General features: G+C 41.0%; 2 protein-coding genes across 2 annotated transcripts; both read right to left on the bottom strand.

Annotated features, from left to right (window-relative positions):
- Positions 1-41,110: 41,110 nt before the first annotated feature.
- On the bottom strand, positions 41,111-199,133 carry LOC136866982 (nose resistant to fluoxetine protein 6). The gene is made up of 13 exons (XM_067144076.2): positions 198,864-199,133; positions 194,677-194,837; positions 187,604-187,803; positions 185,696-185,766; positions 182,633-182,829; positions 179,372-179,532; positions 175,633-175,804; positions 151,554-151,747; positions 129,872-130,016; positions 125,084-125,273; positions 107,341-107,483; positions 92,198-92,300; positions 41,111-42,372 (listed from the first exon to the last, which is right to left on the bottom strand). The coding sequence occupies exons 1-13, from the start codon at positions 199,045-199,047 to the stop codon at positions 42,326-42,328; spliced, it is 1,968 nt and encodes a 655-aa protein (XP_067000177.2). The 5' UTR covers positions 199,048-199,133; the 3' UTR covers positions 41,111-42,325.
- A 19,135-nt stretch (positions 199,134-218,268) lies between these two features.
- LOC136865956 (uncharacterized) lies at positions 218,269-273,865 on the bottom strand. Its single transcript, XM_067142520.2, has 3 exons — positions 273,711-273,865; positions 230,327-230,632; positions 218,269-218,778 (listed from the first exon to the last, which is right to left on the bottom strand). The coding sequence occupies exons 1-3, from the start codon at positions 273,852-273,854 to the stop codon at positions 218,449-218,451; spliced, it is 780 nt and encodes a 259-aa protein (XP_066998621.2). The 5' UTR covers positions 273,855-273,865; the 3' UTR covers positions 218,269-218,448.
- Between the last annotated feature and the right edge of the window lie 10,585 nt (positions 273,866-284,450).

Genomic DNA, 284,450 nt, shown 5'->3' with positions numbered 1-284,450 from the left:
ACGTGGAATTTGCCGCCACAACAAAGAGGGCAGCACTGTACTCTGTTGCTTAAAGATGGCTGTCAAAAAAAAAGCGCGTGGGTTTGTAAAGCATGTAGAATTTGCCGCCACCACATAGAGGGTAGCACGGTGCTCAAAGATAGCTGCTGTCAAAAAGCATTTTTCAAATTATCCGCCGCCACATTTCAAAGGTATCTAGCTAAAGATGGCAGCACGGTGATTAAAGATGGCTGATGATAGCTAACAGAACTTTTCAAATTGCCCGCTACTACGTGCTTAGGGTAGTAGCCATAAAGAGGGCAGCACGGTGTTCTGTAGATTAAAGATGGCGGATGACAACTGACGAAATTGCTCGCAGCACGGTGCTCAAAGATGGCGGATGACAGCTGCACATGGCTTTGTTTCCAAACAAGAGCACGTGGAATTTGCCGCCACCACATAGAGGGCAGCACTGTTCTCTCTGGATTAAAGATGGCGGATGACAGCTGTCAGAAAAGCATATAGGTTTGTAAAGCATGTGGAATTTACCGCCACCACATAGATGGCAGCACGGTGATTAAAGATGGTGGATGACAGCTGTCAGAAAAGCACATAGGTTTGTAAAGCACATGGAATTTACCGCCACCACATAGAGTGCAGCACTGTTCTCTCTAGATTAAAGATGGCGGATGACAGCTAACGAAATTGCCCGCATGATAGCAGCACGGTGCTCAAAGATGGCGGATGACAGCTGTCAAAAAAGCACGTGAATTTGTTTCCAAACAAGAGCACGTGGAATTTGCCGCCACTACATAGAGTGCGGCACTGAGGTTGGCGATGCAAGATGGCGGATGACAACTGTCAAAGGTAAGTAGCTAAAGAGGGAAGCACGGTGATTAAAGATGGTGGATGACAGCTGCACGTGGCTTTGTTTCCAAACAAGAGCACATGGAATTTGCCGCCACTACATAGAGCGCAGCACTGAGGTTTCGGATGCAAGATGGCGGATGACAACTGTCAAAGGTAAGTAGCTAAAGAGGGCAGCACGATGCTCAAAGATGGTGGATGACAGCTGCACGTGGCTTTGTTTCCAAACAAGAGCACATGGAATTTGCCGCCACTACATAGAGCGCAGCACTGAGGTTTCGGATGCAAGATGGCGGATAACGTACCACATTTCAAAGGTAAGTAGCTAAAGAGGGCAGCACGATGCTCAAAGATGGTGGATGACAGCTGCACGTGGCTTTGTTTATCTCACGCTAGTGAGGTTAAGTTGGTAGCACTAAGGTTTAGACCCGTCAAGATGGCAGCACTGCCGATGACAGGTGACGAATTTTGCAGCTACTGCGATATAGAGGGCAGCACAGTGCTTTGTGGTTTAAAGATGGCGGATGACAGCTGTCAAAAAAGCACGTGGCTGTCAAAAAGCACGTGGCTTTGTTTACCTCGCGCTAGTTAGGTTAAGTTGGTATCACTAAGGTTTAGGTCCGTCAAGATGGCAGTACTGAGGTTAGCGATGCGTTGTTGTCTGTCAAAAAGCACGTGGCTTTGTTTACAAATCTGTCAAAAAGCACGTGGCTGTCAAAAAACACGTGGCTTTGTTTACCTCATGCTAGTTAGGTTAAGTTGGTACTACTGAGGTTTAGGCCCGTCAAGATGGCAGTACTGAGGTTAGCGATGCGTTGTTGTCTGTCAAAAAAAACGTGGCTTTGTTTACAAATCTGTCAAAAAGCACGTGGCTGTCAAAAAGCACGTGGCTTTGTTTACCTCATGCTAGTTAGGTTAAGTTGGCACTACTGAGGTTTAGGCCCGTCAAGATGGCAGTACTGAGGTTAGCGATGCGTTGTTGTCGATGACAGCTGTCAAAAAGCACGTGGCTTTGTTTACAAATTCAAATTTCGCGCTAGTTAGGTTAAGTTGGCAGTACTGTCGCGCTAGTTAGGTTAAGTTGGCAGTACTGGAAGAGGCCTCTGGCTGAGGTGGAGGTGGCCACTGGGAGCCGGAGGTGGCGGTGGCGGCCGAATCCCTGTATTATACTACTCACACACGCTGGAAAATTTTATTGGGGCAAACAATTTATATCTACAACATTAATACAAAATATAGACACACCTGCAAAGTGGTCATCTTGGAGATTCTGGCTACATTTTAGCCAGCTGACCTCAGATTCAGCCACTCATGATTGCAGAATACGTCATCTTCTTATATATTACTTAAAAATACACAGATTTTACACTCGTTATTAATTAACAACACAAATGACACACTTTTCTCGCTTTTTACCATGCGGCGAGCTTCCCTCTCTGCTGGCGACTGTGACTGTCTCCTGGGACTCTGCTCTCGTCCACCGTAATAACAGGCCAGGTGTTTCAAAAGACAACAAAATCAGACCTGTCTCGGACTAGACTCCAAACCTCCTTTGACAATTTCAAACACAGAATGTAATAAAAGGAAATCAGCTACGTATTTTCACCGTTTTTCATCGGCGGAAGCTCGGGAAAATTTATATCACCCTCAATTAAATACTCTACTTGAACCTTCCACATGAATATATAACATAAGTTATTTTTAAGAGTGAATTATAATTCTGTCTGAAATTTATTCCAAAATTTCAGACAGAGTTATAATTCACTATGGTGTTATTTTCATATTTTTCACATACTTGCAGCGGGCGTAATAAATTTATTTCTGTCATGTAACTTCGCGGGCTTTCTTCAGATATGACCTCGGCAGGTGTTCCAACATCCGCCAGTATGGACGCCAACTTTCCCCAGGCTTATTTGCATTTAAATTCACCCTGTGGATTCTGTCTTCATTTAATGTTTATTAATATTTCAGTGCTTTATTCGTGGATTAACCATGTCGCCAAAATCTATCGTTGTGAAGGCTTTTCCTAAATTGCTAAATTAGTCAGTAGTCGATATCAACCGAAGTGTTCCGGCATTTCACGAGAGGGTGGCTCGCTCGCCACGGTGAGTTCTGTTCCCATGGAGGGAGCGAGACTGTTGAAAAAACATGGCTACTCTCAAAAAAATTATTTGTAGCTAAAATAAATACCTGCAATTATTTTTCACCGTAGAATTATGGGTTCACTCAAGAGGAAGTCATGTCTCCGCCTGCCGGAGGCAGGGTGCTGGACGTTATAATCAACAGTCAGCACTTAGGAACAAGTACCACACACAGCACACGAGCTTACCAACCAGCCAGAGAATGAATATTGAATTTTCACAACCGCATTGTAATCGAAACCGACTTTCAACTTATTAGGTCGTGTTACGTACATTTAGTACGTGTTGAAGAGATGTTAAGTACAGAACAGAACGCGAAATCGGGAGGTTGTGGGTTCGGATCCCACTGGTGTCTGGTTGGTCATTTTTGTTCTGTACTTAACATCTCTTCAACACGTACTTAATGTACGTAACACGACTTAATAAGTTGAAAGTCGGTTTCGATTACAGCCAGAGAACATTAGATACGTTACCGCTCTCGAAAGAACCACTAACCGAAGTCGACTACCAGCCAAGCACCAGAATTTCTGGAACCAGCCGTTCGAATCAACATCAATTTGTGGATCGCTGAGACCAGGTCATAAGTGAGCCTTTGTATTATGTGTGTACACTGCTCATTCCAATCAGCGCGTCAGAGTAGGTACTGAATAGCTGGAATACTATGATGGACGTGTGTGTTTCGTACCAGCAGTATCAGAAACTGTATCAATCAGAGGAATGGCATGCTAAAGAAGCTATTTCTCGCCAATATTCAGTCATGCTTTTATACTCGGTACTACAGTGACTCTATATGTAAAGTGTGACCAACGAGTGATTCATTCTGATTGGCTCCACCATGTACTAGCCAAATGTCCCGTCAACTGATTTAAATGCATGTTTTTCGCACAAGGTAAGATCACTCTTTATGTAATTTCAGCGAATTACAGGCTACCTGTTTAATCCTTAAAAGTCCAAAATCTTCCACTGGCGAGAATTTAAAACGTGGTGATGAAAAATTCATGAATATGGATGAATATGAACTTAAGACAATCAGTGGATCCGACCTGCAGAGCCCCACCTTCCCAGAAACTATCTTAAAGCAACAATACCGTATTACTCACCAAGGGACAGCTTCTAATGCACATTCTTGAAGCGAAAATGTTGGATGTCTAAAGCATCCACAATCCAGGTCAACGGTCCCTTCTAATGCTACTTATCGCTCGCTAGTAATGTTGAACCATACTCTCGGTTTTCCACATATTATGGTACTACTCACAAGTATCGTACATTGCACAAGTAACGCAGACCTATGGTGGTGTGCCGTTTTCATATGTGACATATGCTACAGCGCGAACAAAACCAACTAGCACGAGGTCCGGGAACATGGCGCCGGAGCAGTTTAGGCGAGGACTGGTTTATAAATGTTGAATACGCAATGAAGTGATTGTGAAGAAAGGACTTTACTTCCATCTCTAAGCGGATAAAACGTGTATATATGTGTAAATATTGTTAGAATTAAATCAAATGTAAAATGTAGAATGTATGAAAACAAGACGAAACCAAAGATTGAACACATAAGGTAATGTTACGGAGTATAAAATATCGATATTTGTTAATAAGAACGGTAGCGACATCTAGGTGTTAGTAGATGTAAGTAAATACCTAAGATAGATTTCCATATCTGATGATGATGATGATGATGATGATGCTTATTGTTTAAGGGGCCTAACATCGAAGGTCATCGGCCCCTAATTTCCATATCTAGTATCTAATTTTGTTATTCTATGTCTTGTGTAAAACGTTAAAATATTATTCTTAAAAAATCTTCTTTTTCATTGTTAATGTCAATGTGATGGTAGCATGGAAATGATACGTAAAAATTAGAAATTGTATGCAAAAGGAAGTTATTAAGGGATATGTATATGCAGTTAAGCGAATGCAAATAGCCTGAAATAACAGTGATATGCTTATGATTGTATAAAGGCCAAGCCATTATAGAAGGAGCAGCACGATATATAATAGAGATTGTCTGTATAGTAAATAACTTCATATAATCAGAGGTGTATGCGTAATTGATTTATTAGTGGCTCTGTGTGTTGTCAATGAACTAATATTAACCTTTTTCAGGTGTGATCTGCATGAGTCTAAAATTATGGTGTCAGAAATGTATTCAAGAAGTACTAATTCACAGGAGAATATGGAGTGCTAAATCATGTACGAGCATGTCGAGCTGAGATGATGGAGTGGTTACCGGAATGGATAGCATAGGCTAGTGATTCCCATAACCCTGGCCATTCAAGTTAGTAACTGCTTTCCATTATAATGATGTCTTTTTATTGTGTGCATTTTATTTGATGCAACATATATCTGTATTTTAGTTTAGTTACTAGTTTCTTTAATGTAGGTGGTAATGTATATGTAGTACATGTCCTGAAGTAGTTCGCCAAGACGTAATAGTAATTACACATCGAGCGGCGTGACATTATGTTATTTGGTATATAGGAATTCATATATGCGTTTGGCGACTCGGCATTCGAAATGCTACGATACCATGCGAGTGAATGAATGGTTATGTTAGTGGATGACTTCGACATCGCTTATATTATGTTGTAGTGCCGTAATTACTGGAAGACACAAGCCTACGTATACATATGTAACATACATTAATATAGAATCAGCATATTTATCGCGAAGCTAACATTGATAATGCAGGTAAGTGATACAAATGTAGTAATGTTATGAGTAATGATACTAATGTGAATCAACGTGAGATAATAATAATAATGATAATGATGATGGTGTGAGTGTGATGATGAATAATAAAACATGGGAATGATATCGTGATATGCCACTGATGTGTGGGTTAGCTTACATAAAATTTAGTGGTTGAAATAACGAAAAGTGCTGTGCTGTGAGGATTATATAATAAAATGGGAGGTGACAACGAAAATTTATCTTGATGTCGCTACGTAGAACGTATTATTTAATTGCGTTATGCTAGTGTGAAGTAGGATAAAGCAAATGGAGGTGTAATACTCGTATATAAGCTAATGCTGAAATTGTAATGCCCAAGTATAAGATGATGTTAAGGTTATAATACTCTTACATGATTGAATGCTGGGATCGTAATGTTGATATGTAAGTGTAGGCTAAGATGGTAAGGCAGATAATTATTAATTGCGATGAGATGTCGGCCGCAAGTGTCCTATCGATTATCGTTACGTTTCGGATGTCATATTCAAAATTTATGTAAATCATTAGGGTTTTTAACCGGTATGACGGCGACGTGTTTGAGGCGTGCATAAGGCTTACCACGCGTACAGCTTCGAGGATATATGACATGATATTAATAAGTTAGATGTTTACTTTATGGACATGGTAGTTTAGTAGATGTAGTAGAGATATCATATGTGGTTTTATTAACATTTGAGTGTATATATTCTTGTCCTTATGTATATTATTTTTGATTATTTATTTTATGCAGTAGCATTAAAGTAACATGATCCTCGAAGGTATGCGCGAGGATGGACGTGTAATTATTGTCGCGTTAAGGCAAACCTCATCAGGACGTATGAGTTAGTTAATGTGGTGATGACTATTTATTTCAATTAGGTTAGGTACCGCATATAAAAAGACATTGCTATCAGCTGAATTTGACATGAACGAGATTCTCCTATTGTAAATCAGATATCAAATCAAAACTGAAGGAATAAGAGTACCCAAAACTAGTGGAATAAAAGAAAGAGTACGGTCATAATGGTAATTTTCCAGGTTTAGGTACGTTAATGAATAAATATGGACTTAGGTTCGGAATTTCAAATAGCTCTTATAAAATGAGGATTGATCAATTTGAAATCACTGCATTATGTTGAATCGGGTATAAATTAATTAAATTACGACAGCCGTTTTATGTCATTACCAATTTGTTTTTCAATAATATTTAAAATCTGGGTTATACTTTGGTTTCGTCTTAACTAGTAGGATCATTTAAATTAATAAATATAATCCGATCCAGAATATCTCCATCTTTTCATTATAAAATAGATATACATGGCCTTACTTATGAAATTAATTCAAATTTCAAGATCATATTTGGTATAATCAATTTTAATTCAAGACAGGGTCTCGATTGTTACAAGCATGTCATAAATTATGAAAATAGGTGATGCAAACATAACAGCGATTGACTTAAAGACCTTAATATAGAAATTTGATAATAAGCCGCCCCATAGGATTCCGAATCCAATTTTCCACCGTAGATGCGATTTTTATACGCCGGAACATATTAGCTAGCTGAGGCACATACAAAGTCCTGCGACCCTATGAAATAGCCCCACAACAATAAGAAGAACCCGTCAAGATCCTGGGTGTAGAGTGCTCCCAATGCTAATCTACGGGGCAATGCCGCGGAAGGGGCGGTTCCAGTGGTTCTCGCATAATGGTACCACTCATAGGCAACGTAAACCATTGGTGTTCCTCACATAGTGGGTACTAATCACGGGCAACGCAGACCCACGGTGTCACTCATATAGTGGTTCTAATCACAGGTACTGTAAACCCGCGGTGAAGACACGCTCTACTGCTACTGATCACAAACCTGTTGTGTATTAAATATTGTGGTACTACTCGCAAGTAAAGGCGACCCATAGGTACTAATCAGAAGTAGTTTCATGGTTCGAATACAATCATTCCTTGGTCACCCCTATTAGTCGCCTCCCCTGACAGGCAGGGAATACAGTGCGTGTATTCTTCATTTGCGCCCCCCACCCACAGGGGGTATTACTTTATTTCACCGAACAAGTAGTATTTTCTCAAACTATAGGATTGTTGTACAGTGCTACTAATATTTAATTCTTCATTGGGGGGATCAAACCGTAGCCACCATTAAAGGAGCACTATACTCAACCCGGTGACCATGATACTTGCGTGTTTTCACCTTTAAAGAGTAGCAGGTTTTCGTTATTATTTCTATTAGTACCACGAGTAAAATGGTACAGTATATTATCTTAACGTATATTATGTTGACATAAATATGCAGATAGGTAATACATTGTTGTCTACACATCGGTTAACTAATCATACTAATTCTATCTTCTGTGTGTGTTAAGATACCGATGTCATACATAAAAAGAAAAGACTCTGAATGTAACAAATACTCGTAGGCATATATCTACATAGAATAAGCAAAATAAATAACATCTTAAAATATTGACCTAGTATATTCCTTACTGAAACAATAATAATGCCACTCTCCTTCTATGCATAGTTTGAAGATACTGTGTTGTATATTCTGATATGTTAAACCATGTAACCTGGGGTATGGTAATGCTAATTTTTTCAGTTAAATATAGGCTAACTTTACAGTCATCACATACATTATTCAAGACAATGACTATACTATTTTATACCACATGTATTATAATAACAAATTTAGTGTGGCTATTTCTATCCGAGTGCAGCCCTTGTAAGGCAGACTCTCCGATGAGGGTGGGTGGCATCTGCCATGTGTAGGTAACTGCGTGTTATTGGGGTGGAGGATAGTGTTATGTGCGAGCTGCAGGGATGTTGAGGACAGCACAAACACCTAGCCCCCGGGCCAATGGAATTAACCAATGCAGGTTAAAATTCCCAACCCGGATGTATTATAATATAAATGATATAATAGGCCTAGCTACCAACACAGAATTTCGAACGTTTTCAACAATTGTGACTTGTAGGCCTATACCACGTATTAAAATTAATTTTGAAGTCTTACGTCAGGTAGTCAGACTCTGAATGTAACAAATACTCGTAGGCCTATATCTACACAGAAAAGCAAAATAAATAACATCTTAAAATATTGACCTAGTATATTCCTTACTGAAACAATAATAATGCCACTCTCCTTCGTCTATCAGCTGTTTGAGTACTTGGCTAAAACATGGCGGCTGGACTGGACTTGGCCACACTGACTCGGTACGCACCAGTAATCCCATCTATCGGAGATGAGTGGCAGCACTATTACAAAAACCACCGTCGTCTCGATCCTCTTATACTGCCTGCTCTATGCCACTAGTTTAACACAGGAAGGCGCGACTACCAATAGTTCTCCAAATCGCCGTAAGAGTGCAGCAGTAGACGCACAATCTTCGCTGTCAGTGAGGGTGTAGCACTGTATTATTGGTTCATGAATGTGTGTGAAAACCTGAGTTATTTTGTACAATGAGTAAACGTGTCTGGTCACTTTTGTTCGTACAAGATGTATTTTGAATAGAACTGTGAAATGAATTAATTATGTTATGTTTATAAATATTTCAAAAGTGATTTTAAGGTGTTGGTACTTGATTCTTTCCGTTCGTGCAAGGTATATTTTTCGTAGAACTGAAACTTCAGATTCTTTCCCCGAAATATTCAACTGTTGTATACCATTTTGCCAATCTCGGCAAGGTTGTTCGTAGCCTGAAAATATACGACTCCATGAAATACCGTCTAGAAGAGAATTGAGAGAAAAGCGGCTGTCGGCTTTATCTAGGCAAGGGCCTAATGAAGGAAGTAATTGGATATCCTCAGATTACTCTCGCATCTGTGCCTTTACACCTTTTTTCAGAATTTGATGGAGCCTCCGCGGAAGACGCCGGCCTCTCACCGCTGGGTTCTGTGGTTCAAATCCCGGTCACTTCATGTGAGATTTGTGCTGGACAAAGCAGAGGCGGGACAGGTTTTTCTCCGGATACTCCGATTTTCCCTGTCATATTTAATTCCAGAAAAACACTCGAATATCATTTCATTTCATCTGTCATTCATTAATCATTGCCCCGGAGGGGTGCGACAGGCTTCGCCAGCCGGCACAATTCCTATCCTCCCTACTAGATGGGGGCTTCATTCATTCCATTCCTGGCCCGGTCGAATGACTGGAAAAAGGCTGCGGATTTTTTTCCAGAAGGTGATTAAAGCCGTGGAGGATAGTGGATTCCTTGTGATAAAAATTGTGACGTACAATCACAAAACGCCTTCATGTTTAGACATTTTGGACAACCTCAGATATCCAGACGATAATATTCCAATCAAACTAGAAACAGGAAATCAAATCCTAACTTGCGGGTACTAGGTTCGTGTTGTTGAAGAGAGGGCGGAGTGTGACATTTGTGTCAGCAACATCTCACTGCCTAGAGCTTCGACACCTCTAAATGGAACTGATTACCGCTATGCATCAGAACAGAGGAGGACTTTGATACCCAAAACCTAGTTTTGTTGCTCTGGTGAAGCATCTCCAGGAGTTCGTTTAAACTGATGTGCCCTATTGTCGAAGTCCTTCAAGCGTATGAGCGTAATACGAAGACTTGCGACGTCTTCCCTTTCAGAATACCGGGCGAGTTGGCCGTGCGGTTAGGAGCGCGCAGTTATGAGCTTGCATCCGGGAGATAGTGGTTTCGAACCCCACGGTCGGCAAGCCCGAAGTTGGTATTCCGTGGTTTCCCATTTTCACACCAGGCAAATTCTGGGCTGTACCTTAATTAAGGCCACGGCCGCTTCCTTCCCATTCCTAGGCCTTTCCTATCCCATCATCGCCATTAGACCCATTTGTATCGGTGCGACGTAAAACAAATATTTAAAAAACTTTCAGAAAGTGTTTTGTTACAGTGTGAAGCCAAAGAACATCAGCAAAATGTTAGTGATATTATCCTAGCCAAGTTCGTAAGACCTCTATTATTTCATATTGCGTTGGCAAGAACACAAAAAGTACGGTACCACTCCAAGCCTTCGTCCAGGAAAATCTTCAAATTGTGCATGAAGAGGCCAACTGCGACATCGTGCAGGTAATATTGCCGATATTTAATATTACTGATGTAATTTACAAGCTTCAGTGAACATATGACAATACTGCATAGTGTTTTGTAGGCTGTCGTCATTAGAATAAGTTTAGACCATTGTGCGTCCATGTCTGCCATCTAGCGGAGAAATTTTGTCGCAGCGTAGTCGCAAAAAGGCTCGCATAGAGCAGGCAGTATAGGAGGATCGAGACGGCGGTGACAAAAACCTTCGCCACAAACAATGGTCAATGTAATGTTATTGTTGATTAATGTTATGAGCTTTCGATATCCTTCACATTTAGTTTTCTTCCGACTCTGAAATACCATTCTTCTCATGGTCGGTACGGTACGGTAAAACAGAATAAAACATATATGATCGGAAATGTTAGTCTCTATAATTTTTGTTATGTAGTAATTTCCTATAAGACCAATAACGTAAGTATTTAAAAACTAAACTTCTTTTTTTTCTTTTTTCTTTTTTTCTATTTGCTTTACATCGCACCGACACAGATAGGTCTTATGACGACGATGGGAGAGGAAAGCCCTAGGAATAGGAAGGAAGCGGCCGTGGCCTTAATTAAAGTACAGGCCCAGTCATTGACTGGTGTGAAAATGGGAAACCACGGAAAACCATCATCGGGGCTGCCGACAGTGGGATTCAAAGCCACTATCTCCCGGATACCAGCTCACAGCTGCGCGCTCCTAACCGCACGGCCAACTCGTCCGGTAAAACGTTAGGCGCCTTCACCTAAACTATCATTTCATCCAGGATGAATCCACTTGTTTATAGCTTAAACTGTAGGTTTATTCCCCGACTCTATATGACCAATTTTCATAATGATATGGAATTAACAACAAAAATACAATTTCACGAATATCTCCGTTATTATAGCCGGTATGCCTTTGCTGGTGGGACCTAGTGTTTACAGTGCACTATGTCTTCTGGTATGGGCTAGAGCAATCTTGTTACTTTCATTGATCTGTCTCAGCTTTATCCTTGGCTTTGACAAAATGAAAGTGACTGAGGTATGAGTGATGCTAGTAATGCCATTCCTTCTGCAGCCAGTCCCTTCTATGAATGGTGTGAAAATATTGCTCATAGGGTCGGTTGGTGCATGCATTTCAGTGGGCTTGGCAGACTGATATGTAATAGCAACTTCTGTCTCGGTGAGGAAAGCAACGGGAAACTACCTCACTCCTCATTTCCCTAGTACGCCTCTTCAGTGATGCCTAGGCCATCTATGACAGCTGATGGCGGAGCTGTTGAGGATCCAACCAGCCTTCGGGCTGAGGACTAAACATACATATAGCCGGTACGGTAAAAACGTATAAGACATAAATTATGGGAAATTTAATTCTATATAACTTTTGTCATACATTATTTATCAATAACATAAGTATTTGAGTATTACATTTTAGGCCTTCGCCTAAACTGCCATTTCACTCAGCGTTAATAAAATGATTTGCTACCTAGATTGTACTGGTTCAATCTCCGACTTTACATACCGATTATCATTAAAGTCTCTTTAGCTATTTTCTCGTGATACGCGTACGTACATATATACAGAGAAACGACGGAAAATTAAAAAGTGAATTTTCTTGTTACTGTAGACACGTCCAATATAGAAGTGCCATTCTTTTTAAATTCTGAGCAAAGTTCAGACAAAACTCTTATTTTATTTATATAGATTGAGATGTTTGAAAACATACACTCGTAGGAAACTGCATAATCTTCTTCTTCTTCTTCTTCTTCTTCTTCTTCTTCTTAATCTCATTACACTCAAGGCTCGGTTTTTCCCCGGCCTCAGCGAGGGAACCCACTCCTACCACCGCAAGGGCAGTGTCCTGGAGCTTCAGACTCTGGGTCGGGGAATACAACTAGGGAGAAACCAGGACCTCGCCCAGGAGGCCTCACCTTCTATGCTGAACAGGGACTTGTGGATGGATGGGAAGACTGGAAGGGACAGGCAAAGAAGAGGGGAGAAAGCGGCTGTGGCCTTAAGTTAGGTTTCTTCCCGGCATTTGCCTAGAGGAGAAGTGGGAAACCACGGAAAAACACCTCGAGGATGGTTGAGGTGGGAATCGAACCCACCTCTACCCAGTTGACCTCCCGAGACTGAGTGGAATCCGTTCCTGCCCTCGTACCGCTTTTCAAATTTCGTGGCAGAGCGGAGAATCAGGAAGCTTCATCATATGAAGGAAAACTAGAAAGGTCAAAATCGATGTCAAACACGACCTTGAAAATCAAGCTTATTGCAAACTAGCAAATGTACCCGTCCTTCGATACGGCATTCTACATTTATACGGATATCAAAATAAATTACTGTATATGAAGTGAATAAGATTATTTCACATTGCACGTCTCTTTTCGTTATCCGAGAAACAGCATAGGGAGGTCCACAGACGTTGTTTCCAAAGTAAAGTTCGAGTTACGGAGTTGTGATGATAACGGCAAGTCCACTTGTCTACTGGAATTCACAAAGGAGTTGGGAATTTTCATTTAACGGTAGGCCCTATTGCCTACTGCGCGGCCACAATCGATTTGGAGAGTTTTCGTTACAATGGCAGGCCCGATTTCCTACTTCCAGACAGATTACAGTTGAGGAATTTTTATTATAATGGGAGGCACTTTCCCTACAGTCAGTGAAAACTGAGTTGTGTTCTTATCATTATAACGACAGATCCATTTTCCTAATGCCAGTCAGCTTACTGCCAATCACACCGAGTTAGTGAGTTTCCATTTTAATAGCAGGCCACTATGCCTAACGTCAGTCACATTTTAGATGGGTAAATTTGTTTATAATGGTGGGGTCACCCTTGCCTACTAACAAACAGAATCGGGTAAAAGAGTCTATAAAAACTGCATGCTCCCTTGCCTTATGCTAATCAAATCCAGAAGGGAATTATTGATTACAATGGTACACAGGAGTTGGAGGAGGGCCCCATTCCTACTGCCAGTCAAAGTCGCTGTGGGGAGTACTGATTAAAATAGCAGGTGCCCTCCCGCTGACACTCACTGTCGATTTGAAAATAATTAATTACAATAGCAGACACACCCCTTCTAGATCGCTACAAATCGACTTCAATGAATAAATATAGATCAACATACGGATGTATATGCATGTTCACCTTCATTTACTGAATAACTGCTGCTAAACGGTACATCATATCGAAAAAACGGATTGTAAGCCAAGACGTCTCTGGCCTCATTTAGCAATCTAAATGACTGGTCATATGTTATTTTCTCGTATCTCATCTATTTAAAGGTAAGATCAATTTAGAAACATTGAATAGGGTGAAATATGTGTAAGGATTTCAGACAATGCATTACTTTTCAGATACTCATGTGACAGCTACACATATAGAATTTGGGTCACATATGGTTACTGAGTGGGCCAATATTCGTGTAGAATTTTTTTTTTTTGCTAGGGGCTTTACGTCGCACCGACACAGATAGGTCTTATGGCGACGATGGGATAGGAAAGGCCTAGGAGTTGGAAGGAAGCGGCCGTGGCCTTAATTAAGGTACAGCCCCAGCATTTGCCTGGTGTGGAAAAGGGAAACCACGGAAAACCATCTTCAGGGCTGCCGATAGTGGGATTCGAACCTACTATCTCCCGGATGCAAGCTCACAGCCGCGCGCCTCTACGCGCTCGGCCAACTCGTCCGGTGTAGAATTTATTGATCCTTTCCTAAAAGTGATTCAAACTATCAATTATAATTGTACAAAGTGCAAAATTTATGTACAATCCAGAAATAGAGCCAAATTTAACGTATAAGTGGTAGGTATACGACAAAATGTCATATGATCAAAGTTGTAGATCATTACAAATTGAATAGTGATTATGCCATCCTTTTTTGTAATACGACTTACCGTTTAGCCACCAAATACCACGAAAGGAAAGTCTGAGAGGTCATTAAAATTGTCTCCATATTTCGATATTTCTCAAGGGTAAAATTGAAAAATTTTAACATCGCGTAATTTGTCCGTCGGTTACAGGCTATAATTTTGCCAAATTTCAATTTTCTTACTAGTCTGACAGATTGTGACTCCATCTTGATTTGGGGGAGGGGTTAAAAATAGGACTTTCAGCAAACTTCTAATCCCATGAAACCTATAGGATAAATATATCCGACTGCGATCTTATGCTGAGCTCCAAATTTGAGACTCCCAGTGTGGCCCCTCAGGGTATTTTGAGAATATTCTATTTTTCTGGAGATCCTGATGTCATCTGTTGCTCTGGTACCAAGTTTTATGTTTCTAGGATGCCTGGAGGTGCCTCATTAATTCAGTCGATTTTCATTTCGATACCTTAATTTATATATATATATATATATATACGGTACAGTATATATAAATCGTTTAAACCGACTTCCACTTATTAATATAGATTACATTTGAACCCTTCCCAAGAGGTTGGAGGGGCGTCTTTCCCCCACAGTACTTTTTCCAGATAGTAGGTAACATTTGTTCGCCCTCACCCCCAAGGGGGGCCGAAATTGAATTAAAAAATATCCAGAGTGCCACTATTCATCTCAGCAACCCCGGAAAGTATGGTTTCGACACCATTTTCGATTATTTTTATGTATCACACTTCCCTCATCCCCCACCCCAAAGCGGGCTGTAGTTGGGCCTTAAAAAATTTCCGGAGTGTCACTATTCATCTCAGCGACCCCGAAATCTATGGATTCGAAGCTACTTTCGATTACTTTTATATGTCAGCCCCCCTCGCCCTGCACGCCAAAGGGGGCTGAACGTGGACTTCAACAAAATCCGGAGTGTGACTATTCGTTTTAGCGACACCGAAAAGTATTATTCGATACTATTTTAGATTATTTTAACATATCACTCCCCCTCGCCCCACCCAAAGAGGGCTGAATATGGACTTTAAAAAATTCCGGAGTCACTGTTCATCTTAGTGACCCCAAAAAGTATGGATTCAACACTATTTTCTGACATTTTTATACGTCAATCCCCTCGCCCCTCCGCCCCGTATCTAAGGGTAGTTGGAGTGTCTTACCTCCACACTGTTTATCTCCTGATACTAAGTAGTAAGTGTACCATACATACATACACACACATACTCAAATACAATGGCATTTATATATAACAGATGACAGATTGCAAGGGGCATGTTTATAAGTGCAGACATTCTTTTCTTTATTTACTGCTCCTAAACGGTACATCAGATCGACAAACGAATTACGCCATAAGACGCCCTATTTATCGTCCTACATGGTTGGTCCCATAACATTTTCTCGTATTTCCCATACTTGCGGGTTATGTTGAATTAGGAACTTCGATAGGGTGCGATTTGGGTGCATTTTTAACAATTTATATTATTTTTCGCATGAAATTCGGTTTGCATATGGCCATCGGTCGTGGCAATGTGCATGCCGAATTTCATGATTCTATAGTTACTATAAGTGTGTCAAACTATGAAATATGCGTGTAAAAAGCACACGATTTACGTACAGTTGGGAAATACAGCCAAATCTAATGTATAGGAGAGAACGAGAGCTACGAAAAAAATCACGGGACAAAGTTGTAGATCACTCCAAATTGAACGGAGATTGTGCCATTCGTTTTGTGATACGACTCGCCGTTTAGCCACCAAATACCTCGAAAGGAAGGTCTGCACCGTCATTAAAATTGCCTCCATATTTCGATATTTTTCGGGGGTAAAAAATAAAAATCTTAAACATCTCGTATTTTTTCCGTCGGTTACAGGCTAAATTTTGCCAAATTTCAATTTTATAGCTCGTCTGGCAAATTGTGCCGCCAAGTTGATATGGCGGAGGGAGTTAAATGAGGACTTTCAGGAAACTTTTTAAGCCCATGAAACCTATAGGTTATAGTTTGGATAAGTATATCCGACTGCGTTCTTATACAAATTTGAAACTTGGAGCGTGTCCCCTCAGAGAATTTTGAGAATTTTAGACTTTTCTAGGGATCCTGAAGTCATCAGCTTGTCTGATACCAAGTTTTAAGTCCCTAAGATGCCTGCAGGTGTCTCATTAATGCACGTCTGTTTCCATTTTTATACCTTAAATTTATATACATCTTCTTCTTCTTCTCCTTCTTGCGTTACGGCCTCTGTAGGACCACGGACAGCTCCTTCATGGATTGCATTTTCTTCTTCTCCTCCCAGAACCTCTTCATCCTTTCTCTTCTTCCGAGATATTCAGTATCTTCTTCTCTTGTCTACTCCACTGGTGACTCTCAATCCTTTTCCTGTATCCATCCCTATCATTGATCTCTGGCATATTAGTCGGTATGTACTTGCTTCTCCAATTTTCCTTTTCTTCCACCTTGATCCCCAATTCCGACCAATCTTTCCGGAGTTCAACTACCCACTTGGTTCCTGTCTTTCCTCGTGTCCTCGCTGTTGTTTCCCATACTCGTTTCGTCATTCTATCCATATTCATCCTGATTACATGTCCCGTAAACCTTGCTCTTTTCAGTCTGATTTCTTCTGAGATCGTCCTCATGTTCCGGTATAGTTCTTCGCTGGGTCTCCTCATCCATCTCTCACCTCCTCTCTTAGGGCCTAGTATTTTCCTCAATATTTTTCTCTCGTCTTTCTCTACTTGTTCCGCACCATTTCTTCCTAGTGCTATTGTCTCAGCAGCATATAATACAGCATTTCTCACCGTTGCCTTGTAATGTCTAATCTTTGCGTCTGTAGATAAATTCTTTTTATTGTATATATCTCTGGTCATACAGAAGGCTGATCGCATCTTCTTTATCCTCTCTGTTATTCCCTCATTGCTCCTATTCCTTCCTGTTGTAAATTCTCCTAGGTACTTGAATTTGTCCACCTTTTGCAGGGTGCCTTCCGGTGTTGTCCAATCCTCACTGGTATTCAATGTCTTTGTCTTGTTGTAGGCGATCCTCAGTCCTACCCTTCTGGCTATATTGCTTAAGTTGTTGAGTTGTGTCTTTGCATCTTCTTCTGTCTCACTTACTATAGCTATGTCGTCCGCAAAGGCTAGACAATCTACTTCGGCCCTATTGTCCTTTTTGTCGTCTTTGGTATTCCCATTGTCTCATTCATTGTTCTCCACTGCCTGATGACTTCATCCAGAGCTATGTTGAACAACATTGTTGACAATCCATCTCCTTGTTTGACACCAGTGTTGATATCAAATTCTTCAGAGAGTACTCCTCTGAATCTCGCCCTTGCCTTTGTGTCTGATAGAATTTCCATTATGAGTTCATGTGTAGTGCCATCTAATCCTCTGTTCTTCAGGATTCTTCCAAGGGTTTGTCTGTCGATGGAGTCATATGCCTTAGTGAAATCTACAAAGGTTACCACCGTTTTTTTGTTCTTTAAGGCCCTATGTTCTATCAGTTGTTTCAGTATAAATATATGTTCTATGCATCCTCTTCCCTTCCCAAATCCTGCCTGGTAGTCTCCAATTGTACTTTCTAACTGTTCTTCCAGTCTATTGAGCAGGACTTTCGACAACACCTTATAACCAGTCTCTAGTAGCGAAATTCCTCTATAGTTGTTTGCATCCCTCTTGTCTCCATTCTTATGTATTGGTATAATGATCGCATTCTTCCATCCTTCTGGTAACTTCTTTGTTCTCCAAATCTGGCTGATGATGTTGGTCATGTTGTCTACTGCCTTGTCACCTCCCCACTTAATCATTTCAGCTGATATTCCATCTTCTCCGGTTGCTTTGTTATTCTTTAGATCGCTTATGGCCTGTGCGTCCTCATCTCTAGTTGGAGGACATGACTCTCTCTCTTCTGTGTTTGTCTCCAGCTCCAGCTCTTCTTCAGGTGGTTCACAGTTTAACAGGTCATGAAAGTATTCTGCAAGTATCCTACAGTTCTCCTTCGCCAGATCCCCATTCTTATCTCTTATAAAGAGTTCTCTGCCTTTATATCCACTCAGGCTGTTTTTTAATTTCCCCCAAAAAAGTCTCTACTATTGTTTTTCCTGAAGTTGTTTTCAATTTCATCCAATTCCTGCTTCATCCTCTGTCTTTTGGTTCATCTTATGGTTCTGGCTGTTTCCTTCCTTACTCGTAGGAAAACTTCCCATTTTTCCAGGTTCTTCTTAATGCTCCAGTCTCTCCAGGCTTTCCTGCGATTCTCAACCGCTTCCTCATAGTCCGTATTCCACCACCAGTGTTTCTTTTTAATTTCTTCCTTTCCCCATATTTCAGCCTGTTTCCTCATATTCAGCTTCATGTCATCCCATCCATTGCCAGTTTCTATTCCTTCCTCGTATTTGGATCGATTGTGCCGTAATTTGTCTCTGTCTATATTTATTTTTCCATTTGGTCTACTTGTGTGTGGCAGTCTACCCCTGTGCGGATTCCAAAGGCACTTGATTTCTGTAAGATAGTGATCTGATTCTATTCTTGTGTTCTTTCTGACCTTTGTGTTCATAATCTCTTTAGTGTTTGTCCAATTGATTGCCACATGGTCAATCTGGAATTCCCCAATGTGGGTGCATGGGCTTGCCCATGTCTTTTTCTTATTCGGTTTGGCCCTGAAGTGAGTTGTCATAAGTCTCACTCTGTGTTCTCGACATACTTCAATTAACCTTTCTCCGCTTTTGTTCGTCCTCTTGTGTGCTGGGTACTCGCCTACTATCCCCTTATGTTGCTTCTCCATCCCTACCTGTGCATTATAATCACCTACAAGTATCTTTACTTGTCTGTGTGGTATGCTTTTCAGTGTATCATCCATTTCTTCCCAGAAACTGTCTACAGCTTTCTTGTCTTTTCTGTTCTTGTCATTGGTAGGCGCATGTCCATTTACTATGGTATATTTTTTGTTCCCTGCTCGAATTGATAACGTGGATATCCTTTCAGACCTACTCTTCATTTCAATTATGCCATCCTCATACCTCTTGTCTATTATGAATCCTGTACCAAAGCATGTAGGTGTGTGTCTTCCTTTTCCCATTCTGATTCCTGGTTTTCCTTTCAGCGCTATGAAGCCTTCTGACTCCACTGTGTCTTCATCACTATATCTTGTTTCTTGCATGGCTAGTATCCCAATGTTTCTTTCTCTCATCTCATCTATTACCTGTTTAAGTTTACCAGTCTTTGTCATTGTCTGTACATTTATGGTCCCCATCCTGAAAAATCTTTTTCGTTTTGATCCTTTTCGAGGTTCTTGGGAGCTCCGGCTCTTCCCATTCGCACATTCTGGCAGGTCCCCCAGAATCCGAATGTCTGCTTGCGTCAACTTTGGTTGACGGGGGATTGTCCCCCTGGGGTAATATCAATTCTACAGTGCGATCCATTCCATGAGCTAAAAGGAATGTTTGTTGGGACAGCTCGGGACTGTCCAATTATACGACTGAGGTTGTTAGCCCCAGAAAATGAAATAAGAGCTTGATGTTCAGCTCAGGCTGGCATTTCCTCCAAACTTCACGCTTCGGTTTTCCCGCCGGTACTCGGGTGGTTGACTGCAGTGGTTTCCCACTGAGCGATGGGTGCGCCACGTCCCTACGCCTAATTTATATACATATATACAGTATATGTAGATGGTTCCAAACTTACTTCCATTTATTAATATGGATTATATTTCACCCCCTTCCCTAGTAGTTATAGGAGCGTCCAACTCCCACAGTATATTTTCCAGGTAGTAAGTCATACTTGTAACAATTTTGGTTGATAGCCACGCTGGAACATACATACGTCCATTATCTCAGTCATTTTGGACAATTAGTTTTTCACCCTTTCTCACCCCTATGCCAAATGGGGATGAACTTGGACTTTAAAAAATCCGAAATGTTACTCTTAACCTCAGCGACACAGAAAACTATGGATTCGACACTATTTTCAATTACATTATATGTCACCCCCCATCGCCCCCCACCCAATACGGAGCTGAACTTTGACTTTTAAAAATCGGGATTGTCACTATTCATCTCAGTGACCCCGAAAACTGTGGATTCGAAACTTTTTCGATTATTTTTATACCTAACACCCTTCAACCCCCACTCCTAAGGGTGCTACGGACGGCTTACCCCCACAGTGCTCGCCTCCAGATAGTAAGTCATAATTGTACCTATCTTGGTTGAAATTGCTCCAGTCGTTTAGGAGATGTGTCATTTACACAAACACACATACATGCATTTATATATGTAGTAAGATAAGTACGAAATCACATGGGGAAGATTGAACAATTTTCATTGATTTGGAGAGTGCGAACACAGAAATAATTCCCTGGATATTTTACTAAGCCTTTGTTTTCAGCGTCATCGTAGTTACTAATAACTTCTATCTTCCCCGTAGTTTCGAAGATGATACACAAAATTTATAAAAACACTATATCATACTTGCAAGAGAAAAGGTTTTATTTACAACAGAGTGAGATGTTTCTTTTAACAAGAACAACCGAGAAAGTGACTGCGCGACTTGAGTTACTGAGCTATCAGCTTGAATTCTGGAGACAGTGGACTTGAAACCTACTGTCGGCAGCCCTCAAAATGGTATTTGCGTAATTTGCCATTTTGACACCAGGCAAATGCTGGCGTTGTACAGTACCTTAATTAAGGTCGCGGTCGCGTCTTTCGCATTTTTAGCTCTTTCCTATTCCATAATCGCCATAATACTTATCTGTATCGGTGCGAAGTAAAGCAAACTGAAGAGAAATTTTATTACAAGCGTAAGTATTGGCAGAATGGTCAGCATTGAGGCATTCGGTTTAGAGTATCCCGGGTTGAATTCCCGGCCAAGTCGGGGATTTTAATCACGTGTGATTAATTTTCTGTCTTGGGGACTCTGTGTATGTCCTAAAACTCTCCACTTCATATTCACACAACACCCTACACTACCAACCCCACAGAAAAACGCAATATTGGATTCAACCCTCCAGACAGGACTAGCGTCAGGAGGGGAATCCGGCTGTAAAACATGGCGAAAACTACATGTGCAAGACGTTTCGCACCCACGTTACAACAGCGGTGTGAAAAGAGCGGTAGAAAAAGAAGGAAAAGAAGTACAGTCGTTCAAGAAAAGAATGAGCATGTTGTATTGCATAAATTCCTCTCAGGTACAATGTTTTCAGAAACAACCGAACCTATAGAATTGTTGTGGGTATCAACAGGGTTTGCATCTACATGAGAGATCAATTAAATTTTTACGTTAATTAAAATGACCTCCACTGCGAACCATGTGACCTTGCCGCGGTGGGGAGGCTTGCGTGTCCCAATGATGCAGATAGCCGAGCCGCAGGTGCAACCATATCGGATGGGTATCTGTTGAGAGACCAGACTAACGAATGGTTCATCGAAAGCGGGGTAGCAGCCTTTCGGTAGTTGCAAGGGCGGCAGTCTAGATGATTGACTGATACGGCCTTGTTATAATACTCAACATGGATTAGCTGTGTTGATACTACTATACGGCTGAAAGCAACGGGAAACTACAGCCGTAACTACCTCCCGAGGACATGCAGCTCTCTCTGTATGAATGATGTACTGATGATGGTTTCCTCCCGGGTAAAATATTCCGGAGGTAAACTAGTCCCCCATTCGGATCTCCGGGTGGGGACTACACGTGAGGGGGCGATCATCAGGAAGATGGATACTGACATTCTGCGAGTCGGAGCGTGGAATGTTAGAAGTTTGAATCGTTGTGGTAGGTTGGAGAATCTGAAAAGGGAGATGGATAGGCTAAAGTTAGATGTAGTTGGTATAAATGAAGTACGTTGGCAGGAAGAACAAGAGTTTTGGTCAGGCGACTACCGAATTATCAACACAAAATCAAACAGGGGAAATGCAGGAGTTGGTTTAATAATGAATAAGAAAATAGGGCAGCGGATAAGCTACTACGACCAGCATAGTGAAAGAATTATTGTCGTCAAAATAGACACCAAACCAATGCCCACCACAATAGTGCAGGTCTATATGCCTACTAGTTCAGCGGATGATGAAGAAATCGAAAGAACATATGAGGAGATAGAAGATTTAATACAATATGTAAAAGGTGACGAGAATCTGATTGTGATGGGAGACTGGAATGCAGTGGTAGGCCAAGGAAGAGAAGGTAGTACAGTAGGAGAATTTGGATTGGGACAAAGGAACGAAAGAGGAAGTCGGCTGTGTGAATTCTGCACTGATCATAATTTAGTCCTTGCCAATACTTGGTTCAAACACCACAAACGACGGCTGTATACGCGGACGAGACCTGGAGACACTGGAAAGTATCAAATAGACTTCATTTTGATTAGGCAGAGATTCAGAAACCAGGTGTTGGATTGCAAAACTTTCCCAGGAGCAGACGTGGACTCTGACCACAACTTGTTGGTCATGAAATGCCATCTGAAGTTGAAGAAATTGAAGAAAGGAAAGAATGCAAAAAGATGGGATCTAGACAAGTTGAAAGAAAAGAGTGTGAGGTATTGTTTCAAGGAACATGTTGCACAAGGACTAAATGAAAAGGCTGAAGGAAATACTATAGAGGAAGAGTGGAGAGTCATGAAAAATGAAGTCAGTAGGGCTGCTGAAGAAATGTTAGGAAGGAAGAAAACATCAACTAAGAATCAGTGGATAACTCAGGAGATACTAGACCTGAATTATGAACGACGAAAATACAAGAATGCTAGAAATGAAGAGGGCAGAAAAGAATACAGGCGATTAAAGAATGAAGTGGGTAGAAAGTGCAAGGTAGCTAAGGAAGAATGGCTGAAGGAGAAGTGCAAGGATGTCGAAGGCTGTATGATCCTGGGAAAGGTAGATGCTGCGTACAGGAAAATCAAGGAAACCTTTGGAGAAGGGAAATCTAGGTGTATGAATATTAAGAGCTCAGATGGAAAGCCACTTCTAGGGAAAGAAGACAAAGCAGAAAGATGGCAGGAGCATATCCAGCAGTTGTATCAAGGTAAAGATGTAGAATATTTGGTTCCGGAACATGAAGAGGTTGTTGATGCTGATGAAATGGGAGACCCAATTTTGAGGTCAGAGTTTGACAGAGCTTTGAGTGACCTAAATAGGAACAAGGCGCCTGGAATTGATGACATTCCCTTTGAATTACTGACTGCCTTAGGAGAAACCCGCATGGCAAGGTTATTTCATTTAGTGTGCAAGATGTATGAGACAGGAGAAGTCCCATCCGATTTTCGGCAGAATGTAGTTATACCTATTCCCAAGAAAGCCGGTGCTGACAGGTGTGAAAACTACCGCACCATTAGTTTAGTATCTCATGCCTGCAAAATTTTAACACGTATTATTTACAGAAGATTGGAAAAACAAGTTGAAGCTGAGTTAGGAGAAGATCAACTTGGTTTCAGAAGAAATGTAGGAACACGTGAAGCAATCCTGACTTTACGTCTGATCTTAGGGGATCGAATCAAGAAGGACAAGCCCACGTACATGGAATTCGTAGATCTAGAAAAGGCATTTGATAATGTTAATTGGACCAAGCTATTTATGATTCTGAAGATGATAGGGATCAGATACCGAGAACGAAGAATTATCTACTATCTGTATAAAAATCAGTCTGCAGTGATAAGAATCGAGGGCTTTGAAAAAGAAGCAGCAATCCAGAAAGGAGTGAGGCAAGGCTGCAGTTTTTCCCCTCTCCTTTTCAATGTTTACATAGAACAGGCAGTAAAGGAAATCAAAGAGAAATTTGGAAAGTGAATCACAGTCCAAGGAGAGGAAATCAAAACCTTGAGATTTGCCGATGATATTGTTATTTTATCTGAGACTGCAGAAGATCTCGAGAAGTTGCTGAATGGTATGGATGAAGTCTTGGGTAAGGAGTACAAGATGAAAATAAAACAAAAGTAATGGAGTGCAGTCGAACGAAGGCAGGTGATGTAGGAAATATTAGATTAGGAAATGAAGTCTTAAAGGAAGTAGATTAATATTGTTACTTGGGTAATAAAATAACTAACGAGGGGCAGAAGTAAGCAGGACATAAAATGCAGACTAGCACAAGCAAGGAAGAGCTTTCTTAAGAAAAGAAATTTGCTCACTTCAAACATTGATACCGGAATTAGAAAGATGTTTTTGAGGACTTTCGTGTGGAGCGTGGCATTGTATGGAAGTGAAACGTGGACGATAACTAGCTCAGAAAGAAAGAGAATAGAAGCTTTTGAAATGTGGTGTTACAGAAGAATGCTGAAGGTGAGATGGATAGATCGAATCACGAATGAAGAGATACTGAATCGAATTGGTGAGAGGAGATCGATTTGGCTAAATTTGACAAGAAGAAGAGATAGAATGATAGGACACATCTTAAGACACCCAGGACTTGTTCAGTTGGTTTTTGAAGGAAGTGTAGGTGGTAAGAACGGTAGGGGTAGACCAAGGTATGAATATGACAAGCAGATTAGAGCAGATGTAGGATGCAATAGTTACATAGAAATGAAAAGTTTAGCACAGGATAGGGTGGCATGGAAAGCTCCACCAAACCAGTCTATGGACTGATGACTCAAACACAACACAATTAAAATGAAGTCTGAATAAATATCACATTCGAGAGACATACTGTCCAATAAACCGCGCTCATCCATTCATTATCAATGAAATGTAAGAAAAATAAAAAATTTTGCGCATGTACATGCATATCATGAAAGTGATTTGATAAAATCTGAGGTTGTTCTTGTAGAAAGAAGCAAGTCATTCTGTTATTAATCAAATGCTTTCTTTTCTAATTGTGCTTGTGTTTTATATAATTTACAATAACACTAGTTATGTTTAAAATTCCATAGGTAAAGAGTTCATTCATTTTACTTACTACTTTGAGCCCAGTATTGGTTCTTCTTGAGGCCGTATATCATAGCTCTAAGGTGAGCTACACACATTTTGTTCGGCACTTTGTCGAATACCTGCTCAATCCTCTGGAATATTTCTGCACCGAAAATCGTCTGCATTACGACAGGAGGAATGTTGTCTTTAGGTTGGAACATCTTGGCCACAGAAAAACCAAGTGCCCCAGGGAGGCTCCCTAAAATGACCGCCGCCAGAGCTACGAGAAGGGGCGACCGAGTTAGCATGACTGCGGGCTGACGATTGAGCATAGAATATACTGGGTGGGCACAATTTCAAGTTATCAGTACTTGGCCCACTGGCTACCGACTTTTCCCATTGTTGATAACACCAGTGATAAACGAGGGAATGTTTGGCAGGTGTCCTTGTAGTGAAGAGCGTAAGAATGTTTATCCGAATGGACCTGAACACGTACGGATTTCTTGACTAAATAATGAGATCACAGATTGGGAAATAAAGAATGCGTTTCGCTACCGTGTGATCTGTTGGTGAGAAGGATCTCTTTGTTTTGCTTCGATACATGTGTAAAGTTAATATTCTCGATTTTTCCTACCAGAGTTGAAAAGATTACTTCCACAAGGTACCAAATTAAAAAAATCATATTGAGATGATGGAAAACATACGTTCGTAGGAAGCTGCATAATATGAAAGAAAATAAAAAGAACAAAATGTATGTCAAGCAGAACCTTGAAAATCATATTTGATGTCAATAAGTACCTAATCACTTGGGGAAAATTGACCATACTGCTACTAGTGTTCTGATAGTCATGACGTCAGCACATGCCCGAGAGGCAAAACTCAAACTCAATGCGTGAACTGTACATTTCAAAATCAGAAAAATGTTATGAGGAAAATATCGGAAACTTTAAATTTTCAACATTCTGCTGTGTCATCAGACTGTCCGATCCACAGGAAAATATTTAACATCGTTAAATCTAAAATGATTACGGCTTAACTGTTCGTTTATCAAAAAAGTTCATAAATCTTTAGTTCCTACTCAAGAACTACTTCCTAATTTTGATCATCTATATATATAAAATAACTTGTCCTGACTGACTGACTGAGTGACTGATTCATCATCGCCGATCCAAAACTACTGGACATAAAGAAATGAAATTTAGGGGACACATTCATATTAACATATAGGTGCTCGCTAAGGGAGGATTTTTGGATATTGCGTCGCTAAGAGAATGAAAAGGGGGTTCAATTTTTAAAATGGGGATATCTATATCTCAAAAACTTTACAGATGTAAAAATTGGCATTTGGAATCTTCTTTGAAAATAAAGAAACACGTATTTCTTTTGTTTTCGAAAAATCCCATTACGAGGGGTGAAAAATTGGGGAATAGAGGTTGAACACCTTTTATGAGGAGACTTATATCTCAAAAATTGAAGATGTTACAGACATGAAAATTGAAATTTGGAATCTCCTTTGAAAATAAAGAAACGTATTTTTGTGTTTTTGGATAATCCGATGAATACAGGGTGAACAGGAGTGACAATGGGGGTGAATTTTTAAAAAGAGCATATCTGCAAATTATCTGACAGGTAACATATTACAGATTTGAAAACTGGTATTTGGAATTTCCTGTAAAAGTAAACATACATAAATATTTTTTCGGTTAATCCACTTACAGGGAACTGAAAAAGGGGTGAATTTTTAAAATAATCATATCTACAGTATATCTAAAAAACTTAACATGTTGCAGACGTGAAAATTAGTATCTAGAATCTCATTTAAAAATAAGGAAACACGTAACCTTTGGTTTTCAGAAAAGACCCTTAACGGGGAGGGGGTTTGAAGGGATTGAAAAAATAGTTGAATTATTTCTAGGAGAATATATACATAGCAAAAAGTCTTAAGATGTTATAAACGTGAAAACTGGTATTTGGAATCTGCATTAAAAATAAAGAAGCACGCAAACACGTATTTGCGGAGGGGGGGGATCAACATGGTAGAGGGGGATGAAAACGGAGATGAATTCCTTTTTACGAGGATACATATTTTTCTAAAACTGAAGATGTTCAAGAAGTGATAATTGGCATTTGGAAGCTCTTTTAAAGAAACGAGTACGGTACTGTTTGTTTTTGGAAAATTCTCTTGAGTGGGGAGTGTGAAAGGAAGTTTAAAAAAAATGAATACTTTTTCTGGAGAAATTTATATCTCAAAACTGAAGGTTACAGATCTGGATGTAGGTATTTGGAATCTCACTTAAAAATAAAGAAACGCGCATTTTTGGGTGGGAGAAACCAACATAACGGGAAGGGGTGGAGTGAAAAAGGAGTTGAATTTTTTCATGAGGATACTAATATCTCAAAAACTGAAGATGTTACAGACATGAAAATTTGCATCTGGAATTTTCTTTCAAACTAAAGAAACACGTAATCTTTCGTCATTGGAAAATCCACTTAAGGGGGGGGTGAATTAATTGAAGAATTAGTTGAATACTTAGTATGAGTATACTTATATCTCAAAAACTAAAGATGTTACAGACGTGAAAATTAGTATTTTGAATCTCCTTTAAAACTAAAGAAACACGCATTTGGGGGGTGGGGCGGCGGGGAGGGGGGGCGATCAACTTGGATGGCGGTGCGATGAAAAGCGAGTTTAATTCCTTTTTTATGAGGATACATATATCTCAAAACTGAAGATGTTACAGTCGTGATAACTGGCATTTAGAAGCTCCTTTATAAACAAAGAAACAATATTTTTGCTTTTCGGAAAATTCACTGAAGGGGGGAGGGTGAAAGGAAGTGAAAAATGTACTTCTTTTTATGGAGAAACTTATATCTCAAAAACTTAAAGTTGCACACGTGAAAATTTGACTTGGAATCACCTTCAAAAATAAAGTAACACGCATTTTTGGAGGGGGGGGGGTCAAATCAACTTAACGGGCTGGGGTGAAAAAGGAGTTGAATTATTTTCATGAGGATACTTATATCTCAAAAACTGAAGATGTTAGACGCATAAACGTTTATATTTGGAATCTCCTTTCATTGCAAAGAAACACATGTTGTTTTGTCTATGGAAAATCCACTGAAGGGGTGAATGAATTGAAAACTTAGTTGAATTCTTTGTGTGAGGATATTTTTATCTTAAAAAATTAAAAATGTTGTCCGGCTCCATGCCTAAAAGGTTAGCGTGCTGGCCTTTGGTCACAGGGGTTCCGGGTTCGATTCCCGGCAGGGACGGGAATTTTAACCATCATTGGTTAATTTCCCTGGCACGGGGCTGGGTGAATGTGTTGTCTTCATCATCATTTCATCCTCATCACGACGCACAGGTAATATACGGGTGTCAAATCAAAGGACCTGCACCTGGCAAGCCGGACCCGTCCTAGGATCTCCCGGCACTAAAAGCCATACGGCATTACATTTCAACTAAAAATTTTAAAGACATGAGCATTGGTATTTGAAATCTCTTTTTAAAATAAAGAAACACGCACTTCTAGCAACTTAACGGGTAGAAAGGGGTGGAGGGGGGAGGGTGGAAAAGGAGTTGATTTACTTTCATGAGTATAATTATATCTCAAAAACTGAAGATGATGCAGACGTGAAAATTAGTATTTGGAATCACCTTCAAAAATAAAGAAACAGGCATTTGTTTTTCGGAAAATCGACGTAAGGGGTGTGGCGTTGAAAATAAGTAAATACAGAGTTGAAATACGGTTATGACGATACTTTATCTTAAAAACTGAAGCTGTTACACACGTGAAAGTTGCTATTTTGAATTTTACTTTCAAAATAAAGAAACACGTACTTTTTGTTTTCGGAAAGTCAAGGCGGGAGAGAAGTGGAAAGAAGTGAGGTAGAAGGAGCAGAATAAATCTTATGAGTATACATTTATCTCAAAAACTGAAGGTGTTAGATATGTACAGGCATGAAAAACTGATCTTTGAATATCCTTTAAAAACAATTAAACACGTATTTCTTTTTGCTTTCGGAAAATCCAATTGAGGGGCCGGAAAGAATTGGGAAAGCGGGTGTATTTTTAAAATGAGTACCGGTGTATCTACACTATATGTCGTCCGGGACCGTGGCTAAATGGTTAGCTTGCTGGCCTTTGGTCACCGGGGTCCCGGATTCGATTCCCGGCAGGGTCGGGAATTTTAACCATCATTGGTTAATTTCCCTGGCACGGGGGCTGGGCGTATGTGTTCTCTTCATCATCATTTCAGCCTCATCACGACGCGCTGGTCGCCTACGGGTGCCAAATCGAAATACCTGCACCTGGCGAGCCGAACCCGTCCTGGGATCTCCAGGCACTAAAAGCCATATCAAAAATTGAATATGCTAGAGACAAGAAACTTGGTATTTGGAAAGTACTTTAAAAATATAGGAACCTGTACCTTTTTGTTTTCGGAGAGGGCACTTAGCAGTGGGTGAAAAGTGGTGAAAAATAGTTGAATTATTTTTTATGAGGATACTCTTATCTTAAAGACTGAAAATATTACAGACGGGAAATTTGATATTTGGAGTCTCCTTTAAAAATAAGGAAACATGTATTTTTGTTTTCGGAGAATACACTTAGATGGGGCTAGGTGAAGGACTTATCAAGGGGTTGAATTCTTTTTATGGGGATACTTATGTATATCTCAAAAACTGAATATGTTACAGATGTGGGAATTGGTATTTGGAATCGCCTTTAAAAATATAGAAACATACATTTATTTTTTGACTTGAGGGAAGACTGTTTCTCGCATGTCCAGTTCTATGTCGCATGGTCGTCTTAGCTCCAGAAGGTAATACCACAAACATGGTTTACAAAGAATTCCTGGGGTAAATGAAACTCAAATTTTGGGTGAGTTTTTATACTTTAGGAATTTTCAGATAGTCTCTTAGTACAATGCCGAGGATCGATTAAAATACTCTGATCAAATTATGAAATCCACGCGGACGAAGCCGAGGATAATTGCTAGTAGGCCATATGTGAGGACAGTTATGTGCATACAAGAACCAAATGTTAGAAATAATAAAGTAATTGGCTTCGGATTAGATTTCCGTGTTTACACTTCAAGAAATAATGCGCCTGAAGAGCGAATCGTGCGGCTATGGTTATTAAATCTAAGACCGCCGTTCTGTTGGGACAGAGTAGTAGTGTGCACGACGTTTACGAGCGGGGAGCTTTATGTATGCAATGTGTACTTTGACTCTACACGAGACATTAATATGGATATACATTTCTTGGAACGTATCTGTGAAGACCTGAGAGGGAAACCACTACTCATAACTGGTGATATTATTTCCAAACAGAGTTCCTGGGGTAGACCTGTTGAAGCTAGAGAATCTCACCTGAAAGCTAGCATTCCAATAAAATAAATTTTATGATTTTTGCAGTTCTCATAATTCGACTATCTTAAAAAACGGTTATAGACCAACTTACACATACATACATATATACATACATACATTATCATTATAGACTGTTATGCCTTTCAGCGTTCAGTCTGCAAGCCTCTGAGAAGTTACTAAACGTCGCCACAATCCTCGATTTGCAACTTGTGTTGTGGCCTCATTTAGTTCTATACCTCTTATCTTGAAATCGTTAGAAACTGAGTCTAACCATCGTCGTCTTTGTCTCCCTTTACTTCTCTTACCCTCCATAGCAGAGTCCATTATTCTCCTCCATTCGCCTCACATAACCCCACCATCGAAGCCGGTTTATGCTTACAGCTTCATCCATTGAGTTTATTCCTAAATCAGTCTTCATCTCCTCATTCCGAGTACCCTCCTGCTATTGTTCCCACCTGTTTGTACCAGCAATCATTCTTGCTACTTTCATGTCTGTTACTTCTAACTTATGAATAAAATATCCTAAGTCCGCCCAGCCTTCGCTCCCGTAAAGCAAACTTGGTCTGAAAACAGACCGATGTAAAGATAGTTTCGTCTGGGAGCTGACTTCTTTCTTACAGAATACTGCTGATCGCAACTGCGAGCTCACTGCATTAGCATTACTACACCTTGATTCAATCTCACTTACTATATTACCATCCTGGGAGAACCAACTTGTATGTACGTTGTAATTCTCAGAGCTTTTTAGATGCGTTTCTTTAATTTACTGATGACTAGCTGATGTACCCGTGCTTCGCTATGGAATTCTCAGAAAGACTGTCTTTGTAGTTTTCCCAACTGAAGTCAACATATGTCATTACAATGACGTCACTAGGAACGTGGCGATTAAAATCAATGTTATTTTATCATATAAAATACTCGATCAAATGAAAAGCGGTACATTTTCTAACTTTCAACGTACAGTACTACGCTGCTGATATAACAGTCCAAAATTCCAATGCTGGAATGACCAGGCCGCGGACAGTCGGGAACACTCCTCTGGCATTATTCCGTTAAATGTGCACACTGCTCATTCCAATCAGGTCGGAGTGGGCTTCGGCTGGTCCGACGGCTCTACCCTCCGACTGACCAACTGAGCGGAATGGAGATGGCTGCGGCTCTGCCGTGGCTGTATGCCTCTTCATTCGGGAGACGGAGTGGGGCTGGTCCCCACCGTCGGCTGTCCTGAGAATGGTTTTCCGTGGTTTTCCATTCTCCTGCACTAAGGCGAACGCCGGGAAAGTTCCAAGTATAGCCACGGCCGCCAACCCTCTCACCTTCTCCGCAATTCCCTGGCCTGAGAGACGGCGTCACCGTCTACGAGTAAGAGGCCCGCCTCAGATCCCCTTCAGGGGAGGATTGGAACCATTTAGTAGCATTCTAATCAGTGCCTCAGTGTAGGGATTGAATAGCTGGAATGCTGTGATGAACCAGTGTGTTACGAACCAGTAGTATCAGAAAATTTGTGAACCTGAGGAATAGCATGCTAAAGAAGAGAGAGTTCTAACTTCCAAGCTACTTCTCGCTAATATTCAGGCTGGCTGCTATACTCCGCACGCAGCAGTAATCCCATCTATCGGAGTTGAGTGGCAGCAGAAGACAAAGCACATCACAAAAATCAATGATTAATGTCATATTATCATTGATCAATTTTATGAGCTTTCTATATTGCAGGCCTCCATATTTAGTTTCTATCCGACTCCGTGATATTAGGGCATCTTATAAAATCATTTATAGCGTAGACTGTAGTACCTTATTCCCCGACGTTAAATAGCATTGTCGCTAAAATCTGTTTACCATTTTCTCGTGACTCGGCGCTCTTCCTAATGGGTGTGTAGGGGCTAGGGATCTGCCCTCCGATGGCCTTCACATAAAACGCAGTGGTACGTATAAGTTAGGAAATTGTTTAGAAGGGTTATCAGAAGGTACACTCAGGGAAACGGGGTGGTCTAGAGAGCGGTGTAAGGTGATAATGAAAGATCTTCATTTGGGTAATCACATAAATCGGATTGTAAATAAAGGGTACAGATCTCTGCACATGGTTATGAGGGTGTTTAGGGGTTGTAGTAAGGATGTAAAGGAGAGGGCATATAAGTCTCTGGTAAGACCCAAGCTAGAGTATGGTTCCAGTGTATGGGACCCTCACCAGGATTACCTGATTAAAGAACTGGAAAAAAAACACAGAAAAGTAGCTCGATTTGTTCTGGGTGATTTCCTACAAAAGGGTAGCATTACAAAAATGTTGCGAAGTTTGGGCTGGGAAGAATTCAGAGAAAGAAGGAGAGTTGCTCGACTAAGTGGTATGTTCCGAGCTGACAGCGGAGAGAAGGCGTGGAATGACATTAGTAGACGAATAAGTTTGAGTGGCGTTTATAAAAGTAGGAAAGATCACAATATGAAGATAAAGTTGGAATTCAAGAGGACAAATTGGGGCAAATATTCATTTACAGAAAGGGGAGTTAGGGATTGGAATAACTTACCAAGGGAGATGTTCAATAAATTTCTAATTACTTCGAAATCATTTAGGGAAAGGCTAGGAAAACAACAGATAGGGAATCTGCCACCTGGGCGACTGCCCTGAATACAGTTCAGTATTGATTGAATTGAATTGATTGAAACTGAAGAGATGACATAAAAACGTTAGTGTTGAACTGTGGAAGTATCGAAAGGAAAGGAATAGAATTAAGTAATTTAATAGATATATACTTAACGGATATTGTAGTAGGAGTTGCGTCATGGTTGAGAAATGATATAATAGATGCAGAAATATTCTCACAGAAATGGAGTGTGTATCGTATAGATAGGATGGGAATGGTAGGAGAGGGAGTATTCATTCTGGTGAAAGAAGAATTTGTAAGCTACGAAAAATGTAATGACAAACATGAAATTCCAGGTGTATGGTTCACTTCTAAAGTTAATAGATAACTTGATGTCTTTGGAGTGTATAGACGGGGCAAGATTAGCGCTGACGCTGATTCAGAATTATTTGATACGATAATTAGCTATGTGGAAAACGACATGGAAAGGAATGCTATTGTAGCGGGAGATCTCAATTGACCAAATGTCAATTGGGAAGGTAATGGGAATGTCAGGAAGCATGACAAACAAATGGCAAATAAGTTAATATGGGAAAGACAGCTGATTCAGCAAGTGATGGAAATAACTACAGGGAAGAATATTCTGTACCTGGTGCTGGTAAAACCATATGAGTTATATAGAGAAACCGAAGAATAGAGGTTAATAGATGCCATTGGCGATCACGAAGCGGTTTTTGTCGTGGGTAAAAATAAATGTGATAGAAAGGTCTTAAAACTAGGACTATTAGGCAGTACTACATGACTGAAAAACCAGGCATGAAGGAGTTTTTATAACGCAAATATGAGCCTTGGAAAACGGCAAATAAAAATGTAAACAGACTGTGAGATGGATTTAAAGCAATCTTTGAGCAATATGAAAACATTTTTGTACCTTTAAAGGTGGTAAGAAATGGTAAAGACCCATTATATTATAACAGAGAAGTAAAGAGTGTAAGAAAGAGGTGCCGACTGGACATAAATAGAAATGGCTGTGGAAGTAAGGAGAAATCGAGGGAACATACTAGGAAATTAAATCTACCAGGAAGTCAGCTAAGGATAACATGATGGCAAGCATAATTGGCAGTCATACAGATTTTACTGAAAAGTGGAAGGGTGTGTATAGGTACTTTAAATCGGAAACCGGTTCCATGAAGGACATTCCAGGAATCATTAATAAGCAAGGGGAATATGTATGGGAGTACCTTCAAAAGGTAGAAGTATTCAGTCAGCAGTATGTAAAGGTTGTTGGTTACATGGATAATGCCCAGTTAGATGCAGTGACTAATACTAAAGAAGTATTAAAATTTGCCTATGATAACACAGAAATTTTCAATAAGATACAAAATTTGAAAACTAAAAAAGTGGCTGGAATTGGTAAGATTTCGGGGGATATACTAAAGACAATGGGTTGGGACATAGTACCATATCTGAGGAATTCGATTATTGTTTGCGTGAAGGAGCCATACCAAATGAATGGAGAGTTGCTATAGTAGCCCCTAAGTATAAATGATAAGGTGATAGACATAAAGCTAAAATTACAGGCCAGTCAGTTTGACATGCATTGTATGTAAGCTTTGGGAAAGCATTCTTTTTGGTTATTTTAGACATGTTTGTGAAATTAATATCTGGTTCGATACAAGGCAGTTCGAGTTTAGGAAAGGTTATTCGCTGAAGCTCAACTTGTAGGATTCCAGCAAGATGTGGCAAATATCTGGATTCAGGAGGTCAAATGAATTGTATTGCCAATGACTTGTCTAAGCCATTTGATAGGGTGAATCGTGGGAGACTACTGGCAAAAATGAGTGTAATTGGACTAGACAAAAGAGTGACTGAATGGGTTGCTATATTTCTAGAAAATAGATCTCAGAGAATTAGAGTAGGTGAAGCTTTATCTGACCCTGTAGTAATTATTAGGGAATTCCTCAAGGCAGTATTATCGGACCTTTATGTTTTCTTATATATATAAATGATATATGTAAAGGAGTGGAATCGGAGGTAAGGCTCTTTGCGGATGATGTTAATCTCTATAGAGTGATAAATAAGTTACAAGATTGTGACTAACTGCAACGTGACCTCGAAAATGTTGTGAGATGGACAGCAGGCAATGGTATGTTGATAAACGGGGTTAAAAGTCAGGTTGTGAATTTCACAAATAGGAAAAGTCCTCTCAGTTTTAATTACTGCGTTGATGGTGTGAAAGTTCCTTTTGGAGATCATTGTAGGTATCTGGGTGTTAATATACGGAAAGATCTTCATTGGGGTAATCACATAAATGGGATTGTAAATAAAGGATACAGATCTCTGCACATGGTTATGAGGGTGTTTGGGGATTGTAATAAGTCTCTGGTAAGACCCCAGTTACAGCAGAGTATGGTTCCAGTGTAAGGAACCCTCACCAGGTCTACTTGTCCGGCTCCATGGCTAAATGGTCAGCGTGCTGGCCTTTGGTCACAGGTGTCCCGGGTTCGATTCCCGGCAGGATCGGGAATTTTAACCATAATAGGTTAATTTCTCTGGCACGGGGCTGGGTGTATGTGTCGTCTTCATCATCATTTCATCCTCATCACGACGTGCAGGTCACCTACGGGAGTCAATTCAAAATGCCTACATCTGGCGAGCCGAACATGTCCTCGGACACTCCCGGCACTCAAAGTCACACGCCATTTCATTACTGGGTTACTTGATTCGAGAAGAGGAAAAATCCAAATAAGCGCAGCTCGATTTGCTCTGGGTGATTTCCGACAAAAGAGTAGCGTTACAAAAATATTGCAAAGTTTGAGCTGGGAAGACTTGGGATAAAGGAGACGAGATGCTCGAATAAGTGGTATGTTCAGAGCTGTCAGTAGTGAGAATGCATGGAATGACATGAGTAGATGAATAAGTTGAGTGGTATATTTAAATGTAGGAAATATCATGACATGAAGATAAAGTTGGAATTTAAGAGGACAAATTGGGGCAAATATTCGTTTATATTGGAGTTAGGTACTGGAATAACTTACCAAGGGAGATATTCAATAAATATCCAATTTCTTTGCGATCATTTAAGAAAAGGCTAGCAGATAGGGAATCTGCATCCTGGAAGACTGCCCTAAATCCAGATCAGTAGTGACTGATTGATACTTAGCAACAAAACTCCACATTGATGAATATCTCTGTTATCATAGCCGGTACGGTAAAACTGTATAACACGTAAATTATCGGAAAGTTAATACTTTTAGTTATGTAGTATTTATCGATAGGACCACCAATAATATAAATATTTGATAATCAAATTTCAAGCCTTCCCCTAAACCACCATTTCTTTCTGCGTGAATACAATTATTTGTGGCCTAGATTGTAGCGACTCATTCCCCGACTTTACATACCGATTTTCATGAAATTCTCTCCAGCCGTCTTCTCGTGATGCGCGTACATACATACATACATACATACATACATACATACAGACAGACAGACAGACAGACAGACAGACAGACAGACAGACAGACAGACAGACAGACAGACAGACAGACAGACAGACATTACGGAAAATTTAAAAAAATTCATTTCCTTGTTACTGTGGACTCGACCGATACAGAAATAAAATTATTTTTAAATTATGAGCAATGAACAGACAAAACTCTTATTATAGATAGATAGATAGATAGATAGATAGATAGATAGATAGATAGATAGATAGATAGATCGACTGGAAAGTCAGTGATACACCAATGCTCCCTGATCACGCTTTAATAATGATATCACCGGGCGAGTTGGCCGTGCGCGTAGAGGCGCGCGGCTGTGAGCTTGCATCCGGGAGATAGTAGGTTCGAATCCCACTATCGGCAGCCCTGAAACTGGTTTTCCGTGGTTTCCCATTTTCACACCAGGCAAATGCTGGGGCTGTACCTTAATTAAGGCCACGGCCGCTTCCTTCCAACTCCTAGGCCTTTCCTATCCCATCGTCGCCATAAGACCTATCTGTGTCGGTGCGACGTAAAGCCCATAGCAAAAAAAAAAAAAAAAAAAATAATGATATCTCTAAAACCTACAGCGGAAATACCTACAATACAACCTACCAATTACATAACTAATATCTCTAAGACGAAGAATATTAAATGTAATCATTTTCATCTGCCTTTTAAAAGAAATTTGCAGACAGTAATGACAGACATAGAATTCTGCAGTAGAGCGGACGAACTAGGTCAAGCTGTTAACAAATTAAATAACGATATAACTTCTAGCTGAAACTAATTTACCTAACACTCTCAGAAACATAATATGAACGTCTGGTGGAATTATGAACTTGATCCTATGAGGAAGCGTGTTCTTGCCTGTTATAGTCGTTGTCCTCTGCCAAGTCATAGGTTTGAAGGAATGCATTTGACGGCCAAAGTGAATAAAAAATAACACATGGAGACTAATTTATAAGTGATCTAGGAGGCCAAATAATTGTAATAATAATCTTATTACAATTGAGACTGAAAATGGATTCACCACTCCTTTTCAAGATACCGCTTAGGTTGTAATGAACGGATTCGTTGCTGATGAAGTTGATGACACAGAATTGCAAAACGCGATTAGAGTATTTTCTCAACTTCCGCCCGATAGTGTAGATGACTGACCGTTCTCAGACCAGGGGTTGAACGAATAATATTTTCACAAGATGATAAGAAAGCTCTTGGACGTGATGGCATACCTGTTAATATATTTAACAACATTGACTTGTTTCCCACATATGTTTGTTGTTCTATTTAGCAAATGCCTCACTCTACATTTCTTTCCTACTTCCTGGAAACGTGCAGAAGTTAAAATATTTCCGTATGATAGTATTATGTACTGTTAAATCATTCAGGCCTATTTGTCTCCTTCCAATACTAGGGATAATTCTCAAGAAACTGATAACTGATCGAATTATGTATCACATGTATCATCGTGGTCACTTAAGCCAAAACCAATATGGATTCACGCCTCAAAAATCCACGGAAGGTGCTGTACTGTGTGCGGTTGATTGGATCGAAAACATCTTCAAATTTAAAGGGGTAACTCTATTGATATACTTTGATATAATAGGTGCTTTTGACATTGCTTGGTGGTCTAAAACTGTATCTCAGTTGAAAGAGAAAAAAAATGTCCAACGAATCGAAAAGTGAAACTTCGAATTGGAACCGCTATCTCTGGACGAATTATTAGCAAGTATCAGCATGCAGCCCTGGTTTTTGGAACATCTTATATGAAGAACTTCTAAACTACCTCTTCCAACGGGGCATAATATTATTGCTTATGCAGATGATGCCCTTCTTTTAGTTGAATCTGATAATGCACAGAATTTAAATTATCTAGCAAATTCAGCTTTAAGCACACTATCTAAGTGGGGCTCTGTAAACAAACTTCAATTCAATCCTTCAAAAACTAAAGCCATGTTTGACACAAGGAAAAGAAAAAAAATTTAAAAATACAAAATTGTTACGAATAGTCACAGAATAACACTAGATGATCAGCTTCTATATTTAGGTCTTGTGCTTGATATACAGTTGACTTTCAGGGCACATATAAATAGATTAAAATTGGAATCAAGTAAACTTTTAGAATAATATATCATACCTATTTTGAACCTTTAATATGTGTCCGCTTTTCGTACTGCACTGGAATAGAAATGGGCTCAGGATAAGCTGTTGCAAATCCAAAGATGGTTTGTCCTAAGAATTTCTCGTGCATATCGCACTACATCGACTGATGCAGCAATTGTAATTGCTGGAATAGAACCACTGTTTTAAAAGGAATTGGTAAAGACCAGCTGTCGTTACTGAAGAAAAACAAGAGTATCACCTTTGAACATTTTCAACATTATTATAGAGCATAAGTGTCACTTTTGGGATTCTGCTCATCCAAGTCAATTCAAGAAATTTATGTGTAAAAATTGTTTTAACACCCATGACTGTATCATATACACGGATAGTTCTCGTATATCGAGTTTTGATGGAATTGACAGTGCTGGCTGTGGACTTGCAGTCTATGAGAATGATGTTGAAATATTTGCAGCTCAGCATAAACTATCTCCCAACTACTCAATTTTTCAGGCAGAACTTTGGACCTTAACGTGTGCGTTACAATGGTGTAAAACTAACAACAAAAGAAAACGAATCTTCAGTGATTCACCAGCTGCATTGATCTCAGTAAGCGATAAATATGACGTAAATCCAATAGCTGTCAATATCACAGCAATAGGTCAGGAGTGTGCCCACGTCTGTACATCTTGGATTAGAGGTCTCACTGAGTTTACTGGTGAAAAAGCAGACTAACTAGCTATGCCTCTTTTGTATATTGCATACTATGAATCTCCAATATGCTATGTTCAAAGACAAATCAGGCAACATATTTTACACCACTAGAATACTTTATGGACATGTAGTTTGAAAGGATATATTACGCGAGAACTATTTTTTCCGGTAGTTCAAAATCGACTATTGTGTAAAACATTAGTGCCGAAATTTTTAACTCAATTTTTAACTTGTCATGGAAATTTTAAACATTATTTGGAACGTTTTAAATTTAAAGTTACAGACGTCTACTTCTGCTTTTGTGGATCACTTCAGACAGTCAATCATTTGATATTTTAGTGCCCAGAGTTTGAAATGGGATGATACTTTTATTTACAAAGAAACCTGAATAGTTGTAACCTGGAACTATATAAACCACTGTGTTATGTACTCAAGAGACAATGTTGTTATGTGCAGTTTCTCACATTCTTTAACAAAATATTTATAAACAAAATTTATAAGAATTCTCTTTCTTAAGATTTTAAACCATAATCCTAATATACCTTTGGTAAAATAGGGTTCATGTATTATTTCTGGATATTAAATAATAATGATACTAAGGAAGCTCGAAAGAGCCTGCGCTCTGATGATCTCACAGACAGATCATCGGCGTACAAGATGTTCAGATCTTATCCTAACTCTGAGATAATGACACAGTAAAGGTGCATTTCAGTTGACTGCCGAGCTTCCCCTATTATTTACCTGCTGATCATGTTGGGAATAGGTTACTTTTGACAACTAAATCTTAAATACCGGGCGAGTTGGCCGTGCGCGTAGAAGCGCGCGGCTGTGAGCTTGCATCCGGGAGATAGTAGGTTCGAATCCCACTATCGGCAGCCCTGAAAATGGTTTTCCGTGGTTTCCCATTTTCACACCAGGCAAATGCTGGGGCTGTACCTTAATTAAGGCCACGGCCGCTTCCTTCCAACTCCTAGGCCTTTCCCATCCCATCGTCGCCATAAGACCTATCTGTGTCGGTGCGACGTAAAGCCCCTAGCAAAAAAAAAAAAAAAAAAATCTTAAATACAACATCTAAGCCTACTGAGTAGAAGGATGTTAGTCAACTGTATATCAGAAACAATAGAGATGGAGTTCCCGTAATAATGGTATATATTTTCAGGAATGCTGGAGAAGGGCACATGTATCCATTTGAGTGAGGAAAATCCGGTTTGGGAGTGCCTCAGTTGCTCATTCTACTCCAAAGCCGCTCTCAGTGGGTAGCAGGTTTGTCAGAGCGCATGGTTTCAACATAATGGGGATCCAGTCCACTTTAAATATACAAATTGTGACCACCTTAATCAGACGTTCCCTATAATATTTCAAAAGTTGCCTACTAAATAATACGAGCAAATATGAATAAAAATATATTTTCAAAAGCAGCATACTTTACAAAGAAAATATAATTATCTATGCAAACTCATTCATAGCCATCACAATAAACTTAAACAGTATGTAATCATTGGTACATTATTTAATTTAAGTAATTATGCATCTTATATATCTTTAAACCTACGTGCCTGCACATATATATATGTATATTTGTACATATATCGTGTATAGCGTATAGGATTAATAGTAATTAATTGTAAATATGAAGTAAAATCTTATCCTGATCTGTGTATGCCAACTCATTTAACTCTATTATTTATTTTTGTGTCATTTTTCCAAATTCTATTACCTACTGTAATATCAACTTTGCAATGATTGGTGTATGGAGTACAAGCACATATAAAATTACATAAATAAATAACAGGAGAAAGTCATGTTCCGTGGCCATCTCAATCGCCTGATCTCACCCCACTTAATTTCTTCTCGTAGGGCCATGTGAAAAGTGTGTAATATATGAGGCACCTGTAGAGACTGAAGAGTAGTTTTTGGCAAGAATTATTTTTGCCCGTAACATCCTTAAAACAACGCCAGAGTTGTTCAACCAGACACGGCAGAAGTTATCGGGACGTTGTCATCTCTGCGTCGAAGCTGGTGTACGCCATTTCGAAAATCTGTTGTAAATGTCTTGGTAACTTATGTATATAGTTCTGGTAAATAAAGGTAATGCATTTCCACACAAATATTCGTACTGTTTATAAGTGTTTCCAAACAATGTTGGCTTACACCCGGCGACTAATGTGTTTGCGGAGCGGGCCTTCCTGTCTCAAAATTGACGCGTATACCCTTCGTCAGCATTCAAAAAATGTGTACCGTCACCACGAAATTACCTTGTATAACGTTTGGGCTCTACAAACGCCACTCGATGTTATAGGACGTGTTCTAGTTGAGAATGCCTGTTGCAGATGAACGAAAAACATTCAAAGTACTTTGTCTGCACACTATGATATCCATATAAATATTATATTGAATGTTCTTTATTTAATACCAATATTCACTAATGACATGAATGATATATGGACTTTAAATCTTCGCTTTGAGAATACAGTATAGCTGAGACATGTTGTTAATCCTCTTTAGAGGTTACGAACTTTTACAGTCACGAGTTTACAGAACGTTGATGGTATGCAATGGATGTGTCATCTTCCAACAGCTTCGTTTTGTGCAGTTCTTGGCACCTGTTGAATTCACTTCAGTTCTTACCCGATTTCACTCCCTTCCTTACGGTCATGGTATCGACGGCTTATTCTCAACTTTTGCTTTCCTCCGTCCTCCTAAAAAGAGAAAGAAAGGGTTAAAGACAGTCATAAATATCATATTTATTTGCCAGAGAAAGTAAGCAGCGTTGGGAGTAATTGAAGGATCCCACCCCAATGTGCTTGAAAGAAGGTCATGTGTTATGGGGACAATCCACCCAAAAATTTAAATTTAATTCGATTTGATCCATTCCAATCAAACTTTGAAATTATGCTTATCATGAAGTTTCAAATTTTAAATATGATTTTAATGGTATTTTTGAAAACAATCTTCTGGAATTCAGACTTCAAGCTCATAGTCCTGAATTCTTCAGTCTGTCCCACCCTGGTATATCCTTTCATGATATGTAGTTTAAAGAAATTCGCACAGAAATTTTCATCCGACATCGAAAAAATGATTAAAAGTGCAAAAAAGGAGATATGTCAGTTGCCGATGAATACTCCAGATGGCATGCTGTACACTAAAAAAATACAAAGGGTTCGGTCTTTTTAAAACCACGTAGGAAGTCCACCTACAATGCATTAATTAATCAATCAATACTGATCTGCATTTAGGGCAGTCGCCCAGGTGGCAGATTCCCTATCTGTTGTTTTCCTAGGCTTTTCCTAAATGATTTCAAAGAAATTGGAAATTAATTGAACGTCTCCCTTGGTAAGTTATTCCAATCCCTAACTCCCCTTCCTATAAATGAATATTTGCCCCAATTTGTCCTCTTGAATTCCAACTTTGTCTTCATATTGTGATCTTTCCTACTTTTATAAACGCCACTAAAACTTATTCGTATACTGATGTCATTTCACGCCATCTCTCCGCTGACAGCTCGGAACATTCCACTTAGTCGAGCAGCTCTTCTTCTTTCTCTCAATTCTTCCCAACCCAAACTTTGCAACATTTTTGTAACGCTACTCTTTTGTCGGAAATCACCCAGAATAAATCGAGCTGCTTTTCTTTTGATTTTTTCCAGGTCTTGAATCAGGTAATCCTGGTGAGGGTCCCATACACTGGAACCATACTCTGGTTGGGGTCCTACCAGAGACTTATATGCACTCTCCTTTACATCCTTACTACAACCCCTAAACACCCTCATAACCATGTGCAGAGATCTGTACCCTTTATTTACAATCCCATGTATGTGATTACCCCAATGAAGATCTTTCCTTATATTAACACCTAGATACTTACAATGATCCCCAAAAAGGAACTTTCACACCATCAACGCAGTAATTAAAACTGAGAGGACTTTTCCTATTTGTGAAACTCACAACCTGACTTTTAACCCCGTTTATCCACATACCATTGCCTGCTGTCCATCTCACAACATTTTCGAGGTCATGCTGCGGTTGCTCACAATCTTGTAACTTATTTATTACTCTATAGAGAATAACATCATCCGCAAAGAACCTTACCTCCGATTCCACTCCTTTACTCATATCATTTATATATATAAGAAAACATAAAGGTCAGATAATACTGCCTTGGGGAATTCCCCTCTTCATTATTACAGGGTCAGATAAAGGTTCACCTACTCTAATTCTCTGAGATCTATTTTCTAGAAATATAGCAACCCATTCAGTCACTCTTTTGTCTAGTCCAATTACACTCATTTTTGCCAGTAGTCTCCCATGATCCACCCTATCAAATGCTTTAGACAGGTCAATCGTGATACAGTCCATTTGGCCTCCAGAATCCAAGATATATGCTATATCTTGCTCGAATCCTACAAGTTGAGCTTCAGTGGAATAACCTTTCCTAAAACCGGACTGCCTTCTATCGAACCAGTTATTAATTTCACAAACTTGTCTAATATAATCAGAAAGAATGCTTTCCCAAAGCTTACATACAATGCACGTCAAACTTACTGGCCTGTAATTTTCAGCTTCATGTCTATCACTCTTTCCTTTATACACACGCCTTACTATAGCAACTCTCCATTAATGTCTGCAATATCTTGCCTAAGACTGAAAATCCACTCGCTGCTGCTTCGACGCATTCTCACATGGAAAGTCGGGAATGTATAGAATGTCTCAAATTACAAACGCCGATACTCCGAAAATAACCGCCAAGAACGGCCAGTACGATACTAAGAAGATCGGTGAAGACCTACTAGACCTGAATTCACCTTCTGGTGTTCACTGCCGCAAAGAGGACTCGGAGTACAACTTTACAAAGAGTTCACACCAGCAAACTCATGCCGTACTGTCTTTTAACGACTGGGGAGAGGCTATAAAGATGACTTGTAATGTTTCTGCGGTGCGCTCGGTGCCTGGCAAATCGCTGGACAACAACCACAGTCGACATTGCTACGGAGAGAAAGAAACTCTTGGTCATGTCCTAGGATTCTGCAGACGCGGAGAGCTCCTAAGGAACAGATCAGATCCATCATTACCGATGAATTGAGAGATAAGAGATTCAGTCTACATGAGGAGGTACACAGACTGGCCATAAACAGTAGTTCACAGGGAATTGACATCATTGCCTTTAAAGACAACAGTTCTCAGGGATTCGTCTTAGATCTGGTTGTCAGGTCACCATAGCGGTCAGCCAGAGGAGATTAATACAGAATAGACTCGCTGATGTAACCGTGCTTCGCTACGGGGTTCTCATAAAGATTGTCTTTGTGGTTTTCCTAACTTCAGTTAACTTAGGCCATTACAGAAACGTCAGGAGGAATGTAGGGATTAAAAGCAATGTATCATGTAAAATACTCGCCGAAATGAAAAACCTCCCATTTTCTCACTTTTAACGATGCCGATCTAACAGCCCAAAGTTCCAGTGCTGGAGTCCGGCTCCATGGCTAAATGGTTAGCGTTCTGACCTTTGGTCACAGGGGTTCCGGGTTCGATTCCCGGCAGGGTCGGGAATTTTAAACATCATTGGTTAATTTCGCTGGCATGGGAGCTGGGTGTATGTGTTGTCTTCGTCATCACTTCATCGTCATCGCGACGTGCAGGTCACCTACGGGAGTCAAATAGAAAGACCTGCACCTGGCGAACCGGACATGTCCTCAGACACTCCCGGCATAAAAAGCCATACGCCATTTCCTTTCCAGTTTTGGAATGACCAGGCCGCAGACAGCCGTGAACACTCCTCCGCCATTATTCCGTTAAATACACACCATGCTAATTCCAATCAGTGCCTCAGAGTAGGAATTGAGTAGCTCGAATGCTATTATGAACCAGTTTGTTACTTGCCAATAGTGTCAGAAGATTTATGAACCAGAGGAGTAGCATGTTAAAGAAGAAAGTTATCCAACTCCCCAGCTACTTCCCGCCAATATTCAGGCAGGCTGGTAAACTCAGTACGACCGGACGAGTTGGTCATGCGGTTAGGGGCGCGCAGCTGTGAGCTTGCAACCAGGAGGTAGTGGGTTCGGAACCCACTGTCGACAGCCCTGAATATGGCCTTCCATGGTCTCCCATTTTCACAGCAGGCAAATGCTGGGATTGTGGGGCCATTAACGCCAGGGCCGCTTCCTAACCCTTTCCACTCCTAGCCCTTTCCTATCCTATCGTCGCCATAATACCTATGTGTGTCGGTGCGACGTAAAGAAATTTAAGAAATGCTCGGTACGCAGCTGTAATCCTATCTATCGGAGATGAGTGGAAACAGAAGGCACAAGGCACAAAGCACAATACAACAAACAATGGTCTATGTAAAGTTCTTGTTTTCATTATGAGCTTTCTGTATTGTAGGCCTACACATTTAGTTTTCTTTCGACTCTGTGATATTAGGGCGTCTTACGGAATGATTTATAGCGAAGGCTGTAGTTCCTTATTCCGCGACATTACATAACGATTTTCGTTAAATTCTGTTTACCCATTTTCTCGTGACTTGGCGCTGATATGGACTTAGGAACAAAAATCAAAATTTATGAATATCTCTGTTATCATAGCCGGTGTGGTAAAAATGTATGACATAAATGATCGGAAATTAAATACTTTAAAACTTTCGTGATGTAGTACTTGTCGATAGGACCACTAATAACACAAACATTTGAGAATTAAATTTTAGGCCTTCCTCTAAACTACCAGTACACTCATCGTGAATAAAATTACTTATAGCCTAGATTGTAGCGACTTATTTTCTGACTTTGCGTACCGATTTTCATTAAGATAGGACTACTAATAATATAAAAATTTGAGAATTAAATTTTAGGCCTTCCCGTAAACTACTATTTCTTTCAGCAGGAATAAGGTTATTTATAACCTAGATTATAGCGACTTATTTTCCAACTTTACATGCCGATTTTCATTAAGATAGGCCCACTAATAACATAAATATTTAAGGATTAATTTTAGGTCTTCCCCTAAACTACCATTTCTTTCAGCGTGAATAAGATTATTTATTGCCTAGATTGTATCGACTTATTCCCGGACTGTACATACCGATTTTCATTAAATTCTCTTGAGCCATTTTCTCGTGATACGTGTACATACATACATAGGCCTACATACAGACAGACAGAAATTACGGAAAATTTAAAAGCACTTTCCTTGCTACTATGGACACGACCGATACAGGAATACCATCCTTTTTAAATTCTGAGTAATGTACAGACATAACTCTTATTTCATACATATAGATTTAAAAAATACAAATCCACTATCCCCTAGTAAAAATCTAAATACCACCTTCAGGAAATTGAAATAATAAGGTTAATGGTCGGAGCTCGCGGTACCGTATATCGTCACCTTGTCGCTTCCAGTGAAGCACATCCCCCAAACTGTGACTCTCGTCTTCCGAGGCTCCATCAAGATCCTGAGACACCACCTCTACAGAAAGGAAATGCCACACTAATTATACTGTCTGCCATTTCTCTTTTATAATTTAGCGTTTTCTTTCATTGATAAAACTGTATAGATAAACTTTGGTATACACAAATATGAAGTTTTGAAGCTTCCACCTAATCAGTACCTACATTATATATTATTGTTCTACAGTACCGGTTTCGACCTTGTGAAGGTCATTTTCAGCTGACAATCATAACATACAATTGAAACATCACATTAAGAATGTCATATGATATGGGTAAAAACATTGTCATTGCAAATGTTCTAGTTTAAATAATCATCTACATTAACTGATATAATATTTAAAACTTAACATTACTATGTACATCAATGATGTAGTCTATGTTAAAATACGTTTTTCTTAAATTTATAAAGGTTTCACATAGTATGGGTAAAAACTTTATCAATTTGCAAATGTTTTTCGTCTTATCTTCTTCTGCGTTAATCGGTATGAGAGTTAAAACTTTGCAATACTATTGTGTGCGCAGGTGATATATGTTGAATGCACAATATTCTTAAATTGTGAAGTGTCAACTGTTCCACATTAAAATTTATGACTAGATGAATAAAACATTTTGAAGTACAGATTAGTTCTTGCGGCGTGTTGTATATGCGACTATGTTATGATATATGATCAGCCGTGTTCGTCTACTGGTGGTATAATAGTATGAGTTTCTTGAAGTAAAATGAACACTTATGTTGAAATCAGGTAGTTGTCCGGTGTTTAGTGCGGGACTTCGTCGATATATACACAAAGCTTATAGTTTATGTTTAATTTATTTACGAAAGCAATGTCGTGAAATGAAACTGCTGATTGATGGAGTAGTCCAGGTGACGTTCCTTAACTGTGAGGAATAATAGTAATTACTTTTACTATCCATAGTATTTAGATAGGCTACGTAGCAGAACATTCCACAATATTTTTGTCTTTGTTGTTAATTTTGAGATTGAGATGGAGAGTCATTGTTCAATTAACTTTTAATATTACTCAAGTTCTGCTGTCAGGAAGGGAGCACGGTCAAAACATAAAAGGCTCATTTTTTCTACTTTTAATCGAAGAAAGGATAGCATTACTATTCTGACTTAGAAATGTCTACATTTTAATTTCAATATATATAGTTTCAGATTACATTTAATTCATACCTTGCACTAGAATTTTCAATAAAAATTCAGTGGGAGAAAAGTATTTTCAGTATATACTTGGCAAACTGGTCATTGCATAGGTAACACTTACCTTCATACATTGGCCTTACAGGCATAACAGGAATGGTTTCTAGTTGTCAGTGTTTAAATATTTAAGTTCAGATTATCTAGGACAAACATGTGTTGTGTTGCTGTCATGTGACAAATATGACTCCGCTTAAAGGAATATTCATTGACAGAAAATTTAGGGAAAATAAATAACCGAAAATAGATACGGAAAATTAAGATGAAAGTGTTAATTCAAGGGTGGTTGTAGGAAGCTATGATACAAACTTACGTGTTTGAGTCATCCTTGTGTTTGCAATGTTATTTTTGCTCCTAGCACATCTCCATTTTATGCTAGCTGTTCAACAGTAAAACTGATGTTTAAAAATGAATTTGTAAGTAAATCTGAACAATATCAGAATTCATCAGATTATTTGTCCGCAGATTTCAGCATAGTGTTCTCAGCTTTGTGCCAGCTCGTTATTTGTAGTGGGAGGCAATAAATGATTTCTGAAATATTCAAAAACTTTAAAGTGATTTCCTGGAATAAAGGCTACAGACAACAGAAGAAGCATAATTATTGTCAGGGACAAAGTTATCGCGAGAAATTGCTTTGAGCCACTCCTTAGTTTTGTCCTGGTCTACAGGGAATTCGTAAAATGATAGTGTCCCTTTGCTCTTTTTCCTGTTCGAAGTACAAAAAGGCACACAGCAACACATGTTCCAATATTTCCAAACACAGTTAAAGAAACACAAATCACTACACAATATAAAGTAAAAAAGTGATTAGCGAATAAATTAGAATTCTTATTTAGGATGAAGTTACGGGGAGAAATCACTTTGAGCCACTCTTTACATTTGTTCTTGTTTGCAGAAAATTTATGTTCGAAGTACAAAAAGGCGCACAACAATATCACATATTCCCAAATTTGTAAACACAGTTTTAAGAGTCTAATCAACCCACTACACAAAAAATAAGCTAATTAGCGCATAACTATCAACTCTCATTACGAACACTGTTACGGCTTTTGTGTTGGTACTCGTCTGCCGCATTTCATTTTGTAACAGTTGGCAATGTGCTGCTGCGTTTTTGTTTTATAGACAGACACTGAACATGGCGACCGGCAGCAGTACACGTGTTTTGGTGTACCTCCGAATTTGTTGTACATAATGTGTAAATATGCAGTGTTTTATTCTTGTGTAATAAATGTTTGAATCACCTTGTGAGTGATGTGTTTGTGTCTGCTCGTTTGGGGCAGTCTGGTCCTCCATTTGATTTGTTTCAAAATTGTATTTGTGCGCCTATGGAACTGAACTTTGTTATGTGCGGCCGATATGTTGTTTCGTCGTTCGCAACATAAAATTTTGGTCCTTCCGGGCCGCGATGAGAATCATTGTGAACTTTGAACATTGTGCTAGTCACCTAAAAATTGTTATCGTCATGAATTGCTGCCTGCAATCGCCGTTTGAACATAGCAACGGGCTTGGCGCGAAAAGCATCGTGAACAGTTATTGTATAAAAGCACCAGGATGTCGTGCTTAAGGCTAATTACTACGAATGTTTGAATTCGTCATATTGAGATTTCAACGAAGTCTACATTGTTTTGGAACTGCTTTGATATCGCACGTTAACAATCTGTGGAAGTTACCACGTGCTATTTATTGCATTTGTTCTTGTGAGCTGTTTACGCCAGCCTTTATCTGATACCCTGATGTTCGAGATGTTAAATGCTACTTGGAATTTGGACTCCAGTGAACATTACATCGCAGACGTCATCCTTTGGACTTTCCAGTCACTTTGGGCATGTGATTCCAGCCAAGGAGTGTTTCCAGTGGTAGTGATGATTGATGATACAGCACCGCCATGTACTGTAAGTCTGTTCCATTTGTCTTTATTGTTCCTATCTTGACTAGGGTAGACATCCTGCCTGATATCCTAACCCTACTGCTAGCACTTTCCGTGTATAGAATAACAGATTTGTCTTGACTTCTCATGGGCATTATACGATTTCGTGCTAATAATTTGTTGGGCCGCTTTGTGTATTTTGCATATTTTAGAACGTACGTGGTTTATTATACGTTATTTCATGCTTTTGTGCATCTACCTACATTGTTGGTTCCATTCAAAGACTGTCACTCATTCTAACAATGCAAATGAATGCAGTGCACTGAATATAGAACTTATTGTTTGTATAGTCACCATTGTTGTAAGATTAATTTCTATTACTATCTTGTCAATAATTGATTACCTCAACTATTCATCATGGTGTTTGAATCCGAAGCAAAGGCTGTTCAAAAACGTGGTCTACTTAAAAGGTCATTAACTCACCTTGAAAATTACTTAAAGCAAGATAACATCAACCATCACGAACTAATTTCTAGGCAAAATAGGCTGCCAGAAATTTGGAAGGAATTCAGCATTGTTAGGGAGTATCTAGAATGTGAATTAGACTCAAAATCTAGCGAAACTCACTTTGGAGAGCATGATGAATTTGAAAACAGATATCATGCAATAGTTGCTAGGATTCAAGAATTGCTTTGCTCATTTGAAAGACCCAGGAGTCCTAGTAACACATCCATTGTCTCTGATAACTCTACTCGATCTAGCTGTAGCTTGAAGCTCCCGCCCATTGAATTGCCTGTTTTTAAAGGAGATTTGACAAAATATTTGAGTTTCAGGAACACCTTTCAAAGCTTGGTTATTAACAATACCCGCATTGACAATGTGCAAAGACTACACTACCTATTGTCGTCTCTTCAAGGCGAACCTAGGGATTTGTTAGATAACCTATCCATATGTGCTGATAATTTCACTGTTGCTTGGAATTTAATTGATGAAAGATACAATAACAAACGCTTGATTGTTTCACAGCACGTAAAACATTTGCTCAATCTCCATAATTGTACTAGTGGATCTTCCGTTGAATATCGCAAATTGATAAACCAAGTAAAATCTAATCTTAGTGCTGTTGACAATTTAGAGGGTCAGGTTCCACTACATGAAATTTTGCTACAGGAATTGATTCTAAGTAAGATCAAGTCCAACCATAGGAGTGAATGGGAAAACAAATTTGCCTCCACTGATATTCCCACACTAAATAATTTGATTGATTTCTTGGAAAGAAAATGTCAAACACTAGAGCTAACAGAATGCAAGAAACCTGTTATTGAGCAAAAGCGAGACTTAAAATCCAACTTAAAAGCCCTTCACATTGCCAACAATAGCACTTCCTTGAATTGTAGGTTTTGCAAACTTGATAATCACAGCATTTCTGATTGTAGAAAGTTCAAACAAGCAAACATTGATCACCGTCGCAAGTTTGTGAGGGAAAATAAACTTTGTTATCTTTGTTTTTCCGCTTCTCATGTTTCTAAACATTGTAAGCAAAACAAATGCTCCCAGTGTAATGGGCCCCACAACTTATTGGTTCACAAAGAACAAGCAAGTCCCAATAATAACAATAATAATATGAATGCTACAAGTTCTGCAATTGTTTCACCCACTGCCATGAAGGTTGTTTCAGGACTAGGTTCTAATGTTTTGCTGAGCACAGCGTGTGTAGGAATAAAAAATAGCTCAGGCGAGATTATACTAGTTAAAGCTTTGTTAGACTCTGCGAGTCAATTATCCTTTGTGACTTCTGATCTTGTCAAGAAGCTTGGTATCCGTACTAGGTCTTGTCGTCTACCTATTGTTGGTATAGGCAATTCGAATGTGTCTCCTGTAAGTTCCACATGTAACCTTGTTTTGTTCTCAAATGTATCAGATTATACATTGAAGTTGAACTGTGCAGTCGTGAACACAATCACAAGTCCACTCCCTGCGCAGGAAATTGATTGTTCCAATTGGGTTATTCCTGATGATATTATTTTGAGTGATAGGACATTTAATCAGCCCTCTACTATTGATATTTTGCTAGGTGCTGATGTCTACTATGAAATTGTGTCTTCTAACATTTTGCATAAGAAGGGTTATCCCGCCTTATTAGACACCGAATTTGGTTGGGTGCTGTCAGGCACTTTCCCTGAGTCGTGCATTAAGAATAATGCCAAGGCTCGTCGTGCTAATCTTGTAAAACTTGATTCTATTGACACTAAACTCCAAAGGTTTTGGGAGCTTGAAGAACTTCATCAACCAGTTCTTACTCCTGAAGAAAGGGCTTGTGAAGAACACTTTGTGAATAGTGTTCAAAGAGATGATTCTGGTAGGTTTGTTGTCAAACTTCCTATTCGTGCGGAAGTGCCACCTGTGGCTGAGTCTAAGCATAATGCAGTTAGAAGGCTCAAACAGATGGAAAATAAATTTTCTAAGCTTCCAGACTTGAAAAGGAAGTATGTAGATTTCATGCGTGAATACAGTGAAATGGGTCACATGGAAATTGCTCCTCCAGAGACCTCTAACTCTTTAAGCTTTTACTTGCCCCATCATTGTGTGCTCAAGGATTCTAGCACTACAACCAAGTTGAGAGTTGTTTTTGATGGAAGTTGTGAATCATCAAATGGGATAGCATTGAATTCTATGTTAATGGTTGGTCCTACTATTCAGCCTGACTTGCTGTCCATTGTTTTAAGGTTCAGAACCTATTTTGTTGCTCTTACGGCTGACATTGCTAAGATGTATAGATGTGTGCTAATTCATCCTGACCACAGAAATCTTCAGAAAATTGTCTGGCGTGAATCTACTGATGAAGAAATCAAGGACTACCGTCTTACTACTGTCACATACGGTACAAGTTCCGCCCCTTTTCTTGCCACGAGATGTCTAGTTCAGCTTGCTGATGAACACAAGGAATCTCACCCCACTGCATCAGAGACCATTCGCTCTTGTTTTTATGTTGACGACCTGCTGACAGGTACTAATTCAGTTGAAGAAGCTAAGGAGCTTCAATCAGAAATTTCTTCTTTGCTTGATAGTGCACATTTTCATCTTAGAAAATGGACGTCAAATTGTACAGAAGCTCTTGCCAATGTCCCTGTAGAGGATAGAGAAATGTTGTCACCTTGTAACCTCACTAAGGATGAAGCTATGAAAACATTAGGTATCGTGTGGCATCCTAAATGTGGTGAGTTTCAATTTCAAATAAACTTGAAGAAAGCACCTGAGGAAGTCACTAAGAGAAGCATTCTCACTATCATTGCTTCCATATTTGATCCCCTTGGATTGTTAGGATGTGCCGTAGTTAAGTGCAAACTTATCCTGCAGTCTCTTTGGCAGTTGAAAATTGATTGGGATGATGTGTTAGAACCTTCATCTGAAATTATTGAAATCTGGAATGCTATCTACAGTGAGCTCCCCTTGCTTAATGACCTCAGAGTGCAAAGAAATGTAATGCCCTTTGCTAAGAATAAGGTTATTGAAATCCATGGCTTTTCTGACGCTTCAGAAGCTGCCTATGGTGCTTGTGTGTATATCAGGACAGTATCTGACAATGATGAGGTATCAGTGATCCTGTTGACTTCTAAATCGAGAGTTGCTCCATTAAAACAGCAATCTATTGCCCGTTTAGAGCTTTGTGCTGCTCTATTGCTTTCTCGCCTAATGAGTAAGGTAACTGAATCGCTGAAATTGCACATTCCTTTCTCAACATACTGTTGGACTGACAGCACGATAGTTCTGTGTTGGTTACAGAAACCCGCCAATTGTTGGAAAACCTTTGTCGCTAATAGAGTTGCTGAAATTCAATCCCTCACTTCAGTCTCAGACTGGAGACACGTACCGACCCACAGCAATCCAGCTGACCACTTGTCTCGAGGTGTTTTACCCTCACAATTGTTTTCTCTTGATTATGGTGGCCCAATCATCATTAAAGGTGATAACCCGAGGAGTAAGATAAAGTTTAAAGCGTACATTGCTCTCTTTGTTTGTCTTGTCACTAAGGCAATACATCTTAAAACGGTGAAGAGTCTAACGACTCAGGACTTCCTCGCCGCATTTAGAAGATTCACGGCGCGTAGAGGATTTCCAAATCTCATCTTGAGTGATAATGGCACAAATTTTGTTGGAGCCAACAATGAGTTATTAAGATTTATTAAGGATAGCTCTACTGAAATAGAGGAATATTCATCTAATTTGAATGTGAATTGGAAATTTATTCCACCCTCCAGTCCTCATTTCGGTGGGCTTTGGGAAGCTGGAATAAAGTCCACAAAATCACTTTTAAAGCGGACCCTAGGAAAATGCATTCTTAATTTTGAAGAGCTGAGTACTCTTTTGTATCAAATTGAGTCTGTGTTGAACTCGAGACCTCTCTGTTCAATGACTGACGACCCCAATGATCAATGCTATTTGACACCTGGACATTTTCTAGTAGGGAGACGATTGACCTCTATCCCCTCTCCAGACATATCCAACAGCTCCCGCTCCTGTCTAACTAAATGGAACTTGGTGCAACAGCTGTATCACGCTTTTTGGCAGAGGTGGTCAAAAGAATACATACAATCACTTCAACAAAGACGTAAATGGTCTTCTGTAGGAAAGTGGACTCCAACTGTGGGAGATTTAGTGCTTCTAAGGGAGGATAACCTTCCTCCTCTGGTTTGGAAAACTGGTATAATCCAGGAGCTACATCCTGGTTGTGACAATATTACTCGTGTGGTCAGTGTTAAGACTAAAACTGGTCTTTTGCGCCGTGCCATAGTGAAATTGTGTCCATTGCCCAAGGATGTTGTATAGTTGTATATTTGTATATGTTGTATCTGAGTTTACTTTTTTATTAATTTGTCTGTGATGAACATGAACACTTGACTTTGATTTTGAGTGTTGAGATCCCTCAAAGGGGGGAGTATGTTGCGGCTTTTGTGTTGGTACTCGTCTGCCGCATTTCATTTTGTAACAGTTGGCAATGTGCTGCTGCGTTTTTGTTTTATAGACAGACACTGAACATGGCGACCGGCAGCAGTACACGTGTTTTGGTGTACCTCCGAATTTGTTGTACATAATGTGTAAATATGCAGTGTTTTATTCTTGTGTAATAAATGTTTGAATCACCTTGTGAGTGATGTGTTTGTGTCTGCTCGTTTGGGGCAGTCTGGTCCTCCATTTGATTTGTTTCAAAATTGTATTTGTGCGCCTATGGAACTGAACTTTGTTATGTGCGGCCGATATGTTGTTTCGTCGTTCGCAACAAACACATTACAAACACTTACAACAGCGAAACAATATAAATCAAACTGGAAATGCGGTAGCGTAAGTTGCTGTATTGAGCTTCCTGTCAGTTACTACGAGGCCAGCGCCCCAGCGGCATTATGGTGAAACTTTAGAGCTTTATACTGAGCTTCACAAGCGATTGTCAAGGCCGGTATAAGGAGCGCAGCGAGGGATCCAGTCGGCCGTGAAAAGGAATGTATCACGCAAAACTTGTCCGCTAGGCAGCGTTATGGTAACAGATGGTGTTCGGTTTCCGCTTCTTAATTGTTTTACATGAGACTTACAAGGAGTATTCCTAAATTAATTAAAATCGAAATGAAGCTGTTACTTTAAATTCATGAAAAAGGACTTACCACATTCTGCTGACGTTTTGAAACAGATAGGAAAGTAATGTAGGTGTAATGTTTTGTAATGGGAATTACAGTCAGTGCTCTCTGATCAATCAATCAATCAATACTGATCTGCATTTAGGCCAGGTGGCAGATTCCCTATCTGTTGTTTTCCGAGCCTTTTCTTAAATGATTTCAATGACATTGGAAATTTATTGAACGTCTCCCTTGGTAAGTCATTCCAATCCCTATCTCCCCTTCCTATGAATGAATATTTGCCCCAATTTGTCCTCTCGAATTCCAACTTCATCTTCATATTGTGACCTTTCCTACTTTTATAAACGCCACTCAAACTTATTCGTCTACTAATGTCATTTCACACCATCTCCCAGCTGACAGCTCGGAACATACCACTCAGTCGAGCAGCTCGTCTTCTTTCTCACAGTTCTTCCCAGCCTAAACTTTGCAACATTTTTGTAACGCTACTCTTTTGTCCGAAATCACCCAGAACAAATCGAGCTGCTTTTCTTTGGATTTGTTTCCAGTTCTTTAATCAGGTAATCTTGGTGAGGATCCCATACACTGGACTATTCTCTAGTTGGGGTCTTACCAGAGATATACATGCCCTCTCCTTTACATCTTTACTACAACCCCTAAACACCCTCATAACCATGTGCAGAGATCTGCACCCTTTATTTACAATCCCATTTATGCGATTACCCCAATGAAGATCTTTCCTTATATTAACACCTAGATACTTACAATGATCCCCTAAAGGAACTTTCACCCCATCAGCGCAGTAATTAAAACTTACAGGACTTTTCTTATTTGTGAAACTCACAACTTGAATTCTAACGGCGTTTATCAACATATCATTTCCTGCTGTCCGTCTCACAACATTATCGAGGTCACGTTGCAGTTGCTCACGATCTTGTAACTTATTTATTACAGAATAACATCATCCGCAAAAAGCCTTACCTCTGATTCCACTTGTTTACTCATATCATTTATATACATAAGAAAACATAAAGGAATTCCCCTCTTAATTATTATAGGGTCAGATAAAACTTCGTCTACGCTAATTCTCCGAGATCTATTTTCTAGAAATATAGCAACCCATTCAGTCACTCATTTGTCTAGTCCAATTTCACTCATTTTTTGCCAGTAGTCTCCCATGATCCACCCTATCAAATACTTTAGACAGATCAATCGCGATACAGTCCATTTGACCTCCTGAATCCAAAATACCTGCTATATCTTGCTGGAATCCTACAAGTTGAGCTTCAGTGGAATAAACAAAACTAAATCAAACCCCATGGAACTAAAGCACTTGAAGGGCCTTGCGTACCAAGTGACCGCTGCTCAGCCCGGAGGTTTGCAGATTACGAGGTGTCGTGTGGTCAGCACGACGAATCCCCTCGGCCGTTATTCTTGGCTTTCTAGACCGTTCATCGAATAACCTTTCCTAAAACCGAACTGCCTGCTATGGAACCATATATTGCAATGGCGATTGCGGATTTGAAAGCGGGATTAAATGAAAGGGTGCGGAAAAATATCCGAAAACAAGAAAGAGTTGATTGAAAGATAATAACTAAACGTGACCATCTTTTCTTTTAGTATTTTTTTAAAGATTGAATTTCATAAGTGCAAATAGCCTTTTGAAAAATTGCCTGATGTACGATATATATTAGGTTAGAGGCGCTCATCAGGAACGATATTGGTACGACTGCCGTACCTGTAGCTACGTCCAGTACAACTGAATTGCATTCCCCTTCTGCGGAAGAGTTTCAAGATATTTCTTAAATCATAAGCCAGATATAAATAATTGAAAATTGAAACTGATGAATTATTTCGCATTCGGAATGTCTGGAATTGATGGTACTCCAGTGTCAAATCATAGATCACTCTGTGATGATATGTGTACTTTCCTACTTATAAATTTTCTTCCATGAGTTTTTTCCGAGGTAACGGTGTCACTCCATGTAAATATCGAAGATACAGCGTTCTCCTTAAGTCTTCGCTTTTCTTTTAAAATTATAGAAGTACTGTAGGTCATATTAACTACTCAGAATATCACTAACTTATTACATAACTATCAAAAAAGGCTTTCACGGCCGCAGATCTTAAAATCACAGGAATAGAACCAGCTTTTGGGTGGTTAGGCCGTGTGCATTATGCAGAGTTTCGTCCAGACGTGCCATTTGGAGGGGCGTGCCATTCCAGCTGATGAGTCCAAATGGCACGTCTGGACGAAACTCTGCATAATGCACACGGCCTAACCACCCAAAAGCTGGTTCTATTCCTGTGATTTTATTACATAATTACTTCTTAATAAGAACCAATTAGATTAATTATCCGTTACAGTAATGACAATATCCTCAACTGCAAAATGCTTGCGAGCAGACCATGATAGTCACACATTTATTTCTTTTGTCCTACCAACGAAGCGAATTCAACCACATCCTATGGAAGGAATACTGCTTAGAAAATACATTGTATGAATAAGATTGATCTTGATTTTGGCACACTGGAATACTGCAAAAGTCAGGCATCACAGTTTTCTTTGCTGTCATTACAATATAACAAAACTTCAACTTAATCAATTATCTCGGCAACTTCTATTAAAAAGTTAGTGGAACAAATGACGATCGACAAGCGCATACCGTCTACTTCTCGGTAGTGCTTCAGCACATCCCAGTTTACAGGCACTTATTCCGTGCTCAAAACTGTAATCAGTGTAACGGTAACGACTTATATTGGCAGTCATTTATATAATCATAGCACAACACGGTTGCTGTAGAGGAAAACAATGGCAAACTTTCAGGAATTACACTCACAACCAAATGTGTATTTTCGTAACTAGTACAGCTTGTTATCAATAAGAATTGCTACATGTCAACGAATGGTAAGGAACCAACATTGAAAACATCACTTATCCGATTGGTGTGAAGATGGTTGTGTTTGATGGCAACAGAAAAAAAAAAACTATATTTGGTAGTTGTGAATGTGCCACGCCTCCCTCATGCTGTCCATATTTCAAATATATTTTAGACATATTTGTAATTCGAATACAGCCAAATCATTTTGGTATCTAAGAGTAAGCATTCCATTTACTTTTATAAATGATTTAGGGTGGAGTATCCCCCTTAATTAATTAAAATTACTGTAGACTTTTGTAAACATTTTCGGTATTAGTGTTAAAAACATTTTCTTGGCAGACGAATTAGGGGTCCACATATTACGGAAACCGTATAATTAAGCAATTTCTTCAATTGTGCCGAAAGTTGAAGGGTTCAATGGATCGCTTCAAATTGTGAATCTTGGATAGCTCTATCAAACTAAAAAACAAATTTCAAAACTCACTTCTGGCGTAAATGCAATTCCAGAAATACAGCCTAAAATCTCTTGTTTCCTTACCCGTTTCCTTTTTTATTCAAATCCTAGCCAAATTACGTTATTTACATAATTATTTCTGTAAAATATTCCTTGGTTCATACCCTCAGATTTTTTATTTTTTATTTTTTACAAAATTACCACACCGAATGTAGTTATAAGAGCTTAAGAGAAACTCTGCTCGGACTCACATTAGCGTTCATAGTGGTGCTTAAGTGAAACAATGCACTGAATCCACGGCCGACTTGATGCGTCGCTCTAGCTAAGGAGCGCAGCGAGGTATCTAGTCGGCCGTGCTGAATCACATAAGCGCTCGTAGTGGTAGAAAAAGGCAAACTGCTAATCTAATCACTGTCGACTGGATCCCTCGCTGCGCTCCGTAAGGAGCTAGCTAGAGCATCGCGCTAGAGCGACGCATCCAGTCGGCCGTGATCTAATCGACCGGATAAGGACGATTATAAATAGTTTTATAAGACGCCCTAAGATCACAGAGTCGAAAAAAACTAGGGATCTGCGCTCAGATGGCCTTCATTTAAACAGCAGTGGTACATATAAGTAAGGAAATTAGTTTGGAAGGGTAATAGGGAGGTACATTCAGGGAAACGGGATGGCCTAGGAAGCGGTGATAAGGGAACAGGGAACTGGAAATCAAGTAGGGATGACATAAAATTGTTAGTGTTGAACTGTAGAAGTATTGTAAAGAAAGGAATAGAATTAAGTAATTTAATAGATATATATTTACCAGATATTGTAATAGGAGTTGAATCATGGCTGAGAAATAATATAATAGATGCAGAAATTTGCCTGGAGTGAATGTGGGGATCCGCGGAATAACATCTTCGAAACTGCCGACAGTGGGGCTCGAATCCACTATCTCCCGGATGCAAGCTTACAGCTGCCGGCCCCTAACCGCACGGCCAACTCGCCCAGTCATACGAGTGTAACAGTCTGTCTAAATACTGGCGGGAAGAAGCTGGGGAGTTATGTATCTTTCTTCTTTAGCATGCCATTCCTCTGTTTCATAAATGTTCATCATAGCATTCGAGCTATTCAATCCCTAATCTGAGGCACTGATAGGAATGAGAAGTGTGCATATTTAGCGGAATAATGGCAGAGAAGTGTTCACGGCTGTCTGCGGCCTGGTCATTCCAGCTCTGAAACTTTGGGACTGTTAGATCGACACCGTAGTACTGTTCGTTAAATGAGAGAAAATGTGCGGTTTCTCATTTGATCGAGTATATTATATGATAAGATTGCTTGTAATCACTACATTCCTACTGACGTTTTTGTAATGACCTACTGTATGTTGACTTAGGAAAAGCACAAACACATTCTTTCTGAGAATCCAGTAGCGAAGCACGGGTACATCAGCTAGTAATAAATAAAGACGAGTGTATAACAATCAATCAATACTTATCTGCATTTAGGGCAGTCGCCCAGGTGGCAGAATTCGTATCGGTTTTTTCTAGACTTTTGTGAAATAATTGCAAAGAATTTGGAAAATTATTGAACATCTCGCTTCGTAGATTATTCCAGTCCCCAAGTTCTCTTCCTATAAATGAATATTTCCCCCAATTTGTCCTCTTGAATTCCAAATTTAGCTTCATATTGTGATCTTTCCTACTTTTAAAATCACCACTTAGACTTATTCATTTACTAATGTTATTCCTCACCAACTTTCCACTGACTCCTAGGAACATACCACTTAGCCTAGCAGTTCTTCTCTTCCCTCCCAACTCTTCCCAGCCCAAACTTTGCAACATTTTCGTAACGCTACTGTTTTTTGGAAATCGTCCAGAACGAATCGAGCTGCATTTCTTCGGATGTTTTCCAGTCATCGAATCAAGTAAACCTGGTATACTGGAACCGTTCTCTAGTTGGATTCTTACCAGAGACTTATATGCCCTCTCCTTTACATCATTTACTACAACACCTAAATACCCAGATGACCATGTGCAGAGATCTGCAGGTACACTTTATTTAAAATACCATTAATGTGATTACCCAAATGAAGATCTTTCGCTGTATTGACACCTAGGTACTTACAGTGATCCCCATAAGGAACTTTCACCCCATCAACACAGTAATTAGGCCTGATAGGACGTTTCCTATTAGTGGAATTCACAACCTGACTTTTAACCCCGTTTCATACCATTGTCTGCTGTCCATCTCACAACTTTGTCGAGGTTTTTTTGCAGTTGCTCACAATCTTGTAACTTGTTTATTACTCTATACAGAATAACATCATCCGCAAAAATCCTTATCTCTGATTCATCTATATATATAAGAAAACATAAAAGTCCAATAATACTGCCTTGAGGAATTCCCCTCCTAATTATTACAGGGTCAGATAATGCTTCATCTACTCTAATTCTCTGAGTTCTATTATCAAGAACAGCGGTTCCCCAACGCTGCTCACTTCACAGAGTGTGCAGTTACCGCACACTGACTTTGCATGCATGAAGAGCTTGGTAGGTGTGTCCCCTCTTGGGGAGGGTGGTGGCGAGCACTGACTGTAGAGTTAGCCAGGGAACATAGCATACACGGTTCTGGACGCCGGTTCATTGGAAGTGCTGCTGCAAACGCATTGCATTATGAGAAGCACATCAAAACATCGAAAGGAGAACATTTGCAGTGCTTTAAAACGGACCCGAAATTGCAGTTCTTTATCACGCCCTAACGGAAACAATTCTAAATGCTTATTATGCCATCGGACTTCAGGAAATTTACTGTCGAGCGTCAATATAACGCTGTCCACAAAGCAGAATACGGCACTTTAGTAGGCGACAAACGCGAAGCAGGGCTTAGGGATCTGAAAACACGTGATCGCAGTCAGCAGGCAGATTCCGTCGTAAGGTAAAAATTTGGAAACCTATTTTAAGAGCCAAGCTTCTGTGGCTCACAACTGCAGTATGTTCAATAGCGTCCTTCTCTCCTAATTTCAGGAAGATGATCTCGACACGCCGCCATTAAGAACTAATTACAACATAGCACTAAAAATAGCGAGATTGGGAAAGCGATTTGGTGAAAGGGTGCTTTGTGAGACACAGCAAAATTCTCTGCCCACAGAAGACAGCAAGTTTGAAAATGTCTGTCTTTCCCGCCAAACAGTGACACGCGCCATGGCCAGTGATGTACGTCGACAATTAACTAATGCCGTGAAGGATTTCGTCGTCTTTTCAATCACCTTGGATGAGTCCACGGATATATCGCATACTGCACACTTAGTTATATGAATCAATCAATCAATCAATCAATCAATCAATCGATCAATCAATCAATCAATCAATCAATCAATCAATCAATCAATCAATCAATACTGATCTGCATTTAGGGCAGTCGCCCAAGGGGCAGATTCCCAATCTGTTGCTTTCCTAGCCTTTTCCTAAATGATTTCAAAGAAATTGGAAATTTATTGAACATCTCCATTGGTAAGTTATTCCAATCCCTAACTCCCCTTCCTATAAATTAATATTTTCCACAGTTTGTCCTCTTGAATTCCAACTTTGTCTTCATATTGTGATCTTTCCTACTTTTATAAAAACCACTCAAACTTATTCGTCTACTAATGTCATTCCACGCCATCTCTCCACTGACAGCTCGGAACATACCACTTAGTCGAGCAGCTCTTCTTCTTTCTCTCAATTCTTCCCAACCCAAACAATGCAACATTTTTGTAACGCTACTCTTTTGTCGGAAATCACCCAGAACAAATCGAGATGCTTTTCTTTGGATTTTTTCCAGTTCTTGAATCAGGTAATCCTGGTGAGGGTCCCATACACTGGAACCATACTCTAGTTGGGGTCTTACCAAAGACTTATATGCACTCTCCTTTATATCCTTACTACAACCCCTAAACACCCACATAATCACGTGCAGAGATCTGTATCCTTTATTTACAATCCCATTTATGTGATTACCCCAATGAAGATCTTTCCTTATATTAACACCTAGATACTTACAATGATCCCCAAAAGGAACTTTCAACCCATCAACGCAGTAATTAAAACTGAGAGGACTTTTCCTATTTGTGAAACTCACAAACTGACTTTTAACCCCGTTTATCAACATACCATTGCCTGCTGTCCATCTCACAATATTTTCGAGGTCATGCTGCGGTTGCTCACAATGTTGTAACTTATTTATTACTCTATAGAGAATAACATCAACCGCAAAAAGCCTTACCTCCGATTCCACTCTTTTACTCATATCATTTATATATATAAGAAAACATAAAGGTCCGATAATACTGCCTTGAGGAACTCCCCTCTTAAAGATTACAGGGTCAGATAAAGCTTCGCCTCCACTAATACCCTGAGATCTATTTTCTAGAAATATAGCAACCAATTCAGTCACTCTTTTGTCTAGTCCAATTGCACTCATTTTTGCCAGTAGTCTCCCATGATCCACCCTATCAAATGCTTTAGTCAGGTCAATCGCGATACAGTCCATTTGACCTCCAGAATCCAACATATCTGCTATATCTTGCTGGGATCCTACAAGTTGAGCTTCAGTGGAACAACCTTTCCTAAAACCGAATTGCCTTCTTTCGAACCAGTTATTAATTTCACAAACATGTCTAATGTAATCAGAAAGAATGCCTTCCCAAAGCTTACATACAATGCATGTCTAACTTACTGGCCTGTAATTTTCAGCTTTATGTCTATCACCCTTTCCTTTATACACAGGGGCTACTATAGCAACTCTCCATTCATATGGTATAGCTCCTCCGACCAAACAATAATCAAATAAGTACTTCAGATATAGTACTATATCCCAACCCATTGTCTTTAGTATATCCCCTGAAATCTGATCAATTTTTGTATCGTATTGTAAATGTCATTGTTATCATATGTAAATTTTAATACTTCATTGGCCTTAGTCTCCTCCTCTATTTCGACATTATCCTTGTAACCAACAATCTTTACATACTGCTGACTGAATACTTCTGCCTTTTGAAGATCCTCACATACACACTCCCCTTGTTCATTAATTATTCCTAGAATGTCCTTCTTGGAACCTGTTTCTGCCTTAAAATACCTATACATACCCTTCCATTTTCACTAAAATTTGTATGACTGCCAATTATGCTTGCCATCATGTTATCCTTAGCTGCCTTCTTTGCTAGATTCAATTTCCTTGTAAGTTCCTTCAATTTCTCCTTACTTCCACAGCCATTTCTAACTCTATTTCTTTCCAGTCTGCACCTCCTTCTTAGTCTCTTTATTTCTCTATTATAATAAGGTGGGTCTTTACCATTCCTTACCACCCTTAAAGGTACAAACCTGTTTTCGCATTCCTCAATAAATTCTTTAATCCCATCCCTGAGTCTGTTCACACTTTTATTTACCGTTTTCCAGCGATCATAGTTACTTTTTGAAACTGCCTCATGCCTGCTTTATCAGCCATATGGTACTGCCTAATAGTCTTACTTTTGAGACCTTTCTTTCTATCACATTGATTTTTAACTACCACAAAAACAGCTTCATGATCACTAATACCATCTATTTCTTCAGTTTCTCTATAGAGCTCATCTGGTTTTATCAGCACCACATCCAGGATATTTTTCCCTCTGGTTGGTTCCATCACTTTCTGAATCAGCTGTCCTTCCCATATTAACTTATTTGCCATTTGTTGGTCATGCTTCCTGTCGTTCGCATTACATTCCCAATTGACATCTGGCAAATTCAGATCTCCCCCTACAATCACATTTTTTTTCATGTCGTTTCCCACATAGCTGACTATCCTTTCAAATAACTCCGAATCCGCGTCAGTGCTTCCCTTTCCCGATCTGCATACTCCATATATATAAAGTTGCCTATTGTCTTTAGAAATGAGCCTTACACCTAAAATTTCATGTGTCTCATCTTTAACTTCTTCATAGCTTACAAATTCTTTTTTCACCAGAATGAACACTCCCCCTCCCACCATTCCTATCCTATCTCTACGATACACACTCCAGTGCGGTGAGAAAATTTCTGCATCCATTATATCATTTCTCAGCCATGATTCAACTCCTATTACAATATCTGGTAAATATATATCTATTAAATTACTTAATTCTATTCCTTTTTTTCACAATACTTCTACAGTTCAACACTGACTATTTTATGTCATCCCTACTTGATTTCTAGTTCTCTGTTCCCTTATCACCGCTCCCTAGGCCTTTCCGTTTCCCAGAATGTACCTCCCTATTACCCTTCGAAACAAATTTCCTAACTTATACGTACCACTGCGGTTTAAATGAAGGCCATCCGAGCGCAGATCTCTATCTCCTACCCACCCATTAGGATCTAGAAATTTCACTCCTAGTTTCCCACAAACCCACTCCATAGTCTCATTTAAATCCCCAATCACCCTCCAGTCAGTATCCCTCCTACACAGTATTCCACTAATAACAATCTCTGCTTTCTTAATCTTCACCCGTTCTGCATTTTCCAGATCCCACACATCTCCAACTATGTTGATACTTATATCAGCTTGCCTTACGTTGTTTGTACCAACGTGAAACACTACCACCTTCTCCTCCCCCTCCTCCCTCTCTTCTACTTTCCTCAACATCTGCCTCAACCTAATTCCTGGATAACATTCTACCCTGGTTCCCTTTCCTCCACACACTTTCCCCACGTGTCTAACGATTTAATCTCCCATGACCAGAGCCTCAACCCTACCCACCTCATTTGATCCCGTCCCCTCCTGGTCAGCCCTATCTTTCCTGATAGCTGCAGAAGCTACTTCCTCCTCCCTTTTCTCCTACCCATGACCCTGTTCCACCTGTCTTATCCTATCCTCTACTCTACTTTTCCCTTTCCTACCTTTTCCCTACCCCGTACTTCAATAACATCTCAGCAACAGTTCCCTGTCCCTCATTTTCCCTCTGTTGTTCTACCTGGAGTGACTCGTACCGATTTCGCACCGACACCTGTCCTGAATTCTGATCCTGAATAGAGCCCTTAGCCTGCAATCTCCTTTCCCTTAGAACATTAGACCACCTCTCTTCTACAACTCCTCCCTTTCCTTCTCCTCCCTCTTGTACACCTACTGTAACATGTACATTTTTTGAGGGAATCCTATCTTCCTTCCAGTCTTCTGTGAGAATCCTAATTATCACCCTCAAACTTTCCAACTCCTCCCTCATACCCCTCAATGCCTCGCCACACCCACAGTAAGTACACTCGCGCTCCTTAGCCATTCTTTACGGAAAAAATGAAATTAAAAATAAAATAACTTATTTGCAAAAATAAATGAACGGAGGGATATATTGTCTGGTATAGTACACAACAATAAGGTAATTAATATACGACTACACTACAATACTACTTAGTCGTGCTCTATTTTTTTATCCTATAACCCCTAACAGGATAAAAACTGTTGTTAATTACTGAATATAGAAAGTAATACACAAGAACTACACAATTCCAAACTGCAATTAAGCCTATCCTAGTTACAACAACAGTATTTTAGTAAGAGTTTCTACGGATACTTCTACTGCACCAGTACTACACAAATATATTACAATAATAAAATAAGCACACTAAATTCTAATAGGATATTACTCGTATACTACTGTACAGTACACTACAGTAATTTTAAACTACTTTCAGACCTATCCTAATTACGATACCGGTACCGTGCCGTATGTCACTACAAAGCACAACAGAAATGAAATTTGCAAGAACTACTGTACTCAAAGATTACCAACGAAGCTAAATGCTTAGACAAATTATTATTAGTATTACGGTCTAATAGATACACACGAAAGATGACACACGAATATAGCAGGCAAGATACGGCACTATCTAAATGTACTGTATCTATACTACAATGTATCTACACTACACTACACTGCGTTTGGTTAAATGCTTAAGTATCGAAAGGATTGCCGTACACGAAGAAGAACACGAATATAACTGCCAAGATACTATCTAATATATTATACCTTATCTTCACTACAATTCTGCTGAAATGTGGTTATGTGATTATTACAGCTGGTGGATTACTATTATTTTCCCTACTCCACGGGACGGAGAATAAAAGTGTCCTTAATTAGGCCTGCTGAAAAATACGAGGTTGTCTACAATAATTTCTCAAATATTTCTATCAAAACTACTACTACTACTCCAGGGACTTGAACTGCAATTACTTGGATATATGAACTTTATTATTATTAGCTAACCGCTCATAAATACTGAAAGATCGAGGGAGCGAAATATAAATTACGGGTACTTTAACTACCTACTCAGAAGTACAAATGAATGGAATACAAAGTCAGCTGATTTTTATTTATAGTTACTTGACTACACTACACCCTTTGTTCACGACTGTAGCCAACAATACAACATTGAATATGAGGAGCGACAATAACAATACAACGACTGTTAACTATTACCGTGTAATCTCTTTGACTTCTTTTTAAATGGAAGTTTACAGGCGTATCGTGTTTTTTTAATGTAGTAAAATTATTACCTTCGCGGTAGTTTGAACGGATATCTATACGAAATACAGGAGAAGTTGCTGCAGAAGTTACGGTACTATTCCTTATGATAATCTGCCTTTGTAAGTATAACCAACGAACCTACAGATATTTACAAATATTTTTAAAGTTAATATTATTACCTAAAGTATTTCCTAAACCTAAATTCGAAACAAGGTACACCTAGCTAGCCTACTTTACCTAGAAAACGTAATTTACTGAAGACCAACTGAATTACTTGTTACAAAATTTAAATAAATATCACTACTCCTAATTTCTACCAACAAGCACTAAACACCACTATATAAACAGCACTAAATGAATCAGATATACACAAAATTAAGCTATTTCAATAGGTTTTCACTACTTTATCACTACAATAATGCAAGAGCTCTCTCAACAGCCAACAGTTCTCAAGCGCATCCATCAATGAACAATTTTTCCGAGGTGTGGACAGTAACCTCCGCGTTACACAGGAACTTCCATTAATAACACCATCACAAGTACAGACATTCTTAGAGTAGTAGAAGACGTCGTTTTGGATTGGAATAAAATGGTATCGATTACAACGGATGGTACACTGGCAATGCGGGGCAACAAAAAGAGATTCATTTCCTTGTGTGCAATGAGATCACGTCTCCTGGCCTACATTGCATTTTTCAACATTTCCCGCGACTAGACTTTCCACGCCTCCATTACGAGGATCCTAAAGCTCTCTCAATATTTGATTCAACATAGGTTTGTGACAGGTTTTTCTCCGTAATAAAACTTTACAAGCCACGCTTGTGTGCGAGGTTATCTGACGAAAGCTTGCAAAACGGCTTGCGCTTGTCTGTGTGCCATACGTTTGTGCCGGACATTGGTTTCCACATTACTTCGACAAAGCGTTGATAAGACGAAATAGCATTTCGTATGCGATGTCTTGTTAAATGGAATGTATTGTCACAGGTTTGCTCAAACAAGGACATTTGTTAACTGTGTATGAAGTATAAACCAGATGAAATAATATAATAATAATACTAGTAAAAGTACACGTGCTTCGCTACGATATTCTGCACTGTATACTAATATCGAAGTAAATTACTGTACATGCAGTGGATAAGATTATTTTTAAATTGCATGTCTCTTAGCGTTATCCGAGAAACGGCATGGGGAGGTCCCCATACGTTGTTTCCAATGTAAAATGTCAATTGCGGAGTTGTGATTATATCGGCAGGCTCACTTGACTACTGCCATTCGCAATCGAGTTGGGAAGTTTACATTATAATCGCAGGCCCCATTGCCTAATGCAGTGTCACAATCGATTTGTAAAAGTTTTCGTTACAATCGCAGGCCCCCTTTCCTACTTCCAGACAGATTACAGTTGAGAAGATTTTATTATAATGGCAGGCAACTTCCCTACTGCCAGCCAAAATTGAGTTGTGCTGTTAGTATTCTAATGACGGGCCCCTTTTCCTAATGCCAGCCAGCTTACTGCCAGTCACACCGAGTTGGTGAGTTTCCATTAAAATAGCAGGCCACTGTACCTAATGCCAATCACATTATAGATGGGTACATTTGTTAACGATGGCGGGCACCTTTGCCTACGGCCAAACACAATCGGATAGGGGAGGTTTGAACAAAATTGCATGCTCCCTTGCCTTCTGCAAGTGAAATCGAGAAGAGAATTATTCTTTAAAATGGTGGGCCCTCCTTACTAATGCCACATACATAGGAGTTGGAAAACGGCTGGTTTACTCAAGCAAGGGCATATCGTATGGATTTGTATTTGTTAACTGTGTATGAAGTATAAACCACAATGAAATAATATAATAATACAGTACTAGCAAATGTGCCCGTACTTCGCTACGGCATTCTACATCGTATGCGGGTATAGTGGCCTACTGTCAGTCAAAGTCAATGTGGGGAGTACTGATTACAATAGCAGACACATCTTTTCTTGATCGCTACAAATCGACATCAATACACTGTATATACTGTATATCGACATACAAAAGTATATGCATGTTTAAAATATTGCAGATCTTCATTTACAGATTAACTGCTGCTAAACGGTACGTCATATCGACAAACGGATTTACCATAAGACACCGTATTTAGCGGTCTAAATGGCTGGTCCTATGATATTTTCTCGTATCTCATCTATTTATGGGTCAGATTGAGTTAGGAAAGTTGAATAGGCTGAAATTAGGGAAGTATGTCTCACAGTGCATTACTTTTCGTATAATTATGTGACAGCTACAGAGATAGCATTTGGTTCAGATATGACTACTGTGTGGGCCAATGATCGTGTAGAATTTGATGATACTACCTTCCCTATAAGTGATTCAAAGTATGAATTATGCGTGTAAAAAGTGCAAAATATACTTAAAATTGAGAAAAAGAGACAAATCTAACATATAAGGGATAGAGATACGATAAAAAGACATAGGACCAAAGTTGTAGGTCACTCCAATTTGAATGGAGATTGTGCCATGCGTTTTGTGATAGAACTTACCATTTAGCCACGAAATACCTCGAAACGAAGGTCTACACCATCATTAGAATTGCCTCGATATTTCAATATTCTTCGAGGATAAAAAGTGAAAATTTAAAGATCTAGGAAATTTTCCGTCGGTTACAGGGTAAAACGTATAATTTCGCCAAATTTTAATTTTCTAACTCGTCTGGCAGATTGTGCCGCAATTTTGATTTTAGGAGAGGGCGGTAAAAATTAGGACTTTCAGGAAACTAAAGCCAAAAATTATGCAGATGATCATTATTACCCTTTAAAAGGATAGCTGTACGAAAATGTTGCCAAAATAGTCAATGTACGATTTTATTTACATAGATAAATAATGAATTTATCCACGTACAACACATTTTAGGCTATGTCCGCTGGACTTAGCGTGCAAAATCAACCGTTCATATCTCCCTTATTAATCCTCCGATCAAAATGATGCGCATGATAAAAAAGTTTTAGGAATTGATTTCCATTAAGGATGGCAGATTACCATTAATTATGGATGTGCATATTGTGCCAGATTTTCGCATGCACACTCCCCTTGTTCATTAATTATTCCACCGGGCGAGTTGGCAGTGCGGTTAAGTGCACGGGGCTGTGAGCTCGCATCCGGGAGATAGTGGTTTCGAATTCCACTGTCGGCAGCCCTGAAGATGTTTTTCCGTGGTTTCCCATTTTCAAACCACGCCAATGCTGGGGCTGTACCTTAATTAAGGCCACGGCCGCTTCCTTCCCATTCTTAGGCCTTTCCTGACCCATCGTGGCAATAAGACCTATCTGTGTGGGTGCGACGTAAAGCAAATAGAAAAAAAAATATTATTCCTGGAATGTTCTCCTTGGAACCTGTCTCTTCCTTAAAGTACCTTTAAATACCCTTCCATTTTTTACTAAAATTTGCATGACTGCCAATTACGCTTGCCATCATGTTATTCTTAACTGACTTATTTGCGCGATTCAATTTCATAGCAATTTTCTTCAATTTCTCTTTCTTCTACAACTATTTATAACTCTATTTCTTTCCAACCTGCGCCTTCTTTTTAGTCTCTTAACTTCTCTGTTATAATATAAAGGGCCTTTACTATTTCCTTAGCACCTTCAGAGTTATATACCTGTTTTCACATTCCTCAACGATTGCTTTAAACCCATCCCACAGTCTGTTTACATTTTTATATTCCAGTAGTACATACGCCTCTCTTCGACAGTCGAAATTACTGTCTGTAAAGTAATTGGAAATTCTAAAAGACTATTAATATACCTTAGGAATAAAATCTACACTTTCCAGATTTGATGCCGCATTCGAATTGAATAAAAACCGATATTGTAGTATTTCCTTACAACCATACTGAGAGCATTTGTAGGCCGGAGTTGTACTTTGGCATCTATGGATATGCGTACTCTTGAGAAAGCTACATACAACTGCCCAAAACACTGGGTTGGGGAGATTTTTCCCAACTTTAATGTTTATGCTGGTGACTTATACATTGTGACAGAGAAGGCTAAATTTAGAGGAAATTGCCTCCATTTGACAATGAATGGTATACGTAAGTGCTAAATCTATTCTCGGGTTATTGGACTTACTTCCTCAAGCTGAGTCCGTCTGAAATTCTGTATGAACGATATTTTTGTCTAACTTCCGTAAATTCAATCACATTCCATTGCAGAAACCAGCTGTTTTAACTTCATTAACGTCATGGACTGAATGATAATGTACATTATTTGGTCACCTATCAAATATTCAGAACCTATCGGTCGATAATGTTAACTTGTTTGTTTCTTGGGCAATAAAATGCTACTTGAAGAAAATAGTACTCTGATTTGGACGAAAATAAACAAGTGGACTCGCACAATGTCTTCTGAAATAATGTATTGAAGAGTTTCAATATTACCATTTAGTCGAGTTCTACGTTTTCGAATTTTAGAAGCCATTCAGTGAATTTAATTATTCATTTTGGGCAATAAAGTAGAATATCAATCAATCAATACTGATCTGCATTTAGGGCAGTCGCCCAGGTGGCAGATTCCCTATCTGTTGTTTTCCTAGCCTTTTCATAAATGATTTCAAAGAAATTGGAAATTTATTGAACGTCTCCCTTGGTAAGTTATTCCAATCCCTAACTCCCCTTCCTATAAATGAATATTTGCCCCAATTTGTCCTCTTGAATTCCAACTTTATCTTCATATTGTGATCTTTCCTACTTTTATAAACGCCACTCAAACTTATTCGCCTACTAATATCATTCCATGCCATCTCTCCTCTGACTTGTCTGGATAACACCTGTTCTGTAACAGTGAGGGATTACTGCTAGGCACTGTCTGAAGCATGCATCAAGTAAGATTACATTTCTAACGAAAAAGGATTTCCTGTTTATTGTAACTAGCTGGCCTAAAGTTGAAAGTGCGTAAAGGGGAGCCGTGCATGCCTCGTCCCATATCATCAACTCAACCTGTGTCATTCACATCTGCGTCTTCTGACATGGAGCCCAGCGAATTTACAGTAATTTCTCTCTCTTTCCTGTAACTTGTCTTTACTCAATTAATTTTTCCCCAAACGTACCGTTTTACCTTCAAATTGTTTGTCCCTGTAACTGAATAGGCCTATTTTATCTTTGCCACTTTTGCCTTTGTTTACCCTTTTCCTCTTCCTTGTGGAGTTTTAGTGCATTGTATTTTAAAAACTGATTTAACACACGAAATTCACATAGCCAAGGGTGTCATGTACTACCTTCTGTCAGAAAACTTGGACTACAGAAAGATGTGCAATCGTCAGGTTCTAAACCTACTGATGGGGGAACAAAAATTGAAAATATGTGCCAGAACTTTGATATTCTTGACCAGGTACCATGAGGAAAATTATAAATTCATTATTTGACCACTTCGTGATGTGGGTCGAGACTTTGGTGTCTTATGTGACATTTTAAATCGAGCAGTAAACGATAGAGTGACGATTTCTGACATTTAGAACAAAAGTGAAGTGCTAACAGTCATTCCCGACTTGCAAGGCTTCAAGCACAGTGTTTTGCTGGTGAAATTCATCCCACCAGGAGTGACAATAAAGCCAAGTTTTACCGGGTCAGTTGGCCGTGCATTTAGGTTTGTGTAGCTGTGAGCTTGCATCCGGGACATAGCGGGTTCGAACCCCACTGTCTGCAGACCTGAATATGGTTTTCAGTGGTATCCCATGTTTACACCAAGAAAATGCCGTACTTAATTAAGTCCATGACCGCTTCCTTCCCACTTCTAGCCCTATCCTCTGCCATCGTCGCCATAATACCTATCTGTGTCGGTGCGACGTAAGGCAAATTCTTAAATAAACACAAGTTCGAATCACTGTGCATTGAAAGAAAGGCGAGCAATCCAAAGTAAACGGCACGTCTGCTGCCTGCTGAAATACTCCTACATGACTATGTGCGATCCCATAGAGATGTTCAAACGCAGTCAGCCACTTGTTAGGTTGGCAGCAGTCCGACCACCCCAGACAGTAAAGTATGCAAGAGTACTAACAATGTTATTTGCTTTACGTCCCACTAAGTACTTTTAGGTTTTGCGAAGACGCTGGAATTTAGTCCCGCAGTAGTTCTTTCTCGTGCCATTAAATCTATCAACATGAGGCTGACGTATTTGACCACCTTCAAATACCACCGGACTGAGTCTGGATCAAATCGGCCAAGTTGAGATCAGAAAGCTAACGCCTCAACAGTCTGAGCCACTCAGCCAGGCTTAAAGAATACAGGGAGATGCATTGGAGCTCTGACAAGGAAACATCGGCAATGGGTAAGTCGCCGATCGCTATGAAACTTGGAAAACTCATTGAGGTACACGTAAAAATGATGTTGGCATCAATTCTGGGTGCCAACAGTCATTAGAGCGTTAACTACGGGGCCTAAAAGTTGCGGCATTTCAAATTCCGCGCGATCAGCGATGAATACCTGCTGGCCAATGATAAGCTGGCACACTGCGCTCTTGGAAACACGCCTCTGCACCTCCTCCCCTGCCCGCTCCAACTGGTTCGCCAGCGCAGCCTTCAAGCGCGGGGAGAAGGGAAACGTGCGGTGACGAACCAATTGGAGCGTGGAGGGGAGCAGGTGCAGAGGCGTGTCGCCAGGTACGCAGTGTGCCAGTTTAGCATTGGCCAGGAGGTATTCATCGCTGATCGCGCGGAATTTGAAATGTCGCATATTTTAGGCACCGTAGTTTAACGCCCTAATGAATGTTGGCACCCAGAATTGATGCCGACATCGTTTTTATGTGTACCTCCATGTGTTTTCCAAGTTTCATCGCGATCGGCGACTTACCCATTGCCGATGTTCCCTTGTGAGACTGAAGCCCAGTGACTGTGCTCTACATAGGGGGGAGTGGTCGTATAAAGGCACGAGAAGGCATGTTGTTTTTTGACACTCAAACCCACCATAGCTCACTGAAGTAAATAATGTAAACGTAAATTGTAACTGTGGGCATTTTCAGACGTGAACACTGTACGGCACACTAAAACGTAAAAGCGATACGAATATTAATTTGGTGTTGTAGCAACTCGTATTATAATACCCTGTTGTACGTACGGTTACACGCAGTAGCGGCGGGTGGGAATTAAAAGTGCAGGGATTTGTGGGATATTGCAGACGGAGGCAGGGAGGGATGAAAGGGGTTACATAAATCAAGACTTAAAAAAAAAAAGCTCCAATGTATTAAGCTTTTTGATGCTCTCTTAGCGAATTTTGACAGAGAGGTAAAAAGGCTGAGAATTTAAATGCGGTAATAATGGTTTTGTGAGATTTTGATTCAATACGATAAAATAAAACTTTAACCAAAGAAACAATATTACACACATATGTATTAGAATTAAATAGAAGTACGGTGTGTTTATCAATCAATCAATCAATCAATACAATCAATCAATACTGATCTGCATTTAGGGCAGTCGCCCAGGTGGCAGATTCCCTATCTGTTGTTTTAATGGCCTTTTCCTAAATGACTTCAAAGAGATTGGAAATTTATTGAATATCTCCCTTTGTAAGTTATTCCAATCCCTAACTCCCCTTCATATAAATGAATATTTGCCCCAGTTTGTCCTCTTGAATTCCAACTTTATCTTTATATTGTGATCTTTCCTACTTTTTAAAAGCCACTCAAACGTATTCGTCTACTTATGTCATTCCACGCAATCTCTCCGCTGACAGCTCGGAACATACCACTTAGTCGAGCAGCTCTTCTTCTTTCTCTCAATTCTTCCCAGCCCAAACTTTGCAACATTTAGCTTATACAGTTAAAATCATTTAGTATTTAGTATTTGACTACACACTAAGAAACTTAAAGACAATAAAGATACTACCAGGCTGAAGAATGAGGGCGGCAAGCGGGTGAAACATTCTTTAGCGTCCACCCTTCCTCACAGCACGTGCAAAGTCTCCACTACTTGCTGTGGTTCTATACAAATTGGTGTCCGGCTCCATGGCTAACTGGTTAGCGTGCTGGCCTTTGGTCACAGGGTTCCTGGGTTCGATTCCCGGCTGGGCCTGGAATTTTAACCATAATTGGTTAATTTCGCTGACACGGAGCTGGGTGTATGTGTCGTCTTCATCATCATTTCATCCTCATTACGATGCGCAGGTCGCCTACGGAAGTTAAATCAAAACACCTGCATCTGGCGAGCCGATCTGGTCTTCGGACACTCCCGGCATAAAAGCCATTTTATACACAAATCGGTTAGCCGGGACGACCGACATGTGCATATTTCCGCTAATAATATTGTTAATAATTTTAAATAATTAAGGAAGAAATTAGCTGATAAGATGACAGGGCTTGTACAAATTGCTTGTCATATAACTCTTATAACTGTTAGTTTCAGCTGCCCAAAATGGAATAAAAATATAATATTTTCTCCACAGAGTTTGGGGGGGGGGGTGACTGCCCCCCTCACCCCACTTAATCACCGTTACTGTAATGCACAAATCAGAGAACTAAAATTATTCCTGGAATAAGAGTTCACAGCTAAGCTTATAATATGTAGTAGGCCCGTATTTTAACATTTCTCTTTATTAAGAAAGTACAGTAAATCTCAATTCATTCTATGGCCGTAGTTTTTTACACATGTTTTTAGGTCAAAGCAAAAGTATGCCTCATTCTTAAAATTTACATGTTTTAAAAATGTAATTCAGTGAATTTTGCAAAAAAATAGGAAAAAAATAGTGAAACAGTGAGTCGAATGGATTTATATTTTATGCAATCTCATACCTAACTGAAGTTAAATGAGGGATTTCACGATGATTTTAAAGAATATTAACCGATGGTACAGTGGATAGTAACAATATAATGCACAAGACCTTAATTGACACGCTAGTCGGTAAAGGTTTACCATCCCTTCCCTAGGGGATTACTAGAAGCCTGTTAACTGCTTCTTAGAGGGCCTAACCTGAGGTCTACGCACCCAGATACCATATGCTTGCCCCCAACCCAATCATCTTGTCATTAGCCGGACCGAACCAGTCCAGATCATTGGTTTTGTCACTTGCCGAACCTAATAATCTGGATCAATGATCTTGTCACTAGATCCTAAGTTGCCAGCCTTGTCACGTCGTCCGGGAGAAAGAAACTAAAGACAGTCATACTGCGGCTAGATACGTGAGCTCCGGATAGTCAGACAACAACACAACTTTGTCGGTCTTCAAAAACAAAAGCCTTCGCATATCACGTCCATTATTCTGGGAACTGGGAGCCGACTGGATCCCTCACTGCGCTCGCTAGGTAGAGCGACGCATCATATCGGCCGTGATCAATCTAAACAAATGACATATTTTGCAAAAGAAAATAGGCAACTGTATTAGCCTACCCTTTCGTTTACATTCCTGATACGGAACGTTTCAGAGTGTAGTATTATTCTAATTTTACAATATGGTCGTTTCAAGAGTTTTAACGCATTCCTCGCATACAACAGGTAACTCGCTGTTAAAATACCTGCTATTTTATTCCACTGAAATGTATCAAGATGCTTGTACTTCAACACTGCAGGAGACGCGTCGACGGCAGGAATACATTTTTCGTTGAATTGCTAGTCCATTTATTCCAGTCTCACATGTCTTTTAGTACTTCCAAGTACAATTTCACTTTTTTTTTTGCTAGTTGCTTTACGTCGCACCGACAGTAGGTCTTATGGCGACGATGAGACAGGAAAGGGCTAGGAGTGGGAAGGAAGCGGCCGTGGCCTTAATTAAGGTACAGCCCCAGCATTTGCCTGGTGTGAAAATGGGAAACCACGGAAAACCATCTTCAGGGCTGCCGATAGTGGGGTTCAAACCTACTATCTCCCGAATACTGGATACTGGCCGCACTTCAGCGACTGCAGCTATCGAGCTCGGTTCAGTTTCACTAGTAATATCTGATATTATACTCTTCTTTATTGCAGTCCAGTCAGAACCAGCAAACGTTGAGCACTTGTCTTTTGGTACTACAGACAGACAGACCACGCGTCTCAATGGATATGCGGGCTGGAGCCCGGATCCTTTGAGCCATTTTAGCCCTTCGACCTTCCGGTCTTGAGTGCTGCTTTCGACTGATGTTATCTATACTGCATTGATGTGGATGGTGGTGGTACCTTGAACGGAATCGGACTGGTCAGGATGTGACCTGCACCCCGAGGGGTGGTTTAAATTAGGATGGCCTTGGGTCTCTTATGACGGAGACCCTCGGTTTCATAGTTTCCAAGAGTGGAGATGAGGGGGTTTTTGTTTGTGCTGAGACCTGAATAAAATTTCTTAGCCGATTTTTGGATCCTGGTATAAATTTCTTGAATATTGAGGTCAGTGTGGATGTCTCGATTCCGTTCAAACCATTGGGCACCTGCAATCATGCGAAGGGCACGATTTTGGAATCTCTGGACTTGTTGCAGGTGCGTTTTGGCTGCGATCCCCCAGACGGGACTGGCATACTCGAGGATTGGCCGAATGGAGGATTTGTATAACAGGAGTCTGTTTTCCAAGTTGAGCCCATTGTCGGCTTTCATGAGTGGAACAATTTCATGGAGGCGGCGATGTGCCTGGGCCGAAATTTTAGCAACATGATGTTTAAATGTTAGTGCTCTGTCAAGGGAAACACCCAGGTACTTAGTAGCATCAGACCACCGAATTACTTCGCCGAAAAAATTCAGTGGTTCAGGGTCCGTTCTTGTTCGTTTTGAAAAAAGAGTAGCACAACTCTTATTGACGTTGATTTTGATTCTCCACTGTCGAAGCCATGGTTCGATGGTGGAGAGAGCATCTTGCAGGTAATTTTGAACTCTGGGTGGTTGCCAAGAAACAGCAGAGATTGCAGTGTCGTCTGCATACATGTAAACATTCACGCGCGGTGGGCGGGGTATGTCAGCCATATATAAGTTGAAAAGCACTGGAGAGATGACTCCACCCTGGGGGACCCCAGCCTCGATAGGGCGGGGGTCCGACAGGGAGTGACCCACCTGAACCTGAAACTTCCTGTCAGAAAGGTAGCTATGAAGGAGTTGGACCAAGTAGCCGGGGATTCCGAAAAGCTTGAGTTTATAGATAAGCCCTTGGTGCCATACCCGGTCGAACGCGCGTGAAATGTCTAAGAAACAGACTCCTGTATGCCTCCTGTGATTAAAGTTCTTGGTTATCTCCTCAGTGAGTCTGATTAGCTGGTGGGTAGTGGAGTGGTCACTACGGAAACCAAACTGTTCATCATTAAGGAGGTGGTTATCATCGATGATTTTCTGTAAGCGGGTGAGAAGAATTGCTTCGAAGAGTTTTGAGAGGATGGAAAGGAGAGAGATTGGTCTATAATTTTGTGGAAAGATGGGGTCAGCTAGAGCTTTGGGTATCATGATGACCTTAGCTAATTTCCAGGGAGAGGGGAAATGAGCAAACCTAAATATGGCGTTAAACAGTTTAGTGATGAATGTTAACGCCTTTCTGGGGAGGTTTTTGAGAAAGGTGGCCGAAATGTTGTCGATACCAGGAGATTTTCTATTTTTCAGTTTACGGATGGCGGCCGTGACTTCAGAGGGAGTGACAAATTTGAAATCAGTAGGTACACTGTGTTCGCCTAGGTTTTCAATTTCCTCCTCAACGATATCAATGAAGTTATCGTCTGAGGGGTCAATGTTGGGAGTGCAAGTGGTTTCAAAGGTGTCGGCAAGAGCGTTGGCTTTGTCAACATCTGAATGGGCCAATCCTCGAATACCATGGAGGGTGGGTATGCCAGTACGCTTCCTAGTGAATCTCCTAGCCATCCTGTGCAGTGAGTTGTCGGCCACACTTAACTCGGCTAATCTGGATCTCCAGGCTCTGATTTTGTGGTTTCTAATAAGTATGGCTAGGTTTCTGGTTTGCCGGTTCCAGAGGGACTTTAGGTACGGGGCTCTGAACCGGTGCCATAGTTTGCGGGTTCGGTTTTTGATTTTAATTTGATCTAGTACTTCAGTGGGAAGAGTTTCAACTCTTGTCTTGGCGAAAGAGGGTCCCACGGCGGAAGATTCAGCAGCCTCGATGATGGCGGAGGTGATTGTTGTAGTCAGTGTATCAATATCTTGGGGTCCTTTGATGCTGGGGTTGCCGGTAATGTTAGATTGGATATGATCACGAAAGGATTGCCAGTTAATTTTGCGGAGGTGGATGGGAATGGGTATAGGTGAGTGAATGGGGCTGGAGGTTATTGTCATGAGCACAGGGAGGTGATCGGAATTTAGAGCTTCAATGGTGGTTAATTTGATGTAGTGACGGATATTGGAGGATATGGCAATGTCGAGGGTGTCAGGAGCAATATTTGGATTGTGGGAGTAGTAGGTATGTCGATCGGGACCATGGGTGAGGAGGAGTTTGTCGTCGCAGTGACGTGAGAGTTGATTACCTCTTGTATTCGAAGTGCGGCTGTTCCAGCGGGGTTTCTTGGCGTTGAAATCACCCGCAAGTACATGTTGTTGTCTATGGCGTATAATTTTATCCAGATCAGCCGGGTCAAATGTGGCTTTGGGCGATATGTAGCAAGCAGAGAGGCTGAGGGGACCTTTGTGTGTGGCTACTTCAACGGTGGTGGCTTCAAGAGCGGTGAGGTCGGGGGGGGGGTGGGAATACGCTGGTGGGAGAGGGTATTTCTGATGAATACAGCGGTACCTCCGTGTTCACGGTTGGGACGGTCGTTGCGGTATGATTTGAAGTTTGGTATATGGCAGGAGTGACGGGGTTTCAGCCAGGTTTCACAAAGGAGGGCGATGTCTACCTTCAGATCCTTGAGTAGCTCACACAATTCAACGTGCTGGCGCTGTAGACCTTCAGCGTTCCAGAAAAGGACCCTCAGCTCTCTGGGGGATGCCCTGTGGTTGTTTGTATTACTCATCTTGGAACCACTCAAAGACTGCTTCCAAAAGGGCTTGTTTTTTAGCAGAAGGCGTGGGGGCAGCAATTATGCGGGATAGGGTCTTCTTGATAAGGTTAATTATACTTTTGAGGGAGGGATCAGAAAGTAGTTTGAGAAGTTGAAAAATTTCAGAAGTGTTGCTGGTCAGGGAGGGGGTAGGCGGTGCTTCCCTTTGTGGTAAGGGGGCCGCAGAGTTTGGAAGAAGAGGAAAATCATCAAGTGTGAAATTGATACTATTGGAGGGAGGGGGAGATTCTGCTTGGGTAGGTTGGCCATTAGTAGCATTGGCGTACGTGACGTTTGTTTTAAGTTGAGATCTTGACGGTAGGGGGCCAAGGGCACCTTTGCGGGCGGAGGGGAGTCTGGAGTTGTATGATTGGACGAGCTTGAGGTAATGGGTACAACCCCGGTAGTTGGCAGTGTGCTGGTCTCCGCAGTTGGCGCATCGTGGTGTTTGGGTGCGGTCTCCTCTCCTCGGACAGTCGTTGGAAGCGTGGTAGGCTCCGCAGATGACACACTTGGGAAGACAATGGCAGCCTCCAGAAAGATGGCCAAACCGCTGGCATTTGTTTGGTACTTTCAAGTACAGTTGAGCCAGTAATATCTGATTTTATACTTACAGTTGAGCCAGTAATATCTGATTTTATACTTTTCTTTATTGCAGTTTTTTAGTATTTATTTATGAACAAACAGGCTTTCCGCCCCATTACATGTTCACAAAGCAATAAGACACAATATTAATAATTATAATAAAAAAAAATAATAATAATAATAATAAAAATAATAATAAAATAATGATAATAATAATATAATACCTAAAAATAAAATAATGATAATAGAGATAATAGGAATAAATAATAACAAAAATGATAACAATTCTGTAGCAGTCCTCGGCTCGAGGATCCAGCAAACTCATCACTTGTCCTTATGTCTACAGCAACTTTCGTCACATTCCTTTTCCCTGACCTACTCCCGATCAATACCAAAACATCGACAGTCAGCACTTACATTCTAACCAGCCATAACACAAACAAAAGTCCTCCACGTTCACAACAATAAATAACACAATCCTAACCCAGCAGAAAATCATAATAACTTACAATCAAATTTCAACACTGGTCTCCCTCCACACTTACCTTAAATACCACTTTTATTTCAATGCATTACTACCTCTCATGTTGCAACTTGACCATTATTTAGCCATGCTTGATCTCATTTTAAAACCCAAGCCATGCTCAGCATTACATTTGCTATCGCAACCACCACTCATTCCGTGTCCTTGTGGATTCAGCACATACGTCATCTTCATTGTCCTCTAACTTACTCTCTGTCCAAACCATAACAACCAACATTCCGCAATTGCCCTTCAATCCATCATACACTACATTTACCAACCCGCACTTAATACAATCATCTCTCCAACTCCAAAAGTTTCAGCAATAAATTAAACCATCTCATTACCAAACCATCTTCGCCTATACCAACACTTCTCCCACACCACATTTTTTTTCTTTTTTTTTTTTTTTCGATAAATCTAAACTAATTCAGCAATAAATAAACCATCTACATACCAACTCCCGGATTCAGATACCACCTCTTATCCACAATTTCCATTCCAGATCCACCTCATATACCTTCCACAATACACCACTAAATCTAAATTTACAACATCTCAGATTTACAAAATAACACCGCTTAACACCGCTTCTCACCATATTTCAACCATAGTCCTCAATAACTGCGACCATTTTATACCACCACTTCTCCAACACCTCATTTCAGCAATATGACACATCTTACCTTAATCGTATCTAGATACCAGGCCGTCTTCACCTTAAAATACCAAACACTCATATACCATCTCTTCACCAACACCACATTCCAATCTCTACCATCCAAAACTCTTGTCCCTCTTAACACTCACTTAGTTAGCATTAAATAAACCTCCTACCCAACCAAAAGCTAATACAGCTACCCTTCAATACCAACACATCGCTTCATATACCACCTCTCAATCTCATACCACACTATCATGCTATCCTCTCTCTTATATACATCAACAATAAATATACCACTTCACCATTGCCACATTTCGGCCTTCACAAATAATTACCATCATAACCTAATAAATTTACAGTGAATAACAATTACTGACATATCGTAAGACTTACCAATCAGCGTCAACTCCAAATATCACAATAAATATATCACTTCACCCTTACCACGTCTCAGCCTTCACAAATTATTTACCATATTTCAGTCTTCACAAATAGTTACCATCCTAGCCTAATAAAATTACAATGAATAACAATTACTGACATATCATAAAGCAAACCGACCATGCCATCCTGTCCTCTTACCCAACTCCCCTAACTAAATACTCAGTCCCTATATACACTAAACCATTAAAATTTTAACCTACTATCTCCTTTCCTTATACAGATAACTATTCTACCCCCCTATTCCCCTGCCCACCCTCTAACTCACTCTCCTTCATTTTACTCTCGCAGGCCTTTTTTGTCGCACAAAAATACCTGTTCAATTCACCCCCTTTTTCCCATTGTTTAAGAATCCATCTCAGTATTGCGTTCTCATCCCCTCTCCCCAGTACTTCCCGATTCTCGGCACTCAATAATCTATGTCTTAACCCCCTCGTTCCCTCACAGTCTCTTAGCAAGTGAAACTCATCATTCACATCTCCACAAAGTACACACCTTGTCTTATCCCTGCCCTGTAACCAGCCCTTATTCCTTGGCAGACCTAAAAGCCACCACATCATCCCATATCGATTTGACCTATCAACGTATCTAATATTCAACCCTGCTATCTCCTCTATTTTCGTCAAAACAATCAGCGAATTTCTTAGTCTGCTTTCCCCCAATAATTTCTGCCTATGGATATCCCTAATTCTCCTTTCTAGTATTTTCATCCCTCTCACTTCTGTCTTTGACCAAACCTCCCCCCACAGGTGCCCTAATCCTATCCTCTCTAAATATCCTTTTAATTTTTCTAACCATCCACCCTTATACATGCTCTTAAATTGCTGTACATATGCAGCCTGTAAAACTCTCCCACCTTCCTGTCTTTTTAAATTCATCCAATATCTAACTATTCTTTTCACACCCTCTGATTCCAAATCCTCCCCACACATTAATTCCGCCCCTACATTTGCTGTACACCTCGGTAAGCCCATCACTAACTTAGCAAAACTACTAACAATCTTTCTTAGTTCCTCTCTTTTTTCATCCAGCCCCCAAACTTCTGCTCCGTATAATACCCTCCCCACTATTACCGACCTGAACACGAGTCTCAGTGTTTTATAACTGATCCCCGGGAACTTGAGTAGCAAATTTCTGACTGAGGCTAAGGCTGCCAAGCCTCTATATTTCATTCTTTTGATCTGGTCACTCCAAGTTCCTTTATCATTAAAAATAACTCCTAGATATTCCAGCTTCCTTACCTGTTCCAATCTTTCTCCCTGTATTACCCAATTCCCTTCCATCTTTCTTCTTTTGTTCACCTGTACTATCAATATTTTAGACTTATTTCCATTAATTTTCAATCCCCATTTCCTCGCAAATAGCATCACTGACTCTAAGGCCCTATTCATCGCCCCTGAAGTTAACGTCATCAATAACACATCATCCGCAAATATCAGTCCTGGCACTTCCAAACCATTAATTACCGGTACAGCCCAATTTCCTGCCCCAAACCCCTCTAAAATATCGTTTATAAATAAAATAAACAGTATGGGCGATAACTTGCAACCTTGTTTTAAACCCACCTTGGACTCCAATGGTCCACTCATTCTCTCTTCTCCCAATTTTACACAAAACCTGACGTCCCTGTATATTCCTTCCACTGCCCTCAACATCTTCTCTGAAATCCCTAGCCTACCTAATTTCTCTCGTAGGGCCTCTCTATTTACCTTATCAAAAGCTTTCTCAAAATCTATTGCTGCTACATAAACCGTACTTCTATTCATATTCTTATACTTTTCTAAAATAGTCTTTACTATCATTATATTATCCACTGTTCTTTTCTTTTTCCTAAATCCCCCTTGGTAATCTGTCAAAATTCCATTTTCTTCCGCCCACCCACTTATTCTGTTCGCTAGCACCCCCGTATATATTTTACTCAGAGAATCCAACAGAGATATACCCCTATAACTGTTCACATCGTTCCTACTACCCTTTCCCTTGTATATAGGGCATATAATTCCTGTTTCCCATTCCCTAGGGTAATTTCCTCCCTCGAATATCCTATTGAATAGTTTCACCATGCCCTCTATCATTATCTCATTTTTACTAATTTCCTTCCAAAACTTATTATTTATACCATTACACCCCCCGGCCGACTTCGCTCTGGCTCTACTTATCACTCCCCGGATTTCCTCTCTTGTGATTTCTTTATCCAAGTCATAAATTGCCACTCCCCTCTTACTCCAAATTACTTCTTCTCCCGAACCTCTCCATCTATCACCCCCCTTTTTTCCTAGTAATTCCTCGAAGTGCCTGACCCATTGCACTTCCTCAATACTCGTTCTCTCCATATTCCTTCCACCCTTAATAATTCTATTAATCTTATCCCAGACTCTCTCAAAATTGTTAGTCTTGCAGTCATTATTTATGGCTTCCATTTGTTCCTCTAACCACGTCTTTTTTGTCTCAGAAATTTTCTTTTTATACTCCTTCCTCAATCTACAGAAAAACTCCCTTTCTTGGCTTCCACCTTTCCTTCTATATTCTCCTAAAGCGTCCATCACCCTCCTCCGCAATCCTTCACACTCCCTATTAAACCATTCTTCTCCCTCTTTCTTATTTCCTTTTCTAGCTTTCACCTTCTGCGCTATCATCTTTATTGGATGTAGCAACAATTCCAAGGCTTTATCAGTATCATTCTCTTCTAACGCCCCTTCCCACCCATATTTCAGAAGATGTAACTCCTCCTTTACTACCCTATTCCAATCCCGGCCTACCTTCTCTGTCCATTTGTACTTATTATAACCCCTCCCTCGTTTATCCTTTGTCTCATTTTCCTTCATTGTACGCTTCTCTACCTCTCTTTTCAGCATAACCCTCACCGGGAAATGGTGTGACTCAATCCAATCTCCTATTTCCATACTTACAACTTCCTCAATCATCCCTTCCGAGCTCAGAACCATATCTATCACACTACCCCCTTTCTCCGTAACATATGTCAATTTCCCCGTCCTGTCACCCTCTATCCACCCATTCAGAATATACAAGTTTCCCACAGCACACATCTCTAGGAGCTTCTCTCCATAACTATTTGTAATTTTGTCCTCACTCCTTCTGCTTTCTAACAAACACATTCCATCCTCCCTACTATAAATTGGGCTCTGTTCTCCTATTCTCGCGTTCCAATCCCCAAATAACAACATATCCTCCTCCCCTGGATACATTCCCCTTATCCTACCAATATCCACCAATAACTCTTCAAAAAAATATTTATTTGCATATTCTGAATTACTAGGATGACAGTAAACAAAAGCTAGATTTATTTTCTTCCTCCGTCCCTCTCTCTCTCCCAAATTCAATCTCAGCCATATGGTTTCCATCATATCGGTCTCTATATCCTCTACTCTTTCACTAATTTCTTCCCTAATTAGAACTATCATCCCTCCTGGTGCTCGTCCCTTATTCCTCTCTTTTCTTCTATATTTATATTTTATCTCAAACCCCTTCCATGTAATCTCCCTCCCTGTTTCCAACCACGTCTCTAAGAGTGCCACAACATCGAAACTTTCAATTACTTCCCTAACTTTCTTGTTTCCTAATTTGCTCCTTACTCCTTCAATATTCACACATCCTATCTTCCAAAATTGTTATAACTTTCCCTCCCTCCCTTCTAGGTCTCCCACTCTATTCTTACTTCTAGTATTTATCGACCTCTCTCCCTCTGTATCCTCCATCCCTTTACGTACTTTTCCCCATATGTCTTTTAAGCTCTTACTCCTGACTTTACTCATAAGTTTTTTACCTTCTTGTCGATCTGTCTCCTCTTGACCTTTCTTTTTCGCTACACCACTGCACCCTGCACTCACCTCTTCTTGCTGCTCACCCCCACTCTCCCCCTCACTATTTTGGACTTCTGAATCCATCTCCCTTTGTCCTTTCTTACTCACTGCACCACTACACTCTCCTCTCCCAGTTTCTTGCGGTCCACTCTCACCGTCCACTTCACTATCTTGGTCTTCTGTCTCCCGGCTGCACTGCCCATTCTCTTCCGAGATGCCTTGCTCTCCTGCCACGTCCCTCCTCCTCTTCTTTTCTTCTTTCTTCTTCCCATCTTGCCTTGACCTCTCACCACTCTCAACCCTCTCGTTTTCGTCCATTTCCTTTAGCTTAGAAACTGAATGAACTCTGACCCATCGCCCGTTCGTCACCTCCAACCTCAGACCTCTTATTCGGGCCTTTAGCCCCTGGTTCCTCGCTCTCCAAAGGTGCCTATTCAAGATCTTCGCGTTTTCACTTCCTTCTCTTCCCATGTCTCCTTTCACCCCTATTTTCCGCCCTTGTAAATTCTTGCTGTTTCTTAACACAGAATCTGCCATTAGGGTTGAGAACAATGTAACCCTAATTGGCCTCCGACCTTTGATTCTACCAACTCTCTCTACATCATCAATGTCTACCTCACTAAAGTTTACCTTCATAACATCACGTATAGCTTCCACCACCTTAAATATCAGCTCAATCTTGCTCTCTCTCGCCCCTTCCTCAATTCCATATAAAAATATGGCTTTTTTCAATCTCTCCTGCCTGTACCCCTCCGCTTCTTTCTTCATCTTCATCACCTCGTCTTTCAGATGCTTCACTTCCCCTCTCAATAACTCGATTTCTTTCTCGTTATTGACCACTCTCCTGCTCGATTCCTCTGTCTTCGTTTCAAGCCATTTCTTCATGTTCCCTATCTCCCTTCTCTGCTCCTCCATCATGTCCTTTATTTCCTGCACCTTATCCCATTGACACTTTTCCTGCATCACTTCACTTACAACCACCCTGAGTGCGGCCAAATCCTCTGCGCTAAATTTTCCACTGGTATTTGGGCCTGGGTTCACTTCCACCCCCCCAATGACCAGTAACACTGCTATCACTGTCACCACCAGCACCGCTTCACTCATTTTCAATCCGTCCGTCACCAATCCATTCCTGACCTCCTTCTTCTGCCTTGCCTGCCATTTCCCAATAGCGGCCCGGTACTGTTCAATGCTAACCATGTTTACAGCACGCACTTCGCTACGCAACCTCTCTCCTCGACTGCTCGAGCTAGACTGGTTTATTGCAGTCGAATCAGAACCAGCAAACGTTGAGCACTGGCTTGGTGCCGGGTGTGCCCCAGGTGCCTGTGCGTGCAATAACTTTCCTTTCAATCATGGTAACCTTTATTTTCTTTCGCTAGGTAGTGTTAATCCGCAGCCTGTTTTCAGTCATTTGAGTGGGTCAGGAATTGATTGAGTGAAGTCCCCATCTAGCGGCAAGGATAGGAATTGTGCCTGCTGCCGAAGCCTGATGCACTCCTCTGCGGCAATGATTAATGACTGACAGATGATATAGAAGAGAGTTTCTGGAATGAAAGATGACAGGGAAAACCGGATTATCCGGAGAAAACTTTGTCGAGCACAAATCTCACATGGAGTGACTGAGATTTGAATCACGGAACCCACCGGTGAGAGGCCGGCGCACTGCCGTCTGAGCCACGGAGGCTCAATTTATTTCGTTTGATAAACGTATTAAATATAGGCTAAGGCTATAGCTACTTTACCACCCTAATCTCATTACTTGCTTTTAAACCATTGGCTTCTATATTAGATCGCAAGACTGTGAATTCCTTAGTCGTAAGTAGTTGGCTGCGTGAATCTGCTGGTTGTGAGGTCGAAGTTACCTTCAAGGTTGAAGAAAGCGACAATGAAGAGGAACATACAGGTGTTACTTGTGACCATGAAGCGGAATGTGAGCATAAATAAGAGGAAAAGAATAATGAACGAAGACGAAGACGTAGCATGCGTTGGGTTCCCGGATGGGTCGGGGATTTCATCTTTCATAAGTTCATTCCTATGGTTCGGGGACTGGCTGTTTGTGCGGTCTTCAACATTAGAATTCATCTTAGGTAACTCCCCATCCTCACAGACGCGCAGGTCGCCTTTAGGGCGTCAACTGTAAAGACGTGCACGGGGCACACCATTATTATTACCAGGATGAATCGCCCAGACGTTATATAGGGAGGAATGGAGAGAAGCGAAGAAAGAAAGCAAATAACCTTAATATTCGAACCCGTAGACGCAATTAATAATGCATACACCAGGAATAAATTGTTTATCTCAAGTTCAAATTATATTACTTTTATTAACAAGCAACAATTTTCGGGTTTGAATGTGTGACATTGTAAGTACCATGTTTATCTTAAAGTCTTCATGAATATCCGATAAAATCACGTTATGCATGATAAAATACCGGTATAATAAATCAGTCAAAATGAAATACCATGACGTCTTACGATACCACCTTTCTCCCACGCGATCATTCCTGTTACCAGAAAGAAACTACATTTCCCTTTGCGAAAATCAAACGAACATAATTATGTCTCCCGCTCATGGCCATCCATCAAAGGCTGCTAATTTCAGATGGCAACCAGGCATAAGACATGGCCTGTACGGTTGCTAGGTAACATTGTCTAACCATCCACCCATACCTTACATCACTGCCTGCACCGTTGCTAAGGTTACACTTCTGTTATACATTTTCTCGCGTCACTTACACAAATTTTTGGATAACCCCAGCCATAAGACATATTTATGTCAAAAATCACGTTCCTGCTCTAAGGTTCCTATGATTATTTGCCTCACGGCTCCAATGAACAGTCCGTTGTTAGCACATCAGGAACTTCAACCAATCAACAGCTCTCTATCGCCACAGAATTATCGTTTTCGTGTTATCATTTTCGTATTATCGCACTTACGTTCACTTGCGTTTGCATGTATTTATCAGTATAGTACACTAAAACACGTTCAGCAATACATTTACCCACAGACTGCACACTACACAGTATTCTTATTCTAATGAAGCCACCATTCAACGTATTGGAAGACTGGAGCTTTTGGAGTTCAAATGAAAAATCTTGCTCTCTGCTGAGGTTATGAATACCTATGTATTAGATTTTTTCCTTGATAAGCACTTTTATTATAATTGTTTAGTTATTCGCTGAAAAAATGAAATATCGTATGGCTTTCAGTGCCGGGAGTGTCCGAGGACATGGTCGATGGTGGTGGTGGTGGTGATTATTGTTTTAAGAAGAAGTACAACTAGGCAAGCATCCTCTGTATAGCACTAATCAGCGAGAAAGAATGGAAGGGGTCTGACACTACGAAAAATGAAGGTACCGGCCAAAGAAAGACAAGGGCCACGAAGGGAGTAAAAATGAAAGACTCCCTAGAGTCGAGTTGCGTCGAGTAAAAGTTGCGCCGTGGTCATTAATCATTCTAGGAACTAGAGGTCTTGTTTGGGAATTAAACAGGGAAGTTTCGTGTTTCAGACTAATTACATTACCGCTTTCCAAATAGACCTCCGTTGCTCTCAAGATCCTTTGGTCTAATTGCACGTAACTTCTTTTTCTTCTTTTGCCGTCAACATGAAGTTCATTCCTGGGAATCTTAACTTTCGAGCTTTCTGCTTCGGATTTGAGACACAAAATGAGATCTTTAACTCGTGGGTGCGGTCTCCCTAGAATACTTGTGGTGCCACTCTTCAACAGCATTTGTTGTTCTGTGGCGTCTTCCGTGGCAGTTCCAGATTGCTTGTGGTACATTATGATTTTCAAGCCATTCTTCCACAAAATAGTCCAAAAACTGGACAAGTTTAGGATTCTGTGGCGCTTCTTCGTGGATATAGAGCCAGCCCTCTTCCACATCTTCAGGCTTCAAGAAAGCAAGAGCACCGCACTTCCGAATTGTCAGCCTCACTTCTTGACATTTTTTGTAGAGTGTTGTCAGTCCGATTTCCTGTACCTTTCTCCAAATACACTGGAGAAAATGAAAGACACATCCTTGTATTTCAGCTAATGGAAATGTCTGTTTCAAAGCACAAATGCTGCAGACTCAAAATCAATGAACACCCTTTCGGGTTTCCAGTCGGGAATTCTCTCCTTCAACATTTCCAACATTTTATTGTATGTTTTACCTTACAAAAGGGCAGATACATACAAAGCTGGCGTTCAAAATATTATTTCTGATTTCTTCATATTTATATCAGCATCACTGTTTGAAACAATTTCATTTGTCATTTATTAATCTTTTATACCCAGGGGAATGCGACAGGCTTCGCCAGGGCACACAATTTCCTTTCTTTGGCAGTAGCTATGGTTCATTCTTGAGGCCTATAACTTCATAAGGGGTGCATGTCAGGGAAACGTAGGGTGAGACAGTTTTTTTCTGTTTTCACTGGTCATTCTTTATTCAACAAACTCGCTACATTTCATTTGTCATCCACTAATCTTTGTCCGCAAAAGCACGTCAGACCTCGCAATCGGCAGTTTTTCTTCCTTTAGAGGTATTTCATTCTTCATTCATTCTATTCCTGACCCTGTCGGTTAGCTACAAACAGGCTGTGGACATTCTTCATAAGACTGAAAGACTGATTCCGTGTTTCCACACTTGGTTTGTAAATGAAGTCGAACTACGTAGCTATACACATTTCACCCACTGATATAAATACGTTGCAGGTTTTCTAAATGTGCAAGAAACCAACATTGATAGAGTGAATACCGAGCTCGATAGCTGCAGTCGCTTAAGTGCGGCCGGTAGCCAGTATTCGGGAGATAGTAGGTTCGAACCCCACTGTCGGCAGCCCTGAAAATGGTTTTCGGTGGTTTCCCATTTTCACACCAGGCAAATGCTGGGGCTGTACCTTAATTAAGGCCACGGCCGCTTCCTTCCAACTCATAGGCCTTTCCTACCCTATCGTCGCCATAAGACCTATCTGTGTCGGTACGACGTAAAATCCCTAGCGACAAAAAAAAAAAAAGCAGATGCTTAAGACAGCTGTCAAACCACTTCTACTCCCGGCGGGGAATCTCCACGGCGCAAATTTTACTCGGCGCAACTCATACAGAACCTATGTAATACCGTTTGGGTCGGAAAAGAACAAGAGTTGGCCAAGAGAGGTCAGATAGAATAGATAAAAGTGAAGAGCCTGGCACAAGTAAGTGGAAGCAATGCCAGGACTCAGCTAAGGGCCTGTGGTCGCCAACCGTTGCTGGGACCCGTTTTAGTCGCCTCTTACGACAGGCAGGGATACCGTGGGTGTTATTCTATCGCCCACACCCACGGGGGGAGAGGACAAGATCGGCTCGTCAGATGCAGGTCTTTCGATTTGACTCCCGTAGGCGACCAGCATGTCGTGATAAGGATGAAATGATGATGAAGACGACACATACACCCAGTCCCCGTGCAAGCGAAATTAATCAATTATGGTTAAAATTTCCGACACTACCGAGAATCGAACCCAGGACCCCTGTGACCATAGGCCAGCACGCTAACCATTTAGCCATGGAGCCGGACAGTTGTACACCAAATGTTCAGAAATAAATAAATTCAAGCTCCAGATTATCTCTAGAGCTCTCATTATATTGCTAGAGAAACTTACCAAGTAATTCTTTCTCCAGGACGAGGAACGGTGATTCAAATACCAGCGAGAGCACGAGAGCACTTAAAATGGAAAATATCAGGTCACCAAAGAAGCGAGACATCTGGAAATGAAAGCTTAATTAGAACAAATGGAATTTGTAGTACAAAAGAGGAAACTTAACGATTAAATCATACAAGGAAATTTTGTGCTGCCTTCTGCACATCCTGTAGGGATCCCATTAGGTGGACTATCAGCTGAGTGTGAAGTGGAAAATTATTTCCGAGAATTCTCTAACTGAGGATATTATACAAGTTAGCGATTATCCGGCTTTGCAGAATCCGTTGTTTTATACGCCAGTCGCTACTTCTATTGATAAAGAGACATTGCGTGGCGCATGTCTTCTTTTAGGCCATGAAGTCACTGCTCCTTAGGTCACCCACGGGGCCGATGCCCATCTGGGACGAGGCTCAGGAAGGCTGATTGGTCATCACTAGACATCGAACTTATATATCGTATAAACCACCAATATAAGCATGCAACTAGGCTGCAAGAAATGGTAAATTATGCACTTAAGTATGCACTTTTCATGATATTAAACACTTTTATGAAATGCAAACGTCCGCCTCTGTGGTGTAGTGGTTAGCGTGATTAGCTGCCACCCCCGGAGGCCCGGGTTCGATTCCCGGCTCTGCCACGAAATTTGAAAAGTGGTACGAGGGTTGGAACAGGGTCCACTCAGCCTCGGGAGGTCAACTGAGTAGAGGTGGGTTCGATTCCCATCTCAGCCATCCTGGAAGTGGTTTTCCGTGGTTTCCTACTTCTCCCACAGGCGAATGCCGGGATGGTACCTAACTTAAGGCCACGGCCGCTTCCTTCCCTCTTCCTTGCCTATCCCTTCCAATCTTCCCATCCCTCCATAAGGCCCCTGTTCAGCATAGCAGGTGAGGCCGCCTGGGCGAGGTACTGGTCATACTCCCCAGTTGTATCCCCGACCAAGAGTCTGAAGCTCCAGGACACTACCCTTGAGGCGGTAGAGGTGGGATCCTTCGCTACGTCCGAGGGAAAAACTGAACCTGGAGGGTAAACAGATGATGATGATGATGATGATGAAATGCAAACGCAACATTTCTCTATCACGCTATTCACCCACACCAATACATACAATCATGATCATCAATAACAACTGAACGAAAACTAAAAATCGCACTGTACTTGCAGCTGTGGCTGTTCCACTATTACAAATAATCCGTGCATAATTTATGAGACGTATCAATATATCAATGTTTACGGTTGAAACACACAAGGTAAGGCATAGTGTTTTAATCAATACACATAATAAATCATAATTAGTAAAGCTGCAAAAAACACAAACGTGAAGAAACACACTTAAATACACATTCCTTTTTTCATTTTACAGTGGACACCCTGCTTTTCCTGACCATAATTTGCTTTGTAGTTTTCGGGTATAAATATGTGGCGTTTGTCGCTGAAATCAGCTTCAATGCGGAGAGTGATCTCTCTACATCCACGGATGTAACTGAACAGTACTTGAATTCGGGAGCGCGCCCTGTGTTGCCTTAATTTATCCTTGAAATCTTTTTTTTTTGTTTTTTTTTTTGTTTTGCTAGTTGCTTTACGTCGCACCGAGACAGATATGCCTTATCGCGACGATGGGACAGGGAAGGGCTAGGAGTGGGGAGGAAGCGGCCGTGGCATTAATTAAGGTACAGCCTCAGCATTCACTTCGTGTGAAAATGGGAAACCACGGAAAACCATCTTCAGGGCTGCCGACACTGGGGGTTCGAACCTGCTATCACCCGAATACTAGATACTGGCCGCACTTAAGCGACTGCAGCTATCGAGCTCGGTCGTTGAAATCTTACCGCAGCATTAGGTCTAATGTTCATTCAGAACAAGGCCACTCATTCTGCAAGAGTTCACGGCATTTTACATTTTCTTGAAGATTGCTTGTAAAACATATTACAATATGCATAATAAAAGTGGAAAACATGCACAATAAACCCGAAATATGAAATGTATGCACTAATCTCAAATATATGCAAATATACATATATATGAACCATTAAACGTAACAATTCGTCCAATTTCACCTTCAAACACACTTCCTTGTCGGTTTTGGAGGTCTACATATCGGCATACAGAATATGCATTTGCATACAAATCCGATGTCAAATCAAATCAAATCAAATCAAATCAAATCAAATCAAATCAAATCAAATCAAATCAAATCAAATCAAATCAAATCAAATCAAATCAAATCAAATCAAATCAAATCAAATCAAATGAAATCAAATCAAATCAAATCAAATCAAATCAAATCAAATCAAATCAAATCAAATCAAATCAAATCAAATCAAATCAAATCAAATCAAATCAAATCAAATCAAATCAAATCAAATCAAATCAAATCAAATCAAAAATCAAATCAAATCAAAAATCAAATCAAATCAAATCAAATCAAATCAAATCGGGCATCAATATTCTGTAGAAGTCAGTTGACAGGTGGCAGATTCCCTGTAATTTTCTAAAATGTTTTGAAAGAACTTCGAAATTTATCGAACATTTCTTTTACTCCTCACCTTTTAATGTTTGCATTCCAGCTTCATCTTCATATTGCGATATTTCCTGCTCTTAAACGCTCCGCTCAAGTTTATTCGTCTATTAATGTCATTCCATGCCAGTTTTCCGCTGACAGCTCGGAGCACACCACTTAGTCGAGCAGCTAGTCTCCTTACCCCCAAGTCGTCCTATCCCAAAGTTTGCAACATATTCGTGACACTAATTCTTCGTTAGATCTCACCCAGAACAAACCGCGCTGCTTTCTTTTAGGGATCATTTCCAGTTTTTGTATGAACTAATCCTGGTGTAGATCCCGTATAGTAGAACCATACTCTAATTAGGGTCTTTCCCAAAACTTCACCTTCAAACACACTTCCTTGTCGGTTTTGGAGGTCTACATATCGGTATAGAGAATATGCATTTGCATACAAATCCGATGTCAAATCAAATCAAATCAAATCAAATCAAATCAAATCAAATCAAATCAAATCAAATCAAATCAAATCAAATCAAATCAAATCAAATCAAATCAAATCAAATCAAATCAAATCAAATCAAATCAAATCAAATCAAATCAAATCAAATCAAATCAAATCAAATCAAATCAAATCAAATCAAATCAAATCAAATCAAATCAAATCAAATCAAATCAAATCAAATCAAATCAAATCAAATCAAATCAAATCAAATCAAATCAAATCAAATCAAATCAAATCAAATCAAATCAAATCAAATCAAATCAAATCAAATCAAATCAAATCAAATCAAATCAAATCAAATCAAATCAAATCAAATCAAATCAAATCAAATCAAATCAAATCAAATCAAATCAAATCAAATCAAATCAAATCAAATCAAATCACCTTTACACTCTTAGTAAATACCTTTATAACCATGTGAACAGATCTGTAACCTTTCTTTACAACCCCATTAATGTGATCACCCCAATGAAGATCGTTCTTTAGATTATCGCCTAGGTACTTACAGGGATCCTCATGACGTACTGTCACCCGTCAACACAATAATTAAAACTCACTACGCATGATGTGACAGTAGCAGTATAAACAAGCCTCCCAAATTTTCTTGGTTTTGGTCACAGCTCCTACCATCGCTCCGACATTAGGCACTGTTCTTGACACGATCACGCCAGATCGAGCGCCCAGCGAAGCATACGTATATCCAGGTGTAAACATGCTTGTTCATGTTTAACAAGTGCTAGCCAGAATTCAGAACAGTAGTGTGTGATTGGGCGTACGATGTTCCTGTAAACTTTGGCCTTCAGGTGGATGGGTATCCTGCGATCAAAGACGACTCGCTGACTTGCCTCCACTTCAGCAAGCTCGCTTCGGCGTGAGTACGGGTGTCAGCCGGCGTGTCACCCTGAACAGATCATAGAGCCAAGGTACCTGCACTGCTCAAGTCTGGCCAGGTCCTCCTGCTACAGTGGTACAGCAAGTGACTCAGCGCCGAGGGTTGGGCGGCGGTTAACCTAACACCCTAAAGGTCGGTATTATAATAGAGGTTTAAACTGTTGGTTCGGTTTAAACTTCGGTTTGTCTGTTAGTCGCGTATTATAAAAAAACTTAATCTTAAGTTTAATTAGAGATAAATTTTACTGCCACTCATCTACCGTTTAAACTGAAGTTTAAGAATACATAACCTTGCAACATGGCAGAACGAATGGATCTCGAAGATATTTTTGAAGTGTTTCAAATTATTGAACGACCACGGGCACTACGAGTTTTCCGAGCAAGGGGTCATCACTTTCATACATGGAATGAAAAATAATTCTTAAATAGGTTTACAAAACAGACTTTCATAACACTATTTCAGCAAATTGGTGCTAGAATAAAACATGCAACGAAAAGGTAAGAATGTCAAAATGTTTTCAACTGTTTGAATGTCAAATGTATAAATTTTAGAAAATAAAGTAACTTCCTTCTGTTTCAGAAATCATGCTGTAGAACCCCTCAGTCGGCTACTAATAGCATTGCGGTTTTATGCCTCCCGTGGTATGTTTATTAAAATTAGAGATTTCGGAGGAATTCATAAGGCCACTGTTTCACGGGCTATATAAATATGTCTGTACTTATAGCACAAGCAATTCTATTTCCTTACAAGTAAAATTCGGACAACGTCTATTGCTTTTATACGCCATGTTACCTGCAAGAAGTAAACAAAACATTATTGATAGTGATCTTTTCTCGCAAGTCACTGCTACCAAGATCTTATATTTCCTTCTTCACTTCAGTTTAACTTAGGCCGGTCATTATAAGACTCAACATCGATGTAAACTCAAGTTACAGTTTAACTCAATCCTCAGTTTAAACCCTCATTATAATACCGGCCCTAAGGGAATCAATGGCTTAGGGCGGATGAGTTCTTTAGGGGGTGATAGTCCCTTACAGAAGAAATGCCACTTCTTCTTCTTCTTCTTGTAGTGCTTTCTCCTTTACTGCAGGTTGGCCACAATCACAGGGAAGTCTGTACGATGTTCGGCTGCCCTCATCAGTCTACTCGAATCTAATCCCCTTCAATCTCGTAAGGTCCTCAGCCGCTGTACCGGTAATATTAAAAGAAGCGTTTTTGGCAGATAGGAATGAAGGGAGGAGCATTGTACGTGCCATTGCACGATATTGCCACTTGTTCTTTCTTTCAAGCTGCTGTGTTCTGTTCTACTTAACTCATAAGTGAGAGATGCGGCAACTCCAAGCAACACGAACCGGCCTGCAAGTTTTTTTCACATGGCAACTGCAGTTAGTCCGCCCACGTTTCCACGGCAACCATACCCCTTACTCCTTTCTCCTCACCCAGATACGCACTACACGTACCTCCCTCTAAGTACCGTCAGAGTGCATCGTTTCCAATGAGAGGTGGAGCGACACACCGGTTGGAAAAATTTCTTCGTCACATCAGTTAATCATGCCAGTTCGAAATAAATTTGAATTTCTTTAAGCTGTTTCAATCGTGAATTTACCAATGTTTCGCAACAGTGAAAGTTTTGTTAGTACTACTGGTCAGCCCACAATTGCACGATTCCAGGTTAAATAATTCTGAAGAGCTTGAATACTTTTATAATATTTCCAATTAATTAAATTAAAATACAATTTTCTTCCGAGAGCTTTTCGATGTACATGTCAAGTGTAAGCACTTATATAAGTGAAACTACATCTCCCATAGTGTGCTGGCGATTCATGTGCCATAAAAAGAGGTTTGTAGTGGTGTATGACCAAGGATGTTATAAAAAGTAAATGATTCAGTTTCTTGTACAGTATCTTATGCCTCTGTTTTGAATAAATTTATACTGTATGGATTAGAGGCGGCAAAATATCGATAGTAGTTGCCATCGGTATTTTCCGATATTATGTGCTCTACTATCGGTACATTCGGTACTAGTAGTTTTCAAAATGTGGAACGAATCATATCGTCGCTACACCGGTAATAGGTTGTACTTGTAATCCACAAAGCTCTTCCTATCGATTATTCTCCTTAAGACTGGTCACGCCTCCCAGCCACATATGGATATGCAGCCCATCTGAACAAATTTTGTTGTGTTCATTTTCCTATGCCCATGTTCAAAGGAAAATTAACCTTACTGTACTGTACTATACGAATGTATGCTTGCATTACGTATTTACGCACTCCTATTGTATAATGCATGTTAGGTTCATTTTCGGTTACTCGTCGGCACAGGAAAACGAACACATCGGACATTGTTCTGATGGGCTGCATATCCATACGTGACTGGGAGGCGTGACCAGTCTTAAGGAGAATAATCGATAGGAAGAGCTTTGTGGATTACAACCTTTTACCGGTGAAGCGACGATATCATTATGCTAAAAAATCGAACATTTACTGAACACAATCCACAAAATATCAGTAGAAAGCACAACTATTTCATGCTATGAAATTTCTGAAATTCAAATCGGGATCACTCATGCATCTCTTCAGTGACACGTCCGATACATTCTGGGGCTGCCCGCGCTTGCCCATAACGTGACCGCCCGAGAAATTCTCGTTCAGCTACAGTTTTCAGTTTGCAATCGCCTGACATTTTCTCGGGTATTGTAATATATTTGGAAAAATGTTTTACAGCATTCTCAACACATGGCAGGAGAGTTTTCAGTTACTTTCATGAATTCTTTGACCTAAAATGTGCCTTATCTCCTCTCGCCTACATACAGTATCTGACAACATATAAATCTCATTTTTTGTCCCGTATTGGCATCAACTCAACTAAGGTTAGGTTGAATGGAGAAACCCACCTTCCAAAATGCTAAATAGTCTCTCTGCCAATGAATATTGAATTTTCACGACCGCATTGTAATCGAAACAGACTTTCAATTAGGTCCTGTTACGTACATGTAGTACGTGTTGAAGAGATGTTAAGTACAGAATAAAAATGGCCAGTTGGACACCAGTGGGATCCGAACCCACAACCTCCCGATTTCGCGTCGGTTGCTCTACCAATTGAACTATGTGAACTATGGTGGCCTAGGCCATCTTTCTTCTGTTTGAAAGGATTTGAGCTACAGGTCTGGCACTGCTGCTAGCGCACTGTAGAGTGCGTTTAAGTCGCCCGTTGTGGGGCATGTCTCTCTGCCGGTAACGAAGTCACAGGTGCGCAGAGATGGGCCTACTTACTGTAAATGCACACCTATGAGTTGGAACACACTCCTCACCAGTTAACTGCAAACAGCTGTACAGTTTCTGTTAGCGCGAAAAATAAGCCAATAAGAAAAATAAAGCTATCGTTGACTATCGATAACAGGCAACTGGCTATCGATATGTGACGGTAGTGGTCGGTATCAATAACTATCAATAGCATTATCGATAGTTTTCCGCTTCTAGTATGGATTAATAAGCTACAGGATTGCGAGCGACTGCAAGAAAATCATGACAAAATTGTGATATGGATATCAGACATTGATGATCGCAAACAAGGTGAAAAAGCCTACGGCAATGGAGTAACAGTAACACAAGTGGATCACTGTAAGTACCTATGTGATATAAGAAGGGATCTTCATTGGGGTAAACACTTAAATGGGATTGTAAATACATGTTACAGATCTCTTCTTATGGTTATGAGGGTACTCAAGGGTTGGTAGTGAGGATGTATAGGAGAAGGCGTATAAGTCATTGCTGATATCTGAATTAAAGTATACTTCTAGTGTATGGGACACAAGCAGGGTTACTTGATTCGAGAATTGGTTAAGTTCCAAAGAAAGCAGCTTGACTCCCCTGTGGGTGGGGGTGGTAGAATAACACTCACGGTACCCCCTGCCTATCGTAAGAGACGACTAAAAGGGACTCCATGGGCTTTGAACTTGGGAGCGTGGGTTGGCGACGACGGGGCCCTCAGCTGTGTCCTGGCATTGCTTCCACTTACTTTATCAGGCTCCTCACTTTAATCTATTATATCCGGCATCCCTTGGTCAACTCTTGTTCTTTTCCTACCCCGACGATATTAGAGCACTCCGAGGCCTAGGGAGTCTTTGATTTTCACGCCCTTCGCAGCCCTTGTCTTCCTTTGGCCGATATAAGTGTTAATAGATGATGGTTGCCCATTTGTATAATCACCACCACCAAAGCGGCTAGATTTATTCTGGGTGATTTCCAACAAACTTGTAATGTTACGAAAACTTTGGGCTGGGAAGACTTGGGACAAAGGAGACGAGCTGTTCGACTATGGTAATATTGAAAGGTGTGTTCTGACTGTTCTTAGGGGAAGGTCCGTTGACTGCCTGCCTGGGTGAGGAAGAGGGAGTAGGGGGTTTGGTTACCAGAGAAACGTAGGCGAACCTACTGCGGTTGCCATGGATATAAGCCTGCTGTCTGGCTCCCACGAACAGAAAGGTCTGAACGAATGAACAAGTGAACCGAAAGCGAGGTGAAGGAGAAAGGAATGCAGGAATGTGTCATCAACGTACAATGCTCCTCCCTCCAGCCTTATCAGTCAAAACGCTTCTTGTAATATTACGGGTATACAGAAAGTAGTATGTTCCGATCTGTCAGTGGAGAGATGGCGTCGAATGTCATTAGTAGACGAATAAACTTGAGTGGAGTTTCTAAAAGTAGGGAAGATCATAATATGAAGATAAAGTTAAAATTCAAGAGTCCAGATGGTGAAAATTTTAGTTTATAGTGCGCCCTCTGAGTAGGGATACTGTTTGTTCTGTGAAGGATCATTCTGTCCGTAACCTAGGGTCCACTCTACAATTTTGAAATCTCAGGTTATCAGGCGATATTTTGATCGTCGAATCAGCATGCGCAGGTGTCGCCGGTTTCCAACTCACATTTCGACGCAGTATTTTAAAGACTAACGGCAGCATGAATTCTATATAAATTATATTTATACTTATATTTCTATGATTTATTCTGGGTGATTTCCAACAAACTTGTGGGCAGTAAGTATACAGTAAGTATTATGTTCAAAGCTGTCAGTGGAGAGATGGCGTCGAATGACATTACTAGACGAATAAACTTTACGGATTATTCCTCAAAATTTTTAAATACTGAAATCAACGATGTTACTATAAATCTCGCCTACGGTGCAGCTATGTCGCGTCGATATACTCAGGTATGCGGGAAATGCTGGAAATTCAAGGTATTGAAGCAGTGCGATAGGTATCTCATAATTTTATGAACGATATTATAATACATCATAAACTTCAAGAGGCCTAATGTTCTACGCAAAGTTCACGGGATGCTATAGACAAATTTCGTGCTCTAGGCAACTACAAATTGGATCGCCTAATTGATTATCACACCAAGCGAGCAAATTCTATAAAAAAAATTGCAGTTTTTGGCATCGGTACCCCCGTTGTGTTGTGATACCAGGTCAAATCTACGTCGCTCGGGTGAGGAGTCCACACGTATTCGTAAAATTTTAGTACGGGTTAAAAAGACACTAAAAACATGAAGGCAAATTAACTTCAACGGACAAATCATTCCACAAGAACAGGGGTTTCCAGTTTGTAAGAACTCGAGGGCCATGTTGGTAACCTTAGCCATGTTCGCGGGCCGCACTTGAATAGGCCAATTTTCGTAAAATTCTACAAATAGTACAGAAGCTCCATTATGAAATAATATGCATAGTTCAATTGAAATGAGGGTTTGATAATTTTAATTGCTTAAACCATTATTTTAAAGAAAGAGTGAAATTTCGAGCCGGGCTGAGTGGCTCAGACGGTTAAGGCGCTGGCCTTCTGGCCCCAACTTGGCAGGTTCGATTCTGGCTCAGTCCGATGGTATTTGAAGGTGCTCAAATAAGTCAGCCTCGTGTCGGTAGATTTACTGGGACGTAAAATAACTCTTGCATGAGTGAATTCCGGTACCTCGTCGTCTTTCAAAATCCGTAAAAATAGTCAGTGAAACACAAAAATAATAACATTATTACTTGAAATTGATTTTGATTTTAAATGTTTTAAAATCAAAAATAATCTTTTGAGAACAAGTGAATACTTGAAAAGAGGAACTTGTATTAAAGGATAATTAGTTCTGACTTGGGCCTATAAGATGTATAAAAATTAATACGTTTTTGAACGAGTTAATAAAACTTTTTGTGACTTTCCTTCACATAATTTTTTACAGTGCTCTCGTGGGCCGCGAAAATGGCTTCGCGGGCCACATGTGGCCCACGGGCCAACATTTGGAAACCCCTGCTCAAGAAGGTAAGTTCCCTTGTTACAGTTGAGCTCAGATTAGCCGGTGATATCTTCGCACGGGTGCAATAGGAAGAGGAGTTAAGCATGGGAGATGTTTGATAAATTTTCAACTTCTTTGATATCATTTTAGGTAAACAAACAATACAGAATCTGCTACCTGGGTGACAGCACTAAGTGCAGATTAGTGGTGACTGATTGGTATTACGATATCAGATGTGAAGATTCCACAGTCTGTTAAATTGCTATGAATTTATTTTTCCCGAATAGGACTATTTTGTTGTTTTATGAACCGTATATACAGCTTCCCGACATTGAAAATGCCTTACAGTATTCATTCCTCAAGATGACCGATGTGCCTCTACCCGATCCTCGGCCATCAGTCACTGTGTTCAATCGTTCACAACTGATCTGCATTTACAGCCGTCGCCCAGTTGGCAGATTACTTCTCTGTTGTTTTCTTAGCATTTCCTTTAATGATTGCAAAGAAATTGGCAATTTATTTAACATCTCCTTTGGTAAATTATTTCAATCCCTACTCCTATTCCTATAAACGAATATTTGCCCAATTTGTCCCCTTGAGTTCCAGCTTTATCTTCATAATTTGATCTTTCCTACTTGTAAAAATATCACTCAGATTTATTCGTCTACTGATGTCATTCCACGCCATCTCTCCACTGACAGCTCGGAACATACCACTTAGTCGACATCTCGTCTTCTTTCTCCCAAGTATTTCCCGTCCAAACTTTGCAACATTTTCGTAACGTTATTGTCTTGTTGGAAATCACCGAGAACAGATCGAGCTGCTTTTCTTTGGATTTTTTCCAGTTCTTGAATCAAGTAATCCTGGTGAGGGTCCAATTTACTGGAACCATACTCTACTTAGGGTCTTACCAGAGACTTATATGCCCTCTCCTTTACATCGTTACTACAACCCTTAAATACCCTCATTACCGTGTGCAGAGATCTGTATCATTTATTTACTATCACATTTTTTATGTGGTTACCCCAATGAAGAGCTTTCCTTATATTAACACCTAGGTACTTACAATGATTCCCAAAAAAGAACTTCCATCCCATCAACTGAGAGGGCTTCTCCTATTTGTGAAACTCAGAACCTGACTCTTAACCCAGTTTATCATCATACCATTGCCTACTGTCTATCTCACTACATTATCGAGGTCATTTTGGAGTTGCTCACAATCTTGTAAATTATTTATTACTCTATGCACAGTAGCATCATTCGTGAAAAGTTTGAGCTCTTATTCCAGTTCTTTACTCATATCATTTATATATTTAATAAAACATAAAGCTTTAATGATACTGCCTTGAGGTATTCCCCTCTTACTGATTACAGGATCAGATAGCAATCAAGTCCTAATGGACAAGCAAGCCTAGTCGCTAAAACCATAGGTTTCTGTCTTTATCTATTCTTCCAAGCTCCGAGTAAGTTCTCAGCTCATCCTGTAGAGTAAATTCTTCTCGTACCACAGATATTTTGCAGAGGAAGTCGCTGTGCCCTTACGACCTGACCAATGAACTTTATCTTCCTTCTCTCAATTTCACTGAAGAGGCTCCTTCTTTTCGTTACTTCTCGCAGTACTTCCTTGCTGCTTTTCGTTTCTGTCCAGCTGAAGGGGACCAAGTACTCCCTATATGAGCAATGCTAAATTTGCTAAACTTAGAGGTGCTCATCTTCCACACTACTGCAGATAGAGCAGTGAAATTTGGTATGGTTATACCATGAGCCTTTACATCCGTGTTAAACGCATTTTAACAAAATAAATAAATAAATAAATAAATAAATAAATAAATAAATAAATAAATAAATAAATAAATAAATAAATAAATAAATAAATAAATAAATAAATAAATAAATAAATAAATAAAGGTAGACTAAACTACCCTCTGCTAACCCTAATTAAGGTCACGATCGCTTCCTTCCCACTCTTACGCCTTTCCTATCCCATCGTCGCCACAAGACCTATCTGTGTCTGTGCGACGCAAACTGTAAAGAAAAGTAGAATGTAGTAGTCACGTGAAAATGAAGAGCTTAGCAAGGATAGGAGGACATGGACTGCTGCATCAAACTATTCTATGGGATGATGACACCAATAACAGTATTACTGCATTTTTGGTATTTTATTTATTTACTTCTTTCTTTCTTTCTTCCTTTCCTAAACCGTTCACACTCAAAGGTTGGACTCAGCGAGGGATTCCACCTATACCGCCTCGAGGGCAGTGTCCTGGAGCGTGAGACTTTGGGTCGGGGGATACAACTGGGAAGGAGGACAATTACCTCGCCCAGGCAGCCTCTCCTACTATGCTGAGCAGGGGCCTTGTTTGGAGGGGGTAAGATTGGAAGGGATAGACAAGGAAGAGCCGGGCTGAGTGGCTCAGACGGTTGAGGCGCTGGCCTTCTGACCCCAACTTGGCAGGTTCGATCCTGGCTCAGCCCTGTGGTATTTGAAGGTGCTCAACTACGTCAGCCTCATGTCAGTAGATTTACTAGCACATAACATAATTCCCGCGGGACTAAATCCCGGCACCTCGGCGACTCCGAAAACCGTGAAAATAGTCAGTGGGACGTAAAGCAAATAACATTATTAGACCGCGAAGATGGAAGGTAGCGGCCGCGGCATTAAGACAGATATCACTCCGGCATTTCCCTGGAAGAGGAGTGGGAAACCACGGAAAACCACTTAGAAGATGGCTGAGGTGGGAATCGAACCCCACCCATACACAGTTGACCTGCCGAGCATAGGTTGACCCTGTTCCAGCCCTCATACCACTTTTCAAATTTTCGTGGCAGATTCAGGAATCGAACCCGAGACCCCGGATTTGGCAGCTAATCATCTTAACCATTACACTACAGGGGTGGACTCATTTATTTAATATGTTTTCAACTGATTAGGGACTTTCAGGATGAATGTAGGGACATTTTGAGTTGTCTGTAGAAACATACAATAGTAAAAATTAGTCAACATTACTGTTTTAGAGCAAGTAAGTGAACCCCACTGCCATGAATCACGTAACTTCCAGCGATGTTGCATACTTTGGTCGTTCTTGCATCATGTCTTTTGTTTGCTCAATAATTCTTTTCAAGACTTAAAGACATTTAAATGCCGAGAGGATATAGAAGCAAGTCCAGCTCCTCGGCTGAAAATGTTAGCGTATTGGGAGTCGGTTTCCGATCGGTTCAGTGATTTTTACTGCTTACGGTTAATTAACCTGGGTCTGGGAACTGGATGTTTGTCTTGGTTTTAATGTAATTTTGTTCATATTGTTACGTCCAGTCCTGTGGTAGCCCCGTTCGGTGATTCCCAGCCGGGACTAGTGAATCAGCCGACCTGGAGCTCCCAGCCGACCTGAGGGGCATGGGTGGTATTAATGTGTATTGTTCTCGTCGGATGACTAACCTGTGAGTCTCTTGGAGATTCGACGGGAGTGTTCCGTCTCTAGCCACCTCGCGAATATTCTGGTTTCCGTCACCCGAGCTATAAAAAGGAAGGCTAGCCGCGGACAGTCAGTCACTGTTGGGCTCCGTGGTGGAGTCAGTGTTGGTTCTGGACTCGGAGTCAGCTCCGTGGTGGAGCTATAGTCAGTGTGAGCTCGAGCCAGTGTGAGACTCAGTGTGTTGGGTTTTGGTGGCTGGGCTGAGGGCGAAAGAGGTGATGGATGTCGCTAGTGTCCCAGCGAGGTGTGAACCAGTAGCTGTGGTTGTTGGTATCGGAGTGTCCACAGAGTGGCTGAACCGAAGACTGTACTACCTGGGAGTACCGTACTGTGTGTTTGTGTATTTCTGTGGAGTGAGGATCGCCGTGAATCTGTGAGAGAAGTGAGTGTGAGGGTAAATGGACCTCTGTTAATATCCGCTGTTGTGAGTATCATGCTGATGTGAATACTGTTGAGCTTACAATTGATAAGCTTTAACAGCTTCATTTCAAGTAATACTAATCCCGTATTGACTATAATCAATCAATGAATATTCAAGATGAACTTAAATGCGGTCCGCCTATTCAATACAATATATAATTTATTATATCTAGGACATATTTCGTCCCCTAAGGGACATCATCAGCTAATAATAAATTAACATTAATATATCAGAAATAATTATTAAAATTGGAAAGACACATTAAAAGAAACTGGTAAAGGCTTAGGAATAATCAGAATAAGAAGAGAGGATAGTGAAGCAAATTATTGTAACTGTGCGAATTATAATATTTAAGTTTATCTTGAATATTCATTGATTGTACTGTTGAGCTGTTGCTGTTTGGTTATTAACTGCATGTTACTGGTGATTTACTGGACTGTCTCTGGAGTGGAACCAACTAATAGTCATCATTTCCTGTGTATCCCGTAGCCCCGTGGTAAAATCCAGCGGTCTACACATAGCTGCTGTATGAGGTGACTGGAAGTGGGGAAGTGAATGTAAGGATTAGTCGTCCTCAGGTATAGCAACGGGCCGGACCACTTGCTGTTCCACAAGGAAGAGAAACTTGTATATAGACAGCAGTTAGCAAGTGTGACCATTCATGGTTGATTAGAACTGTATATATATGTGTGTGCGTGTGTCTGTGTGTGTGCATTTACTGAGTCATCCTGAAATGAATCAAGGGTAACAGAAAAAGACGGAGTTTTAATTGCAACAATATACTGTACACACAATAGACCATAGTACCACCCACCACAGGAAAAACGCACCACTTAATATTGAGGATTTCCCCACTCTCGAAGTTGGTGTCAGGAAGGACACAAAACTGAGCAAATATAAATCACGTGCCGACGCCAAAAAACTGGTAAAAGCTTAGGAATAATCAGAATAAGAGGAGAGGATAGTCAAGCAAATCATTTTAACTGTGCGAATATAGTCATTTTTCCTTTTGTATGAATAACTGAAAATATTATACTCACCGCATACATGTCTTCTAAGTAGAACAGAGTTCGAGAAGATCCTTGTTGAATCAATTGAACCGTGACATGAACTAAGTAAATTGAATAGCTTATTCTGCTTAGCACCTGGAACCATTCCCAGGAGAGAAAAGTATTGGGGAAACCTGCAATTTGAGAATAACTTTTTAATAAAAACTTGAACTTTAAATGCAATAACATATTAAGTTATCACTAATAAATCTATGAAATAATTAATTACTCGATATATTACAGTGTTTTTTGTTGTGTAGGGACAGCAAAGGGACGGGAATAATTTAAAACCCCTGGTTAAAGGCCAGGAAAAATGGAAATTAATTAACTAGTGGACCCGCATAGTAACAAGACATAGTAAAGGTGGACGGTACCCGTTCTTTGCGATTGTGAATACCAATTATCAATACGGACATGAAACTGTAGTGGACCCGCATCATTCCTTATACAGAAGTAAGTAGTCTTGGTAAGCCTGTCGCAGTCGTATTGTATTGCCTGCACTTTTCTATAGAACTAAGAACCTTTAACACTGGTACACAATAACTGATTCGTTCATAATTTAGTTTATGGCACTTCTCTCCATATAACATTATTTTTGTTGTCCGGCTCCATGGTTAAATGGTTAGCGTGCTGGCCTTTGGTCACACGGGCCCGGATTCGATTCCGAGCAGGGTCAAGAATTGGTTAATTCCTCTGGCACGGGGACTGGGTTTATATGTTGCCTTCATCATCATTTCATCCTCTTCACGACGCACAGGTCGTCTAAGAACGGAAGACCTGCACCCGGCAAGCCGAACTTGTCCTCGGACACACTCGGCACTACATGCAATACGCCATTTCATTTATTTCTCTGTGCTTCGATCGTATCTGGATTTTAACATTTTCAAACGATCTTGCCCGAGATAGTGCAACATACAATTAGCCGTGACTGGATAGTGGTTCGGGTCAGTAGACCCCCACTTTTTCAAACGTTTGTCCCTGCGCTTTATTAACGGTCATACAGAAGGCTAGTCGACTTGATACCTTCCGGTCTCTTAGCAGCATGTAAGTCATTAGAAACGCTGTGCCATCTGTTGGATACATTTGCAAGCTGGGAAAGGTTAGAGAATCAAAGAGTATCTAGCAGGGTGCAGTATTCTTTCGTGATCAGACGCTTGACAGGTTGTAATCAAACATGTCTGCATGCAATGGCATTACTAAGGATGAAAATCACATCTATCAGAGTATTAATGAAAGTGTCAGTCGCTTAGCAACCTGCCAAGTACAGAATGTATTGCGGGGTAGGGCAAGCCTTCGCCTGCAATTATTGGAGTGATCATTTAACGATTTGATTTTATGATTACTCAAAGTTGGCTGAACTTACAGACCTATCAATGCCTCATGATTCACCGGCAGGTAATTCCGGACATAATAAAAGAAAATGGAAGGAAATCGGTCCCGTAGAACGGACGGACGGATTTGTCCAAGCTGCTTTTAGTGAACTATTTTTATAAATAGATAAATAAAAGGAAAACCTGACATCAGTAGGAGATAGAAAGACACACGAGTTGTCTTGAAACATCGGGGAAGGCATAAAGCATGCGTGGTATAGGTGATCGAAAACATTGGCCGATTGAAATGGATACTCATAATCACGAGATGCATGAAAAGAATATCGACGCCGTGAAGGTAAAAGTCTGTGTAGATTAGAAATCCAAATGATCATTCTAATAAAACTCTGCTAAATTTTGCATTGGAATATTGATATATTGTTCATTACACAACGAATTGTTGTAAGGATTGTAGAGGGTTCAATATGAAAATAAAATGTTTATAGCATAGAGTTTATTCAAAAATGCTTTTAACTGATTCTTCTACTATTTCGTTATTAAATTTTGATGTAAAATGACCAACGGTTATGCTCCCTTCACCCCCGGAAGGAATTCACTAGTAAAGGAAAACATCTAGTAACAATTTTAAAAGTGATGTAAAACGATCAGGGACAGCCACGAAAGTGGGTATGATTTATTTGAACCGGAATCGAATCACAGTCCTATCAGGAGGGAGGCCAAAGGATTTCCTTAGTTCAATTTAGCATCGTCACGCTATAACATCCAGCAATCCGACCTCCCTTACCTAGAAATGTTCAATATTGGAAAAGTGATATCAGTAAATCATTTCATGTGGCTATTTATAGCCTAGTGCAGCCCTGGTAAGGCATACACTCCGATGAAGTTGGGCGGCATTTGCCATGTTTAAGTAACATGCCTCTTATTGAGGTGGAGAATATTTTTATAGATTACGTGGTGTGTGAGTCGCAAGGATGCTGGGGACAGCACAAACACTCATCCCCCGGGCCAGCGGAATTAACCAATGAAGATTAAAATCCCCGACCCGGACGGTAATCAAAGCCGGGACCCTCTGAACTGAAGACCAGTACGCTGACCATTCAGACATCGAGTCGGACAGTGATATCAGTAAATCATAATAATAGTAATATAATTTCTTAGATTACATAAATATTGTGACATTTTCTTCATATCGATTTGATATAATAATCTTTGCTTCATGGAGAACATAATTTACAACTATAATATTCTTTGAAATATAATGGAACGACGATACGTCAATATAATTATTTATTAAAATGAAACGATTGATTATAAAACTTGAGGAAATGAAACAATACTTGTTAATTCACGTCTTGATTTATGATATAATCGCCACATGGATAAAAGAAACGGAGTATGGAAACTCGGTATTCAAAGTATGACACGACTAAAGCTGTACAGACGCAGCAAGCTTATACTGCCCATTGTTGACACAACACACACTTGTCCTGGATGTGGAAAGGAACGCTAAGCTTTGATACATTTTATATATTTATCGCCGTGTTTCACACTGAGGCATCTTCGCCGTTGTATACGACATACGTGACCGGTAACTGTCGTACGGTCGGATTTATGGAATTTAGCATTTAAATTGAACTAGCAAATGTACCCGTTCTTCGCTACGATATTCTATATTGTATAGGGATATCTAAGTAAATTACTGTACATGCAGTGATTAAGATCTTTTTTTAATTCCATGTCTCACAGCGTTATCCGAGAAACAGCATAGGGAGGTCAACATACGTTGCTTCTAATGTAAAGAGCGAGTTGCGGAGTTGTGACGATAACGGCAGGTCCACTAACCTACTGCCATTCCCAATCGATTTGGGAATATTCATTATAATGATGGGCCCCATTGCTTGCTGCGTGGTCACAATATATTTGGGAAATTTTTATTATAATTACAGGCACCGTCCCTCCAGCCAGTCAAAATTGAGTTGTGCTGTTATCAATATAATGACAGGCCCCTTTTCCTAATGCCAGTCAGCTTACTGCCAGTCACACCGAGTTGGTGAGTTTCCATTATGATAGCAGGCCGCTATGCCTAACGTCAAGCATATTTTAGATGGGCAAATTTTGTTAATAATGGCGAGCATCAGAGCCTAATACCAAACACAATCGGTTATGGGAACTTTAAAAAATTGTATGTTCCCTAGCCTTCTTCCAGTCAAATCGAGAAGGGAAATATTCATTATAATGGTACACAGGAGTTGGAGATAGACCCCATTCATACTGCCAGTTTAAGTCGATGTGGGGAGTACTGATTACAATAGCAGGTGCCCTCCTGCTGAGAGTCATTATCGATTTGTAAAGTATTAATTACAAAGGCACGCAAACTCCTTATGGATCGCTACAAATCGATTTCAATGAATAAATAGAGATCGACATACGAAAGTAAGTGCATTTTTACCTTTATTTGAAGATTAACTGCCCTAAAAGGTACACCATATTGACAAAAGGATTGTAGGCCTACGATAAGACGCCGCATGTAACGGTCTAAATGGCTGGTCATATGATATGGTCTCGTATATCGTCTATTTATGGGTAAGATTGAGTTAGAATGTTGAATAGGGTGAAAGTTTGGTAAAGTTTTCTCACATTGAATTACTCTTCGGACACATATGTGACAACTACAAACATAGAATTTGGTACACATATAGCTACTGCGTGGGCCAAGGTTCATGTAGAAGTTGATGATCCTATCTTTCGGATAAGTGAATCAAACTATCAATTATACGTGTAAAAAGTGCAAAAAATACCTACAATCCAGAAATACAGTCAAATTTAACGTATAAGAGATAGAAATACGACAAAAGGTCATAGGACCAAAGTTGTAGATCACTCTAAATTGAACGGAGAATGCGCCATCCGTTTCGTGATACGACTTACCGTTTAGCCACCAAATACCTCAAAAGGAAGGTCTGCACCGTCTTTAAAATTGCCTCCATATTTCGATATGTTCAGCGGTCAAAAAATAAATATTTTTAACATCTCGTAATATTTCCGTCGATTACAGGGTAAAAGCTATAATTTTGCTCAATTTCAATTTTCTAGCTCGTCTGGCAGATTTTGCCGCCATCTGGATATAGGGGAGGGGATTAAAAATTAGGACTTTCAGGAGACTTTTAAGCCCATAAAACCTATAGGTTATCGTTTCGGATACATATATCCGACTGCGTTCTTATGCTGAGCCCCAAATTTGAGATTCCCAGCTAGGCCCCTCAGGGTATTTTGAAAATTTTCTATTTTTCTTGGGTTCCTGAAGTCACCAGCTTCTCTGGTACCAAGTTTTAAGTTTCTAGGATGCCTGGAAGTGCCTCATTAATTCACGTCTACTTTAATTTTTATACCTTAACTTATATATACACAGTACAGTATACTACGTATATAGATAGTTCCAAACAGACTTCCATTTTTTAATATGGGTTACATTTAACCCCGTTCCCTATGGGTTCTAGGGGCATCCTTCCCCCACAGTATATTTTCCAGATAGTAGGTAATATTTGTAAGCCTCCCACCCCAAAGCGGGCCGAACTTGTACTTTAAAAATATCCTGAATGCCACTATTCATCTCAGCAACCGCGAAAAGTTAGGATTCGACACAATTTTCGATTATTTTCATATATAAGTAACAAATCGCCCCCCCCCACACACACACAAGAAAGGGGGCTGAAGTTGGACTTAAAAGAATTCCGGAATGCCACTATTCATCTCAGCGATCGCGAAATCTATAGATTAGTCGCTATTTTGGATTATTTTTATATATCACTCCCCCTCGGACCCCCACTCCAAAGTGGGCTGAAGTTGGACTTAAAATGTTTTCGGAGTGTTACTGTTCATCTCAAAGACAAAGACACCTCCGTTCAGGCCATGAAGGCCCTTGGAGGAGTGGAAGGTAAAGGCTTCCACCATTGTTAACCGCGGCACGTGATGGGGTAGAGTGATTAGCTCTACGCCCGACCGCCTTTGCCCCAGGAATTAACCTGGTACTCATTTTTGGCCATATGCACCTCCGGAAGTGGAAATCTCTTTTCTTAAACTTTACAACTTCCTGACGGGGATTCGAACCCACGTCCTTCCGGGCGAACCGAGCACGCCTTTACCGCCTCGGCCAGGCAGCCCCTACTGTTCATCTCAGCGACCTCAAAATCAATGGATTCGACGCTTTCATCGATTATTTTTATATATCACTGCCCCCTCGCCCCCCTTCACGAAGGGGGCTGACTTGGACTTTTAAAAAATCCGGCGTGTCACTATTCATGTCAGCGAACCCGAAAACTATGTATTCGACGTTACTTTCTATTAATTTTATATATAAACCCCCCTGACCCCCCACCCCTAAGGGTGGCAGGGATGGCTTACCCCCACAGTGCTCGTCTCCATATGGTAAGTTATGAGTGTACCAAATTTCTTTGATTTTTCTCCAGTGGTTTAGGAGGAGATGTGTCATTTACATACATGTGTACAAACATACAAACATTCATTTCACCTTAATAATGACGCTGATTTGATTACAACTAAATGATGTACATATTTGTTACTATCATAATATGTTTAATATGACTGCTGTAGGATGAATGATATTGGTTGTGCATACGAATAATTAATGGAACATTTAGGCCCCAATTTCCCCACTGAATATGTGTCACCTGTATTTGTTACCCAACTGTGGGGCAGTGACACTGCATAAATTAAAAGGTTGTCACAATATGTTGACAATTATTTCTTTACACACTTTCGTATCCTTTTATTCACGAAGAACATGCAAGTCCTCCTCTGTGGTATAGTGTTGAGCGTGATTAGCTGCCACCCATGGAGGCTCGGATTCGTTTCCCGGTTCTGCTACGAGATTCGAAAAGTGTTACGAGGGCTGGAACGTGGTTCACTCAGCATCAGGAGGTCAAATCAGTAGAATGGGGGTTCGATTCCCACCTCAGCCATCGTCGAAGTGGTTTCTCGTGGTTTAGTGCTTCCCCTTCAGGCAAACACGGGGTGGTACATAACTTAAGGCCCCGGTCACTTGTCTATCCCTTCCGATCCCCCCCCCCGAAGGCACCCTATTCAGCATAGCAGGAGAGGTCGCCTGAGCGAGACACTGACCTTGAGGCCGTAGACGTGGGATCCCTCGCTGAGTCCGAGGGAAAAACCAACACTGGACAGTAAATGAATTAAGAAAGGAAAGAAGACGCAATACACTGTACAAATGGTCTAGTAGGAATTGGTTTATTTTAATGAAAAAGTCAATTATTAAGTTAATAATGCTGTATGGCCTTCGTAGAGGTGCAGGCTTTTTTTGAGTTGACGGCTGTTAGACAGCCTGAATATCAATGAGAATGGGCCGCTACATAACATGATTTCTAATGCTTGAAGACGACACAGCAGAGATTTTAAGGTTAAAATCCCTGACCCCGTCGGAAATCAAACTCGGGGCACCTTGAACCAAAGTCCAGCGTGGTAACAGTTTAGGAATGGAGAGTGAGTAAGTAAATAAGTAAGAGAAAAAAACAGCCCTTCTGCACGTATATGTCCTAGTTAGTTAAGCGTTATTGAACCGCATAAGCGGCGTAAGTTTAGGGCCTGCATACAGACGGGTCCGGGTCTTTAAGGGGCCCCGCACAATGAAAATGATATTCCCTAGCCCAGGGATGGCGAACCTTTTCCAACTAGTGTGCCATTTTAAGCCTGGTTTACTTTTCTGAACTGTATACTGTGCCACTTCTTATTTTCCTTTGGAATGGCTACAACCACCCCACTCCTACCAACCCACCCCCGACTTCCATGCGTAATTCCAAATTTTGTTTTATAATATGTTATTACATATATTTTGCCAATACCGCAAAAATACATTTAAATATGTAATTTTTTAGAATAACTAATATTAATTGTGTTTAAATACAATAAGCGCCCATTGTAACACACTTCGTCATTGAGTATTATTGGGTATAGAAATCAAAAATACTGATATTGCCGAAGGACTTTAAGTGAAATGTCGTTCTCAACTTTAGTGTGAAACTTGTTGCTGAATCTTAGTAGCCATGCCATTTATGTTTGGTTCTTAATTTGTCTTCGGTAACACACAAGAAGCACTTAGGTCTGAACTAAGACGGTTTCTAACAGTTGACTTCACAACGTTCATTGCATAAAGTAGCTCTTCGCAGGCGTATGATGACTCAAACAAGGTAACTAACACTGTTGCAAGTTTCTCCATGGTCGAAAACATTTGTGGGAGGTTGTTCCACTGTTCAAGTATTAAGTCATCTGGCTTCTGGAAATAATATTCACCATCAATAACACGGTTGATTTTCACCAATTCTTCACCAAGTTGCAGGAATTTAACAGATGTACTCCTTTCCTGAATTCAGTCAACTCCATTTCTAAACTGTCAATACAAAGGGCACTAGGAAAGTTTTGCCATACGCAAAAACGGTTGGCTGGACACCCCTGTTATGGTGAGGGGTGAAAACTGGCTTAGAAGACAGCAAGGTGTGACCTTCACACCAGTTGTTACCAAGCAGTGGGATTGGAAGGAAGTTAAGGTGTCAGTGTGGTCTAAAGGTGAATATCGCGCAATTATCCGCTACAATTTTGCTCGTGGATTAACTGTTGACCAGTGCCTGGAGGAAATAACTCCTGTGCTGGGCAAAGACTGTCCACATCGGACAACAATTTTCCGCTGGTACAAAGAGTTCCAGAGGGGAAATCTTGGGGCTGAAGATGATCCTCGTTCTGGGCGACCGTCTGATTCAGTGACTGAGGAAAACATTGAAGCTGTGAGGAAAATGTTGCAGCAAGGGAGGCGGTTGACGTATCGGCAGGTAGAAAAGACCCTCCGCATCCCTGCACCAGCTATTCATTCAATTCTACATGACCACTCCATGTTATAGAAAGGTTTGTTCCCTTTGGCCATTCACTTTCAGAGGAACAAAAGGCACATCGTGTGAAATGGTGCCGAAAAATGCTAAAACAGTTTTAAAATGGGACTTCGCGTAACGTCAATGACATCGTTACAGTTGACGAAACTTGACTTTATTATTACGATGTCCCAACAAAATCCCAGAACGAGATGTGGCTGTTTGAAAATGAGGGTACTCCTGTGACTGTGCGAAAGTCAAGGTCAGTGGAGAAAAGGATGATCGCAGTATTCTTCACTAAACGGGGCATCCTGACTCGGGTTATGCTAGAAACACAAAGGACAGTTACTGCTAAGTGGTACAGTGAGACTTGTCTGCCTCAGGTCATCCAGGCTCTCTAGCAGCTCCGTCCAAGGTCACGGCTCAACACTTGGCTCCTGCATCTCGACAATGCTCCAACATATCGTGCTAATCTAACAATGGATTTTCTTGCCAGATCAGGTGTGACTGTGCTTGATCACCCTCCATTCAGTCATGACCTTGCCCCATGTGACTTCGCACTCTTCTCAAAAGCGAAGATGAAGCTGAAAGGGCGCGTTATGCATCCGAAGAGGAGTGTCTGGCAGTATGGGATAAAGAGTGTGAAGAGTAACCGAAGAAAAGTGGCAGAATTGGTTCAGTGACTGGTTTCGACGTATGAAGTGTATTGAGTGTGGTGCAATTATTTTGAAAAAGTCCAAAGCGTTCACTCACATTGCAAAATTTTCCTAGTGCCCTTTGTATCTAACCACTTAAAAAATTGACCTTGATAGCAATCATTTGTGCAAAATGGGGTTTTGAAATAAAGTGCGATCGTTTCTCTAAATCTCGAAGTTGGGGTAATCTCTTGGCAGATATTTATTTGTCTTACAAAATTCGAAACAATAAACACACGCTACGAATAATTACGCGATTTTGGCAACCAGACACAACCTAAACTTCGCTAATTGACTGATGTGGCTGAGTGAATGGTTCGTCGGACGCATGTGACACTTATCTCACTTGACTCCCGGACGTCATGATGTTGCCATAATGCACGTCCGAATGGAACTAGAAAAAGATTTTCGGCATTTATTTATTAAACCTAAAACACTATAACTATACCATGAATGGGATATGTATAGTCTGTAGTACAAGACGTACATAAAACGTTAATGTGTGCATGTGGTGTGCCATCAAAATCGTGTTCGCGTGTCACCTAGTGACACGCGTGGCATAGGTTCGCCATCCCTGCCCTAGCCTAATGTCACTCAGCATGGAAATGATCTGGGCGGTTTTGTAGAATCAGTCGAAATAGTTTGTATTTTACAATTTGTACGTAAAGAAATTGCCACTTGGTTGCACTTTGTTGAGTGTAAAACAACACAGCTGTAAAAAAAAATTGACCTTGCCGTCTCTCGCAACACCGTCAGAAAAGACCTGAACCAAATTATTTAAAAATGGCTACAACAATGAACATATCATACTTTAGTTAGGAAATAATACTTACTTGACGTGTAGTGCACATTTTGTACATCATTTAACTTCTGCCACATTCATTCGACAACAGTGTATAATGGCAATAAGAAGCTGGTGTAGTACCAATCAGTCAACTCAGTTTCGAACGAGCTCACTTTGCGTGAAATTAATAATAGTCTTGTCAGTTGCGCGGTCTGATACTTTTCAAACTTTATTTCAACAGTAATTTATTTAATTTTGTTCGTATATTTTTCTGTGTTTTAATCAAATAAATTATTATGACCGGGATGTCTGTATCGGTTACAGAATGTAGTTCTCTAGTTACTGAAAAATGAAACCAATTAAAGTACGAACATCTAAGTGGTACATGGTTGGTAGTTCAGCAGTTTAGCCTTTAAACCACACAGGCATTCAAACAAAACCTATTAAACATTATTTTTAGTAATATTACAATAACGAATAATACAGTCTAATGCAGTCTATACAGGCCTCTAATGTGATCACAGTCTATCGATAAGTAGGCCGACACTATTAGCCTATCACTTGCCCAGAGGGGGAGAATACATTTATCTGATAAGCACAGCTGAGCCATCTCTTGCTAGGAATTCACAAATACTTTTCCCCCCAGTTTCCTTTACGCCGGTTTTCTCAATTATCTTTGTATTCTTCCTTCCATAAAAGCTACCTCGATATTATTTATTACCGGGCGAGTTGGCCGTGCGGTTGGGGGCGCGCAGTTGCATCCGGGAAATAGTGGCTTCGAGCCCCACTACGGGCAGCCTTGAAGATGGTTTTCTGTGGTTTCCCATTTTCACACCAGGCAAATGCTGGGGCTGTACCTTATTTAAGGGTATGGCCGCTTCCTTCGCACTCGTAGACCTTTGTTTGCTCTCCTATCGTCGCCATAAAACCTACCTGTGTCGGTGCGCGTAATGCAAAATGTACAAAATATTTATTAATTAAATAAATAAATAAATAAATAAATAAATAAATAAATAAATAAATAAATAAATAAATAAATAAATAAATAAATAATTATCATCTGTCGGTTTCCAATCAAGTCTGAACGTGTCAAGTAGAAATTGAATTTCCTCATCCCCTTGCGGTCAGATTTTGTTAGCTCTACGTTGATAGACGTCCTGTACGTTTCATCCATTCTGATGGAATATTATCCTCGTCTTTAGTAACTGATATCAGTTAACGTGAGGGGGGGGGGGGCAGTCACCTCCACATTTTGTGGAGAAAAAATACATTTTTATTCCATTTTAACCGCATGAAACTGGGAATTATTTTAAAAAAAAGCAATTTGTACAAACTCTGTTGCCTCTTTAGCTGATCATTTCCTCTGATTTATTTCATTATTAAGAAAACTATTTCGCGTAAATGCATACAAAATGTGGTTCGTCGTGGCTAGCCGAATTGTACAGCGCCACAGCAAGTAGTGGAGACCCGCGGAGCAATGTTTAGCATGTTCTGCGTGGAAGGGTGTCAGGAGTATACTTTTGCTGTGGTCACCCGCTTTTCGTGCGCATTTGTCAGTCTCACTCAATCAATATCTGTTCAGTATCTGTTACTAAATGTGTAGTCAAATACTAAATTACTTTTTAATTGTATAATCGCGCCCCGCTTCTATTCAATTGTAATTCATGTGAAATTATTGTTCCCAGGGGCGGCTGTACTGCTGCAGCACATTGTCTATTTGAAAAAAATTACTTTAATAATATTATCTACAATAAAATACAGTACAATGAAAAAAAAAACGCCAGCCAAGGAATAACAAATCATTCACTCTCCTCACAACCACGTAACTAGTGCGCTCCACGCCGGGTGCTGGCTGTGCAGATCACAGCTCAGCGTGGCTCAGCGAGAATTTCTAAGCCTTTTGCCAGAAAGCAGGAACTCCGCCCTTTGCGCATGCGTGCCTAACTTCTTCGATAGGCTGTGCAAAGAACAGCCAAGACATCACTTCACAGCGAGTCTTCGTTCGACCACAGAGAGGCAGCATTTCGACGGAAATGAGAACGTGGCAGGTGACTCGGCGGTAGTGGATCGCTCAAAGCAAACGGGAAACTAAAGCCAACTTGCCTGTTCCACAGCCACATTTGTAAATCGATGAACTATGAAAAATGTACTTTTAATGTTGTCAAAATAAAGGATGTCCTTTAATTACAAAATGTCTAGTTTATATATTTCACGAAGTAAACTTGTGTCCTCATCTCGAGGTGCTGCACCCCCAATGGAGGTGAGCTGCATGTACCATTTTAACCACATACCATCCCTCCTGCCATTCTTAAATTTCTGGCAGTACCGGGAATAGAACCCGGGCCCCCGAGGATGGCAGCTAATAACACTAACCGTTACACTACGGAGGAGGACATACATTGCACTATAACAGCATAACATGTAATTTTGCATTACGATGTGCTGATTTTATTTCAATGATTTTTATATAACGTTGCGAAGTACTGTACTGTTTCTGCGCGCTCACACCAAGTGTTTCTGAGTTGGTGAATGTTTTGTCATTGCAGGTGTTATTGTGTGTTTAACTAGTTTTCTATGAGGAATGTGTATATGTCTTGGGGTTGTTTGCGTGTTTGTTCGGTATGAAAAACTCAGTGGAGAGCCTCTTGAAAACCACATACCGTATGTTTCTAAATATTTTTATTTTTGGACGGGGGATGGGTTACAGCACACAACTGATTTTCTGCACCAGCCGCCACTCATTGCTCCTCTAGTGAAAGTTTGATTGTATATTGTATTATTACCGTACGTAGTTGGTAGACTGTCTTCTTCTTCTTCTTCTTCTTTATCTGTTTACCCTCCAGGGTCGGTTTCCCCACGGAATCAGCGAGGGATCCGACCTCTACCACCTAAAAGGCAGTGTCCTGGAGCTTCAGACTCTGTGTCGGGGGATACAATTGGGGAGGATGGCCAGTACCTCGCCCAGGCGGCCTCACCTGCTATGCTGAACAGGGGCCTTGCGGGGGGATGGAAGATTGGAAAGGATAGACAAAGAAGAGGGAAGGAAGCGGCAGTGACCTTAGGTTAGGTACCATCCCGGCATTTGTCTGGAGGAGAAGTGGGAAACCACGCAAAATCACTTCCAAGACGGCTGAGGTGGGAATCGACCCACCTCTACTCAGTTGACCTCCGGAGGCTGAATGGACCCCGTTCCAGCCCTCGTACCACTTTTCAAATTTCGTGGCATTGCCGGTAATCGAACCCGGGCTTCCGGGGGTGGCAGCTAATCACACTAACCAGTACACCACAGAGGCGGACTGGTAGAGTGTCAACATTCGAAATTCACTCAGAGAGCATCAGAAACTTACCATTTCTTTGTAATTTATTTCAGTGTTGACGTCGAACCCCCACCCAACCACGCGATATCCCTTGGACCCGAGGACCTTCTGTTGCCTATAAATGTTTGTGCAGCCCCCCCCCCCCCTTCCAAATTCTCAATCACCGCTACTGACGGACGCAAAGGGAGATTAAGAAGTAAATCAGATTAGGCAAGGAAAGATGGATGACAATGAACTGTGAAGAAATAGAAGAACTAAATAAAGACCATGATAGTTTCAAGTTATAGAAGAAAGTAGAAGAGATAGCCGAGTGCAGCCCTTGTAAGGCAGACCCTCCGATGTGGGTGAGCGGCATCTGCCATTTGTAGGTAACTGCGTGTTATTGTGGTAGAGGATAGTATTATGTGTGCTGTGTGAGCTGCAGGAATGTTGGGGACAGCACAAACACCCAGCCCCCGGGCAATTGGAATTAACCAATTAAGGTTAATATCCCCGACCCGGCCGGGAATCGAACCCGGGACCCTCTGAACCGAAGGCCAGTACGCTGACTATTCAGCCAACTAGTCGGACACTCTCTTTGATGACACCAGCAAACCCATCCTAGATGAACAAGAAATCATACAGACCTGGACAGAATACATAAATGAATTGTTCAGTGATGACAGAGGTGAAATTGTGTACTTACACAATGCAAAAGTTCCAAAAATAACAAAAGAAGAAGTATTATATTCCCTCACAATATCACCTAATGGTAAAGCAGTAGGTCCAGACCAGATACCAGCTGAGGTTCTAAAACTAATAACTGAAGAGAATGTTGACCAAATTGCTAAACTTTTCAATACAATTTATGATACTGCAATAATCCCAGAGGACTGGTTGCAATCGACATTCATCGCAATGCCTAAAATGTCTCATCCAAAGAAATGCAGTGACTACCGTCTCATAAGTCTGATGAGTCATACGCTAAAAGCATTCTTACGTATAATACACGCATGCATTAGATCAAAGTGCGAAATAGACTTGGATGACAACCAAATGAGTTTCAGAAATGCCTTTGGCACACGAGAAGCCTTATTCAGCGTCAATATCCTGCTCCAAAAATGCCGCCAACTACACAAAGATGTATTTGCATGTTTCATTGACTATGAAAAAGCTTTTGATAGAGTGAAACATGAAAAACTGATAGAGATTCTCCAACGAAAACATTTCGATGGAAAAGAGATACGCATCATACAGAATCTCTACTGGGACCAACAAGCAACAGTCAAAATCAACCAAACCAAAACATCAGATGTGAAAATCAGAAGGGGGGTTCGCCAAGGTTGTATACTCTCGCCTTTTTAATATCTATTCTGACATCATTTTAAAGAAGCTTTGCATGATGTTGAACTGGGTGTGAAAGTAAATGGTGTTTTGATCGATAATATTAGATATGCAGATGACACTCTGATTCTGTGCAACACTATAGAAGGCCTTCAAGAACTCCTGAGCAGAATCCATGTCAAAGGTTTACAGTATGGTCTCAATATAAATGTAGCAAAAACTAAGTTAATGGTATTTAGCAGAAATAGTAATGCAAATGTCACCTTGTCATTAAATAACCGTAAAATAGAACATATCCACCAGTTCTAGTACCTCGGCAGCATAATAACAGACAGTATGGATCCAGATAAGGAAATCAGATGCAGAATTGAGAACGCTAGAGCTGCATTTCACAGGATGAGCTCTTTGTTCTGTAATAATCATTTGAATCTGAAGCTCAGACAGAGATTAATGAAGTGCTACATCTGGTCAGTACTGTTATATGGAGTAGAAACATGGACCTTAAAAGCCAGAAGTACCAAACGACTTGCCGCCTTTGAAATGTGGTTGCACAGAAGAATGCTTAGAATACCCTGGACAGATATGATAACAAACGATGAAGTCCTAAGGAGAGCTAGGACGAAGCAAGAACTAATAACAACTATAAAAGTTCGTAAAATAGCTTATCTAGGCCACATATTAAGAGTAAACAAATATGGCCTCATAAAACTCATTCTTCAGAGTAAAATAGAGGGCAAACGGCGAGTTGGAAGGCCAGAGATAACATGGTTACACAACATCAAGCAGTGGGCCGGTATTGAGACATCTGAGAGACTCTTCCGACTGGCAGAAGACAGAAAAACTTTTTCCAGAGTAATCGCCGACGTCTGGGCAACCGGATATGCCACTTGAAGAAGAAGAAACTACTGACTGGTATTATCACGAATATTAGTGCCTCAGTGATTATGGTTCATTAGTAGCCTACTACTATTACTGAAAGGTTTTCATTCCGTCCTGAAGGGGACGGCGGACCTCCAGGACGGTAACGCCGTCTCTCAGGCCACGGAGATGTTCGGTGAAAGGGACAAGGCTGGCGGCCCTGGCCTATACTGGAGGGAGGAGATTTGCATGGTGTTGCCACGTCCCTGCATTCCTTTCTCACTCCCCTTCTTCTGGCCCCCATGTTCGTTCGTTCAGACCACTGTGTTCTGTTGTACACACCTCAGAAGTGAGAGATTTGGCAGCTCCAATCAACACGAGCTGGCCAGCAGGCTTACCTCCATGGCAACCGGAATGGACCAGCCCACATTTCCATGGCAACCATACCTCCTACTCCCTTATTCTCACCCAGCCAGCCCTGTCAGAATGCTTCTTTCAATATTACGACCTTAGGAAATATCCCGGTATTCTCCTTAACGCAGGAGAAGAGAAAACCACGGAAAACCATTCTCAGGACAGCCGACGGTGGGGACCAGCCCATCTCCGTCTCCCTAATGCAAAGGTGTAGAGCCACAGTAGACCCGCGGCCACCCCTTCTCTGCGCTGTTTGTCAGTCCGGGTGCAGAGCTGTAGGACAACGCACCGGCCGTGGCCACTTGTAGGCCGAGCGCCCTTGCCTGTTATCACGTAGGTAGTTCTATCCTCAGTAAAAACTGCTCGTACCTGCTATCTAGTAGCGCTAGTCGGTACTAGGTGAGGACGCGACTTCAGCGCCGGTCTTACCGTATTAAGTTTGTGAACAACATGGGGACTGTTCTCATGTTACATGCTTTGTGTTTTCTAAACTAGGGAGCAGCACCGTACAATAATCGACTTCAGATATTTTTCTGGAGAAGTACAGCTTGTCCAGTAAGAGAAGCGCTGCGATCGCTAAGTTATTTACCCGCGCATTCCCACATGATTCAATCGCTTAGAAATACTCATATGTATACATTTACAGCCGTCATTCCATGCGTAGGCCTACATTTATTATGGCTTATCATTTCAACGCACCGGGCGAATTGGCCATGCGGTTAGGAGCGCGCAGCTGTGAGCACGCATCCGGGAGACAGTGGGTTCGAACCCCACTGTCGGCAGCCCTGAAGATGGTTTTCCGTGGTTTCCCATTTTCACACCAGGCAAATGCTGGATCTGTACCTAAATTAAGGCCACGGCCACTTCCTTCTCATTCCTAGGCCTTTCCTGTCCCATCGTCCCCATAAAACTTATCTGTGTCGGTGCGACGTAAAGTATTACCATTTCAATGAATGTATGTTTTGCAGGAATGTTACTACTTTCAGCTAATATTACGTGCTCTCCAAAATTTGTATTTTATGGCAATATCATTACATTAAGAATGCATTTTGTCGGTTGATTGAATATGTACATTTCGTACCTTATTGATGCGAGAAAATAGTTTTATTATGAAAACTGACACAGAAATGCCATTTGGAGATTCAACGACAAATCAGCTGATGGATATCTCGCAATGCAGTTCGCCGTTGTTTTCGCAGTAGTCATCGTCACGCCGCATTAATCAGAACCCTTCTCCTAATGGACAAGCTTTAGTATGCACGATGTTTTATACCTGGAATTTTTGATAATTTCAGGATTTTTCAGCCACCACAAGCGCTTAGAGGAAACGTAGTTCGACTGTATTTGGGAATAAGCATAGTTATTCCTCTGTACCACAGACCTAAGCTGTGTTTTTAAATTAATGCTTATTGTAAATACAATTGATCGCAGAAATCGTTAGTAACGAACCGGTGACGTAGACGGGACTCGCAATGACTTAACACGACAGTTAGGAAAAATACGCATTTTTATATTTAATTTCATAATCCGTTTAACTTCCAAGGTTCGTTTCTTCCTCCGACTATGCGAGGGATCCCACCTCTACAGCCTCAAGGGCAGTGTCATGGAGCGTGAGACTTTGGGTCGGGGATACAACAGGGAAGGAGGACCAGTAACTCGCCTAACCTGACTCGCCTGCTATGCTGAACAGGGGCTTTGTGTGAGATAGGAAGATGGGAAGGGATACGGAAGGAAGCGGGAAGGAACCAGCCGTGGCCTTAGGTTAGGGACCACCCCGGCATTTGCCTGAAGAAGAAGAAGTGAGAAACCACGGGAGACCACTTCGAGGATGGCAGAGGAGGGAATCGAACCCACCTCTGCTCAGCTGACTTCCCGGGGCTGAGTGGACCCCGTTCCAGCCCTCGTACCACTTTTTCAAATTTCGTAGCAGAGCTGTGAATCAAACCCGGAACTCCTTGGTGGCAGCTAACCACACTAATCACAATACCACAGAAGCGGACATCATTATCATTAGGTGACAAAATTAATTCATACTTCAAACTGGCGAACATTCTGCACAACGAGACATTGTTCCTGACTTAAATGTCAAAGTGAATTTCTTCTCAAGAGTAGGCCTACTTACCACCGTGTCCGGTAGAACATAGGATTATGACCATTGCCACACCCAGGGCCCAGCCTGGTCTGCCTAGTGTGTTGTAGAACGACTCTGCAACATCATCATACTCGTACCCTGGCTGCTGGAAGACGTGGACTATGCATAGACAGAGAAGTAACATCCCACATGTTACCAACCAGAGACCCAGCGTAAGCACCTAGAACATAGACAGTAATATCATTAATATCATTAATTTCATTATCAATAAAGTAAAAAGGGAAGATACAGTATATTGTAAAACTCAAATATTAGACATTCAATTACGATCGAACATTGTCCGACTCGTTGGTTGAATGGTCAGCGTACTGGCCTTCGGTTCAGAGAGTCCCGGGTTCGATACCCGGTCGGGTGGGGGATTTTCATCGCTTCTGATTAATTCTTCTGACGTCCGGCTCCATGGCTAAATGGTTAGCGTGCTGGCGTTTGGTCACAGGGGTCCTGGGTTCGATTCCCGGTAGGGTCAGGAATTTTAACCATAATTGGTTAAGTCCGCTGACATTAGGGCTGGGTGTATGTGTCGTCTTCATCATCATTTCATGTCCGCGACGCGCAGGTCGCCTACGGGAGTCAAACCAAAAGACCTGCATCTGGCGAGTCGAACTTATTCTCGGACACTCCCGGCACAAAAAGCCATACGCCTTTTCATTTTTAATTCTTCTGGCTCGGGGACTGGGAGTTTGTGTCCGTCCCAACACTCGCCTCTTCATATTCAGACAACATACCACACTACCAACCACCACAGAAACACTCAATAGTGATTACATCCGTCCATATAGGGTTGGCGTCAGGAAGTGCATCCGGCCGGAAAACAGGGCCAAATCCACATGCGCGACGCAGTTCGTACCCTCGACCCCAGAGGTGTGGAGAAAATGCGGTAGGAAAAGAAGACGAAGAATTATGATAGAACATAAAAAATGAAACTCGCATCAATCAATCAATCAATCAATCAATCAATCAATCAATCAATCAATCAATCAATCAATCAATCAATCAATCAATCAATCAATACTGATCTGCATTTAGGGCAGTCGTCCAGGAGGCAGGTTCTCTATCTGTTGTTTTCCTAGACTTTACTTAATTTCAAAGAAATTGGAAATTTATTGAACACCTCCCTTGGCAATTTATTTAAATCCCCAACTCCCTTTCCTATAGACGAATATTTGCCTCAATTTGTCCTCTTGAATTCCAACTTTATCATCATACTAGGTGATGTAGCCGTGCTTCGCTACGGAATTCTACATTGTATGCGGAATTCTAGTGTTCACGTTGTGAGCAAGATTGTATAAAATTGCATAGCTCTTAACGTTTCCCTAGAAACGCGACGGGGAAGTAACCAAAACATCTTTTCTCATATGGAGACTGAGTTAGGGAATTTTCACTGTAATGGTCGACCAGCTTCCATACCATCAGCCACAATCAGGTTGGGGAGTTTTCATTATAATGGTAGACACTCACTCTCCACCTGCCTTTTTACATCCTTAGAAAGTGTATCTTTGTGGTTTTCCCAACTGAAACGAACATACAATGACGTCAGTGGAATGGCGCGATGAAGAGCAATGCTTTCATATGAAATACTCCATCGAATGAAACACCATACATTTCCTCACTTTTAACGAACAGGACTACACAGCCGATCAAAAAGTCCAAAGTTCCAGAGCTGGAATGACCAAGCCGCAGACAGCCGTGATTCGTGAACATTCTTCGTCTCTTTTTCGGCGGGGAGAGGGTCGAATAGTGGAGAATCCCAGGGTAAAAACTATACCCTTTTTACTAATCTGTTTCCTATTAGTACCCGATGAGACGGAAAATATCATTTCACTACACTGGCGTCCGACTTGTTGGCTGAATGGTCAGCGTACTGGTCTTCGGTTCAGAGGGTCCGGGGTTCGATTCCCGGCCGGGTCGGGGATTTTAACCTTCCTTGGTTAATTCCAGTGGCCCGGGGACTGGGTGTTTGTGCCGTCCCCAACATCCCTGCAACTCACACACCACACATAACACTATCCTTCACCACAATAACACGCAGTTACCTACATATGGCAGATGCCGCCCACCCTCATCGGAGGGTCTAAATTACAAGGGCTGCACTCGGTTGGAAATAGTCACACGAAATTATTACTACACTGGCGACGGAAAATCTATCAGACTAGGAGGCAAATTCTTCCTCCAAGCCAGAGGATAATTTGGAATAAAAGAATGTAGAATTTAATAAAAGTGAAGAGGAAGAAGCTTTTCTTAAGAAACGGCTCTTTTCAGAGTTAAATTTTGAGTTATTTAGTGAATTGTGGTGCTATAATTTGGAATAGGCCTAAACTGTTATTCCAGACCAGGCTACTACTACTAATACTAATTCAGCCTCTGCCTTAAGTATGCACACTGCTCATTCAAAACAGCGCATCAGAGTAGGGATTGATTAACTGGAATTCTATGAAAAACCGGTATGTTACGTACCAGCTGTATCAGAAAATATATGAACCAGAGGAATAGCATGCTAAAGATGAAAGTTTTCTATCTCCCCGGCTATTTCCCGCCAATATTCAGTCAGCCTATTATACTCGGTAGGCAGCTGTAATCCCATCTATCGGAGTTGAGAGGCAGCATAAGAGACAAAGAACATCACAACAAACAATGGTCAATGTGATGTTATTGTTGATCAATGTCATGCGCTTTCAATAGTGTAGGCCTTCACATTTAGTTTTCTTCCGACTCTGAAATACCACTCATCATAGTCGGTACGGTAAAACTAAATAAAACATACATGATTGGAAATTGTATTCTTTTGTTATAAAGTAGTTTTCGATAGGACCAAAAATATAAGTAGTTATAAATTAAATTTTAGGTGCTTTCACCTAAACTACAATTTCATCCAAGGTGAATAAAATTGTTTATACCTTAGACTGTAGCTTGCTATTCCCCGACTCTATATACAGATTTCCATTAAATTATGTTAACCCATTTTCTCGTGTCTCGGCGTCGATATGGACTTAGCAACAATACAAATTCATGAATATCTGTGTTATCATAGCCGGTACGGTAAAAAAGTATAAGATGTAAATGGTCGTAAATTTAATTCTGTATAACTCTGGTTATGTAGTATTTTTCGACACGACCACTAAAAATATAAATATTTGAGAATTAAATTTTAGGCCTTCCCCTAAACTACCATTTTACTCACCGTGAATAAAATCATTTATGTCCTTGATTGTAGCGACTTATTACCCGACTTTGCATACCAATCTGAAATAAGATAGGACCAATAATAACATAAATATTTGAAAATTAAATTTCAGGCCTTCCCCTAAACTACCATTTCCATCAGTGTGAGTAACATTATTTATGGCTTAGATTGTAGCGACTTATTCCCAGACTTTGCATACCGATTTTCATTAAATTCTCTTCAGCCATTTTCTAGTGATGCGTGCACAGACAGACAGACAGACAGACAGACAGACAGACAGACAGACAGACAGACAGACAGACAGACAGACAGACAGACATTACGGAAAAGTAACAATTGCATTTCCTTGTTACTGTGGACATGACCGATACAAAAATACCATTATTTTCAAATTCTGAGCAATGTTCAGACAAAACTCTTATATATATATTGTTATCTTTCCTACTTTTAAAAACACCACTGAAACGTATTCGTCTACTGAAAATGAAATGGCGTATGGCTTTTAGTGCCGGGAGTGTCCGAGGACATGTTCGGCTCGCCAGATGCAGGGCTTTTGATTTGACACCCGTAGGTGACCTGCGCGTCGTGATGAGGATGAAATGATGATGAAGACGACACATACACCCAGCCCCCGTGCCAGCGAAATTAACCAATTAAGGTTAAAATTCCCGACCCTGCCGGGAATCGAACCCGGGACCCCTGTGACCAAAGGCCAGCACGCTAACCATTTAGCCATGGAGCCGGACATTCGTCTACTAATGTCATTCCACGCCATCTTTTCAATGACAGCCCGCTACATACCATTTAGTCGAACAGCTCGTCTCCTTTCTCCCAAGTCTTCCCAGCCCAAACTCTGCAGCATTTTTGTAACGCTACTCTTTTGTCGTAGATCACTCAGAACAAATCGAGCTCTTTTTTTCTTTGGAGATTTTCCAGTTCTCTAATCAAGTAATCCCGGTGTGTGTCCCACACACTGGAATCATACTCTATTTGGGGTCTTACCAGAGACTTACAGTATATGCCCTATCCTTTACATCCTACATAAACATAGGTCTTGATAAATGCCTTTTTGTTTTAGATACAGCTGATGGAGGGACATTTTACACTAATAATATTACAGATTTAATTTAATAAGGTACCGGTATCAATCGTGTTAAACAACAGTCTTATGTACCAACAGTAATGTTAACAACAATTAAAAAAAAAGTAACAAGAATGGCAAGGGTAGGTTACAGAGCTTGGAATGACGGAAGAAAATGGAAACCTAGAGAAGACTGCAAAGGAATATTTTTAATTTTGTGTTTAAAGAATGCAAAGGGTGTGAATATGTCTATATCGGGTAGTTAGTTACCAAGAGCGTGGAGAGGATAGAAGATAGATCGTTGTTGTAAGGTTAGGCGCGGACTGAACACACGATGAGTACGCCGGTTGCGTGTTGGGCGGGCGAACGTGTATAGGGAAGTAGGCCTACGTTGGAATAGTACTGCATTTGGTATAGCCATTGATTATTTTAAGTAACTAACAAAGATCGGAGAGAAAATAGACTACTAATATTTCATAGAAAGTATTGTTCATACCTTGGATAATTTTATTTTTCGTCCTTTCTCTTTCAAGTCCACCAGCAAGTAACCCAGTGCAATACCAATGAGGTACGGAACAAATCTTGTGTAGGCTGGCATGTAGAAATGCTCATTAAAATCAGTCGTATCTTCTGGAGATGCACTAAAAAGTAAAATTCTTTATTAATATATGTACACTTATATATATTTGCTTATAATTTGTTTTTCGTCACATCGACACAGGTACTGTAGGTCTTATGGTAACGGTGGTGAGGAAAGGGCTAGGAGCGGGAAGGAAGGAAGGAAGGAAGGAAGGAAGGAAGGAAGCAACCGTGGCCTTAATTAACCCATTGAACAGTACGGACGTACATTTACGTCATCTGTTGACCTGGCCCAGTGTAGTACGGACGTACATGTACGTTTTTAACTTTGTACCAGAGTAGTACTGACGTAAAGTGACGTTCTGTTTTGAAATTAACTCCAAGTGTGCTGGAATCTATCGGCCACATGGTGGAACTTTGTTCTCTATTTATTTTTGCTTTGAAAAAAGTGCTATTCTCCTTTCTCTAAGCTTCCACTGCCATCTGTCATGCATCTGAAGTGTACGTCTTAGGGCAATATATACAGGCAAACCGCGCACAGCAAAAGGCAATTAGGATACAGTTATTCTTATGTTTTATTGGCTAATTTCGTTTAGATAATGGGCCGCCTTGGAACAGAGTTGGTATTTTTATTTTGACCTGTTTCCTAGCAACGATAGTCGTTTATTTTCTTCACTAGTAGTCCATGAAAATGGCATCTACCAGTCGTGGAAGGAGTCTTGACATAAAGGAGGTATCAAATATTTTAACAAAATGTGGAGTCTGAGGACGAGCTTGGAAGCGAAAGTGAAGGTAGCAGTGATAGTAATGGCGAATATCATGGAAGTCAATGGTGCTGAAGACTAATGCATATTACCACACTTTCTTTTACAGTGCATTACACATTACAACGTGTCATTCAATACTTGTACACCTCTTAAAAACAATGCAAGAATAACAAATAGGGCTGTAACATTTTAAACGATTCATGGAAATGATGTAAAAAATAAAATAATATAGTTTTATCCACTTTTTAAATTCCATCAAAAAACTCACTACGGGCGGGTCAGTAGCAACTGAAGAATTCACTGCTGAAAGGGCTGTGAAAATGGGAAACAACGGAAAATCATCTTGAGGGCTGCCGACAGTGTGGCTCGAACCCACTATCTCCTGACAGCTACGTGACACAAACTGGGCAGAAATATGCCCGGTCTGATTAATGACAACGTAGGTAATGTTCAGAGCATGAATCTATACGCCATTATTTTTCTACAAAGTAAGGAAATGAATATCACAAACAAACATTCTAATTATTGTACTGCATAATGTAATATTGGTATAAGCTCCGAAGATACCATGCCTTGTACTTAATGGAACCCTGACGATAAAACTACTGAATTTCCGGTGTTGACAGATGTAACTGTTGCGCAGGTAAATGTGGTCAAAACTCTTTAAAGATTCAAACAGAGAGTCTGACAGTATGACAGCAGCTAAAGTGAAAACTGCAACACTATATTTATATTAATTTCAAAATAATGAGTGGCAAATATTGACAATGGATAACATATTAGGTACACATATTTCTCAAATTATTTCACCTATTTCTGGCACACACACAATATTTTCGTACTATGTACACTCTGGGAAAAACAAAACTTCTCTCATTTGCTTGCTGTAAACGAAGTTGACGTTCGACTGCACCCTTTCGCCGGTTTGGTTCGGAACATGGGCACATTGGTCACCACTGATTTGCATTTAGGCTACGTTTGTCGCCCAGGTGGCTGATTCCCTACGTCTTCTTTACCTAGTGTTTTCTTAAGTAATTTCAAAAAATATGAACATTTATGGAACATCTCCCTTGGTAAATTACTCCAGTCCCGTATTCCTCTTCTTTTAAAGGAATATTTGTCCTTTTGTTTCCAACTTTATCTTCATACTGCGATATTTCCTACTTTTAAAAATACCACTATAACTTACTGACCAACTAATGTAATTCCACGCCATCCTTCCACTGAAAGATGGAAACACACCACATAGTCGAGCAGCTCGTCTTCTGTCTTCCCACCTGAAACATTCCAACGTATTCGTAACGATAACTTTTTATCGGAAATCACCCAAAACAAATCGAGCTGCTTTTCTTTGGATTGTTCACAGTTCTGGAATCGGCTAATCATGGTGAGGGTCCCATACACTGGAAACACACTCTAAGTGGGGTCTTCCTAGAAACTCATATTCCCTTTCCCTTACTTCTTCTCTCAATTGGATTACTGGGAATATAATAATTTGATTAGGGATTTCTCTCAGATGTGCTTTTCTTTTCCAGGATGAAGAGAATATACTTTGTAATAGTTTCTGATTGGGGTAACCATAGGCATTTTATTGTGGGGACTGTTCAGTAAGAGCGATGGTAGTGTAAATTACGTCTGCTAAGGGTTCCAGTACTGCGCACTGGGTAATCGGCACCGGTCATGGGACTGCAAAAGGGAAGATTAGTACTTTCCGCAGCGATATAGATCAAAGTCTGCTATCAGGAGCGACAGGCGAGGGTAACCGGAAGATATACCGGGTGGTACAGCTGCCCCTATTCACGCAGTTTTATGCAACCCGCAGATTATAGTCGAACCTAAATATATTGACCTTGACTACTCACTACAATGTCTGCTTTTACAACGCTTTCCATAATTCGTTTATTCGTGTCAAGTAAATCAGCATTAATGATAAAATACCGATTGATGGTAAAGAATCGTGAAAATTATTTGTCGCAGAAACGTCCTGTACAGAGAATATTATTGGTGAATGACTAGAAGTAACAGCAACACAACCCCGCTAAACAGCAACCCGTGATAGCCGAGCTTGCTAAAAGTTAGAGCAGAGTACCGGTGTTCGTTAGAAGGCCGTTCGAGTCCTGTGTACGACGAATATTTTTATTGCGTTGTTGATGTTCGTGAGAGTCGTGTTGTTGACGACAAATCTAAATCATGATCAGTTCTCATATTGCAGGTACTCAGCTATGTTTGTTTTTTAAGGAGCTCTTAAAAGAGCTATTTGCAATAAAGTGAGATTGTACCGACAGCGGTGCGATGGGCTTATGCATGGCCATTCGATTAATGAAGCAAATGTTCAAAATGACCACCTGCTTCGTTAATGCACATCTGAGCACGGTGGAGGAGAGACATTCTTGCTTGCTGCAACATATGTGGTGGAATCTGCCTGCAGGCTTCCGTGATGAGCCGCCGTAAATGATTCGGGCTCTCAGGCTCCTGCTCATATACTCTTTCCTTTAAATAACCCCAGAGGCAAAAGTCGAGTGGAGTAAGGTCAGGTGATCTAGCCGGCCATGTGACTGGACCCCCTCGTCCAATCCATCGTCCAGGATATGTCCTATGCAAGTGGTTCCGTACTGCCAACGACCAGTGTTGGGGAGCTCCATCCTGCTGGAACCACATCCGTAACCGTGTCATAAGGGGCACATCCTCCAATAAGAGTGGGAGGTACTCACGAAGAAACTCTAGATAGCGTCGTCCCGTGAGGTTTCCTTCGAAGAAATATGGTCCAATTATCTTGTCACCTAGTATCCCGCACCACACGTTGACGCCCCATTGTACCTGAAATCGGGCTCCCCTGATCCAGTGAGGATTTTCAACGCTCCAGTAATGGAAGTTGTGACGATTAACAGTTACGTTGTTGTGAAATCTGGATTCATCACTAAAGAGAATGCCCATTAAGAAATTCGCATCAGCTTCAACTCTTTGTAATATCCATTGCGAAATTCTATCCGTTTTGGAAAGTCATCTCCGTGAAGTTCCTGGTGCAGCTGTTGATGGAAAGGGTGGAATTTATGGCGGTGCAATATTCGCAGTACAGATACATGACTGATGTTCAGTTCATTTCCTATGGCCCGTGAGCTTGTGTGCGGGTTGTATCCAATTGCATTTTGAACAGCTTCGTCGTTATTTCCAGACGTCACTGGAGCATCCCGAACGGGGGGTAATGTATGAAATGACCCCGTTGCACGCAACCGTCTTTCAACACGTCGAAATGTATCTGCAGTTGGCAGCCTTCGTCCAGGAAATCGTTCTTGATACAAGCGTCTGGCTTCACGTGCATTTTGCCTTGCTTCTCCATAAAGTAGTACCATATTCACATAATCATCCCGTGAATACATAATGTTTGCTTTCGTGCTAACCGTACAGTACGTGCTCACACGTTGCTGCTAGGATTACGATATGCTGTTTCATGTGCCCTACGTATGAAGTGTAGACCGCTGCTAGTTGGTCTTCGAGTCGAACGTGCGCAGTTGCTTGGTTGAATGGGTGGGTCAGAATGTTGACAACACGTGCACTGCGCTTCATTCCGTGTAGTCGTTTACCATATGGAAGTCGCATTATTTTTCCTTTCGTATGTATGCTGTATTTGTAAAGGTGGCAAATTACTTTTGAGACTTAAGAACGTTAAATATTTAGTGCGAATGGCCTTACAAGTATAATACAAAAATAAAGTTGAAAAGCTCGTAACTAGATTCGAACTCTAAATGCCTGCTAACATATCGTATGCTCGCTGCGATTGGTGCCATGTAGCCACTGCAGGTGACAAAGAATTGGTCTCGTAGCTCTGTACTAATGGAATTACCTAGGCTATCGCTTCGATACTGATCGTTGATGTTAAAAGTTCTGAACTCGAATGTGCAAACACCACAGTGAACTAAAGAATCGCGTCTCTCTTACGCCCAGATAGTTGCAACCATTTTCTACGCGTTACTAGGTTGAATGAGTCCAGCGTCATGTTTCAGGTGGTATTCACAATCGGTGCGTATGTGGCGATATTTATGACACCTGTTTATTATAACTTCCGTAGAAGAATATCGGAGACTTCAGAAAGGTCTTCGTAAACGATGCCTAGGCGAATACGAAATGACATTAAAAAATGCATGACTCAAGAATGGTTGGAATCCTTCCTGCTTCAAGTAACCTATCGAGGAACGTCTTCCATACGCCATTCCGCGCAGCTATTTGCCACGTACAAGCCCCATCCTTGTAACTCTGTATTCACGAGGAGAGCGGGAGTTCCCTCTTCGACAAGTTACTGATGAGTTACAGCCTTATGGACCTGTTTTATGCCTTTTTTGATCGCTCTAACAGTAGTAATTACATGGCGTAAGCTATCACATCTGCTGTACAGCATTTGCGTGCCACAGATTATAAACTACAGTACAAAACACGTTGTCCGCCTCTGTGGTGTAGTGGTTCGCGTGATTAGCTGCCACCCCGGGAGGTCCGGGTTCGATTCCCGGCTCTGCCACGAAATTTGAAAAGTGGTGCGAGGGCTGGAACGGGGTCTACTCAGCCTCGGGAGGTCACCTGAGTAGAGGTGGGTTCGATTCCCACCTCAGCCATCCTGGAAGTGGTTTTCCGTGGTTTCCCACTTCTCCTCCAGGCAAATGCCGGGATGGTACCTAACGTAAGGCCACGGCCGCTTCCTTCCCTCTTCCTTGTCTATCCCCCTCAAGGCCCCTGTTCAGCATAGCAGGTGAGGCCGCCTGGGCGAGGTACTGGTCATTCTCCCCAGTTGTATCCCCCGACCGAGAGTCTGAAGCTCCAGGACACTGCCCTTGAGGCGGTAGAGGTGGCATCCCTCGCTGAGTCCGAGGGAAAAACCGAACCTGGAGGGTAAACAGATGATAATAATAATAATAACAAAACACGTTTCTATCAATTTCGATGTGATGAGACTGTACAAAATGGTGGTGCATTGACATGTCTGTAATCGGTCCTACCCTATCACGTTTTATATGATACCATGACCGCCCTTGCTATCAAAAGAAAATGGCCTCTTGGACCAATCAGGTGCGCAATTCTCTACCGACAGCTATAGGCGTGTTTATGGTTTGTACAGTATAGTAACATTTCTTAATAATTAGTAGAGTATTGGACACCGCTCTATATACAATGGTACAGTGTTTTTGAAATGGACCTCACTTACTGCCTCTTATACCATTTTTCCATTGTGCGGAGAAGTCTACATCAGGTTAACTGCACATAACATTGCTGTAAGGTGTTGCGCAAGATGGGACTAAGAGGCATTTACGTCCTAGCTGGTTGCATATATTCGGCAAAAAAATAGGGGCAGCTGTACCACCCGGTATATTGAAATCAGAGTGATGAAGAAAAACCCTCGTACAGCCTACGTACTCAAACATAATATTATGATAAAATTATATTATGTATTTTATGATAACAACACTTCGCATACAGGCACATGAACTTACTATTTTCAACTAAACAAAGAATCCTGTCATCTGAGATGGGATGTGTGTCAGTTTATTTATGTCTCGACTGTGCACTGTGCTGTATGTTCCGAACAATGGTTCGCTATACAGCCAACTACACGGAGATGGACAGGTTAAAGTCCGTTAAAACCTATCGTGGCCGAGACCTCATTCACTTCACAAAACACACACACACAAATCACATTTCCCTCTGTGAAAATTAAATGATCATAAATATGTCTTCCGTTCATGGGCATCCATCAACGGCTGCTAATTTCAGATGGTAACCAGCCATAAGACATAGCCTGCAAGGTTGCTAGGTAACATTGTCTGAACATCCACGCATATATTAGGCTACATCACTGCCTGCACGGTTGCTATGGTTACACTTCCGTCACACATTTTGTCGCTTCACATTCTACAAATTTTCGGATGACCTTCAACCATAAGACATATTTATGTCAAAAAAAAAAAAACCGCTCGCAGGTCATCATCATATTTATGGTACTCTGCCTAATGGCAGGTTCCGGACACCACCACTGCATCCATCTCTTGCCGTCCCAGGCCTGTTATTGTTACTCTTCTCCGCCCTTTTTCCTTTTCTCCTTCTACCGTACCTTCGAGAGCTATTGCTAGAAGCCCTTTCCGTCTCATACCATTGTCTATTCAGCTAGCTTTCATTCTTAAAACGGTATTCAGGAGAGTGTTGTGGATTCTGGCGCCTTTTAGTACTTTTTCATTTTTCACTCTACGCACTCATGTTATTCCTTCCATTCTCCGCCAAGCCCACAATTCGAAAGCTTAGGACCTTATCTTATCCTCCTTTTCCAGACTCGACATTTCACAACCTTACCACAAAACTCTCTGTACCAAACATTTTACAAGTCTTCTTTTTCTCATTACTAACTCCATTCCCCTGTGTAACAAGCATAGCTTGCATATACAGTCCAGGATATAGTTCTTGAGGATGAACCTATTTATAAATAAATTCGTGCATATTTCTAGGTTGCGGAAATATGTCTCTTATCTGGGTATTACACAACTGAAGCAGAAAGTAATGGGAAACATTTTCATCCACAAAGTGAGAAGGACGTGATAAATAAATCGAGTCAGTCCTGAGCGTCTCCAAGGCTTGAAACATTTATGAAAACAGACCGGCTAACAGGCTGGTAATGCGACTTTGCTGTTGCCGTGGGGCCAGATGGCTAACATTCCCCACCCCCTCTTTCCTAGACACTGCGCCACCTATCCGCACGGCGCCCTTATGAGCGCTGTTTGGCCAGGGCTGGTCTGGGTTCTGATTAGGCTTGACAATACTAGACTTAACTCAAGTTGGCATTTGACAGGTAAGGTTGGAGGGAGGAGCATTGCACGTGCCATTTCACGATGTTGCCACATTCCAGCATTCCTTCCTATATTCTCTTACCCCTCGCATCCGCCTCACTTGTTCCCTCCTTCATTCTGACTGCTGTGACATGAACTGGTCTTTCTTCACATTCTTTTTTCCACTGTAATGGGAGTGGTCGCAAATGGGACAAATTTTACTGTGACTGTGACTGACTTGGTCTCATGTTGTGTTATTTTTAACAGGGACCGGCCTGATAAGCTCAGGCAGTAGAGCGCTGGCCTTCAGATCCCAACTTACCAGGTTCGATCCTGGTTCAGTCCGGTGATATTTGAAAGTGCTACAGGACGTAAAATCAATAACATTATTATTCTTTAACAGGGGTGGTACCTATAGCCTGAAAAATCATTCAACATGCCCTTTGTCCTATACTTTGTCTCTGTACACCTTATTGGCATGAGTATATATAGGACGTGAAACAAATAAGCAAAAGTGAGTCCGTGGGGAAAAGGGTGCGCGGGGAGGACGGGGGATCATAAATCATGTGTAATATTTACTACACCACCCAGCGGTAGAGTACCTGGCGCGTTTCATCGTACTCGAAATATACATTAAAATACTGTACGTAAGTAGTATAATTGGACAGTTCGGCCGCCACCACCCCCACCGGCTCCTAGAGGCCACCTCCACCACCACCACAGCCAGAGGCCTCCTCCACCACCACCACCACAGCCAGAGGTCTCCTCCACCACGCGCGGTAAATTTGAATTTGTAAACAAAGCCAAGTGCTTTTTGACAGCTATCATCGACAACAACGCATCGCTAACCTCAGTACTGCCATCTCGACGGGCCTAAACCTCAGTAGTACCAACTTAACCTAACTAGCGCGAGATTTGAATAGGTAAACAAATCCACCTGTTTTTTGACAGCCACGTGCTTTTTGACAGACAACAACGTATCGCAAACCTCAGTGCAGTCATCTTGACGGACCTAAACCTCAGTGCTACCAACTTAACTTCACTAGCGCGAGATTTGAATTTGTAAACAAATCCACGTGCTTTTTGACAGCTGTCATCCGCCATCTTTAAACTACAGAGCACCGTGCTGCCCTCTTTATCGCAGTAGCTGCAAATTCGTCACCTGTCATCGGCAGTGCTGCCATCTTGGCGGGCCTAAACCTTAGTGCTACCAACTTAACCTCACTAGCGCGAGATAAACAAATCTACGTGCTTTTTTGACAGCTGTCATCCGCCATCTTTAATCTATAGAGCACAGTGCTGCCCTCTTTAGCTACTTACCTTTGAAATGTGGTGGCGGATAATTTGAAAAATGCTTTTTTGACAGCAGCCATCTTTAATCTAGAGAGCACCGTGCTGCCCTCTTAAACAAACTCACGTGCTTCTTTTCTGACAGCTATCATCCGCCATCTTGCATCACAAACCTCAGTGCTACACTCTTTAGCTAGATACCTTTGAAATGTGGTGGCGGCAATTTGAAAAATTCTACATTCTCTTGTTTGGAAACAAACCCATGCGCTTTTTTGACAGCTACCATCCACCATATTTAATCCAGAGAGCACGGTGCTGCCCTCTTTAGCTACTTACCTTTGAAATGTGGTGGCGGCAAATTCCACGTGCTCTTGTTTGGAAACAAATTCCACGTGCTCTTGTTTGGAAACAAGCTCACGTGCTTTTTTCTGACAGCTGTCATCCGCCATCTTGCATCACAAACCTCAGTGCTGCAGTCTTTAGCTAGATACCTTTGAAATGTGGTGGCGGCAATTTGAAAAATTCTATGTGCTCTCGCTTGCAAACAAAGCCACGTGCTTTTTTGACAACTGTTATCCGCCATCTTTAATCAATAGAGCACTGTGCTGCTATCATGCGGGCAATTTCGTCAGCTGTCATCCGCCACCTTTCATCCACAGAACACCGTGCTGCCCTCTTTATGACATGTAGTAGCGGGCAATTTGAAAAGTTCTGTTAGCTGTCATCCGCCATCTTTAATCAAGAGAGCCCCGTGCTGAACTCTTTAGCTAGATACCTTTGAAATGTGGTGGCGGCAAATTCCACGTGCTCTTGTTTAGCAAACAAACTCCCGCGCTTTTGTCAGCTGTCATTTTACATAGCAAACCTCAGTGCTACACTCTTTAGGTACATACCATTGAAATATGGTGGCGGATAATTTAAAAAGAAAAATTCTACAGCAGCCATCTCTCGACGCTAATTGCATAAGGTGGTGGCTATACATGACTCCTTAAGGGTGCTTACGCAAGATGGCTGCTATACACAAAGAATAGCGATGTTTAAAAATCTTGTGAACAAGGCAGCGGTAAGAATAGCAAGGTTTAAAAGCGTGTACACACCACCTTTTGAAAATGCATGCATCTTCTACTAGAGCACGTGACTATCGCTTGTATCTGCTGCTATCTTAACATAACCTATGTGCACGAACTTAAAGCATAAAGAATAGTTATGTGTAAAAATCTTGTGAACATAGCAGAGTGTTAACTACGTAGGTGTAGACATTGAACTTTGCATGCTGAAGCAGCATACTACGCGACCGTGACGTCACTGCCACGTGCTCTTGTTTAGTAAACCAAGCCACGTGCTTTTTTGACAGCTGTCTTCTTGACGGATCCTAACCTCACATTGAAGGACAATAGAGCGTCGCTAACCTCACTGCTGCCATCTTTACGGCGGTAAACCTCAAGGCTGCCACCTTATGCATGTTATAGCGCGGAATTTAAACTCCAACAACAGAACGTCGCTAACTTCACTCTTGCCATCTTGATGGGCTTAAACCTTACTGTTGCTACCTTGGTTATACGCTTTGTGTTAGTTTACTGTTAATCGCTAAGCTGTTCGCATCATCGAAGTAGAGAGTAACAAATGTAAGTAGATTTAAAGAAGAATCTGTTAGCAGAAGGTAAAAGTCCGTCATGGGAAAACCTATTTCTAGGTATATTTGCGAAGAGTGTGGAAAAGCATTTTCCCAAAGCTATCACATGAGACGTCATGAGATATCATGTAGGACAATTTTTCAATGGAAACATTGTAGAAGAGAGTTCAAGAACGCATACAACGCTCAACGTCATGAAGCCGCGTGTAATGTAGCTTCATCGGGAACAAAATACAAAGAGCTCAACCATATTCCAGCGAACACTGATTTATGTTTAAAAAGTACACCTCTGCGAGAGATTTTTAATTCTCCCTTGTTGTCTAGACCTGCTGCGAGTTCTGTTACTAAGCACAAACTTCAAGATAAAGAGAGGCAAGGTCATGATTATGATAATAAGGATAATGATGTTGATCAAAACAGTAGTAAAGGGAAAGTAGAAGAAGAAAATCTGAATGTTTCATTGCCATTACAGCTTGATGATTTTACTTCATTTCCTAAGCCTACTACACGTTCTGTCGCAGTGCAAACATCTCAAGAAGAGATGCAAGGTAAAGAAGAAGGAAATTTCAACGCTTCATCGCTATCGAAACAAGTTAAGTTTGTACCTAGAAACTCTACTGCTGAAGCACGTATTACATCAAAACAAGTCCCTACACATCAACTGTCTGCATATAGACTCAAAGTTCACAACGAAACTCTGTTACCCTATGTAGATATAAGCTACTGTGAAGACCCCAACGTACTGGCAAAACGTTTACAACTGCTAAGAGCCTATCATGATGCTGGTTACACACAGTACAAAGAAGATATTTTTGAAATAGAGCATGAATTACGTCGTGTAGGTATTATTAAGTAAGCGCTTACCCTCACCTAAGTCATCTATCTGTAGTATATAGTCGATCGAGTAGCTATATTCGTATAGATTATTTCCCAACATTCCCCCTTCCTTAGGGTGTTAACTCCGCCTCAAGTTGTAGAGCCGGTCTCAAGCCCGGATAAAGAGAGGAGAGGCACCCTAGCCCTTTAGCCCTTTAGCCCATTAGCCCTTTAGCCTATTAGCCCTTTAGCCCTTTTGCCCATTAGCTCTTTAGCCCTTTTGCCCATTAGCCCTTTAGCCTATTAGCCCTACAAGGAATTTGCGGTAATCTAATCTTCCTAGAACAAAGGTATCCCCTGACATGTTCTAAACACATGTTGTATCGAGTACAGTGTTCTATTTTAGTCTTGATCACTTATATAGTGTTCTAAACACTTCAATCAATGTTCCGATCACATGATAAAGTTAACAGCATAGAGTGCAGTGTTCGATTCTAGTCTTGTTATGTTTCTTTAGTGATTTGCAAGTCTAAACATGCATAATGACGTCATCACTGCAGCACGTGCTTTCTCAAGCTATCCCGATGCAGGTTTAAACTTGTTCGATAGAGCTATGCCTTGACATAAGAGGAGGCCTTAACAGGTTATGTATAGCCGCTATTGCTTAAAAATAGCTGCTGTTAAGAAAAAGCACGTCGAATTTTTCAAATTACCTGCCAACACATTTCAAAGGTATGAGGTTTAGTGCTGTAAAGATACCTGCATGATGCAAAGCTAGCTTTCTTCATCAGAGCAGCCACCATCTTGCGTGAGCACCTCTAGGCCGTATCATAAGGAGCTGTGTATAGTCGCCGTCTTGTCGCTGCTACCTTGCGCAAGCACCCCTAGGGAGTCTCATAAGAGCAGCAGCCATCTTGTGCAAGCGCTCTTAAGCTGCCTCATAAGAAGCTATGTATAGCCGCCATCTTGTAGAATTAGATAGCTGCCAATGCCAAAGGGTCTAAGTAGGGATCGAACCGTCGATCTCATCATTAGACTATGTTTTTTCTTGTTCCTGATACTGCAAACCTAGGTATCAGGTAGAAAAATTTTATCCGTTTTGCTCTACGATGCACCGTTTTCGAGATATTTAACATTTTGCATTTAAGCCCCAAATTTAATGAATCGAATCAGCACGGTACGTTATACTCTCTACCATAGCTAGACCTGATCATGTTATGAAGACTCGCTTCAATACAAGCTAAAACAGAGCGAATGCCAAAGGGCCTAAGTAGGAACCGAACCGTTGATAGACAATGTTTTTCTTATGCTATCATGTTCCTCATACTGCGAACCTGGGTGTTAGGCAGAACAATTTTGTCCGTTTTGCTCTACGGTGCACCGTTTTCGAGATATTTAAAATTTTGCATTTAAGCCCCAAATTTAATGAATCGAACCAGCTCGACACGTTAGCCTCTAAGCTAGATTTCTTCATAAGAGCGGCAGCAATCTTGCGCAAGCACCCTTAAAGCGTCTCATAAGGAGTTGTGTATAGCCGCCATCTTGTGTCCGCCATCTTGCGCAAGCATCCTTAGGGCGTCTCAAGCCATCTTGTGCAAGGACCCTTAAGCCGTCACATAAGAGCAGCGGCTATCTTGCGCAAGCATCCCTAGGGCATCTCATAAGGAGCCATGTATAACTGCCATCTTGCGCAAGCATCCCAGGGGAGTCTCATAAGAACCTGTGTATAGCAGCCATCTTGCGTAAGCACCCTTAAGGAGTCATGTATAGCCACCACCTTATGCAATTAGCGTCGAGAGATGGCTGCTGTAGAATTTTTCTTTTTAAATTACCCGCCACCATATTTCAAAGGTATGTACCTAAAGAGTGTAGCACTGAGGTTTGCTATGTAAAATGGCGGATGACAGCTGACAAAAGCGCGTGAGTTTGTTTGCTAAACAAGAGCACGTGGAATTTGCCGCCACCACATTTCAAAGGTATCTAGCTAAAGAGGGCAGCACGGGGCTCTCTTGATTAAAGATGGCGGATGACAGCTAACAGAACTTTTCAAATTGCCCGCTACTACATGTCATAAAGAGGGCAGCACGGTGTTCTGTGGATGAAAGGTGGCGGATGACAGCTGACGAAATTGCCCGCATGATAGCAGCACAGTGCTCTATTGATTAAAGATGGCGGATAACAGTTGTCAAAAAAGCACGTGGCTTTGTTTGCAAGCGAGAGCACATGGAATTTTTCAAATTGCCGCCACCACATTTCAAAGGTATCTAGCTAAAGACTGCAGCACTGAGGTTTGTGATGCAAGATGGTGGATGACAGCTGTCAGAAAAAAGCACGTGAGCTTGTTTCCAAACAAGAGCACGTGGAATTTGTTTCCAAACAAGAGCACGTGGAATTTGCCGCCACCACATTTCAAAGGTAAGTAGCTAAAGAGGGCAGCACCGTGCTCTCTGGATTAAAGATGGCGGATGATAGCTGTCAAAAAAGCGCATGGGTTTGTTTCCAAACAAGAGAATGTAGAATTTTTCAAATTGCCGCCACCACATTTCAAAGGTATCTAGCTAAAGAGTGTAGCACTGAGGTTTGTGATGCAAGATGGCGGATGATAGCTGTCAGAAAAGAAGCACGTGAGTTTGTTTAAGAGGGCAGCACGGTGCTCTCTAGATTAAAGATGGCTGCTGTCAAAAAAGCATTTTTCAAATTATCCGCCACCACATTTCAAAGGTAAGTAGCTAAAGAGGGCAGCACTGTGCTCTATAGATTAAAGATGGCGGATGACAGCTGTCAAAAAAGCACGTGGATTTGTTTATCTCGCGCTAGTGAGGTTAAGTTGGTAGCACTAAGGTTTAGGCCCGCCAAGATGGCAGCACTGCCGATGACAGGTGACGAATTTGCAGCTACTGCGATAAAGAGGGCAGCACGGTGCTCTGTAGTTTAAAGATGGCGGATGACAGCTGTCAAAAAGCACGTGGATTTGTTTACAAATTCAAATCTCGCGCTAGTTAGGTTAAGTTGGTACTACTGAGGTTTAGGCCCGTCAAGATGGCAGTACTGAGGTTAGCGATGCGTTGTTGTCGATGATAGCTGTCAAAAAGCACGTGGCTTTGTTTACAAATTCAAATTTACCGCGGGTGGTGGAGGAGACCTCTGGGAGGCCTCTGGCTGTGGTGGTGGTGGAGGTGGCCTCTGGGACCCGGTGGGGGTGGTGGCGGCCGAACTGTCCAATTATACTACTTACGTACGTACGTGCGCTGCCCGCAGTCGCCACACCCTCGTTTCCATGGCAACCATACCGCCACTCCCTTTATCCCTTCCTGGCAGGCAGTAAACGGACCTCCCTCTAAGAAATGTAAAACATCCACTTTAGTTATTACAATACTAGACTTAACTAAAGTTGGCGCCTGACAGATAAGGTTGGAGGGAGGAGCACTGCGCGTGCCATTTCACGATGTTGCCACATTCCAGCATTCCTTTCTACATGCTCTTACCCCTCGATTCCGGCTCACTTTTTCCCTCCTTCATTCTGACCGCTGTGATCTGTTGTAGACTACCTGGCCAGGCGGTGTCGTCCCAATTACGATCACTCTTATAAAACAATCAGGTTTTTATCAGAGACACTGACAGGTTTGGCAACTCCCAGCAAGACGAGCTGCCCTGAAGTTTTATCTCCATGGCAACCGCAATCACCCCACCCTCGTTTCCAAGGCAACCACACAGCCACTCCCTTTATCCCGCCTCGGCAGGCAGTAAACGGACCTCATGTTGTGGTTGATGCTCTTGATTATGGGTTGTTGTTTTTGCGGTGATTTTAATTTTGGGTATTTGATTGCTAACCGAATCGAGTGTTGAAGTTTGAGGTCTTGTTTGGCTATGGTGATGGGTGTGGTTGCTGGTTCCATTCTGGTATTATGGATACTCCGTGTACTACTGGTGCTTACCTCGTTGACTACCTACTGCTGTGTTTTGAGTGGTGTACCGTGGCCCTGACTCAATCAAGCGTAACAAAACTGTGTTGATCTAAAATTGGCGGTTCACTTATTTTGAAGATTTCATTCACCAATTGCGCCTTTCTTTGGTCCTCCCCTGGTCCCGTTGTGCGTTTCTTTCCCCTGTTGTCACCCTTTTGCAACTCGAGATCATGCATTCCCTTAATATCATAGGAGACTTGTAAAGGTATTCGTGCATTAAAAATTAATTTACCACTGTGCTTGAGAAAATAACCTGAATGCGTGGACTTGTAACCATGTGGTTTTTGTTTAATTTTGGTCAGTATATCTGTGATTAGTGTGAGAGTTGCCAAACCTCAAGGTGAACTGCGTCATGTGTCATAAACTGTATCATTGTGGGATGCATTGAAACAATGTGTATTGGGTGAAACTGAATATTTGGTGAACTCTGGTCATTGTGCTCTCTATTTGATGACAAACATTACTCTGGTGATTTTCCGAGTGCTCGGTTAACGTTTCTGGACACTGATGTTGATTGCACCCCGCCAATTATTTCTAAAAACTATGTGATGTGGAACTGTGTCTTGGTCTATTAACCTGGTCATGTGAACTTCTAACTAAAACTAGTTAATCTTGGTGGTCGTTTTCTGTTGGACAACTCCGCCCAAATTTAGTGTATGTGTGACCACCTCATCATTGATGGCATGTGCATGAGATTTTGTCGTCGATTCGGGGCGGGAGGGCTGAGACAGTATTAAATAATGTGAGCCTCCCCCTTATAAACATTTTGAACTGGCCTGTGAGCCCTAGAATATCTGTGTCAATGGACTGCTCGACATACCGTTTTAAACTAATGTAGGCCGCGCGCAGTATCTCCTAGCTCTGTTTGGTTGCGCATGCGCAGACCTACTACCAGGCAAAACTGGCCTGCTGCTTGCTTGCCGACGCGAGAGTCAGTTCGCTTGAGTCAGCCATGATAGCGAGCTCGTGTGGTTTTGTGTCCGGCGTCATGGAGTCGTGGAGTAGCTGGAAACCACCGTAATCTCCCGATAACGGGGATTTGCCCCAGATGAACTAATTGGAGACCTCCTGCCATTCCTTCTGACCATGTTTTTAGATTTATTTTTCGTCTGGATACTTCACAACGAGGTCTGGATGCTGGCGGTGACTGTTTTTTCTTCATCAACAATGTCAGGTTAAAATTCTTCTCATTTCTTCATCACCAAAGGTATGTACCAGTGTTTGGCACACCTTAAACGTCGTCCTGAAGAGGATTTTGATATTTTCGAAGATTTCTGGAAAAATAATAATAATAATAATAATAAATATTTGGACTTCGCCGTTAATTTAATTCCTGTTTGCGTGTGTGGTATCGAATATCTGAAAAACAGTTTCGGCAGCTAATCACAGTAATGTGGAAGGTTCACCATGAACTAAATTGGAATTATTAATTTAAAATTTTACTGATCTACTTTTGGCACTTCCAAATTGTAACCTTCTTTGTAAACCAAGGTACAGTCTCCAAGGTACCGAGCTTTACCTTTTCGGCTTTCTGTTTGCTTCCCTGTGTTTTGTTTTCTAATTTGTTTGGTATGTTTTCTTCTCCCCTCCCCCTTCTGGGGTTTTTGGGTGAATTAAAATTTTTCTCTAGCCTGTTTTCCTCCGTGTTTTTGGAGGCGTTGCTTTTGTTTTGGTGGTTACCTTGGCAACGGTTCGTGTGTGTATTGTTGTCGGGTTAAGAGTTGTCTGGCGTGTTGAGCCGGTGTGGATCTTGAATTATATATTTCGGGGTTGAGTGTATCGTTTACTGTTTAAATTAATTAATTTATTTTCTTCTCTTTTAATATTGTGTTACCATTTCCTTGCCCTGCGTGAGGAGGCGTTTTTACGTAATATTCTGCTTGTCTTGGAAACTGTCCTTGGTGGAAACTTAACTTTTTCAAATTTGGTAATTACGAGAAGCGGCTTCGTTGAAGATCCATTTTATTGAATAATTGTTAACTTAGTTTTTTATTAAATAACTATCCGTGATCGATCACATTTTATTTCAAGTTAGTACTTATGTAAGAAAGTCTATTGGTTTTCCGTTGTTTTCTGATCACATTTAATTTGGTACGGAGGTCACCCTTTCTTTCTTGTTGTTTTCATAAAGTTCTCTATTTATTATCTGCTAAAGAGTATTTATTTTTCATTAATTGTTATTTAGTAATGAATTAATTTTCTTTTAAACCCCACCTGGGTATATTCTAATTTATTTTACTTATTGTTAATTTCCTTTTTCATTTTTCAACCTTACGTTGATTTTATTTACATTTTGGCATTACGTTTTAAAAATAAACTTAGGCTTTATCATCTTAATGTCTGGGTTTGTTACCTACCTTTTGCCCTTCCATTAAATTTTTTTTTTTCAACTTAATTGAAGTGTCGGTTTTCATTCGCCACGTTCGGTGGAGCACTGCCACCGTTCTTCTTGTGCATTTATTTCCACGGCCTTTAAGTCGTCTTCCTACGCTGTTTCCGGTAAGTTATTTCTATGATTTCTTGTTTTTAAATTGTGCTTGAACTTCGGTGTTATTCTTCTTGTGCCCATCTTCTCCCTCGTGTTCGCTATAACTCCCATTTTGGGGCGGGCACGCTAACAACCTTCTCGCCAGGGTCTCTATCTCTCTCCCTCTCTCTCTCTCTCTCTCTCTCTCTTCCTCTCTCTTCTTCTCTCACCCTGGTGGGTAAGGTTATTCACCTCATCACCCCTAGGTGGTACCGGGGTCCTAGAGGGTGGTGAGCGGTGTGAGAGAACATGCAGTTCCTTTGTTACTTCCGGACGAGCGATTCAAGTTCACGAACTTGCCGTATTTGCTACGCCACAGAGCCAGCCGCTGCTTGTTGCTGTGCGTCAGAGGAGGGAAGGGAGGGGAAGTGGGAATTGGGAAGTGGGATACGGAGGTAATGCTCGGTGCAAATACACAAGTTCATCCGTTTTGCATAGTCGTTTCCCAGCCCCAGTAGGCAATGTACAGTTTGTTCTGCACAAATTGACTACTTTGCGAACCCCGTAGAAAGAAAAGATGAACTTCCAGAATACAGGCAGTTTACAGGTCGTTCGTGACACTCCACACATCCTGAACCTAGTCCAGAAATCACTACTAAACGTTGTGAACTATGTAGTGAAGTAGGAGGGGAACATATCGAACATTTACTCTAATTAAATTGTTGGGGGAAATGTTTCCTCCGTCCAGTATTTTGTTCCATTTACAATGTTATGAGTGAAGGAATACACAATCGTGAGGCGGCAGCGTTGCATCTTGGAGCATGTTAAATAATGAACAGAGTCAATTCTTCTTCTTCTTCCACCGCTTTTCCCACATCGGTGGGGTCGCGGGTGCAAACTGTGTCGTACATGTGGTTCTGGCCCTGTTTTACGGCTGGGTGCCCTTCCTAATACCAACCCTATATGGAGAGATGTAATCACTATTGCGTGTTTCTTTTTTTTTTTGCTAGTTGCTTTACGTCGCACCGACACAGATAGGTCTTATGGCGACGATGGGACAGGGAAGGGCTAGGAGTGGGAAGGAAGCGGCCGTGGCCTTCATTAAGGTACAGCCCCAGCATTTGCCTGGTGTGAAAATGGGAAACCACGGAAAACCATTTTCAGGGCTGCCGATAGTGGGGTTCGAACCTACTATCTCCCGAATACTGGATACTGGCCGCACTTAAGCGACTGCAGCTATCGAGCTCGGTATTGCGTGTTTCTGTGGTCATTGGTAGTGTAGTGCGTTGTCTGAATATGAAGATGAAAGTGTTGGAACAATCACAAATAGCCAGTCCCCGAGCCAGAAGGATAAATCACACGTGATTAAAATCCCCGACCCGGCCGGGAATCGAACCCGGGACCCTCTGAACCGAAGGCCTCAATGCTGACCATTCAGCCAGTGAGTCGGACAATGAACAGAGTTAATCAATATTGAACTTTCACGACCGCATTGTTTTCGAAATCGACTTTCAACCTATTAGATCGTGTTATACGTACATAATATCGATGGCCTAGATTGAATACCTCGTATCTCACAAAGTTCTTCCTATCCATTATTTCCCTTAAGGATGGTTACGCCTTCCAGCCTCACATGGATATGCAATTCATCAGAAACATGTTCGTTGTGTTCTTTATACTATGCCGATGTGTGAAGGAAAATGAGCCTTACCGTACCGTACTATATGAAAGTATGTTTGCGTGACGTATTAATAACTCCTACAGTATAATTAACAAGGTTCATTTTCCTTTATCCGCACGCATAGGAAAATAATCCCAACAAACATTGTTCTGATGGACTTCATGCCCAAATGAGGCTGGAAGGCGTGACCAGTCTTAAGGGAAATAATGGATATGAAGAACGTTATGAAATACGAGGTATTCAATCTCTGCCATCAATATATGTTGCAGGGATAGTAAGTACAGAACAAAAATGGCCAACCAGACACAGTGGGATCCGAACCCAACCGACGCGAATTCGGGAGATATTGGGTTCGAATCCCACCGGTGGCCGATTGGCCATTTTGTCCTGTACTTACCATCTCTTCAACACGTACTACTGTATGTATGCATAACACAACCTAGTAGGTTGAAAGTTGATTTGGAATAAAGAGAGTTACAGCGACCAATAGACGAGAAGGTGTAACGGTTCAAATCCTGTTACAAGATGATAGCTGTATTTTTATTATTTTATCTGTATTATTATTATTATTATTATTATTATTATTATTATTATTATTATTTTATCTGTGATATTATTACTATTATTGTAATTATCATTCTTATTCAATTCAATTTTGCAATGCTTGTCGCTTGCATGTATGCATATATACGTATGTGTAGAATAACACTCAAGACATGTACAGTGAGAATTGTTAAATATCAGATGTTAGATGTGACATCGTTACATTGTGCAATACTGGTGGCGATTCTGTCAAGTCATTGCCACGTCATGGCTACGTCATCGTGAGCATTTAGCAATGAGTTCAGATATTCAGCCGCCCCAGGGGATTTCACCATTACATGTAATACTTGTCGCGTATGTGGGAGTAGGTCATGGTTATTTCTGGAGATTACGTAGGTGTGCCATGCAACGTCTATATGAAGTGGCTGCATATTGTTGCGTCAGCCATTAGTTAAACGGAAGCTGAACAGTGAAGAAGTCAAATGGATAAGTGGACAGTCATTATTATACTGGAAGCAGAGGCCACAGTTGGCCATTGTGTGAACGAGATGGAGAAGACTCAGTGAGCCAGTAGTCTTTGGTCATTGAGAGAGTGAGGCCAAAGTTGGTCGGTCACTTAGTTGAATACCATACAGATTTACCAAGAAGACTCAGTGAGCCAGTAGTCTTTCGTCATTGAGAGAGTGAGGCCAAAGTTGGTCGGTCACTTAGTTGAATACCATACAGATTTACCACGAAATCATATGATATGGAGAAGAAGCAGTCACATGGATACATCACCAAATTAGGCGTGACACATCTACAGTAAACACCAGAGCGGAGCATTATCTCTGTCCCTATCATACACCCCACTTCCCCTCCCTCTCCTTCTCTTCCCTTGTGCTCTAGCATAGAAAATACGGCGGGTTTGTCAATTTAAATCGCGCGCCCGGAAGTAACAAAGTAAGCTTATTTTCTCGAAAAGAAAAAATGTCCGCCATTCCGATTGCAGCAACGTTCGCAACATAATGCGAAGAACATACCTTTTTTTATAATAGTATAATTATGATTAAAGCCCGGATTTTTATGTCGTAACAGCTTAGACTGCAGTATAATTTGGTTAGTAGGAAGTGTCGGCCATCCGCTCTTCCATAATGTAGCAAGAGTAACATAAATCATAGGGGTTCTGATTCAATCCTCATAGCACAGCGGTTGTGAAGGTAGACTATACTTGCCACTCGCTTCAGTAAGTTTGCATTCTAACCTATTAATGCATAAAAATTCGGGCTCTAGTTATGATGCATTCTGTATATTCGGAAGTGGAGTGAGAAGAGTTTACCGGGCGAGTTAGCCCTGCGGTTAGGGGTACGCATCTGCGAGCTTGCTTCCAGGTGGTAGTGGGTTCGAGCCCCACTGTCGACGGCCCTTTTTTCGTGGTTTCTCATTTTCACACCAGGTGAATGCTGGGGCTTACCTTAATTAAGGCCATGGCCACTTCCTTCCCTCTTCTAGGCCTTTCATATCCCATCGTTGCCATAAAACCTGCCCGTGTCGGTGCGACTTAAAACAAATCAAAATGCTGAGACGAGTGTTCATACAGCTATGACTCGTAACACGCTAGTTCTATTCCACAATTATTAAGGTTACATGTTACTTACTTCATGAGACCAGTAATCAATCCTGGATATTTCCGAACATACGAGAGGACGAAATTAGACACAAGTCCTCCAACAGTTAACAATCCCATCAACATCCAGCCAAGTTTTGGCATCTTCCAGAGAGGTATCAGTACCAAGGGTGAGAGCCAGAAGAACTGCATATCATCCGCTAGATACCACGACTGTGGGACACACTGGAACACATAGGGGGAAAAAGAAATATTACAACCTTACAAAAGAAACTCTTCGTGGCAAAGGGAAACCAAAAATTCGGAGCAGGATGAACATGTCCCATGTTATAATAGGGCCTAATATCCGACTCCATGGCTAAATGGTTAGCGTGCTGGCCTTTGGTCACGGGGGTCCCAGGTTCGATTCCAGCAGGGTCGGGAATATTAACCATAATTGGTTAAATTCGCTGGCACGGGGGCTGGGTGTATGTGTTGTCTTCTTCGTCATTTCATCCTCATCACGACGCCCAGGTCTCCTACGGGCGTCCCATTAAAAGACCTGCATCTGGCGAGCCGAAGTTGTCCTTGGACACTCCCGGCACTAAAAGCCATACGCGATTTCATTTTTACAAGGCATAATTCTGTGGCTTGGTTCTAAAAGGGCCAAGATAAAAAACGGTTTTCATTCAATGAGGATATTTTAGTTTTGCTAATGGTTTACACTTTATGGAAATCAACTGACTAAATCCAAAAAAAATGTACACTGACTGACAGAGCAAATGCAACACCAAGAAGGAGTGGTTCGAAAGGGATGAAAGTTGGGGAAAAAACAGAGACGGCACGGACGAATAATTGATGTTTATTTCAAACCGATATGCAGGTTACACAATGCGCACGGCATCGACTCAGTAGGATGTAGGACCACCGCGAGCGGCGATGCACGCAGAAACACGTCGAGGTACAGAGTCAATAAGAGTGCGGATGGTGTCCTGAGGGATGGTTCTCCATTCTCTGTCAACCATTTGCCACAGTTGGTCGTCCGTACGAGGCTGGGGCAGAGTTTGCAAACGGCGTCCAATGAGATCCCACACGTGTTCGATTGGTGAGAGATCCGGAGAGTACGCTGGCCACGGAAGCATCTGTACACCTCGTAGAGCCTGTTGCGAGATGCGAGCAGTGTGTGGGCGGGCATTATCCTGCTGAAACAGAGCATTGGGCAGCCCCTGAAGGTACGGGAGTGCCACCGGCCGCAGCACATGCTGCACGTAGCGGTGGGCATTTAACGTGCCTTGAATACGCACTAGCGGTGACGTGGAATCATACGCAATAGCGCCCCAAACCATGATGCCGCGTTGTCTAGCGGTAGGGCGCTCCACAGTTACTGCCGGATTTGACCTTTCTCCACGCCGACGCCACACTCGTCTGCGGTGACTATCACTGACAGAACAGAAGCGTGACTCATCGGAGAACACGACGTTCCGCCATTCCCTCATCCAAGTCGCTCTAGCCCGGCACCATGCCAGGCGTGCACGTCTATGCTGTGGAGTTAATGGTAGTCTTCTGAGCGGACGCCGGGAGTGCAGGCCTCCTTCAACCAATCGACGGGAAATTGTTCTGGTCGATATTGGAACAGCCAGGGTGTCTTGCACATGCTGAAGAATGACGGTTGACGTGGCGTGCGGGGCTGCCACCGCTTGGCGGCGGATGCGCCGATCCTCGCGTGCTGACGTCACTCGGGCTGCGCCTGGACCCCTCGCACGTGCCACATGTCCCTGCGCCAACCATCTTCGCCACAGGCGCTGCACCGTGGACACATCCCTATGGGTATCGGCTGCGATTTGACGAAGCGACCAACCTGCCCTTCTCAGCCCGATCACCATACCCCTCGTAAAGTCGTCTGTCTGCTGGAAAAGCCTCCGTTGACGGCGGCCTGGCATTCTTAGCTATACACTTGTCCTGTGGCACACGACAACACGTTCTACAATGACTGTCGGCTGAGAAATCACGGTACGAAGTGGGCCATTCGCCAACGCCGTGTCCCATTTATCGTTCGCTACGTGCGCAGCACAGCGGCGCATTTCACATCATGAGCATACCTCAGTGACGTCAGTCTACCCTGCAATTGGCATAAAGTTCTGACCACTCCTTCTTGGTGTTGCATTTGCTCTGTCAGTCATTGTATCATACGTCCCTAATCCTTGTCAGTAACCTAACATAATTGGCAAGGGTTTATTTATTAAACTTTAGCTGTTCATTTCACATTTATCAGAGACATTCGCCCTTTTAATGTGTTGTATGCTGGGATAAAACGCTTAGTACTTGATACTATCACAGTTTGATTAAAACTGACTTTGGTCCTTTTAGAACCAAACCACAGAATGTTGTCTGCTAACAAACCAGATTTTTCTAAAAAAAATCGTGTGGCTATTTCTAGTCGGCTGCAACCCTTGTAAGGCAGACCCTCCGATGAGGATGGGCGGCATCTGCCATGTGTAGGTAACTCCGTGTTATTGTGGTGTAGGATAGTGTTATGTGTGGTGTGTGAGTTGCAGGGATGTTGAGGACAGTACTAACACCTAGCCCACGAGCCATTGGAATTAACCAATGAAGGTTAAAATCTCCGACCCGGCCGGGAATCGAACCCGGGGCCCTCTGAACTGAAGGCCAGTACGCTGTCCATTCAGACAACGAGTCGGGCAAGAAACCAGATAAGCTCTATAGATGAACTGAAGTGACAGATGGTAGCTATTTTTGTCGTAGGCTAGTTAAAAATAAATGTGATAGACAGTAAATTTGTAAAATTATACTTATTAGGAAATTCTATAAATTATAGTAGATAAGAGGGGCATCGGGGAGTTTAAAAGGGTAATTATGATCAATAGAAAATGGTAAATAAGGTGGTAAAGAGCGTTTGGGGTGGGCTTAAAGCAATTGTTGAGGAGTATGAAAATAAGTATGCACCTTTAAAGGTTTAAGGAATGGGAAAGATCATATTTATAATAATAGAGAAATGAATAGATTGACAAGAAGGTGAAGGTTAAGGAGTTAGGAATGGGTGTAGAAATAACGAGACATTGAAGGAACTTACTAGGGTATTGAATTTAGCCAAACTGGTCACGCCTCCCAGCCACATATGGATATATGTAGTCCATCAGAACTATGTTCGTTGTGTTCATTTTCCCCAGCTCATGTGTAAAGGATATTGAACCTTGCCGTACCGCACTGTAGGTATATATGTTTGCTTGATGTATTTACGCAATCCTACAGTGTAATGTATTTCTTTATTCTTAATCTATTTACCCTCCAGGATTGGTTTTTCCCTCGGACTCAGCGAGGGATCCCACCTCTACCACCTCAAGGGCAGTGTTCTGGAGCGTGAGACTTTGGGTCAGGGATACAACTGGGGAGGAGGACCTATACCTCACACAGGTGGCCTCATCTGCTACGTTGAACAGGGGCCTTGTAGGGGTTTGCAACGATTGGAAGGGATAAAGAAGGAAGAGGGATGGAAGCGGCCTTGGCCTTAAGTTAGGTACCATCCGGCATTTGCGTGGGGGAGAATTGAGAAACCACGGAAAACCACTTCGAGGATGGCTGAGGTGGGAATCGAACCCCTTCTACTCAGCTGACCTCCAGAGGCTGATCGGACCAAGTTACAGCCCTCGTACCACTTTTCAAATTTCGTGACCGAGCCGGGAATCTAACCCGGGCCCATTGGTGTGGCAGCTAATCACACCAACAACTACATCAGAGGCGGACATAATGTATTAGAATTCATTTTCCTTTGTATATTAGTATAGGAAAATGAACGCAAGGAAAACTGTACTAACGAACTGCATATCCATATTGTACCGTACCCAGGGGTAAATACCCTCTAGGACGATGCCTCCATTCCTGTATGAACATCCGACTAACTCAGGGTTGGGCAGAGAGTGGGTTGGTCGTCAATTGGGTCAGGCTAAAAGTCGAATTTCTACACTTAAATATAACTGAATGATAGGAAAATGGAGGTATAACTCGAATGAGAAACAATCATATGGGGTAGGATGAATTTATTCATAAATATCCCCGAATCATTCTACTTGAAATCAATTAAATCAAATAATAAAATAGCATTCTAAAATCTCAAAATAACAGAAATAGCTGGACATTGACAACGTTAATTATTTAAAGAAACAAAGTGAATAAAGTATCAAGCACAACGTTAAATACTTGCATACTTTCAGAAATGATCTTCTTCTATTTTGTCCATAGTTCATGTGATATGGAAATAAGTATACGCATACACTGATATTCAGTTATTTCGCATGGAGTCACACTAGAAAATATCGCGACGATACGGGTTACGAATTTGATTTAAATTGAGAGTCGCCAAAATTTTATCGTTAAAGTAAATTACAATATAAAGAAAAGTTACGATGAAAAAGAAAATCTAAGACGCAATGGGATATGATCTGAATTATGTAAAATACTAGTGGCATTTCCTACGCTATATTTACAACAAATCAAATAAGCAACACTAAACACATCTATTTACATCGGATAAAGAGAAAAAGTCTTACATACTACACAGATTATACGTGAATCGCGGTTCACCACAAAGGATCTAATAAGAACTAGATTGACCATCAATAAAACTCAGCACTCGGGCTGTTCCCCATTAAAACAACGATACAAGGTATTCAAACAACATGTAACAATATAAAACATCATCCTGTAAGGGAAAAGCATATAAATAACCATCAATAGTATGTAGAAAACAATGGGCAACATTGCCTCCTTCTGCTGCATTTGAGCGCTCAACGGCGCGGTCATCCGTTATGTATTTCCGGGTGGGCTGTGAGCTAAAAGGAAATGTTGAACTCAACACTGTACATAGGCTTGGTTTCTGTCTCCCAAGATTGTTACGCTTGGTTACGCTAAGCTATTCTCACGGTCTCGAGGAAATGTTGGGCAATATCCAGCGACTTGATGTCTCCATAGACATCCGATCTCAACTATCTTGGGATTCAATACTCTACCATTTATGACTGTAATTTATATGAATAAAATTTATATTTTATGTCAAATAATACTCTGAATATTTCTTATGGGCCGGCAGAATACGGCTCAATATGTGGCTGGGAGGCCTGACAAGTCTTAAGGATGCATTCTTGGCTTCGCTTGCTAAATTGTACACACGTATCTACCTAGTGTTTGTGAGTCATAGTGGGCCGTGCTTCTTGTGTGTCCAGTTCATTTCCGTAGTGACTTTCTTTCGTTTTTGCTACTAAATTCTATCGTTCATCAGTGCTGATTAACAGAGTTTCGAACAATGAACGACCCGCCCCTGGGAGCAGGTCATTTCCTTTGCTATTCACACCAGCCGTGATGCGCCGCAGTTGATGCTAACATCAACTGCATTACCAAACTCTGTGGCCAACCAATCGCACCGACGACCAGAGAAGAAGCATTATAAACATCAAACTTCTGAATCAATTGTGAACGTGGAATCGTCGACGTTACAAGCTCATTACTCAAGACTTCACTTCGCATAAGTGTGAACCACCGCCAGCAGGACACGGTCGTCCCGTCGCAGACCATCTGTCCCCACCAATGGTGATCACAAGTTCCAAGTATACTGCAACACACCCGTTATCATCACCTTGCGGTAACGATTTAATATCTCTCAATAGTGTTTCTGAATTTCAACCGAAACATTTCGCCGAGATGTCTGTGACAATAATAGTGACAATAGTACCATGATGATGGAATCTCGTAGTTTTCTCGAAACGACCAATCGTTCGGATGTGGTAATGAATACCCCTAACGCAATCACCCCGCCCGTAGATTCTTTGATAACCTCATAACAGCCACCCTCACTCAGTAATGACAACCGATATAATATATCAGACAATAGACCTTTTTATATATACATAGAAGGAGTGGGCCGCACAACTTGTAATTTACATCCTATGACACTCGGGAAAATTACATATGATGAGGTTATAGTATGCAAACCGGGCATTGCAAATACAAAACTCTGTAAGGAAGAATAGACTACGCATCGAAACAGTATCAGGCGAAGTAGCGAACCATTCATTTGTGTCTATCTACTTCCAGCAAAAATATTCTAGAAGCTTGTATACCTCACCATACCACTCATAGGCAAGGTCTCATAAAAGTTGTCCTCTCCCTCAGCGAAGAGGAACTCGTACGTGAGATTTACAGTGAATTTCCGGTAACACGCGTGAAGCGATTGACTAAATAAACTCCTTCTAAGGAAACTAGGCCAGTTCCAGTCTGCCTAGTTATATTTCGCTCGCAGCGCCTGCCTGAAGGTGTTAGTATCCACGGAATGCACTGTGCTATTTTCCGTATGTGCTACCTGTTGTCCATTGGCACCATTGTTTACGTTATAAAGATTCTAGTTTCCATTGCCGCAGTGTTCAGCGCTGCAGCCCTTTGTACAGGATCTCACGACGTTACTGCATGTTCGGCATCAGACAATCCGTGCTGTATTTACTGTCAAGGTGCACACCTATCTACAGACGAAGGATGTCCAGAGCACAAGAAATTGGCTGAAGTGAAACGACTGATGGCAGTGAACAACATCACACAGCAACCTGCTCTAAAGTGTATAATAATAAGCCGTATGCAACAATTGTTTCTAGCCCTGCTTGCAACTGGCAAAGTCGGGAGGAGTTTCCTCCTCTCCCAACTGTAACCTCTCTAATATGAAATGAAAGGGCAGACACCCCAACTCAGGGAACAGATGTTCTTGATCTCAGAATACCAGTTAAAGTACCGGCCAACGCTTCTAGCTTACAGAGACTGTTGAATCAAAACCCCATTAATATACCTCGAAATACTCTTCCTACTCCACCCTACCCTCCAGCTCGTCATATCCTATGACGCCTTCTGCAGTCGTTCGCCAACTGAACTATCCCTCTATTTCTGAACGTACTGATAACCCTCAACAATTACCTGTAACTTCCATGGAATATAAAATGTAACCTCCGCAACCACATCGCATAAACCCACCCATATAGCCATCATCTGAACAACTAATCGAACAAATCTTTAACATTATTATGGTCAACATCACCCAACTGCAGTCTCCTACGTCACAGACTTTACATACGAATTCAATACGTCAAATGATTACCAGCATTTTTAACAACTCCAATGCACTCTAAAGCATTGCAGTGGAATGCCCGATCTATTAATGCGAATCGGGAATCTTTACAACACGAACGCTCAAGAAATTCAAATCGCCACCCTCACTGAAACTTGGTTCCGCCCCGGATCAAATGTATATTTCAGATGCTACAATACAATACATTCCAATCGTGACGCGTCTCTCTTCAAAATTTACAGTTCACATCAATGTCCATCTAGTTTCCTCCAAGAATGACGATTAATATGAATGATTGGAATTTACTTCTCCAGCAACTGGAACCCCCTTACTTCTCCTGCGAAGATCTTAATGCTCACCATACTTCGTGGGGTTGTGCTCTCAATGACGCTTGTGAGTACGCCATAATGAACATTATTGAAGAGGATAATTATTCCCTTTTAAACGATGGCTGCCAACCTCAGTACCCCCCCCCCCTAGAACATAGACCTTCCACAATAGACCTTAATTTTTGTTTAGCGCCCATCTCTACTGATTTTCAATGGAAAGTTCTACCATATGCGTTGGAATATAATCATTATGCAATAAAAATTACGATAACAAAAACAGGTACACCGATGACGTACTATCCCACTTCAAAATTGGTAATTATATAAGCTGACTGTGTAAAATACCGTATTTCGATCGAGGGACAATTTCATACTCTATTTGGTGACCACTACTTCAGTACGACGCATTCATCCACATCATTAATACAGCTGCGGCTTCAGCCATCCAGCAACGAAGGACAACTGTTCACTCAAAAGGACCTCCAGCATCGTGGTGGACTCCGGAATGCTCTAGAATGATTACAAAAAGAAGACAAGCATTCCTTGTCTACAAACATTCGTCAACCTAGGATCATTATCTAGCATATCGAAAAATGGACGCCAAAGTGAAACCATTTCCTAAACGACAGAAACAGAATAGTTGGCGACAATATCCTGAGAAAATAAATAACGATAATCCTCTGTCCAATGTCTGGTGCATGATTAACAAACTGAAAAGGAAACCTACTCACCACAACACTCTTCGGAACTGGACTGAAATATATGCGGACATTATCGCCCCTCCCACCGCAATACCTGTAGAGCCCCTGTTATCTAATCCTGATTTTTTTACACCATCTCAGCATATTCTTCTGAAGCCTTTCACACTTCAAGAATTCCTTACAGCAGCGAAGTCTTCATCATACACTGCGTCAGGTTATGATCAGATGCATTACCCCATGGTCTCTCAATTACCCCTTGAAGCCATGCAGGTTCTTCTACGACTATTCTCGGATTTTTGGACAAGAAGTGTATTTACTAAGGACTGGCTTACACAGATAATGGTTCCATTTCTCAAACCGGGTAAAGACCCGAAACATACGTCGTCCTCCCGTCCAATAACGTTATGGTCCTGTGTAGCGAAAACATTCGAACGGCTTCTGAAACTCCGTATAGAATGGTGGGTAGAGCACTTCAATATCTTGTCAACTTCTCAGTATGGGTTTCGGAAATCTAAGAGTACTGAGGACAACCTCAGCATATTTGCGATGGATATAGAACGGCTTTATTGCATCAATGGTCATCTTCTGCCTCTCTCTTTAGACATATCCGGAGCTAACGATAATGGCATTATACAAATCCTTCTTGACAAACTTCGACTTGTAGGATTTCCTGAAATTTATCTTGGAGGGATTTCCACCTTGTTACCCTACCGGATCCTTTATATCCCAAAAGATGACATCAAACTATATGGACCACGAATTACACCACAAGGCTTACCCCAAGGCACAATTTTAAGTCCACACCTGTACGCATTGTATGTTGCAGACCTGGACCACATCTTCACTCCAAATATTAAGATTCTCCAGTACACTGCTGACGTTTGCATCTATTCTTCATCTCCCAGCTTTGCGATCGCACGTTTATGGATGGAGAATGGAGGAAGGACACTCTTCAACTGGACTTTACAGACCGGCCTCACACTTTCACCCAACAAATCCTCAGTGGTCATATTCACAAGATAACGACAAACATATGTAAAATCTGATATTCGTCTTGGCCCGTACACCTTACCTGTGTGTACACCAGTCAAACTTTTGGGATTGTATTTCGACAGCAGATTAACGTGGAATCGCCATGATACATACTAAAATTGATCGAGTGTTAAATGTTCCACGGGCTCTCACTCACACCTGATGGGGAGCCGATCCTGCCACTCTATTATTACTCCATCGATCACTAATACGTACTTCACTTGATTACGGCGTTATGGTATTCGGAAATGCACCAAAATATGTATTAAGGAAACTCGATTTATTACAATATTGGGCCGTCCGCGTATGCCTCGGTACCATGAATTCTACACCAACTAATGCTCTTTTGGCAGAAGATACGAAATGGGACTTTTACATTGTCGACAAATGCATTCCGTCATATTCTTGCTAAGTCGAGCTTCAGTTACAACAATAGCCCAGCAATAGCTCAGCAATTGGATAGGTTTCCTCGCACCAAACGGATTGATGAACAGCGTATTTCTTTGATGATTAGAAGCCATCGATATCTCCAACATCTTTTTCCACTTATACTGAAGACCAACCTGCCTTTTGTTATGCGTATGAATTATCTCTTTTTTCCATTAAATTCTTCACTTTGCCGGACTTCATCATTCCAAGCCCTTCCATAAATTGTATGGTAGATGAATTCCTACATGAATTTTGGCCCGATTTCATTCAAATTTATACCGATGGATCCTTTACATGTATTGGAACAGGATGCGAATATTTCTTCCCTCTTACTTGCAACCGAACAACGTTCTCTACCTGAACCAGTTACTATCAACACGGCAGAAATGATCGCCCTGCGTTCAGCTGTACAGCATGGAATTACCCAGAAGTTTTATAAAATCCTGATTCTTTCCGACTCTGGGTGGCACTGTTCAGGGTCTAGAACATCCACGGTGGTCTATAAAAACCCCCATGTACATTTATGACATCCTATATATTGTAACATGTGCAAGAAACGCTGGAATCACGATACACTTCTTATGGATAAAAGGACACAACACAATGAAGGAGCCCATTACCTTGCAAAACTGAGTATTGCTGAGGGTCTGTTTAACGTAATACAGCTTCCCTATGCGTACGTCTTTCCATCCCTACTTCAACAATCTGCCATAAAGTGGTAGGCTGAGTGGACAGATTCACAGACTCAAAGAGGATGGCATTATGCAGGCATCCAACCAGAAGTACCCACAAGCCCCTGGTTTCAATATTTCCGTCTCTTAAATCTATATATATAAAATAAGAGTTTTGTCTGTACATTGCTCAGAATTTGAAAATAATGGTATTTCTGTATCGGTCATGTCCATAGTAACAAGAAAATGCACTTTTTACTTTTCCGTAATTTCTGTCTGTCTGTCTGTCTGTCTGTCTGTCTGTCTGTCTGTCTGTCTGTCTGTCTGTCTGTCTGTCTGTATGTATGTATGTACACGCATCACGAGAAAACGGTTAAAGAGAATTTAATGAAAATCGGTACGTGAGGTCGGGGGATGAGCCTCTACAATCTAGGCTATAAATCATTTTGCTCACGCTGAGTGAAATGGTAGTTTACGGGAAGGCCTAAAATTGAATTATCAACTATTTATGTTATTAGTGGTCTAATGAAAATCGGTATCTGAAGTCGGGGGATGAGCCTCTACAATCTAGGCTATAAATCATTTTACTCACGCTGAGTGAAATGGTAGTTTAGGGGAAGGCCTAAAATTGAATTCTCAACTATTTATGTTATTAGTGGTCGTATTTTAAAGAAAATGGGTATGCAAAGTCGGGGAATAAGTTGCTACAATCTAGGCTATCAATAATTGTGTTCACGCTGAGAAAAATGGTAGTTTAGGGGAGGGCCTTAAATTTAATTCTCAAATGTTGTTATTAGTAGTCCTATCTTGATGAAAATCGGTATGCAAAGTCAGGAAATAAGTCACTATAGTCTAGGCTGTAAATTACTTTATTCACGCTAAGTGTGAGACAGTATTAAGTAGTTTGAGACCCCCCCCCCATAACCTTTTCGAACTGGCATGTGTGTTGCCATTTGGAAATTCTATGTCAATCGGCTTTCGCCAATATCTCCTTTGTTATGATATGCCGCGCGCTGTTGAACGGAGTTTTGGTCTGTGCCTACTGCGCGTGCGCGAGTGGTGAGGCGAGTCTACTGTTCACCCCTAGCAACGACTTCCGAGCGAGTCGGCGTGCTGTAGCCGCCATGGATAGACGTGTATGTGAGTGTTCCGCTATGCGGCGGGTGGTGGTGCTGAAACCCCCATGAAACCAACTTAAGAGGGATTATCCCTTATTCTATTAGTTGCTGGCCTCCTACTGTTTCATTGGATTATGTTTTTGCTACGATAATCCTCCTGGATCCTTGGTGAACAACTTTAGTTCACGGCCTCGTGGTTGCCGGTCTTCAATAACAATGGCCAAGGTTTGAACTTCTCAATTTTTCTGGACTCAAAGGTATGTAACTGTTTTGGATTAAAGTAATTCTGGGGAAGCAAGAAGATTTATGTGTTTCGGCGTACTTCAAGATAACTGCAATGATAATAATAATAATATTTGGATTAAGACTTCCTCTTCGAAAATTGTGCTGGATATCGTGTGCGTCTGTGAACCTTAGGAAACGTTTTCGGCAATTAATCATTTTAGAATGCAGTTCGCACGGTGAAAAAAATTAGTATGTTTATCGTAAAATTCTGTAAAGTTTTTTGCACTTGATTGTACCATAAGGTGTGAACCAAGGGGCAGTTTCCAAGGTAGCGAGGTTAGCTTTCCTTCGGGTTCCTTGCCTTCTGGGATTTATTTCTCCTTTTGTTCTTTTTGCATTGTTTCTGGGATCTCTGTTTTATTTTTGATTTAAAACCGTTGGTTTTCTTCTTATTTGTAGACCGTGCTTTGCTTGTCCGTTACTATGGCAACGTGTGTTTGGGTAATTGTTGTGGCTTTTGTTTTTTTACCGCGATTGTTGTTGGTTGGTGTGTTCTTGTGGGATGAATATATTTTTGTTGCCTGGTATCGTTGGCATTTCTTTCATATAAAGTGATTTATTTCTGCCTACCTTTGTCGTTTCGTCTCGTTCTTTGGCTGGGCGAAAAGTGTAACTTCTTACTTTATTTTCGTGTGCCCTTGGAAATTGCCCTTGGTAGAAATTGGAACGAATTGTGGTAAAGTTAAAAGGCAACCGGCCTGAAGGTCATGGAGCTACGGTTTGTTTACTAAACATGGTATTTGTTTTTTCTCTTAAACGCGTGATCGATCACATTTAAATCAATATTTAATTATCTTGTTTGACGGTATGGAGGTCACTGTTGTTTTTTTTCTTTTTCTTGTTGATTTTTACGATTTAGTTCCTTTATTTTTGTTAAATGAAGTCTGCATTTTCTTATTTAAAGCTGCCTCATTGGGTATTTATTTATTAATCATATTAATTTCTTGCAGGTTAATCCAATTATTGTTAATCGAGTATTTACATTCTTTTAAACAATATGGTTCAAGGTATTATCTGAATTAATAATGAACCTAGGTCTACTCCTGATATTATCTTGAAATGTTACCTCTCTTTTAAAAGTCTATTAAAGTTTTCTTTCATATCACTTAAAAGTTGGTTTTCATTTACCACATTTGGTGCAGCGCTGCAACTATTTCTTTGTTTGGGTGTCCACGGACCTTAAGTCGCTTTTCCTCCACGTTTTGGGTAAGTGTCTCTCTTTTCTTCCTTTTGGGTAATTTTAGTATCATGTTGTTGGCTGGTGCCGTTTTTTTATCCTTGAATTTTTTTTTGATGTACTGTGACTTGTTGCTTCTTTTTCGCCCTTGTTCTCTCTTGTGTTCGCTTAATCTACCCTCTTGGGGCGGACACAATAGCAACCTTCACACCAGTCTCTCTCTCTCTCTTTTTCTCCCTCTCTCTCTCTCTCTTTTTCTATCTCCTTCTTTTCCCTCAACTGGTGGGTAAGGTTATTAACCTCATCACCGCTAGGATGTTACCGGGGTCCTAGAGGGTGGTGACCGGTTAGAAGTGAAATGGTAGTTTAGGGGAAGGCCTAAAATGTAATTCTCAAATATTTCTTATTAGAGGTGTAATCGATGAATGCTACATAACTAAGGTTATATAGTATTAAATTTCCTATTATTCATGTCTTATACATTGTTACCGTACTGGCTATGATCACAAAGATATTCATGGATTTGGATTTTTGTTACTAAGTCCATATCAGCGCCGAGTAACGAGAAAATGGGTAAACAGTATTTAATGAAAATCGGTATGTAAAGTCGGAGGGTAAGAAACTACAGTTTATGGTATAAAATATTTTACAAATCACAGAGTCGAAAGAAAACTAAATGTGAAGGCCTACAATATAGAAAGTTCATAACATTGATCAACAATAACATTACATTGACCATTGTTTGTCGTGATGTGCTTTGTGTCTTCTGTTGCCCCTCATCTCCGGTAGATAAGATTACTGCTGCGTACAGAGTATTTTTTATTTGATTTACGTTTCACCGACATAGATAGGTTTTATGGCGACGATGGGATAGGAAAGGGCTAGGAGTGACTTAGGCTTTAATTAAGGTACAGGCCCAGCATTTGACTGGTGTGAAAGTGGGAAACCACGGAATACCATCTTCAGCGCTGCCGACAATGGGGTTCGAATCCACTATCTCTCGGATGCAAGCTCACAGCTGCGCACCGCTAACCACACGGTCAACTCGCCCAGCCGTACAGAGTGTAACAGCCTGTCTGAATATTGATGGGAAGTAGCTGGGGAGTTAGATAACTTTCTTCTTTAGCATGCCATTCCCCTGGTTTATAAATTTTCTGATACTACTGGTACGTAACACACTGGATCATCATAGCATTCGGGCTATTCAATCCCTACTCTGAGGCACTGATTGGAATGAACAGTGTGCATATTTAGCGGAATAATGGCAGATGAGTGTTCATGGCAATCTGCGGCCTGGTCATCCCAGCTCTGGAACTTTGGACTATTAGATTGGCACCGCAATCTAACCGCAGCACTGTTCGTTAAAAGTGATAAAATGTGCGGCTTTCCATTTGATCGAGTATTTTATATGATAGCATTGCTTTTAATCGCTACATTCATACTTACGTTTTTGTAATGACCTGCGTTGATTTCAGGTTAGGAAAACCACAAAGTCAGTCTTTCTGAGAATCCCGTAGCGAAGCACGGGTACATCAGCTAGTAGGTTACTACCGCTGAGTTAAGAGGGTGCCACCTGCGACGTTCTCATTTAGGTCGAAATGCAAGTGTGACCAGTGCTGCCACTCTATGGCCGAACGAATCGCTGTGATGTGATGTCTTGGCTGTTATTCCCACAGCACATCGGAAAAGTTGGGCACACATTCCCAAAAGGCAGAGTTCCTGCTTTCTAGCAAAAAGCTTAGCGACTCTCGCTGAGCTGTGATCTGCACAGCACCCGGCAAGGAGCGCACGACTAGTTAGTTGCCTGGTTGTGAGGGGAGTTGAATGATTTGCTATTCCTTGGTTGACGTCTTTTACAATTCACTGTATACGATTGCAGATAATATTCTTAAAGTAATTTATTTGTCACTAGCAAATGTACCCGTGCTTCGCTACGGTATTCTGCATTGTATACGAATATTGAAGTAAATACTGTACATGCAGTAAATAAGATTGTTTTAAAATAGCATGTCTCTTAGCGTTATCCGAGAAACAATATGCAGAGGTCCCCATACGTTGTTTCCAGTGTAAAGTGCTTGTTACGGATTTGTGATGATAACGACAGGCTCACTTCCCTACTGCGATTCACAATCGAGTTGGGAAGTTTACATTATAATTGCAGGCCCCATTGCCTACTGCGCGGTCACAATCTATTTGGGGAGTTTCCGTTACAATTGCAGGCCCCCTTTCCTACCTCCAGACATATTACAAATTGAAGAGTTTTTATTATAATGGCAGGAAACTTCCCTACAACCAGTCAAAATTGAGTTGTGCAGTTATCATTATAATGATAGGCCCCTTTTCCAACTGCCAGCCAGCTTCCTGCCAGTCACACCAAGTTGATGAGTTTCCATCAAAATAGCAGGCCAGTATGCCTAATGCCAGTCACATTTTAGATGGGTACATCTGTTTATAACTGCGGGAACGCTTGCCTACAGCCAAAGACTGTATGCTGCATGCTCCCTTGCCTTCTGAAAGTCAAATCGAGAAGTGAATTATTCATTACAATGGTAGGCCTGCCTCATTAATGCCAGTTACACAGGAATTGGAGAAGGACTCCATTCCTACTGCCAGTCATAGTCGGTGTGCGGAGTACTGATTACAATAGCAGACACACCCTTTCTCGATCGCTACAAAATCGACATCAGTGAATATATATAGTTCGACATACGAAAGTATGTGCTTGTTTACAATATTGCAGACCTTCATTTACAGATTAACTGCTTCTAAACGGTACATCATATCGAGAAAAGATTGTACCATAAGACGCCGGATTTAGCGGCCTAAATTGCTGGTCATATGATATCTCATCTATTCATGGGTCAGATTGAGTTAGAAACTTGGGTAAAATTTGTGTAAGATTATCTCACATTGCATTGCTTTTCGGATAATTAAGTGACAGCTACATACATAGCATTTGGCTCACATATGGCTACTGGGTGGACCAATTTTCGTGTAGAGTATGATGATTCTATCTTTCCTCTAAGTGATGGAAGGTATGAATTATGTATGTGAAAAGTACTACTTTACTTAAGATCGAAAAATAGAGAAAAGTCAAACGTAAAATGGATATAAATACGACAAAAAGTCGTACGACCAAGGTTGTAGATCACTCCAAATTGAACGGGGATTGTGCCATCCGTTATGTGATGATACTTCCCCAAGGTCTGCACCATCATTAAAATTGCCTCCATATTTCGATATTCTTCGGGATAGAAAGGGAAAAATTTAAAGCTCTTGGAAGTTTTCCGCCCGTTACAGGCTAAGTCGTAAAATTTTGCCAAATTTCAGTTTTCTTTCTCGACTGGCAGATTATGCCGCAATCTGGGTTTTCAGTGAGAAGTGTAAAAAGTAGAACTTTCAAGATACTAAACCAAAAAATATGCAGATGATCATTATTACCCCTTAAGCGTGTAGCTGTACGAAAATTTCGACAAAATAGTCTATGTACAGGCACACAGTAGTTACGATTTTATTTACATAGATAAATAAGGAACCTGCTCCACGTACAACACCTTTTGGGCTATATCCGCTGGACTTAACCGGAAAAACGGACCGTTTATGATATCTCCCTTATTAATCCTCCTGTCGAAAAAATGCACATGAAAAAAAGTTTTAGAGGTGGAATTCCATCATGTTTGGTCGATTTCCAGTCAGGTTGGTCTTGTACTGTATATATTCTGGAAGAGTAAAATCACCATTTCGGTTCCCTATAAACCGCCAGTCCATTCCGGGAACATGAAATGTTATTGACGATTAACACCTACCGTTGGACAGGTGGATGTTAATATAAAGTTTGACTCAAATATCTTCAGTAGTTTTCAAGTTGTAAAACATACGCTTTACACGCACCCGCTCTTGAGTTAAGTTCGGTGGGACTTGTACCGGAAAACGGTCCGTTAATGATATCTCCCTTATTAATCCTCGTATTGAAATGATGCACATGAGGAAAAAGGCCTAGAAATGAATTTCCATTACGGCAGCTAAATTTACATTAAGTTTGGTTGCAAAATGACGGTTTCGGTTTCGTATAATCCCCCAGTCAATTCAGGGATTCAGAAACAATACTTGCCCTAAAACCTACCAAAGGACAGATGGATTCTAAATATCAAGTTTGGTGGAAATATATCCAGTAGTTTCCAAGTTTTAGACAAACAGACAAACAAACAAACATACAGACACAAAAAGAGAATATATGCAGATGGTCATTATTACACCTGAAACGGATAACTGTACGGAAATTTCGCCAAAATTGTCAATGTACAGACATACTCTAGAAGTGTAGACCTTTATTTCGATAGTTACTGCTTTGCAACTGTACGACGTATCTACAAACGGACTTCACCATCAGACGCCCCTTTCAGTGCTCTACATGGTTGGTCCTATGACATCTTCTCCTATCTCCTTTATTTATGGGTTAGATTGAGTTAGAGTCATTGAATGGGGTGAAATCTTGTACAGTTTTTGAATGCTACTTTATATTTTTGATTCTCATGTGACAGCTAGAATCATAAAATTTGGCTATAACATTGCCAATGGTCATGTCAATGTGCGTGCCGAATGTCATGATTCTACCTTTCCTATAAGTGTGCCAAATGATAACATATACGTGTAAAAGTACAAAATCAACTTGTGTTTAATGTATTAGGGATAGAAATACGACGAAAAGTCACAGGACAAAAGTTGTAGATCTCTCCAAAATGAAACGCAATTTGTTTTGTGACTTTTGATACGACTTACTGATTAGCCACCAATTACCCCGAAACGAAGGTCTGCACCGCCGTTAAAATTGCATCCATATTTCGGAATTTTCCTGGGCCAGAAGTTATACATTTGCATAGCTTAGAATATTTCCTCAAAGGAAAGAGTGTACAGCATTCGGGATTAGCACTCGCATACATACGTGGTAATTAAGGAAGAAAGTAATACAGTTTAGTAAGTTGAAATTAATAGAAAATAGATTATAACAGAGGACATCCGGATGACGACAAATATATAAATACCAAGTGAATGTATTGGAAAATCAAATGCTCCTCAATAAATTATGCCGGAGTGAGTTATGGATATAAGAAAGCGGTAATCGGAGAGAAATTTAGGCGCAGGGATTCTTAGGTAATCAGATAAGAAGATGAATATTTGTGTTATTACTTATGCTATTCGAGGACGGTTATAACCTCCAATGATATTCCGCCAATATCCCGCAGAATGGCCGATTGACGACTCTCTTGCTTTCTACCCAAGGAACAACCACGAATTTAAAGGAATGATGAGGAAAATGACAATACGTTACTTCCCTGCTGGCAAGCAGTCAGAGACGTTGCCATGGTAACCCATATATTCGTTATCGCTCTGTCGGTCCCTCAATGCCGAGCATGGTATCGGCAGAAAATAGTAAATTTCTCCGTCATTTGAAGAGTAAGGTAAATTATGAACACAACGAAAGTTGTTTGTGATGAAGAGACCTTTCACATACGGTCCACAGAGTTTGCAGAAAATCAATAGTATAAGAGAAAATGGAGGAAGACCGTTGTGGTTTTCCTATAGACCCCCGTCTTTTCAAAGATTTTAAAATGATATGCATATCGAAACCTTCCCCGGGGTGAGTATACTCTAAATATGAAGTTTGGTTGAGATCTATCCAGCCCTTTCGACGTGATGGTGGAACAAACAAACATTTTTATTCTTTTTATTTTGCTAGTTGCTTTACGTCGCACCGACACAGATAGGTCTTATGGCGACGATGGGACAGGGAAGGGATAGGAGTTGGAAGGAATCGGCCGTGGCCTTAATTAAGGTACAGCCCCAGCATTTGCCTGGTGTGAAAATGGGAAACCACGGAAAACCATTTTCAGAGCTGCCGACAGTGGGGTTCGAACCTACTATCTATGGATTCGAAACTGTTTATTTTTTATTTTTTATTATTTCTATATCTCACCCCCACCCTTTGCTCCCCACCTAAAAGGGGGCTCTACCGGGCGAGTTGGCCGTGCGCGTAGAGGCGTAGAGGCGCGGCTGTGAGCTTGCATCCTGGAGATAGTAGGTTCGAATCCCACTATCGGCAGCACTGAAGATGGTTTTCCGTGGTTTCCCATTTTCACACCAGGCAAATGCTGGGGCTGTACATTAATTAGGCCACGGCCGCTTCCTTGCAACTCCTAGGCCTTTCCTATCCCATCGTCGCCATAAGACCTATCTGTGTCGGTGCGACGTAAAGCCCCTAGCAAAAAAAAAGGGGGGCTGGACTTTAAAAAATTCTAGAGTATTACTTTTCAACTCAGCGACCCCGAAAACTATGAATTCGACACTATTCTCGATTATTATTGTAACTACCCCCCCTGACCCTCTCCCTTAAGGGCGCTAGGGATGGCTTAACCCCCACAGTGCTCGTCTCCCGATAGTAAGTGATACGTGTACCAAGTTTGGTTGAAATTGCTCCGGTGGTTTAGTTGGAGATGTGTCATTTACACACACACTTCCATTTCTATATATAGTAAGATTTTTACACTCGTTCTTCACCCCCTTTCCATCCCCGCCCAAAGGAGTCCTATGAGTGCCTTACACAACAGTATATTTTTTTCCCAGATATTAAGTCTTATTTGTACCTATTTTGGTTGACAGCTATGCCCAAACGTACATGCATAATCTCACTGCTCTAGAATCCTGGAGCTGACGTTGCCATGGTTACGGCAGTTCATTTCTTTATCCGATTCCTAGAGCAGGGGTAGTGTGGTGCCAATATCTCCGTAACGGTTGGTTTTAGGGCCTTAAAACATGGTTTTCGGGCCCGTAGGGCTTACCGAGTTTTGTTCTTTGCGTCAAGAGGATTAAATTGAGCTTTGTCTCGTCCTTATACGACAAATTCGATATTTTGCCTATAATAGTATAAGAGAAAATGGAGGAAAACCGTTTTTCCTATAAAACCCCCGTCTTTTCAAAGATTTTAAAATGATATGCATATCGAAACCTTCCCCGGGGTCAGTATACTCTAAATATGAAGTTTGGTTGAGATCTATCCAGCCGTTTCGACGTGATGGTGGAACAGACAAACAGACAGACAAACAGACAAACAGAAACAATTTTATTTATATAGATAGATAGACAATGTGCTGCAGCCCTTCAGCGCATAAGGTGCGGCTGTTCTTGCCCAAAAGAAGTATTACAGGACAAATGCCTGATGAGCGAGAACGGCGTTCATTAGCAGTTAAGTAAACAAAATCATTTTATTGTTCATGTTAAATCTTCTAACAACATACTTTTAGAACGGGGTACGTATTTTTCGCTATCTTTTGTGTAAAATTAATAAATGGAGAGGACTTCGGCATAATTTTCCTCAACGACAGAAAACATTCTCTCTCGTACGATGCGAATAAGCGAGCTTTTAGGCCTAAAAGCGTTGGCGAGATTTTGGAGAAAAGTAGACAAAATATTCTTATCACCGGTTAAGGCGTTGGCTTTCTGAGGCCAAGTTGGCAGGTTCAATCCTACCTCAGTCCGGTGATATTTGGTGCTCAAATGAACTCCCGTGGGACAAATTTTGGCACCTCGGCGTCTCCGAAAACCGTAAAAGTAATTAGTAGGACGTATAGCCAATTACATTATTATTATTATTACTGTCATCATCTTCATTATCATCATTGTCATCGCTATCCGGCTCCATGGCTAAATGGTTAGCGTGCTGGCCTTTGGTCCAGAGAGTCCCGGGGTTCGATTCCCGGCCGGGTCGGGGAATTTAACCTTCATTGATTAAATCCAATGGCTCGGGGGCTGGGTGTGTGTGTCGTCTTCAGCATTAGAATTTATCACAGGTAGAGCCCCATTCTCATAGAGGCACAGGTCGCCTATACGGCGTCAACTCGAAAGACCTGCACTCAGCCTCTTCGGAGGCCACACGCCATTAATTTTATTGTCATCGCTGTTTCCTAAACGTGATTACGAATGGAAATATGACATCCGGTTACGGCTTCAGTCCATTACGGAGATTTTTATTTAGCTTTTCGTGAAATGTTTGATTTGCTTTAACATTTTTAGTTGCAAAGTGACTTCCTTTATTAGAAAGTGAGAGTGGTAAATGAGGGTGGTAAATGATATGATTGAAGAGAACGGCAAAAATGTTTACAATGATATTTTGTTTGTTTACAGTTTGTTTTAAGTCGCGCCGACACAGGTACGTCTTATGAAGACGATGTGATAGGAAAGGCTAGGAGTGGGAAGGAAGCCGTTGTGGCCTTAATTAAGGTACAGTCCCAGCATTTATCTGGTGTAAATATTGGAAACCACGGAAATGCATTATCAGGGATCCCGACAGTGGAGTTCGAACCCACTATCTCCCAAATGCAAGTTCACAGCTATGCGACCTAAAACCCGCAACCACTCGCTCGGTATCACACATTTCATTGGCATTACAAGAAAGGGAAACAAATACACAAGTTTAACCTCTGAACACTGAGTAATGATGGCCAGGAGGAGCCAATTATACCGGTCAATATAATCAACGCTGTAAGAAGTATGTTGAAAAATCAACATTACTTTCTGATTATAATGAAGTGTAACTGTGTATCAGCCTATTGGTTACGAAGCAAACATAGTCTTTGTTAACCTACCTCTAACATTGGGATCATCTGTCAACACGATGTAGTTTTACATAGACCCATATTAGTATACTCTTTCACTGGATTTTCTGGATATTCGCTTTCAAAGACATGGCTGTTCAGTGAAAGAAAAAATGTCTTTCCTTATATTTTCTAAAACATTTATTTCAGTCCTCATGCTAAAGTCCAAAGTATCTCATTCACTCCGACAGGGAAAGAACCCGCGAAGTCAGAGCAAGTAGGCCAATCCACGTGGCGATAAATGTCACACAAATTATTACTTTATTCGCACGAAAATGAATTTCAAATAAATATACCTGTGTAACAATACGCGTTTGCCCAGTATAAACGTCCCTGTGCAGCCATAAGCTGCCCGGGATACTAATATTTCCCTTAAGAGAAGTATAAAACTTCAATTCATCGAGTAACTTAGCTGCCTCTGTGGATCCGTGGTAGAGTGTCGGCCTCCGGATCCCAAGATAGCGGGTTCAAACCCGGCAGAGGTAGTCGGATTTTTGAAGGGCGAAAAAAAAGTCCATTCGGCACTCCATGTCGTACGATGTCGGCATGTAAAAGATCTCTGGTGACACATTTGGTGTTTACCCGACAAAATTCATTAAATCTCAGCCATAGACGCCCAAGAGAGTTTCGGTTTACTCGATCTGCCACCTAGTGGGGGCCTAGAGTAGAACGGAACGTCGAAATTGACGAGCAGACAGCCAGATGGCGTCAAATTGAAATGTCTGCACACGGTAGCTGAGGCCATACGATTATTATTATTATTATTATTATTATTATTATTATTTATCGAGTAACTCCAGTAAAGACAGTAACAAACAATCCAGCTTTTGCCAAACAGCGCGCTCGTTCAAGTTCGCACGCTACTGCAGTGCCAGTGCTACTTCTAGTGTATTATTTACTAACTTTATGGTAATTAACACACAATTGTCAGTCAAGGAATACACCAGACTGTTTATCCTCTCGTCTGCCATTCGCACTAACGTTCTTTATTATTTAAAATGCTCGAAGATACATCGCTGTCGCCCCACGATTGTATATGCCTTCACTCACAACATTGTGAATGGAACAAAGTACTGATCGAAGGAAACAATACGCCCAATAGCTTGATTATAGGAGATGTTCAAAATGCTCCATCCTTCTTCGATGCACAGTTCACCACTGTGTTGTAGTGACCTTTGGACTCTGTTCAGAATATGCGGCGTGTCGCGCATTTCTACTGTCTCCCACTTCCCACTTCCCCTCCCTTCCACTCCTTCCTCTGACGCACAGTAACAGGCAGCGGCTGGCTGTCTGGCACAGCAAATACGGCAAGTTCGTAAATTTGAATCGCGCGCCTGGAAGAAGCAAAAGTAACTTTATTTTCTCGAAAAGAATTATTTTCTCCACCAATCTGATTGCACCATTGTTCTTAAGATAATACGAAGAGTATCCCTGACTTTTTCGGTGTAGTGATGATACACACTGTATTCTGGTATAATGGTGTATAGAATGTTAATGCCGGGCGGAGTGGCTCAGACGGTTGGGGCACTGGCCTCTTGAATCCAACTTGGCATGTTTGATCCTGGCTCAGTCAAGTGATATTTGAAGGTACTCAAATACATCAGCCTCATGTCAGTAGATTTACTGGCACATAAAAGGACTCCTGCGGGACAAAATTCCGGCACCTCGGCGTCTCCAAAACTGAAAACGTAGTTAGTGGGGCGGAAAGCCAACAGCATTATTAGAATTTTGATATTCCAGTTTTAGGCTATATGAAATGATATTGTTGTTAGAGTCATCAGTCCATGCCGGGCTGAGTGGCTCAGACGGTTGAGGCGCTGGCCTTCTGACCCCAACTTGGCAGGTTCGATCCTGGCTCAGTCCTGTGGTATTTGAAGGTGCTCAAATACGTCAGCCTCGTGTCGGTAGATTTACTGGCACGTAAAAGAACTCCTGAAGGACTAAATCCCGGCACCTCGGCGTCTCCGAAAACCGTAAAGTTAGTGGGACGTAAAGCAAATAGCATTATACCATCAGTCCATAGACTGGTTTGATGCAGCTCTCCATGCCACCATATCCTGCGCTAACCTTTTTATTTCTATGTAACTACTATATCCTACATCTGCTCTAATCTGCTTGTCATATTCATATCTCGGTCTACCCCTACCGTTCTAACCGCGTACACTTCCCTCAAAAACCAACTCAACAAGTCTCGCGTGTCTTAAGATGTGTCCTATCAATCTACCTCTTCTATTATTCAAATTTAGCCAAATCGACCTCCTGTTACCAATTCGATTCAGCATCTCTTTATTCGCAATTCGATCTATCCATCCCACCTTCAGCATTCTTCTGTAACAGCGCATTTCAAATGCTTCGATTCTCTTTCTGGCCTAGTTATCGTCCATTTTTCACTTCGATACAATGCCACGCTCCAGATGAAAGTTTTCAGAAACATCTTTTTAATTCCTATATCAATGTTTGAAGTGAGCACATTTATTTCCTTAAGAAAGACCTTTCTTGCTTGTGTTAGTCTGCTCTTCCTTCATGTCCTCGTTACTTCTGCTATCGTTAATCTTAAGGCCACTTGACCGAAATGGATCAAATTATAATGAACAGTAGCATCCAGCACTTCCTTAATTTACCTGTTTTACAGTGCCATGTACGTAAGTGTGGACGTAGAGCAAACTGGACCACCAGACCTCACTGCAAGCCTCCCTCACCGGTAGCACAGTAGTAGACCATACTGGGCCGGAACTCACGTGGCTGAAGAGTGTTGCGTCAAATAGGATGATAGCAGCATAGGCAGGTGTCAGCCTGCGCAAAAAACGATTAATTGTCATTTCATCAAAGAGAAGTGGCTGAGGAAGCAATAGTATTGTATTACTTGTGATATATGAAGACATAATATAAAATGTTGTGCAAAACTTAAGGACGAAACAAACATATCGTGTTCGACAATGTTCCTGGGTGCATTACGCGTTCCCAAATAACGCCAGATGAGGATACGTCTAGAATCACTACTCATACTGAATCTGCTCTCATCTGAGAAGATCACGCGACCCCACTACTTGTCGGTCCATACGTGATACTCTTGGAATCATCGCAAACGATGCCGCCGATGTGCGGGTGTCAACGGAATACACCATAATGGTCGTCAGGCAGACAGACCGCACCCACGCAATCGCAGGGCCACTGTGGAGCGTGTGACTGGGTGCATTCCAGTACTATGAAATGTGGTTGAAGTTGCACCCGCTGTTTGACGTGAGTTTCTTCTTGCCTGTTGCACAATGAAGCGGTCATCTGCTGCTGCTTTAATTGACCGTAGTTGACCCTCTCCTCTACTTCTCGCAGCTGCATCTGTGGTTAAGATGCTCTCCATGCACGAGAAACAATGCTGTGAGCAATACCAAACTCTTAGGATACACTTGTCACAATTCGTCCTTCTTCCAGTTTCCCGGTGATTCTTCCCCGTGTGAAGTCATCCAAATGTTGTCTCCTGACCATGTTTTAAATAATAATACCACCACTGTGCACTGAAAAACCTCTCTGATTGACTCACTATGTCTTGTCCCATTCTTTCAAATACCTCGTTTTGTGGGGACAGACCCATTTGGCTCTACAGTCGCGCTGACCTCACGCCAGGTTTCTTTGCACGTGTGGGGAAATCATTGGCAACATGTTACCGCACTTTCATTCACCTCCACCGAGTAGTTGATATCTAATATTGTTTTCTCTATCTCGTCCTTAAGTTTTCCACAGCATTGTACACTGATCAGCCAGAACATTATGATCACCTACCTACTATCGATATAAACCCGTCCAGGCGATGGCAGCGTCACCTGACGAAGAATGACTGCCAGTCAGACACACGCCCGGTACATGTAGTATCAGTGAGCGTGCTGTCCATGTGCAGAATGGTGAAGCTGCGCGATCTATCTGAGTTTGACCGAGGGAAGATTGTGATTGTCCAAAGGCTCGGCACGAGCATTTCGGAAACTGCATGACTTGTCGGATGTTCAAGAAGTGTTGTGCTGAGTGTCTTCAACAAGTGAAACCATGTCCAGACGTCGAGGGGTTGGGCGGCCACCCCTCATTACAGATATCGGACGTCGTAGGTTGGGCAGACTCTCACAACAGGACAGGTGGCGAACTGTGGGGGAACTAATATCATACTTTAATGCTGGGCAGAGTACAAGTGTGTCTGATCACACAGTGCACCGAACACTCCTAAGGATGAACCGCCGCAGCCGACGACCCATGCATGTGCCAATTTTAACACCAAGACATAAGACTGTAATGGGCACGTGCCTATCGTCACTGGACGTTGGCGCAGTGGCCAAGCGTTGCATGGTCTGATTAATCTCGACACCTTCTTCATCATGCCGATGGGAGTGTGAGATTCCGTCGTCTTCCAGAGGATCAGCTCCTTGACACCTGTACTGCGAGACGGAGACCAGCTGGCGGCGACTCAACTATGCTCTGGAGAACATTCATGGTTCCAATGGAGCTCGTGCAAGGCACCATGACGGCCGAGAATTATCGTACACTGGTCACAGACTACGTAAACCCCTTCATGTCAATCATGTTTATCAACGGCAGTGGCATTTTTCAACAGGATAATGCGCCATATCACAAGGCCAGGAGTGCGATGGAGTGGTTCGAGGAGCACAGTAGCGAGTTGTAATTGATAAGCTGGCCCCCAACTCGCCAGATCTTAACCCAGTCGAACACATATGTTATGTGATTGAACGTGGCGTCAGAGCACATCGCTCCCTCCCCAGAATTTACGGGAATTATGTCTGTCCAGATGTGGTGCCAATTCCCTTCAGCGACCTATCAAGGCCTCATTGCTTCCATGCCAAGACGCGTCGCCGCTGTTATCCGCGCCAAAGATGGATATCCCGCTAATGGGTACTTCATCGTAATGTTCTGGTGGATCAGTGAATTTTCGAGTGTGATTTGATAGAATCTGACGATGTATTTGAAGAATCATACATGTCATTTTATTTTGAATTAAGTTGTTTCTTTCTTACGTATAATTATGTTATCCTATGCTTTCATTTTCACGTAGTTTCTAAATTTATTTATTCATATATTAGTTTTGACAACCTAAAAACTTAACAATTATAACAAATTATGACAATATCTAAATATTCCGCTCGATTTGATGATTGAATTTCACAATTTAGTTATGTTGGTGTGAATATATGCTTTTGAGGGTCAGTGATCAAAACATATATTTTTTTGGATAGCCTTATGTTAGTAAATAATACTGTATTTCCGTGGAGATGAAAGTTTACATAACAAGAAAAGTATATTTTTGGAAAATTAAAAATTCTTGAAAATTATTGGATAGTTACACGGAAAAGTTAGGTGCAGCCAACCTCAAGGCCTATCATTCACCCAGCAGGTTAAAGTGGTCAACACAGAAGCTATTTCTGAGAAAACAATGAAAAGAATGAACAATATTCTATCGAAGATGTTGACAATAACCGGAACTCGTGTGAGGAGTAACAGGAAATGAAGGAAGAGGTATTAAGTCAATTCCATTTTCTAGCATCGAACATTCAGATGCGTATGGAAGTATGGGGAACAGTGGTGTGCTGACCAGGTGCAACATGGTGGCGATGATAATATCAAGGCTCTTCCATATTTTTTACGCTGCTCAGTATTTTTGACAGTATGTAAGTTACCCTTCTTTTTATTTTGGCAGTGCAGCCACCTGTGTTTGTAATAACTGAGCATAGATCAATAACTGTCTTCATTATATGCAAATTGTTCACTTGTACTGTTTCGTATTTTCGAACCGGTTTGAACTGTCAGCGCCAATCCAGGCTGCAATGATTACGCCGGTCCTGCCGAGTGTGTTTGTATTCTTTCTGTTAAAGTGGGTGGCAAGCAGATTCCAAAAGTAGAAGCGGAAGTCAGTGTGATCAGTGTGTTAAGTATGATGTCTACCTGAGCCTTTCTGAAGGAAGCAACTCATTTGAAATTGTCCAGACTCGTGTGTATTTTGTGAAATGGCCTGCTGGAAGAGGATTAGATGGAGCAATTGAATGGATTTTATTCATATCAGTTGTTAGAATTATGCAAAAAATTGTCAACAGTGAAACCTTTTAATTATTGTTTGATATCCCCAACCTCTCGCTAAGAAGAATAATAATGAACCGTTTCAATATTTTAGTTTTATCATTCTTTTGTGTCATATAATGGAAAAAATGCTCAACAAACCCAACGAGAAACATTGTGCTGGCACATACGGCAAAGATATTATTTTTTTCTATTTTCAAAACCTTGAACCTATTCGAAAAATTATTTTTAAAGATAACTGCAATAAAATATATCCATAATTTGAATATTCGCAGAAGCTAGCCTACTCACCTTATGTACCTATGTAGGTAATACAGAGGCACGTTGAATGAGTTGGTCTTGGGAACCTGCTTGAAGAATACGTACGCTACCAACAGGCCACTTAGCAGGAAGAACGTGTCTACTGACAGCGTTGCGTTGGTAATACCTAGATGCTTCCAGTCTGGTAAAAACTGCAAGTAAAATATTTCAAAACCTTCTCTAAAAACTGTGTATTAATTCCTAGATGTTCATTACATATACCCCATCAATATATCACCTCTTCATTTACCATTCTTTTACCACTGAGCTGCCAGCTTAATAATTATTTTATTTACTTCGAAAGTTTTTACATGATTTAAAGGCAGTTAGAAATATATAGAACACCTCTCTGGGTAAACTATGCAAATCCTACTCCCTCTTCCTATGAGCGATTATTCTTTTATTTAAATACAATTTCTTCTTCCTTCTTGCTTTGCCATCGACGTTCTTTAGGCTCTGCTGCAATTTCTCTAGAGTTACCGGAACGCAGTTTTTTATTGTACACTCGAAACCTGTTAATAACTCCGAAGGGATCGAAGTAAAATATGAAATGGCGTATGGCTTTTAGTGCCGGTAGTGTCCGAGGACATGCTCGGCTCGCCAGGAGCAGGTCTTTTGATTTTACACCCGTAGGCGACCTACGCGTCGTGATGAGGATGAAATGATGATGAAGACGATACATACACCCAGTCCCCTTGCCGGCGAAATTAACCGATGATGGTTAAAATTCCCGACCCTGCCGGGAATCGAACCCGGGACCCCTGTGACAAACGGCCAGCACGCCATGGAGCCGGACAGGGATCGAAATGAAACAAGTACTGTATTTGTGAAGTGATACTGAGAGCTTAATCCTTTTAGTGTTTACACAGTACGTACTCGGAAACGATGCCTGCGGACCTCAGAGATGTACTAGTAGTGGCCATTTTTAAAAAAGAGGATAGAACCCAATGCGGTAATTATCGTGGAATATCCTTGCTTTCTGTTGTTTGAAGAATTCGTTCCATAATCGTCTAGCGCCACTTGCAAAAGAGTTTTTACCAGACACAATGTGGCTTTAGACCCAATTGTGGTACTGCTGACATGATCTTCTTTGCTAGACAAATGAAGGAGGAGTTCAGGAAACAAAATCGCCAACTAGCCTATATATGGAATTCATAGATCTCGTCAAGGCCTTTGACTCGGTGAATCGGGAAATCTTAGCGCTAATTGGCTGTCCTCCAAAATTCATTAAGATCCTTCGACTCCTACATGACAGCATGTATGGTACCATTTTTACGAATAATGGACCTGGAGAATGATCTCAGATCACTACTGATGTAAAGCAAGGATGTATAATTGCACCTACACTATTCTCAATTTTTTTTGGAACCATACTTCAGTTTGTTAAAGGTGAGATTCCACAGGGCATAGAAATAGAGCACAGGTTTGAAGGAGGTGTATTCAACCTTAGCATACAGCGTGCCATGACCAAGATTTCTACTGCCTGGGTTAAGGGACTCCAATATGCATATGGCAATGTGGTTCTGGCCAGCTCAGAAGAAGATGTACAGACCATCCTAAGTGCTTTCACAAAAGCATACAAGAGCATCGGTCTAAGTCTCAACATCCAAAAGACACAGATATTGCATGAGTCTGCACGCCAAGCCAAACTTGACTGGAGATTTTAGAAGCAGAAAAGATCATATAAGGATAAATACTGAATACAAGGGGGCACATTGAAGACAACTTTCCTTTATAGGAAGGGGAATTACTAGGCCTATAGGCTCCGTGCGCTGCTGGGAAAAATGCACCGCTGCGCTGCGAGTGGCGAACATTGTAAGTTAATGCGATCACCGCGCACATATCTCTGTCGTTTCACAACGTGTTGCCATTGCCGACTAAATAATAACAGTGGGATTTCAGAGTGTTTTATGCAACAGCAATTGGCCAAATTATTCCAAACTTCGGGGCGAGAACAGAACTTTACGTATGTAAAACGTGGTATTTCTGTGAGCTATTGATATTGTGTAATGGAGGCCAATTTCTATAATTACAGTATATTTGTCCACTGCCTTTTTAAATCCATTTCGTGAGGTTGTGACAGAATAATCTAAAATTTCACATTTTGGTCTGTAGTACGGTATGTTATTATTATTATTATTATTATTATTATTATTATTATTATTATTATTATTATTATTATTAATTTTGCACACTTTCGTGGTAATTATATTCAAGCAATTGTACAGATTTTAGGAAATCAAAGCAGAATAAACCTTAATGTAAACTACAGTTTTACGTAGAATTTGAACCCTTAAATTTCCGTATAATTCCAGTCGTGTCAATGACCGCCGTCTTCTGCATGGTCTTGTAGATGTTGGTGTTGACATCCAACTTCTTCAATAATCTGTTTGTAATTGTTAAACTTTGCATTATGTTAAGAGTAACTGTGTATTAAATACTGTAAATGTACAAATCCGGAATCACTTCCTACGTTTTACTGCTAATATCCACCGTCTTTTCAAATCCATTTCGTGAGGTCGTGAATGAAAGCTCTGTATTACTGTATCTATTAATGCAGCCAAGAACAAGCACATCATTCTGTCGGAACGTTGTGACATTAAAAAATTATCATCTGAAGACAGCACTGTAAAAGAATTGAATAAATGCATGTAAACGTCACAAACATTCCAGCTTCTTATGGCGAGCTGTTAATTAAGATGACTCTAAGTAGTTCTCGTAGTATCCACCCGCAGTAGCACAGTGCTGTACGCACGGAGCCCATAGGTATTAGGGAAGTATTCAATTAATTTCTAATTTCTTTGAAATAATTTAAGAGGTAAAGAAAATATAAACTTGTGTCCTCATACCGAGGTAGTGCAGCTTTTATCAGCCCCCCCCCCCATTGGAGGTAAGCTGCATGTACCATTTCAACCATTCTTGAATTTCTGGCAATACCGAGAATCGAACACGGGCCCCCGACGACGGCAGCAAATAACAGTAACCGTTACGCTACGGAGGTGAACATATAAGAGATAACTAGGTAAACATCAGCCTCCTGGGAGTCAGATCTCAATGAAATGCGAAAGCAGAAGTAATACCATTTTAATAGTTGTTAAAAAAATCAATTTAACGGGAAAGATCATCTTAAATGCCCAGTCATGAGGGAAACGTTTTCGCTAAGGTAAGAACTAAATGTCAATGCTCAATTATATCGAAAGAAGGAAAGAAGATAGATCAAATTCTGAAAAATATGAAGGTAATTCTACTCACCTCAGTGATGAAGGCTAATGAGTTAATTGCAGGTAAGCTCACTTCCAGAGTGTAGCGATGACCAAGTATCACCCAAGCTATGCTGAGGAACCTTATGCCATGCAGGCAGTGAAGAGTATCTTCAGATCGTGATGTAGTGAAGAGCTTCCTACCGTTGGTGTATAATGAGAAGGCTAGCATCAGGTTGCTACGAGACTCTGAAAAAAAAATGAAACGAACGGGTTGCCGCGCATTAATACGCTATTATTTTACTGTAGTTCACAAGTTCCAGGAATAGCGGTTGTATCTCGTAATTGTGCAATGCGTGCCGGTAATATTGATTTCTTTCAAAAGGGCTTCAAGGGTAGATACAATTATATTCAGTGACGAGTTGTGGAATTTTAAGTATAGTGATGTGTGTGTTCGTCAAAATAAATTGTGATGAACTTGAATAAGACTAAAGGAAATACTGCTACGCGGAAAGTATATGCGTCCGCCATTTTTATCGTGAGTCATGGGGAGGATCTGCCGAGCGTGGACTGAATAGGGATTGACATCGCTGTAGGGTTACTGGCCGCCACTTATGCGTTGACACAGGAAGGAGGAGCTCGTAGTGAGATGTACCAGCCTCCCTGTAGCCACTAGTGATGAGAACACTTCAACCGAGAGCCATCCGTCTGCAGAGGCTTTCATGGGCTTCTATACTGCTAATAATAAGAGTTGGTGTCTGACATTTCTTAGAGGGAGGTCCGTTTACTGCCTGTCGAGGCGGGATAAAGGGAGTGGCTGTGTGGTTGCCATGGAAACGAGGGTGGGGCGACTGCAGTTGCCATGGAGATAAAACTTCAGGGCAGCTCGTCTTGCTGGGAGTTGCCAAACCTCTCACTGTCACTGATAAGAACCTGATTGTATAAGAGTGATCGCAAATGGGACGACACCGCCTGGCCAGGTAGTCTACAACAGATCACAGCGGTCAGAATGAAGGAGGGAACAAGTGATCCGGAAGCGAGGGGTAAGAGCATGTAGAAAGGAATGGTGGAATGTGGCAACATCGTGAAATCGCACGTGCAGTGCTCCTCCCTCCAACCTTACCTGTCAGACGCCAACTTTAGTTAAGTCTAGTATAGTGCCCGATGTACCTCAAAGGGCCATCCAGGTATATAAGACGGGTGTGACTTGCCATTGCGTGTGGTCTAGTGGAGCTTAGTAGGTGAGTTTACTAACAGTCAGTCTGAGTGTGAGTCAATGTTGCTGTGGATGGTTACAGTCTAAGTTGATGAGGAAGTCTGCGGAGAACTGATGGTCGTTCTATATGTCTGCTGGCGTCAGCTGAGTCTCTTGGGCCAGCTGCTGAGTAGCAAACGTCATGTGCTGGAGAACACTGGCATGAGACAGTGAACGAAGTTCTACTGGAGCGAGGTGACATTTCACGTCGTGTGCTGTGACCTGAGAACAGTGAAAGTGGCAGCGAGAGTAACTGTGGGACTGAGTGACAGTGTAAGCGTCCGTGAACCAAGTCAGCGTGTGCATCAGTGTGACGGAACACTGAGAATTGAAAGAACGCGAATTGTGTAATTGTGTGTTCCGTACCGTGTCCTGAAAGTGGTAGTCCTGGTACGTCTGTGTGTTAGTTTATAATATTAAGTACGTCTTAGATAATACATTTTAGAAGTTAAGCGCGACCAGCGGTTATCTTCCTTTACCCATCCTGCCAGCATGTAACAATGCATTCAAATTCGTCAAATTGTGTGAATGCGGTTTGTACTACAGGCAATGCAAGTAGTTTGATAGTATAGAGGAATTCAATGAAATCTTGATATAAATAAAAGTCATTGTACTGTATGTATATAACTATGTATGTTCTGCATCTCCTCCTAACACACCGGACTGATTTCAACGAAAGTTGGTACTCATATTACTTATTATCTATGAAAGAAATGCTGTGGGGTCATCATATCTTATGTTATATCACACACTTGCCAGTGGTTATCTTCCTTTACCCATCCCGCCAACACGTAACAATGCATTCAGTTTCATCAAATGGCGAAATGGCGGGATGATACCTCACTTAAGGCCACGACCGCTTCCTTCCCTCTTCCTTCTCCATGCCTTCCGTTATTCCATTCCCCACAAGGCCCTTGTTCAGCATAGCAGGTGAGGGCGCCTGGACGAGGTGATTGTCCTCCAGCCCAGTTGTATCTGCGACTAACTGTCTCACGCTACAGGACACAGTGCTTGAGACGGCAGAGGAGGTATCCCTCGCTGAGTCCGAGGGAGAAACCTACCCTGGCCGTTAAACGGATAAAATAATAATAATAATCCTGCCTGCCTGCCTGCCTCTGTGGTGCAGTGGTTAGCGTGATAAACTGCCCCCCCGGAGGCCCGGGTTCGATTCCCGGCTCTGCCACGAAATTTGAAAAGTGGTACGAGGGCTGGTACGGGGTCCACTCAGCCTCGGGAGGTCAACTGAGTAGAGGTGGGTTCGATTCCCACCGCAGCCATCCTCGAAGTGGTATCCGTGGTTTCCCACTCTTCCTCCAGGCAAATGCCGGGATGGTACCTAACTTAAGGCCACGGTCGCTTCCTTCCCTCTTCCTTGTCTATCCCTTCCAATATTCCTATACCCTCAGAAGGCCCCTGTTCAGCATAGGAGGTGAGGTCCCCTGAGCTGGGGTACTTGTCCTCCTCCCCAGTTGTATCCCCGACCCGATGTCTGACGCTCTAGGACACTGCCCTTGAGGAGGTAGAGGTGGGATCGCTCAGTGAGTCCGTCCAAGAGAAAAACCAACCCTGGAGGGTAAACAAGTTAAGGAAAAGAAAGAAAAGAACAATCATATTAGGCTAATAATAATGGATAATGAGTGTACATATACCACGGGCTAGAAACGTTTCCAAGCTGGGTCGTAATATCCGTAAAATTTCATAAGAAGAAGGAGAAGAAGAAGAAAAGGGAAAAAATACAATTTAATATTGTAGTAACAATAAGTACGTGTTCAATTGAAATAGATAATACTTTTCTGTCAAATAAAATGAAAAATTAACACCAAATTCTTGTTTAAGAATGTGTAGATTATAATTACTCACCTGATTTTTGCTTCAGGATGTCATAGGCAGTGCTGATAACAACTAAAACACCGAAGAAACTGAATATACCCCTGGAAATAAAAATTGCAAATAAAGGCCATGAAACACAATACAGCTAAGAACGAATACGCATAGGTCACGTGGATATATTTTCATATTAACATACTGTGGATCTCTCTAATGTACTGCATACTACTGTAGTCCTGATATTAAAAAGAACTGTTATGACAGCTGCGATAGGAAGGGTCCGTTTACTGTTTGCCTACAGAGTGGAGTATGGTTGGCATGTAGACATACCTACTGTCCACTTGGAAATTACACAAAACGCTTCTTTCAACATTAGGACAGGACTACAGCTGTTGTAAGTGTCGTAAACGGAAATCACTTCACATACGCATGGTTGTTTTAATCTTGTAAACATTTCTTAGCAGACAATGGAGGAGCCCCCGTACAACGAAAAACATAAAATTAAACAATTTGCTCAATTGTGCCCAAATCTGAAGGGCTAAAGGGCCCGGAAAGGTTTCAAGTTGTGAGTTTTGGATAGCTCTATCAAAGAAAAAATTTCGAAAATAAGCTTCTGGCCTAAATGCAGTTCAGGAAAACAGCCTAAAATCGCATGTTTCTTTACTCACATTCTTTTTGATTCAAATCCTACCCGAATTCACTTATTTAAATTCTCCTTTAAATGTTCCTTAGTTCTATACCCTCAGGGCTATCTGATGTTTTGAAAGATGTCTACGAGAAAAGGGAAACTTCTTAGGCCTATCTAATCGACCGGATAACGTTCTTCATGTATACCCACAAGAAAAAGAAATCCATTGGAGTGGCATTGGGGCTTCTAGGCTGCCAGGAAATAGGGAATAGGGCGAGTTGGCAGTGCTGTTAGGTGCGCGCAGCTGTGAGTATGCATTCGGGTGATAGTGGGTTCGAACCCCACTGTCAGCAGATAGTCGTGCTTCCTTTCTCATTTTCACACCGGGAAAATACTGAGGCTGTGCCTTAATCAAGTCCACCACCATTTACTTCGCACTCATAGCCCTTTCCTATCATATCGTCGCCATAAGACCTATCTGTGTCGGTGCGACGTAATGGCGATTGAAAGAAACCATACGGACACTGAGCATTCAGTGGGTTGTGTAGATATGCTTTCAAATGCAATGGCACCCCAACGTGAATGAAAATAACACAGACACTGGCTTCTTGTTCGATTTGCTGCATTTAAAAGAAAACAAAGCACTCATTGAGCATTCTGCTGGGCGGTCCACAACGTACTGGCCTGGCTGCACAGCACAGGTTCTGACGCACTACCCATAGCGAGCGTTACATCACCCGTCAAGGTCAGGCAACGACTACTAGCAGCGGTTCCTAGTATACTCCTTTACTTCCTATTCGTTGAAGACCACAACCGCCTCAACATATCCGCCTAACTTTAAGCTTCAATTTTTTAAAGTACGGGTATTCATTTTCAATGGACCTGTATTTAGCAATCATGTTCATAAGCCTTCGGACATACCCAGTCATATACCAATATGTGATTGTTACATAATAACTAGCTGTAAGAACTTGGGTATTTCTCGCAATCATTAGGGCCCCCTTGTTTAGGCTGTAATTGGTTAGAATGCAAACATACTAAATAACAAGTATACCCTACCCGCACAACAGTTCTGCTATGAGATTTGCATGGACAGTAGGTTGCCACTTATTACAACCCCTAAGACTTATGTTACTCTCACTGCACTACTGAAGAGCGGGTAGGCGGTACATCTTATAAGGTAAATTGGTTTGCATTCTAACCTATAACATCCGGACTCAAGTAATCATGATAACTAGCAAATATTTCAGGAAGATTTTTCAAACTGAAATAAAATTGTGTGGTGTATAGAATGTAAAACGATATTAACTTACACTGCAACCCAGTCCTCGGTTTTGAAGCTTGGTTTGTCCTGAGTGTTACACTCATTTTCATCCACTACTGCATTAATCTTGATCCCCTTCAAATCAAGAACAGATCCCAGGATAGCTCCTGTGTCGTTCGCACGACATGAAGATGGAACACATGCGGCGATCTTGAGAGCCAGGCTCGCAAGGACAACAGGGACGGCCTTCTGTAATAGGAACATTAGACAAAATAATTAGGAAAACATAGCAGGCAACAAAGGCCATTTTGGTGAAATTCTATTAATGACTTAAATTGAAAGGATTGAGTTTCTTGTTTCTGGTCACGAAGTTCTTCCGCTGAATTCAAACAATTTATCACTGTAATAATGCTTTGTTTGCAAATTTTAATTTTACATTAAAATCCAAATTTTCTCCCAAAATATTTTACAAAATGTAACAAAATTTGTATGGTATATTTATCACAACTATATTAAGAAACCTGCGTATAAAACTTTCGATTGCAGAATTTTTCAAGTAGGGATTTTTAGTCAAAAAATTTTAAAACGTAAAAATTACACAAACTTACGTTCAATATACATCCTTATATAAATTATGTACAGAAAAGTCGATAACAAGTGCTTTAAGAGAAGTATTATCTACCTAATTGCGAATTACAATTAACATGTTAATTGAATTTCATGAAACAAATGGAAGTAAACATATCAAAATAATTGGAAAAATTGTTAATTGTATATAAAAGAAATGTTCGTGATATTCCTACTTTTATGTGTGTGACATTCCCAAGACTTTTCGTGAAAATCCATGCCTTACGTAAAATATCTTTATATCTCCGGAGTGTCGCCTGGAGAGCACATATGGCGAACTACTACTACGGAAAGTAGGCAAGGCATAAAGATGGTAGGAACATATCCCACAGTTCTATCGCGGTAAAGACATAGGCGATGTGGTTCTGGAAACAAAAGAGGCAGTCGTTGCTGATGAAACTGGAGACACAATTTTGTAGGCGGAATTCGACAGAGCTTTCTGAGACCTAAATAGGAACAAGGCTCTTGGAATTGATGACATTCGCTCTGGATTACTGACTGCATTAAGAGAAACCAGCATGGCGAGGTTATTCCATTTAGTGTGTAAGGTGTATGAGACAGGAGAAGTGTCATCCGATTTTCGGCAGAATGTTGTTTTACCTTTTCCCAAGGAAACCGGTGCTGACAAGTGTGAAAACTACTGCATCATTAGTATAGTATCTCATGCCTGCGACATTTTAGCACGTGGTATTTACAGAAGAATGGAAAGGCAAGTGGAACTGAGTTAGGAAAATATCAATTTGCCCTCAGAAGAAAAGTAGGAACATGTGAAGCAATCCTGACTTTACGTCTGATCTTAGAGAATCATATTAAGAAGGACAAGCTCACGTACGTGACTTTCGTAGATGTACTAAAGAAATTTGATAAAGTTGATTGCACCAAGTTATTTGGGATTATCAAGATGAGCGGGGTCAGGCAACGAGACAGAAGAATTATCTACAATCTGTATAAAAATCAGTCTGCAGTGATAAGAATTAAGGGCTTTGGAAAAGAAGTAGCAATCTAGAAAGTAGTGAGGCAAGGCTGCAGTCTGTACCCCATCCCCCTTTAAATGTTTTTATAGAACAGGCGGTACAGGAAATCAAAGATGAATTTAGAAACTGAATCACAATCCAAGGAAAGGAAATCAAAATGCTGAGATTTGCCGATGATATTGTTATTTGTTCTGAGACTGGAGATGATCTGGAGAAATTTCTGAATGATACCGACACAGTCTTAGGAAAGGAGTTCAAGATGTAAATAAATAAGCCGAAAACTAAAGAAATGGACTGCAGTCGAACGAAGTGAGTTGATGCAGGAAAAATTAGATTAGGGAATGAAGTCTTAAACGACCTAGGTGAATATTGTTACTTGGACGGTAAAATAACTAACGGTGGCAGAAGTAAGGAGGACATGAAATGCAGACTAACACAAGCAAGGAAGGCCATTCTTAAGGAAAGAAATTTGATCACTTCGAATATTATCGTGAGAATTTGAAAGGGGTTCTTGAAGACTTTCGGCTGTAGCGTAGCAAGATATGGAAGTGAGACATGGGCGATAACTTGCTCAGTGAGAAATAGAAGAGAAGCTTTTGAAGTGCGGCGTTACAGAACAATGCTGAAGGTGAGATGAGTAGATATAATTACGAATGAAGGGATACTGAATCGAATTGGCGACAAGAGACCGATTTGGACAAATTTGACGAGAAGAAGAGATAGAATTATCGGACACACCTTAAGACACCCTCGCTTGTTCAGTTGGGTTTTGAGGGGAGTTTGGGCGGTAAGAAACGTAGCGAAAGACCAAGGTATGAATATGACAGGCGGTTTAGAGCAAACGTACGATGTAGTAGGCACGTGGAATGAAAAGACTGGCGCAGGATACGATGGAATGGACGGCTGCATCAAGCCGGTCTACGGACTGATGCCCCAGGAAACAAGAGCAGACGACTGTATGCCGTATAATTTAATGGTGTACTCCCTCAACAACTAAGACTGAACAAACATGCGAGGGTTTAATATTACAGTAACATATTATAAAAACAATACGTTAGCATAAGAAGCAAAAAATAAAGAAATGAACTTAGATGATGAATTCAATGTTTATGGCTGCCCAAGGAAATGTACAGCATAAGTGTTTTCGGAATATGGTGATAGAACCTCTCAGCGATTTGATCGAATGCTCATTGATTAGTTCTCTGCCCAGACCAAGTTGTCGGCAGAACTGGACGAAAAGATTACGAGTGGACCCCACTATCTCCAACCATGAGAAAAGTGACTGAGATATCAGCCAGTCGATAATTCTCCTTACGATAAGGTATCGTAGCCTTGCATTTGCCACGCATCTCAAAGTGCACTTCAGCTGGTGGTTTAAGTGTGTCACTCTTCTCGTCGTCTGATTGGTTACTCCTCCCTTGTTGTCTGGAAAGGCAATCTTATCGATTCATCGAATGCTGCCGCCTCCTGTGATCACATGGATCTCCCCCAAAACAGATCTTTTTCCCGCAGAGTTTCGGTAATCAGAGAACGTCGCCATCAGATGCAAAGGCTGCAAATCTGGGTAACAGAGCATTTTGTTGAAACTACAGTAACTACATCGACTGTTGTTTCCGAAAAGTGTATGGTAGTAACAGAACGCCAGTGTGCGTCATCCGTACTGTAGAATTTTAAACACATGTAACGAACACTCCCTGTGTCATCCGGACCGGCCGTCGCTGGTGAACGTAGTCAGTGGTGTAGCGTTGTGTAGGGTTTCTGTCTCAGTAACATAATGTCTAGAGTGTATACCATCTTGTGGGATTAGGTCCGCAACGGCTCTTAGGGCACTCACGTCTCCCGACATTATGATCAACTCCTCTACATTCACTGTTTATCAAGCACACGGATTTATTTGCCCGGGAATTGGTTGCAGTACAGTCTTTATGCAAAGTCACGTATCGTGTAACAATCTGAATGACTCGAACTGCATCGATTCGTATGATATCGTGAGTTAAAATTTTACTTGTCCTTAGTAAATACTCGGACAGTTTTTTTTTTTGTAAAATATAGGAACAAAATATTAAAAAAGCAACTAATTACCTATTACATCATAGAAAATAACATTTACTTTACACCATATTAAATATTTTCTTCATTCTGCCGAAAGTAATATTTGTAATCAATTTATAAACTAGCTAACAATAAAACAAATGGTAACAATGTTATACCTGAAAAATAAACAACTTCGCTCTTAAAAGAACATCATCAGATTCTATCAAATCGCATTCAAATTTTTAGATATGTATAAAAAATTATGTTTATTTATTTAGTTTATTTTGACCCATAACGGATCACATGAAAACATTATGATTCTTTGTTATTCTTTCATGTTGTCGCTATGTTTAGCTCGCGTTCGTCAGTCAATTTTCTCCTAGATTTGCTGGGCTTATCTTCTGAAGCAACTTCCCAAGTGTAGATCTTACGTCTGAAAGTTTTGCGGTATTCGATATCTGTATGTGTGATGCTGGACTTATTGAGATCAGTTTGGACTTGTTTGATCCACACCGTTGCCGTCCTTAATGTTTGTGAGTACATCAATATTTTCTTTGTTAGTCCGTTGTCATCTAGCCTCATAATGTGTCCATAAAATGTCAATCGTCGTTTACGGAAATCTGTTTCAATATTTGAGTACTTTTCTGTGATCTTGTGTGATCCTTTCAAGCTTTCTTGATATTTTCGAGATCCCCTTTAGAAATTGAGGTTTAAGGTATCGCTGGCATAGAGTATTTCAGGTTTGACGACCTCGTGCAATGTCGAATTTTTGTGTTAATACTCATGCAAATTTTGTTGTAGATGTTCGCGGTTTTCCTATTTGCTTTCCCCATTTTGAATTCACGTGCTTTTGTGCCATTCTTTCTGTACCTGTAGGTTCAATGAGTTCATGTAAATATTTGAAATGATTAACCTTGTTTGGTTGTGGCGTATTTGGTTACCAAGATTTGTAAACAAAATTTCCTGGATCCTTCTTGGACGATTTCGATCTAGTCAAGCGCCGTCTGCTCATCTCCGGAGAGGATTGCCAAATCATCAGCAAAAGCTAAGCAAGTAACGTTGATATTATTCCGTTTTCTTCCTAACATGACAGGTTTACAGATGGTGAGACTTCAATTCGTATTCCCATTCTTAGATTACCTTATCAAGGACGATATTGAAGAGCATCGAGAAATTTCGAGCCCTGCCGGCCACCTATTTTAATGGCAAAGTGTTGAGAGATCTCTCTAATGAATTTGACCTTGGAAATTGTGTCAGAGTTTGTTGGATGAGTCGTCTTGTGTTTGGATTGAGTTTGTTTACTTCGAGTATATTAAAAAGAGATTGTCGATCAATGGAGTCATAAGCCTTCCGGAATTCAACAAATGTAGAGATTGTTGGGAGGTTTCGCGTGGCTCGGTTTCAAGGTGGATTTCAGATTGAGGATTTGATCGACGGCTGATCTGCTTGGTCTGAATCCATCTTTATATTTACCGATGAGGGGCTCTAGTTGTTCTTGCGTACGTTATAAAAGACAGACGGAGAGGATTCTATAAGCGAGGGGTGAGATGGAAATTCCTCTGTATTTACTTACATCAAATTTATCTCCTTTTGTGGAGTGGGTGTATGAGTGTGCATTTCCTTTCGTCCGGTAATTTTTCATTTCGCCAAATGTCTTGAATGATCTGTGCGATTTCCTGTAGTGATCGTGGTCCTAAATGTTTCAATAGTTCTGCGATGATTCCGTCTTCTGCTGATGTCTTTCCGTTCTTGAGCTTTTTTGGTTTTGTGATGGATTTCTTCTTGCATCGGTGATTCGGCCTCGGGTCTTATGTGTTCTGGGACTGTGTGTATGAATCGCTCAGGTAGCTGAGGGCAATTGAGGAGGTCAGAAAATAACGTGTTAGTTTTTCACACTTTTCTTGGTTAGTGAGTGTAAGCTTCCGTCTTGTTTCTTGAAGGTCAAATTTTGCGGTACGTAAACTTCAATTCTGTTCGCGAAAGTTTTATAAAAGAAACTCGACTGTTGTGATTTCTGAAGTCATCCTTCATTATTTGAAAGTGCTTAGTTCATGTAATTACGGTTAGTTTTCCCAATAGTTCTGGCTGCCAGTTTGCGGACATTGGGAAAGTGTTGTAGGGTTTCTGGAGATTTGTGGCTATTTTAATTTTAAAATACGATTCGGCGATCAATAACAACTTGAACACAGTTGGAATCCCGCCAGAGGTTGTGCTTTCTTTTCTAGTGGAAACAGTTCTTTGGATCTTCTGGTAGTTTTGCGGTTTATTTAAATACGAATACTTAGTAATTGAAAACTGGAACTTATCTTAATGAAGTTATATTTTCTCCCCATTCTAGCACAGAACGCAAGGTGCTGAAAACCCGTTGCTGTCACATTGGCGAGAATCCAGCTGGATAGCCAGTCCGTTGACCTTTCACCACGGTACACACCCCGCCCTAGCTAGGTCAATGACATGCTGTATTTTACTTTGAAGTTTTCTAATTTTAATGTTCCCCTGATCATTATTAGGAGCTGCCTGGCCGAGGCGGTAAACGCGTGCTCGGTTCGCCCGGAAGGACGTGGGTTCGAATCCCCGTCAGAAATAGTAAAATTTAAGAAACGAGATTTCTACTTGCGGAGGTGCATATGGCCCTCAGGTTCACTCAGCCTACACCAAAAATGAGTACCAGGGTAATTCCTGGGGCAAAGGCGGCCAGGCGTAGTGCTAACCACTCTCTCCCATCACGTGCCGAGGTTAACGATTGTGGAAGCCTTCCCCTTCCACTCCTCCAAGGGCCTTCATGGCCTGTACGGAGGTGACTTTGCTTTGCTTTGCTTTGCCTTATCATTATTATTATCCTCGTATTACAATTCATTTTCCTATGCTACATTTTAAAGGAGAGAGACCTTAAGAACATCGTATTCTAGGAGTGGGTAAATACGTGATGCAAAGATGCATTCGTAGTTCACAGTAAGGTTCACTCTCCTTTACATACGAGCATAGGGAAATGAAGTCAACGAAAATTGTTCTGATGGACTCCATACCAACATGTGGCGGGAATGCGTGACCAGTATTAAGAGAACTTATGGATGGGAAGAGCATCGTCACAGCAGCAACGATATCCAATATTTGATATTAATCTTGAGTTCCTTGGTTGAGTGAGTTAATTCTGTGTTCAGTCTAAAAGCTGAGATTTTTCTTACAAGTTGCTTTACGTCGCACCGATACGGATAGGTCTTACGGCGACAATGGGAAGGGAAAGGGCTAGATGGGAAACCGTTGAAAACCATGTTCAGAACCGCCGACAGTGGGGTTCGAACCAACTATCTCACGAATGAAAACACACAGCTTCACGCCTCTAAACGCGTAGCTAATTCGCTTGGTAAGTTGAGACCTGACCCTGCTTTGTTAGCGGTGTCTCCACTCTAAAAGAGGTACTACAGTAAAGCCGATAGTGCTCCTGCAGGAAGCAATCAAGAGCATAGAATTTAGAGTAAACACTTACCGCAGTAGACTGAACATTAATAACTGCGAGGCAGTGCTGACCGTGGAAGACTCCTTCACTTGTTTCTACGTCACGTACATTAATGCACTCATCAAAATTTCCAAGATGCGTCAAGGTAGCTGCGAGAATGCCTTCAGGTATTTTAGTTGATGAATCGAACACTGTAATAAATAAAATAGAATTTGTGAGTCACAGATTATTCAGTCAGTGTTTTTGCTATATCTTTACTCTCACTGTGGATGTGTTTTGTTGTACTGTCAAAGGGATTAAGGGTGCTCGATTTGCTGCATTCTGTCATCAACGTCAGGTCATTCCGGGAGGGCAGCCCCGTGTTCTCGCAATAATTGATGAGGGTGTATCAATCAATCAATCAATCAATCAATCAATCAATCAATCAATCAATCAATCAATCAATCAATCAATCAATCAATCAATCAATCAATCAATCAATCAATCAATCAATCAATCAATCAATCATGTTATTTTCTTAACATCCCACTTACCACTTTAATTGTTTTCGGAGGTGCCGAGTTGCCGACATTTAGCCCCGCAGGTGTTCCCTTAAGTGCCAGTAAATCTACCGACACCAGGCTGACATATTTGAGCGCTTTCAAGTACCACCGGACTGAGCCAGGATCGAACCTGCCAAGTTGGGGTCAGAAGGCCAGCGCCTCAAACATCTGAGTCCAGTGGCATTTCTTCAGGGTTTGTAAGATGTGTGTCAATGCCCGAATAAAATCGAAATAAAAATAAATTATTTTATTTCTGGTTTTAAATGTAATATTGCATTATAGTGTGTTTTATCTCATTATGTTTCACTGTTCAGCTCCGTATACTGTGGTTACTCACAACACCGTCCGGAACTGTCTGCCACTTCGCCAAGGCGTTGGATCTGTTTCCAACGATTCGGCAGCTTGACTCCCTGCAATCGCACATACGTTCTCATTCCCTTTGCCTCGTGCTTGCTCAATCTTACCAACGCTTTGTGTTGATTCTTATTTTAGATTTCCGCGCGAGTGTATTATTGGTTACGCAACCAAGTTAGGGGTTTAAATGCTTTAATATTGGTAGCGAAAGCGTAGTAAAACAATCATTAAACACTAGTTCTTCATTACCTTCTTATAGTGAAAACAAAAATTATTAACAGTGGCCGGCCATTTTCATACATTTTTAGGGTTTGCTTATTGTCAGTATTTCGTTTCCAAATTACATTCGTATTATTTTAGTTCATGTTTGTGGGTTACTGTAGTCACGTCCTAGTTCGTGAACCATGGGCAACGGCTGAGTGGCCTAGTAAGTGGTCCCGAGAGTCGGGATACCAGTTGCTATGGAATGGGAGTGGGCATCTCGGACATATTCTGAGTCGTGGCCCTCCTGGTGCTCAGGTGGCTAGGACTATACAATTCACCAGTGGTCCATAACCCGTTAGAGGAGAGATCCTCACTTGGACTATGTGCAAGTAGGGCAGCATCCTGCTTCATGAATTTACCGAGCTCAGAACACTTTGAGCAAGCCTCGGACCTATGGGAGTAATGGAGTCCCACTCCCATTTGACAGGCGAGGGACTCCTTGGAAACAACTTGGCGAACGAAATGGAATTCGATGGGGAGCTGTCAATATTAATGGGGCTTATGGAAGAAAGAAGGTAGAACTGGCTGAGTCAGCAAAGAGGATGCATCTAGATGTGCTAGGAGTAAGTGATATTCGGGTAAGGAGAGATAATGAGGAAGAGATAGGAGATTATAAAGTGTACTTGACGGGTGTTAGAAAGGGAAGGGCAGAGTCTGGGGTAGGGCTATTTATCAGGAATACCATTGCACGCATCATAGTTTCTGTTAGGCACGTAAATGAGCGAATGATGTGGGTAGATTTGTCAGTGGGGGGAATTATGACAAGAATTGTATCCGTGTATTCACCATGTGAGGGTGCAGATAAGGATGAAGTTGACAAGTTTTATGAAGCATTGAGTGACATCGTGGTCAGGGTCAACAGCAAGGATAGAATAGTGCTAATGGGCGATTTCAATGCGAGAGTTGGGAAGAGAACTGAAGGATACGAAAGGGTGATTGGTAAATGTGGGGAAGATGTGGAAGCTAATGGGAATGGGAAGCGTTTGCTGGACTTCTATGCTAGTATGGGTTTAGCTGTTATGAATACATTCTTCAAGCATAAGGCTATTCACCGCTACACATGGGAGGCTAGGGGTACCAGATCCATAATAGACTATATCTTAACAGACTTTGAATTCAGGAAATCTGTTAGGAATGTACGAGTTTTTCGCGGATTTTTCGATGATACAGACCACTATCTGATCTGTAGTGAACTAAGTATCTCTAGGCCAAGGGTAGAGAAAGTGAAATCTGTCTGCAAACGAATAAGGGTAGAAAATCTCCAGGACGAGGAAATTAGACAGAAGTACATGGATATGATTAGTGAGAAGTTTCGAACAGTAGACAGTAAGCAGGATCAGGATATAGAAAGTGAATGGGTGGCATACAGGGATGCTGTAGTAGAAACAGCAAGGGAATGCCTAGGAACAACTGTGTGTAAAGATGGGAAAAGGCGAACATCTTGGTGGAATGATGAAGTGAGTGCAGCCTGTAAACGTAAAAAGAAGGCTTATCAGAAATGGCTCCAAACAAGGGCCGAGGCAGACAGGGATTTGTACGTAGATGAAAGAAACAGAGCGAAACAAATAGTTGTTTGAATATGGTATGAAAATTAGCCTCTCGAAGACTAAATTAATGTCAGTAGGTAAGAAATTCAACAGAATTGAATGTCAGATTGGTGATACAAAGCTAGAACAGGTCGATAATTTCAAGTATTTAGGTTGTGTGTTCTCCCAGGATGGTAATATAGTAAGTGAGATTGAATAACGATGTAGTAAAGCTAATGCAGTGAGCTCGCAGTTGCGATCATCAGTATTCTGTGAGAAGGAAGTCAGCTCCCAGACGAAACTATCTTTACATCGGTCTGTTTCCAGACCAACTTTGCTTTACTGGAGCGAAAGCTGGGTGGACTCAGGATACCTTATTCATAAGTTAGAAGTAACAGACATGAAAGTAGCAAGAATGATTGCTGGTACAAACAGGTGGGAACAATGGCAGGAGGGTACTCGGAATGAGGAGATAAAGGCTAATTTAGGAATGAACTCGATGGATGAAGCTGTACGCATAAACCGGCTTCGGTGGTGGGGTCATGTGAAGTGAATGTAGGAGGATAGGTTACCTAGGAGAATAATGGACTCTCTTATGGAGGGTAAGAGAAGTAGAGGGAGACCAAGACGACGATGGTTAGACTCGGTTTCTAACGATTTAAAGATAAGAGGTATAGAACTAAATGAAGCCACAACACTAGTTGCAAATCGAGGATTGTGGCGACATTTAGAGGCTTGCAGACTGAACGCTGAAAGGCATAACAGTCTATAATGATAATGTATGTATGTATGTATTGATAATTTAGTACTCAAAGGGTTAGCTGACGTAGTATTGACTTGTTAAGGGGATGGAAAAGGGAAGGATACCAAAGTGGATGGTTAGGGCGAATGTTGAAGGAAGTAGAACCGGAGGTAGTCTCAGACTTAGGTGGCTGGACTCATTAAAGGACAGTACAATAAAGGGAAGCAGAATTGGAATACAGGTGAGGTGCAGCACTGGGGGATGGGCCGCGGAAGGTGGAAAGGTGCCGTTAACATCCCAACCCGCTTGTAGCTGGAGAAGTGATGATAATATCATTTTTTTTAAATTTATTTTTTTGCTATTTGCTTTACGTCGCACCGACATGGATACGTCTTATGGCGACGATTGGACAGGAAAGGGCTAGGAGTGGGAAGGAAGCGGCCGTGGCCTTTAATTAAGGTACGGCCCCAGCATTTCCCTGGTGTGAAAATGGAAAACCACGAAAAACCATTTTCAGGGCTGCCGACAGTGGGGTTACCTACTGTCTCCCGAATACTGGATACTGGCCGCACTTAAGCGACTGCAGCTATCGAGCTCGGTATGATTATTATTGTTGAGTACATAGAATGACAGGCATTTTGACTCCAGGAGGGGTCTGCTGTGAGGTATTTAAAAGGAGTATCCTTTCCTCCAGTGTCCTGCAACACTGTCATAGTTTTTCAAGGCCAACAAGCAGGAAATATTTGCCTAGTAAAATTAAATAAAAACTAGAAAAATATTAGTACTTACTGGAAAGAGCCCATTGGGCTGGCTGGTTTGAGAGTAAAGAGTTTGTGTAGGCCTCCCAGTGGACACTGCACGGTCTACTCAGACCTGGAATATTCTTCTGTATGTGGAAGAAGGACGATTCGCGTATCCTTGGGAAAAGTTTCAGAAGTTCACTACTGGAATTCTGAGTCTTAACCAGTGTCATTGCCGGCCTTGGTGTATCTGATCGTGCTAACCGAATACTCAACACCAGAAACAAACAACACACACCCACTGCACACGAAGGAGCCATGTTTAACAGTAAGTGATATGAAGAGCTGACATTCCCTCATTAAATATATATAAGAAGATTCATATCTGATCACATAAATGATAAATGCGTCAGCTATCAGTTTAGACTTAGTGCTGAGATAAGATAGTAAGTATCAGAAGAGTTATATTCCTAATAAGGAGGATTGTAGTGGATATCAATCATACCATAAATGGACATCGGCAGCAGCCAGAACAGTCACGAATAAACTATTCGCTTCGTCAGTTCAAACTTTTTATTTGTTCCAATTCACATTTCATCATCACTTCTGTGATCTGCGTTTAAGTCTGTCGCCCAGGTAACAGATTTCCTATCAGTTCATAACCCAGTCTTTTATTCAAGCTGGGCTGGGCTCAGACGGTTGAGGCGCTGGCTTTCTGACCCCAACTTGGCAGGTTCGATCCTGGCTCAGCCCGGAAGTATTTGAAGGTGCTTAAGTACGTCACGCTACTGGCACGTAAAATAAATCCTGCGGGACAAAATTTTGCTGCCTTGGCGTCTCCGAAAACCGTAAAAAAAGCGGGACGTAAAATAAACTCCACAGTTTATCCCTTCGGGCAAGCGGCTCAATGTCCAAAACATCCTAGGAATATGATCTACGAATTTAAGTTAAACAAGATATAATAAATTAAGAAAATATATTCTTTATTTATTCCCCAAAATTACAACCATTTTCTTAATCATCGTTATCTGGTCGATTAGATTAGCAGTTTGCCTTTTTGTACCACTACGAGTGCTGATATGAGTCAATGCAGAGTTTCAGTTAAGCCCTTATAACCACATTCGGTGTGGAAAATTTTCAAAAAACTCAGAAGAATCCTGAGGTTATAGAACCAAGCAACGCACTGCAGAAGGAATTATGTAAATAATTTGGCTAGGATTCGAGTCAAAAAGAATATAAGTAGAGAAACAAGCGATTTTAGGCTGTTTTTCCGGATTTAGGCCCGAAGTGATTTTCGAAATTAGTTTATTTTGATTGATAGAGCTTTCCGACACTCACAATTTAAAACCTTACCAGACCCTTTAGCCGTTCAACCTTTGGTAAAATTTAGGAAATTGTTTAATTTTACGTTTTCCGTGGTTTGGGGACCCCTAATTTTTTTACTAATGAATGTTTCCCCGTTAAAAGCATTATTATTGTTATGATTATTATTATGTTATTAAATCATTTCATAGACGTTGGAAATTTATCTAACATCTCCCTTGGTAAATTATTTCTCTCCGTACAAACGAGTCTTTGCTCCAGTTTTTCCTCCTGAATTCCAAATTTAACTTCACATTTTGATCTTTCCTAATTTCTGTAAATTCATTCAGTCTTATAGGCCAACGTCTTCTAATGACATTACTCTCCATCTCTCTACTGACAGCTCTCAATATACTGCTTACTCGAGCAGCTCGTCTCCTAAGTCTTCCGAATCAAAAGTTAGCAACATACCTATAACGCTACACTTTTGTTGGGAATCGCCCAGAAAAATGTCGTGCTGCTTTAGTTTGGACGTTTTAGTGTTCGTGAATGAAGCATTGCTGGTGAGAGTCCCATACACTGGAACCTTACTCCAGTTGGGTTGTTAAGAACGTCATACGCCCTGCCTTCTTCATCCTTACCATGATGGCCATGCAAAAAGAAATGAGTCGGAGGATACAAAATGAAAACCGCTGAAAGGACCGTAATGCAATTGCCAGAGGAAGGTGATGCGGTCCCTATAAGAGCGCTGATGCCCTAAACTCGCCGCTGGAGGGACATGTGTGCACACCACGTGACGACAGAGCGAGCATGCGAATTCGTTGATCGTCCACTGAACCCAGTCGTTCTTACAACTGTAAAATGGAGGGTTGAAAAGAAGAGAATAGGGGTGTAGAGCGTTTTATGAGAGCAGAAGGAGTGAGGGTAACGAAAATTCTTTTTTCGTCTACTCGAGTCAGAAGCACAAAAATATATTTTTTTTGTTGTTTTACATTACAATCAAGTAACAATGAAACAGAAGGAATTTATACACGTATATACTAAAATAAGGTTTCTCTCCACTCATCTTCCCACAACTGTAAACTTCTCTCAGCCAATACCTTTTTTACTGCACCATCAGGAATTTGATCGAAAGTCACTTCTAGGTCTGTCTTGCTGGCTGCTTGTTGCGCCAGTTAATCAGCAGTTTCGTTGCCTTCTGTGCTGACATGAGCCTTAACCCATGAGAAGTGTATTTCCCAGTTTTGTGGTTGTAGGTCTCTCATCTTCCTTCTGATCTCTTCTACGAGATTGTTGCTTTTTCCATTGTTTGTGAGTAGGTCCCGGTTTTTTTTACTATCAGTGTAAATAATTGCTGCTCTATTTTGTGGTTGATGTCTTGTAATTTCTCCAGTGCCTTCAATATTGAGTATTGTTCTGCTTGATTATTTGAACAGGTATTGTGTAATTTGAATTGGTATTGTTGAGGAGGTTCATGGTGACTGTTCAGAATTATTCCAGATCCAACTCCAGCCTCACGTTTGCTTCCATCTGTATAGATTTGGAATGGGTAGTGTTTGTCAACCATTTCGTCCTTTATTTTAACCGTTTGAGCCGGGTGAGACCATTGTTTATAACACATCCTGAAATCAAGTTTCAGAGTCTCTTTTCCCACTACCATTTCTCCAGTCCGTTTTGTTACGTCACAGTGCCTGACAATTCCTCCAAGTTCTATCACGATGGGAGTTAATTCGATTATGCTACATAGTGCCTCATGTATAGTAGGCCTTAGCTATTTTAAAGTTTATTAGTCGTTGCACTCTTCTTAATTTCATTGCATTATACGCCTTGGTTGTGGATTGTATCCATAATGGTATTCCGTAAGTGTGACGTGAAAATGTCAACAAATATTTATTTGGCATAATCGAATTGTAACATGAAAACATCTATGAGTATTTATTTATTTATTTGGCATGTCTGCTTGTGTATCGAGACGTTATCTAACATTATCGTTCATTGTTTGGGACTGTTGCCTAATTGTGGAATTTACCATGCACATTTAATTCAAAAACTATATCTCCTATTGTTACTTATTTTCTGGAAAAATCTGATTCGCTAGATTATCGTTCGATTGCTGCGGGCTTGCGCAGTGGGGACTTTGAATGCTGGGAGTTTCCTTCTTCCGCCTGCTTCGTGTGAGCAAGGACAGTGTGTTTGCTGCCACCGTTCAACATGGCTGCGTTAAGTAGAGCTCTTGAGGAGACATCTTCGAGTAAAGAAATGGAGCCTGACTCGGGAGGATAAGTGCGAGGACGTTAGGGCTATCCCTTTACTTTTTAAATGCTTCTCTGTGTGCTCCAACCTTAAATTTATCATTGGTGTAAGAAGGAAACTGTGTGTGTGTGTGTGTGTGTGTGTGTGTGTATGTGTGTGTGTGTGTTAACCGTTAACAGCATGGCCAGTTCTAAATGTGTTGTAAGTCTTAGTATTGGATAATTCTATTCAAGTATGTACTGGAAATTATAAATTATCTTTCGAAACGTCGGTTCGTTAATTAAAAACTGTAAACGTCTGGTAAAAAAATTATTGTATCGGTTATGGACTAAATTCGTGAAAGTATGTAACTAAATTATGTGGGAATTTGGAATCGCTAGTTATGCGTCTGTGAGGCTGCATTTTGTGTGAGCTGTTTAAACTTACTGTGTTGTCGTCCGTATTTTGTTTGCCTACTCATTCTTTGCGATGTTTATTTTTATTATCGTCGTGATTATTATTATTGTTAATATTCCGTTATTTTATTTTAGTGTTGATTTTCCTCCCTAATTTTTCTTTGTTGTTCGTATTTGCCTTTTAACTGTGTTGCTATTGACTTCACGGCTAATTAATTGGATGTGATCGTTATTTGCATTGTTCGGGACTTTAATTAATGACACCTCATGTACGTATCCTAGCGTAATCCAAAGCCCCCCTATTCTAAATTATCTAAGCTGTAGACGTATTGTTTAACAAATGCTAATATAATTTCGACTATCACTTACTGGATAAATACAATTATTATTATTTTTAATAACGTCAAGTCTGTGAAAAATTGAAATTTTCTGGTCGATATTTAACTTAATATATGGTATTTTCTTAATGTTTTCTTTTCACATACTACGGTACTGATTGGTTAGGGTTCCTTGCTTGTGTTATTATTACGTAATGGGTCTTCTCCTCTTTTCTTCTCTGGTGGACACGTTATTAATTTTGGGGCTTTGATGATTATTATGGGATGATGGCTTGGCGTCGGTAAATTGTCACTCCTGTTGTGTGCTTCCGTGTTCTGTTATTATGTGGGAAATTTTATAGTATTTTCCCTTGATATAATTCATTTACTTGGGATTGCTTTCCACTATTGTTTTATTACAATATTCAATCTTGTTTAGTTAATATATGTTGTTGTTGTTTGAGTCATCAGTCCATAGACTGGTTTGATGCAGCTCTCCATGCCACCCTATCCTGTGCTAACCTTTTCATTTCTACGTAACTATTGCATCCTACATCTGCTCGAATCTGTTTGTCATATTCATACCTTGGTCTACCCCTACCGTTCTTGCCACCTACACTTCCTTCAAAAACCAACTGAACAAGTCCTGGGTGTCTTAAGATGTGTCCTATCATTCTATCTCTTCTTCTCGTCAAATTTAGCCAAATCGATCTCCTCTCACCAATTCGATTCAGTATCTCTTCATTCGTGATTCGATCTATCCATCTCACCTTCAGCATTCTTCTGTAACACCACATTTCAAAAGCTTCTATTCTCTTTCTTTCTGAGCTAGTTATCGTCCATGTTTCACTTCCATACAATGCCACGCTCCACACGAAAGTCTTCAAAAACATCTTTCTAATTCCGATATCAATGTTTGAAGTGAGCAAATTTCTTTTCTTAAGAAAGCTCTTCCTTGCTTGTGCTAGTCTGCATTTTATGTCCTCCTTACTTCTGCCATCGTCGGTTATTTTACTACCCAAGTAACAATATTCATCTACTTCCTTTAAGACTTCGTTTCCTAATCTAATATTTCCTACATCACCTGCCTTCGTTCGACTGCACTCCATTACTTTTGTTTTAGACTTATTTATTTTCATCTTGTACTCCTTACCTAAGACTTCATCCATACCATTCAGCAACTTCTCGAGATCTTCTGCAGTCTCAGATAAAATAACAATATCATCGGCAAATCTCAAGGTTTTGATTTCCTCTCCTTGGACTGTGATTCCCTTTCCAAATTTCTCTTTGATTTCCTTTACTGTCTGTTCTATATAAACATTGAAAAGGAGAGGGGACAAACTGCAGCCTTGCCTCACTCCTTTCTGGATTGCTGCTTCTTTTTCAAAACCCTCGATTCTTATCACTGCAGACTGATTTTTATACAGGTTGTAGATAATTCTTCGTTCTCGGTATCTGATCCCTATCATCTTCAGAATCATAAATAGCCTGGTCCAATCAACATTATCGAATGCCTTTTCTAGATCTACGAATGCCATGTACGTGGGCTTGTCCTTCCTGATTCGATCCTCTAAGATCAGACGTAAAGTCAGGATTGCTTCACGTGTTCCTACATTTCTTCTGAAGCCAAATTGATCTTCCCCCAACTCAGCTTCAACTTGTTTTTCCACTCTTCTGTAAATAATACGTGTTAAAATTTTGCAGGCATGAGATACTAAACTAATAGTGCGGTAGTTTTCACACCTGTCAGCACCGGCTTTCTTAGGAATAGGTATAACAACATTCTGCCGAAAATCGGATGGGACTTCTCCTGTCTCATACATCTTGCACACTAAATTAAATAACCTTACCATGCTGGTTTCTCCTAAGGCAGTCAGTAATTCAGCGGGTATATCATCAATTCCAGGTGCCTTGTTCCTATTTAGGTCACTCACAGCTCTGTCAAACTCTGACCTCAAAATTGAGTCTCCCATTTCATCAGCATCAACAGCCTCTTCATGTTCCAAAACGAAATTATCTACATCGTTACCTTGATACAACTGTTGGATATGCTCCTGCCATCTTTCTGCTTTGTCTTCTTTCCCTAGAAGTGGTTTTCCATCTGAGCTCTTAATATTCATGCACCTAGATTTCCTTTCTCCAAAGGTTTCCTTGATTTTCCTGTATGCAGCATCTACCTTTCCCAGGACCATACAGCCTTCGACATCCTTGCACTTCTCCCTCAGCCATTCTTCCTTAGCTACCTTGCACTTTCTATCCACTTCATTCTTTAATCGCTTGTATTCTTTTCTGCCCTCTTCATTTCTAGCATTCTTGTATTTTCGTCGTTCATCAATCAGGTCTAGTATCTCCTGAGTTATCCACTGATTCTTAGTTGATCTTTTCTTCCTTCCTAACATTTCTTCAGCAGCCCTACTGACTTCATTTTTCATGACTCTCCACTCTTCCTCTACTGTGTTTCCTTCGGCCTTTTCATTTAGTCCTTGTGCAACATGTTCCTTGAAACAATCCATCACACTCTTTTCTTTCAACTTGTCTAGATCCCATCTTTTTGCATTCTTTCCTTTCTTCAATTTCTTCAATTTCAGATGGCATTTCATGACCAACAAGTTGTGGTCAGAGTCCACGTCTGCTCCTGGGAAAGATTTGCAATCCAACACCTGGTTTCTGAATCTCTGCCTAATCATAATGAAGTCTATTTGATACCTTCCAGTGTCTCCAGGTCTCGTCCACGTATACAGCCGTCGTTTGTGGTGTTTAAACCAAGTATTGGCGAGGACTAAATTATGGTCAGTGCAGAATTCAACCAGCCGACTTCCTCTTTCGTTCCTTTGTCCCAATCCAAATTCTCCTACTGTGCTACCTTCTCTTCCTTGGCCTACCACTGCGTTCCAGTCTCCCATCACAATTAGATTCTCGTCACCTTTGACATATTGTATTAAATCTTCTATCTCCTCATATATTCTTTCAATTTCTTCATCATCCGCTGAACTAGTAGGCATATAGACCTGCACTATTGTGGTGGGCATTGGTTTGGTGTCTATCTTGGCGACAATAATTCTTTCACTATGCTGGTCGTAGTAGCTTATCCGCTGCCCTATTTTCTTATTCATTATTAAACCAACTCCTGCATTACCCCGGTTTGATTTCGTGTTGATAATTCGGTAGTCGCCTGACCAAAAATCCTGTTCTTCCTGCCAACGTACTTCACTTATACCAACTACATCTAACTTTAGCCTATCCATCTCCCTTTTCAGATTCTCTAACCTACCACAACGATTCAAACTTCTAACATTCCACGCTCCGACCCGCAGTTAATATATATATATCTTTAATTCGGGGTTGGAGCCACTATTTTCTTTGTACGTGTGTCCTTTTGTGTGCTTTTGCGTGTGATTTATTATTTGTTTGGTAGTGTAGCATTTCAATTTTAAGCAGTAATAATAGTCGCGGGCCCGCATACTGATGATCATATGACTATTTCATTTTTAAACGAATTTCCATGTAGTAATTATCTTGTGTTTATCGTTCAAATCTTCTGGTTGCAATCAATTGTTTTAAAAATTATTTTAATCTTTCTGTACATTAAGTTAACGTAATTGACTGTTTTGTTTAATGGTATCAGTTATGAGTTTTCCAACTTTGATTTTTGGAGGAAGCCTATGTTGATATCAGCTTCATTTTATCTTAATTTAAAACTCATTATAAAATAGTGTTTCTCCCTTTGGTTTTAATTGCGTTTTGGTTTTCAAAAAGAAAAGATATATTTAACAGTACTTACATATTTTAATTTTCATATTTAATTTATTAAGTAAAAGTTCCTTATTTTAAATTTAATCTTGTCTGTTATTTAATAGTTAGTAATATTGACCTGACAACCAGTCAAACGTTAATGTAAGGTCGTGGCCTTTCTCGTTCATATATATGCCTCCACGCTTCGTAATTTGTGCTACTGCCCTTACGGTAAGTATTGTGTTTGTTTTCATTTTGTTGTTTGTGCATTTGCAGGGTTTTCTCCATGTATATCTTGGTGAGGTTGCAGTAAGAGAGGATAGGTTGAATAGTTCCGTTATATATAATCTTCATGACGTAATGTACCCATCCTGGGTAATTTAGGGCAGCTATTACATAATTCGGTTTCACAAACAGATGTATAGGTGGAATTATTGGATGAGAACCTTCAGAAGTCACTTCCCAGGCTTTAAGTCTCGTCCTCCCTACTTTCATTGCGTCACTGGCTGAACTCATAAAGCATACGGGCAGTGGAATGTTCGAAAAGGAAAATAGGCACTACATAAAATATAACGAAAGTAGGATTCTCTATAATGTGATAGGAATACACTAATATTATTAAATGAGAAGAATCTTCGTTAAAATATATTTGCTAAACATTTTATTATACTGATAAAATCACATGGTTGGTACACGAGATGATGCCATATTACAATACATAAACAAAGAAATAATCAAGACTGAAGAAATAATTATATATAGTACGCCTTAACGTCCTTTTCGTTTATTCACAGTTGTAGTTGTTGCTTGGCATACCTTAAATCATTTGATTAATACGCACTGATACATGGATTTATTTATCTATAACAGTGATACTAAATAGCATCTAGTACTTTAGTAATCTGATCAAAAATGGATATTAAATGGCATCCATCCTGTTGATTAATTATCATTAATCATCATTAATTATGTATTTAATTAATTTTCATTGGTCATGTATTTAGTTAATTGTCATGGTTGTGGAATGTATACATTCCCACAAGTACATTTCCCTTTAAACACGAGATTGCATCGCCGTAAATCAAGCACATGGTCTATTTGACCACGACAATTACATATTACACTGAACACATATGCGTATCCTGGGTTTACCTAACAAATTATATTCAGAGAAAAATCAACCAATACTGGTATCGAGCCCATCACCATAAAACACTTTGGGGATAATAAAACATGTAAACACATTACATAGAAAAAATATTAAACATATAGCACACAATACATCTTGAAGATATGGCTTAATCAAGCCATAGTATCAGGTTAAATTCTTCATTCCTACATGAGTCGAACTCAAGTACTTCAGGTTCCAAGGTAAAAAAATTAAACTCTTATCACGAGCTAATTTAGTGCATAAAACTGGGGAGAGGTTTATCCTTCACAAAATCAGAAAATTATCAATGTTACTCATAACATATCATTAGAATGCAATCGATACTTTACTGGGAAGTGAAAGGGATCTTGGAGGTAAACGCCAAGCTTGTTGGAAACAACTCAATCTCCTCGCAGACCCTTCAAGTCCTCACGTCGTAAATCTGTCAACCATGACAATAGCTGTGTGTCTAGCTCTGCGGCTACAAAAACACATTGAACTCCTCATTTCTTTCTTTCTTTCTTTCTTTCTTTCTTTCTTTCCTTTATATCATCTCGGCTCGTTATCACGTACGCATTCATTTGAGAGCCATCACTTATATATTCAGTCTAATTCAATATATCACAACAGCCATAATTATTATAATCTTTTATCATTCCAACATCTCAAACATCTCACAAGCTTCGCCTTCCCATATCATACCACTGCATCTCAAATGTGTTCTATTAATTTACAGAGAAGACTCCATTCTTACAGGTTATTTAATTCTACTCGCATATCTATATAATTCACACAATACCTCGGTTTGAACATCTACTATGATCATTTATTATAGTATGAGATTTATAAATACCTGAATCACCTTGAAGCAAACATATAGTTTATATTCAAATTACTATGAAAATATTTAGTAACATTACGAAGAAATTATAAATTTTACTAAATCGCTATTCTTCTCAAAATATGTGTTTCATATACACTAAGAATGTATGGGATCTATATAATAATTCATGCAAATAAGCCTGCTATATATCAATGATTATTCTTAAATCACCGGAAAACCCTAATTAAAATAATCAGTAATCTTTCCCAGTCACACGCGTATAGTGTTCCCTACATTTAATATTATTAATTATAACATTTTAATAGTTACAAAATAAAAAAATCGCTACTGGCATGCAAATCTAGCGGTTTAATGTATTCACATTAAGTGTACTTATCGAATGCTGGGTATGGTTTGCCGTCATCTCGAGGAACACCTTAGATTTTTACACCGTCATGATGAGTGTTCTTCTCTTTGATAGTCCTTGGATCCTCTTCATCCTAACACGATTAAATGAAATGTCGTACGGCTTTCAATGCCGGGATATCCCAGGAAAGGTTCGGCTCGTCAGGTGCAGGTCTTTCTATTTGACTCCCGTAGGCGACCTGCGCGTCGTGATGAGGATGAAATGATGATGAAGACAACATATACACCCAGCCCCCGTGCCATTGGAATTAACCAATTAAAGTTAAAATCTCCGACCCGCCGGGAATCGAACCGAAGGCTGGTACGCTGACCGTTCGGCCAACGAGTCGGACATCCTAACACGATCCATGTCTCGAACTGTGGTCTTCTTAGTTGAGTCTCTGGACGTCCCTTGTAGAAATGACTGCAGGCACTTAGGCGCGATTCTTGTAGGGTCCAGTTCTAGGGGTTCGACGACCACTCACGAACATACAGGCAAAAATGGGAAATCAGTTACTAAACACTGTTTATGTACTTTCAAAGGAATCTACTGGTGATAAGATCCACTAATAACTTTAAATAGATTAATGAAAATAGTGGCAAGTTTGTATAATTCACTGTTCATTTCCCCCATTAATCACACAGTCTATCACCACAAGTGTCCATGGAGTATGCAAACGCTAATGTTATCAGGAATAATTCATTAATTTTACTGAACGTCACTCACACTTAAAATGCTTTAGATCGGTCACTATTAATTACTGAACGTAACTAGCTCTCTCACTACCTGTAAACAACCTCATGCGTTTGTCCTTTCACTAATGATTGCATCATGAGCCGCAACTGACTGTCGTTGATATTTTTAAAAAATGTTGAGATAAGCCTTCTATTCATTTCCATTGTACATTATCTTGTACCACATGGCTTATTTCGCGATATTTTACATTGCACTGATGTGTTTTTCTTCCTTGACACAACACTTCATACACTGATATCCAAGTTCACTCCTAACGTGTGAGTACTGCGGCTACACAAATGACAATGGGGTACTGTATCTAAGTCCAAGTTCTACTTATAACATCCGGACTGAATGGGGGCGGGGAGGTAAACCTCGCCTCTGTTCGAAATGAGCTCCGGTAATCGGAATCTTTCAGCGACGTGAAAACAATCAAATTATAGCTCGTGACTCCTACTTTCTACTGATCTCATATGAAACCAAAATGATCAGTGGGTCATTCACAATCTCAAAAGCGTCCTCTTAGAAATTCACGCGTCATGGTTCATCACGCAATACCTCCCACTTTTTTCCACACGTTGTCGGATTTCGGCAGTCATTTTTAATCTGCGTACTACTGTATGATAGGCGTCATTACCGATCCACTATTAAAGTATTGCATTTATATGCATCAACAATTAGCATTAAATACGTTGGTTCGAATGAGACCTGGCTCATAAATTTCCAAAAATTATCTCAGATGAAGGTGTTCTTCTTCTTCTTCTTTTAAGTTAATTACGGTGAAGTGGCACCAATGAATGCGGTGTTAGTAAAGGACATTTATTTCTCAGGAATTAACAGACCTTAATTCAGCCCACTCTCCGACAACCTGCATTTCCATGCGTAGCGTCATTTCAAGGTTCAGCAGTACTGCGCTATTCTTTTCTCGTTACAGCACTTACTTGTGCCAGGCTCCTCACTTTCATCTATCCTATCCGACCTCCCTTGGTCAACTCTTGTTCTTTTCCGACCCCGACGCTATTAGGTTTGCGAGGGCTAGGGAGTCTTTCATTTTCACGCCCTTCGTGGCCCTTGTCTTCCTTTGGCCGATATCTTCATTTTTCGAAGTATCGGATCCCTTCCATTTTTCCCTCTGATTAGTGTTATATAGAGGATGGTTGCCTAGTTGTACTTCCTCTTAAAACAATAATCACCACCACCACCATCTCGTTACAGCAGAGAAAACTGCTCCCTTCGGGCTGGGATATCGCAAATCACATCCCGGTTCGGCATGTAGACTGCTAATTATTACATTATGTGTCAAAGAATGTTGCGAAAAATGGCATATATAATTGACCAAACCTCCTAACATGCCTATGGCATGGTGATGAACGGTCACAGTAAGGGGAAGTCCCTAATTTATTTTGGCAGATTTTGAAGAGCATTAATACATTTCGAGCACTTATCAGTTACATATTCTGATCGAACTTAAATCTGTTGTCTGTAATGACTCCAAGATATTTTATGTTGTTTACTTGTTTCAATGTCTGGTTGTTTAAATAAATTTGCAAATTCTGCCTTACACCGGATTTCTTGGGTGTTGTTATCATTATTTGAGATTTCTGCTCATTAAACACTACTTTATTTTGTGTAGCCCAAGTCGATATTTTACTCAGTTCTATGTTTGCATTATTTTCTATCTCCAGTTTGCTCTTTTCTTTGATTAGGATGAGCACATCATCTACAAATGCAATTACCTTCGTGCAGTCCTTGTAGTTCAGAATTAAAAGTGAGTCGTACTGGATTTTCCAATATGCCGGTCCGCAGCATGAACCCTGTGGACATCCTTTACTTATGCTTCTTTCTATGACGCTCGAATCGTCTTTTAGAGAGCACCTCCTCTCACTGAGATAGCTTTGCGTGAGTTTGTAGAGGTTTTTAGGGCAGTTGAATCCTTTCAGAGCGTTCAAAATCGCAGGCCACCAGGCCGCATCAAAGGCCCCTTCCACGTCCAAACTGATCATTGCGACGTTTTCGTTTATGAGTCCATCTTCAACAAACTGCTTGAATGCCATCAGTGCATCAACTGTTCCAGTTTGTGGCGTGAAACCATACTGGTTTCTATTAAGTAGGTCTCTAGATTTAATGTGGTGCATTATGCGATTCATGAGAACCTTTTCTAGCACTTTGGCGACTTATCGGTCGAGTTTAGAAACGTCATCACTATTTTCTCTTTCAGGTTTGATTATGGGTACAATGATGAAACATCCAATTTTAAGACATCCATTGAAGAGCGCTGTTATGTATGATGGTAACAACTCGGAGATAAATTTTAGTATGTGACATGCTATTCCGTCTTCTCCGGGTGCTTTATTGTGATTTAGGTCCCGTATGACCGTAAAGTGTGGACCACATCCTATATGAGTGTGAATTATTAAAACACGAAGGGATAAACCAAAAGACAAATATAATCAACTCAAGAGGCCACTGGCCTACAAGCAAGAATGAACTTATAGGTAAATACCTAAAATTCTTTAAACTGTTTGCGAAGTGTATCAATTTTGATAACCTGATGTAGGGCATAGTTAAGTCAAGAAAGAAAACTTTCATTGAAAAAACTGTAACATGATGTTTCTAGGCTAGACACATTAAAATTAAACATGTAGGTGTAGGCAACATAATGAACAGAAAATGTAATCACGACTACAAAAGAATGCTAATTCATGTAGTATACTTAAATTGTAATGGAGCATGCAGTTAATGAGTATGTTAATAAAAAATATATACCAAAATTTTATTAAATAGTCTTTGCCCAGAAACGAGCAACTGCGTTTGCATTTCTTTGCGCCTTGAGCAAATCCTCCTCACTGCAAGAATCAGAGGAGCACGAGCACTGATACAGACGCTTGGTAGTCTGCACCTCTCCGCATTCACATAGTGGAGGTACTTCCAAATATCCCCATTTCACTGGGTTGTCCTTATACTTTCCAAAACCTTTTCATAACCTGTTCAGTGATCTCTATATGATCCAGTCCAAACTGTGTCCGCTTGGTAAGCATTCAGCTGGTTTTGTCCATGTTTGAAGTCGACTTGTTCTGGCTGTCCACAATGTTTCTCTTCGCTTTCATCTGAGATGTATTTAGTGGAGATGTCGACTGTAGGAAGCTCCTCCTAGATTTCAATCTAAGCTTTGGTGGAGTGTGTCTGTGTAGTGGATGTAGCTCATTTTCTTCAACTTCCTTTTGTCATTTGTGGCTACTTCTCGGCGTATATCAGGAGGAACGATTCCTGCCATATAATACAGTTTGTCAACTGGAGTTGAATGGCACAAGGGTACGGAGAACACTGCATGTAAGTGCGCAGGTGTCAAGACATGGCACAAGCGATTCAGGGAAGGACGGATGTCGTTGGCCGAAGATGCACGGTCTGGAACGCCACACCGCTTTACCGATGCCATTGTCCTGCAGACGGATGCCCTCGTTATTCAAGACCGGCGAGTTACGGTAACAGTCATTGCCGCAGAGAATGGAGTGAGCGTCGGGTGTATTCACGCTTCATTAAGGACGGATGATTGAAGTTTCGATAAAAGTGCGCCCAGCGGGTGCCTGACCGTATTCAACCACCACAGGAAGCATGTCGAACGGACCTCTCTCTTGAACATTTGCTTCGCTATACCAACGAATGGGATTAGTTCCTGTCACGTGTGGTCTCTGGAGGTGTCATCACTTCAAACCCGAGTCAAAATGACAAAGTCTCCAGTGGAAGCATGCAGTGTTGCCGCGACCCAAATAATCCAAGGTGAGCTAAAGAAAGCTCTAAGAGGTAAACGATTTACCTCGGACGACGACGTCAAGCAGTACGTCCGGAACTGGTCCACAACGCAGATGCAGAAATTTCAGGAGACTGCTATTCACCATCTTGTGCCGCATTAGAGCAAGTGCCTCAACAGTGCCGGGCAATACTTTTGATATAACGGTACGGTTTTCATTTTATAGCCTCCGGCTCGTTTATATTGAATAGAACTTATACAAACGATCATAACCATATGATAGGTGTTTAACCTCCTTCGTGTGAAGAATATGTCCTGAAACTTGGCCAACTTGTTGTTACATTCTGCACACTAGTCATGTCATGATGACTGGCATGAAGTTACCCGCTTTATGTTCACCATCCTCTCCTTTACACACGTGTGCTACTACTGCAACTCTTCGTTCTTTGTGCATAGCTTCTTCGTACAGATAGTAGGCCTGATCAAGTAAGTACTTCAGATATGGTACTATATCCCCAGAAAGCTTATATATTCAAGCTGCTTTTCTAGTCTTCAAATCCTTAATGTTCTTTTGTATCTTTGGTATGAAAGGCAACTTTCAGTATTTCGCTAGAATTATCCAACTCCATTACCAAGACATTACCCTTGTACCCAAACACCTTTACGTAATGTTGATTAAATACTTCGGTCTTTGGCAAATCGTCACATTACCCTCGTACCCAAACACCTTTACATAGTGTTGATTAAATACTTCGGTCTTTGGCAAATCGTCACGTGTAGGCTCCCCTCGTTCATTAATGACTCCTAGGCAGGCTTTCCAAAAACGGTTTCAGCCATAAAATACCTATACATTGTGATTCAGCAGCCCCTTCCAATATCGTTTGCGGCAGCCCAAATAACGTGCTCATGGTTATAGGGGTGCTATTCCCCTGCTGGCGTACTACATGGTACTAATGTTCAGTGAGCACAGTTTGTACACGATTCTGAATACTAGTGAAATATTATATCATCCGTTCGCAAAACATGACGCATTGAAATCATGCAGCAACGTCCTTTTACAATGTAACTATGTTAATGTGTCGTACCCCGTGATCGGGTGTAACGAAGAGGTGAATCAATGGATGAAACCAGGTGACAGTGCAGTAATTAATATCCTAAACACCTAAACGAATGGCGTATGAACACTTCTCTCGTCGTACAACCGGCATGTTTCAAGCAGTGTAGCCCAGCGGGGGTGGTTAGGCGTTTGCCTAGCAGTGGACAGAATGTTCCAGCGGCGGTCTGCTGTCCTCATTTATGGAGAAGCAAGACAAAACCCGCGCGAGACACGACGTCTGTACCAGGAACGGTATGCCGACAGGCGACTTCCAGCTGCTACGACATTCCGCCTTGTTGAAAGACGCCTAAGGAAAACAGGTGTGAATTCCAACCAGCCACCAGTCCACGATAGGCCCGTTACATCAGATGAAAGAGATGAGGCCGTTCTGGAGGCAGCTCGTAATAATGCACACATCAGTACAAGGGCGATTGCACGACAGGTGAATACCTGCCAGCCGACCGTCTGGCGAATACTGCATGAACATAAATTTCACCCATACCGTCTTAAGCTGCACCAAGAGCTCCATGGGCTCCGGTAGCCATTAGGCAGGCTGGACAATGATGCAGCATTCGTATCGCATATCTTGTTTTCGGACGAATAGCGCTTCCACAATAATAGGAACGTCAATCGCCACAACATGCACTATTGGAATCCGGACAATCCTCACTGGGTGCAAAAGGCGGCCCATCAAGTACGATGGGGAGTGAATGTTAGGTGTGGAATCTTGGGGGATTGCCTGTTCTGACCTTATTTCTTTGAGGGACATTGGACGGGCCCACGCTACCTGCACTTTCTGCGTCAGGAACTCCCACCGCTGCTGGAGTATGTGCCCTATCTATTGGACACCGGGCCCGAATGCACATAAACCCAAACGATCAACCATCGAGCACTTGCTACGATAAAACCTTGTCAGGGTAGTTGTGTTCCTATTAATTCCGGTCTGTATGTGTCCGGTCTGCTAACTAATCAGCCCTTCTTAGGGCCACAAAAAATCATTCGCACACAATTTGCATGAAAGCGGGTACTGAGCTTATATTGCGTGCGGTACGTATTAAATGTATATCTAAAAAAAGTGTAGCCTTCGCCCCGGACTCGAACCTTCCACCTGACAACAAAGACCGCACCGCCACGACTATACCAACTACACTAGGTTCCCTAGAATGTACCGGGCAGCTTATAGCAAGATTAAGATTTAGCGCCGTCACAATATCACTTTAGCGTTTCGCCGGCGTGTCAGGTTCATATGATCTAGAAGGCACACGCATGTCTTCCAGTGTTAAATGCGAGTATAACATTATGGCGTCCTATCATGGTGAGGCGATAAATACCGATATATCTGGTTGTGTTGTCTGAGCATACCGGCAGGGTAGATGTTCTCAGGACGGAATGAATATTGTGGGTTGCATAAAACTACATTTACCGGGCGAGTTGGCCGTGCGCGTAGAAGCGCGCGGCTGTGAGCTTGCATCCGGGAGATAGTAGGTTCGAATCCCACTATCGGCAGCCCTGAAAATGGTTTTCCGTGGTTTCCCATTTTCACACCAGGCAAATGCTGGGGCTGTAACTTAATTAAGGCCACGGCCGCTTCCTTCCAACCCATAGGCCTTTCCTATCCCATCGTCGCCATAAGACCTAACTGTGTCGGTGCGACGTAAAGCCCCTAGCAAAAAAACTACATTGGAATGGGCGGCTGAATCACGCAGTATATTGCATTACGTGTGTATGTTCGGTCTTCAGCCCTAAGGCTGGTTGGATCCTCAACAGCTCTGCCATCAGCTGTCGTATATGGCCTGGGCATTACTGAAGAGGCGTACTACGGTTGCTTTCCTCACCAAGCCAGACTTTGCAGTTACATATTCGTCTGCGAAGCCCACAGAAATGCATGCACCAACCGACCCTATGAGCAACATTTTCACACCATTCATAGCAGGGACTGGCTGTTCAAGGAATGGCAGTACTAACATCGCGCATACCTCGGTCAGTGGTGGTGGTGGTGATTATTGTTTTAAGAGGAAGTACAACTGGGCAACCATCCTCTATCATACCTCGGTCACTATCATATTGTCAAAGCAAAGGATGAGACAGAGACAGATCAATGAAAGTAACAAAATTGCCCTAGCCTATCCAGTAGACATAGTGCACTGTAAACACTAGGTAGTTTGCCTCTGTGGTGTAGTGGTTTGTGTGATTAGCTGCCACCCCCGGAGGCCCGGGTTCGATTCTCGGCTCTGCTACGAAATTTGAAAAGTGGTACGAGGGCTGGAACGGGGTCCACTCAGCCTTGGGAGGTCAAATGAGTAGAGGTGGGTCCGATTTCCACCTCAGCCATCCTGGAAGTGGTTTTCCGTGATTTCCCACTTCTTCTCCAGGCAAATGCCGGGATGCTACCTAACTTAAGGCCACGGCCGCTTCCTTCCCTCTTCCTGGTCTATCCTTTCAAATCTTCCCATCCTACACAAAGGCCCCTGTTCAGCATAGCAGGTGAGGCCGCCTGGCGAGGTAGTGCGTGTTAGGTATTTATTATAAATAATCAAGATTAATGTTTCTTTTAATATTACCTTGATTTTTGGTAGATTGGTGTATTATTCTGCTGCACGATTTATGTCCCCATCCAACGGAAGAATTATCATTAACACCGTCATATGCTCCTACTCCGTGTAAGAACTGTGGAGAGGTTTGGAGTACTATTCCAGGCTCTTGGCATACAATCTAGTGATTAGAAATTGCATACCTCCACCTCTCCTACCCTGCCGGCCAACGTTTTGATGGTGAAAATATTTCGATCATCGGGACTCGAACCCAGTAACCCGGGGTGTCAGATCATATAGACTTCACGCCTTAACGATCATAGCTACAAGGCGAACATTTTTCTGGTCTTCTTCTCCTTCTGCCACTCTTACTACACCTGTGGGGTCACGGGTGTGAACTGTGTCGCACATGTTGATTTTGCCCATTTTTACGGCATGATGCCCTTTCTGATGCCTACCCTATACAAAAGATGTAATCACTATTGAATGTTTCTGTAGTGGTTGGTTGTGTGGTGTGTTGTATGAAAATGAAGAAGAAAGTGTTGGGACAAACACAAACACCCAATCGCCGAGCGAGAAGAATTTACCAGACGCCATTAAAATCCCTGGCCCGGCCTGGAATCGAACCCAGGACACCCCGAATTGAAGGTCTCAACGCTGAACATTCAGCCAAGGAGTCGTATTTCGAGAAATGATTTTTTTTTTGCTATTTTGCTTTACGTCGCACCGACACAGATAGGTCTTATGGCGACGATGGGACAGGAAAGGCCTAGGAATGGGAAGGAAGCGGCCGTGGCCTTGATTAAGGTAAAACCCCAGCATTTTCCTGGTGTAAAAATGGGAAACCACAGAAAACCATCCTCAGGGCTGCCGACAGTGGGGTTCAAACCCACGGTCTCCTGGATGCAAGCTCACAGCTGCGCACTCCTAACAGCACCGTGAAAATTTTTATATATCAAAAATTAATTATTCTATTTTCAAAGTTGTTCCAGTTTAGTTTATTTTATTAACTATTACATGCCGTTCAATCTTTTCATCTTGCTTCCTTCTGACAGAAACGGTTATACGAATTTAGTTTGAGGATAAGGGAGTGAGAAGGATATTTAAAATATCTTTATTGAAAGTAGTTTCATCAATCACTAATATTTAGCGGAAGATACGCATCTGTTTCTCCGCACAAGAAGATATGTCGTCCATTGCTGATGAGACCTCAGAGCGCGCATTAGTTAATTCTTTGTCAACACATTTGTTGGTACTCGGGAGAAATGACAGCACGAACTTGATCGCTCGCACAGAGATTCTCGCAAGTCTGCGAGCTAGGCGTAAACTATGAATGGACACTTTCAGTATTTTTCTAGTAGCACACAGTGGTCTCCATTTGCATTCTTGAAGGCCTTCTAGTGCACTGTGTAGTATTTCAGAGGCATCATGGAGTAGAGCTTTGAACGTCCCTGACACATTCCTAGCTGACAAAACCTGCAAATATAAAAAAAACGCCATTAGTTTATTAAAAGTAGAACCCTTTCTGTCAAAAACCTGTAATTCTTGAATGCAATTCATATCATAACAGTGTGAAATATGTCAGGTGACCTTCCAGCCCAGTATTGTCAACGGTCAACGTACAAGTGCCCAGCATGCACTAATGGTGAATGGGATGCTTAACTTCTGATTTATAAAGGAGCACTACAACATGTTATATTTCGGATGTGGAACAAATGACAGTCATTTGTAACACGGTGTATTTGTAAATAGGCAAAATATTTAGAAAAATAAAGTTTAGTAATTCGTTAATTTATACACATAAAGATACTACTATTATACCAAAGCGTTGCTTGTATTTGCATTGAACGACCCATTAGCTGTTAATTGTAACTCTGTTCGCCGAAATCGTGTACAGAAGGCAGGTATATATCACTCATCCCAGCTTTTATTAGTTTTTATTAGTTTAAACAATACGAAATCATCGATTAACTAAATGATGTCAAAGTGTTCTGAGTTATATGAAGCAGCTTTTATGATTTTGTTTGATTTTGTGTAATTCAAAGTGTTAATGAAGTATCTGCCTTGGATCGTATATGAAAGTGACTTGTGCTATACTGACCAGGCATTATTTTCTGATGTGAAGCGGTGTAACTCAAATCTGTACATTGTTAGCGGGTAAGACTTATTTCTCTTTATCAACGGCAGGTGTGTTAATTCACTACGAAAAAAGAATTTGCAAGATAATAATCCCACGTCCACAATAACTACACACAAGACAAACTGACTTACCTAATTGAAACCACTTTTATTAACAATATTCAAAATACAAATAAGTTCAGTTGTTTTTAGCGAGGACTGCTTTGTATTCCTGAATAATCTGGAAGTGAGCAGATAGAGAGCAGTGATCTTAGTAGCTTATTGCAAAAATTTAAAAAACTGGGAAAAGACTTACCTGGTTTTCCCCCGGGATGACTGACATGTGGAAACTCCTACGCATACCAATGTGTATTCGCCGTTGCTGAATATACCAGCCAATATCGATATGTTTATAGCATCTCTAGTGCTACTGTACCAAATATCAGCCTACTACTGAGCTTTCGAAACCGAGGCTTACTAACACAAGAGAGCGCATTAGACGGGTAGCGCTGAGGAACATGCAATGACCGGCCGTCCGGTTGCCATCTTCTCGTATTCTGGCGTAACCCTCCTGCAGGCAGTAATACCCCTGGGAATTCAGTTATTAGACATCCCATTCATCACTGGTGGATATGGGACACTTATAAATAGAAAGTACGGTATTTCCTACAAAAGGATAGTGTTAGAAAAATGTCGTAAACTTTCGGCTTGGATGACTTGGAAACAAGTAGACGAAAATCTCCTCTAAGGAGAGTGATCCGAGCTGTCAGTGGAGAGATGTCTTGGAATGATATCAGAAGACAAATAAGCTTCAGTGAGGCTTTAGAGATTGGTAAACACCATTAAAAGAAGATAAGGTTGCAATTCAAGAGCACAAGTTGGGGAAAGTAGTCGTTTATAGGAAGTGGATTTAGGGAATACAATAATTTACTAAGGGAGATATCGGATATATTTTCAACAGTTTTGAACATTTCTATATGAAAATGAAAACCCACTGCCTGTTTCCAGTCATCTGACAGGGTCAGGAATGGAATAAATGATGCGGCGAAGATAGGAATTGTGCCGGCTGCCGAGGCCGGTCGCACTCCTCTTGGGCAATGATTAATGACTGGCAGATGAAATTACAGGGTTATTTACAATTATATCCCTATTTTTATTTCACTATTATTCTGTCTTTAACAATGTTACATAGTTGCATTCGATTCTATTAAGTACTATGGTCCTTGCCATTTCATATTCCAACGCAGGCATCAGCATTAGCAGCACACCGTTGCAGTCGGGGCCCAATTTTCCTGACAGACCTTTGTAACATGCTACAACCTTGTGTTTATCCCGTTGTTTCAACCTGGGACGAAGTGGACAATGTGCACTTTATGCATGATGGGGCACCTCCCCATTTTGCATTGACTTCGCGAGAATGACATGACAATGCTCTTCCGGGCATCGTTATTGAACTTCGCGGAAATATTGAGTGACCATCGAGAAGTCCAGACTTGACCCCATTCGAAATTTTCCCTTGGGGGTATTTCAAAGGGAAGGTGTATGCCAGAAAACCGCGTCAATAGGGAAGAGTGTGCGCGGGTACCAAACGACATGTTGCAACGGTCTGTCAGGAACGTTGGGCGCGGACTGCAACGGTGTGCTGCCAATGCTGGTGCCTGCGTTGAAATATGAAATGGCTAAGAAAATAGTACTAAATTAAATTGAAAGCAAGGATGTAACATTATTAATGACAGAATAATAGTGAAATAAATATAGGGATACAATATGTGGATCATCTCGTATATTGGAGAGTGCTGCTGGAATAAAGGATGACAGGGAAAACTGGAGTACCCGGAGAACAATCTCTCCTACATACACTTTGTCGAGCATAAATCTCAGATGGAGTGACCGGAATTTGAACCTCAGCACCCAGCGGTGAGACCCCGATGCGCTGCCGCCAGAGCCACGGAAGCTCCCATTTCAAAAAATAATCTAAGAAAATACTAGATAAGCAAACGATAGGTAATATGTAACGTGGGTGATAGCTCCAAATTCAAATCAATGGTGATTGATTGATTGATTGATTGATTGATTGATTGATTGATTGATTGATTGATTGATTGATTGATTGATTGATTGATTGATTGATTGATTGATTGATTGATTGATTGATTGATTGATTGATTGATTGGTTGAGAAACCAATGTCCCCAGGTTTTAATTGAATAGAAGTAAGATAGTGAGGTACGTGTTTTAAAAATATATTTTGAACATATGTATGAGGGCTGTAAATAAAGTTTGGACAACGTAGTCCAGACACTCGCAGAATATCGGGCATGCGCAAATAGGTTATGCGACGGTCATGTGCGCTGTTGTAGATGTCTACTCTGCATTTGACGGGATCCAGTTAGGAGTGTTGTTGTGCTGTGTGGCGTTGAAGTAAAGAGTGTCGATATCACCGCTCTAAAGCAGGTTTTCGAAAGATGATCATAGTTTGTGGATTAAAATCGAGTTTTGCCCAGTGTAAAAATGCATCTGAATATCATCGAGGATTTCATGAAGCCTGTGACGGGAATGCATTACCGTATAGGATGGTTGAACGACGGGTCAAGGCGTTTCGTGAGGGTGGGAATGAGAGTGCGAATTTGCAACGTACAGGTCGGGTGTCCATTCCTCAAGATCAGATTGACATCGTGAGTGGTCTCGTTTCTGTAGACCATCGATGGAATATCCGGGAATTATCCCTAGAGGTTGGTCCCAGTCATCAAACGGTGTGGCACGTACAGACGAAATGTCTTAATGTGGGGAAAATATTGCGTCCCCTTGGGTTCAACATTAACTCACTGACGTGCAGAAATAGCATTGTTTGCACTGGCTGGCATCCACCTGGAAAGATACCACAACTTAAGAGAACCATTTCTCACATCTACCGCCTCAAGGGCAATGTCGGGGATACAACTGGGGAAAAGGGCCAGTACCTCTCCCAGGCAGCCTCACCTGCTATGCCGAACAGGAGCCTTGTGCGGAATGGGAAGTTTGAAAGTGATACGCAAGGAAGAGGAAAGTAAGCGACCGTGGCTTTAAGTTAGGTACCATCCCCACATTTGCCTGGAGAAGAAGTGGGAAACCACTGTAAATCACTTCGAGGAAGGCTGAGGTGGGAATCGAAACCCTCTCTATGCAGTATAGCTCCCGAGGCTGAGTGAAACGCGTTCTAGTCCTCGTGCCACTTTTCAAATTTCGTGGCAGAGTCGTGAATTGAACCCGGACCTTCCGGGGTGGCGGCTAATTACAATATACCACAGAGGCGGACATTATATTGTTTAAAGTTTGTTTGGGCCACCTGAGGACCACGGTACTTGTGCTTTAGCTGTGTTGTTCTGTGTTGTTGTAGCTGCTCCTGGTGTTCTGGCTGCTACTTTCTTCTTATACCTCGACCATTCCCTTTGGTCCAGTAATCCTTCATTCTTTGGCCGAACTCCATTTTGCGTTGTTCGGAACATGTCCTGGTCTCATTGTTCTTAGATTCTGTGAGAGAGGTTTGGAAGGGTCTGGTTTTGATAGCTGAACGGTAGTTGTTCCTGTTAATTATGATGTCATTTATAATATTATATTCTGCCAGATTCTGCTCTACCTACTGGATCCACAGCGATCCAGTGGCTTTACACTTGCTGGCCACTTTAAAGAACTTATAGGACGTGTGTAGGAATCCAACCGGTACAGGTGTCCGTAGAAAGCCAGTCTTTTTCTTCCGATGGCATCTGTGACGGTTTCTTGGTGTCGATAGAGTTCACGGTTTGGTTTGTACCTTCGCCTTCCGTCTAATGGATTCTTGGTCCTACTATCTTTGTCAGGAACTTCCTTTCTTTTACTTCGAGGGCTCTTAGTGGGGGTATTCTTAGTTACAGTTAGAAGTTGCTTAGAAGCCTCTTGTACATCGTTTCCTAGTAAGGTCTCGTCATCAACAAAGGCCAGGCATGGGATCCTTTGGTTCTATGATTTGACCCCATTCTTTTCCGGGACAAAGTCTTAAATAATGAGCATGAGATCCCATTTCCCTGCCTCACCGCTGTCTTGATTGGGAGGATCTACAAGAGCTGTCCTCTAAACTTTACTTTGGAAGTTGTGTTTCGCAGGGTGGCTTGCACTAATCTATTTACTTTCTCGTTGAGTCCTAGTTTCCTAAAATTTTTGAAGAGAGTTGTTCTATACACGAAGTCGTATGCTTTCTCGAAGTCAATGAAGGTAACTGCCCACTGTCTGGCTCGCCTTTTGCCATACTGGAGAATGATCTTGAGATTTTTTATCTGATCAGTACAGGATCTCGAAGCTCTGAATCACGCTTGGTAATCTAACTCGTTGTCCAACTGCCGCGTTAAATGCCGTTCTAGGATCTTGGAATAGATGTTATCTGTGACTGCAAGGAATGACATTCCTCTGTAGTTGCCGGGGTATGTTTTGTTCCTTTTCTTATGGATCGGGTAGATAACGGCTGAGGTACACTCATCTGGAAGACTCTCACTAGCCCATATATCAAGGAACACTTAGTGTATGTGCCTGAAGGTGTGTTCTCTGGCTTGTTTGAACGTTGCTGCCACTATTCTGTCTTCCCCAGACGCTTTTTTGCTCTTGAGGAGTGTTATAATTTCTTTTACTTCCTCGTATTTTGTAGGAGGAATGTGTTCGGTATTAGGATTAGTGGGTTCTCTAACTGGGAGTCGTTGGACAGGTTCTTCAGCATTTAGGAGTGTTTGGAAATAGTCAGCTAGGGTCTTAGTGCATTCACTGTCGTTGAGGCACAGTGATCCGTCTGCTCTCTGGAGATGTAAGGTAGGGGGAACGAATTGGTTCGTCTCTTGCTTGTGGCCCTTGTATAGATCTCTGTATTTGTTTCTTCCGAAGTATTGCTCTGCTTGCTTGATCAGCATTGTGCTTCCTCTTTACCCCTCTTATGATACTGAAAGTGTGCCTTCCTTTGTGTAACCAAAGCTTGTAGGTTGGCTTCTATCTTATGTTGGCTCCATTTGACCCATGCTAATCTTCTGCCCTCTATAGCCTCATCGCATTCGCTGGACCTCCATGGATGTTTACCTCCCTTAACCTAGAGCGGATCGTCTCCTGAGCCGCTGCTATTTCGGCATCCCTAAGTGGGTCGCACTTTTCAATGATGTTACTCCTGCTGTTATTATGGTTCAGCTTGTTTTGGTAGCTTGTGCTGCCATTTTCAAGTTCGGTGATATCAAATATAGGGATCTGCTTATTTGTCACTAGCTTGCCATTGGTATCGTTTATTGGCTTCAGGATCGTTTTCATCAGGTCAGTGTCGGTGTTGGCTCGTCTCAGCACATTGACATAAGACCTATCTGTGTCGGTGCGACGTAAAGCAAATAGCAAAAAAAAAAAAAAAAAAATAGAACAATGTTTCAAATTAAAAAAAGAAAGGGTTCATTATGATCCTGATAATTCTTTTTAATTTCGTGTGGCTATTTCTAGCCGAGTGCAGCCCTTGTAAGGCAGACCCTCCGATGAGGGTGGGCGGCATCTGCCATGTGTAGGTAACTGCGTGTAATTGTGGTGGAGTATAGTGTTATGTGTGGTGTGTGAGTTGCAGGGATGTTGGGGACATCACAAACACCCAGCCCCCGGGCCATTGGAAGTAACCAATGAAGGTTAAAATCGCCGACCCGGCCGGGAATCGAACCCGGGACCCTCTGAACCGAAGGCCAGTATGCTGACCGTTCAGCCAACGAGTCGGACATTCTGATAATGATGAAAAATGACGAAATATACCAGGCGAATGCATAATAGAATTTCAGATAATTAACTTGGATTATGTTGAGCATTGTTCAAACTTAAGACTGAGTACAAACATTCAAAAAGAGTCTATTTCATGACTTCACGTGTACGTAATATTAAGTATGAATCACTGAAGCTACTCCCAAATTTACTGGGCAAACAACATTACAATACTCAAATACAACAAATCTGAGTGACACCTAATCTAACATTAACCGTTTTTCCACATGAATAACCTTAAATATTATAACATAAACAAAACCAATCTTCAGATACCTTGGTTCAAATCGAACTTCCACCCGTATATACACAAACCCGTCGTATCGTTGGTAGAGACCAATGTCGACGCTGAATGACATAACAAAATTAAACACATAAGCACTCTAGAGAGGTACAGAAATATATACACAGTACAGCGAAACATTAATCGCCAGTCCCAACATTTGTGAGACTGCCACTTGCACACCCAGAGCAAAACCCCGATCCTCGACGTTTGCAGAGGACCTGAAATCCATACTTAATAAATTTAATTGCAAAAAATAAAATTAAAAACGGAAACAGGGTCATTGATTTCTGACATTTTTATTTAAGTCGGCTGAAGAAATGAATCAATTAGTGCTCCGCGCAGGAACAAATACGAGAAACCTTTTACATGACTCAAATACGGACCACGTTTTCACGGTGTGGGGGTCGAAGGCACAAAAAGTCAAAGGCACACACACACTTAGAGGCAAGTCTCAGTTCAGTCACCCTCTCGGCCGTAGGCGTGGTGCACAGGACATGACTTAACGCTGACAAGAGAAGACCACATGTATCTTTCAAATATCACTTACAACCATCAATTCGCATCAAAAATAAACACCGTCAGTTCAACGAGGTGATTCATAATTCAGTTCACATTTCTCAATTCAAAAGCCTTTACACGTGTCCACCCACAATCTGACTTCGAAAATTCACACCGTGAGTCCTGACTTCAAATCCATTCTAACCTCGTCACCTGACGCATTCTTAGCAGCTTATTTCATCCATACACACTCTCTCACACAGCTGGTCCGATAGTAACACAGAAATCTACAGTAAATAACAAAACAACGGCTTATATTATTATTATTATTATTATTATTATTATTATTATTAGTAGTAGTAGTAGTAGTAGTATTCATATTTTAATATGACCTAATATCTACCTGGTGGGCCTACGTGACTTACATGGTCAGTAATTCCTTACTTTACACTTTCTTCATGACGATAACAACTCACACGTTAATTATAAACAAGCACATTTGTAACTTCATACAAATCAGAGTGTAAATAGGGCCCTGCTTTATCGAAAACACACGTTATAGTCGTACGCAATTTTTAAAAAATGGGTCCTAGCTATATATTTCATTGGAGTTCGTCGCTTTGGCTCTCTGGGTGATTTCACAGCAACATTTCTTATTTCACGCAGGATAATTGGATGCCGTTATGCATCAGTAGACTAAGCGCCATTTGATGAAAATTGAGATTTTAGCGCCATCTTGTAGAGGAAGACTTGAACTATTTATAAAAAGAATCCCCACTGCATTACAAGAGGCCGTTAGTTGTTAGTAAACAGAAAACCTAAGCGACAAAGCCTGAATCAGTAAAAATGTAAATTGCATCAGTAGACTATGCGACTTTCCAGTTTGCATCATTAGACCAAGCGCCACATTCCTCACACTGCGCGCGGATGACAGCGAAGGAGCCCGCGTTTTCGATAGTGCTGACATTTTTACGTGGTGTGTAGTTTATCAAGTGACGAAGTTAAGCGATGTATAAAGTACTTCCAAAAGTAAGGAGTAGGACAGCGCTACTAATGCAGCTTGCTAAGATGGTTGCGTCTGCCAATCATTCTCTAGAATTTGATGGTGAATCTCAGGAAGTAAATCTAAATAAGTCAAGACAGGGACGACAACGGGAAAGTAGAGTTCCCTTTCCCCAGGCATTAATACCTCTGTGGCCAAAAGGAAACCCTATTTCTGAATCCAAAGTAAGAGACTTTGGTTCGCTGATGCACTTTAATACCTGCAGATGCCAAACAATTTTACCAGAATCTTCAAGCAAATTCTGACATCGTAGATGACGTAGATGGATTTAATGGAGATCCTGATTTCGAGATTGAATGAACTGAGAGCAACAATCTTATTACCGTACAGTGATTTGTGTGTATTTATGGGAGAAAATATCTTTAATCACATTTTCTGTCTCAAGCAGAGCAAAACTTACCCATAGGCTTAAAAATATCACGTCAATATTGTACTCTCAGAATATAATAGGCCTATCGTGAAGGAAAATCCATTAAAAAAATGTATAGACGACAATGGCTCATGTCTTTCCATTTGCATTTGACTCAAATAAGTTGAAATTCCTAAAATCAGTAAGTCGTTATAGCGACGACTTCAGAGAATAGTTTCCCTTCTAGAATTTCTCCATCTAAAACTTGAATAATGTACCGGAGTTGTGGCGCGGATCGTGGTGGATCAAGCAATTAGCGGGCCTTTTCAGACAGTGGGAGATTCAGTTTTTAATCATGGGTGCCGCCACGTTATATTTATTGACGTTTTACTCAGTAGATATTCAACAGTTAGTGTTATTGTATTAGCATCGTGATACATTATTCGCACTTGAGGAAAACCTTAAATTGCATCAGTAGACCAAGCGCCATTTCTTGAAGAAAATCTATGTAGTGCGAGTATAAAAATGTTGAAATTTGGTGAGAAGGTACAATCTATTATCCTACAACACAAGTAATACCATATTTAGTAAAATTATGTTCGCCCGAATTTACACATAGAACCAAATTTAAACGCGATTATCTCGCAACCAACTTTTGGCGCTTGGTCTAGTGATGCATAACGGCATCCAATTTACACTAATATAACTTGGCATTCATGACAGGTCAGTCGGCTGAGTACCAGCCCCTCTTACACATGCAATCCCAAGAACAAATGATACTCAACATTATATTCAAATAAACTACACAGAAACGGCACCCCAAGGGATACTAGCAGTAATCCCCAAATAAAATGAAAAAGGAATACCTTCTCACAAACAAATGTCCCCATATCTACAAATAAAGTCACTCAGACTTAGGAATACCTTCTCACAAACAAATGTCCCCATATCTACAAATAATGTCACTCAGACTTAGTAATACCTTCTCACAAACAAATGTCCCCATATCTACAAATAAAGTCACTCAGACCTAGGAATACCTTCTCACAAACAAATGTCCCCATATCTACAAATAAAGTCACTCAGACTTAGGAATACCTTCTCACAAACAAATGTCCCTATATCTACAAATAAAGTCACTCAGACTTGTTACTAAAGTAAACTCTGTGCCCTGACTTTGCACATTTACAATTTAACTAAGAATCCCTATCAATTAACAGATAAAGCATTATAAAATTAATTATCCGCACCCCTCATGTCATGCATAATAGAATTTTATTACTCAGCCTTATTGTCACTCGATGGCACCTCGGTTAGTTACGGGGCGTTCATCCTGGGTTTAGTGTTGACTCATATCCACGTTGGTAGCTGTTGATTCGATTTGCTGGCTGCGGCTTCTACACCAAAACTCCATAGTCCTGGGCACTAGAATTCTCCAGTATCTATGGCGCAGATACACACAGAGTTAATACCCGTTGCGTTCGTCTGCGTCACCGCGCACTAATTGACCCGAACATTGATTCAATATCCCGGAATCAAATAGGTTAATACATGTTTTTTAGTCGTACCATACAGCTTATTGATAGCACGACTCTGAATTAACCCCTGTATGACTACTCATTATAGTGATGCTTCTCTCCCTTCTTTGTCTCGAGTGACCGAAGTAATAATAATAAATCTAAGAGTTCAACTTATTGTTAAAATATCGTTAACATAATTACACCGCGCACTTAATTGTATCCCTCTTATCAGTTCATACACCACTAGAATTCAGTCGTTTTGACTATTTTATGCATTGCCAGTGTTCACACAAAGTGACCTAGAGCCATATACCGATACACATTTGTCCCTCGCGAGATAAAAGCACCGACTGCTCTGGAGTGACGCTTCCAAAGCCTTATATTAGCCGAGAAGTTTCCCCCTCTCAAATTGTATATACATCCTATTCTCGCTGTATTTGAGGCACAATAGTGCGATAATCAGGTGACCAGTGATCTTATAATCTGATCGAAATCTGATCGCAGAATCCCCTGTAGTGAATAAATAACTGTCTTCAAATTTCGGCTTGCTCACGAGAGTCCCCCTGTCAAGTGGGCGTCAAGACATTTAACGCTTGGCCTCTGTAACGTTGCACTCTTATGTAATCACATATTCCTTCTTTGAACGGAACATTACCACCATAGAGGACATCACATACTATCAATAAATTCACAAACCACGAACAGCTCTTTTGAATCCTTGTACAATTGAGTGTTATTAAAATCGTTAATTTGTTTATTGAAGACAACAAAGTTGGTCACGCTGTTTTAAGGATGGTTCCCAGATTACGGTGTTTAAAAGTGTACCTCCCCCACTCACCAAATATATGTGGTGGAGATAACTTTTCTCTCCTTTACCTCCAGGGATTCACTAGCTGTGCTTTAGGGAAGTACATTCTAGCCACGCCCGTGGCATTCCAAGCTTCCAGTTCCCGCTAACTCGCTACCAGACAAAGAAATGCGCGTCTACTTGATCACCAGTCCTTGGTTCATGTCCCTGTCGGGTACAGTACTTCATGTAGGACAGAGGCTATCACACAAGTGTGTAGGATTTGGTCACCCGAACGTAGTGAGTTGTTAACTATCAAGGTTGTAAGCCTTGAATCCCCCACCACTAATCGGTTCACCGACCCAGATTTCCGCTGGGACAGGTTACCAAACCTACCACTGGGTTTCTCGGCTTAGCAGGGTCACATTTTTCAGGTTATGTGCTGAAGCTGGAGTGAAATAGACTATTTGTATTCTCTTGCTGAATCCAAGATATTCATGCTGCAGATGACTGGCAACAACGCAATTCACTTCCAGAGTCGTATCGATTCCTCCCAGGCCTATTATTATTATTATTATTATTATTATTATTATTATTATTATTATTATTATTATTATTATTCATACCTGGTCTTCCACACACCGGTGTGTCCCTTCCTGGAGGTCCGCCTTCAAGTCGTTTTGGATGCTCAGACAACTATTGATGTCGACGCCCAGCGCAGAGGCGTTAGCTTTCAGCTCCTCGGTGAGGCCGGTGAGCTTTCGAGTACTGGCTTCAATTTTATTTTCTATGATCTCTCTGATATTTTTGACATGTTGACGGATGTGGTTCCTGAATTCCATTGCTTTCGTACGAATATTCCGTATGATATTTCGTATTCTGGTCCTCACTGCCTCCCATTTTTCTCTCAATATTCCTGCAGGTGTGATTTCCTGATGGAGCAAAAATATTAAAATTTAATAAAAAATTTAAAACAGATCAACGTTAGCACAGAAATATACAGCAGAATGTTGATGAGGGAGTGGCATAGATAGATACGTATGGTTTATTTTTACTGGCAAAGTTATGGACACGTTCCGCTCCCTCACACTTAACCAGTGAATACAAAATAACATAAAATAAAAACATTAATATATTGATTAAACGAAGAAAGGGACTGAAACAATTTACTATGCTATTTTAATGTACATAAAATATTTATTATAATACACAATAAAATAGTACATTATGCAATAAGCCTATAACGGTAATAATTAAGACACTAATATGTTTATAAAATGGGCGGAGTGAGTTTTATAATTTCCATAGGAGTGTCTTAATTATCATTATATAAGAATTGCATACAACTATTTATGCTCGACGATAATTATAACTCTATTTTTTAAATATCCACGAATTTCCGTTGTGCTGTCGCTTGACAGTTGAGTTTACAGAACAGAGCCCTGAGCGCATGCGCTGAGTTATTGATTTTCCATGAGTGGAATAGAGACCTTGACAATGTCATGTTTTTAAAAGCTTTGATAGAAGGTTATCATAATCTAGCTTTGTTTCAAATAAAATTTGTTTATTGTACAGTTGGTGAAGTGAATTCGCCGGAATGTGCCGTGTGGTTGTGGAATATTGGAAGTAGAAGGTGCAGTGACGTTAATATGTGTGTCCGACATGTTTGATTTTCGAAACAAGTGCGAAGCTAGTGCGTTGAGTGCAGGTGCGATGCTGTCCTTACTTAATTGGTCAAACAGCTGTATTATAATGAACATCTGAACGCTGATTGGTGGAGAACCTGTATCATAATGAAACTTGAAATATAATGAACCCCATTATGATTCAGTTTTCTGGCATATAACATTTATATTTCCGCATCGTCGAGCATGAATTAACAGTTTACTTCCTGAGTACAATAATATAATACCTACGAATAAATTAACATATAACGAATTACAATAATAATAATAATAATAATAGTAATAATAATAATAATAATAATAATAATAATAATAATAATAATAATAATAATAATAATAATAATAATAATAATAATAATAATAATAATAATAATATAGATAAACCTACTAATATTTACTATTGAAAAATGAAAACCCACAGCCTGTTTCCAATCATTTGACCGGGTGAGGAATGGAGTGAATAATATAATATAATTTCGTGTGGCTATTTCTAGCCGAGTGCAGCCCTTGCAAGGCAGACCCTCCGATGAGGGTGGGCGGCATCTGCCATGTGTAGGTAACTGCGTGTTATTGTGGTGTAGGATAGTGTTGTGTGTGGTGTGTGTGTTGCAGGGATGTTGGGGACAGCACAAACACCCAGCCCCCGAGCCATTGGAATTAACCAATGAAGGTTAAAATCCCCGACCCGGCCGGGAATCGAACCCGGGACCCTCTGAACCGAAGGCCAGTACGCTGACCATTCAGCCAACGAGTCGGACAATGGAGTGAATGGAGGATGGGAATTGTATCAGCTACCGAAGCCTACCGCACTCCTCTGGGGAAATGATTGATGAATGATTAACGAAATTAAATGATATTGGAGAATGTTGCTGAAATGAAAGGTGGCAGGGAAAACCGCAGTACCTGTCTCGCCTCCGCTTTGTCCAACACAAATCTCACATGGAGTGACCGGGATTTATACCACGGAATCCAGCTTTAAAAAACCGCATTTCATCTGTAGTTATATCAAATATTTTTTCATCTTCCATCAGAGCGTACAGTTTCGTGTGTTTTACAAATAATTCCAATACTTCATCATGGTCAAGTTAAAAAAAATCTTGTGGTGCGAAATCTTCTTTTAAAATATCTGGCCTAGTCCGTGTATGCTCAGGCTTAGGTGTGATGACAAATTTTTCCAGTTTCTTTGTACAGGATAAACTACTTTATGTTTTTCGAATGCTCGTGGACAAATTTAATTGGTTACCACTCCCTAGCTATCATTTGTATTACTTGTATATTCTACTTCGTCTTTTCTAGTCCGCAAAGTTTCCTCCTCACTACCATTATCAGATATTTTTCTCCTGATAGATTGTTAATTGTTGTCGATTCACCTTCTTTATCACCACTGTCTTCATCACTAAGCTCATGATTTGCTGGTGTACTAATGTAAATAGTTGCATCTAGAAACTCTTCTTCAGATTCAAGAAGAGAAGCTATTTCATAAAGAGTCAATCTGAAAAATAAACATATTCACTAGAGTCCCGTTAATCCGAACCCCGCTAATCCGAAAGTCTGGTTAATCCGAACTGAAATATTCATTTTTTTTTAAATTATCCTCATTGAAATGAAAGAACAAATCATAGAACGAAGATTTACTTGCATTTTATTATTCATATTTTACTAGAATAACTTAATATAAACATAATTACACACCATAAACCATCAATCACTGGTCGTTTATCTTCATAAAGTCTGTTAGTTTCTTTTGCCGTAGTGATTGGAACCTACTCGAAGATGCAGTGTTAAACCAACGTCTCATAAATATCACATCAGTGGGCGTAGCAGCGGAATGTTGGTCGACGTAGCGTACGACAAGTTCTAAGGTGGCCGCGGCATCTGAATGTGACACTAGTTGTTCATTGTGGTCTTCTTCGTCGTCACTCTGTTCCTCATCAACTCCAGATTCTTTCTCCACCATAGCTACAATTTCTTGGTCTGTTTGTAATTGATGACAGTCGGCTTCCATCCAAACCCTAATGTAATTTTTATTATCGTTTTCTCCTCTACGGGTTCTTAACTACCCTACTGTAATTTTATACAGTCTTTTATTAATATAAATGCTAAAGAACGGACATTTCAAATTGCAGCATGTACTATAATGTATTGTAGAAACTATTTTACTCAGACGGTTGAGGTGTTGGCCTTCTGACCCCAACTTGATTGCTTGCTTGATGGTGATGCTTGTTGTTTAAAGGGGCCTAACATCTAGGTCATCGGCCCTGACCCCAACTTGGCAAGTTCGATCCTGACTCAGTCCGGTGGTATTAGAAGGGGCTCAAACACATCAGCCTCGTGTAAGTAGATTTACTCACACGTAAAAAGAACTCCCGCGGGAGAAAATCCCGGCATCTAATCGTCTCCGGAAACCGTAAAAGTAGTTAGTGGGACGTAAAAAAATTACATAGTTATTAGAAAATATTTCCGGTTAATCCGAAAATTTCGTAATCCGAACAGGCTCCGCTCCCAATTAGTTCGTATTAACGAGACTCTACTGTAATTGTTTACCTGAAAAAAGGAAATCTAAATCTCTTCTTTACGTATAGTTTAATGTACTCACTCGTGTAATTATGACTTACGAAATCATAGAAAGCCAAATATTAAATATATCTATTCTATGATGAACTGGAACAAACAGTTATCACATGTGTGACAAAATAATTATTCCCACCCACTCATGCCGACTGCTCCAAAATTTGGGCGGTCACTTTCTTCACCATTTTTCTATTTCACACTATACCAGCAGAATACATGAAAGAAAGATATGTTATCCTAGAGGTATGGAGATAATAATTTCAATGAAAGCAGGCAGGATATTGGTAAACATAAGAAGAAATATCTTACCTACTTCGAGCAGCCATGTTGTAGACAAATGGTTGGCATTTGTTTGTTCCTTGCAAATCCCCTGTAGCTGGCAGGACAGTGGAAACAGTTGAAAGTTACTCATTGACACCAACATAATTCTTAACGGCCAAATTTTCCCCGAAGAAGGGAGAAATGAGGAAACAAAAGTGAAAAACACGTGACTCCCCATAAATGGGGTAGTGGGAAGATATGGGTTAATTTGCTCGATTGCCGTCTGAATGTCTGTTGGTTTTGCATGGATATACAATTGTACCTCAAACGTGGCGTTTACAATGTTTCAACTGTTTAACTAGGTCATTAATATAGACAGAAAATACCAAAGGAGGTAGGGTTCACCCTATTGGGACATCTATTTTCACATATCAAATCAAAATCAAATCAAATTCTCTTTATTTGCAAATGAGGTGCCTACCTCGGTGGCAAATGGTACACTAAAATACATTATTGTCAAGCACTAAATATTAAATTAACAAGAGAACAAAATGTTCCTATAATACAATATTATACAATTTACGCTAACAATTTTTTCTATTAAACACACAGCTCATCCTTAGTAAATTTATATTGTTTACAAAATTCTTCTAATAATATCTCCTGTACTACTTACAAATATAGTCAACTGATATACTTTATGTGGAATTACTTCAAATGATACTGTACAACTGGTATAAGATTAAAATTTACATTGCATTTATTTACTTTTTTCTGTTTTCCTTTACCCATTCTGGAACCTAAGTAGCATAACGACCTGCTGCGTCTTAACCAGAGCCCCTTTTGCCACCACTTTTCAGAGTTCCTGAAGGGCCTTCACAGCTACCGTAGCGGTCCCAGGGCCCTCGAAGTCCCCACTGTACTTCACCCCTACAGGCAGTCCCCTACTTTGGCTGTCCAAACTCCTTAGACTAGGGGATGGAATTAATTTATTCACACACATTTTTTTATTTGCATTAACCTGCACTGGTCGAATGCCCTCTAACATTTCATTTATTTTCTCTGTTGCTGTTTATTCTCTTCTTGAATATCTGTACAGATTTTGGAAACGGATCAAACACTACCCCTGGTAAACTGTTCCACTCCTTTACACCCTTCCAAATGAATGAAAATTTACCCCAATCGCTTCTACTAAAATTTCTTCTAATTTTACATTTGTGGTCAGTCCTGCCGATATAATTATTTTCCAACTGAAGCCTCTCACGGATATCTCCCCATGCTGCTTCTCCAGTATAGGCTCTATATAACCCTATAAGTCTAGTTTTCTCCCTTCTCTTACTTAAAGTTTCCCACCCTAGTTCCTTTAACATTTCTGATACACTACTCTTTCTCCTGAAATCCCCTGTTACAAACCTTGCTGCTTTCCTCTGCACACTGTCTATTTCTTTTATTAGGTATTCTTGGTGAGGATCCCAAACACTATTTGCATATTCCAATAATGGACGAACCATACTTAGGTAACTTTTCTCTTTTAATTCTTTGTTGCATCCTTTAAGTAGCCTCATTATGACATGTAATGATCTGTATGCTTTCCCAACAATGTCATCAACATGACCCTTCCAGTGCAAATTACTTTCAAATTTTACACCTAAGTATTTGCACTTGCCATCTTTTGGGATAACTACCCCATCCAAAGTATATTCAAATTCAGTTTTAAAACTCCTGTTTGTAAATGTTGTAACAGTTGATTTGCCTCCATTAACCTTCATATTATTCTCTTCAACCCATTGTTGGATACTCTCAAGGTCCCTTTGTAATTCTGAACAATCCTCAATGGTATTTATTTCCCTATAAACAATTATGTCATCTGCATACAACCTTATTTTTGATGTTATATTATTCCCTAAATCATTTACGTATATTAAGAAAAGTAACGGACCGATTATACTACCCTGTGCAATTCCCTTCCAAACTTTCTCTTCCTGAGATACATTATTTCCTACTTTGACTTTCTGAACCCTTGAATTTAGAAATGTTTTCACCCAACGTGTAACCCTTACGTCCAGTCCTATTCCCTCCAATTTCTTTAATAATATTCCATGTTCCACTCTATCAAAGGCTTTGGAAAGATCTATGGCTATGCAATCTAACTGGCCTCCTGAATCCAATTGATCTGATATGTCCTGCTGAAATCCCACCAGTTGTGCCTCACAAGAAAATTTCTTTCTAAATCCATACTGGCTCCTCATGAACCAATTTTTATCATCACATATCCCTCTGATGTACTTTGATATTAAACTCTCCAGTATTTTACAAACTATACCGGTCAGGCTGATTGGTCTGTAGTTTTCTGGTTTCCTTTTATCACCCTTTCCTTTATAAATTGGTATTATTATAGATTCCTTCCATTCCTTTGGTATTACACTATTATTTATGACATAGTCAAAGAGAAATTTTAAATAAGGCACTATGTACCACCCCATTGTCTTTAATACCTCCCCAGTAATTTGATCACTTCCTGCTGCTTTTCCTTGCTGAAGCAGTTGGATTTCTCTGAAAATATCTTCATTTGTGAATGAGAAGCTTCTTGTTTCCCTCTGTGTCTCTCCCTCTCTATCTTCTGTTACGGTTTCCAAGTCCTGACAATCTTCTACTGAATCTCGGAATTCCCTACTAAAGAGGTTTGCTTTCTCAGTATCTGTTAAATAGTGTTCACCCGCTTCTCCCACCATTGTAGGAATTTGGATTCCTTTTCCTTTTTGATTCCTGATATATGAATACAGCTTTTTCCATTTCCCTTTGTGGTCATTATGCTCTTGAAGAATGCCATTCATATAATTCTCTTTTGCTTCCTTTTTCACTCTATTCAGTTCCCTCATTAGCTGTTTTCTAGTTTCTCTACTCTCCCTACCTTCTTTGATTTTCCTGTTTACTATTCTACATTTTCTTTTTAATTTTCTTATTTCCTTTGTATAATAAACAGGGTTTGAGGTCATTTTACCCTTCTTAACAGGTACAAATCTCTTCTCTCCTTCCCAAATGATTCCTTTGAATTTAGCCCAAAGTGTATCCACATTACTCCCTTCACTTATCCAACAACTGAATTGTGATTTAAGGTAAGTCCCAAATTCATCAACTTTAGTTTTTCTGTACAATTTCTTGTCTTGTGTGACCCTCTTATTAAGCCTTTTTGGTATCAGTCCTACATCCATTATTACAGCCTTATGGTCACCTATTCCTTCAATTACCTCAGTTTTATCAACAATTTCCCATGGTTTAATCAAGAATACATCTAGTAAGTTATTGCCATGAGGAAAAGGTACCTTGATTGACGACGCGTTGTTGACGTTCGTGTAAACGGGCTCTCATCCATATCAAAGTACTGTAGGAGAACCCTAGGCGATAAAGTTTAAATAGGATCAACTGATGGTCTATAGAGTTAAATGCTTTGTTGAAGTCCAATAATACTAGAATTATCAGTTTTTGCTAATCAAGACCCTGTCTTATATCGTCAATCACACGCAGTACATCTACTGTAATTGCGTCGGAAACTTGACTGGTGTGGGTCTAGTACGTTGTGGTAGTTGAGGTAGTTTGTGATTTGATAATGTACAATGTGTTCGAGTCCCTTGGCTACTATTGACAGTAGATTAATAGGTCTGTAGTCATTGTTTAGTCTAGGAGATTTTCTCTTCGGTAAAGGATGTACCAGGGCTATTTTCCATACAGTTGGAAATACACTGTTTTGAACGGAGAAGTTGTATATGAATGTCAATACTGGAATAATAGAGTCAATAATTATCTTTAGCACTACAATACATATACTGTACACCCCTATGGATCTAGTTTTAATTCTCAAGATGGCCGCTTTCACTTGCTGGGGTGAGACGTAACTAAAGTAAAATTTGTGTCTGCCTTCGGGTGGTGTGTTTTAATTTGAACTCAAATAATTTTCTTTTGCTTATTCGTTTAATTGCACATGGGAGGATACGAAGTGATCATTTAATTAATCAAGATAAATCTCCAAATTGTCTATCTTGTCTGACTTAGTTAGTCCATAAATTAGCGGTCTTTCGTCAGGTTTTGATAAGGTCATGGGCGTACCGTAGTCGAGCGTTTCTTACTGTCTGAGTCGTTTTATTGTGTAGTCGTTCGTAATAGATAAAGTTTTCCCCTGTCGGGTAATGTACATATTTCCTGTGAACTGTATCCAAATTAGCAATAATTATTCTAATATCATCATTTAGCCACGTGGAGAAACCTTTACAGACGCGTGCTGTTCGTAGAAGGGCGTGTCTGTCAAAAATATGTAGTATCATGTTATTGAAATTGGTGACCATGTCGTCAATATTACTTAGCAACATTTTTGTAACACTACTCTTTTTGTCTGAAATCACACAGAAAAGACCGAGCTGCTTTTCTTTGGATTTTTTCCTGTTCTTGAATCAAGTAATGCTGGTGAGGGTCCCATACACTGGAACCATATTCTAGTTGGGGTCTTATCAGAGACTTATATGCCCTATCCTTTACACCCTTACTGCAACCCCCAAACACCCTCAAATCCATGTGCAGAGATCTGTATCCTTTACTGTATCCTTTGATTACCTCAATGAAGATCATTCCTTAATAACACCTTTGTACTTACAGTGATCCCCATAAGGAACTTTCACCGCATCAACGTCCGGCTCCATGGCTAAATGGTTAGCGCGCTGGCCTTTGGTCACAGGGGTCCCGAGTTCGATTCCCGACAGGATCGGGAATTTTAACCATAATTGGTTAATTCCCCTGGCACGGGAACTTGGTGCATGTGTCGTCTTCATCATCATTTCATCCTCATCACGACGCGCAGGTCGCCTACGGCCGTCAAATCAAAGACCTGCACCTGGCGAGCCGAAGTCCTCGGACACATCCCCGCACTAAAAGCCATACGCCATTTCATACCCCATCAACGCAGTAATTAAAACTGAGAGGACTTTTCCTATTTGTGAATCTCACAACCTGACTTTTAACCCCGTTTGTCGTCATACCATTGCCTACTGTCCATCTCACAATATTATCTAAGTAATTTTGCAGTTTCCCTTAATTTTGTAATTTATTACTCTATACAGAATAATATCATCTGCAAAAAGCCTTATCTCTGATTCCACTTCTTTCCTCATATCATTGATATACATAAGAAAGCATAGAGGTTCGATAATACTGCCTAATATTAATGTTATTTGCATTACGTCCCACTAACTACTTCACGGTTTTCAGAAACGCATACGTGCCGGAATTCAGTCCCACAGGGGTTCTTTTATGTGCCAGTAAATCTACCGACACCAGGCTGACGTATTTTATCACTTTAAACAGACTACTGGCCTGAGTCAGGATCGAACCTGCCAAGTTCGGGACACAAGGCCAGCGCCTCAACTGTCTGAGCCACTCAACCCGCCCAATAATGCCTTGAGGAATTCCCCTCTTAATTATCACAGGGTCAGATAAAGCTTCGCCTACTCTAATTCTCTGAGATCTATTTTCTATAAATACAGCAATCCATTCAGTCACACTTTTGTACAGTCGAATTGCACTCATTTTTGCCAGTAGTCTCCCATGATTCACCCCTATCAAATGCTTTAGGCAGGCCAACCGCGATAGAGTCCATTTGACCTCCTGAATCCAAGATAGCTGCTATACCTTGCTGGAATCCTACAAGTTAAGCTTCAGTGGAATAACCTTTCCTAAAACCCAACTGTCTTCTATCGAACCAGTTATTAATTTCGAAAACGTGGCTAATATAATCAGAAAGAATGCTTTCCCAAAGCTTACATGCAGCGCCTGTCAAACTTATTGGTCTGTAACTTTTAGCTTTATGTATATCACCATTTCCGTTATATACAGGGTCTACTATAGCAACTCTCCATTCAGTTGGTATAGCTCCTTCTTGCAAAACATAATCGAATAAGTACTTCAGATATGGTTCTATATCCCAGTCCATTGTCTTTAGTATGTCCCCAGAAATCTTTTCATCTCTAGACAATGTTCTAGTTTTCAACTTCCGTATCTTATTGTAAATCTCATTGTTATCATATTTAAAAGTTAATACTTCTCTATAATTATAAACCTCCTCTATCCGGGCTTTATCCTTGTAACCAACAATCTTTACATACTGCTGAATGAATTCTTCTGCCTTTTGAAGATCCTCGCATACACACTCCCCTTGTTCATTAATGATTCCTGGAATGTCTTCCTTGGAACCTGTTTCTGCCTTTAAGTACCTATACATACCCTCCCATTTTTCACTAAAATTTGTATGAATGCGAATTAAGCTTGTTATCATGTTATCATTAGCTGACTTATTTGCTAGATTCAATTTTCTAATAATTTCCTTCAATTTCTCCTTACTTCCACTGCCATTTATTACTCTGTTTCTTTCCAATCTGCACCTCCTTCTTAGACTCTTTATTTCTCTATTATTATAATACAGTGGGTCTTTATCGTACTTAACACCTTTAAAGGTACAAACCTGTTTTCACATTCCTCAACAATTGTTTTAAACCCATCCCTTAGTCTGTTTACATTTACCGTTTTCCACCGATCACATTTACTTTTTAAGAACTCTCTCATGCCTACTTTATCAGCCGTATGATACTGCCTGATAGTATCATACGACTTTCCTTTCTGTCACATTTATTTTCGACTATGACAAAAACAGCTTCATTATCACTAATACCATGTATTACTTTTCTGTTTCTCGATAGAGATTATCTGGTTTTACTAGCATCACGTCCAGGATATTCTTCCCTGTTGTTGACTCCACTATCTAATGACATCGCTCTCAACCCTGTAATAAAGTACGACCCTATTTTCACCAATATAGGCCCTATTATATTAAACTACTTTAATACTTTTGCAAGCACTGTCAAAACAAAAATTAAATTAATATTTTTTGCACTAAAATAAGCACGGATATCGAATTCGATCGCAAGAAATTACGGTGAAAGAAGGTAAATGTTTCATTTAAAGACCTATGTCCTACCATTTTACTAAAATATTGTACCATTCATTTTTCTTAATATAATTGATAGAAATGTGAGGGAAATTAAGTGGGACAAATGACATACAAAAATTAAAGATAGAGACAATGCTCAAATTTAAAATACATGTAGGCCTAAATAAAAAAGCGAATCATGATAAGTGAGTTAAATAAAAAATACTCGTATATTCTCATAATATCGTAGTAAATGCTATTGAGAAACAAAGGAGTGCATTTTGTAAGAAAAAGGTAAATAAATTGAGAGCTTCCTGCACACGAAAATAATCATATTATTTGCATAAAATGGAAAGTACAGTATAATGTTAAACAGTTCACTAATTTTCCACAAACGTAATGATTTTCTATCCATTCAGAAGATTGGAGGAGAATAATGAGTTAAAACCGGAAACTGAATCGCTCTTCATTACTTTGTTAATAGCTTCATTTATGGCTTCTGAAATGACTGTCTTGACCTCTAACATTGAAAGAAGCATTCTGACATTTCTTGGAGGGTTGCCATGGAAACGTGGGCTTGTTCACTGCTGTTGCCATGGAGATAAGCCTGCTGGCCGGCTCGTGTTGCTTGGCGTTGCCAAACCTCTGATATCTGAGTTGTGCACAACAGAACACAGTGGTCTAAACGAATGAACAAGTGAACCGAAAGCGAGGGGAAGGAGAAAGGAATGTAGGAATGTGACAACACCGTGCAATGGCAGGTGCAGTGCTCCTCCCTCAAGCCCTATCTGTCAGAATGCTTCTTTCAATATTACGGGTATGGTTGCCTTCTTAGGATGCCCCGATTTTCTGTGAGTTTTGAGGCCGTCCATACACTTTTCTATCTAAAACCAAACTGTATGTTCTAGTAAGACAGTAGAGTAAAGCACTGAAAACTTATAACAATCGCCGACTACTGAAGCATTGTAACGTCTATATGCAACTCCATTGTTTTAGAAGTATGGAGACATTGAATTGCATGAGATATCCGTATTCATGCGAGGATGATCACCATCAATATTCGAATGGGTCGAGGGGTTATGTGCTGTTCTATATCGCCGAAAGTAGCTTACAGGTCTGTACGTTATTTACAACCAAAGTAAAACGAATGTGGTGTTAAAGAGTTATGATCACCAGAGACGCTCCACAATTAAATTACAGTTACTTAATTGTTTTCCTCGATTAGGTGAAGCCAGTACAGCCAGAATGTTTAACCATAGGAACATCTTAATCAGTTCCTGAGAAAATGGTGTTGAGAGAGACCTCTGAGTGAGTAATGTCGCAGGCCACACCTCCTGGAGTACGAACACATGTGACGTTGACTCGCTTACTTCCATTTCCTCCTCAGAGTTGGCCAAATATCTACGCCCAAACGTTACCTGTTTCCCTTTCCACCCTGAATTCCTGTGATTACGAGTGTACATACACTGTATGACGTATGCTGGGATTAAGACACGGGCTACCACTAGACTTAGGTTCTCACTCTTCGATAGTTGGTTTAGTGACGTTAAGCCGTAAGCATTTTGAACTGCAGCCTTAGTCAATGGAGTAGCCTGCTGTGTTGTAAAGGCTGCTTCACAAGCTACTGCCCTGGGCTCTGCTACTGTCAAAAGCAACACTTGGTCAGTGGAGATGATAGCTTAACGTTTAGCAAATTAAAGTCCGCCTTTGTGGCTCAGTTGATAGAATACTTGTCTCTGGTCCGGTGGCCCCGGTTTAATCCTCAGAATCAACCCCCTCTCACACTTTATTCCCCTGGTTTGTGGACTGGGTGTTTATGACTTCTTCGCCATTCATTTCATCCTCATTAAATCTTTATTATTATTATTATTATTATTATTATTATTATTATTATTATTATTATTATTATTATTATTATTATTATCCTTAAATTAACATTTTGTATTTTACAGCATAACCTGCGGTCGTACCCACTGTTCACTAGTTAATTAGCTTTCTTGAGAAATCAGTATGCCTTTGCTGGCAAGATGTATTGTTTACAGTGCACTGTGTCTTCTAGTATGGGCTAGAATAAATTTGTTACTTTCATCAACCTGTCTCTGTTCCATCCTTGGCTTTGACAATATGAAGGTGACTGACGTAGGAGTGATGGTAGTAATACCATTCCTCATGTAGCCAGTCCCTGTTATGAATTGTGTGAAAATATCACTCATAGGGTCGGTTGGTGCATGCATTTCAGTGGGCTTGGCAGACTGATATGTGATAACAACTTCTGGCTCGGTGAGGAAAGCAACGGGAAACTGCCTCACTCCTTAGTATGCCTCTTCCGTGACGCCTAGGGTATTTATGACAGCTGTTGGTGGAACTGTGGGGGATCAAACCAGTCTTCGGGCTGAATACACAATCATACAACATACATACGAGAAATCAGTGCTGGTATCCGACCCATAACCACCGGTTTTATTCCAACCAACAAAAGTGAACACTAAACCTGAAAGATTGGATTTCAGTTTGCTATATTTAACTATAAAAAGAAAATTCTATCACTTCTTAAACAGCAGTCCTACAGTGTCTTCCTACAAGGATGTGGAAGTAAACGGGAGTGTGAGGTGAGGAAGTATGTACGATGTGAAATGCGTGGTCCCGGTAGCTATGGAACATTCAGCAGCATGCCGTACGAGGTGTGGAGAGTGGAAAGGGACGGAGAGCTTGGACTGCAATTTCAGTCTCCGATGGCTTGCTCTCAAAAATACTTGCAACCTTTTTTCACATTGCTTTCAATTTTTATAAATGGAACAATGGGTCAGGTGCTTACATTATAATCTGCTTTAGATTTCCATCGTTCTCATTTGAGGTTTGGACTTCACCGATAGACTTAGTAGCCCTCAGTATACGCCACTTGGATGAGAACACGAATTCAGTTTAAACAGAGATCGTTAAAGTGGATAGGTACATACGTATATAAAGAGTGATTCATAAAAATCTTATGTTTTTCATCGCTTGCTTAATTTAACAGGTTCTGTTCTAAAGAATCTGGATGAGCTAGAATCGAAACCTTCTATGTCTACTTAGAATAAAATTAATTAAAACTTACGTGCCTGTAAGTAAAACTAACTAAATCTTTTCTTCAGTTTCACTACTAACCCGACTCACTAAAAAAAAGTAAAATTAGTAATGCTTATTTTAAACTGACCAATAACTTACATCAAGGTGACTGACAGGATAGTGGAACAAGTCACCAGTTTCCCTTATCTAGGAAGCCTGATCACCATTGACAACAGGTGATGCAAAGAAATCAAAAGGCCAAAAGCACGTGTCAAACAGGCGTTTAGTATTGAAAGAAATCTTTTAATCAGTGCAAACTTGGATTTTGGAATTAGGAAGAAATTTGTGATTTCTTTTGTATGGAGTGTGCAACTGTATGGCTGTGAATCTTCGAAAATCAGAGATTAGATTGGAGACGACTTGACGCGTTTTAGATGTACGTCTGGAGGCGAATGCTAAGGATTAAATGGATTGAAAAGAGAACCGAAAAAACAGGAGTTCTGCAAGAAATTCAAGGGGAGACAGAACTGATGTTAGTGATAGAAAGAAGGAAAGCTAAATTCACTGGTCACATCTTGCGACACAATATTTTTCTTACCAAACTGCTGGAAGGAAAAATCACGAGGAAGAAAGGCCGAGGGCGACCGAGGAAAAGATTCCTACAAGACTTGGCACAGAGTCTCCATTATGGTTCTTATGGTTGCATAGACAAGGCATTGCCGTTAGACACTGATGATGATGATGATTATGATGATGATGATGATGATGATGATGATGCTGATGATGACGATGATGATTAACTTACACGTTTTATTATATGGAAATACTGCTTTCCTACGAAGGACTCAGTATTGGCGAGCTGATTGGCTCAGACGGTTAAGGCGCTAGCCTTCTCACCCGAACTTGGCAGGTTCGATCTTGGCTCATTCCGGTGGTATTTGAAGGTGCTCAACTACGTCTGACTCGTGCCGGTGGATTTACTGGCACGTAAAAGAACTCCTACGGAACAAAATTCCGGTACCTCGGCGTCTCCGAAAACCGTAACAGGGTAGTGGGACGTAAAGCAAATACCATTATTTATTGGGACTCAGCGTACACTCGCGAACATGTTAAAGAATATTCTATATTACATCATATGTACAATTTATCTACAAATTTGGCGGTTGCAGAGTAAGCTTACAAGTGACCCCGGCTGGTGTGTGGTCCGACGTCTCTGCACTTCGACCGACCAACGGAGCACACGGGGGTGGCCATTGATCCACCATGGCTTTACGCCCCTCTATTTGGTAGACAGAAAAGTGCTGGTTCCCGCAGGTGGCTGTCCTGAGAATTGTTTTCCGTGGTTTTCCATTCTCCTCTACCAAGGTGAATGCCGGGACAGTTCCTTGTATAGGCCACGGTCGCCAAACCTCTCACCTCCTCCGCATGTCACCGTCTGCGATTCAAACGTTTTGGCCTGAGAGATGGAGTCACCGACTATGAGGCCCGCCTCACCCATCAGGGGTGGAATGAAAACATTCAGTAGAAGAAGTTATCTATGATAAAGTTAACCAGGTCGAAAATTTGGCATAACATCTTCAGTACAGAGTGTACTGTTTGATCTGTTACACTAATGGCTTCCTAAATCCCTCAAATGAAACGGAAATATTTCCCGTGCCCCCGTCGAGATATCTAACACTTCCCTTTTAGCCAGATTTCAATTCTCATTGAAGTGTGGATTAGTGGGATAATAATTACCTCCTTTTCAGTTTCCACATCAGTAGACCCTAATTTGACGCGGATTGTTAGTTCCATAAGGAAACCCTGCCTAGTCTGGGTATTGCAGGCCGGAATATCAATAATACGCGTGAAGCCGAACTACATGTACAAAATTTCGGAGGTTTTTCAGGGATACCTGCTGAGTATATTGCATTACAATTCGTTTGGTTTTTGCCCCAGTTAGATTTGTACCGGAACTGCACTGAACATGATAAATGCTGGTTTTTGACAACGGCCGGGGTGTCGGAATTTTGTCCTGCAGGAGTTCATTAAAGTGCCGGAAGCCAACGATGTCATGCTCATGGTGGTCGAAATTTTGAACAATACCTGTAAGGGAACAGTTATGTATTTGTTACGTACTGAACTGTGCGGTACACTGAAAGAACACATCGAACATACTGTGACAACGTGTACGTCTGAGTGTTGTTGTATTCCTATGAGTTTTGTGTTGTACATTTCGGTTATTGTATATTATATGCTACTTCACTGATATTTTCACATAAAAATGATGATTGGGGCAACAAACCGAATAAATCGTAATTATATTATTACTCTAAGGATCCACCTGAGACTAAGGGACCCTTAAACCAATATACTCAGAAGGAATCCCTCAACAACCTCCGGGAGTTTGCCGGTGCAGTTTGGCTTCACCTTGATTCCCTCTCCTCTTACCATGCTCTATTTATCAGTCCAGACAGAGACGCCACACCAGGGGTCTCACCTTGATACTGTCCCCTTCAAAAGTGGAAATAATTTATTAAGGGAGAATGATTTATTTCATCAGTGAGTTGAAACATTATTTCGATCGCCAGGAGGGTGAGATTTTACACTCCCGTGCTAGCGTGAACAAGCCGCCTGCGAACCGGTTTTCCCAACCTACCAAGAGAACGAGGAAGCAGGGTAAAATTCCTGTTAGGTGTCCTTCAGACACATGCGTGTGTACCACGTGATCAGGCGGGCAGCGTGATTGTAATCGATCAATAATGGCAAGGTCGTGTGACGTGAAACTAGGGCAGCCAATAAAAATGACAACCTTCACAGGAATGCAACAGATCCACCAATCAGATATAATCAAGAGGTACACCTCCGTCTTAAGACAGTGAATTTATGGTAATTCCAAAGGAAATTTTATAGGGGGTTTTTACTTCTGAACACTTGATTTGAGCGTTACTCTGAATGCAGCTACGGTCGAGACTGGATGTCGTTTGCTTTACTGGGAGACTTTGCATTAGAGAAGGCACTGAGGACTGAATAAACTGCAATTCAGGCATTTTAAAAACTTCTCTGCGATTTATTTATGACTGTCATAAGTTAAGTGTCCATCTCCAAATCATTAAACATCGCGTGTGTATCCTGGACTATTGCTAAGGCTTTTATTAGTTTCAGATTTTCTACGAGAACTCAGAAGAAGGAAGGTCGTCGGTTCGAGCTCACTTCAAGATGGCTATCCCTTTCCGAGATGAGTCCTACTGTTTCCTGTGCACCTTCATCTCCTCCACGAGTCACTAATTATGTACGGCGTCGGACATGGGCAAGACTTTGTTCGATGGAAGGTGATGTGACCACGTACTAGGTCATCAGCCAGAATCCAGTTAACAACAGCCACATGAGTATTCTTTAAGCATTCATCTTTCTATCTTTCTGTAAAATGTCTGTAAAACGTAGCCTTACCTTATTCATTTAGATTTTCTATTAGTTTAGCAGTAGTTTGACTTTTCATTCTTCTTACCTCGGTGGGAGGTAGTTTGTGCTCTGGAATGAATGTGTATTCGGTTCTATTAGTTAGAGACAAGAGTGAATGTCATCGAGAGAGACCTCAATTGTCCTAAAAATTTAAGACGGCAGGAGAAATAAAAGTAAATGACCTCCGCGTTAATCTTGAATGATTTTGAAATAGTTTGAAAATTAATTGAGACAGATTAGGACAGTGTTCTAGTGTTTTTTTGAGTGTCAAATTTCATTCTACGATTATACGACATTTCTGTGGACTTGAGTTCGTTCAGAGTTATCTGAATAATTTCGTACGATAGCTTTGCAAGTGTGATTATGCACGGTCAATAAATATAATAATAATAATGAATAAAAATAATTAAACCTAATTACGGGCTAAAATTTGAATAAGCTCATGGGTTTAATATTGGTTTGTTCTTGGAAAGAATTGATGTGTGCTCACTGTATGTAAAGTAGGCGTGGAACATGGCATCCTCCGGACGGAGTAATGATGAATTATACGTATATTTTACTGTGCTATTAATTTGATTATGACTTGCGGATGGACACTATATTTTGTGTGATAATTTATGCATGTATTAGAGTAATTTTTGGAAGAAATGTGTCACTGGACATGATTTCTTCGAGCTTGAGCGCAGATTAATTGAGAGCCACGATATAGTAGGAGAATAAGAATAAATGGCGCAACTCATGTACCGTAAGCGCGTATTCTAATATTTTGACCTGTGCTGTAGGTATTTTACTTGCTTATTTTGGGTGATTTCTGTTTAAAAGGATTCCCTTGAACAGCGTTGTATTATTAATTTCTGCATAAAAGTGATAACCTCAACTCTATCACGTCCTAGATCGACACCTGGAATGTACATGATATTGTCATCTAGAGAATGATTTCCCTAATTTGGAATAAATCCAAAAACTAATAATAATGGGTTAGTGTCCGTGTAAATCATATTGTAATATTGTCGTGTATCTGTGTGTGATGTGTGATTTGATCATATTCCGTGTTTTGTGGTTTTTCTTGAATGGTTTTATGATGATGTTCTCCACTGCGTGCGTCAAATTTTGACCTATTTACGTCATTTTCGCGTGTCCGTGATTTGATGAATTATGAATCTTTAGAAGATGTTATTATAATTTAAGGTAGATTAGGATCTTATTCACTAAAATAAATTGAATAAGAGAAGGCAACGTCCGTGGATTGATGTCACGAGACTGAATTTATAGTTATTGTACAGTCACTTATTGCATAAAAACGAGTAACGTTTAGGTTTACATGAGATCAAATAAGAATTAATTATGAGAAGTTCAGTAACTTAATAATTATAAAAATGAATTGATTGATGAAGGGAAAGTCTAGGGAAGACTTACTAACCACAATTTCTTGAATGAAACATTTTTCAATAATTTTAACAAGGGAAAGAAAATGATCATTTTCTTATAGAATTAAGCGAGATCCAGAAGGAATATTTTAATTTAAGCAATTTAATTATCATTATTTGAGAGAGTGATACCAGATATTAGTTTGATTTTCAATCCAGTTTATAGTAAATTAATGATCCCTATTATTATTATTATTATTATTATTATTATTATTATTACAGACAAGAACATTCGTTGAGCTTTAATTTGATCAAGATTCCTTATAGACGATAGCACGAGGAGAAGAGATGTTCAAGAATTATTCCCAGATTTTGTAAATTTAATTGTTTATTGGAAGAGTGATAGTTTTTAATAAATGTATAGAACCTCTTTTAGCTTCTTTTTATTTGTCGCTAGTCCTTCATCTATTCCTGCCTTTAAAATTTTCTGCACAGCCGATAAGTGAACGGTCTACCTTTGAGACTCTCGCTCAACGGCGAGCTGAGCCCGGCGTGATGGGGGCAATACACACTTCACTTCTTTTACAGTCCGGCTCCATGGCTAAATGGTTAGCATGCTGGCCTTTGGTCACAGGTGTCCCGAGTTCGATACCCGGCAGGGTCGGGAATTTTAACCATAATTGGTTATTCCCCTTACATGGGGACAGGGTGTATGTGTCGTCTTCACCATCATTTCATCCTCATCACGACGCGCAGGTCGCCTACGGGAGTCAAATCAAAAGACCAGCACCTCGGACACATTCCGGCACTAAAACCCATACGCTATTTCATTTCTTGCTTCTTTTGAAGGGAAGAGTTTGATTCCTACGCTTGTCCCGCTCACGTTGTATAACGGAAGGTAATGACTGTTAATACCACAAATTAATTCATAGTACTCAGAAAATCCTTACAAATTTTTCTGTAGTTTTAATTTACCTGGATTTCTCCTCATTTCATAACTTGCCAAACCTGCTTTTGGTCGCCTTTCTCAGTTTTGATCCGTCGATGTTGGAACCCCTCACAGAAGGGCGTAAATCATCTTGCTAGACTTCGTTCAGACCGGACTATAACCCTCGCAGGGGTGTTAATGGCAGTTTCTTCTACCTACAAGTACACGAGGTTGATGACTACGATAGAACAAACCTATACATAAAGCAACAACAACGACTTTATAAAACTTCAAGATTACATCAGCTGTCCTGGAAGTGGTTTTCCGCACTTCTACTCCGTGAAAGTGCTGGGATGGCACCTTGCAAGTGGTGTCAACCAGATAGGTTTTTGCGAGGACGATGTCAAAGCAAGAATCCAGGCAGGTCGGGCTAAATTTCGAGAGATATCGTTAGTGCTTGCGGACACAAAAATGCCGGAGAAAGTAAAGGGTAAGGTGTGAAAACAAGTTGTAAGACCAAGCATGAAATGGGGCTTGGAGTGCTGGGTGTTAAGAGAAGAAACTCCCCTCAATTGAAATGGGAATGCTTAGGGAGATAGTAGGTGTCAAACTCGCCGATCGTAGAACGAATGAAGGCATTCTGGTATTCTGGTAAGGCCATGTGCAAAGTAGTGATGGGACATTCGATTCATTTTACTGAATCGATTCATTTGATTCCGTTCACGTTCCTGGATCGATACAGTGATCCGATTCACGGCTCATTGGTCACCGCTCCCATTGCATCTGTGTAGAATGTGCTGGTAAGACAGCAGCAACAGCATTCAGTGCTCGCAGCTGCCATCTGGTCTTCATACTATGAACTCCTTTCTAAAAAAAAATGCTAGTTACTCTAATTCAGCGAAGGTTTCCGGCGACGCAGGGTGGGAAAGGTTAGGAAGGTAGCAGCCATGGTCTGAATTAAGGTACAGTCCCAGCATTTCCTGGTGTGAAAATGGGGAAACTACGGAAAACCATCTTAACGGCTAGCGACGGTGGGATTCGAACCCACCATCCCCCGAATGCAAGCGCATAGCCACGCGATATTAACCGCACGACAACTCGCTCAGTCATTTTTGAAAATATGTATTTTTCTATCAGCTGAGGATTTTTTTAATCGTCATATTTTATATAGGCTACCCGAAATGTACAGTAGCCCGCTGGTTTTCTGATTCAACATGCTGTTATTGCGTCTGTCCACATATGACTGAAGTCTTGTGCAACGATGTGACGTATGAACTGAGAGAATACTGAGCCGTTCTTCCCAATATAAAACAGGTACTTTTGAGTGGTCATGAGCATGACTCATAGTCATAGGGCAGGCTAGAGTTGTCAAAGGTCAACTAAGTTATAATACTAAGTTTCGTTAAACTGATAAATAGTATAACCTAATAGCCTACCTACTTACTAGCTACTTCAGAATTATGTTGTGACTAACTTTTTAACACTGCAAATAAATCCTTCTATTATTTAAACCTCCCTGTAAGAAGAGGACAGTGAATGCAAATGGGTATTATTTTCAAATGAGCTGAGCTCGAGTTCATTATAGCATACGATTCTTTCAGTGTAGCATGGCTCACTGTATGTCTCGCTGCAGTGAGTCGATAAGGAGCCGTGCGTATCTTGTGTCTCACTGAGCCGGCTCGTTCACGATTCTTTCCGTGTGCCATGGCTCACTGTATGTCTCGCTGCAGCGGAAGCTCGGCTCTCCGCGAGTCCAGTGAGCCGATAAGGAGCCGTGTGTATCATGTGTCTCACTGAGCCGCGCTCGTTCACGATTCTTTCGATGTGCCATGATTCACTGTCTCGCTGCATCGGAAGCTCGGCTCCCGTCAACGTCCAGTGAGTGCGCCACTCAGCACTGTCCGCTGGGCGTAAGCTGAATCGTGTGCCGTGAGCTCGCCGTTCCTGTGAATCGATTCAATCGGACACTTGAATGAATCGATACACTGCTTCGAATCATGCATTCAGTAGCCAACACTAGTGCAAAGACGAAGAGGACTCTTGCTGAGGAGAATAGTGGAGGGGCAGAGGGGAGGAAGAAGAGCTCGCAGAAGACCCTAACTGATCTTGGATCGAAAGAAAGGCATACTCAGCGTCTTATTTTAATTCTGAAATTTGGTTTGGAGTATCAGCTATATTCAGGCTCTGTAGTATGAATTTTACTGGGAGCGAGTTATCTTCTCGAATATTTCATATACTTTAACTACGAGAAGCTAAATATCTGTAAATAACAATAGTACGAGTGCCAAAAAATAACTATGAATAATAATCTTAACATCGCGAAATGTGAATGGACTACTTTCTCGGACTTGAGCACGAAAATATATTTTAAGTATATTATATTCGTTTTTACAAGTTGCTTTACGTCGCACCGACGCAGGTAGGTCTTATGGCGACCATGGGATAGGGAAGGGATAGAATGGGAAGGAAGCCTGGTGTGAAAATGGGAAACCACGGAAAACCGTCTTCAGAGCTGCCGACATTGGGTTCGAACCCACTATCTCCTGATTACTGGATACTGGCCGCACTTAAGCAATTGCAGCTATCAAGCTCGGTTCAGATACTATATTAGTCATTGCAAATAAGGTCTTATGCTCGATATGCATGATATGGATGATTTCATACTGGAAGCCGGATGTTGGCAACATCTATGTATTAAAAGAGTATACTAAAAACAGCTTTGTCAAATCCGTCCGTCCGTTCTACTGATCCGATTTCCTTCATTTTTTATCCTCTGCCGGTGAATCATGACACATTGGAAGACCTCTAAGTTCATCCAACTTTGAGTAACCATAAACTCAAACCAGGTGAAAGTTTAACTTAATCCGCAATATATTCTGCACTTAGCAGGTTGCTAACCGACTAACACTTTCGTTAATGTTCTTATATATGTGATTTTCATCCTTAGCAATGTCATTACATGCATCATGTTTCGTTAATACCTGTCAAGCCAGAGAGTATACACTTCCTCTGATCACGAAAACATACTATTCCCTACTAGATACTCTTTCATTCTCTGACTTTTCCCAGCTACCAAATATTTTCAAGGTATGCAAAGCGTTCTCAATAACCTACCTGCTACTAAGAGAAGAATCTACGTACAAATAGACCTCATCATGACATACGCTGTAGACATTACCTGGGAACACCTATCGAAGGAAAACCTAGTTACACTGGAAAGACAGAAGGTCATGTACAGTATCTTGAAAAAGTTTTCATACTGGCAAACAAACCCTAATCTACGAGCCGACAAGACAACCTTTCTATATAGAAGAACTGCGATTGAAGTATCATTGTCTTCTCCGGCACAACACCAAGCTTTACATCAAGAACTGCAGGATAGAGAAGCGAATATATGGACAGATTGTTTACCTAACAGACGGAATGATGAGGTCAGAATGGATGCATTCTAACTACGAATTGCGGCATACCATAACGCGCTTCATATATTAAGTGTTCTTAAAACCGTTGAAAATGGCCGCAAATAATATGACCACGACAGGCATATCAAGACGAGTTATCTGACCTGTTTATAACGAATTAGGTGGAGTAGCGCGGGTCTAAGTCACCGAATGAAAGTTGATAATCTTCGCGGGACTGAGCAAATGTATACTAACCAGGAGTAATGCCGGTGTAAATTCAGCTTCAATACATAGTATATCATTATAGACTATTATGCCTTTCAGCCTTCAGTCTGCAAGCCTCTGTGAATTTACTAAACGTCACCGCAATCCTCTATTTGCAGCTAATGCTGTGGCCCCATTTAGTTTTATACCTCTTATCTTTAAATCGTTAGAAACTGAATCTAACCGTTGTAGTTTTGCTCTCCCTCTACTTCTCTTATCGTCCAATAGAAAGTCCATTATTCTCTTAGGTAACCTATCCTCCACCATTCGCCTCACATGACACCACCACCGAAGCAAAGTTTATGCGTACAGCTTCATCCATCCAGTTCATTCCTAACTTAGCCTTTATCTTCTCATTCCGACTACCTTCCTGCCATTCTTCCCACCTGTTTATAGCAGCAATCACCCTAGCTACTTTCATGTCTGTTACTTCTAACTTATGAAGACAGTTAATTCACTCATTTAGTTTCAACATTTGGAGACACGTTTAAAAAAAGGCGTATTTCTATTTTGCATAAGAATTCATCTATTCCCTTATTCCAATCGATTATCCATCCGACAAACTTAAACCGAAAAATTGATTCGTGGCGCATCCGAAAATTCTACGCGATACAATGGAATGATATTTGAAACTCGTTCGATTATTTCATTAGATTATTTGAATAATCAGATGAAGGTATTCGAATATTAAAGTAAGGTAACTTAGGGAGATCCCGACATGAGGGAGAACTCGACACTTTTAAGCTTAGCGCCACTGGTAACCACAGTACTCTACAGTTCGAACTAGTAACTACATGTATTGGAGCCGTAGGGTGTTGTGCTCATGGTGATCCTGGTAGCAGACGATTATCACTATAAATACAAGACATCTGAGTAGTTGAAGGTGAGTATGTAAGTGATATATGATGGAAAAGTAACGTACTATAAGATAATGAGTAGGTTGTATAACGAAATACGTAGATATGCGATATTTTTAAGACAATGTTTGAGGTTAGGCGCACAAAGCACGTTTTGGAGAAGCGGCCATGTCATTTCCAAATCGCCAATCATTCAGCGTGGTAAGTGCTGCCACCTCTTGCCTGCCAATGTAACTCGGGGAGGTGTCGACATGACAAGCGTGGGAGATCTCGACGTCCCTGAATCTCTAAACGGGGATGCATACTTGGGGGTAGGATTCAATGGTGCGTTAATACTACAGTATAGTAGGATTAATCAATGATGGTAATGTAGTGTATTAGGATATTTATAATCGTTCTGTAATGCACTTTAATAATAATAATAATCCTGATAATAATAATAATAATAATAATAATAATAATAATAATAATAATAATAATAATAATAATAATAATAATCTATATAAATAAAATTGTTTCTGTTTGTCTGTTTGTCTGTCTGTTTGTCTGTTCCACCATCACGTCGAAACGGCTGGATAGATCTCAACCAAACTTCATATTTAGAGTATACTGACCCCGGGGAAGGTTTCGATATGCATATCATTTTAAAATCTTTGAAAAGACGGGGGTTTTATAGGAAAAACGGTTTTCCTCCATTTTCTCTTATACTATTATAGGCAAAATATCGAATTTGTCGTATAAGGACGAGACAAAGCTCAATTTAATCCTCTTGACGCAAAGAACAAAACTCGGTAAGCCCTACGGGCCCGAAAACCATGTTTTAAGGCCCTAAAACCAACCGTTACGGAGATATTGGCACCACACTACCCCTGCTCTAGGAATCGGATAAAGAAATGAACTGCCGTAACCATAGCAACGTCAGCTCCAGGATTCTAGAGCAGCGAGATTGTGCATGTAGATTTGGGCATAGCTGCCAACCAAAATTGGTACAAATAAGACTTAATATCTGGGAAAAAAATATACTGTTGTGTAAGGCACTCATAGGACTCCTTTGGGCGGGGATGGAAAGGGGGTGAAGAACGAGTGTAAAAATCTATATAAATAAAATTGTTTCTGTTTGTCTGTCTGTTTGTCTGTTCCACCATCACGTCGAAACAGCTGGATAGATCTCAACCAAACTTCATATTTAGGGTATACTCATCCCGGAGAAGGTTTTGATATGCATATCATTTTAAAATCCTTGAATAGACAGGGGGTTTATAGGAAAACCAGAATGGTTTTTCCACCATCACGTCGAAACGGCTGGATAGATCTCAACCAAACTTCATATTTAGAGGATACTCATCGCGGGGAAGTTTTCCATATGCATATCATTTTAAAATATTTGAATATATGGGGGGTTTATAGGAAAATCAGAATGGTTTTTCCACCATCACGTCGAAACGGCTGGATGGATCTCAACCAAACATTGTATTTAGAGTATACTAATCCCGGGGAAGGTTTAGATATGCATATCATTTTGAAATCCTTGAATAGACAGGGGGTTTATAGGAAAACCAGAGTGGTTTTCCCACCATCACGTCGAAACGGCTGGATAGATCTCAGCCAAACTTCATATTTAGAGTATACTCATCCCAGGAAAGGTTCCGATATGCATATAATTTTAAAATCTTTGAATAGACGGGGTGTTTATAGGAAAACCACAGTGGTTTTCCTCTATTTTCTCTTATACTATTGATTTTCTGTAAACTTCGTTTACCGTACGTGAAACGTCTCTTCATTATAAACAACTTTCGTTATGTTCATAATTTACCTTACTCTTCACATGACGGAGAAATTTACAATTTTCTGCTGGTATCATGCTCTGCATTTAGTGACCGACAGACCGACAACGAACCTACAGGTTACCATGGCAACGTCTCTGACTGCATGCCAGTAGGGAAGTAACGTATTGCCATTTTCCTCATCATGCTTTTAAATTCGTGGTTGTTCCTTGGGTAGATGGCAAGAGAGGCATCAATCGGCTCATCTGCGGGATATTGGCGGAATATCGTTGGAGGTTATAACCGCCCTCGAATAGATTAAGTAATAACACCATTAGTCATCTTCATATTTGTTTACCTAAGAATCACTGAACCTAAATTTCTCCTCTGTTAGCGCTTTATTATATCCATAACTCACGGCATTTATTTATTTGTCGTTATCCGGCTGTCCTCAGTTATAATCCATTTTCTATTAGTTTCAACATTCTTAACTGTATTATTTTCTTCCTTAATTACGCCGTATGTACGTGAATGCTAGAAACTACTGGATGCATTTCCACCAAGATTCGTATTTAGAATACACCTGTCCTTGATAGGTTTCAGGGCAAATATTGTTTCTAAATCCCTGAACTAACTGGGGGTTTATACGAAACCGAAACAGTGATTTTGCACTTCCAAAAAATATACACAACAAAAGTTTATGGAAGTCTACCTACCTTGGTAGAAATTAATGTCTAAACCTTTTTTTCTCATGTGCATCATTTCGATACGAGGATCAATAAGGGAGATATCATTAAAGGACCGTTTTTCTGTACAAGTCCCATCGGACTTAACTCACGAGCGGGTGCGTGTAAAGCGTATTCCTTACAACTTGAAAACTACTGAAGACATTCGAAACAAAATTTATATTTAGCATCCACCTGTCCAAAGGTAGGTTTTAAACGTAAATAACATTTCATGTTCCGGAATGGACTGGCGGTTTATAAGGAACCGAAATGGTGATTTTACTCTTCCACAATATATACAGAACAAGACCAACCTGACTGGAAATCGACCAAACCTGATGGAATTCCACCTCTAAACCTTTTTTTTCATGTCCATTTTTTCGTCAGGAGGATTAATAAGGGAGATATCATGAATGGTCACTTTTGCAGGTTAAGTCCAGCGGACATAGCCCAAAAGGTGTTTTACATGGAGCAGATTCCTTATCTATATAAATCAAATCGTAACGACTGTGTACCTCTACACTGACTATTTTGGCGAAATTTTCGTACAGCTTTCCGTTTAAGGGGTAATAATAACAATCTCCATAATTTTTGATTTCCTGAAAGTCCTAATTTTTACCCGCCTCGCCCAAAATCCACATTGTGGCATAATCTGCCAGAAGAATAAGAAGATAATTGAAATTTGACAAAATTATACGTTTTAGCCTGTAACGAATGAAAAATCCTATATCATTAAATTTTTCATTTTTTATCCCCGAAGAATATCGAAATATGCAGGCAATTTTAATGATGGTGCAGACCTTCGGAAATTCCTATCACGTAACGGATTGCACAATCTCCGTTCAATTTGGAATGATCTACAACCTTGGTCTTATGACTTTATGCCGTATCTGTATCCCTTTTACGTTTGATTTTTCTCTATTAATCGATGTTAAGTCAATTTGGAATTTTCACATGCATTATTCATACTTTCAATTACTTATATGAAATACAGAATCATCAAACTCTTCACGAAAATTGGCCCACTCAGTAGCCATATGTGAGCCAAATGCTACGTATGTAGCTGTCACATTATTATCCGAAAAGTTATGTAATGTGAGATGATCTTACAAAACCTTTACCCTGTTCCACGTTTCTAAATCTGACCCAAGAATAGATGACATATCATTGGACCAGCCATTTAGGCCACTAAATCCGGCGTGTCTTATGGTATAATCCTTTGTCGATATGACGTACGTTTAGTAGCAGTTAATCTGTAAATGAAGGTCTTCAATATTGTAAACACGCATATACTTTCGTATGTCGATCTATATATATTCACTGATGTCGATTTAGCGATCGAGAAAGGGTCGGTCTGCTATTGTAATCAGTACTCCCTACACCGACTTTGACTGGCAGTAGGAAAGGGTTCCTTCTCCAACTCCTGTGTAACTGTCATTAGTAAGGAAGGCCTACAATTGTAATGAATAGTTCCCTTCTCGATTTGACTTGCAGAAGGTAAGTGAGCATGCAGTTTTGTTTAAAACTCCCCTACCCGATTGTGTTTGGCAGTAGGCAAGGGTGCCCGCCATTATAAAGAAATGTACTCATCTAAAATGTGACTGGCATTAGGCATAGTGGCCTGCTATTTTGATGGAAACTCACCAACTTGGTGTGACTGGCAGTACGCTGGCTGGCAGTAGGAAAAGGGGCCTGTCATTATAATGATAACTGCACAACTCAATTTCGAGTGATAGTAGGGTAATTGCCTGCCATTATAATAAAAACTGTAATCTGTCTGGAGGTAGGAAAGGGGGGCTGCCATTTTAACGAAAACTCCCCAAATCGATTCTGTCCGCATAGTAGGCAATGGGGCCTGCAATTATAATGTAAACTTCCCAACCTGATTGTGAATGCCAGTAGGCAAGTGAGCCTGCCGTTATATCACAAATCCGTAACAAACGCTTTACATTGGAAACGTACGGGGACCTCCCCATGCTCTTTCTCGGATAACGCTAAGAGACATGCAATTTTAAAACTATCTTATTTACTGCATGTACACTATTTACTTCGATATTCGAATACAATGTAGAATACCGTACCATGGCAACGTCAGCTCCAGGATTCTACAGCAGCGAAATTATCTATATAAATAAAATTGTAGGGGGTCCGCTGTCTGTAATTTCTTTTGTTTTGCCAATTTTTCAGATATTTATCCGTTTTAGGTCAACTCAAGACCGAATCGGTGGTTTTTACGTTTCGTGTCTGTTTGTTTGTTTGTCTGTTTGTCTGTCTGTTTGTCTGTTCAACCAAACTTCATATTTACAGTATACTTATCCCGGGGAAGGTTTCGATATGCATATCATTTTAAAATCTTTCAATACACGGGGTGTTTATACGAAAGCCATCACGTCGAAACGGCTAAATAGATCTCAACCAAACTTCATATTTAGAGTATGCTCATCCCGGGGAAGGTTTCTATGTGCATATCATTTTAAAATATTACAATAGATGGGGGGTTTATAGGAAAACCAGAATGGTTTTCCTCCTTTTTCTCTTATACTATTGATTTTCTGTAAACTTCGTTTACCGTACGTGAAACGTCTCTTCATTATAAACAACTTTCGTTATGTTCATAATTTACCTTACTCTTCACATGACGGAGAAATTTACAATTTTCTGCTGGTACCATGCTCTGCATTGAGTGACCGACAGACCGACAACGTCCCCCTGTGGGTGGGGGCGGTAGAATAACAAGAGAGGTGTCAATCGGCCATTCTGCGGGATAATGGCGGAATATCGTTGGAGGTTAGGCCTATAACCGTTCTCGAACAGCTTCAGTAATAACACCATTAGTCATCTTATATGTTTACCTAAGAATCCCTGCGCCTAATTTGCTCCTCTGTTACGGCTTTCTTATATCCATAACTCACACCAGCATAATTTATTGAGGGGCATAAGTAAGAGCAATACATTCACTTGGTATTTACATATTTGTCGTCATCCGGCTCTCCTCAGTTATTATAATCTATTTTCCATTAATGTCAGATTTCTTAACTATTATTTTCTTCCTTAATTACTCCGTATGTATGTTGATTGATTGATTGATTGATTGATTGATTGATTGATTGATTGATTGATTGATTGATTGATTGATTGATTGATTGATTGATTGATTGATTGATTGATTGATTGATTGATTGATTGATTGATTGATTGATTGATTGATTGATTGATTGATTGATTGATTGATTGATTGATTGATTGATTGATTGATTGATTGATTGATTGATTGATTGATTGATTGATTGATTGATTGATTGATTGATTGATTGATTGATTGATTGATTGATTGATTGATTGATTGATTGATTGATTGATTGATTGATTGATTGATTGATTGATTGATTGATTGATTGATTGATTGATTGAATCCCAGCAGAAAGGCGTAATTGTTCAATACAATCCTCCACATTCGGTTGGCCTCAGGAACGGCATACGATCTTAAAATTGGGCCAACTCCCGAGATCTCTCAAACATAAGAACACAAGTCGGATGAGAGAAGAGAGTGGTGATGGTGCTGATTTTTGTTTCAAGAGGAACTACAACGGGGCAACCATCCTATATTAACAGTAATCAGTGACAAAAATGGAGGAATCCGACTCTTCCGAAATTAAGTTATCCGCGAAGGGCGTGGAAATGAGGCCTCGAATGTTCTTATGCCGTCGGAGTCTGCAAAGAACAAGAATAGACCACGGAAGTTCGGATAATATAGCTAAAGTGAGGAGCGTGGCATAAGTAAGTGCACCTAAAAGGGTCCGTGGTCGCGAGCCCACCCTGCCAAGTTAAGGACCCCTGGGGCGATTTCAGTCACCTGTTACGACAGGCAGGGAATAACCCGGATGTATTCCTCCCCCCCCCCCTCCCACCTTCACCACGCAACAGGCGGTTCACAGAAACGAACTACGATGCACACGCTACGCAAAATACAGTAGGTCACTATATACACCAACAGCAATATAAGGAAAGAAATTACGTACAGATGTTACATGGAAATCTTTCCTTTATAAGAGAGACAGCTATAAACAAAGAAATAAGATACACGTGCGGTTGTGTGCTACACAGTCACGGTGCTCCTGTGGGGAAAACCAACATCTACTGTCGTTCTCTATATGCGATTTTCTATTTTACGCAATAAAAATATCACACGAGAACACTTTTACGTATTCTAAAAGCAACTTTATTATCGCTACGAACTTATCCTGTCAGATAGAAGAAAACATTCAGTGCCTCTCTCGGAATACAAAAAAGAAAACAATCGCTCTCTAAAACAATCTACATAGAATTTATACATGTTTTACATCAGAGATCTAATGGTGCTGTTCCTTGACGCCATATTGGAAATCTGTGTGCCGTACGTCCGCACGTTATACGTCCATGGACACGAAACATAAATATAATAACATAATAATTTCGGCTCATCATAAACCTTCAAAATACCAGTATTGAAGGTTTTATCCTAATTAGGATACCTGTCCTACGACACTACTGCGCAACCAATCTGGGCCACCCGTGAGTCACAGGCAACAGCTACTTCGGTCAGCTTCAGCAGTCTATATCATCCATGTCGATAAGCGTAACCGAAATCAATATTGCTCTGAGCAAAAGGAACTTGACTGCTTAATGGTATTCACACTGGTGGCGCTTAGTTCTTCTCTGTATTACATTGTTACTTTCTAACTGAGATTGTTAACATATCTATGTGAGTGTTCATGTCAGTTATTGCGTTTAAAAATATCTGAAATATTGTTTCCTGTTTCAGAAGTGTTGCGACGGTACGTTAATTTATTTCCACTTTAGAAATTTTCGGATACTCTAATTTCATTGGGAACCACTGCATCTGAAATTCTTTTCTGGGCGGGGTTTGTGGTTGTTATTTGGAAGCATTTTGTGGCCTTTCCCTTTCTTTTGCCGATATCTTCATTCTTCGAAGTATCGGATCTCTTTCAATTTCGTTCTGATTAGTGATAAGGCAGGATTGTTGAGGAGTTGTCCTTCCTTTTGAAACAATCACCAATACGGCCATTTCAATTCTGTTGCTGATTGCGATTTTTAACCCCTTTGTGGACTTTATCTTCCTTTTCCGATATCTTCATTTTTCGAAGTATCGCATCTCTTCATATTTCGTTCTGATTAGTGTTAACAGAAGATTGTTGCGCATTTGTACTACCTCTCGAAACAATAATCACAACTACCTCTATTTTGTTGACTATTACCCCTTAGTACTTCCTGCCTTCCCAGTTTCTGCTCTGGGAGGGGTTTCTGTTTTTGATATTTTCGAGCTCATTGCGGCCCTTCCCTTTATTTTGCCGATAACTTCATTCTTCGAAGTATCGGATCTCTTTCAGTTTTCTTCTGATTAGTGTTAATAGAGGATAGTTGCCCCGTTGTACGTCCTGTTAAAACAATAATCACCAACACCACCGTCACCAACAGAAAATAATCACCACCACATGCACTTTGCTGCCCATTACAGAGTTACTGATTGGGTTTCGACACTTTTGTGACTGTTCCTTTGACCATGCCTGCTAGGAAGCGAATTAACATTGGACGGTCCATATCAAAAGCTAAAAAAGTTAAGATATTGAGGGCTTCCGAGACTGCTTCAGACCGCGAGGCCAGACTCAATGCAGACAGACTGAGGAAGAGCACTCACCGTGATTCGGAGAGTGCTTCTGAGCGCGAGGCCAAGCTTAGCTCACAGAGAGCACGCCAGTCCACATCTAGGGCGTCTGAGACTGCTTCAGACCGCGAGGCCAGACTCAGTGCAGACAGACTGAGGAAGAGCACTCACCGTGATTCGGAGAGTGCTTCTGAGCGCGAGGCCAGGCTTAGCTCACAGAGAACACGCCAGTCCACATCTAGGGCGTCTGAGAGTGCTTCAGACCGCGAGGCCAGACTCAGTGCAGACAGACTGAGGAAGAGCACTCACCGTGATTCGGAGAGTGCTTCTGAGCGCGAGGCCAGGCTTAGCTCACAGAGAACACGCCAATCCACATCTAGGGCGTCTGAGACTGCTTCAGACCGCGAAGCCAGACTCAATGCAGACAGACTGAAGAAGAGCACTGACCGTGATTCGGAGACTGCTTCTGAGCGCGAGGCCAGGCTTCGCTCACAGAGAGCACGCCAGTCCACATCTAGGGCTTCTGAGACTGCTTCAGACCGCGAGGCAATACTCAGATCGCAAAGATTTAGACAGATGCGTTTAAGAGAAACAGAATCAGAGGATCAGCGGATGGCTCGAATGGAGCATGACAGAGAGCACCATTCCCTCACACGCGAAAACCTAGCTGCGGAGGAATATTCTCAGGCGTTAACACAACGACGAAGTACCTACGCATCGTTAAACGAAATGCAAAATGTTCAGCAGGAAGAGAAAAGACAACGTGCAGCAGAAAGACGTTCATTAGAGACCACTGATGAATATCTCAGACGGTTAGATGAAGATAGAGTGAGACATGCCAATGTTAGAGAATTACATTCAACGTCAATTGAATCTAGGTGTCCTAATATGATTCCATGGCATGAAAAGCAGCGAAGTGCATTTGCTTATAACCCTCTTATCGACTACCATCCAAGAGCCCATATAGGGTCTTTGAGTAAAGTGTGCCCTTTCTGTAGGGCTCTCAAATGGAAGCAAGAGCCAGAGGGAATGTGCTGCTCTTCCGGAAAAATTAAATTAAATCATCTAACTCCTCTACCGGAACTTCTTATTTCTCTGTTAAATGGGACGCATACTGACTCTCGCCATTTTCTTCAATTTGTGCGAGCCTACAACAGCGCATTCCAAATGACAAGCTTCGGAGCTACTAAAGTAGTGGAAGGAAATTTTATGCCAACATTCAAAATTCAAGGACAAGTATACCACTTAATAGGTTCACTTCTCCCTGCAAACAATGAAAATTCTAAATATCTTCAAATATATTTCATTGCAGACCACAAAGCACAGGTAGATCAAAGAACAGCAATAATACCAAATTTAAAAACCCATTTAGTTAATGATTTGCAGGGCATGTTACATGATGTGAACCCATATGTCAAGGAACTGAAGACAACTCTAGAGACAATGCCGGACGGTGACACCCACAAGATTGTGATCCACGCCGACCGAGTTCCTGCTGGTGAGCACAGAGGCTGTTATAATCAGCCGACAACAAACGAGATAGCTGTCATATTGGTTGGACACGAATGTGATAAGCGAGACATCGTGCTTCGGACAAGAGACCAGGGCCTGAGACGAATATCTGAAACCCACCGATCATACGACGCTCTTCAATATCCCCTGATGTTCCCTCGTGGAGATGATGGCTACCACTTCCTACTGTACCACGTAGACCCACGAACCGGAGAACTAAAGACCCCTCTCAAGAAAACATCTTCTCTTCAGTTTTATTCTTATCGTATAATGATAAGACAAGGCGAGGTAAACTACTTACATTGTTACCGTCAACTGTCCAATCAGTTCTGGGTAGACATGTATGCTAAAATAGAGACTGAAAGGTTAGTCTATATCAGAACACACCAAAGGGAATTAAGGGCTGAGAGCTACATTCACCTTAAAGACGCCCTGAGGAAGGACGAGGGTAACATGGCAGATTTGGGACGGTTAGTCATTTTACCGTCCACTTTCACTGGAGGACCCCGATATATGCACGAGCGATCTCAAGATGCGCTCTGTTATGTGCGAAAATACTCATGTCCAGATCTTTTTATTACAGCTACAACTAATCCAAAATGGGAAGAAATTGGTAATGCCGTATATAATGGTCAGTCAGCGAATGATCGTCACGACATTATTACACGTGTATTTCACATGAAATTAAAATCTCTCATGGACTTACTAACCAGAGAACAAATATTTGGGCCAACTCTTTGTTTTATGTACTCTGTTGAATGGCAAAAGCGTGGCTTGCCTCACGCCCACATATTATTATGGCTTGAGGACAAGATACGACCCGTCGATATTGATAAGGTTATTAGTGCTGAATTTCCAGATCCTGATAAAGATCCACAGCTTTTTAACATAGTTAAATGTCACATGGTCTATGGACCATGCGGATCTTTCAACGTAGGCTCACCATGTATGAAAGGTGGACGATGCTCAAAACGATACCCACGAGCATTCGTCAATGAAACTGTCACAGGGAACGATGGGTACCCATCCTACAAGCGCAGGATTCCTTCTATGGGTGGCTTCACTGCACGCCTTATGATAAATGGACAGGATATGGAAGTGGATAATAGATGGATAGTGCCATACTGTCCTGTTTTGTCTAGGGTATTCAAAACACACATCAATGTTGAATACTGTAGCAGTGTTAAGTCCATCAAATACATCTGTAAGTACATCAACAAAGGAAGCGATCAGGCAGTCTTAGGTTTGCAAGACAAAAATGATGAAGTGTGCCAGTATCAGAGCGGAAGGTACATATCCAGCTCAGAAGCAGTTTGGCGAATTCTTTCATTTCCTATCCATGAAAGGTATCCTCCAGTAATGCATTTAGATGTTCATCTACAAAATTTTCAAAGAATTGTCTTTACTGCAGAAACGGCTCATGACATAGTAGAAAATCCACGTAACACCACCTTAATGGCATTCTTTAACTTATGTCAGACAGATGATTTTGCTAAGACACTGTTGTATGAAGACGTTCCCTCTTACTATACGTATAACAAACAGCAAGGTACATTTGTAAGAAGAAAGAAAGGAGTACCTGTGGTAGCATTTTCGGGCGTTAGAAAGCAGCACGTAATTAGCCGAGTGTATGCAGTCCATCCTAATAATTCCGAGTGCTTCTATTTACGCATGCTTCTGTTCACTGTCAGGGGACCAACATCCTTCACTGACCTTCGCACCGTCAATGGCATACTTCACCCTACATATCGGAGTGCATGCAAAGCCCATGGATTACTCCTGGATGACTCTCAATGGGAAGAGACACTGAAGGAGGCGATAGTTTCACAAAGCCCAGCAAAACTTCGCCGGCTTTTTGGCATATTGTTAGTCTTTTGCAGTCTCTCTGATCCGTTGGATCTGTGGAACAAATATAAGGAGAGCCTAGCAGAAGATTTCTTACGACAACTTTCCCCCTGTAACGACGGTACTGCTCATGAAATGATCGCCCATGTGGAAGACAGATGTCTTCAAGACCTCGAAGAATACGTTCTATCGATTGGCGGTCAGCCTTTGAACATTTACGGCCTTCCTTCCCCTCAGATCTTACAAACATTAAATGCTGACTATCTCAGGGAAACAAATTACAATAAAGAAGCGTTAAGGTCTTTTGTTCTATTAAATGAACCAAAACTTACAGATGAACAGACTGTAGTATATCGGGAAATATTAAACTGTGTTAGAAATAAGGAAAGTAGAATGTTTTTCTTAGACGCTCCGGGCGGAACTGGAAAAACATTCCTGATTAACTTACTGTTGTCTAAGATCAGACAGGATAGTAAGATTGCTGTAGCAGTAGCCTCTTCGGGGATCGCAGCCACTCTTTTACCCGGTGGCAAAACTGCTCACTCGATGTTTAAAGTGCCTATAGATCTTGACTGCACTGAGTCACCAATATGTAACATCACAAAACAAAGTAACATATCCAAGGTTCTGCAAGACTGCAGTCTTATAATTTGGGATGAATGCACTATGGCTCACAGAAAGGCGATTGAAGCAGTTGACCGAACGCTGCGGGACATCCGAAACAGTGATAACTTCTTTGGAGGTGTCCCTATCCTCTTTTCTGGTGATTTTCGTCAAACGTTACCGGTTGTTCCAAGAGGGAGCAGAGCAGATGAAGTGAACGCTTCATTAAGGAGATCATCACTTTGGCCAAATATCAAAAAACTGTCTCTGACACAGAATATGAGGGTACATCTAGGTGGTGATGAAAACATACATACATTCACTGAAATATTGTTGTCGATTGGGAACGGTCACTGGGAGACAGTAACGGGATCATTACTCTTTCTGATGAATTTTGTTTGTCGCTTTCTAACCTTGAAGCTCTCATTTCATCGGTGTACCCGGACGTAGAAAATATTAGGAGCAAACCCATCTCATGGCTCTGCTGCAGAGCGATCTTAACTCCAACTAATGAACAAGCGGCGTACATTAATTCGACTATCCTCACAATGTTCCACGGCGAGGAGACAGTTTATACGTCTGTCAATGAAGTAATCAACTCTGACGACGCAGTTCACTATCCTCCTGAGTTCCTGAATTCTATAACGGCTCCGGGGCTTCCATCGCACAAAATTACCTTAAAGATCGGCGCACCAATCATACTCATGCGCAATCTCAGCCCACCTAATTTGTGCAATGGGACAAGACTTCAGGTAAACGCCCTCCACAAACATGTGATAGAGGCAACTATCATGACTGGATGCGGTGAAGGAGAGTCAGTTCTTATCCCGCGGATACCACTAATCCCAACCAACTACCCGTTTGAGTTCAAGCGTCTGCAGTTTCCAGTCAGCCTCTGCTTTGCGATGACTATTAATAAATCCCAGGGCCAGACGTTGAGTATTGCTGGACTTGACCTCAGATCACCCTGCTTTTCCCACGGGCAACTGTACGTCGCATGTTCCCGAGTCAGCAGCAGCAAGTCCCTGTTTATATGTGCACCAGAAAATAAAACACGAAACATTGTTTATCAAGAGGTTCTTCAATGACTCTGTTCTTCCTTCGCTTCAGTACGTGTACTGGTGACAAATTAAATGAAATTGATCCCATAAACGAATAGACTCCTAATTATGGGAAGATCATCAGTGTTACTTAATTTTTCCAAGCACACTGTTGATTATCTGGAAGTAGAAATGGGGGCATGCCAACATAATGAAAACTGGCCAAATCGACACTGACTGGGAATAGGGAAGAAGACCTACGTTAAAATGGGAATTCTCCGAATTGACTGCGATTGGCCCTAGGTAAGGGGGTCTGCCCTTAAAATGAAAACTCTCGAGCTTGATTGACACTGGTGGTAGGCAAGGGGGAGTGCTATTATAATTAAAACTCCTCAACTCGATTGTGAATTGCAGTAGGTAAGGGGCTTGCTATTATAAAAATCCTTCCCAATTCGACTATGACTGGAAATAGGAAAGGAGATCGGCCGTTATAATAGCAACTTCAAACTCGACTGTGACTAGCACTGGTAAACTCTACCAGCATTGATGATGAAAACTCCCCATTTTGAATGTGACTGGTAGTAGGCAAGGGGAACTGCTACTATAATTAAAACTCCTCAACTCGATTCTGACTCGCAGTAGGCAAGCGGGACTACCATTATAACCAAACCTCGCCAATTACACTATGACTGAATATAGGAAAGAGGGCTGTGGCTATCGATAGGCAAGTGGGCCGGCCATTATAATGAAACCTGCGCAAGTCCATTGTGACAGGCAATAAGAGAAAGTATGCCTGACATCATAACTAAAGGGTGTATTCTGTCCGAAGGCAGGTCCGAACCTCCGTAGACGTGTGCCTGAGCCGGAGTTTACGTACGGTAGTGTGGCCAGTCCCTTTCCGCTCCTCCATTCCCTTAACCCCACCCAACAGCGCGTGGCAACCCATGCAAATCTTGACCACGTCCAGTGTTGCTTAACTTCGGAGATCTCACAGGATCCGGTGCTTCAACACGGCTACGGCCGTTGGCTGTCATCATAACCAAAGCTGCTCAAATCTACTGTCTGTAGCGGTAGGGAACCTTCCACCTCGACTGTGACTGGCAATAGGCAAGAGGATCTGCCACTGTAATGAAAATACCCCACGTCGGTTGTGACTGGCAGAAGGTAAGGGGGCCTGCCAATATAATTTTAACTCCTCAACTCAATGTTTTTCGCAGTAGACAAACTGGAATAATATTACAATGAAAACTGTCCAACTTCGTTGTGACTGCCAATACGCAAGGGGGCCTGGCAATATAATCAAAACACGATAACCGGAAATAGGAAAGAAGATCTGCCGTTATCATGGGAACCCCCAAATTGACTGGGTTTGGCAGTAGCAAGGGGACCTACTTTTATAACCCACACGCCCGAACACATTTTTGATTGGTAATAGGCAAGAAGGCTTGACATTGTCATGAAAAGTCGCCAACTTGATACTAACTGGCCATAGGCAAGCGGAAATGCCATTTCAATGAAAACTTCGCAAATCAACAGTGACTGGGGATAGCAAAGACGACCTATAATGATAATGGGAACCTTGAAATTCGATTGTGACCGCCTGCCCACCAGTGGGCCTGCCATTATATTGAAGAACCCTAAATACATTTCGCTAACAGTAGACAAATGGGCCTTCTTTTCTAACCGAAACTTTCCAACTCATCTGACTGGGAATAGCAAAAATGATCTACCGTAATAACGGAAACCCTCCGACTCGACTGTGACCGGCACTAAGTAAGCAACCGAGCTCGATAGCTGCAGTCGCTTAGGTGCGGCCAGTATCCAGTAATCGGGGGATAGTGGGTTCGAGCCTCACTGTCGGCAGCCCTGAAGATGGTTTTCCGTGGTTTCCCATTTTCACACCAGGCAAAAGCCTGGGCTGTACCTTAATTAAGGCCACGGCCGCTTCCTTTCACTTCCTAGGCCTTTCCTATCCCTTCATCGCCATAAGACATATCTGTGTCGGTGCGACCTAAAGCAAATAGCAAAAAAATAAGTAAGCAGAACTGTCATTATAATTAAAACTCCCAACTCGACTCTGACTTCTACTCGAACTCCCCAATTGGACTAATACTGTCGGTAGACAAGTCCGCTTGCCATTATAGTTAAAACTCCCCAACTGATTATCATTGGAAAAAGGAAACAAGATATCCCATTGTAATGGGAACTCTCCAACTCGACAGCGACTGGAAGTACACACGGTGGCCTGGCATTAAAACGGAAAAACTCCATCACGTTTTTGATTGCTAACACCCAAGGCCACCTGCGATTTCATGATACTTCCCCAACTACACTATGACTGGAAATAGGGAAGGTATTTTCATTATAATGGCACGTTCCCTTTACTACTGTCAGTCGCAGTCGAATTCGAGTGCTATCATGATGCCGTGTCATAAGAGGCGACTACAAGCAATCTCAGGGGCTGTTAAGTAGGGAGTATGGGTTGGCGATCGCGGGGCCTTAGCTGAGTCCTGACATTGCTTCTGTTTCCTTGTGCTAGGCTTCTCACTTTCATCTATCCTTTTCGACCTCCCTTGGTCAACTTTCGTTCTATTTCAACTCGCACGGTATTACGTGTGGAGGCCTTTCATTTTCACGCCCTTTGTGGCGAGGGGGGGAGTGATATATACAAATAATCGAAAATAGTGTCGAATCCATAGATTTCGGGGTCGCTGACATGAATACTGACACTTCGGATTTTTTAAAGTTCAACTTCAGCCCCCTTTGCGGTGGGGGCGTACAAATATAACCTACTATGTGGAAAAAGTACTGTGGGAGCAAGACGCCCCTAGAACCCCTCGGTAGGGGGGTGAAATATAATATATATATTAATAAATTGAAGTCGCTTTGGAGACTCACCTAAGGGTCCGTGGTCGCGAGCCCACCCTGCCAAGTTACGGGCCTACTCACTGCCTTTACAGTAATTTACGGAGGAATCCGTATACAATGTAGAGTACCGTAGCGAAGCACGGGTACATTTGCTAGTAATAATAATAATACTGTTTGTATCGTTTTGTTATGTTAAACTTAACTTACGAAGTTTGGAGACTGATGATAAAGTAGAAGTTTCGCGTTAATAGTTTTGCATCTTATTGGTTATAGGTGGAGGATGCCGCGGAAATATGTATACAAAGGTCTGCTTGGACGATGGAATGCAGAAGATATGGCTGCTGCTATTAAGGACGTGAAAGAAAATGGAACTCCATTGGCAACAGCTGTGAAGAAATTCCGTGTTCCAAGGAATACACTCAGATCCAAAATACTGTCTGGTACATCTACCAATAGGCAACTGGGAAAAGGAGCAACAATGGACAAAGATATGGAGGACAAGTTAGTCAACCATCTTCTTCTTCTTGATTCTAAAGGTTTTGGACTAACAGTGACCGACTTACGAGAACTGGCTTTTAGGTTCGCTCAGAGGAATGGTGTGAAAAACAAATTTAATAAACACAAGGCTATGGCTGGGTATGACTGGGTTTATTCCTTTCGTGACAGACATCCAAATTTAAGTATTCGCAAGGCTCAAGGTCGATCATATGCGCGCTCAAAGGGACTAAACAGGGAAGAATTAAAAAAATTCTTCACACTGCTTAGTACAGTGTATGATCAAATGAACTTATGGGACGAGCCTGGTAGGATTTTCAATGCCGATGAAACTGGTGTTCAGCTCATATTTACGGCAGGGAATATTATCAGTGAGAAAGGAAAGAAAAACGTGTTCCACAGTACCACGGCAGAAAAGGGATCTACGGTAACAGTAATGGTGTGTGCTAATGCTGTTGGATATGCTATTCCACCCTTTGTCATAATGAAAGGGGTAAGGCAAAGAGACACTTACTCTAAAGGAATGCCCAATGGATCAGTTGTTAAAATGTCTGAATCAGGGTATATGACCACTGAGGTATTTTCATTGTTCCTTGATCATCTAAACCGTTACAAACCACAGGGCAGGATTCTGTTGATAATCGACGGACACTCAACGCACTGCAAAGATCCGGATGTACTTGATAAGGCATCATCTTTAGGAATAGAGATGTTGTGCCTTCCCCCACACAGTACTCACCGCTGCCAACCGCTAGATGTGTCTTATTTCAAGAGTTTCAAACATTTCTACAATGAGGCCACCAGAAAGTTCGTTCGCGCTCACCCGGGAAAAGGGATCACTAAAGATAATTTTGGAGACCTTCTAAAGATGGCTTGGGACAAATCAGCAACAGCAGGAAATTTTACCGGCGGATTTAGGAAATGTGGCATTTATCCGTACAATCCCGATATCCTCCAAGAAGACATTTTTGAATACGACCTTGTGCAAGACGAAAATGGTTCAAATCACGTACATGTTGGAGAAGATATTGCTGTAGAAGCTAAGGCCAGTAGTCCTACATTATCACGGGAACATGAAGCCTCACCTGCATTTACACCTCCGAGTTGCTCAGTCCAGGAGTTATCTCCTGTTCCGATATTAAGACTCCTATCTGGAAAAGGAAGTGGAAGAAGAGTGCAAGAATCCGGCATGGTGACTTCTCAGGATTACCGACAAAAGTTAAGGAAGAGGAAACGCGGAAATGAACAGAATCCCACAAATATAAACAAAACAACGAGAACTCGGCGTGTTGGCAGTGGGGAAGCTAGTTCCTCAACCAGTCTTAATTGCTCTGAGAATTACTGCGCAGTATGTGATGGCTATTTCTATGACGACAACCGAAATGAGGCATGGGTCCAGTGTAGTGGGGAATGCAGGAAATGGTTCCACGAGATGTGTGTGTGGAAAATGGAAACGACGAACAGTTTATATGTGCCCACTGTGTACAATAGTTGTATAACTCTTCCGAGGTCCTACCTAGTGTCAGGTTCTTCCTAAGTGCGGGAGAAGTGGACATTTTTGCATAGTTCATTTATCTTCTAATTTACAATGATATGAAGTGTTATTTTTGGCCATAAGTAATAGAAAACATACACTAACTGTGTAAAAATTCACCAGGTAAAAATTGAACTATTTTGCAAATAAAGCATGATCAAAATTACAGGTTTTTGCTTAGCGTGTCGAGATATCCCTAAATGACTAAATTCAATTACCCCATCACTGGTTCAAATGTTAATCATTTTCTTAGGACATACTAATGCACATAAAATTATCATCTCCAGTCTTTCAACGTGTTGTGGTTTTTATGAACATCTTGTACGTTAAAGGCCTATTAACAAAATACATATTAGTCATAAAATGTGATGTTACTGCTCTAAATTTACAAAATATGTCCCTATATACCTTTTATTGTGCTTATGGTCGTGATATGAGACAGTACAATTTTTTCAAATACCTCCGTATTTTATGTCAAACTCATGGTTGTTGGTTGAGAAAATTTATATATTCTACTGTTTTCTAATTATAACATTGTTAAATAATCATATTAAACATTTTCATTATGAAAATACTTAAATTTTTTAAATTTTTTGGAGTTTATTACACAATGCCTTGTTGTAGCTAATCTTGTTGACCTCATGTCCTGAAAATGAAACAAAAATGTTACTAAAGAAAGTGAATATAGAATCTGTCTGTAAATCCTCGTAAATCACACAAATAATTCGTTAACATTTTTTTTTTCGTGATGCGCTGTGTTTCATGAAGTATTTCTCCAAGCTTTCCATTGTGATATTTTGGCGTTTCTTTTATATGCTGAGAAAGACAGTTCAACATCGCAGGAAGTCACCGGTGCATATTTTAAAAGATAAAAGTAGCTGCGTGAAATATCTTCCAGAGGCTCCTCTTGTTCGCCACTAATGATCTTGCAGATAGAGATCTTGAATAACCTATATTTCGTTATTTCAAAACTGCAAGCGGTTTACTAGTAACTCTGACCAATGAAAGGCAGCTGGCCATCTCAGATTATGAGAAAGGATTAGTACTGTTTTGCTTTTGGTACCTGACTTCATTTAAAAAAATGAAGTTTTCTTTTAAATGTTATTAAAATCAATAGGTCATATTTCGACATTTGGTGTGATTCCGAATGATATAAAGAATTATTTTACTCACCTGGCTTACCACCAGTGTAACCAGAAGGAGGACTAGGAATGACTTCGACAGCAGCATTTTGTGACGTGGCGTGTGGAACTTCACGCGCGCTTCTGTAACCAATAACCTGGACACACACTCATTTAAACAAAAATTCTCAATCATCAAAATATTATATTACCACACGATCCAGTGTTATCTTAGCTCGTGCGCTGACTTCGCGGCATATGGATCCTTCATAATGGTGTGTTGATCACGTTCGCAGTTCACCCTCTTATGGAACTCGTGTCGCATAAACTGTTTAACGCATCTTTTAATGTTCCTAAATGGTAAAAAAAAGGACTGCATTTAAAAAAATAAGTAAATAAATAAATAAAAAATGTTCGTTCGTCTTTTATTGCTGGATAAGGTAGCAGGCCCGCCAAATGTATGAAAAGTACAATTAATTGTAATATATTTTTCCTTTCTAACCTTACCAAACATTATACCGATAATTAATTACTTGAAGGTTATTTAAATATGTTTTCTAGGCATTCTTTTTAACACAGTCTTTCAGCTTTCTCGTGGGATACTGAACGCTTTACTTGCACAACTGTGACTTTCCAACAACTGTGGCAATTTCACGACATTTTGGGACTGTTCTATGTGTGTCACTGTCAAGGTTGTTGCTGAATCTGATACATCAATGTCACGATTTTTGTACCTCTAGTGCTGATGTATCAACATTCAAATCCCTTACCAACAACAACTTTGCAATGACTGAGTATTGTTGAGGCGTATTTTATTTCGTCTGCTGCCTCACCTCTCCACAAGAGGGCATTACTGTTGCAGTTCTGTCAACGAGTTACAGCCTACACTACAGCTACGCTAAATGACAGAAGCTTGGCATTGTATATTCCATAGAGAAATTAGTCATTTTCCCTTCTTCTTCAAACAGATTTTAGAATGTTCAACTTATCCATGGGATTGTTGTTATTTGACTCATCAGTCCATAGAGTGATTTGATGCAGCTCTCCATAACACCCTTACCTATGCTAACCTTTTCGTTTCTAGATAAGTAGTACATCTTACATCTGCTCTTATCTGCGTCATATTCCTACATTGGTCTACTACTATCGTTCTTACCTCCTACACTTCTATAAAAAAAAACGAACTGTACAGGCCTTGGGTGTCTTAAGAAATGCCCTATCATTCTCTCCCTTCGTCTCGTCAAATTTCGCCAAATCGATCTCCTCTCTCCAATTTGAATCGGAATCACGTAATTTGTGAATCTATCTACCCATCTCATTTTCAGCAGTCTTCCGTAACAAAACATTTGAAAATCTTCTTTTGTCTTTCTTTCTGAGGTAGATACCATATAATGCCACTCTCCTGGCGGAAGTCTTCAAAAACATCTTTCTAATTCCTGTATCAATGTTAGAGGTAAACAAATTTCTTTTCTTAAAAAGGCCTTCCTTTCTCGCGCTAGTCCTCCTCACGTCTATCATCACTAGTGTTTTACTACCCAAGTAACAACACACATCTACATCCCTTAAGACCTCATTTCCTAATTAATATTCCTTGGGGTTTTAACTTCTTTTTCCTCAGTAAGTTGTTATTAACATAATCTGGGAACTGCGTTTTGGTGATTGGGTTGTTTGTAAGTGAAATACATTGTGATTATCAGCCTCTGTTAAACTAAGCTTAGGAAAGAGTGAAAGATTGCTTACTTTTGCATAATCAAGGTAATGGTTAAAATAAAAAGAAACCATTTTTCCCTTTGTGAAAATCAATTTCAGATGCTCACCAGCCGTAAGACATAGCCTTCACGGTTGCTAGGTAACATCAACCCGTACTTTACAACACAGAAGTTAGGTTACACTTCCGTAACGCTAATTTTCAGATGACCCCCATTTATGTCAATAAAGACATGGTGTAGGAAGACTATCGATACCTCTGAAAGCTAACGCAATGTGGCTATAGAGAGAAAGGAGATCAGCAATGGATATCGGGTAAGTGGAAGAGTGGGGTCTGGCACAATTACAGTGGATGCTTCGTTAAACGGCCGACACAGTCGCTTCCGGTTTCCTACCCTCGCCACCGAGCTCGATAGCTTCAGTCGCTCAAGTGCAGCCAGTATCCAGTATCGGGAGATAGTAGGTTCGAACCCCACTGTCGGCAGCCCTGAAAATGGTTTTCCGTGATTTCCCATTTTCACACCAGGCAAATGCTGGGGCTGTACCTTAATTAAGGCCGCGGCCGCTTCCTTTCCACTCCCAGCCTTTTCCTGTCCCATCGTCGCCATAAGACGTATCTGTGTCTGTGCGACGCAAAGCAACTAGCAAGCAAGCCTTCTCACTACATGTCCCACTCATAGACACGATGCAGCTGGTTTCATATTGCTTATCACTTGCAATAAGTAATGCTGTTTTAAGTCTGTATACTGAGCAATTCAGTGCTGTATGCAGGTGTCCCGTTCTATTGATTCTTAAACGAATGCTGGAGGAGGAAATATAGTAGATTACTGTAATTAAACTAACGCTCATTTGTAAAAAAATAAAAAAAGGACACATAAACAGGCCAGTAATTCAATATTGAAAAAAATCCAAGGGATATGAGCTACGAATTTTAGGTAAATAAGGTATAATAATATGAGAATATAAACATTTCTTCTTCTTAATCCGCTTACCCTCCAGGGTTGGTTTTCCTCAACTCAACGAGGGATCCCACCTCTACCGCCTCATGTGCAGTGTGCTGGAGCGTGAGACATTAAGTCGGGCGATACAACTGGGGAGGATGATCAGTTCCTCGCCCAGGCGACCTCACCTGCTATGCTGAACAGGAGCCTTGGCGGGGGATGGGAAGATTGGAAGGGATAGACAAGGAAGAGGGAAGGTAGCGGCCGTGGCGTTAAGTTAGGTACCATCCCGGCATTTGCCTGGAGGAGAAGTGGGAAACCACGGAAAACCACTTCCAGGATGGCTGAGGTGGGAATCGAACCCACCTCTACTCAGTTGACCTCCCGAGGTTGAGTGGACCCCGTTCCAGCTCACGTAGCATTTTTTCAAATTTCGTGGCAGAGCCGAGAATCGAACCCGAGCCTCCGGGGGTGGCAGCTAATCACACTAATCACTACACCACCGAGGCGGACATATTCTTTCTTTATTCCAAAAAATTACAATCCTTTTCCTAATCATCATTACCCGGTCAATAATAAATAATAATAATCGTATGGCCTCAGCTACCGTGTGCAGACATTTCGATTTGACGCCTTCTGGCTGTCTGCTCGTCAATTTCGACGTTCCGTTTTACTCTAGGTCCGCTAGATGGCAGACAGAGTAAACCGGATCTCTCTTGGGCGTCTATGGCAGAGGTAGTCGGGTTTTTGAAGGGCGGAAAAAAGTCCATTCGACACTCGATGTCGTACGATGTCGGCATGTAAAAGATCTCTGGTGATACATTTGGTATTTACCCGGTCGATTAGAATAGCAGTTTGCCTTTTTCTACCACTAGAAGAGTCCGACTCGTTGGCTGAATGGTCAGCGTACTGGCCTTCTGTTCAGAGAGTCCCGGGTTCGATTCCCGGCCGGGTCGAGGAATTTTAACCTTCATTGGTTAATTCCAATGACCCGGGGGCTGGGTATTTGTGCTGTCCCCTACATTCCCGTTACCCGCCCCACATAACACTATCGTCCACCACAATAACACGTAGTTACCTACACATGGCGGATGCCGCCCACCCTCATCGGAGGGTCTGCCTTACAAGGGCTGCAATAGGCTAGAAATAGCCACACGAAATAATAATAATAATAATAATAATAATAATAACCGTATAACCACTTCTGCTGTGTAACACCGTTGTCGTTGACATTCTGTTCAATTCTTCCAGATGGCGTCAGTGACGGTGCTGGTGATTATTGCTTGGAGGAGAACTACAAGAAGACCACCATACCGTATTAATTCTAATTAAAACTGAAAAAAAGAGGAAAGTGTCACAAAGGGTTGGGGGTGGGTAAATGTAAAACTCCGTAGACCTCGGAAACTATTTACCGTCAGACTTGGAATAGAACACGAGTTGACCAGGCCTATTGAGGAGATTCTAAAATCAATGTTCTCGAGTATAGGCCTATTCCTAATGTGTCACCAGGGAGCTATCATGTGCCAACATTAAATTTATTGGTGTTCCGAATGGACTTTCTTCAACTCCTAAAAATCCGACTACCTCGGCTGGGTTTGAATCCACGATCTTCGGATTCATAGGCCAACACTGTATCACTCGGAGCTACCAGGGAGTCCAACTGTTACCCGGCTCAGACTAGGTGTACAAGTCGGTGGATGCAGAGTTGATGTGGCCAACATGGGGCCCGACAACTCAGCTCTGCACTCCCACCGAACAAGAGAGCACAGAGCCGGTGGCCACGGTTACCGAACAAGAGAGCACAGAGCCGGTGGCCACGGTTACCGAGCAAGAAAACAGAGAGCCGGTAGCCACGGTTACCGAACAATAGAACAGAGGGCCGGTAGCTACGGTTACCGAACATGAGAGCAGAGAGCCGTAGCCACGGTTACCGAACATGAGAGCAGAGAGCCGGTAGCCACGGTTACAGAACAATAGAACAGAGGGCCGGTAGCTACGGTTACCGAACATGAGACCAGAGAGCCGGTAGCCACGGTTACCGAACATGAGAGCAGAGAGCCGGTAGCCACGGTTACAGAACAATAGAACAGAGGGCCGGTAGCTACGGTTACCGAACATGAGACCAGAGAGCCGGTAGCCACGGTTAACGAATATGAGAGCAGAGAGCCGGTGGACACGGTTACCGAACAATAGAACAGAGAGCCGGTGGACACGGTTACCGAACAATAGAACAGAGAGCCGGTAGCCACGGTTATCGAACATGAGAGCAGAGAGGCGTAGCCACGGTTACCGAACATGAGAGCAGAGAGCCGGTGGACACGGTTACCGAACAGGAGATCAGAGAGCCGGTAGCCACGATTACCGTACAAGAGAGCAGAGAGCCGGTGGACACGCTTACCGAACATGAGAGCAGAGAGCCAGTGGACACGGTTACCGAACATGAGAGCAGAGGGCCGGTAGCCACGATTACCGTACAAGAGAGCACAGAGCCGTTAGCTACGGTTACGGAACAAGAGAGCATAGAGTCGTTAGCTACGGTTGCCGAACAAGAGAGGAGAGAACCGTTAGCTACGTTTACCGAACAAGAGAGCACAGAGCCATTAGACACGGTTACCGAATAAGAGAGCAGAGAGCCGGTAGCCACGGTTATCGATCAAGAGAGCGCAGAGCCGTTAGCTACGGTTACGGAACAAGAGAGCAGAGATCCGGTAGACACGACTATATTGTGGCTCTAAACCTCCGCATGTGGGAGGCGGAAAGGGGCTGGTCTTCACCGTCGGATGTCCTCAGAAGGGTTTGTTATGGTTTTCCATTCTGTTGCACTATGGCAATTGTCGGGACAGTTCCTAATATTGGCCATGGGCTAGAACCCCGTCTTCTTTTCATATTCTCGCTGACCTGTGGGAAGGAGTTACCCTTTAGGAGGCCCGCCGTACCCGTTCATGGTATAGAATGAAAACTTTTTAGTATAGACTCGGAGAAAGTGAAAATTCACAGCCTGTTTTCAGTCACTCGACCGGAACAGGAATGAAATGAACGAGATCCCCGTCTAGCAGCGAGGATAGAAATTATACCAACTACCGAAGCCTATCGCACTGATGACTGACAGATGGAATTAATTGATATTAAAGAGTGTCGCACCGAGCTCGATAGCTGCAGTCATTTAAGTGCGGCCAGTATCCAGTATTCGGGAGGTAGCAGGTTCGAACCCCACTGTCGGAAGCCCTGAAAATGGTTTTCCGCGATTTCCCATTTTCACACCAGGCAAATGCTGGGGCTGTACCTTAATTAAGGCCACGGCCGCTTCCTTCCCACTCCTAGCTATTCCCTGTCCCATCGTCGCCATAAGACCTATCTGTGTCGGTGTGACGTAAAGCAACTACAAAAAAAAAAAAAGAGGAGTGTCGCTGGAATGTAAAACATCACGAAAAACCTGTTTCACTTCCGCTTTGTCCAACACAAATCTCACAGGGATTGACTGAGATTTGAACCACGGAACCTAGCGGTGAAAGTCTGGCGGGCTGCCGGCTGATCCACGGAGACACTTGCAGAGTGGGTCTAGAATGTTAACTTATTTTATCTTTTTTTTCTTTTTTTTTTTTTTTCTTCGCTCGATATATTCATTCCTGGAAATGCTGGGGATCTGCCCTCTCCTCCTATAAATGTTCTCACGAGAGGTGTATTATTTCTTCGTTTTACCTTTAAAACAACAATTACCAATATTAATCTTATCTTGTATGAGTTAACTTATAAAGTTGTGTAGCACGTTTTAGGAAGCAAGTTGTGCTGACGACCTTCATTTCCCCATGCTGAGCACGTGAAGAAAAGTTCGTGGTTAGACTGTTTCTTTCAGAAGAGAGCAATATCTAACATAGGACGGTATTGTGACAGTTATATGACTTTGTACTATGCCCATTACATTTAAAATATCCATTCGTATGTGATATGTTATCACAGCTCACGACTCTATCTGACAACGTGCAGCATGCTCATTGATAAAGTTTAGAGCACAACATTCAGAGATTCGTTATGCATTGTTCGACAACGCTTTAACGTTCAGTGATCATATCAATCAATCAATCAATCAATACTGATCTACATTTACGGTAGTCGCCGAGGTGGCAGATTCCCTATCTGTTGTTTTCCTAGACTTTTCTTAAATGATTGCAAAGAAATTGGAAATTTATTCAACATCTCCCCTTCCTATAAACGAATATTTGCCCCAATTTGTCCTGCTCAATTCCAACTTTATCTTCATATTGTGATCTTTCCTACTTTTAAAGACACGACTCAAACGTATTGGTCTTCATATGTCCTCCCACGCCATCTCTCCGCTGACAGCTCGGAGCATACCACTTAGTCGAGCAGCACGTCTCCTTTCTTCCAAGCCTTCCCAGCCCAAACTTTGCATCATTTTTGTAACGCTACATTTTTGTTGGAAATCACCCAGTAAGAAACGAGCTGCTTTCCTTTGGACTTTTTTTCAGTTCTTGAATCAAGAAATCCTGCTGAGGGTCCCATACATTGGAATTATACTTTAGTTGGGGTCTTACCATAGACTTATATGCTCTCTACTTTACATTCTTACTCATCATCATCATCATCATCACCATCTGTTTACCCTCCAGGGTCGGCTTTTCCCTCGGACACAGCGAGGGATCCCACCTCTACCGCCTCAAGGGCAGTGTCCTGGAGCTTCAGACTCTTGGTCGGGGATACAACTGGGGAGAATGACCAGTACCTCGCCCAGGCGGCCTCACCTGCTATGCTGAACAGGGGCCTTGTGGAGGGATGGGAAGATTGGAAAGGATAGGCAAGGAAGAGGGAAGGAAGCGGCCGTGGCCTTATGTTAGATACCATCCCGGCATTCGCCTGGAGGAGAAGTGGGAAACCACGGAAAACCACTTCCAGGATGGCTGAGGTGGGAATCGAATCCACCTCTACTCAGTTGACCTCCCGAGGCTGAGTGGACCCCGTTCCAACCCCTCATACCACTTTTTTCAAATTTCGTGGTAGAGCCGGGAATCGAACCCGGGTCTCCGGGGGTGGCAGCTAATCACGCTAACCACTACAGCACAGAGGCGGGCTACATTCTTACTACAAGCCCTAAATACCATCATAACCATGTGCAGAGATCTATACCCTTTATTTACAATCCCATTTATGTGATTACCTCAAAGAAGATCTTTCCTTATATTAACACCTAGGTACTTACAATGATCCCCAAAGGGAACTTCCACCCTATCAACGCATCAACGCAGTAATTAAAACTGGGAGGACATTTCCTATTTGTGAAACTCACGACCTGACTTTTAACCCTGTTTATCATCATACCATTGCCTATTGTCCATCTCACTACATGTCCGACTCGTTGGCTGAATGCTCAGCGTACTGACCTTCGGTTGAGAGGGTCTCGCGTTCGATTCCCGGCCGAGTCTGGGATTTTAACCTTCATTGGTTGTGCTGTCCCCAACATCCCTGCAACCCACACATCACACACTCCTCCACCACAATAACACGCAGTCACCTACACATGGCAGATGTCGCCCACCCTCAACGGAGGGTTTGCCTTACAAGGGCTGCGCTCGGCTAGAAATACCCACACGAAATGTTATTTTATCTCACTACATTATCGAGGTCATTTTGCAGTTGCTCACAATCTTGTAACTTATTACTCTGTACAGAATAACATCATCTGCAAAAAGCCTTATCTCTGATTCCACTTCTTTACACATATCATTGACATATATAAGAAAACATAAAGGTCCAATAATACTGCCTTGGTTAATTCCCCTCTTAATTATTACAGGGACAGATATGGCTTCGCCTACTCTAATTCTCTGAGTTCTGTTTTCTAGAAACAGAGCCACCCATTCAGTCACTCTTTTTCCAAATCCAATTGCACTCATTTTTGCCAGTAGTCTCCCATGATCTACCCTATCAAATGCTTTCGATAGGTCTGTAATCAGAAATTCAAAGCAGTTTACATAGACTGAAGTTATAAAAGTGTCATACATCAGAAGTACTTTAAATTAGAATACGCCTCAGTAATACGGGATCCTAACCAAAACATTAATACGAAGGTTGGAACATAAATAGTAGCAACTATACTAGTAATAACAAGAGCTGGTGTATGACAGGTAAGGTTGGAGGGAGGAGCACTGCACGTGCCATTTCACGATGTTGCCACATTCCAGCATTCCTTTCTTCATGCTCTTACCCATCGCTTATGACTCAAGGTAGTTGGAGTAAGAGGTAGGGATCACGCGCAGGTCTTCCCACCACGCTTGGCCGTCGATGACGTCAACGTGAACCCTCAGCGCCTTGTATTCTGCATGAGGTAGGCTAATACACAGCTGTGAGCTATTCTGTTTTAGCCACGAGTTAGAGATAAGAGAACGTCATTGATATTTTAACATCACCTAGGAAAATGCATTCCACTTCACTATTACAGTAGAGTAATAATAGAAGATCAAATACAATGTGAATCTAGCAGCGTTTCTGAAGTATTTTGATCTGTATAAAAGGTTGTAACAATGCTAAGACTGTGATCGCAGTGGAATAGCCATTCCATTTGTTCATGTTCTCAACAATAACAATTGTTACAGCATCGAACATTCCAATACAATACAATTAAAGCTTGATGACTGCAAGAAATATGTCCGTTGTTATAGGCAGTATTGGGAAACTGTATACACTGTCAACAACACGAACAGCAAATGTTAGGAAACTGTCCACAACATAAACAGTACAGAAAATGTTCTCCTCCAAATTCCACGTTAACATTAGATAGGCCATATTAATGAGCCTGTATATTAACATTCTTAGCACTGGTTTCATATACAACATAGTAAATTGCCTTTCATAAAAAAATAACAGGTGTGTTATACACAAAGAATAATGCTGATATTTAAAAAAAGAATATCAAACATACTTATCCATAGGATCAGTGGAATTTCTTTTCTTTTTTCTTTCTGTATCGGTGTTGTATTAACTGAAACCCGGTATCTTCAATGTCTTACTTTTGTTTAAAGCGTCCATTCGAATAAAAGAACGGCTTCTCACGAAGCAACTTGTAAGCTCATAAATTTCGGGGAATTTCTTTTTCAGGATATCCGTAAGGTTTGTGATGATGTTAGAACCCTCTTTCAGTTCTTTTGCGTGGTAAAATTGAAACTACCGAGCTCGATAGCTGTAGTCGGTTAAGTGCGGCCAGTATCCAGTATTCGTGAGATTGGGTTCGAACCCCACTGTCGGCAGCCCTGAAGACGGTTTTCCGTGGTTTCCCATTTTCACACCAAGCAAATGCTGGGGATGTACCTTAAGGCCACGGACGCTTCCTTCCCACTCCTAGCCCTTTCCTGTCCCATCGTCGCCGTAAGACCTATCCGTGTCGGTGCGACGTAAAGCAACTTGCAAAAAATGGGACTCTTTTTTAAAATATAATTTCCACCCCTTGTAGTTTGACCTGTTTTCTCTCCGTAATTACTTTCTATATCGAAGTTCTTCTTCTTTATCCTAAAATCTATACAGTATAGCCAGTGAAGTCTTCAAGCAGGTCCTTGTTTTCACGACTGTCCTCGAGCTGTTTTATTAGATCTTCAAGGGCTTTAACGAACCCTTGCTCATCGTCCGATAAAAAATAGAATGTTGTGGGCTCAACGCTGGCCTTAGACAGGCACACGATATCCGAGTTCTGATCGAGTTCATCAGTGCATATTTGGGCGTAATATTTCAAAATCTTCTGGAGAACAGTTAGAATTTCTTATCGCCTCGGAAGCATTGAGGCTAGAAGCAATGATTTCACCTTTCGCGTCACAGCTGTTGGAAGAGGATGGTCATAAAGCCTTCCGAGCCCTCGAAGCTGAGAAAGATAGCTTTCGATAATGTCTTGATTACTTCTGTCACCATTTATTTACATCAGTGATTTCAGGGAATACATGAAAGTGTATGTTTCATTCCTTTGCGTGCCTCCTATTATTTGTGCAGCCTGCAATGGTACGACAAAGAATACTGAAAAGTGTGTACTCTTCCTGCTTCTTACGTTTTATCTCATAAAATAAACACACACGGTTTCTTGTACACCACAGATATGTTACTATCGTGTATTATTAGCACCTAGCTTCTGCGTGCAAAGCTATTCT

The sequence above is a fragment of the Anabrus simplex genome, chromosome 3 (genome assembly GCF_040414725.1).
Source record: "Anabrus simplex isolate iqAnaSimp1 chromosome 3, ASM4041472v1, whole genome shotgun sequence".
Lineage (NCBI taxonomy): Eukaryota > Metazoa > Arthropoda > Insecta > Orthoptera > Tettigoniidae > Anabrus > Anabrus simplex.
This window is presented reverse-complemented; position numbering and strand designations above follow the sequence as displayed.

What these genes read in the sequence shown, in the direction of transcription:
- LOC136866982 (XM_067144076.2), bottom strand. Translation starts at nt 199,047, where the DNA reads ATGACACTGGTTAAGACTCAGAATTCCAGTAGTGAACTTCTGAAACTT. An exon ending in TTAATGTTCAGTCTACTGCG is followed by an intron (nt 187,804 to 194,676) that starts GTAAGTGTTTAC and finishes TTCCTATTACAG; the next exon opens with AAGGCCGTCCCTGTTGTCCT. An exon ending in CATTAGCCTTCATCACTGAG is followed by an intron (nt 179,533 to 182,632) that starts GTGAGTAGAATT and finishes TTTTACTTGCAG; the next exon opens with TTTTTACCAGACTGGAAGCA.
- LOC136865956 (XM_067142520.2), bottom strand. Translation starts at nt 273,854, where the DNA reads ATGATTGAGAATTTTTGTTTAAATGAGTGTGTGTCCAGGTTATTGGTT. An exon ending in TTACACTGGTGGTAAGCCAG is followed by an intron (nt 230,633 to 273,710) that starts GTGAGTAAAATA and finishes TTGCTCCATCAG; the next exon opens with GAAATCACACCTGCAGGAAT. An exon ending in ACCGGTGTGTGGAAGACCAG is followed by an intron (nt 218,779 to 230,326) that starts GTATGAATAATA and finishes TTATATTTGCAG; the next exon opens with GTTTTGTCAGCTAGGAATGT.